Source organism: Pelodiscus sinensis, chromosome 6, assembly GCF_052426305.1.
Source record: "Pelodiscus sinensis isolate ZL-2025 chromosome 6, ASM5242630v1, whole genome shotgun sequence".
Classification (NCBI taxonomy): Eukaryota; Metazoa; Chordata; order Testudines; family Trionychidae; genus Pelodiscus; species Pelodiscus sinensis.
Genome location: NC_143057.1, coordinates 85,189,281 through 85,433,073, shown reverse-complemented (window position 1 = coordinate 85,433,073; position 243,793 = coordinate 85,189,281). Strand labels below are relative to the sequence as shown.

Sequence of the window (243,793 nt, the reverse complement as noted above, 5' to 3'; positions counted from 1 at the left end):
CCTCTCCAGGGCGAGGGGCTGGAAGCTGTGTTGCCTGGCCCTGGCCTGTGTCTCCTCTGGGGCGGGGGAAGCAGGCTTCCACTGCCTTGACCTGGCTTGCATCTGCTCCTAGAGAAGGGGGATGGAAGCACGGGACTCCACTACCTGGCCCCAGCCCACGTCTCCTCCAAAGGAGGAGGACCAAAGCTGTACTGCCCAGCTCCACCCCAGGTCTCCTCGGGAGGAGGGCAGGGCTCTGCTGCCTGCTGTGGCCCATGGCTCTGCTGCCCAGCCCCAGCCTGCAGCTCCTCAGGGAAGAGGGCAGGGCTCTGCTGCCGGGCCCCAGCTCGTGTCTCCTCAGTAGGAAGGGCAGGGCTCTGCTACCCAGCTCCAGCCTGCTGCTCCTTAGTGGGAAGATGGGGGTCCCCCTCCGGTCCTGCAACTGAGGATGGGGGGGGGGAGTGATTTGGAGCATGGGGCCCATTTATATGTGACCGGTGGCCATCAATATGAAGAACCCCATCCCCAGATGGCCACTCTGTTCCTGGTGCTGCCACCACTCTGTGCTCACTCTGCAGTTTAATTGTCCTGTCCCCTCCATTCACTGCCCTGAGTTGTCATTGCGGAGCATAACTGTCCCTGCTCTCAGACCCTGTTCCATGTTATGGAAAACAATCCTGTTACAGGCACTTCCCATTTTCCCAGCACACACAAACCCTGACCTTGCTTTAAATTAGGATAAGAGGAAACTGCATACCAAATTTGGTGGTCTTTTCTCTTATGGTTTAGGAGAAGTTCTTGAACAGATGGTCTCACAGATGGACAGATGGACTCATAGACAGATGCGTAAACTCTCTAAAATATGTATATGGCTACAAACTCTATAAAATATCTATATAGATAGGTTATTGTAACATTTTCATAAAGTTTCACTCATTCCTTATAGTTAAGCTCACAATTATGGTAAATTTGTTGATCTGCTGAGCACGAGGCTCCTTCATGGACTACAGTTCCCAGAAGGCATTGAATCACCCTTTGCTTGCTCCTCCTGGGGATTCAGTGCCTCAGAAGTGGGAGGAGTTGCTGGGCATAGGGGCAGGGCTGCCTGGAGGAGCTGCTTGAGGGGAAGATAGTGGCTGCCTGGAGGAGGCTGTGGACTGAAAAAAGGAGACATGCAGGAGGAGGGTGATACTAACAGTGACAGTGATGAGACAGTAGTGGAGGGCTCAGTAACTGAGAGTGACCTAGATGAAGAGGAGCTGCACGCGAGGAGGTGATAAATATATATGTGTAGGAGCAAGTGTGACTTCAAAAATGAAAGTGTTCTCCTGGGAAGAACTAAGTGTTGCACCTGTGACATTTAGCGGTATCGCCTCTGAAAACAAAACCCCACAAAGAACAATCCTGTGAGACTGGAATCTACCTCCTAATATAAACCTGACTAAAATCCTAAAGAATAAAATGGTTTTAGAATAGCTTTCCTAGATTTGTTGTTAAATATTTATTTTCAGGCTTTCTGTCACAGGTTAAAGTATGAGGGGGAAAAAATCTCCAGAGCGTATTCCAGAACCCATATGTGGAATAGTAGTTTATTCTAGAAATAGTCCCATTGATTTTTATGGGCTATGATATTTATGATTTTTAAGAAGTAATGTATTTCTCAATGGGAGTAAAACTATCAGGATCCAACCCAAAGAAACAAAAATCAATTATAAAGACATAGGTAAAATAAAATTATTGCAAATGTAGACATCTTGATGCTTTGGTTACTGAAAAATTAAATATGCCAAACAACTGTGCTCTTACTGTGTATCTCCTAGGAAATGTGGCCTACATTTTTTTGGAAATTTATAAAAACAAAGATGTGTTCATGACTTGTGTCCATCTATGGCAGTTTTCAGCTTGATACAGATTTTTACAACCACGTTCTAAACTTTTTGAAAAATGGTGTTTGCCTTAGAAATGATCTCACATCGTTATAATGTCATTTAATAACTGATATTAAAGGGAAGGAATAGAAATATTGGCTTTGATTAATATTTCGTTGCTTGCGTTTGTACCTTTTGATAAGAGGACAATAGAACAATTTGTAGGTCATGTCTTTTTATTTTTTAAAGGTTATCTTTTGCTAATAAGGACTTATCTCTAAAAACTGAAACCATCTTTGCTGCCAAAATAAGAAGAGTAAATGGAGGTAAGAAATTCTTCTTTATTCGGTGGATAGTATATGTTGTTTTTCCTGAGACCTGTATTTCTCTGACACTTTCTAAACTATTTTTGCACAGTATTTTTAAGCAAAATAATTTTGCATCTCTAATAAAATTTGAATAACAGATAATCTTTCAGTCCAGATTTTCAATATATTTGAAATAAATGAATTTGAAACAAAAAAAATTGTTAGTTCTTATTTTCCTTCTGTACATTGTTACTAAGAAAAATGTTTAAGAAGAATAGGGGTATAAGAGTAGGGGTTAAGTATAAAGGTTTTCTACAATAGCTCCTCAAAGTAAGATGCATAAACAAATATATGATGTTATAAAATTTCATTGGGACCTCTTTGCATTGCCTTCCATAATTCATCCTCATGTAATCACTTTTGAGAAATGTGATAATTCCATATTTGTGTCAGCAAAAACTTGGCTGGCAAAGCAGAATTATACTGCCTGCCTTGCAAATATTTGAACTGTTCTGAACACAAAAGACCAGTGTGCAGAACTCTAGTCTGGCTTTCTGTTTGTTTCTATGTCCAATTCATGATATTTTTGCTTATTTTTAAGAACCTCATGGTTTGAAACCTGTCCTTCTGAGAGATTACCTCTCACCTTATATTGATTTATAGTAGGTAGAGATCTGATTCAAACCCTGGGATGTCAATGTGTAGTCAACTAAATGGTTAACCGATAAGCCACATACTCCCCCTCCTCCCTTGCTGCCTCTGATACAGATGCCAGCGCAGCCTCTGTCTGCGGGGAGTTCGGGCCCTCCATGGACAGAGGCTGCTGCTATTCTGTGCTGCTGCCTCTGATAGAGAGGCAACCATGCAGGGTGGCCGGGGGCTCCTGGAGCGTGGGGCTGGGAGCACATTGGCTACTGGCCCCTCCCCAGGCACTATCCAATAGTCATGTAACTGCTAAAACTTGATGCAGTTACACGGATTATTCAATTAATCCACATCTAACATCCCTAATTCAAACTCCATTGAAGTCAATCGGAGTCTTTCTAAATGGCTATGATGTTCTTGGCATCAATTACTGGAGCTGAATTCTCTGAAATCTGGTGATAAGAGTTTTGTTAGGAAAGAAGATCATGTGTGTGGAATTTGCACCTTCTGGTTATCCACTAGAATTAGAATTTCAGAGTACAATTTAAGGTGTGTCTATTTGGCTCATTGTTAAGCTTTTAGTTTGTGGGAGTGGGGAGTTGTCTGTGCTTTGTTGTTGTTCCTGTTATTATGATGATTGCATATTAATGGAATTTCTGTTCAGCCCATTGCAGTTGTTAGCACATCAATTTCATGACAAGAAAATATGTGCTATAGTAACTGAAGTTAATAAAATAATCAGTGAAATAATATGGATAACAATTTTTGGATTTTTGCAACATAAGGGATCAGAATCAACAGAGTTGCACTCTGTATTATTCTAGAGCTGAGTTTTTCTCAGTATAATCATTCAGTAATTTTAATCTTCCCACCTCATTTTGACAATTAATGTGTAAAGGTGAGTACTATCGTTTATTATATGCGTGAGGACACTGACTAAAATTCCAGAAAAATCTATTGTCAGATGTGAATCACATTGTGTGATGTGTAGCCCATGTTTTCAAAATATTGCCTGCAAAAGAAATAATCTTTTTACCCTAAATTATTTTATTTTCAATTCTTGCATCTGCCATATTGATTTTTAGAATCTAGTCTAATAGAGGTGACTTTTGTGAAGGAGTGATTTGTTAAATCATTTTTCAGGCAGATGGAATTTGCAGAAATTCCTTGAGTCTGTGTAACAGTATCATAACAAAAGTGACTTGAACTACCTGGTTTTGTGTTTAGTTTTAGAAAACCTCTCCCCAGAGATTCAGCTTGTCTGTAAATTCAGCAATGATCTAAAAAATGTGACGCAAAAGAACCATATAAATCCGGTATGTATAGAAATAACAGCTTTTCAGCTGCACAAATACTGCAATGAATCATTTTATTAGAATCACTCTGCCTTACTATGTTCTTCCCCCTTCCGTATGTGTAAAGATCCAGAATGTATGTAGTTTTTTATGGAAGAAGTAGCATCAAATCTGCAATATATGCTCACCCCAGGAATACACAGAAATGTTTCCTCTGGAGTTTTATGGGTGTGAAGCTTGCTACTGTTGCAGGAATAGGGCTGCAATAGAGGTGTTGAGGTATGGGAGCAGCTGTGCTTTGTAACACACGCCCCTCTACAAGTGATAGATGGAAGGTAGATATGCCTAAATTAGTGTTACCAGAATGCACCATTGGTCATTCATAACTGTTAACACAGAATATGAATCAATCTTTTTGGAAGAGTTGTTTTTTAAAACAAAAGGGATAATCTGTTGCTCAGTACCTATTCTAGCTAGGTTGTTAGTGATAATTCCTGCTCTGAAATCTACTAGTATTACATAACAAATTGCCCAATGTTAATAATTAGCCTGTAAAATTACCTGATGCTCCAGTTCACAACCAATTTTTTCCACCTGCAGTTGACAGGCTGACAGTATGTGTAAGAGGAAACTCTACATTGTTATCATGGATATCCCTGTCCTCTATGAGAATTTCTTTAGACCCCAGTTATACCTGTATAGTATATTCCTTTGTGTGAACACTCCTATTCTGCTATGAGTGACTTTTTTCAGTTTAGTTTAATCCTCTTCCCAAAAGACATCAAATAAACCAAAAGAAAGAACTCTTAGAATAAGAGGGCCCATACTGGCAGGGAGCAGGGGTGGGGAGAGGGTTGTAATACATATATAACTCGTCGATTTGTAGGTATCCTTCAATCCCGAAGGATCATGGGTTTGCGCCCCTGTTGGACTGATTCGAGCAGCATCTTCTGTGGCTGTGCAATCCAATCTGGGAATGGCAGTCCTTTCCGCACTGTGAGCAGCAGTAGGCAGATGTCGCTCTGGTATCACGGGCACTGATCTTCCTGAGGGCTCTTTTGTCTTCCACTTCCTTCACCAAGGTAGTTTCATACATAGCAAGAGCTTCCTTCACTCTCTGTTTCCAGGCATATTTGTCTAAGGCAAGCGAATGCCAGGTGTTCGCACTGATAGAGAGAGCACTGAGGTCACGCTTGCACGTGTCTTTATAGCGCAATTTAGGTTGCCCTTTCGGCCTCTTTCCAGACGCCAGTTCGCCAAAGAGAAGGTCCTTCGGTATTTGGCCATCCAACATACGTGAGACGTGGCCAAGCCAGTGCATACGCCTCTGTTTGAGAAGAGTGAACATGGAGACAGTGCCCGCCCTCTCAAGCACTGTGCTATTGGGGATCTTGTCCTGCCATGAGATACCGAGTATACACCTAAGGCAGCGCATATGAAATATGTTGAGCCGCTGCTCTTGTTTTGAGCACAAAGTCCATGTTTCACTGGCGTACAACAGTGTGCTCAAAACACAGGCTGTGTAGACCTGCACCTTGGTGTGTACAGTGAGCTTATTATTGGCCCATACTCTCTTCGTCAGCCTGGAGAACATTGTGGCGGCTTTTCCAATGCGCTTGTTAATCTCGCTATCAAATGACAAGTTGTCCGAGATCATAGAGCTTAGGTACACAAACTCATGGATGACTTCCAGTTCGTAATCTAACACACTGATAAATGGCCCGTTACCCACGCTTTGGCCCATCACCTGGATCTTCTTTAAGCTGATTGTGAGGCCGAATTCCATACATGCGTCTGCAAAGTGAGTTATGAGTGACTGCAGTTCCTGCTGAGTGTGAGCAGCAATAGCTGCATCGTCAGCAAAAAGGAACTCCCTTAGACGCTTCGTAAGCACCCTGGTCTTTGCTCTAAGCCTCGACAGTTTGAAGTGGTTGCCGTCCGTTCTCGTGCGGAGAAAGATGCCCTCTGTAGCAGTTCCAAAGGCATATTTGAGCAAAACTGCAAAGAAGATACCGAACAGTGTTGGATCCAGCACGCACCCCTGCTTCACTCCGCTGAGAATCTCGAAGGGTTCGGATGTGGATCCATCGTATACGATGGTCCCCCTCATGCCATCATGGAAGGCCCTAACAATGCTGAGCAGAATTGGAGGACAGTCGATCTTAGCCAGAATTGCGAACAGATCTTTAGTACTGACAAGGTCAAATGCTTTGGTCAGATCGATGAAAGCAATATACAAAGGTTTGTTCTGTTCCCTGCACATATATAACTATATTAATTAAAATTAATACTTTAGGCTAAAAGTACTTTTCAGTGTAGACAAAGCCTTAGTTTTAGGTTATCAATAGCATTTCTAATAGTTTTTGTGATTAATGCTGTTACTTCAGCCCTTTCTGGAGTAGCAGCCTATCCTCTTTAATTGGAAGATGCAGGTTGGAAGAATACCTGAGGGAAGAAAGCATGGTTAGAAATAATTTGGGCTAGGAGAATGAATTCACTAAGGAGGGTGAATTTGAGGCAAGGAATTCATTTCACAAGTAAAATAGCTTGTCATTTCGCAAGTAAAATAGCTCAAGATTAAGGGTATTACAATTTAATTATATATTTTAATTCTGACTATATTTTGTCTTCCGTGACTTGGATTGAATAACTAGCTGATATGCCATAACAATATTTTACATAGTAATCTGGTCTAGCAGAATTCAGAGTTTCACTGATAACTGCTGTGTTTAGATCTTCCAAAACCACTAATGATAGGAAGAAGCTAGGTGTATAATAATGCTGAAAAATTAAATCACTGAATAGTTTATATTCACCAAGTTGTTCCAACACTTTTTCCTCCCAGATCGCTCATGAGACGGGTGAAATTGAGCAATCTCAATCTCTGCTACAGTGAGTATAACATGCACTGAACAAATGACATTCAGGAGAACAATAGTTTTCCAGCATACAATTTCCCTTGTAACCTCATTTGGATAGGATATTCTTTCCAGCCTTGAATTATAAAGTAGTTTTACTTTTTGCTAATAAGCAGTTTAATGCAAGAGATGGCTTTGTATCAGTGATGGTGAAACCATTCTTGTGTCCATTCCTATATCCATATAGTATGTAGTAGTTAGAATAGGTGTAACTGAAAAAAAAATAGAATAAACTTCCTGACACTGATTTTATTAGACCTTTATTAAGAATGGCCTATGCCATAGAATACTTTCTGGAATTGCTACCACTTGGCACAATTAGTAGACCACACAGAATCCTAAAATCCAGTTGGGAATAATCTATGTTGGCAAGGAAATAGGTTGGTTGGTTGTTATAATATAGTGATACTCAGTGTTTGGGAACCAAAGTAGTGATCAGTGATCATTGCTAATCAAAAAAGCTATTGTGGTATGAATTTATTGTTTACTTTACTGTTGTTCTGTATTTATATTCTATAATACGTTTGGGAAATATTTAGTTATTTAATTCTTTTGCACAAAGGCACATGCCAATATAGACACTCTCTTGCGCAAATACTTTTAATGGAAAAACTTTTCTGTTAAAAGTACTGACACCCTGCACCATTGGTCCCCATACTTTTTAGGGTTGTGCTCCCACTGTCCATACTTTCCTACCTCCCCACCAGGGCCAGGAACAGGGCCACAACACTGGGGTGGAGGACAGACAGGAGTAAGGGGGCTGGAGCTGGGTACAGAATCAAGGCTAGGGGGTAGGGCCAGAAGCAGAGCTGCAGCCAGGCAACAGTGGGAGCTGGTAGCCAGGCCCTCAGACAGATGTGGAGCCACACTGAAGCTGGATATAGGAGTTAGGTGTGGAACTGGGAGCTAGGTCTGAGACTGGGGGTGGCATGGGGCTGGGTGGTGCTCACTCTCTGTCCCCTATAGGGGCTGGCCAAATCTGTTGCAACCCTCGAGTATGCCTCAGTGCTAGCCTAGAAGAGGTGCACCCCATAGTTTGGGAACCTCCACTCAACACACTATTGTAATAATCTCTATATAAAATATGCCTTGTGAGGTATCATTTGAAAACAAATAACTCAGCAGGTCAATAATATCTGTTGAAATGTGTGTAGCAACATTTTATGTAAAGTTATGAGCATATGTTTACCAGACAAGTCTGGGAAGGGGATAAGCCTGTTCCTAAATAATGCCTCTAGTTAGGTGTCCTCAAAGTTGACTGACCTGTCAAGTGGCCGTTCTTTGGTAATGAAGGTGAGCCAGGAACAGATCAATCTGCATTTTAGCAAGCAACAGTGTGGAACCTCTTTAATCATGAAATTGCATGTCTCCATCCTCGCAACAGGAAGGAACTTTATATATAACTTTAAGGAAATTGCATTTGAAAAGGTCTCTTGACTATAAATAAGGGGCAAAAACACTCCAGATTCTCCCCCATCTTTCTCATCCAAGAAGACAGGAACCAGCCTTTGGACTTTGGGAGGGGCTCTGAGGTTAGAATTTGATCAGCCGGGTTGCTGGGAACGTGGAAGGATTTTATCTTGAACCATGTCTAGTTTAAGCCTTAGCTTATAGCAAGCGTTTTATATTTATTTCTCTTGTAACCCTTTCTGACTTTAATACTTTGTACTTGTATTCTCTTAAAATCTCTTCTTATAGTTAAATAAACTTGTGTTATTTTTTAATTAAAACTAATCCAGTGTTGTGTTTGCGCTGAATAGCTTGGTAACTCCAGTTAAAGTAAATAAACTGTTGTGTATTGATGCTTTACAGGGGCAACAGGCCTTTCATATCTGAACTGTCCAGGTGAGGGCTGGACAGTGCAGAACATGTGTTTTGGAACAGGGATTGTGTTGGCATCACTTTTCAGGTAATAGTTGAGGCTGTTACAAGCCAGAGTGTGGCTGTTGTGGCATTCGAGGATACAAATAATAGCCAGCCTTATTTAGGTAATTGAGAAGTGTACTTTACTGATTACGTTTGTGATTAGGGAATTTATGCTTTTAAAAAACCTCAAGTATTTCCACGAATAATTGCAAGGAAAAATTACTTTCATTGTCTTAACCTCTGCAGAGACCAGGGTAAGACAGGGCTCAAAATTTTATCCAAAGTATCAGAACAGGCAAAGCATTTTTGTTCATTGCCCTTTGAATGACAATCTCTTAAAATTATATTTATTTGTTTTTAGGGGTACAGTATTTATTACAAAGATTCCTCACCTTGATGTTCCTCAAAATGCTGCAGTAGGTAAAAAGCAAAATTATTCAGTATGTATGTTTTATGTTGTAGAAAATAGCCTAAAATACAGTTACTCTCAATTTAGCAGAAACAATTGAGAAATTCTAAATGAGTATGCATATAGATTTATTTAGGATATATCCATTTGTGAACTTTGAGACCAGCGGGACAGATTTTTAAAGAAACTAAGGTGCCTAAAGAAGAACTAAGTGCCTAAATCCACCACTTACACACCCATGGCATTTTTAAATCCATTTGCTTAACCCCCTAGATCAGTGTTTCTGAAAGTGTACCATCGAAACACTTTCAGAAACACTTTATGTTTGTTTATGTGCCGGTGCCACGGCCACGGAGCCTTGTGGCTTCTATTGGCTCCGTTTCATTGTTTGCAGCCAAGGGGAGCCACAGGAAGAGGTGGCCGGCCCATGCTGCTTCTTGCGGCTCTCCTTGGCTGCAAAGGATGAAATGGAGCCAATAGAAGCCGCGAGGCTCCGTGGCCATGGCGCCGGTACATAAACAAACCAGGGAGGCCAATTAAAGTGTTTCTGAAAGTGTTTCCATGGTACACTTTCAGAAACACTGCCCTAGATGACTGTGTTCCTGTCCATTAGCACTGAAACACCTAAGCACTGGTGTCCTAAGTGCTGCCACTACCCCATAGCAAATGGTTGTAGCTTTGTAACCCAGTAACTGTTACCTGGAGCAGGGGTAAGTGAGGATGGCTGTGCATGAACATGCTGCAGACAAAGATAGGAAAGAAAGTGGCTAGCCTTGGGACCTGTCCCAGAACTTGTTGAAAGTCAACAGTGCATTCCTACACTGTACCATCTTGAACTAACAGCTAACTCTGAGAATAACAAAAGAATAATAAGAAGCAAAAAGCACAAAAAGCCTAGAACATCCAGGCCTGATAGGCCTGTTAGGAGATGCAGGCATAAAAGGAATGTTTGTGGTACACCACCTAATTTCCTCAACCTCACAATTGTCTTTCGCATTTCCACTACAGATGGCTACAGGAGAGTTGTTGAAGGCAGGTATATTCAGGGCAGTCCCTAAGGGTGTTTGCGTCGCAGGGAAACCCCTCCCCTTCCTCCAAGTTCTGTCCCTGCTTCATTTCCTTCCCACACCTGCTCTGCAATCCTTCCCTAAGTCCCCCCACCCCGAAACAACATGACTTGAGGAATTACTGAGGGACCTGACATGGGTTTGGCCTCCCCTCCCCCGCCGCCCTGCACTCACCAACGTGGCAGGAGCTGTGGAAATCAGCAAATTATGTACTTGTTTCCATTACACAAGAACTAGAGGTCACAAAATGAAATTAATAGGTGGAGATTTAAAACAGACAAAAGGAAGTGTTTTTTCACACAACACATAATCAACCTGTGGAACTCTTTGCCAGAGGATGTCCTGGAGACCAGGACTTTAACAGTGTTAAAAAAAGAACTAGATATATTCACAGAGGTTAGGTTCATCAATGGTTATTAGCCAGCATGGGCAGGAATGGTGTCCCTAGCCTCTCTTTGTCAGAAGCTGGAAATGGGTGACAGGGAATGGATCTGTTCTGTTCATTGCCTCTGGGGCACCTGGCATTGGCCACTGTGAGCAGACAGGATACTGAGCTGGATGGACCTTTGATCTAACCCAGTATGGCCATTCTTAAGATCAGCAGCCTTCTCTCCGCTCCTCTGCCTACCTCTCAGATGGGTCGCTCTGCTTCATCATGGCAGCAGGAAGTGGATCAATCTGGCCCCCACCCACTTCACTCCCCAGAGCCTGCATTGCTCCGCTTCCCATCGCTATGGTGAAGTGCAGCGACCCAGCTGAGAGATGGTGGCAGAACAGGCTTCTGCATCACTCCATTTCCTGCATTTCCAACCACCGCAGTGAGTGCAGAGAGTCAACCCCCTGCTGCCACCCTGTGCCAGGCCCTCCAGGTAATCCCCCAAGCCACTCTGGGCCTCATGGGGTAATATCAATATGGGGGACCATCCCATCCATAAGATGGCTCTTGTTATGTTTTCCCTGTATTAAACAGGTCCCTTTTCTCTGGGTAAGCTAAAAAGGGTTAATCCAAAACATTCAGGAACTTTCTTGAATCAATTAAAGCAGGCTGGCCAATAAAGACACCTGGAGTCAGTCAGGAACCTCCTGATCAGGCTGATCAGGACACCTAGAGCCAATTAAGAACTAACTAGTTCTAGTTAAAGAGACTTCCCTTCCACTAGTTCATTGTGCACACAAGAAGTTGGGGGTAAGGAGGTGCTGTGGAAGATCTGGAAGGTTCAAATGTTGTCAGATACCAGAGAAAGGTCCTGCTGTAAGGAAGATGCTAGGGATGCACCATGGGGAAGTAGCCAGCAAATTATAACTGTCACACAGCTGATACAGGGGACATTACAGACAGATGCCATCCACAGAGTCCCCGGGCTGGCACCTCCGGAACCCAGGCCCACCCTCTATTCCCCATTTCCTCCTTTCCCCCAACTCCGTACTTGCCATGAGAGAGTTGGTCCAGACAGTAGGGAACGTCTATTTTGGAAAAGAGTCCCTGGTCCACCCAGAGGGGCAACAAAGACTGGTGGAGATTGGTCTCCTCTCTTTCCCCATGCTAGCCAGTGATGAAGGTGGCTAAATAAATGGCACATTTGTGCCCCTGGGAAAAGTGTCTAAGCTGAGGGCCACCATGAGCCTCCAAGGCAAGCAGTCTGCCCATAAGCATGGAACTCACCAAAGCAGAGAAGAAGCTTTGTCACAGAGATTTCTAGAAAATAGCTACAGCACTCAACTGAAGATAAAAGAATCTGAAGTGCTTTCCTCAATTTGAAGGATGTGGTGTGGAGCATGTTATTGGAAATCTTAAAAGAGCAACATTCCAATGTGGAAACTAAAGAACCTGAACTTCCAAACAAGAAAATCAACTTTATGCAGGTGGAATCTGACTCAGATGATGAAAATGAACATGCATTAGACTACATTCCTTTGGATCATTATCAAGCAGAACCCAACATCATCATGGACACGTCCTCTGGAATGGTGGCTGAAGACTATAGGGACATACAAATCTTTAGCACATTTGGCATGTATATATCTTGTGATGCAGGTTACAACAGTGCTATGTGAACACTTATTCTTGCTTTTAGGGGGCATTATAAATAGGTCACTATTCCATGGAGAACCTAGTTTAAAGCCCTCCTCACTAGGTTAAAAAGCTTGCTTGTGAAAGATGCTCTTCCCTCTCCCTTTGTTCAGAAAATTTCATCTCTTCCTAGCAATCCTCCTTTCTGGAACAACATCCCATGGTTGAAGAATCCAAAGTCCTCTCTCCAACACCACTTGTGCAACCACACGTTTACCTCCACAGTTTGCTGATCCTTACCCAAGCCCTTTCCTTCAAGTAGGAGGATAGACAAGAACACAACTTGGACCTCATCTTCCTTGATCCTTCTTCCCAGAGCCACATTGTCTGCAGTGATCTGCTCATCATTCTTGGCAGTATCATTGGTGTTCATGTGGAGAAGTAGGAAGAGGTAGTAGTCCGATGGCTTGATCAGTCTTAGCAGACACAGACACACCCTGAATTCTAGCTCCAAGCAAGCAGAACACTTCTAGAGTTTCCCAGTCTAGATGGCAGATGGATGACTCTGTCCCCCTCTAGGAGGGAGTCCCCAAACACCACCACCACCACCACCTGTTTCCTCTTCTTGGGATGATGGTCATGGAACTCCCATCCCTAGGACTGTGCATCCCATGACTTTCGTTCTATGGAGTCATCTTCTGATTCCTTTCCTCAGAGAATTCTTCCAAACCATTCTCTGCTGTAATACCTGTGCAGAGAGCCTGAAAATGGTTTCTTACCTCTGTCTGCATGAGAGGTACATGAGTTCTCCTCTTTCTTCTGGAGGTCACATGCTGCTAGATTTCCTTCCTGCTTTGCCTTCTCTGATTCTTCAGCATACTGTGCCTGCAGTGCCAAATGCTGACTTCTGACCCAAAAGTCTTCATTTTCTCTGATGTAATGCAGGGTGGATATTTGGGCTTCTGGTCCTTTTAACCTTCTCTTCCAATATGGAGACCAGCTTGCACTTCATACCAATGAAGTTGCTTTTTATCCGCTGGAAGACTGACAAACATGACACATCCTTTGCAGGTCACAATAGCTGATCGCTCATTATCCATATTGTCTTCTTTTTAGGAGCTTCTACAATTTCTTCTAGGAGCTTCACAGAAGACTGAAAAGCACAAAAACTCTGTAGGAACTTCCCCCAGGCGAACTTCTCCTGTTGCTTGTCCTCTGTTTGATGCTCATACAGTTCACAACTGGCAAAAAGCAGTTGGCCTGGCTCAAAGCCTTCCCTCCATTCAACCACTAACAGCTCACCTAGAACAAATGCACTCCCAGTTCACCAAAATTCAAACAGTCTCACTTTTCACACAAATCAATACACAGTCAAACCGTCACTGCAGCTAGCTCCAGTCAAACAAATTGTTACAGCAAACAGACACTTGGCTATTCACCCCATCAGCTCACACCACCATCACCCTAACGCAACACTTATCGTAGCTCCTCTTGGATGGTTCCCAGAAAGATTCCATTTGTCTGTTCTCTACTCGTTGTTCACTCAGTTGTTATCTGGCTGCTTTTTATAAGTTTGCTGGTTCAAAGCAAGGTGCCTTCTCCCCAGCTAGACGGTGAAAGCTCTCTTTTATGTGGCGTGGGATATTGTTGAGACTGACCTCCTCCTGGTGTTGCCTTTGCCAGTCCTTGGGAATCCTTTGAGACTGTGGACAAAGGGGCTTGGATTAGATGAGTTTGTTGGCTCCGCATGGAGTGCTTGCCTCCCTCTCTCTCTTCATTTGCTCCTCCTCCCTGGCCCTCAAGAATAATGACATGAAAGCATGATGGGAAGCTCAGCTCACCATTCTTTCTGTCCTATGTCTATAATTTGTTTCTGTCTGGGAGCAGGGAAGTGGAGCGTGTCTTATCAAGTGGCTTGGGCTCCTATGAGTGCTCAGGTAGACACCAGAGGGAGGGGAATAGAATATATTTTGTTTTCCGATGCTTGTACTAGAGAGTGGAAATGGCCAAGGGACAGTAGAGTAGTCAGTCAGATGTGTGTAAGGGCTAGTCAGCCTTTCATCACTTTGTAAGATGTCTGGTTAAGCAGGGCAGTGCTCATTTCATCTTTTAAAAGTCCCATATATAGCTGCTTCAATAACCCCCATCTAAATGAATAGGGAGAAGAGTGCCTAACTGGCACCTATCCTGGCTCTTAAAATTCCCCAGGTCATGAACCATTTAGAGAACGGCAAGATTGACATGCTAAGGCCCTAAATTATATCAAGTTAAGAGGCCCTGTAGCATTACCATAAATTGTGTATTGTTCTAACAGAAAGGAAATGAAAATAAAAAGAATAAAGTTTTATATTTGCATATACATTGATACATAGGATGCAACTAAAAACTAGTAACTTTTTTATATTTAGAGGCCATTCATAATCTGAGGCCTTAAACTATATGTTACTTATCTTGTGCATAGATCCAGCACTCATTTAGCAAGTTCTGTCACATGGCACTAAATAGACAGTGTCCAAGTACCTTTAAAAATCTGTCCCTTCTTTTTTCAAAGATGTCCTGGAGCACAAGTTACATTATTTTTCATATAGTGTTGGGATTGTGTAACTTTTGCAGTTTGTTATAAAATCATTATTATTCTTTGTTTTCCTAAGACAGTGTTTCCCAAAGTGTGGTCTGCAGTCCAGTACTGGTCCTTAGAAAAAAAATACCGGTCCTTAGAAAAATTATCGTGCATGATCCAATTAATTTGTGTGTCGGGGTAGCAGCACCCTGCACTGCCGAGCATGGTAGCGCGGCCCTCTTGGGAGAGAGCCCGCCACCGCGGCGTCTCTGCCACGCATGCTCCTGGGCGGCGGGACTAGTTCCAGAGGGCACTAGGACTCAGAGAGAAGGACGGGTGCTGGGTGCACTGATGCAGAATGTCCAGTGCCAGATGCGGCCAGGAGAGGCAGTGCTAGCCAATAAAGTGGCCAGGATTGGGACTGGGGGGGGAGCCATGTGTACTGACGCAGAACGCCCGGTGCTGGATGCAGCCGAGGGAGCCAGCGCCGGCCAATAAATCGGCCGGGATTGGGGCCAGGAGGGGGAGGGGTTGAACAACCCACCAGACAGGTAGGGCCAGCGACACAATTTATTTGCATATTCAGCATTTGCTTAATGAATATGCAAATATGCAAATAAATGTTACCAGTCCTCCAAAAGCTTGTGAATGGGTTTACTGGTCCTCAATATCAAAAAGATTGGGAACCACTGTCCTAAGATATTCATATACTTCTAGATTGATGCTGAGTCAATTGTGCTAGCACTGCCTAATAAAATTGTACTCTACAGATGTGCAAAGGGAAGGGAGGATGTAAGAACTGCAGTTTCTGTGGCTCCCTGTGGTCCTTCATAGCACTTCCAGGGCTCAAGACACCCTAAGAGGTGTCTGTATTAGGGAAGTTAAATATAGGTTAATTGAATAATCAAATAACCTAATGAATTCTTATTGGTTAGTTGACTATTCTATAGTCCCCCAGGGTGGCGCTGGCTGCCAGTGCACTCCGGCCCCACTCCCGGGGAGTCTCTTGCCATTCTGCGTGGGGTTTAAAAACCAGCTCCTTTCGTGGACCAGCTGCCTGTTGCCCTGTGCTGCTGCCTCTGCTACAGAGGCAGCAGCAGAGGGTGACAGCGAGGGGAATGCATGTAGTCTATAGCATTAACCTATAAGCTGTGCTTACACTATTACATCCCTAAGGGTATGTCTGCACTACCACCCTAGTTCGAACTAGGGTGGTTAATGTAGGCAACCGAAGTTGCAAATGAAGCCCGGGATTTGAATTTCCCAGGCTTCATTTACATCTTGCCGGGCGCCGCCATTTTTAAAGCCCCGCTAGTTCGGACTCCGTGCCCGCGGCTACACGTGGAACGAGGTGTACCAGTAGTTCGAAATAGGAAGCCTAATCCAAACTACCTGCTCCGTGCTGCGTGTAGCCGCGGGCACGGAGTCCGAACTAGCGGGGCTTTAAAAATGGCGGCGCCCGGCAAGATGCAAATGAAGCCCGGGAAATTCAAATCCCGGGCTTCATTTGCAACTTCGGTTGCCTACATTAACCACCCTAGTTCGAACTAGGGTGGTAGTGTAGACATACCCTAAAATAATAGAGCTGAGAGTGTGGAGGTTGTGAAAAATATGCTGCATACCCTGAAGCAGGTGATGGTAGTTGATTGGTAGCCTTTGAAGGCACAGAACTATGAGTCACACATATAAGAAAACAGGAGGTAAAAGTAATAATGTAATATAACTAAGTCAGAAAAAAATTGTTGTTAAATAGAGCTTTCTTCACCAAACTAGATTAGCTTAAGCCAGGGACCTCAACAAGAAGTGTGAAGGGAATTTGAAACTTCAACATCTTATAAGAACCAGGGAACCCTTAATCAAAAAAGGCTGAGAAACTCAAAAAGTGCAATTCAGTGACAGGAAATTTGACAAATATTATTTTATTTACCATTATTATAGGTATAGATACTGACATGTTGGGATTTCAGAAAACAGAGAGTAAGGTGAGTTGATTGTTTCAGTAGAATGCATGTAAACAGTTTCATTTGATTTACTTAGCATTTACGGAGTATTTTCTGGAAAAAAAATGTGGCTGTATATGTTTAGAATATTTAAAGGAAAAATAGAAGTTTGTCCAAACCCACTCTGAAGCACATGTTCTTAATACAGATGTATAATTTAGCTTGAGGGCAGTTTGTGGAGGGACTATGAGAGCTGTGTCAGAAACTGAAATAGACACAAACTTGTAAACAGTGAGGCTTCCTTTAATGGGTCAGAATGTTGACCTAGATGCTGAAGCTCTAGAAAGCCTAACCTCCCTTGCTGGCAGACTCATAGTTACTGAAAGTGGTTGCAATTTTCCCTTCCCAGAGAGTTAAGGAGCAGCAGGTTTGTAGAAATTGTAGTGGTGCCTAGACCTGTCTATGACTCTGGAAAGGAGTTTGGGCAGGAGATCTGGGATACAGGCTCTGGGATAGACACGGGATGCTAGGTGCAGGCTCTGGCCTAGGATAGGGTGTGTGACTGCAGGAGGGATTTAGGGGAGCAGGCTATGGGAGAGAGTTTGGGACTGGAGGGGATGCAGGGGAGAGGGTGTGGGAGAAAATTTGGGGGCAGGCATGAGTAGGAGTGTGATACTTATGTGGAGTACCCCCACATGGCGATAACTCCTAGTTGGGTGTCTCCATATGCTGCTGACCACAGGACCACCCCTGCAGCTCTCATTGGCTGCAGGGACATGCCAGCAGCCATGCAGAATGAGCAGACAGGAAACACTCTTGCCCTTCTGCGCTGCCGATGGTGCGGAGGGGGGCCCCCGGGCCGTTTTAAATTGGTAGACCAAGGACCGCACCGGGGGAGAGGGGTGTGCACAGGAGTGGCAGGCAGGGCCAAGGGACAGACCCGGGCCCAAACTGTGCTAGACCCAGGTCCCAGGCCAAGAATATTCCTGGTGCCTGGGCATCATGGATCCATATAACTCATTTGCATGCAGGTGTGTAGTAATCCATAAAGTTAGCAGTACTAAACTTGGAGCTGCTTCTGATTGGCTATTTCAGGGAGATGCATTTTTGCAACTCTTTTATCCATGGTGTTGAATCCAGAGTCCTGTATTATCATGCACACTAAGTGAAGCTTTGTTTCTATTCACTTCACTAGCTTCCTGCCACCAGTGAGTGTGGGGGCGATTTCCTCCCCTTCTCCCAAACCCCTTCCATGAGCCAGGGAGCAGAGTGGTCTGGGGGTAGGCTCTCTCCCCTTTTCCCCACCGCTGGTGAGTGCAGGGGTGAGCCCAACCCCTGCTGCCTCCTTGCCCTGCTTCTGTTCCCCGCAGCTCCTGACCCCATAGCGCTGCTGCCCTTGAGTACTTCCCACCACTCATCTGCAGAGGGGCCGACCCCTTGATCCCCCCCATGGAGGGTGCAAGTATTCTGGCTATACAGGGCACCAGAACTGGTAGGAATGGCCTTGCTCCAAACCCCCTCATCCTTGGCCCCATCCCAGAGCCTGCATCCCCTGGAGCCTACATCCCCTGCCAGCCAAACCCCTTATCCCAGTCCAAAGTCCCCTCCCATGCCCAAATACCCTCCTAGAATTTGCACACTCTCACACACCCCTGTGCCCCAGTCTGGAGCCCCCTCCTGCACCTCAGCCTCCTGCTCCTGCCTAAGAAAGTGAGGAGGGATGGAGTGAATGATAGAAGGAGGGGGATGGAGTGAGCGGGGCAGGGCCTCTGTGAAGAGGTGAGCCAGTGGTGGGGCCTTGGTGAAGGGGTGGGGAAGGAGTCTCCAAAAAATGTTAAATCAAAATGGCAGAGTTGTTGACTCGAGTCCCACGACTTGAACTTGAGTCCGACTTAAGTCACCTAGGTGACTTGACTTGAGACTCAACTCGGGTTCATTGTTTGTGACTTGAGATTCGACTTGAGACTTGCTAATTTTGTTAAATCGACTTGGTGAAAAATTTGTCCGAAAATGCCGATATTGATGGCTTGCTTGTACAAGAGTGACTTGACATTTTTTAAATTAAGACTTGAGACTCGACTTGGGACTTGACTTGAAAGTGACTTTAGGTACTCGAGACTCGACTTGAGACTTGAACTGTGGTGACTTGAGACTCGACTTGGATTTGACAATGATGACTTGAAGACAACACTGCAAAATGGTAGTCCTAAAGTATTACAGTAGTTCTCAAAACAACATTAACATCCTAAAATGATTCTGAGGGGTAACCGGAAAAACCCAGCTGCAGAGCCAGATGTAACAGGAAAAACAGGAAAAACTTCAAAAAACAACCAATAGTCTAGTAGCACCTTAAAGACTAACAAAACATGTAGATGGTATCATTAGCTTTCGTGGGCGCAATTCACTTCTTCAGATGACAGGAATGTTGGATGTCCAGATCCAAGAATAAATAAGGGAAGGAGGGAGGGGGCGAGAAGGAAAGAGGAGGAAGAAAAAAAGAGACAGTGAGTAGATAAGCTTCAGAGGGATAGCCGAGTTAGTCTAAAATGACTAGTTGGGTTTTATTGATTTTGACAGAATAACAGCCCTAACTATTTATTCCGCCATTTCTCTATCTTCTGAGTTTCCTCACACCCTAGTATCTTGCAATAATCTTTTTTTTTCTAATGTTCTCTCAAAAGTTGGCCATTATTGGTGTTTCAGAACCTGTAATTCTTCCTTAATTAATCCTGTGCATACAGTGCACAGGCCCAAGATCAAGCACCTTATTGCATTTAACTGCGAGTGCTTCATATTGTAAAAGGTAGCTTTTCATACTGGATCAGATTGTCATTTCAGAGTCCCTCCGTGCCTCAGACCCTTAAAATGTTGTATAGTTATAATAATTTAAGAATATTCTTTGCCTCTTTTGGAAATCATATTTATGGCATGACTAATCATTTTCCTGTTATTTAACAAATTTGCTTTTCCTATTCCCTTTTGTATACACACTTGCTAATAAATCTTTTAATTTTAATTTGCAACCTTGGTTACTGGATTATATCATAGTGCTGCAAATTTAGTCTCCATAGAGGACTGCACGCTCCAAGTTCTTAAAATCCATAAATAAATATGAAGAAGGTTCTTCTTCTAAGTGATTTTGTCCTCTCATTGTTTTATTACTACAGGTTAAACCTCGCTGGTCTGGCACCCTCGGGACCTGACTGGTCCCGAACAAGGGGTTTTGCCGGACAGGGGAGGTCCCTCCCCTCCTGACCCAGGCGCCACCCTGCTCCCACTGCTTCCCCAGCCCCCTGGAACTCTCTAGATGCCGCTGGCCCCGCTGCTACCAGGGCTGGAGTGCCATGGCCAGAGCTCTGCAGGTGGGGCAGAGCTCCGCAGTGGGCAGTGCTCTACAACCAGGGCAGAACTGAAGCTGCCTGGCTCCTTGACTGGGGCCAGAGTTGCGTAGCCAGGACAGAACTCTGCAGCCATCTGGCTCTGCAGCTGGGGCTGGAGCTGCACAGCCAGAGCTGGAGCTCCATGGCCGGGGCCAGAGCTCCTGACCATTGCTTCTAAATGTCGCACACTCCTTGCAGGGCAGGGCGGGAGGAGACTTCACATGCTTTCCCCAGCCTCCAGGCTTTGATTGGCCTGGGGGCGGGGGAGCAGCAGGGCCTCCACAGGCTGGATCAACTTGTTTGACAGGACACATCCAGCCTGCTGAGGCCGTTTTGCCCATCCCTGCATTAGATGATCATTATAGTCCCTTCTTACTTAAATATGAGTCTAAATTAGAGATGTAAAAGCTTAATCGGGTAACCAGCTAACCGATAAGCTGATTCTTATTGTTTATCAGCACCAGTTAAACTCTTCATAGGACTTCTGGGAGCCACGAGGTAGTGCGGAAGCTGCAACAGCCCTGGCAGCCCTGCAGCAAGCCAGGTAGTCGTGGCAGCCCCAGCAGTCCTGATGGGCTGGGAGTAGCGGCAGCCCCAGGAGATCAGGAGCCATGGTAGCCACAACATTCCCATGGGGCTGCAAGTTGTGGCAGTCTCGGGAGCTGCAGCAGCCCTGGGAACCATGGTAGCCCTGCAGGGCAGGGAGTCTTGGCAGGGCTGGGAGTGGCGAGAATCTTGGCAGCTACAGGAGATACAGCTGTCCCAGTTGTCATGCAGGGCTGGGAGTCTTGGCAGGGCCAGGAGTGGCAGGAGGCCCAGCAGCTGCAGGAAACACAGCTGCTCTGGTGGCCAGGTGGGACCAAGAGTTTTGGCAGAGCCGGGAATGGTGGAAGCCCCGGCAGCTGCAGGAGATGCAGCAGCCCCAGTGGCTATACATGGCAGGGAACCCCAGCAGCCCTAGGAGCCTCTGCAGTCCCATGGGGCTGGAAGCACTGGCCATGGCACCTGCTCTGGGCTGGGAGCTGCAGTAAACAGTATAACCAATACAATTTCTATCATTTATATAGTTAATCATTTTAAAGATTTTTTTATATCCATAGTCTAAATAGCAACTATATTTACTGTACTTTTTGCATAATATTCAGTGTTGGATGTGGGACAAACTTTCTGAACCCTTTCATTAGTTGCATGTGATTTAAAAACAAAACATAGATATCATAATGTATCTGCAGTCATCTGCACTTCTACTATTTGTTTTGATTATATAATGACTTAATGTCCTGCTGAAAAAGAAAGAGAAATCAGCCTGAACATTAACATGGGACACTAGTATCTTGAGAGTAGGATGAGACCTTTGATCTCGCAATAGTGGTAGATTTATTCTGCATCTTATCCTGAATCTTAAGTAATAGGGGTGTCAACAACTCAGTTTATTCAGCCATTATGACTATTATTAGGGTCGATAGGCATTTTTCCATTGTGGGAACAGGGCCATGTAGCTTTATCCAAAAATTGTAAACATAATATTGTGAGTATCAATTAACTATAAAGTAAGTATTAATTACGTGCTTTTACAAATATTTCTCCATTTTTGTAAACATTTTTTCTTGTAGATTTCACAGCAATTAAACGATGAAGATGACTCTCCAGAAAGAAGCCTACTGTCAAATGCAATTGTACAAGAGGCATTCATAGCTCCAAAGGAATATATACCACCAAATGTATTTCCAGAGAAAATATATTTAAAAGATTGTCAGAGTGTGGCTATGACCACTACAGAGATAAATACCGGGGTAAAAAATAATTCTCTTGAGAAGTCTGCAGCTGACTTTATTTTGTCAACATCAGAGAAGATTTCCAGGGAAACATTAACTTTACAAAATATAATGACAGATGAATTTGAAGTTAGAGATTTGCTGAAGCCACTTAGTGATTCAGAGAGTCCAGACTTGACAAACCCCTTGCACAACACATTAAAGTGTCAATGTGATGCTCTATCTGTAGATATATCAGTAAGTGAGAACAGCAGGGACCTGCCACTAGAGCTTCTGACAGCGCTGAACTCCTTTTCAGAATCTGTAGTGGGGGAGGAAGGAGAGGTCAATAAACAAGAACATTTGAGATCAGAACTCAATATTTTCCAGACAGATAATTGCAGTCAAATAACTGATAATAATTTTGAATCTCAATTTCCTATGATGCAACTGGAAGACATAAAGTCATTAACAGAGTCTGCATTTCAGGATACTTTATATGAACAAGTATGTATATATTTTAATACCCATTTGAAATGTTTTGTATATCTACTATATATTTTAGAGAGTTTGTGCATCTGTCTGTGTGTCCGTCCATCTATTTGTGAGTTCATTTCTTCAAGAACTCCTTCTAAATGGTAATAGCTAGGACCACCACATTTGGTATATAACTTCCTCTTATCATAACCTAAAGCATTGTCAGGGTTTGGCTGTGCCAGGACAATGGGATGTGCAGGAATGTGGTTGTTTCACATCAAATGGAAAGAGGGAGTATGAACAATTATACTCACAACTGACCACAGGTAAGCAGCAAACACAGGAGACATTTGTACTCTAGAATGACCACAGGGAGCAGCAAGCACTCCAGCCCCAGCAAGCAGCCGCACACCGTGCTACACAGCCCCTGCCAGCCTGGGCTGCACCTGGGGAACAGCTGTGCACCATAACGCACGGCCCCACTGGTCCAGGCTGGGAGCAGCCAACGGGCAGGCTGTGCAGCCCCAAGGAGAAGCTGGAGAGCGGCCCCTGCCACCCTGAGCCAGCCTCAAACCCAGGCAATGCTGGGTAAGTCCTCTAGTCTTACAATATTTTATAGAAGAGTTATTTTTTTCTAAGCTGTTATTTAATTTTGCTGTAGAATTACTGTGTCTGGAATTTATATTTTTATTATGTTGTTTTTTATTTAAAATCTACTACCGTATTTTCCGGCGTATAGGGCGACTGGGCGTATAAGACGACCCCCTATCTTTTTAATTAAAAGATAGGGTTTCATCTTATACCCCAGCGCCCCTCCGCCTCCTTTGCTCCCGGTGTCCTGGTCTGCTGGAGATGGTCCCCAGCAGACCAGAGGCACCGGGAGCAAAGCCGCCAGGAGCGCCTGGGCTGACCCCCCCCCCCCCGCCGGAGCCCCTCCGCGGCTTTGAAAGCCTCGGGGAAAGCCGGCGGGGGGGCATCCCAGGCGCGCATGGGCTGCCCCCCCCTCCGGAGCTCCTCCGCGCCGCCGCGGAGGGGCTCCGGGGGGGGGCAGCCCATGCGCGCCTGGGATGCCCCGCCGCCGGCTTCCCCCGAGGCTTTCAAAGCCGCGGAGGGGCTCCGGCGGGGGGGCAGCCCATGCGCGCCTGGGATGCCCCGCCGCCGGCTTCCCCCGAGGCTTTCAAAGCCGCGGAGGGGCTCCGGCGGCGGGGCATCCGGCGTACAAGACGACCCCCGATTTTTGGGGGATGTTTTTTAACTTCAGAGGTCGTCTTGTACGCCGGAATATACGGTAATTGAACTTATAGAATGGAGAAATCCCAATAAATTTTGTCTTCTTGCTTCATGTACTATGCAGTGTTAGATACCGTAGAGTCAAGCATCTCACAGATATGTAAAAATAGAAATAATGTCTTTTCTTGCCTGTAGAATGACTAGCTTGATTAGCTGAAAGGATTGTTATATATGTATGGTTATATGTGTGAGTTTGTGTGGTGGTGGGGGGGGGGGAGAATTTACTGAGGGAAAAATGTTGAGGACAAGCCATTATTTCAGTATAATTCTCCTCCCTTTGAGACGCTCATGTGGGTGGAGGTTACCAGTGGTCTTTTTTCCTTTCCTGCCCTGATGAATTCAAGTTGTCCACTGCTGTTATCCTTACACAGCAGTCATCCTGCAGAGAGGATCCATAGCAGGTTAGAAGCACAGAGGCAGAGGGACATTAAAGAAAAGAACCACTTGAATCTCCTGTCCAAGTGATCTTGAGGAAAAGAGGAATAGTGGTAGCAGGAGGAAACCCTATTTTATTGAGAGCAATAGACCTCCCTTACAAGTGTTGAGCCAGATTCACTGTTATGCTCCAGCTTCCTAGGAAGCATAATTTTGGTGCTATAAATCAACAATAAACCTGGTTATTGTTATCTAGTTAAGATAGTTTACAGCTGTTTTGCTTCTCCAGAGCAGTGTGAAGTATACTGAAAAACCTGATATTTTATTAATAACACAAAATAATCCTAAGTATAATGAAGCATACAATAAATGAGATAATTTCAAAGTTCCAGAAGACTCATTCCATCAGAATTGTGACCTCTTACAAGGCTTGTTTCAATAAAGTATTCATTTCTGATGTCTGTAGAGTGGCTGCTTGGAGCTCAGTATATGGGCTTGTCTATACTTAAAACATTGTGATGCTTCAGTGTCAACACTACCTGCTCTAAAAGGAGTAGTGTAGGTAATCCACCTCCCCAAGAAACAATAGCTAAGTTGATGGAACAATTCTCCAGACAACCTAGAGCTGGCTACACAGTGACTTAGGGTAGATTCACTGTTCAGCTCAGGATATGGATTTTTCACACTTTTGACCAACATCATTAAACCAACCTAATTTTCTAGTGTAGTTTTGCTTCCAGTCATTCTTCAGTATTGCAGTTAAGATTCTGGTCTATATCTTTAGGGAAGACAACTGTGTAACTGCCACCAGGTAGAGTTGAAGCCAGGACCTTAGTTTAGGAGCCTCTACAGCTTGAGCTATAAAGCCAGCTGGCTCTCATCTTAGGCTGTAGAGCTCCCTTGTTCCTATCCTTTCACTGTACGTGGTCTAAGTGCCACTACATGGGACAGTGAACCACACTAGGGGTATGTCTACACTACCCCGCTAGTTCGAACTAGCGGGGTAATGTAGGCATACCGCAATTGCAAATGAAGCCCGGGATTTGAATTTCCCGGGCTTCATTTGCTCTTTATCCATGTTTACCTATATACCTTAAATGACACTTTGCTTTTAGCACTGCATGTCATAATCCAGAAACAGCATTCCTTTTAATATAATGACTACCAGTAATTTGAAAAAATTCTTTTTGTCACAGCTTGTAGATGACCAGAAAAACCAGGACTTGCTAATTTCAGATTGCAGGAATGTTGCCGCTAATGACGAACAAGCTAGTGAAGGAAATTCATGTTCAGTAGAGAATACCTCAGGTGTAGAAACTACCAAAACAACTTCATGTACATTAAAAAAGTCAACTCGATTAAGAGAAAACTGTACTAAAAAGCACATTGAAGAAGCTTCTAATTGTCAAAAAACACCAGAAGAAACACATCAGAGAATATGTAGCAAAGATGAAGAAAGAGGAAATAAAACTTCATCTAAAGACTTTGGGTATGATATATATACACCATAAAAGGCTTACTTCTCTTCATCCATGAATTGTTTGTGTCTCTATTTAAATGTGCATTTAAGTTGTATGAAAGGTAAAGATTTTACATTTTCTGTAAACACTCAAGGGTATTTTTACAGTGATTTACAGTAAAACTCCACTGGTCCGTCATCCAATGGTCCGGCACTCCTGATGGTCCGGCACCATCTGGAACCCGGAAGTGCTCCGGGCAGCCGGACAATTGGAGCTGCTCTGCGCCCGGCTTCCCCGATTCAGCTGCTGCTGAAACTGACCAGCAGCCAAATGGGGAAGCCAGGGGCAGAGCAGCTGGGGTGCTGCCAGGTTGGTCCCGCAGTGCCGAGGGGTGGCGCTACGGGACCAAACTGGCAGCACCCCAGCTGCTCTTCCCCTGGCATCCCCAAGAACAGCTGGGGTGCTGCCGGGTTGGTCCCGCAGCCCCGAGGGGCAGTGCTATCGGACCAACCCGGCAGCACCCCAGCTGCTCTGCCCCCGGCATCCCCAAGAGCAGCTGGGGTGCTGCCAGGTTGGTCTCACAGCACCGAGGGGCGGCGCTACTGGACCAACCCGGCAGCACCCCAGTTGCTCTGCCACAGGCGTCCCCGATTCAGCCGCTGCTGAAACTGACCAGCAGCAGCTGAATCGGGGATGCCTGGGGCAGAGCCGGACTATCAGAAGGGGGGCTATGAGGGATCTGGGGTGGCATCCCCCCCACCCCAGACCCCTCATAGCTCCTCCTTCCGATAGTTCAGCATATTTGATAATCCAGAACCCCCTGGGTCCTAAAGGTGCCAGATTATCGGAAGTTTACTGTATATTCCAGTCAGGGGCAGGGAACCTTTTTTGGGTTGGGGGCTGCTGACCCACAGAAGAATCAGGCAGGGGTCATACACAAGTGAGAGGAAAAAAGCCCCAAAACCTCACTGACATGGACTCCAACTGAGAAGGAGAAAGACGCTCTCCACATTCCTCTCTCACACCAGAACCTAGGGGAGTCCAGCCTAGTAGATTTTGTGTGTTCCAGCCCCGCAAGGGACGGCATGGGGCTGGAGCATCACTGCAGGCTCCTCAGTGCTGGTGAGAACCCTGAGCCTTGGGGTCCAGATCCAGGTAAACTGGGGACTGCCTCTGGGTCTTAGGTTCCCCACCTCAGCATTGAAGTTTTTGTGATCATGCGTAGTACGCATCTGCACATAATTATAAACCTTTACAACTTAATTTAAAAATAATCTCGTGTAAATATTACATTGGTGTTTATAGAGTGCAGAATATTTGTCTTAATTCTAAACAAATCTCTCATCAATAGAACACAAGATTTTGCTTGTAAGGACAGCAAAGAACTGCATTCAGAGCTGGAAACCAGTACATACCCAGGATCAACTATAGATGGAAACGCCAAGGATGAGCAAACAAGGAAAAGCCAAAGGCTTGCAAAGAAAATTAGTAAGAGATACTTCTGACATTTATTTGCCAGATAAACTACCCTTCTGTTAAGTGATTCGAACATACTGAACCAAAAAAGTATACATTTGTTAGATAGCATTTTCAAAGACACTGAAACGTGGATTTATGAACTACCTTTTTTAAAAGCTCCATATACATCAGTTTCAATAATACTCCACAATAATTTGTACAAGTTTTTATTCCATAGTTACAGTACAGAGTCGAATAATAGACCTGCTTACACAAAACCTTCATAAAATTTAAGAAGACTTTTCAAGAGTGAAAATCTAATTTTATAACATTGTTACTGAAATGATTGAGTATTCAGAAACACCAACACACACAAAAAATATAGATATAGAACACAAATATATGTCCTGATCCTGCATTTGGATCCACAAATCAAACTCCTATGCCTGTGCAGAGTCTCTCTGAAGTCCATCTGACTCAACATGCACAGGATAGCATTCCCGTGGAGCAGATGGCAGCTTTCAATCTCTTTCATGTACTTTTATAACATCTTTTGCAATTATTTCTGTGCACCTCATGCTCTGTATTACATTTAGGCTGTGTCTACACTGGCATGGATTTCCGGAACTGCTTAAAACGGAATACTATTCCGTTTTCAGTTTTTCCGGAAAAGGAGCGTCTACATTGGCAGGCTGCTTTTCCGGAAAAGCCCTTTTTCCGGAACAGCGTCTGTGGCCAATGTAGACGCGCTTTTCCAGAAAAGAGCCCCGATCGCCATTTTCGCGATCGGGGCTTTTTTCTGGAAAAGACTACTGGGCTGTCTACACTGGCCCTTTTCCGGAACAGTGTTCCGGAATAAAGACTTATGCCCGAGCGGGAGCAGAATAGTTTTTCCGGAATAGCAGCTGATTTTGTACAGTAGAGCATCATTGCTTTTCCAGAAATTCAAGAGCCCGTGTAGACAGCTCACAGCTTATTCCGGAAAAGCGGCTTATTTTCCGGAATGAGTGGCCCAGTGTAGACACAGCCATAGTCTCATAATAGCCTGTAAAATAGAGAAGTCTTGTTAGTTCCATTTTTACGTCTGAGGAACTGAGGTGTAAAGAGACTTGCTAGGGTTTTACAGGAAGTCTGCAACAGAGCACAGATTTAAATCTGGGCCTCCTTACTTCTTTTCAAGCCCACTTACCACTGGACTATAATTACTTTTAAGATTGGTGGGTTACTATTATTTTCATTTATGTAAGTCAAGTTTGGCTTTAACTGTGTCCCTAATTTAAGAACTTTTATGAAGGTATAAGTTATATGAGCTACAATAGTAGTATCATATTTGTTATTTGTAAATTTTGCCATTGCTCAGCAGTACAGTTTTCATGAAGGATTATCAGTATTTCCACTATAACCATGTTTTTGATGGGTTTTCTAATCAGATAACTAACATGTTTAAAATGAAGTCATCAACAAGTTTTCATTCAAGAGCAAATTTTTTTTAAACAAAATATTCAAAATAAAACTCACTTTTGTGTTTCCATTGTGACTGGGTATGACCAAATCCTATTGCACAGAGCAAAGTTAATGTAAATGGTCTTTTCTTACATTTCAAAATATCAGCAGGCTGAAGTTTTGAATCTTTAGCCACAACCATCAGGGTGCACAAATAGCCTACAACCACAGAATATGGAGAAGGGTAGCTCTCTACTCCACATGAACAAAATTTTAAACTAGTGGGTCTGCACAATGCATGTCCTTGCCACACCTCCTGCCTGTCCAGAATCCATGCCCATCCAGGATCCTTCTGCCTTCTAGCATAGACAGCTACCCTGGAACACTTCTCCACATCATGAAGGGCAAAGCCGAGGCTGCGGCTTTGCTCGCGGTGCCTCTGGTCTGCTAGAGACGGTCCCCAGGAGACCAGGGGCACCGGGAGCAAATCCGCAGCCGCGGCGGGTCCTGCGCCAGAGCAAAGCCTCAGAGGCGAGGCACCCCGCCGCTGCGGCTTTGCTCCCCGTGTCCCTGGTCTGCTGGGGGGGGGGGGAGGGGCGCAGCTAGTGTGCCCCTCCCCCCAGCAGACCAGGCTTTTGTTGTGGACCCTGGGGCAGAGCAGCTGGGGCGCTGCCGGTTGGTCCCGCAGCACCGCTCTGGGCACTACTGGACCAACCCGGCAGCACCCCAGCTGCTCTGCCCCAGGCGTCCTGATTCAGCCGCTGCTGGTCAGTTTCAGCAGCAGCTGAATCAGGACGCCTGGGGCAGAGCAGCTGGGGTGTTGCTGGGTTGGTCCAGTAGCACTGAGGAGCAGCGCTACTGGAGCAACCCAGCAGCACCCCAGCTGCTCTGCCCCAGGCGTACCTAAGTCAGCCGTTGCTGAAACTGACCAGCGCTGACTACAGGAAGCCCGAGGCACAGTTGCTCTGCACCGGGCTTCCTGGAATCAGCAGCTGATCAGTTTCAGCAGCAGCTGACTTGGGGTTCTTAAGTTGAATCTGTATGTAAGTCAGAACTGGCGGTCAGTTTCAGCAGCGGCTGAATCTGGACGCCAGTTCCGACTTACATACAGATTCAACTTAAGAACAAACCTACAGTCCCTATCTTGTACGTAACCTGGGGACTGCCTGTATACACAAAACACAAAATTGCTAATTTAGGTGCCATAGTTCTGGTAAGAAAGAGAGGAATGACTATATACTGACTGCTTTTCTTTTAAGGGACTGTGGCTCACAATAGCAGATTTGATCGTGAAAAAGATTTAATACACTTTGCCTTAAATGTAGACAGCCAAGAGTTTAAAACAACAGCTGTTTAAAAGCCATATTGTTTTATTCTGTGCATTGAACCCATTTGATATCAAGAAGAAATTGCTGCAAAATTTATAGAATTAAATATCTTTAGTGTGTGTGATTTATGTTTACCTATTTTATTTGAACAACATTCTGAAATGTCTGTTTTTGACAGGTTAGTAGTTGGACAAAAATTTGTGTTGACAAGATTCTTCTTCGAGTGCTTGCTTATGTCCATTCCACTTAGGCGTGCACGTGCCGCATGCACAAGTTCCAGAAGCTTTTTACCCTTAGCAGTACCCGTTGGGCCAGCCAAGGAGCCCCCTGGAATGGCGCCAGTATAACCACGCATATATTCCCTGGCTGGCCCTCACCCCCTCAATTCCTTCTTACCGCTCATGATGGTTGCTGGAACGCTTGGCTTGCTATCGCAAGTGTGCCCTTAGCACTCTTATCTCTTGTAAATAGTTCTTAGTGTTTTGAGTTTCTGTTGCTAGAATTGTTAATAGATAGTTCGCTCCCATTTTCCCCCCTTTGTGGGGGATATGCCAGGGCCTCAGGGCTTCAAACCTTGCCTGCACTGCTTGAAGCCTATGCCCTGCAGTGACCCACACAACGAGTGCCTAAAGTGCCTGGGGGAAGGCCATTTGATGGACTCCTGGATGATTTGTAAATCCTTTAAGCCAAGGACTAAGAGAGAACATGATTCTAGACTCAAGCTACTCCTGATGAAGTCATCACTCCAATCACCAGCACCGGAATCAGCATAGTCGATGAGAAGCCCACCAGGGTCAATCCGGGACGTTGGACATATCTCAAAGCACTTCACGGCATTGGAGCACCGGCCGGTGCCAAGGCACCGCTCCCAGTCCCCGGCATTGAGTGCACGCAAGATGGTGCGAAGAAGGAGATCACCCTTGAGACAGGACCAAGGGGCGCATCCGCGAGGGGATGCCCCGAGGCTTCATCTCCAGTGCACCATCCGCACAGACCGAGCCCTGCATGGGCAAGCAGCATGGAGGCCCAGGACCTGTCCATGGAGGAGGTCCCACAGCCTTCAACCCCAGATACGTTTCTGGCAGCTCGGGAGCTGATAGAGCTCACGTCCTCCCCAGGCTGGCACCTCATGGTACAGAGGTGCGCGCGGGCTGGGAACGCCATGGGGTTAGGGTGGCTCTGTCACCTCCTTCGGTGCCACCTCCCCCATCACTCGGGATGTGAATCAAGTCTGGCACTGACTGTGATAACGGCACCGACCCCGCCAGTGCAGGATCTGTGCGGATTAGGACAACCGTCCCTCCAGTGCCACCAGCGCCACATCTCCCAGCGCCAGAGTCTTTGTCTATGCTCCAGCTGGCACCGCCACTGCCACACCAGGGGAAACCATTGGCTATGGCACAGCACAGCCACTGTCATGAGCAGGCATCATCTGAGGACTGCCGTGGTCCACATCGGAATGCTCCTCTGAGTCAGATGTGGAATCCTTGTTGTCTAGGGCCTCATTGCGTTGTTCTGCCAGGTCACAGAGGTCAGGGTCCATGCACAGGTCGAGGTCCTGGCACCAATCCCGGTCTTGGTGTTGGTCTCGTTCGCAGCACTGCTCAAGGAGGGCCAGTCCGACTACGGTGCAGTCATAGTCCCCGCAATAGCAGCCACCTACTTAGTGGCCCTTTTGGGCCCCCTGAGAGTACCACCAAGCCCAGGGCCAGGGCTCTTCCAGGTCAGGATCGGTGGTGGCCTCGTCATACTCAGACCATAGGGCTACCCCCTCAGCTACCCCACTAACAAGAGGCCCTGGTCAGAGAGAAGAGCCAGCCTCCCGGGGTTGAGTGGGGACTCTGCACGTCCACCTCAGCAACCACCCTCATTGGGCTCTAACCAGATGCAGCCCACTCAATCCCTGCCAACTGTGCCTGTAGAAGGGCCACCACCGCAGAGGGACTCCTCGTCCTCATCACCAGATGAAACCTTGGCGGACCTGTCCCCAGCTGTGCCAGCCATGGACATGCAAACGCATCAGGGTCTCCTCAAGCGTCTGGCCCAAAACTTGGGGGTGCAGGCCAAGGAGGTCAAGGAGGATGCGGATCCAATGGTGGACATACTTACAGCTGATTCCCAGCAAGGATCACCCTCCCTCTCAATAAGACAGTGGCAAAAATTACAAAAATCTTCTGGCAGACACCAGCCTCCATACCACCGACTCACTCAAAACGGGGTCGAGAGATGGTACTTTGTGCCATAGGCCGGGCATGAACCTCTATTCACCCATCCACCCCTTGGCTCAGCGGTGGTGCATGCCACCTGCCAAAAGGAAAGGCAGGGTCAACTGGGTCCCATCCCTAAGAGTAAGAAACCTAGAAAACTAGATCTCTTAGGGCGAAAGGCTTATGTGACGGCTGAGCTGCAGCTGAGAATTGCAAACCAACAAGCAATGCTCAGCAAATACACATACAACTCTTGGGCGGCTGTCAATACGTTTAAAGCCAAGCTCCCTCAGGGGTCCCAACAGGAATTTGAGAAGGGAAAGGTGGTCTCCAGGATGGCCCTTTAGGCTGTACTGGACAGAGCAGATTTGGTGGTATGATCAATGGCCACGGGCATAGTTAATGCACAGAAGCTCGTGGCTTCAGGTCTCTGGCATTCCCCCTGAAGTATAGACAACGCTTCAGGATCCGCCTTTTGAGGGGTAGGGACTTTTTTTGGAACAGACTGATAGCAAGTTACACAGTCTTAAGGATTCTAGGGCAACATTGAAGTCCCTGAGTATTCATACCCCCGCCCCGCAGTGTCTCTCGCTGAACGTGAGACCACAGAGGCGGTACCAACAAGGCTCCAGGTTTGACAACAGATGGAGGAGTAGGGGGAATAATGCCAGAGGCCCCAGGAGGTGCTCTTGTTTGGCCTCCGATCAGAACCAAGGGCCCCCTAATAACTCCTGGGGCCCAAGGTCAGGCTTTTGAAGGTGTGTCCAAGGATGGAGTACCAGCCCCAGTGCTAGATCGCTTCTTCTCAGACAGACTTCCCCTCTCCATCATTCCTGGCGCTCCATCACTTCGGACCAGTGAGTCCTCGACACCCATTCCTCTCTTCCCTTCCTTCCCACCCTCCTCCTTGTCCCTCTTCTGGGACCTTCTTCGTCAGGAGGTCACTTCACTCCTATCTTTGGGGGCGGTAGAAGAGGTTCCCCTCACATTCAGGGGAAAGGGATTTTATTCCCATTACTTCCTCATTCCGAAGTCCAAAAGGGGCCTTCGCCCCATTCTAGACCTCAGAGGGCTCAACGCCTTCATAAGGAAATCAAGGTTCAGGATGGTGACGTTAGCCTCCATCATTCCATCACTCGATCTAGGGGACTGGTACGCTGCCCTCGATTTGAAGGACACATATTTTCACATATCCATTGTCCCTCTCCACAGACAGTTTCTGCATTTTGTAGTGGGTGGCGACCACTATTGGTTTGTGGTCCTGCCATTTGACCTTTCCTCTGCTCCCAGGGTGTTCACCAAATGTATGGCAGAGGTAGCTGTCTTTCTAAGGAGGAAAGGGCTCCACTGGCTCATAAGGGGTCGTTCCAGAGACCAGATACTGTCCCATATTGCGTTAGCCAGGGAAACCTTCTCCCAGCTGGGTCTTATGTTAAACCCTCATCCCCACTCAAAGGGTATGTCTACACTACAAAGTTAATTCGAACTAACAGACATTAGTTCGAATTAACTTTGATAGGCGCTACACAGGCAAACCGCTAGTTTGAACTTAATTCGAACTAGCGGAGCGCTTAATTCAAACTAGGTAAACCTCATTCTACGAGGACTAACGCCTAGTTCGAATTAAGTAGTTCGAATTAAGGGCTGTGTAGCCACTTAATTCGAACTAGTGGGAGGCTAGCCCTCCCCAGCTTTCCGTGGTGGCCACTGTGGGCACCACAAGGGAAACTCTTCTGCCCCCCTCCCAGCCCCGGAGCCCTTAAAGGGGCACGGTCTGGCTACGGTGCCCGTGCCAGGTGCAAGCCTGCCAGCACCCAGCCAGCAGACCCTGCACCTGGCATGGCACAAGCCAGCCACCCGCTGCCACCCAGCCCTCCACCTCTTCCCGGGACCAGGCTGGCGGCTCCCGGGAGCCTGCCCAGGTCCGCAAGAGGCGGGCGCCCGCCTGGTCTAATGCAGACATCGTGGACCTCATCCACGACCTCCGCACTAGGCACAGGAAAGTGGCCGTCTAGGGCAGGATAGCTGCCAGCCTGGCTACCCAGGAGCAAGTTTGCATGAAAATCAGGGTGGTCCAGTGAGACCCCCGACCCTGAGCCCTGAGCTTAGAACATAAGAACATAAGAATGGCCATACTGGGTCAGACCAAAGGTCCATCTAGCCCAGTAGCCTATCTGCCGACAGCGGCCAACACTAGGTACCCTGGAGGGGATGGACCGAAGACAATGACCAAGCCATTTGTCTCATGCCATCCATCTGCAGCCTTCCACAAACAGAGGCCAGGGACACCATTTCTACCCCCTGGCTAATAGCACTCCATGGACCCAACCTCCATGACTTTATCTCACTTCTCTTTAAACTCTGTTCTAGTTCTAGTCTTCACAGCCTCCTGCAGCAAGGAGTTCCACAGGTTGACTATTTGCTTTGTGAAGAAGAACTTTCTGTTATTAGTTTGAAGCCTGCTACCCATTCATTTCATTTGGTGTCCTCTAGTCCTTCTATTATGGGAACTAATGAAGAACTTTTCTTTATGCACCCTCTCCACACTACTCATGCTTTTATAGATCTCTATCATATCCCCCTCAGTCTCCTCTTTTCTAAGGTGAGAAGTCCCAGTCTCTTTAGCCTCTCTTCATATGGGACCTGTTCCAAACCCCTAATCATTTTAGTTGCCCTCCCCTCTCCCACCCTTTCTCTTCCCTTTTCCCAGTCTCCCCGAGTTTTGTTCAATAAAGAGAGTTTCTAGTTTTGAACACACATGTCCTTTATTTTGTACATCAGGAAGGGGGGCTAGGGAGGGATAAGTGGAAGGAGGTGAGGGAGGAATGGGGTATGAGCCCCCGATGGGGAGGACTGGGGTGGCTCTGCGGGCTCCTCGGGGTGGAAGCTCTCCTGCAGCCCCCCGATTGACCCCCCTCCCCGGATGGCAGCCTGCGGCAAGTGCAGCCGGGCTGATGGCCGAGTGCTGTGATGTGCCAAGTGTGGGCACTCAGGGCACTCCAAGCCAGGACTGCTTTGCAGGTGGGGAACCCCTGAGAACTGTCTGTCTGGGGTGGGGATCAGGTCCCTTTAAGCACAGCCCTCGGCTAGCGTGAAACAGCAGCTCCACGCTCTAAGTCCTAATCTGATGCCCTGCTGGCACTGCTTCCGGCCAGCCTTAACTTTGGTTCTATGTGGACATGCTAGTTCGAATTAGCAAAATGCTAATTCGAACTAGTTTTTAGGTCTAGATGCACTAGTTCGAATTAGCTTAGTTCTAATTAACTAATTCGAATTAAGTTAGTTCGAATTAGTGCTGTAGTGTAGACATACCCAAATAGAGTTTGTGGGAGTGAGGCTAGATGCCACAATGGGGCGGGCGTCCCTTCCGAGCTCCATATTCATGTCCATAAAGGACATTATTCAGCGCCTCCAGGCCATCCTTATGACAATGGCGAGGCACTGCTTGAAACTATTGGGTCACATGGCGGCACGCACTTACATGGTGCAATATGCCAGGCTGCGCCTCCGACCCCTTCAGGTTTGATTGTCAAGGGTTCCGCTCACGACCACATTGATACTGTGTTTACTGTCCCTCCGGAGGTCCTGTCAATGTTGGACTGGTGGCTGAGGGAGAGCAAAGTGTGCTATGGGGTCCCCTTTGCTCAGCGCCCTCCCTCGATGCAGCGCAACACAGCAGCGATGTATTATATCAACCCACATGGGGGTGCTCAATCTTCTCCCCTCTGTCAGGAGGCTTTAGCCCTTGGGGACCTTTTCATTGTGCAGGGGGTTCACCTGCAGGTGACCTACCTCCCAGGGGCCTGCAGTACCCCAGCAGACTGCCTCAGCAGGGCCTTCTCGTCGCACGAGTGGTCTCTCAAGGAAGAGGTGGTACACCTTCTTTTCTGCAGGTGGAGAACTCCCCTACTAGACCTTTTCGCATCCCAATCCAACAAGAAGTGCACCTGGTTCTGCTCTTACTGGGGCTAGGGCTCAGGGTCAGTGGGGATGCCCTGGCAATGCGGTGGCCAGCAGGCCTCCTTTACGCCTTCCCCTTCTTTCCCCTGGTTCATAAGGTTTTCCTGAGGGTCAAGAAGTACAAGGCAACATTGATTCTCATAGCCCCAGCCTGGCCCCGCCAACACTAGTACACCACGCTGGTGTCGCTATTGGTGGAGGATCCCATTGCCTTCCTGCTCTTCCCGGACCTATTGATGCAAGAGCTCAACCAGAGCCTACCCGAACCTACATTCTCTCCATCTCATGACTTGGAGGATCCTTGGCTGCGAGAGGGGAGCTCCTCTGTTCAGACCCAATGAGATGGATACTGATGGAGAATAGGAACCCCTCTACCAGGGCGACCTATCAGGCCAAGTGGAGGAGGTTTTCAGCATGGGTCATACAGAAAAGTGGGGACCCTGTGCAAGCTCCCTAGTCTTAGATTACCTCCTCGACCTCAAGCAGCAGGGGTTGTCCACCTCCTCAGTAGGTGTACACCTGGCAGCCATCGCAAGGGGAAGGAGGAGGCTCTGTCTTCATCCATGTCATCGTCAAACATTTTCTGAGGAGTTTGGGTAAGCTCTAGGTTAGGCAGCCTATCCAACAGTAGGACCTAAACTTAGTGCTCCGGGGACTTATGCGGGCCCCTATTGAGCCATTGGCTATGTGCTCTCTCTCTCTCACCTATCTTGAAAGGTGTCCTTTTTTATGGCTATCACCTCAGCTAGAAGAGTATCTGAGTTGCAGGCTCTTTCTTCAGAGCTGCCATAAATGGTGTTTCATAAGGTCAAGGTGACCCTACATCTGCACCCCGCCTTTCTACCTAAAGTAGCATTCCTGTTCCATATGTCCCAGGAGATTTTCCTGCCAGTTTTCTATCCGAAGCCGCATGCAGATGAGAAAGAGCAAGCACTACACATGCTAGATGTTAGGAGGGCTCTAGCCTTTTCTTTGGAAAGAACAAGACAGTTTTGTAGGTCTACTTGGCTCTTTGTCTCTATAGCAGACAGAATGAAAGGCCTCCCGATGTCAGCTCAGTGCCTGTCCTCATGGATCACGGCATGTATCAGTGCATGTTATGACCTAAAGGAGAAGTCGGCCCTGCCTCTCACGGCCCACTCTACCAGGGCCCAGGCCTCCTCAACAGCATTCGTGGCACAGGTGTCAATCAGACATTTGTAGAGCTGCCACATGGTCTTCGGGCCATAGTTTCACTAACCATTATGCAATTACACAACAGGCTAGACAGGATGCAGTTGTTGGCAGAGCAGTGTTGCAGTCTGTTTCTTCTTAGGATTCTGACCCCTCCTCTGTGGGTATTGCTTGGGAATCACCTAAGTGGAATGGACATAAGCAAGCACTTGAAGAAGAAAAAAAGGTTACTTACCTTGTAACCGTTGTTCTTCGAGATGTGTTGCTTATGTCCATTCCAATCCTGCCCACCTTCCCTTTGTCGGAATGTCTGGCAAGAAGGAACTGAGGGGATGGGGAGGCAAGAAGGGGGGTTATACTGGCACCACTCCAGGGGGCTCTCCGGCTGGTCCAATGGGTACTGCTAAGGGTAAAAAGCTTCTGGAACTCATGCACGCGGTGCACGCACACCTAAGTGGAATGGACATAAGCAACACATCTCGAAGAACAACGGTTACAAGGCAAGTAACCTTTTTTTTTTTTTTCAGAAAACTTGTGTGCTAACCAGTGCTGAAGCCAAAACGATAAACAAACATATTTTTCAGTTTATCAGATCTTTATTTTATGTTTTTCAGCAAAACAAACCTCTGTTAAAAAAATTTCAAATACTGCACCTGTTGTCTCCATTACTCTTTCAAAAATCAATAGGAAAAATCTCTTTGGGGAGACATTACTGCATAAAGCTGTTGCTGACGATGATACAGACCTTGTATGCAAAATTATAAAAGTTGGTGCAAATGTAAATACACAGGACTATGCTGGTAAGTTTCATTTCTAGTTAAAAGATAATTTACAAACAAATATATAGGCCTAAGTAATAAATGTTCATGGTACAAGATCACAAATGAAGGATGTTTTAGAGTTGATCCACCACTTTACTAAATTCTTAATAGTTTATCTTGGTAAATGCTCATAAGACAGGTGATAAATGTGCAGACCCATATATGTAATATATACATTACCTCCAAAACTCAATATTAATGTATTGATTATTTTCATCCTTCTGGTATGCACTCTATGTAAGACAGTCTAGAATTTGGCTTGATAGATTCAGTGTTGTTCATTTTGGCTATGTCTAGACTGCAGCGCTTTTCCAGGATACTGGAGGTATCCAAGGAGCACGTCTGCTTTTTTGGAAAAAATTTCAAAGAAGCGGATGCACTATTTCACCATCACTTTAAACCTTGTTTTACAAGGAAGAAGGGATGTGTTGAAAGAGGACTTTTTTCCAAAATTTAGCACCGTGTAGATACGCCAAATTTCAGAAAAGGCTCTTTTGACAGTAAAGCAGAAAAAGATATACAGTTTATGTACTGCAAATTGCATTTCTTTTTCTGATTTATCTTTGCAGTGTAGACCTAGCCTTTGAAGTTAATGTGAGTTTTGCCCTTGCCTTAATGGGGAAAGGGTTGTGTTAAATTTCAATATCTAGAAACCACCAACATTCTAGATATCTCCGCATGTGGGGAGATGGTTGAAGAAGAAGATGACTTTAGTTAACAAGATCTAAGTGTGCTTTGCTACAGGTAGTAGTGGAAGGAGGATTGGAAAGTAAGGTGTGATGCATTTCTGTTGTTTCCCCAAGTTCACTCTGTCAATTCAGTAAGAGCACTGCCACACAGTGAACTCACACAAAGCTACACTCAGTAGCTCAGGGCTTACATACTGTCTTCATCTTTCCCAAATCGTCTTTCCTCCATTGAGTAGAATTGCTACTTTGGTGGCAGAGCCAAGGTGATGGGGAATGAGGGCTAGTGCCCCTGCTATAGAAATATTAGAGAGGCTAATCTATGTTTCCTCCCTGACATATCATTCTTTTCAAGCTGTGTGCATGCTTGGAGGTGTGGAGGCAAGTGTGAGACTGGTAGGGCTGGAACAGCTGCTGTGGCTCCTGGGACTAGCCTGGGGAACAGATAAGTACAGCTACCTCCCACCAAGTCTCAGTAGCTCCCCGTGGTCCCAATGCAGAGAACCCAGACTGCCCTCTCAGCCTTAGATTTCCCTCTGTCCCATGCAGAGCACCTTTGCTCCACCTGTTACTCAACCTCTGATTGCTACAGTTCTGCTCTCCACAAAGGTGAAAGATCGATTTTTTCCATATAACTAGAGAGGGAAGTAGAAAACAAGTAAACATTTTTCATCATGTTACTTCTTTCTTTCTAGCCATTCTTCAATGTTCTTAAAGCAGGAGGTCAGACTAGATGTTCATGATAGTTCTTTTTGGCCTTAAAGGTCTACGAATTTATAAATTTAATGATGCTTGGAAATACTGAAATGGAACAGCCATACAGTCCCACCATTATTATTTTCTAGAGTCTGTTCCTGAGATAGGGACATATGTTGTACTATACATAGCTCAGGTTCTTTATTTTTCCACTTTTGTAATTACAGTGAAAAGGAAGTTACTCACCATGTGCAGTAATGACTCTTCTTCGACGTAGTGTAACTTCCTTTTCTTCTTCAGCTAATGTCCCCCTGGGTGCTCCGCATAAGGTGACTACAAAGCAGTACTCACTATGGGTATGTCTACACTACCCCGCTAGTTCGAACTAGCGGGGTAATGTAGGCATACCGCACTTGCAAATGAAGCCCGGGATTTGAATTTCCCGGACTTCATTTGCATAAACTGGGCGCCGCCATTTTTAAATCCCTGCTCGTTCGAACCCCGTGCCACGCGGCTACACGCGGCACGAACTAGGTAGTTCGGACTAGGCTTCCTCATTCCACGAGGAGTAATGGTAGTTCAGACTAGGAAGCCTAGTCTGAACTACCTAGTTCGTGCTGTGTGTAGCCGCGCGGCACGGGGTTCGAACGAGCAGGGATTTAAAAATGGCGGCGCCCAGTTTATGCAAATGAAGCCCGGGAAATTCAAATCCCGGGCTTCATTTGCAAGTGCGGTATGTATACATTACCCTCCTAGTTCGAACTAGGAGGGTATTGTAGACATACCCTATGACTGGTGGGACTCAGAGGGTATGTCTAGACTACATGGCTCCGTCGACGGAGCCATGTAGATTTGTTTGTTCGGCAAAGGGAAATGAAGCCGCTATTTAAATAATCGTGGCTTCATTTAAATTTAAATGGCTGCCCCGCTCTGCCAATCAGCTGTTTGTTGGCAGATCGGGGCAGTCTGGACGCTCCCCTGTCAACATGAAAGCCCTTTATTAACCTCCCCGGTAAACCTCATCCTACGAGGCATAACGGGGAGGTCGATAAAGGGCTTTCAGGTAGGCGTGGGAGCATCCAGACTAGCGCGCTGAGCCGACAAAAGCTGATCAGCTGTTTGTCGTCTCAGTGTGGCAGCCATTTAAATTTAAATGAAGTTGTGATTATTTAAATCGCGGCTTCATTTCCCTCTGCTGATCAGCCTAATCTACATGGCTCCATCAACGGAGCCATGTAGTATAGACACACCTAGAGTGACTGCTTTTCAGCAGCAGATAGAACTGCCGTAGCCACTGATGTGTCTGCCACCAGCTAAGGCCTGATGGCATCACGCTTAGAAAACGTGTGGTGAGATGAGCAGGTGGCTGCCCGATAAATGTCTTTGAGAGGCACATTGCTGAGGAATTCCATGGATGTTGCTGTAGCACAGTTGGAGTGTGTTCTCGGTGCCGCCCTTAGTGATTTGTTGCGAAGGGACTGGCACTGGAGTATGCAACCTGCTATCAGTTTGGAAATGCATTGTGTAGAAATTGGGTTGCCCCTGGAGTAGTTTGCAATAGAGATGAACAGACGTGGGGACTTGCAAAACTTCTGAGTTCTGTCGATATAAAAAGCCAAAGCCCATCTGACATCCAAGAATGATGAATGGCGTGGATAGGAGATGTATGTAGCTTTGGAAAAAATGCAGGTAGGACTATGGGCTCATTGATGTGGAAGCAGGTACTGACTTTAGGTAGAAAAGCTGGATGTGGTCTCAGAGTCACTTTGTCTTTGGCAAAGACGGTGTATGGTGGGCCCACCATTAGGGCTCCTATCTCGCTCACCTTCTTGCGGAGGTGATGGCCACTAGAAAAAGCACCCTCATTGTGAGGAGTAGGAGAGGGCATGTGACCATAGGTTCGAAGGGAGGTCTCATAAGAAACTTAAGCATCAGGTTTAGGTTCCATGAGGGCGGTGGGGTCCTGCAAGGGGATAAGGGTTCTGGAGTCCCTTCAGAAATCTGGTGACTGGATGTGTGAACAGTGATGACCCCTCAATGAGGTCATAGAAGGCCGCAATGGCCGCCAAGTGTACTTTAATGGATGAAATAGATAGGGGGCCACTCTTCAAGCCATGTAAGTAATAAAGTACTGTATGAAGTGGGGCTTTGCCAGGGTTGACATGTGTCTGATGACACCATTTTTGCATGTAAGTTTTTCTAGTAGACTGCCTCCTGCTATGTAGAAGGATGGTTTTCACTTGTTTAGAGCAGCCCACTTCAGCTCCACAGAGCCAGACAGGAGTCAAGCCTGGAGGTGAAGGGTCTGAGGATAAGGGTGAAGTAATTTGCCCACATTCTGGGAGAGGAACCTTTGTGGAAGAGGATATGGTGGTTTGATGGACACGCGCTGAAGGTATGGGAACCAGGTCTGTCTGGACCAAGATGGAGCTACTAGGATGACCTGAGCTCTGTCTGAGTGGATCTTGTGCAGGATTATGGGGACCAATGGCAGTGGAGGGAAGGCAAAGTGAATCAGTTCGTCTCATGGGATTAGAAACGCATCACCCTTGGATCCCCTGCCCAGTCCTGCTTGGGAACAGAAATGAGGGAATTTGGTGTTGCTCATGGTTGTGAAAAGATCTGTCATTGGAAATCCCCACCTGTGAAAAATGGAATCTGTCACCACTGGACGGAGTTCCCACTTGTGATCTATGGCAAAATTGCAGCTGAGAGCATTGCCATGACATTGTTGACCCCTGGTAAATATGCTTCCCTTAAAAAGATCCCATGCTAGATACACCAATTCCAAAGCCATATAGCCTATGCTCAGAGGGATCAGGAGCAAGCTCCACCCTGTCTGTTTGTGTAAAACATGGTGGTAGTATTGTCCGTCAGCATGCGAACGGTGCAGTTGTTGATGGTCAAGACAAAGTATCTACATGCATTTTGGACAGCTCTGAGCTATAACAGATTGATGTGCAGCATGGCCTCATGAGGTAACCATTTGTCCTGTATCATATATTGGTGTAAGTGGACACTCCACCCTATCAGTGAGGCGTCGGTTCTGATCTGTAGTGATGGTTCCGGTTGAAGAAAGGGGACCCTTGAGAGTAAATTGCGGGGGGATGACCACCATTTGAGAGAGTCTAGTGTTTGCTTGGGCACCAGAACCAGCTTGTGCAACGGGTGCTACAATGGTTTATAGACTGTTGCCAACCAATGCTGGAAGACATGGAAATGTAGGCGTGCATACTGGACCACATAAGTGGTGGCCTCCATATGGCCCTTCAGTTGGAGGCAAATATGGGCCATCGTAGAGGGGTTCACTAATAGGGTGTCAAGTAGGTCACTTAGTGTATCAAATTGTTGTTGAGGTAGCTATGTTTTGGCTGATATAGAGTGGAGCTGTGCTCTTATGTATTCCCAAGTCCTGCACAGGATTGAGAGTCAACTTGTACTCGTTTAATAGGAGTCCTAACTAGTTGAAAAGTCTTTTGGTCTTTGACACCACTTCTGTTGTCTCAATTCCAGTGCAACCCTTTATTAGGCAATTGTCTAGGTATGGGAAGATCACAACCCGTTGACGTCAAAGGTATGCTGTGACTACTGTTAGGACCTTTGAAAAAACCCGCGGGATGGAGGATAGGCTGAAGAGGAGGACCTAGTATTGGAAACGATCATCCCCCATGGTGAATCTCAGGTAGTGTCTGTGTGTAGGATGTATTGAGATGTGAAAGTATGTGTCCTGCAGGTTGAGGGCTGAGAACCAGTCCCTTTCTTCCACTGTTGGAATTGGAACCTCCTCTGTAGCTCCCATCTGGAGAAGCTGATCGATCTCTTGCTTGAGAGGTATCTAGTGAGAGGGGTCTCTGGAGAGGGACTGGGAAGGGGGGAGGATAGGTGGAAGTGAGGTGAACAGGATTGTATATCCCGCTAGGATGATTTCCATAACCCGCTGGTCAGATGCTATTGCGTCCCAATGATGAAGGAAGGGACATAGCCTGTGGTCAAATATATGACTGATTTTGCACTGGTTAAACAGGGAGGTCGGGCAGACCTTTGACCAACATTTCAAATCTGTTGTTTAGAAGCTTGTACACCAGAGGAGCGTAGTTGTTGTGAACACCTCCTCTGGATACGTTGTCTGGAACAGCCGGCGGAGGAACAGAGCGCTGCTGGGGAGATGGAACTGCGGCGATTCTCAGCACCGGGCTGCCTGTGTGCAGCTGCGGCGTGAGGAGGTGGAGCGCCAGCAGATGCCAGGATGCTGGCATGACATGGCCCCGCTGATTTTAAAGGTCCGCGGCAGCTCGGCTCTGGCTGCATGTCCTCGGCAGCTGGCTGCGCCCCTCCGACTCCAGTCCTGCCACGGCCCCAGCCCCTTGCTGGCAAGAGACCGCTTCCCTGTGGGTTGGGAGTGAGGGGTGCTTGTCCATAGGGAGGAGCTGGACAGGGCAGGGAAAAGGCTGCTGTGACCCAGCAGCGAGTGAAAGGGGGAGTTCACTTGAAGCGCCTTTGCCTTTATGGAAAAAAAGGAATGAAAATGCTATTTGCTATTCATAGGTCTAAAATGCTGGGACAAAAATGAAAACAAACAAAAAAACCCATTGCAAAATGCAAACGTGTAAAAGACAACAAAAAAGGGGGCGAGGAATGTTTTGCTTGGCCCTGGGGGAGGGGAAGCAGTTGGGCTGGGTTGTGGGGAGGGTAGGGGAGTGGAAAAATATGGGGAAGGGGCTTGTGCTGAGGGGAAGGGATGGGAGGAGGTCAGGAGAAGGAGAAGAAGAAGAAAAAGAAAGGGGAAGGCACCAAGGGACAGGGATGCAGGAGAGACAAATCCCAGGGGGCCAAGTGCAGACAATGAGGAAAAGGGCAGGAGGGGAGATGTCAGTGGGAGGGGGAACAGGGTGATGCTGGGAGCGGAGAGGGTAAGGGCACTGGGGGTTAGAGGGAGGAGGGGGAGGTGTTGGGAGAAGGCTTGAAAGAAGGGGTGGGCATGAGGAAGGTGGGGAGGGAGCAAGGCATGTGTGAGGGCACAGGGGCATGAGGGGAATGGGGGCAGAGGGTGCTGAGGTGGTGGGTATCAGGGAAAAAGAGGGCAAAGGGGGAAGGGGCAATGAGGGAAGAGGGAGGAACCAAGAGGGTGCAGGTGCCAGGAGATTCTGGGGGTGAAGCAGAAGGGCAGACATCTGCAGGGGAGGAGCCAGCATCAGAGGAGAGAGGCAGGGCAGGTGTGTAGAGGGAGGTGTTAGGAGAGGGGATGAGGAGAGGTAGCTCACTTGATCAGAGTGGGGCTACTGGAGGAGTGGGCACAGGGGGGAGAGAAAGGCTGGTGGAGGGGGGCAGGTCTCAGGAAGGCTGAGGGCAGCGAGAAGGGCAGGAGGCAGGACAGCAGAGGGAAAAGGTAGAAGTTTGTAAGATATTTATTAATAACTTTGGTGATATTTATTAAGAACGTATTAGTAATTACTGTTCTTATTTTTATTAGGAATTTATGTCATTAAAAAAAAACACTTTTGGGGGGGTGGCGAGTCCCTTTTTTGTCTGGTGAGTAGGGTTTTCCATAATTCGTCGAGCCCTGCTCATGACCACAGCTGAAGCAGTTACTCTTGTTGCTGTGTCGGCTACATCAATTGCCGAGAGCAGCGCGGTGCAGGCTATTGTGTGCCCCTCACGGATGATCACTCTGAGGATGGGTCTCTTGGATTCTGTCAGGTGTTCCATCAATTCGGCTAACTTCGAGTAGTTGTCGGAATTGTGGTTGGCTAGAAGGGCAGAGTAATTCTCTATTCTGAGTTGCAGGGTGGCCAAAGAGTACACCTTTCTGCCAAATTGGTCTACCCTCTTGTTGTTCTTTGTCCCCAGTGTTCTGTTTAAACGGAGGGACTTTTGACTGTTAGTTTGCTGCGTCTACCACCAATGAGCTTGGTTGAGGGTGGGAAAAAAATAAGTCTAATATTTCTTGTCCACTTTCTTACATATTGGTTGGGCTGATGCAGGCATCTACCAGACATCATCGGACACCTCAATGATAGCCTTGTCTATTGGCAACACAATCCTGCCCTAGAATGAAGGACGAATGTTCTTTAGGAGGCAGTGTTGTTTCTCTTGAAGTTTCACTTCCTGTGTCATAGCTACCCTCTTAATAAGATCTTGAAACTGCTTCAAGTTGTCGGAGGTATGTGCGTCCTCAGGTACTGTAGGCTCCTCAAGGGAGGCAGATTAATTGTCTTGTGGTAGTTGAGTGTTGTCTTGATTGTCCAAGAGCTGGCACTCCCTCTCCTCTGTCTCTGGCATGGTGAGGAGAGTGTGAGATGGTGAATTTGGTGGAAGCCTTTTCGGCACAGGGAATGGGTTAACCTGCTGATGTGTAGATCATAGAATCATAGAATCATAGAATAATAGGACTGGAAGGGACCTCGAGAGGTCGAGTCCAGCCCCCTGCCCTCAAGGCAGGATCAAGCTCCGTCTACACCATCCCTGATGTCTATCTAACCTGTTCTTAAATATCTCCAGAGAGGGAGATTCCACCACCTCCCTTGGCAATTTATTCCAATATTTGACCACCCTGACAGTTAGGAATTTTTTCCTAATGTCCAATCTAAACCTCCCCTGCTGCACTTTAAGCCCATTACTCCTTGTCCTGTCCTCAGAAACCAAGAGGAACAAATTTTCTCCTTCCTCCTTGTGACACCCTTTTGATATTTGAAAACCGCTATCATGTCCCCCCTTAATCTTCTTTTTTTCCAAACTAAACAAGCCCAGTTATGAAGCCTGGCTTCATAGGTCATGTTCTCTAAACCTTTAATCATTCTTGTCGCTCTTCTCTGTACCCTTTCCAATTTCTCCACATCTTTCTTGAAATGTGGCGCCCAGAACTGGACACAGTACTCCAGCTGAGGCCTAACTAGTGCAGAGTAGAGCGGCAGAATGACTTCACGAGTTTTGCTTACAACACACCTGTTGATACAACCTAGAATCATATTTGCTTTTTTTGCAACAGCATCACACTGTTGGCTCATATTCAACTTGTGGTCCACTATGACCCCTAGATCCCTTTCCGCCATGCTCCTTCTTAGACAGTCGCTTCCCATCTTGTATGTATGGAACTGATTGTTCCTTCCTAAGTGGAGCACTTTGCATTTCTCTTTATTAAACCTCATCCTGTTTACCTCTGACCATTTCTCTAACTTGCTAAGGTCATTTTGAATTATGTCCCTATCCTCCAAAGAAGTTGCAACCCCACCCAGTTTGGTATCATCTGCAAACTTAATAAGAGTACTTTCTATCCCAATATCTACATCATTGATGAAGATATTGAACAGTACGGGTCCCAAAACAGACCCTTGAGGAACTCCACTTGTTATCCCTTTCCAGCAGGATGGTCCCCAGTAGTCCCAGGATACCCAGTGGGGTGGGTAGTGCCAGTCAGGGTGCCACTAGGGATGGTACAGGCATTCCCTGTAACAATGGTATTGTTGGGACATGGTGGGAAATGAGTGTTGCGAGGAGAACATGCTTCTCCTATCATATTCATATGCCCCAGGGTGCCCCTGCAAGTGCAGGGATCTCCTGTAGTCTGGAAATGAACACTGTGGAAGGGGTACTGGAAATTGTTCTCTTGTTGGAGTGGGTGGGCGGTGCCTTCCTCTATTTCCATTTTTCGACAAGTCTTTTTTATTTTGACTAATGCATTGCCGTCAGCCTGGGCTGGCTGCCTGTTGATAGAAGCCTCCACCATGGGAGATGCTGAAGAAGCTGGTGCGGCAGGAGGTGGCGTCGGGGATTTGAGGGGCTGCTTTGAAGCTGGCTTCATGTCCTCCTCCGGTGCCATGCTTTGGAGCATTTGCTTCGGCACTGGTGCTTGTTTGTACTCTCTCTACGGTACTGAGGAGGAGTGCACAGGTACCACGTTGAGTTTCAGTGCCAGGGCAGTGGCGCTTGATGTGGCAGCAGTGATCTAGCTGGTAAGACCCTGTTATCCTGATGTCTCTGTGGTGTTGAAGAGGCAGATTTCTGCTTTGGAGGGTCTGCTGATTGCCCCACTGAGGGCTCACCTGCTGGCTGCATAGCTTTTTCTAAGAGGATCATGTTCAGCCTGAGTTTCCGATTCTTTCTGGCTCTGGCTGTTAAACTGCGGCAATGATCGTGCTTTTGAGAGTGTGTGCAACTCACCCAGGGATTTTATGCAGCTTCTGTGGCCATCAGAGACCAGCATTGGGTAATTGCAGCTGCGGCACTTTTTAAAGCCCTGAGCACCCGGCTTACTGTTGGCCGTTAACACTCATGTTTGAGAGCTGTGGTGTGGGTTGTTCTTGCTTACACCAACAGTCAGTTTGCAGTGAGGCTTGCTGCTTGTGTCTTATCAAGAAGTTAATTTGTTTCTTCTTTTCTTCCCTTTTCTTTTTTTTTTAAGTGTGCGGTTGACTAGATGAAAGTGAAGCCTCCACCGCTTGAGTGCTACGCTGAGGGAACAGCTCCTACTGTTCCCCCTTTTTTTGTTTTTAAATTTCTTTGCAGTGGCAAGAATGTAGCAGAAGTTACTGTAGCTGCAGGAGGTCAAAAGATCAATAGGAGAAAGTAAAACCTCCTGTGAGGAGAGAGAGCCTGAGGCGGGAGGAGAGCTCCATCCGTGACCAAGGGAGGTAGAAGAGGAACTAAAGGGGGGAGTCAGGATGCACATGAAGCGGCCAACTGCCAACAGTGCAAGCCACCTGCTCTGCGGTCATGGCCCGACTGCTAACTGCTATGAAAAAGCTCTGATTCTGTGGCTCTGGGGATGACCCGTCACCTTACATGGACCATCCACGGGGACAACATTCAAAGAAGACACTTTGTTATCCAGCACTCTGTTAACAAGAAATCTTTGTTAACCAGCATTGCCCCCAGCCACAATATCACTGCGTCTTCAAGTGCCTGCATCTGACTCCCGTTTGTCCAGCCAGTCATTGCAGGGCTTCTGACAGCTGGCACTGCCAGCTGACATCATCAGCAGTTGCCTCCTTCCTTCTCAGCCTGCCTTGAGCTGCTGGGAATCAGATCTGCCGGTAGCAGGAAGGGCAGAGCAATAAGCTTTGTTATTAAGAACATTCAATTAACCAGCAACTCCCACTCCTCACGAGTGCTTGATAACAACGCTTTCACTGTGTCATCTTAACTCTGACAGCCTATGTAAAAAGATTGTTGGATACAGTAATTCCTCATTTAACACTATCGATATGTTTCAGAAAATGATCATGTTAAGTGAAAACGTGTTATGCAGGGTCAATTTTCCCATTGAAAATAATGGAAAAGGTGGAGGTTGCGTTTCAAGCGGTGGTGTCTGTTGGGACCGGGACATAAGGTTGGGGGAGAAAGGGGACTGGGTTACAGCAGGGAGGGGAGGTGTTTGGCTTTGGGGAAGGGAAGTGGAGGAGAGGGGATGGGGATTGGGTTGTGAGTATGTCCCCGTGACAGGTCTGCCAGGACCTGCACTGCGTCTGGCGAGGGGGGGTCGCCAGGAAACAGCGTGGCGAACCTTCCGCGGCTTTGCAGGGAGGCGGGGGAAGCCCTGCCCAGCTGCTGGCAGTGAGCTGGCTGGGGAAACCTAGCCGCTGGCCTGCAAGCGCGGGCGGAGGAGAGGGGGCAAGGCGTCCAGCGAGGGGGAGTCAGCGAGGAATGGTGCAGCAAGCGGCGAACCCTCTGCCGCTTTGCAGGGAAGCGGGGGAAGCCCCGCGCAGCTACTGGCAACGGGCTGGCTGGGGAAATTGTGTTATTTCGGGGACAGTCGTGTAATTCAAAAAACGTTCCCTTAAAATAAAATCGTGCTATCGTGAAAACGTGTTAAGTGGGCACGTGTTAAATGAGGAATTACTGTATATCTGTATCGCAACTGGAGGTATATTTCCCAATTTAAGTAGACCTATGCATGCTAGCTGTGCTTGAGCTAGTGTGTTAAAAATAGCAGTAGCCTGGGCTAGCCACATGAGTACATATCTAGGACCTCAGATAAGGTTGTACTCAAGTGGCTAGCCCAACCTGCTGCACATGTTTCTGTAGCTCTAGTGCTAGTAGCACATGTATGTCTACCCATGCTAGTAATTACACGTCCCAACTGCTGTATAGACATATCCAAAGCATAAAGTTTTATCCACAGAGGTATGCAAAGACTAAGGTTTCTCTCTTTTTTGATTCAATTCACAATCTAATATCTACATTTGTTATTGCATGCAGTTCTTAGGCAAGGGCAGATTTTGATAATTGGGACCTCTCACCTACATTACTTTTGAACCATATAAAAACGTGGTCAACTTATTCTTAAAATATTGCAATTTCAAATATATTTAGATTATTTTAAAAATTAAAACTTTGTCAAATATTCTACATAACTGATAACAATTTGTGTGAAGAATATGAAATGTAAGATTTAGCTGAATATTTTACTTTGTCATAGGTTGGACTCCACTACATGAAGCCAGTATAGCAGGTTTTTATAAGACAGCAAATGAGCTTTTGAAAGCCGGAGCTGATGTTAACTGTAAAGGAAGTGAACAAGTAACACCAATACAGGATGCAGTTAAAGAGGGCCATTATGAGGTACAATTTCTATATTTGGGCACAAACTACATTTTATACATCATAAAAATTCTGGTGATTGGGTCAGGGAGGTCACATAGCATTTCAGTTTCATTTCATATGTTGCTAATTATTTAGAATTTAGGGTTATATTTTAAAATTTGAGGATATAAGGAGTTCTTGCTGCCTGACTTCTGATAAAATCATGAGCAACATTTTATAGATTTGTTCTTTAGTGTATGATAGCAGAAATTAGCTGTATTTTTCTAACTTTTGGGGGGATACTTTACTAAATAGTATATTAAAATAGCACAGAAAAATAATCTAAGTTGATAATGCTACAAATCTCCTGCTTCAGGTTGTACGAGGACATCAAAATATACATTACTGCACAATTGTATATGGTGTTTGTACTGCCTTTTGAAGAGAGTCTGCTGTTGGAGACAAAATATTTAACTGAATATGTGTCAGGGTTTTGATCTGAACTGACCAATATTTTTTTCTGTTTTTTTCCTACAGTAAAACTTCAATTGTCTGGCATCCAGTGGTCCGGCACTCTCAATAGTCCGGCACCAACAGGAACTCGGAAATGCTCCGGCCAGCCAGACTATTGGAGCTGCTCCGCACCGCTCCCCCAAGTCTGCTGCTGCCGTTGCTGAAACTGACCAGCTGTGGACCTGGGGAAGCAGCGCAGAGCAGAGCAGCTAGGGTGCTTCCGGGTTGGTCCCGTAGCACCGCCCCTCACCCCCCTGCTCGGTGCCTGGCAGCACCCCACCTGCTCTGCCCCACAGCTTCCCCTAGTCCGCCACTGCTGAAACCGACCAGTGGCGGACTTGGGGAAGCCCTGGGACAGAGAAGCTGGGGTGCTGCCGGCTTGGTCCCACAGCACCACCCCTCACCTGAGCGGCGCTGCGGGACCAACCCGGCAGCACCCCACCTGTTCTGCCCCACGCTTCCACAAGTCTGCCGCTGCTGAAACTGACCAGCGGTGGACTTGGGGAAGTCACGGGGAAGAGCAGCTGGGGTGCTGCCGGGTTGGTCCCGCAGCGTCGTCCCTCACCAGCATCTGGTTCGCCCCACACCGCACTGTTCCCCGCCAGACCCTCCCCCCTGACCCGTCACAACCCCCCTTCCAGAGTACCTCCTGATACTCCGGCATATCTAATAATCCAGCACCCCCTGGGTCCCAAAGGTGCCAGATTATCGGAAGTCTGCTGTATATGCATAACAAGTGGCTGCTAGAGCACAAGTTTAAAATTTATGAGTGTAGGTTTTTCCAGCTACCTTATCTCCTACATTTGCTCTGCCCTTTCCCTCATTCTTGCTACTTCTACAGTCACTCATAATTTCTATTTCCTTCCTCTCCATTGACTGTCATGTGTTCAAGATATCAGTTATGAAAGGAGCCAGAAGACACCAAGGACAAGCTCCACCTATACTATTATACACAAAATAGTAGAGAGAAACAAAACAGACTTACATATATCTGTTCAACTAAATGAGGTAGTTTTAGCACAGACATTATAGTAACATCTACACTTAGGATAATACAGAAGGGTACATCTACACTAGCTCGTTAGTTCGAGCTAGGTAGGGTAATGAGGGCAAGCGGAGTTGCAAATGAAGCCCGGGATTTAAATATCCCGGGCTTCAGTTGCATGTTCCCGGGCGCCGCCATTTTTAAATCCCCCTTAGTGCAAACTCCGTGCCCGCGGCTACACGAGGAGTAACAGTAGTTCAAATTAGGATCTTTAATTCGAGCTACCTACTCCGTGCCGCATGTAGCTGCGGGCACGGAGTTCGGACTAAGGGGGATTTAAAAATGGCAGCGCCCGGGAACATGCAAGTGAAGCCCAGGATATTTAAATCCCGCTTCATTTGCAACTCCGCTTGCCCTCGTTACCCTACCTAGCTCGAACTAACGAGCTAGTGTAAACGTACCCCAAGGTATTCAGCCTTAAGGATATAGACATACATATACTTATTTCTGTAAATCACACGCAGTTCCACAGTTAGCAAGCTTACAATTTCCAGATGGGAGATCATAGACCTGTCTTTCCCCATGTAGAGAGGTGTCCACAAATGCATTTGCTGGTAAAAACAGGTTCAGCTTCTATTTGCAGCAAGTAAGTATGTGAGAATACCTTACCCAGTCGCTCCCACTGATTATCTTTCCTACAATTATATTTATACTCGGCTTGGTCATTCTAATAATATCTACCACTTGATTACGTATTGTATAAGATACCTAAAATGCCCAATGCCCTTATTTGGGGTACATCCTGCTACTCAGGATGTTTCAAAAACTGTGTGTGTAATTAACAATTTTATAGCTGCACCTAAAATGCCCAGTGTCCTTATTTGGGGTTATCAGGGCTCAATTCCCCAACCTAGCACTTTGAGTATAGATATGGGGGCCAACTAGCAGAATAAATTCTGTAAGAACCTATCTCTGTATTTCCCAGAGACAAACTTGTCCAGACTCAGTTTTCCTGAGACCCAAAAAGAAAGACGATTGGTTGCTGCCACTATCAAGTGTAAATAAAAATATAAAATAAACCATTTTCCAGGGAAGAGATCCCTTCCTTGAGGCAAAACTCTCCCCCTACCCCAACCTCCATTTTGCTTGGAGTTGGGAAAACAAACAGAGATAATCCGCAGAGAACAAGGGGTCTCTGCTTCTCCCAGGTAACTTAGGCACATAGGTTTAACGACATAAAAATCAACTAATACTGGTTAACCAAAACAAAAAGAAAACCTTTTATTATTAAAACAAGACTACTGTTGCAAGCATAGTAAATGACTAGTTGTTAAAAGCCATGGAACTAGACTCAAGGAGAATTGCTGGGTAGTAATTCCTTAGTTACAAAAGAGAAGAACAGTTAACCAGCTCAGACATAATTTCCAAACCCCCAAACAAGAAAAACAAGAAAACCTGACTATCTAAAATTTTCCCTACTTACACATTTCAGTGAATTCAAGGAGTCTGTTTCTGGGAAAGTCAGTCTCTCCTGCTACCTAGGGAAAAACTGTTCTACCCAAAATAAAAGAAGAGAAAAAAAACTCTCTCTTGGTTTTAAATTCCTTATCTGCATTTCATTGGCTGAATGCCCAAAGCCCCCTCCTTCAGGTGCATCTCTAGAGTTGCTTAACCCTTTTCTAACTCTCTAGGTAAGTAAGACTCTCCTTTGTAGCTCCTATTCATGACGGGTACATCCTGCTTCTCAAGATGTTGCAATAACTATATGCTTGATTAACAGTTTTATAGCTGCATCTGCTTTTTCTTATCAGAAATAAAATATACCAGTTTACTTCTGCTTCTTTGGGAGCCTAACCCAGAATTCAAAGGGGCGGCAGGAACTGTGGGATGACTGCGCACAGTGCATCAGTGTTAGGAGTCAATATTATCCATGGCAGTGAGAGACACTCCATGTAAGGATATGTGCCTTCAACTTTATAAAATTGGATTCTAAAAGTCAACCTCAATAAATTTGACCTAATTTTGTAGTGTAGAGAATTTAGAGGAAGGCTCACTATAGATTCAGTGCTCCTTTATTTTAAATCTCTCTTACCATTGGATGAACAGGGGAGGTCAAGAAAAAGCTCTGTCAATGACAGAATCACCTACAAACTGTGAATTTAGGAAGAGCTCTCCTAGGGCATGTCTACACTAGGAAATTATTTATGAGGTAAATAGGATGAAGTTTAATAAAGACAAATGCAAAGTGCTCCACTTAGGAAGGAACAATTAGTTTCATACATACAGAATGGGAAGCGACTGTCTGGGAAGGAGTATGGCAGAAAGGTATCTAGGGGTTATAGTGGACCACAAGCTGAATATGAGTCAGCAGTGTGATGCTGTTGCAAAGAAAGCAAACATGATTCTGGGATGCATTAACAGGTGTGTTGTAAGCAAGACACAAGAAGTCCTTCTTCTGCTCTGCTCTGCTCTGCGCTGGTTAGGCCTCAATTGGAGTATTGTGTTCAGTTCTGGGCACCACATTTCAAGAAAGATGTGAAGAAATTGGAGAGGGTCCAGAGAAGAGCAACGAGAATGATTAAAGGTCTAGAGAACATAACCTATGAGGGAACACTGAAGGTATTGGGTTTGTTTAGTTTAGAAAAAAGAAGATTGAGGGGGGACATGATAGCAGTTTTCAGATATCTAAAAGGGTGTCATAAGGAGAAGGGAGAAAACTTGTTCATCTTGGCCCTCTGGGGATAGAACAAGAAGCAATGGGCTTAAACTGCAGCAAGGGAGGTTTAGGTTGGATATTAGGAAAAAGTTCCTAACTGTCAGGGTAGTCAAACACTGGAATAAATTGCCCAGGGAGGTTGTGGAATCTCCTTCTCTGGAGATATTTAAGAGTAGGTTAGATAAATGTCTATCAGTGATGGTCTAGACAGTATTTGATCCTGCCATGAGGGCAGGGGACTGGACTCAATGACCTCTCGAGGTCCCTTCCAGTCCTAGTATTCTATGATTCTGTTTTGAAATAATTTATTTCAAAATAATAACTCCTAAACTAGCTATTTTGAAATAAGTGTTATTCCTTGTGGAAAGCAGAAGTTATTTCAAAATAACCACCCCTTATTTCAAAATAATGGGTTTGGAAGTATGGATGTTCCACTTGTTATTTTGAATTAAGGGGAGTCACTGTAGACCAGGGTCTAATGACTGGATGAAGAGGATGAGATCTGAGAACTAAACTGCCTCGGGGATATGCAGAGAGAAATACCCCCCAATAGTGCTGAAGTGAGGGAGCAAGGAGTCAGTCCCAGAAAAGAAATAATTAACTTACAAATCTTCTAAATTGTAAAAATAATTGTCATAAACATACTTGTTAGATAATAAGTAAAGCTGGACAACATTATCATGGCTTTTTTCAAAAATTTGAACTTTTAAAAAATAATTTAAGAAATCACCATATTAACAAGGTTCTATTTTTGCACCTTGATTTTTAGAAAGGCAGCTGGTTACTCACTGAAGCAATATTTCAAAAATGAAAAAAAATGGAAGACTTTGTACAAATGTGTATTTAAAGGAATGTTTGGGAAGCAATAACTGGTATTGGTAAATTCCATTACTGGGTATTTTAAAACTTTAGTGGTATTTTAACTCTAATGGAAGGTATTGCTGTGTACACCACAGAGAAGCATATATGAGGGGAGAGGAGTGAAAAATAAAATGCTAGAACAAAAAAAGAATCTGAAAAGTTTTACCTCTAGGTGGCAGAGTTACTACTTTGGTATGGAGCTGATCCTTTACTCAAAAATGAGAAGGGGAAGTGTGCCTTGGATGAAGCCACTGATCAGCATATGAGGAAACTACTTGAAAGTTATATAACTAAATCTAGAAGACGTTCAACATCAGGTAAGAGTGATCTATTCTGGCATATTCATTGCTAAGAGATAGAAAATAATAGAACTTCATCTGTCATATTCCCTAATTGATAGCTAACAGTTCTATGGGCTGTACTTTCTATATATAGTACTTGGAGCAGAGTCCTCTTGTTGATTGGTTTAATTAATATGCAAGCTTGAGATGACATTAAATAAGGTGATTAAGACTGAGTACTTCTTAGTTGTGTTGCATTTGTAGGTATTTGAACAATAATGTATGGACTATACTGCCTGGTAAACTTCTCCTGCAACATACTACATTTTAATGAATGACTCATAGGAAGTTGAAGAGTCATCATCTGGTAATTCAGTTTCCTTCCATTGTATAGTGTAGGAACAAAATCCCTGCCATAAGGGCAGATATGATCTCAGTTACATCTGGTAAATCAGGAGGGCCAGCCGATCTCTGGATTTATAACCATGGAATTGAGATGAGAGCATGTCCCATAATGAACAATTGCTTGGCAGCATATTTTTTGTGGACAGAGGATTGTTTTATCCCATAAAACAGTTTTCCTTTTGGCCATTTATTGTGTGTGAAAGATGAGTCTTACTCATCTGTTCCATACTCTAATTCCATCTGCAAAAATAAGACATTTCATTATATATGCAGGCTATGGAGTCATAGAATCATAGAACACTAGAACTGGAAGGGACCTAGAGAGGTCATTGAGTCCAGTCCCCTGCCCTCATGGCAGGACCAAGCATTGTCTAGAGTAGACCATCCCTGATAGATGTCTGTCTAATCTGCTCTTAAATATCTCTAGTGACTGAGATTCCACAACCTTCCTATGCAATCCACTAGAGTGTTCAACCACCCTGAAGTTTTTCCTAATGTCCAACTTAAACCACCCTTGCCCATTGTTTCTTGTCCTATCTTCAGAAGCCAAGGAGAAAAATCCCTCTCCCTCCTCCTTGCAACACCTCTCCAGACACTTGAAAACTGCCACCATGTCCCCTCCCAGTCTTCTTCCCTCCAAACTAAACAAGCCCAAAATCAAGTGGGCTCCCCCTACCCCCACCCCCGAATAGACCTGGCCCCCTCATGCTACCCCAGCTGCCTGGGTAGTTGTGGCCCCTACTTAGCCCCAGCCACCCCACCAGGGGGTCCCCGAGCCAGCTGATAAAGGTAAATGTAGGCAGCTGGTGCCCATTGGAAATTAATGAGAACTGGGTATCAAAGGACAGACCTAAAGGAAAGATTTGCTAGTACTGCTGTATCAGCAAACCCGCCTACTGATGATGTAGCTTCTACTGACAAAAAATGCTATTTTCGGTACATCTTATACCAGTTCCCCAACCCAAATCAGCTGTGCCAGCAAACATACTTTTATGCTGGTATAACTATGTTTACACTAGGGTTTTGGGAGTATAATAATACTGTGAAGTAAAAAGGCACCCCACTCAGCCAACACTAACATGCTGGCTAATATTTCTAGGAGATTGTTGGCCTGACTCCGTTTTGTGCCATTAAAAAACTCGCCCTATAAATCTTGGGGCTGATCCTAAACTGGCATAAATCAGTGTTGGAGGAGCTCCTCCCACTGAGCGGGGAGGGAGGAGAACGGGCTCACTGGGGCAGCCACCCTCCACGTGGCCCTTGGCCTAGGCCTAGGCCGAGCGTTGCAGCTGCCCATCATGCAACCCTGTCGGCTGGCACGCGTAGCGGCTGCCAGAGCTGGAACCAGGGCCGCAGTGAGACTGCCCCAGTAGGCACAGCCTCATTGTGGCCCTGGCTCCAGCTGCAGCACACCTGGCTGCCAGCTGTGTCACTCCCCCTGCTGCTACATGGGGGGAGAACCCCAGTGGGCAAGGCTCATTAGCAGGTGGGGGTGTGACCTTGCAGAGTGCTGCAGCCGGGCAGGCACAGACTGGCGGTTGGGAACTGCTGCGTTAGCATGTCCCTCCCTTGTTCACCTCTTCAGTCTGTCTGTGCAGGACAGCTTTCCAGGTTGCCGGTCATTCCTGTTGCTTTTCTCTGAACTCTCTAGCTCTGCAACAGCCATTTGGAGGGAGGGGTGTGTTCTTGCCACAACTGCACCGTTGCCAGAAGAGGCCTCCTGGCTGACTGACAGAACAGTGATTAGTCCAAAGAATACGATTATGCTATCACATTCCTTATGCACCAGCACATTTGCTTTTTTATCTCAGCCAGGCCTTGAACAAGGGTCTCTGCTGGGCTGAGTGACACCTAGTCAGTCCCCTTTGTGAGTTAGAAACCTGTCAGGTTTACCAATACAGTAATTTGCCTTTTCCCTCATATCTTTTACTTCACATTTAGTGCCATTGTATTTCATTTACCATTGTACACTGCCCAGGGACAGCTCCCCTGGCGCCAAGTTGCAGCCACTTCTGGGGTGGAGCAGCTGGGGAACACCCCTACATAACACTCCATCAACAGTAGCTGCTATACTGAGAGTGCACCATTCAGGGTAGTGAGGTCTTTCTGAAGTTCTTCACCATTCTCAGGTCCTGACTAACTAACTAAGTGCTTGTGTATGGCCTGTATTCAATTCAGGGAGCATCTGTTACATTTTTCTCATACATCGTTGCTTAAACACTAAGGTGACAGTTGTCTTAAATATCTGAGTAGAATAGTTGTTTTGACCACAAATTAAGGAGGAAAGGGCTTTCATGTTATATAGTGAATTCCGTAATGCAGTGGTTCTCAACCTTTCCAGACTACTGTAACTGTTTTCAAGAATCTGATTTGTCTTCCATACCTCAAATTTCATCTCGCTTAAAAACTACTTGCTTACAAACTCAGACATAAAAATACAAATGTCATAGTACACTATTACAGGTGGGACCTCCCTGGTCTTGCACCCTTGGGACCTGAGTGGTCCCAAATCACGGAGTTTGCTAGACTAGAGGAGGTCATGCTCCCCTCCTGGCTGTTGACCCTGCTCCTGGGGGCCAGACCAGCCAGTGGGCTCTGCTCCCAACCCTGGTCGGGGCTGTACTGTCTGTTGCCGGCCCTACTACTTGCAGCCCTGTAGAGGCTGCACTCCCCGCTGCCAGCCCTGGCTGGGGCTGTGCTCCCCTCTGCAGGCTGCTGGCCTAGGCTGCACTCTCCGCTGTGCCAGCCCTGCCCCAGGCTGCACTCCCAGCTGCTGGCCAAAACTACACTCCTGGCTGCCAGCCCGAGCTGTCTCAACACTTGCCCTGCTTCCTCTGGCCTGTGGCTCAGGCTGTACTCCCATCCACCAACCCAGGCCAGGGCTGCGGTCCCAGCCTCCAGCCTGGCTGAGGCTGTCCTCCCCACTATGAGCCTGGATGGGGCTGTGCTCCCCACCGCACTGGCCCTGCTGCTGCTGGCTTCACTGGGGCTGCACTCCCCACTGCCAGTCCAGCATGGGCTAGGCTCCTGAACCTGGCCAACTGGGGCTCTCTGTCCAACCAATATCCATGGTCCGACACGGACCAGAAAGCCCCAGATTTTAGAGGTTCAATCTGTACGGAAAAATTGTTTACTTTCTCATTTTTTCCATGTATTTCTAAAACAAATACATTGAAATATAAATATTGCACTTACATTTCAGTATATAGTGTAGAGAGCAGTATAAGTCATTTGTGCGAAATTTGAGTTTATACTGACGTCATGCTGTAAAAATAGGTAACTATATAGATGAGTTGATGTACCCCTGAAGGACCTCTACATTAGGGATGCGAAAGGTTAACTGGTTAACTGGTAAGCATACCTTGAACGGGTAATGCTTACCGGTTCCGGTTAACTGGCAGGGGCTGGAGCAGCTCCCTGCCTGCCTTGGGCAAGAGACTGCTTCAGCCCCATAGGGCCCACCACAGCCCTTGCCCACAGGGGGCCTGGCCCAGCTTCCCCACCACCACTTCAGGTTGCATGCTGGCTCCCTGAGGCTATGCCTACACTGCAGGCTTTTGCCAGCAGAGAGTATGCTAATGAAGTGCTCATTAACATTTGTCACGTTGTCATTTGCATATTCTGTGCTGATACTTTTTGCGCAAGAGGTTTTTGCGCAAAATCAAGCAGTGTAGACAGGTTGTTTTACACAACCCCTCCCCTTTTGCACAAGATCCTTATGCCTCAAAAAAGGAGGTATAAGGATCTTGCGCAATAGGGTTTTTTTTTGTGCAAAACAGACCTGTCTACACTGCTTGTTTTTGCGCAAAAACCTCTTGCACAAAAAGCATTGGCACAGAATATGCCAATGACAGCGCGACAATTAATAATGAGCACTTCATTAGCATACTCTCTTCTGGCAAAAGCCTGCAGTGTAGACATAGCCTGAGAGTGGGGTTGGCAGGAACTGCCGGCCCACTCCTGGGAGCCAGATGCAGAGCCCACAGTGATGCCTCCCGCTGAGCAGGGCCAGCACAAGGGGGTTGGGTGCAGTGAACTCTGCGGTCAGTAGCTGGTGCTGGGGAGTAGTGGAGGGGTGGGAGGCTCAAGGGGTTAGAGCTGGCACTGGTGGGCTCTGGGGCCGAGGCTTTTCATACTAAGGCTTTTTCATATGCAATGTTTATTTTCATCTTTGAATATTTGTTATTTGCATCATGATGATGCAAATATGCAAATAGAATGTTACCAGTCTGCCAAAAGTTTGTGAATGAGTTTGATAGTACACAGTATAAAAAAGGTTGGGGATCACTGTCTTAGGAGAAAGTTCCCAGCTTTGAAAAGGCTGGGTTTTGGGGATGGTTTGTTTGTTTGTTTGTTTTACAGTTGATGAACGTATAAATACTGGAATGTAAGATCACAGTAAGCTATGAATTTAATGTATGATTTATTTACATAAATATCTAGAGCTCAATCCTGTCCCCTATTCCAGCTCATTTATGCAACGCTAGCAACATAAAGGGATGTCGAGAAAGCTAATTTAAACAAGCAGACAGGAGCTAAACTGATGGTGTGAGAAAATCCCTGGCAGGTGTAGAGCTGATGAATTGGCTTGTACACCTTCCTGTTTCTTTCTGTGGTCCAGTGTACTGCTGGGGATGGAAGGGACACAACTTGAACAACTTGTGAACTAGCTATCACTGGCTTCAGAATGGCCTGTTAAGTGCCACTACAGAATGTATGACTGGTTACAGAAGCTTTTCAGCTCCTCTAAAATCACTTGAGGGCAAGACAGGCTACCAAATTCCTCAGGTATCAGGAGCTTAAATGCACATTTACTCCTTTTTCTCCTCAGCTGTACCAAATAGATTTCTGGTGCAACTGGAGATCTGAGCCTGTGATTTTAATGTCTGACTTTTTTTGAACCTTATGTTTTTTTGTTATTTCCAGATAGCGAACAGCTGTTAGGTTATAAGTAGGAATAAGAAATCCTCCGGAAAAGGGCTTATTTTCCGGAGAATTGCATCTAGACTGGCGCTTTTCTCCGGCTTATCCCCAAGCCGGAAAAAGCGGCAGCCATGTAAATGCAAATGCCGCGGGGGATATTTAAATCCCCCGCGGATTTGCAATTCCGACTGGTCTAATCTTCATCCCTTTTCCGGAAAAGGGGTGCAGTGTAGACACAGCCTATGAGTATAGGATGCTGTGCTTGTAAAGCAGAGAATTGTAATTTTCTTTCGATACTGATCCCTTCAATCTGTCCTTTTACTTTCAGCTAAAAAGGATGTTGAGAGCACATTAAATGTTCAAAAAATGAATGACAGGAACCAGGTAACTTTTTTTATTTTTTTAAGAAACAATCTTTGTCATTTGGTGGTGAAGAGTCATGCATTTGGAATTCTACAATAAAGTATAATAGAAAGGTAAAGCATTTCTGAAATGCTCTTCAAAATCAGTACATCCTACACATTTGATAACGAATAATATCTGTGGCATACGATGAGGTGTGGAAAGACCTTTTTTCCTAGTTGCTGTAATTTTAAGTGTTATGGTAAATGTCTGTGTAATTTACCTTGGTAGAGACTATCATTCTCAGAAACACTGTATTAAAATATAAGTGTTATCATTCTTTCTGTGTTTTACTTACATCTAAAACACTGTTTTGTAATTTATTGAGGATAGGCATTCACCAGAGAAACAGAAAAATAGACCCTTTATTTGAAAAACTTATTATTGATGCTTTCAACATTTAGCTTAGTTTTTGTTGTGTTTCTGGTCCAGGCAGATCACCAGATGTGAAGTAATCATTAAGACAAGTCCACTAGAGGTCTAACATATTTTATGACTGCAGCATTGGATTTACAGTTGAATCAGCAACCTAGAATAAAATATAACAAAGCAATCTACCAGAAAATGAAGTTAACAATATGTTTTGTTTTTGTAGCTGGAAGTACATTCAGGAAGAACAGTTCAGAATTCATATGTTGGTAATAATAATGCATCAAAGCAAGGGTTTATCAACTTTGAACAAAGTAGCAAAGAGAATTCAATAAGAAATGTCAAAAGATCCATCACCCGAGGATTTGAGGATCATAAATTGTTGAAAGGAAGAAAATTAAAAGATACAAAACTGATTCCAAAAAAGTCAGCAGGGACTGCAGAAAAGATTGAATCCATTGAGAATGTCTGTGAGTACAGGACAAATATATCTCCTCCAGATACATCTAGAGACAAAACAAGAAACAGAAGCCACAAAATATATGATCCTCAGGTTGGACATAGTAACAGTGGGTTTACAGTTAATACCTCTTTCTCCAAAAGAATAACTAGGTCCTCTGCACATTGTAATTATAGTTCAGATAACATTTGTGAAGTGGGAGAAAAGCCCAGTATACCCAAACAGAAAGAAATGCAAAAAGAACATGTCTTATGTAATAGCAATACTTCAGTTTCAAAAGAAAAGGAAAATACTTGTGAAAGCAACACACTATCAATAATAATGACAGACCAAGTAACTAGTTTACCGTGCACTGAATCCTCAAATTCTGTAGTAAAAGCATTTACAGAGCATTTTGAGAATGCTGAGTTAACAGAAATTGACCCTCACTCAGTACTTTCTTTGTGTGAAGAAATCAGTGTACCTCTGGTGACTGCAGAGCAATGTTTAATGAATCAAAATAATGAACACCATTATCTTAACTACAATAAAGATGGTAGCATGAGTGACAAGAATATGATTTCAGCTAAGAGAATGAGTAGTAGCCACTCTTTTGAAGAAAACATTTACATTGAGAATAATGAATTATCAGACCAGTTTCTTTATTCTGAAAACTCCAGAGATCAAATTAACGTTGAGATTGATAGAGACAGAATTAATGAGGCGGAACAAAGTTTAAAATACTGTTTACCTCTTTTTAAAGATATTTCTTTACAGGGAAACCGATTAGAATCAGGAAATCTAACTACATTTTCAACACAGGGAACTCTAAACTTTACTGATTCAGGCGATACAGTCCTAGCTGAACAGTATACTGAAAACATTTATAAAAATAACTCTAAGGATGTAGATAAATGTACTGTACAAACACTTCAAACAGGTACAGAAACACTTTCATGGCATGAATTTCCAGCAGCTGTTAATAGACTTAGTGATTCTCAAAGTTCTGAGAATTTTAGCATCAGTGTGCCGATTCCTTTTGCTCATCAAACAGATGATGGAATGAGGGTGGTGCTAAGTGAACAAGAGTGTACGGAAAGATGCTGCACTGAAATAATTGAAAATGAAATGAATTCCGAGATTAACACATCGACAGCTTTACAGCTACATAAAAAAGAAGCATTTCAAGTAAAAAGAATGAGACAGAACTTTCAGGAAATCACCTTAGACACAGATTTATATTCCACTAATTGTATGAACAAGAAGTCACTTCATCCATCTCAGCTGGTCCAAGAAACAGAGCAGGAATCTTCCCAAAAATCAGGTGAACAGTTTTATTTTAAAAACATTTTAGGAATTCTCTGCAAGCATGTAGTTTGAGATAGATCTTTTAGAGCAGCACAATAAGTGCTGAATGTAGACTAGCACACACAGAAGGAAAATTCATGAATTGTATTCCAGAAATATTGTCAGGGACGCAAAATTAATTGATTGGCCATATTTTCAGACAAGCCCCATGTAGTTATTTTGTTAATATCAAAATATAACTGTAAAATTGAGCACTCTAAATTAAATACTTTTTCTTAAAAAGAAACCAGATGAAAACACATTTTCACTGAATAAATTTTGAATTCTTATTTATTCTATTTTTACAATTTTCATTGAGGAGTGAACAGTGTTCGTAAAATGTTCATAATGCAAAAACATTTCCAAAGATTTAGATAATTATTAGATCTGTCAATTGACCTGCGTTAATGCCTGCGATTAATGCAGGACAGAATTAACGCATTAAAAAAATTAACGCATTAATTGCAGGTGTTGCGCTGCCTGGGGCAGTGCAAGCAGAGCCGGGGATCAGCTGGAGTGCCCAGCTGATCCCCAGAGCTGCATTGCATAGCCCCTTTGAAGTGCCACTCCAGCACTTCAAAGAGGCTTTGCAACAGCAGAGCCGGGGATCAGACCCCAGCTGATCCCTGGCTCCTAATGCACTGCCCCTTTGAAATGCCGCTCCGGCACCTTAAAGGGGCAGCACTGCATGGAGCCTGGGGTTAGCTGGGGACTTCATCTGACACCGGGTTTCACCTTGCCCTGTCTCTTGGAAATGCCGCCCTGGTGCTTCCAAGGGCCAGCACTGCATGGAGCCCGAGGTCAGCTGGAAACCCTGATCCTGGGCTCCATGCAGTGCTGCCCCATTGAAATGCCACCGTGACACTTCAAAGGGGAGTTGCATGCAATTAATTGTGCAATTAATTGCAATTAATATTTGTAATTGCTTGACAGTCCTAATAATTATATCATAGAAGTACTTTACCTACACCATATAAACACCTTTGCATTAATTTTTATCATCAGTTAATAGAACTAATGTTTCTGAATTAATGAATCAGATACTTTAAGTCCTTTTGTTAAAAAAAACAGATGAGGGAAGGACAGCTGAGAGAAGTGGAGAGCAAAGCACTGGAAGATGTTGCATTGAGAGAAATGAAGCTGAAAGGACATCAAAGAATAACACACCTATAATGTTACAATTACTTGAAACAGAAACAATCCAAACTAAAAGAATAAGACATGACCTTAAGGAGACCAGCCAAAATACAGATTTATGTGCCAATAACAGTAATTCACCTAATCTATCACAATTCAGTCAGACAGCAGAACAGGAAATGTCTGAGCAATTAGGTGAGTATGTAATATTTGTATAAAGGTATGGATTATTTTTCAAGATTTATAGGAAGGAGACATGGCAATTTATAGGTGATTTAGCAAAATAAGCAGAGTGCATGAAGCATATATCCTATCCAACAAATACAAGTATGTAAACCATATATTGATAGTTATTATGTAGTTATTGAAGAGTAAGCATTTAAAAGATATTTTTACTGATAAAGTTACAAGAATTAACTAAGTGTTAAGCACTTTTTCATGGTATTGGTACTTATTTTTTAAAAGGAAAAAGAGCTGATTTAAAGGGCTTGTGTAAATTTACAAAAACATGCAGAGTACAGACACTGAATGTTAGCTAGCATAGGTCTAGCATAGAATCTCTGACAAGGCTCACCTGTCCTCTTTTGATGGTTAAAGATTTCTTTGTGGGCAAACCTGGAGATCTTGCAAGGAGGGCTAAATAATAATTGTGACCTGTTCAGATGTTCTGCAGTTGTTATGCTGAGAACACAACAGTTGTATGTTTACACTATTTCTTTTTCTTTCTACTCATCATCCACCTCCAGCGGTGTAGAAAGCTGCCTGATCCTCTTGACTCTGGTGGTTACAAACAGCCAATCCTCCTTTCTGATTTCCACTCTTGCTGAATCCTTAGTGACCATTTCCTTTCTTTCTTTAATCTGTGATGGTGATGCTTCCTCAATCTAGCTAAGTACTCCTTAGCTTCTTTGATGCTCTGCAGTGTTCGTAACTGTTCTTTGAAGCATTAATTCTTCTTTGAGTGGTTTCCCTGTGGGTGCTTCACTTCAGGTGAAGGGTCGCCCTGAACTGCAGATCGGAGCCTTGCAAAGCAGTTTCCCCCATTGGGCCGCATATGCTCGGGGGCGTCTCGAGATGCTCCCGCCTCTTGCTAGCGCACAGTTCAACCCCCCTCCCTTTCAGTTCCTCTTCAACCACCCTCATCAGCGGACAGAGCAAGCAGGAGCTCCCTGTCAGTCTCTCAGACCATTTTACTATTAGTTAGGTTTAGTCACAGTTGCTTCCCTGTTGTACCTCCAAGTTAGTTTCCCTCGTTTTTCAAAAAAAACCCAACTTAATAATAATAAGAACAAACCTAATGAAAATCTCCCCTCAGGGGATTTGAACTTGCTTCAGCGCGAAGCCCCGGTGAACTGGGGCTCGCCTGGTTACTCTACGAAAAGAAAAGAAAGAAAGAAGAAAAGAGAAGAAAATGATGACAAGAAACAGACAGAAATAAATAAAAGAGAAAAATAACAGAATAAGAGAGAAGGAAGAGAGAACTGGATATGTCCGTCTCCTGAGGATTTAAGAAATGTGACCAGTGCCATGAGCTCATAATGGCTTCAGACGGCCATACAAAATGTATTCGCTGCCTGGGGGAAACCCACTCACCGCACAGCTGTACACACTGTGCTTCTCTCACAGGATAGAGAGCTCCACCTGAGAATGATTTTGTTTGAAAAGGCTTTACAGCCTGTTGAAGGACAGGGGACAACCCGGCAGGAGCTCCCCCCCACCTCCCAAAAACACTTTGAGACAGAGATCCTCACTATCCTGCTCTCTTCCAGCTTCTTCCTCCCCAAAACGCAGCGGGGATGCACAGGAGAGCATGAGGACCCCTGCTACTAAAGCAGCAGCAAGATCCTTATATTTAGCACCGGGACTGGTGTGCACCACCTCGGAGCCAGCCCAAGAGCACTCCAGGCAGCCAGCACGGGATGAAAAGCTGGCACTGCTTCAGTCCGCGATGCTGCACCACAGAAGAAGCAATCCCACCCAGCAAAGCCGGCATCGGCTACATCTGTGCAGCATGACGCTGCACCCAGCACCGACAGCAAGCACAGATAGGCAGCCAGATGAAGCTGCTACAGAACAGCCCCAGGAAACGGCTGACACTCACAGCAGGCAGCAGCATCCATGCCTGCCTTCTACTGAATACTCACCTGTGAGGTCTCTACCAAGACATTCCCCACTCAGATCTATGTCACCAATATCACTTCATGAAGGTCTCTTGCCTGATGATGACCGGCACTCAATATTCTCCTCATGTCACACATTGCCTAGGAGGTCTCATTCTTATCACTACAGGGCTGGACCACAGCAGAGCCCATGGTACCCATACTGGCCTTATCCACCCCCACCTTATCAACCACACTGGGAACACTGGGACCCATATAGATGCTAGCCCCCAACCCACTCCACACCATCAAGGAGAAGCTTGCCCCAGCCACAGCCCCAAACTCCTTCAAGGCGGTCAGAGGAGGATGGACAAATTTTGGACAATGAATCAGACATACATGCAAGAGACGTCACGCACTCCGATAACCTCATGTCGCAACAGATGATGCGGTTATACCATCAGACACTGTAGCAATTGTTGGCCTGAAACAGTTTCAAGAATTATTCAAAAGAGTAGCGACAAGTCAACAAGTTTCCTTGCAAGAAGTACAGAAAAAACAGCACCAATTGCTAAAGAACCTACATCCTACACTACATAGCAAGAGTGCTCTGCCAGTAGAAGAGCCAATCATGGAAACTTCAGAAGATCTGTGGAAAACACCTGCATCCATTCAACCAACTAATAAAAGGGTTGATAGAAAGTACTTTGTTCCACCAAAAGACAACAAATTTCTGTTTGCACATCTACAACCAAACTCATTAGTTGTGGAATCACCACAACAAACAGCTAAATTACTGCAATACAGAACTGGCAACGTAGACAAGGATCACAAGAAGCTAGATTTATTTGGCAAGAAAATATACTCCTCTTCCACCTTACAACTAAGAATCTCAAATTATTCTGTTCTGCTAGCAAATCATGATTTCGACAATTATTTTAAATTGGGAGAACTGATGCCATGTCATCCTGAGTCCAAAACATCGATTTTGAAAGCAATAGTCCATAAAGGGCATACAGTCGCTCACATCGTTCTTCAAACTGCAATGGATGTCGCTGACACCGCAGCCAGAGTGACAGCTACGGCGGTGGTAATGCGCAGGGCTTCCTGGCTACAATCCTCCGGGGTTCCCCAGGAACTTCAATCCAAAGTAGAAGACTTACCATTCGATAAGCACAAGTTATTTGCAGCTATGGCAGATGAAATTCTCCACAACAGCAAAAATTCAAAAACCACACTTCGCACTTTGGGCATGTACACACCACCTTATAAACAGAGACATTACAACCCATGTAACCCATACAACCGAAACAGATACGGGCAATACAATCAACCACAGAGGCCCTACGAAGATACCAGACCAAGGCAATGGGCTCAGAGAAGACACCCCAATCAAGGCCGCCCTCCAACTACTCAACCCTCAAAGCAGCAGATTTGAAGATGTGGTTGAGAGTCTGCAAGACCTCCCTCACGATCTGACACCAGGACAACATAGCCATCTTTTTACCCACCGGTTACGTCCGTTCCTTCCACAATGGAAATCTGTAACATCGGACAGCTGGGTTCTAGAGATAATTCGAGTAGGGTATACCATCCCATTTACTACTATCCCACCAACCCTACCCTCCACCCCGTCCCTCTTCAGGGACCACTCTCACAAGACCCTACTAAAACAAAAGATCCATTGGCTCCTTACAATCGGAGCCATAGAAAGGGTACCCAAGGAATTCCACGGAAAGGGGTTCTACTCAAACTATTTCTTGACAGAGAAAAAATGGGGTTGGAGACCTATATTAGACCTCCGCAAATTGAACAAGTTTCTCAAGAAACAATGTTTCAAGATGGTCACACACACAACGAACATTCCTGCGCTAGATCAAGGTGACTGGTTCGCAGCCCTCAACCTGCAAGACGTGTACTTTCACGTAGCCATACATCCAGCTCACAGATGCTACCTACGTTTTACCCTTGGACCAGAATGCTTCCAATACAAAGTTCTCCCTTTAGGTCTTTCATCAGCTCTGAGAGTATTTTTCTAAGGTACTAGTAGTTGTTGCTGCATACCTCAGACAACAGGATGTCATCATATTTCCCTACCTAAACAACTGCCTTATAAAGGGATCATCACGGGACGAAATCGCATCCATGAGCACAACCACAGCCCTCCTCAGTCGTCTAGGCCTTCTAGTCAGCGAACACAAATCAAGCTTGCACCCAGTCCAAGACATAGAGTTTATTGGCGTACGCCTGAACTTAATCACAGCTCGAACATACCTACCTCAACAATGTTTTACAACTATATAAGAAATTATAAACGTGATATTTACAACCCCCACCACCACAATACTTACCTGCCTCTGACTAATGGGGCACATGGCTGCCACTACTTATGTAGTTCACCATGGTCGCCTACACTTTCGATGCTTTCAACTTTGGGTAGCAACCATTTACATCCCATCATGATACCCTCGGAACAAGAAGGTTACCATTCCACCAAACATCCTTGCATCCCTATGATGGTGGACAGTACCAGACAGTCTTCTGTTGGGGGTTCCATTCCAACAAACCGAACCCACTATCCAAATTACCACGGATGCATCCCTCCTCGGCTGGGGAGCACATATGGACAACCAAGGAGTTCAGGGCAGGTGGTCTCCAAGCAAGACATCACTACACATCAACCTCCTCAAACTGAGGGCAGTAAGAAATGCCTGTGTACATTTTGCTCCCAAAATTGCCAATCACACAGTCTGCATCCTAATGGACAACATCTGCACAATGTTCTACATAAACAGGTAAGGTGGAGCCTGCTTCCTCTGCGCAGAAGCTATCCACCTGTGGAACTGGTGCATCCGCAACCCAGTCACTCTCATAGCATCCTCCCTTCCTGAGGTGAACAACCCCAAAGCGGATTCTCTCAACCGCAACTTTACCTTAGATCACGAGTGGGAGTTACACACAGAGGTCATCAATTCAATATTCCACCAATGGGGATGGCTATCTATAGACCTCTTTGCTTCTACCCAGAATACCAAGTGTCCCCAGTTCTGCTCATGGGAGGGACTTGGCAAGCATTCTCTGGGGAATGCCTTTCTCATCAAATGGACAGCTCTCCTACACTATACCTTTCCCCCCATACTGCTCATCTCAAGAGTCCTACGCAAAATCTGCAGAGACGAAGCCCTAATCATCCTGATAGCTCCAACGTGGTCCTGTCAAACTTGGTATCCATACCTCTACAGCCTCCCTATCCATTACCACACTGAGCAGGCCTTCTATCTCAGGACAATGGGAGGATACTGCACCCACAACTCCATACCCTGTATCTCCAGGCATGGCTTCTCTCTGGTTCACAGAGATAGAGGATCGATGTTCTCAGCAAGTGAAGGAGATATTCCTCCATAGTAGGAGATAGTCCACATGCAAAACTTACCTGCAAAAATGGACACGATTCTCTCACTGGTGTCAGCCGGCCAAAGCAGAACCCCGTGTCTCTCCATTAAATACCATCCTCGACTACATTCTAGACCTTAAAGCATCGGGACTATCAGTTTCTTCTCTAAGAGTACGTCTACACTAGCCCTCTAGATCAATCTAGGAAGGCTAATGAGGGTGACCAGAATTGCAAATCAAGCCCGGGATTTAAATATCCTGCGCTTGATTTCCATGTTCCCGGGCGGTCGCCATTTTAGAAATTGACTAGCCCGAAGTAACTGCTCGCGTTTACACGCAGCAGTGAAACGGGATTCCAGAATAAAGCCCCTAAATAGAATTAGGTGGTAAACCTCATTCCACGAGGAATACAACCTAATTCGATTTAGGGCTTTATTCCAGAATCCCATTTCACTGCCGCATGTAGACGTGAGCAGTTACTTCGGGCTAATCAATTTCTAAAATGGCGACCGCCCGGGAACATGCAAATCAAGCACAGGATTTTTAAATCCCGGGATTGATTTGCAATTCTGATCGCCCTCATTAGCCTCCCTAGATCAATCTAGGGGGCTAGTGTAGATGTACCCTAAGAGTCGACCTCTTTGCAATAACAGCATTCCGCACCTCGGTGGATGGCTTTTCCATATTTGCCCATCCTATCACAAAGAGATTCCTTAAGGGACTTCACAATGTATACCCACTCTATAGGGCCCCACCCCCCATGGGACCTAAATCTTGTCCTGGATCACCTCACCAGGCCTCCCTTCGAACCACTTGCTACCGTGCCACTTCCTTTCCTTTTTATGAAAGTGTGCTTCCTGCTAGCCGTCACCTCGGTTAGGAGAGTAAGTAAACCTGGGGCATTAATGGCAAAACCCCCATACACAGTTTTCACAAAGGACAGGGTCACATTGAGGCCTCATCCAGCATTCCTACCAAAGGTCTGTACGGAATTCCATGTGAATGAACCCATCGTACTACCTACTTTTTTCCCCAAACCTCACGCCTCATAAAAGGATGCTAGCTTACATACTTTAGATATTTGACAGGCTTTGGTCTTCTTCTTGGAAAGAACAAAACCATTCCGTAAATCCCAAAGACTCTTTATTTCCATCGCTGAACAATCCAAAAGCACACCCATCTCATTACAATGCATTTCGAAGCGGATATCGACATGCATAGTCAGGTGTCACATCCTGGCCAGCAAACTGCTACGATGCCCACCATGAGCACATTCCTCTTGAGCTACAGCTGTTTCCACAGCCTTTTTGACAATGTTCCCTTAAGAGACATTTACCAGGCAGCTACATGGTCATCAGACCGTACCTTTGCCAAACATTATGCCATCTTACCACAACTCAGTGCTGATTCTGCGGTTGCTACAGCAATTCTGTCCATCACCGCTAAACACTAATTCTGGCTCCCTCCAGCCACGCATATTGAATACTGCTTTGTAGTCACCTGGAGTGGAGCACCCACGGGGACACCACTCGAACAAGAAAAGGGAGTTACTCACTTCGTGCAGTAACGAGTGTTCTTCGAGCTGTGTGTCCCCATGGGTGCTCAACGACCCTTCCTTCCTCCCATCTGCTCAGAGTCATAGTTACTCGGGCAGACACGAGGAACTGAAAGGGAGGGGGTTGAGCCATGCACTAGCAAGAGGCGGGAGCATTTTGAGACGCCCCCTGCACATTAGCGGCCCAACAGGGGAAACTGCTTTGCAAGGCTCTGATCTGTGGCTCAGGGCGACCCTTCATCTGGAGTGGAGCACCCATGGGGACATACATCTCGAAGAACACTCATTACTGCACGATGTGAGTAACTCCCTCTTTTTTTCATTAAAGCCACAAACTTGCTGTTTATACATAGGAAGTCCCTTCTGTCTTCAAACAAAGAAGTAGACATGGTACGTTCACCGTAGATTGCAGTAATTATTCCATCACTGGTCATCACTGCAAATTTACAATGAGTATAGAACTGTAACTAGAAAGAAAGCTTCTCACAGTACCTACACCAGACTCCTTCCAAAACTCCTGTTTGCTACACCTGTTTGACCTTGTGACAGGGTGCACCAGCCCCACACTGGGGAAGCCAGGCTTAAACAGGCCCACCTGGCTGAAGTAGTCCCACCCCCACAGCCCTGCTGGGAATGCTCAGACTGCAGCCCAGGTATAAAGTCCTGGAGAGAGACTCAGTCTAGGCTGGCTTTTGAGGAGGGAGGAGGTACTGCTAGGGCTCCTAGAGGTGAACCGCCTTGGGACCAGCCCTGGAGACCAGCCAGCAGGACACCAGAGAGACTGACGAGGATCTAGAGGAAGGACCCTGAAAGGAATCTGGCAGAGACTGGTAGGAAGTAGCCCAGGGCAGGAGATTGTATCCCAAAGGAGCTCAGCATGTTGCAGTGGGATTTTCCGCTGAGTATGCAATGGACTGTGCCACTGCTAATAGACCTTGGACTGGGAACTCGTAGATTAGGGAGGGCCTGGGTCCCCCTACCCCCTCCTCAATCCTCAACCTGTGGGGCCAATACTTGTTGTTATAGACTTTTGCTACTAGACTGCCCTGCCCCAGTAAGAGGGCATTTGTTTTTGACTACGGCTGCTAGGCCGCACTGCTCCAGGAGGAGGGCACTTGTTATGGACTACAGCTGTTAGGCCGCACTTCTCCAGAGAGGGGGTATGGGTGTTTAGGACAACAAATGCATTATCATATGAGCGAGGTTAGGATGAGATATATAGGGCCTCAGAGGGGTGTATGCAAAACCTCACGACCAAGCTGTATAATATTTGCATATTATTATTTGCAAATTATTTTATTCTTCCATTCTGTATTTCTAGTTGTAGTAGGAAATTTTCATCAAAACCACATGACTTTCAGTGTAATCTCTCTAGAAGATCATTTCAAAGCTCAGCTTTTCTCTCTCCCTCTCAGTTGAGAATTCTATCTCCAAAAATCTTTTATTCTCTTAGAATTTTGTTAGTGGAATGGATCCATAGTAAAGCTGTTTTGATGAATCAGGGAAGGTGATGCTGTCACTGGTGCAGCTGAAGGCACTGAAGACTGGAACTGTAGCTTTCATCTGCAAGCAAAAGCAGATTGGTAATCACTAAAAGAAAGAACAGCATGGGTGATGCTTCTTGGCTTACACTTCTTCCTCATTCATCATCTTTGCTATCCATGATGGTTGCTGTTTTTTCCCTTACCTTATCTTTTCTATGCCCCTTTTCTTTTCTTTTTGGACTTTCTGTTCTGAATAGAAATCTTTTGTTCCAACATTGCCGTATATGTAGTGATCAACTTGAGTATGCTCTTCACCCATCTAAACCACTCATTAAGTCCTGGTAATTCCTTTTTGGTTTACATAGAACAAAGTAAAAATTGTTAAACTCTCTTCCTTCAGTTTGGTCAATCACAAGAGTCACATGTTTCTCAGGAAATGGTTAAGAGGTTGGTACTGAGATTTTAAGTATTTGTTAAACCATGGATACCATCCAGTTGATTTTTTTTTATTTTTAACTCTGCTTTTTACATTTGATAGGATTTTAATACTAAAAGGGTCACATGGACAGAAATTTATATAGAAAGCAAACAAGAAATCATCCAATAATTTGGATCCTGAATTAGCCAGGTATTGTCCTTTCCCACTCACAATGCACCTGAAGATGCACTCCAAAGAGAACCATTGTTATTAACCTAACACTTCCCCATTGAGTTGCTGCAAAAGTTTTTTTTAGTAAAAACATAAGACTTTTGTGCATGACAACTTCACTGGAAAACTTTGCTATTATTTGTGTTCATTTGCAGCCATTTACCAAGACCCATTAACTTAATGGGATTTTTTTTCTTTTGGTCTACCTCTCTAAAATCTCCTTTGGACATCCTCCCAGGAGCTTAAGGAAGAAGCAGGAACTGGAGAGCAGATGATTGATTTCAGAGTTCACAGCCAGAAACTTTTAGGCTAAAATACAGTACACTACCTCGAAGAAGAAAAAAAAAGGTTGAGTTGAATGGATACATGATGATACAAACTGCCATTGTATGCTCCAGAATCTCAGCTTTCATTTAGAAGTAATTCCCCAGCCTTTAAGACTGCAAAGATAATGTGAATCAAGTGCAGCTGATACAATAATATATATCTGAGTTTGCAGAGAGAAACAATAGTGCAGATTGGTGTGTATTTTGCCCCGTTCATCTTTAAGGAGTGTCATTTAAATGTTAGGATTGCTAATCTGCTCTAAATTACAATTTATGTGGGCAGTAAGAGAGTACCACAATGTATTTTTTTTCCTCTGTCAAGAAGGATCCTATCCCTACAAATGCAAGGAACTGAAGAGTCACTGAGGAGAAGATAAAATTGAAGGGATCAACCAAGCCCATGGGTTTAATTCAACCCCATGTAGAGGGAGACAAACCCATGGAGTGCAGTACAGTAAAAATCACCATAGTTTGAACTTCTTCACAATCTGCAGAAATTTTCATCTAATTTTGACATCTCAGATAAGCAAAGCTTGTTTTCTGGAGAGAGCTTGAAAGGATACTATTGTCTTTTTTTTTTCTTTTTTTTTTTTGAGTTAGACTTTGACCTCTAAAGAAAGTTGGAACATCCACTATTCAGAGACTAATGGTTCCATATACAAGGCCTAAAAATTTGGACTTGAGAGGAGCTCTGCAAATGCAAGTCCTTCAAAAGGAAAGAGGAACCTAAGGGTGCGTCTACACAGCAGTGTTATTTCAGGATAACGTCAATTTTTCCAAAATAACGTAGTGTGCATCTACACAGCAAGCCCATTATTTGGAAATAAATTAGAAATAATGGGCTTCTTACTCCGACTCTTGTAACCTTCTTTGAATGAGTAAGGGAAATAAGGGGAAGAGTGCTATGTTTAGAAATAACTGTTGTGTAGACAGCGACAAAAGTTGAAATAAGCTTTTTCGACTTAAGCTACACAATTAGCGTAGCTCAAGTTGCATAGCTTATTTAGAGTTTAGCCCTGCTGTGTAGATGTGTCCTTAGATACTGTCAAAGGAAGCAATAATCAGATGCTGTATGTTGGATGGCAACTGGTGATTGGGATGTTTGTAAGACAGAAATATGGTGTCTGATGTTTCACATGCATGATAAAAAGAGAATAAATTGTTTCAAGTAAACATTACTGAAATGGGAATTATAAATGAGAAAAATTGTTTGATTTTTTTTATATGGATTTGTTTATCTTGCCAGTTACTTTTGTGGACAAATGGTAATTGTTTCATAGCATGGTTTTTAGAAAAGAAGGAAAGGATATGTTGAGCATTGGAGAGACTACTGACCTGAATACCTTGGCTGTGCGCACTTAGAGATTTTCATAGGTTGTCTCTTCAATTTTATTTTGTCCTTACTCTTTTTGTAGAATCATTGAATGAGCTGGCAAATTTACACATCATTTTTGCAGGTTTGTGTTTTGTGAAATTGTTTGTTTAGTTACCTGACCTTTTCCCCTTATTTGTGTAATTGTGTAAAATATATGTTTATGCAGCACACTGTCTGACACGGCAGCGCTTGCCCTCCCAACGGTCATAGGAGCACTTCCTGCTCCCATCACAGCACCAAGGAATCCCCTCCCTCCCATTATCAGGGGCAAAACTTCAAGTGAACGCTGCCTCAGCAGCACAGGCAGTTTGTTTACAGTCAGTAGAGCTAAACACACCCATACTCCCCTCATTACCTACACGGATCACAAAGGCCTGGCAATTTCTTCCACTTTACATTCACCTATTCTGACTGATAACATATATCCCCAATCTCTGACTACTCTGACTCCTCCTCCCCCCTCTCAGGGGATGGGGAAGAGTGTGCCTGCTTTTTCTCCTTAGCCATAAACTCAGGGCTCTATAATATCTGCTTATCAGAAACAACCAGATTTTCTCAGAGCTCTAATGGCTCCCTGGGCTCCTTATTTTTGGATGACACTGCCTATGCTTTGTCTCCCACAGTGGCAAATGTTTAATCAACCCCCTCAACAACATAGACAAAGACCATGTAAGACCAAGCATATGGCGAAACCCTGCTCTCCCTTAACCCTGTCACCCCATAGGTCTATACGGGGAAATGACAGTGAAAGCCATTGTTCTCTAATTTCGACTTCTGTATCTCTACTACATTTAAATGCAGTCTCAGGCATGGAGGAGGCAGTTCTGCCACCTACCTCTCATAGCACTGACGATGTTTCCTCTTTCCAAGATCTCTTTAAAAGAGTTTCCAATTACTTGAATATATGTATGGAGGAAGTTCAGGTTTCTCAACATGAACTCACTAACATTCTTCAGACCAGCACAGCAACAAAGATTGCACTCCCTATTAACCCAGCCATTCTGGAGCCCGCTAAAATCCTGTGGAAAACACCTGCGTCCATCCCACCAACATGCAGAAATGCAGTTTGAAAATACTGTGTTCCCCCCAAGGGTTCCCAGTTTCTCTTTACACACCCTCCCCCCAATTCCCTTGTAGTAGATGCTGCGCAGCAAAGAAACAAACAACAAGTTCGTGGAATGAGGAGTACAGGTAGTTCGGAATAGGAAGCCTAGTCCAAACTACCTAGTTCGTGCCGCGTGTAGCCGCGGGGCACGGAGTCCGAACTAGTGGACATTTAAAATTGCGGCGCCTGGCAACATGCAAATGATGCCCGGGAAATTCAAATCCCGGGCTTCATTTGCAACTCCGGTTGACTACATTACCACCCTAGTTCAAACTAGGGTGGTAGTGTAGACATACCCTCACTCAGTAAATATGACTTTAATAACTACACAAAATTAAATACTTTTATTGAAGATATCCCTGATAGCAAGAAGGCACAGTTTGAAGCTCTCGTCTCAGAAGGTCAGATAATATCACAAATAGCCCCGCAAGCACTTGACGCAGCAGATACAGCTACCAGGACTACGGCAACAGCTGTGACTATGAGACGAGTCTCTTGGTTTAATTCTTCTGCCTTTCCCTCCAAGTACAACTATTGGTAAACGATCTTCTGTTCGATGGGGAAAAGCTGTTTTCTGCAAAGACCAATGAGTTGCTCCAGTTGATGAAGGATTCCAGAGCCATATTGTGGTCACTCGGTATCCAAACACCTAAGACAAGACCAAGACAATACAGGTACCAACCATATCAGAGAGCAGGGTCCCACAATTCACTTACCAGTATCAGAGGCAAGACCATGCTCCATACCACCAGAGGGGGTAGAACAGGCAACATAGACGTCGCCCTCAGAGTAATAACCCTAATCATTCATCCCAATCCAACAAGCACATTTGAAACAACAGTCGAGAAATGTAAAATGACACCATATGCACCAGAGCTTGAGATCAGTTCCAAACCTTTCCGTTTTTGTTTATCACCATTCCTATCAAATTGGGTAGCTATTACCTTTGATAAGTGGGTAATTCAAACTATCTCTCTAGGTTACACCATCCCCTTTCTCTCTCCCCTCTTCCTCAACCACCCACTCCATCCCTCTTTAGGGACCCCTTTCATGAAATCATACTACAATAAGAGGTGGACCACCTGCTCCAACTAGGAGCCATAGAACCAGTGCCTAAGGAGTTCCATGGAACTGGTTTTTACTCACATTATTTTCTTGTAGAAAAGAAAACAGGTGACTGGAGACCGATCCTTGATCTTTGGTTACTAAATAAATTCATAAGGAAACAGAAATTCAAAATGTCACCCTAAATATCATTATCCCAGCTTTGGAGTCTAGTGACTGGTTTTCTTCTCTCGACTTACACGACGCATATTTTCATGTATCCGTTCGTCCCTCTCATAGGCGTTTTCTCCGTTTCACTCTAGGTCTCCAACACTACCAATACACGATACATCCTTTCGGTCTCTGCAGTGCACCCAGGGTATTTACGAAGGTGCTAGCGGTTGTCGTCGCTCATCTCAGAAAATGTGGAATCACAATCTACACGTACTTAGACGATTGCCTTGTCAAGGCAAGGACCAATCAAGACTGCTATCAATATACCATCATTGTGTTAAACTGCCTTCATTCATTAGGATTCCTAATAAATTACGGCAAATCAACACTCACGCCAACCCAAATAATCCAATTCATTGGAGCACAGCTCAATAGGATCACAGCCAGAGCCTCTTTGCCTACTGACAGATTCATCCAAACTATGCGTAGGCATCCCTTTTCAAACCCTAAGATCCCTCTGTAGTTATCACTACAGATGCAACCCTTCCAGGATGGGGTGCTCGTACAGAAGGCCGTACAGAACATGGTCTGTGGTCCCTAGCAGACCGTGTGCTCCACATCAACGCCCTCGAACTCAGGGCAGTTCACCTGGAATGCCAAGAATTGCTGCCCAAGGTCACAGGGATCCATGTAAAAATATATACAGACAACACCGCATGCATGTTTTATATGAATAGGCAAGGCGGCACTCGATCACACACCCTATGCTCGGAAACCATAGCACTTTGGAATTGGTGTCTAGCCTAAGACATTCGCATATCTGCTTGTCACCTCCTTGGGGTCCTCAATTCAACAGCAGATGCCCTCAGCAGAGCGCTGCCACAAGAACACGAATGGGTACTCAACTATGTACTCCTCAGCGACATATTCAATCAATGGGGTTTCCCAGATATAGATTTACTTGCCACCGCAACCAACAAAAAATGCCCAACCTATTGCTCCAGGGTGGACATGGGGAAAGAGTCCTTTGGGGATGCTCTTGTTATAACTTGGAATGCGCCCCTGCATTACGCCTTTCCCCCATTTCCTCTCCTCAACAGAGTCCTCATAAAAACTCTGAAGGACAAAGCAAAAATTATCCTCATTGCACCCTGCTGGCCTCGACAACCATGGTTTCCCCTCCTACACAGGCTGGCACGGCATCAACCAATCACACTTCCAAATAATCCCAACAGTCTGCATCAACCAAGGATTACATATCGTCACCCTCAGTTTTGGACACTCATCTCAAGGCGTGGTACCTGGATGGTTCACGGGCATAGAGCTGCAGTGCTCCCAACAAGTCCATGACGTCCTATTACAAAGCAGGGTGCCCGCAACAAGGAAAACATACGTGAGCAAATGGACTTGATTCGTTCAGTGGGCGATCTTTTGTAACATACGGCCGCATGACGCTCCACTCCCTGTGATCTTGGAATACCTGTTACACCTCAAACAGTCACATCTCTCCCTCAGGGTCCACCTAGCAGCCATTACAACCTTCCACGCACCAGTGGAAGACACCATAGTCTTCGTACACCCGATTTCTGAAAGGCCTGCAGGCTCTCTACCCAGAGGTGGCATCCCCTCAAGAACCATGGGACTTACACTTGGTATTAACAACTCTCACAGAACCGCCATTTGAACCTATGGCGACATGCTCCCTACGCCATTTATCTTTAAAGATGGAATTCCTAGTAGCAATAACCTCAGCCCGCAGAGTGAGCGAGATGGCGGCCCTGATGGCGGAACCACCCTTCATGATCTTTTTAAAGGATAAGGTCACAATGCTACTGTATCCAAAATTCTAACCTAAGGTGCGCTCCCCTTTCCACCAGTATCAGACAATACACTTACCAGTATTTTTTCCAAAACCCCATGCCAACGCATTTGAAGCTCAGATGCACACCCTAGATGTCAGAAGAGCTCTCTCTTTCTACCTCGACAGAACCAAAACTTTTAGATCTTCTTCTCAACTTTTCATCTCCATTGCACATCATAGTAAGGGAAAACAAATTTTCACAGAAATTGTCACATTGGGTCACAGAATGCATCGTTACTTGCTATTTGCTGAACGACTTACCTTTGCCAATTCCAATCCGAGCAAACTCTAAAAGAGTGGTTGCCACATCCATCTCTTACCTGAGAAAAAATTCTACTGCATAACATATGTGTAGTGGCTACATGGTCTTCAAAAAGCTCTTTTGCAAAACATTATGCACTCACTTCAGGACCCCTCCATCATACTAAACTAGCAAAAGCTGAATTACAAATGGCATACTTACCCGGGAGCGGCCCAAGGCGGGCTGCGACAGCTGGCGCCCCAGGGGGGTGGCACGATAGGCACCCCCGCCTGCCTGGCCATCAATGGCCATGACATCATCATGGGGCGCCACTGCACCCTGTGATGTCATCATCAGGCGCCCAGGCCAGAGGCACTCTAGGCAACTGCCTAGTTCACCTAGGCTCATGGGCCTCCCCTGTACTTACCTGATCCAAAATACCTACCTCCATAGGAAAATAGTGCCCCCAGGGACGCCTCTCAAAGAAGAAAAGGAGGTTACTCACCTTCCTGTAACTGACGTTCTTTGAGATGAGTGTCCCTGGGGGTGCTCCACTACTCTCCCTTCCTCCCCTCTACTTCAGAATGCCCTTATGATAACATCTATAACACATTATTTGCCAGGTTCTGGATAGAAAAGGAACTGAAGGGGGGGGGGCTGTGCATGAGCGATGGCACCGAGAGAGGCTCGTGCGCGCCACACATGTGCAGCCCTCAATGCACTGCTAAGAATAATCTGTCAAGAAACGGGATGCTCAACACCTAATGTGGAGCACCCTCAGGGACGCTCAACTTGAAGAACGTCAGTTACAGGAAGGTAAGTAAACTCCTTTTTCAAATCCTTTTCAAATGCGTTTTCAAATTGCGTTTTCTCCATCATAATACATAGTATGAAAGGTGTATAATATAATTTGCACAAAGTGAAATATGTGTTTCACACTGCTATTATACAGCATATTACAGGTAGTTCATAAAGACAATGTATCTGATTTTGTTTCAGTAACATCAGTGTAAATCTAGGGTAACTTCACTGAAGTACAGAAATTATTCTAAATGTACATTTACAGGGTACTCTAACCTGCACTTATCAGGACAGTGTTCAGCAAATTATGAGTTTTCAATTATACTTCACAAGGCATACTTTGTTACAAAATGTATCATAGTCATGTAAAAGTGGTGAACATAACAGTATAGACTATGACACTGTGTTATTAGGAAAACTGTCAGCGCACCTCTCAGTACGTGACCCTATGCAGCTTCCCTCCCATTTCTGTCTAAAGGAGATGAAGTCCAGGCAAGCAGTAATATCTCCTGAAATCAGTCCAGAGAACTGAGGAGGAATTTGGGAATAAATGTGCCAACCTTCCTGTTGCTATACTATGTAGTTGTGCTGGATAACTATGTAATTTCCTTCTTCCATCTTAACCCTGTTGTGCCTTTATTGCAAATTGTCTGATAGTAGATTGTAAACTCTTTGGGACACGTTCCATATGTACTCGGTCTTATTTTTTCCTAAGTAATAATAACAATTAATAATTAAGACAGTGGAGCTGCATAGAACTATTTGAAGTGAAACAGAAGCTTGGCCTGGTTTTCTAATGAGAAATTTTGATGTTCAATATGTCTTTAGACTCTTTACTATCTAGCAAAAAAGAGATAATAACTGCACCTACTCAGCCTACCCATATTACAAGAGCTGGGATAAAAAAGAGAAATGTCAAAGGGGAAAGTCGCTTGCACCTGGCTGCCAAGAAAGGAGATTTATCATTAGTGAAAACTCTAATAGCATCTGGAGTATGTGTGAATCTAAAGGATCATGCAGGTTTGAATGTTTTAAAATTCCTTCTTTGGTCATACTCTAGTTCAGTGTTTCTTAAACTTTTTAAGACCAAGGAACACCAAACAATAATTTTTTTTATGAGGAACACTAAGGATTTTTTTGTTGAGCCAAAAAAAAAAAATGTCGGGGGGAAAGTTATTAAGAAGAGAGAAAAAAAAGGGAGGGGTCGCCTGTCCCTTTAAGGGTGGCCATTTTGAATTTTGTTCTCTGTGGCTCGCCTCCAGCTACCTCACAGCACACCGGTGTGCCACGGAACACAGTTTAAGAAACACTGCCCTAGTTATTCAGTTTCGTGGCAATTAAGAGACACATCTTTCCTAATAAAACTCCTTGAGAGATTGGAATGAAGATATTTCAGAAATTAACTTCTCTTCATTATTGGTACCTATTTTATTGAACAAGGAAGTAGCAAGGATTACTTTATTAAGCCATTGCTATCTTTTAATTTGTATTTGCAATCTTTGATACATATGAATATTTTTTCACTATTGTGCAGGGTATTGACCAGCACATAAGACAATGTTATATAGATTATAGAATCATAGAAGATTAGGGTTGGAGAAGACCTTAGGGGGTCATCTAGTCCAACCCTTCTTCTCAAAACAGGGCCAGCCCCAACTGAATTATTCCAGTCTGGGCTTTGTCAAGCCTCGCCTTAAAAACCGTTAAGGGTGGAGTTTCCACCACCTCCCTAAGCAACCCATTCCAGTGCTTCACCACCCTCCTAGTGAAATAGGTTTTTTTTCCTAATATCCAACTTAGATCTCCCCCATTGCAATTTGAGACCATTTCTTCTTCTTCTGTCATCTACCACCACTGAGAATAGCCTGATTCCATTCTCTTTGGAATCCCCTTCAGGTAGTTGAATGTTGCTATCAAGTCCCACTTCATTCTTTTCTTCTGAAGACTAAATAAGCCCAGTTCCCTTAGCCTCTGCTCATTAGTAATGCACTTTATCCATGTTTGTTGCCTTCTGCTGTACTCTCTCCAATTTGTCCACATCCTTTCTGCAGTGAGAGGTCTAAAACTGGATGCAGTACTCCAGACTTGGCATCACTAGTGCCGAATAGAGGGCTCTTCCCTGAGTCTGCTGGCAATGCTCCTACTAAAGCACCCCATATACCATTAGCTTTCCTGGCAACAAGGACACACTGTATTTACGTACTTATATGAATGTGTGTGTGGCTTCATATCCATACACATCACATCCTGTAGTGACATCCATATAATAAATTGCTCAAGTATGTTATAAATTGTAGACTCACTGCATTTGTCATGTACTGTATCTCACTTTCACTTTGCCCACTTGGTTTGTGAATGAAGTGGCATTGCTCACAAGTAAAGTTATCTACATATGTAAATGCAGGAGAGCCACTTAAGACAATTCGGGGTTTTTTTTAAAGTAAACTGTAAGGTAGGAGTTTCCTCCTTTCCCCCCTAAATATAAAATTTCCTCCTAAATTACACAGGCCTTCATCTCAGGATGGCCAGCATTCCATTCTGGATCCCTGATCAATTTAAAGTGTGATACCATATGATGCCAACACGTCTAGAAATGTGATTATCAGTATTTATGTTTTTGATTTCTGACATTTCTAATCTATAACTTCTTTGCTGCTATTACTTCTGATAGCATGACTGAAAAGCAAATAATACATTCCTTTAGCCAGTATTGTTTCAGAAAAACAAAGAAATCTGTCAGTTACCAGTCTCTGACCAGAAGTCTGACATAGTCACTTTTTATACAAAAGAGTTTATAATTATCAATTTATGCCCTGTGTGGGTTTTTAGACATCAGAATGACAATCTAAATTTTGATTTGGTGTCTCTAGGCTGGACAGCAATTCATGAAGCTTCCAACCGGGGATTTACTGAGGTGATCGTAGAGTTATTAAAAGCTGGTGCTGATGTTAATAGCAAAAGTCTGGATGGGACTTTGCCAATACATGATGCTGTGTCTGGCGATTATTTCAAGGTACAATTCTAACCATATTACCATGCCTGGCCCTGATTTTCAGTTATGGACATGCAAATGCCACAGTTGTGCATGTAAAAGAAAATGATGGTTTAAATAACTAAATCCAAAAATATTAATAGTGTACATATACAGATTTGCATTAAAATACATAAATGTACGTTTTTAACCTGTCAAAATTCAAGTTTAACATTGAGTTTCTGCTCCCACAAACAATGACTATAGGAGCATCTAAATCAGAGCAGATAACTGCATTTCTTCTGCTACTTTATGTACTATTGATGTTAACTGTAAGAACTAAAGTCTGCTCTGGAGTGTGCATGTAAAACTCCCAGTGAAATAATGGTAACCTCATGGCAGGACCAAGTATTGTCTAGATCATCCCTGATAGACATCTGTCCAAACTACTCTTAAATCTCTCCAGTGAGTGAGGAGGGTCATGACCCACAGTTTGAGAAACGCTGATATACAGCTTAACTTTAAATACTTAAATAGTCCCGCTAACTTCAATGGGACTAGTTATGTGTTTAAAATTATGCATGTTCATAAGTGTTTGTAGAACTGGGGCCAAAGTCATCATCACATACCAGTGATAAAAAAAAATTCACTTATGTTCTGTATCTTGTTTATATATATATCCAAAATAGTTATTTGATATTTACCAAATTCTGTTAACTTGAAACAGATTTATGATGCTTTGTGCTGCAGATAGTGACACTATGAAGTAGGGATGTGATAGTATATATAGTTAAACAGTAAACTGATGAGTCTGGGCTCATCGGTTAACCTTCACGGTTACATGCAACCCTTTCCATCTCCTCCATACTGCTGCCTTTCCTACATACTGCTGATACAGAAGTAGCAGCATGGGGTAGGCAAGAGCCGGTGCTTGCAATCACTGGCTCCCCACAAACACCAGCTCCTGCAGAGCTACCTGCGCACCCCCTGGCACAGGAAAGCTGGCTCCCTGCTTGCAGTAGTTCCTGCAGAGCCGCTTCCTCCTTCCCCCACATGTAATCTTGTAACCACTGAAAAAAACACCCTCATTTTAACATCCCTACTATGAAGATAACAAGCTAAACAGACAATTATGAATTGGTCATAAGAATGGATATACTTGGTCAGACCAAAGGTCCATCTAGCCTAGTATCCTGTCTGCCGACAGTGGCCCCAGAAGGAGGGAACACAACAGGTAATCCTCACATGATCCCTCTCCTGTCACCCATTTCCAGACAAACAGAGGTTAGGGATGCCATTCCTACCCATCCTGGCTAATAGCAATTGATGGACCTAACCTCCATGAATCTATTTAGTTCTTTTTTGAACCCTGTTAAAGTCCTAGTCTTCACCACATCCTCTGGCAAGGAGTTCCACAAGTTGACTGTGCTCTGAGAGAAGAAAACCTGTATTTTGTTTGTTTAAAACCTCCTGCCTATTAATTTCATTTGATGACCTCCAGTTCTTATACTGTGGGAAAGGGTAAATAACTTCTCGTTCTCTTTTTCTACACCAGTCATTTCATAGACCTCTACCATATCCCCCCTTTGTCTACTCTTTTCTAAGATGAAAAATCCAAGTCTTTTTAATCTCTCTTCATACGAGACTCATTCCAAAACCCTAATAATTTTTGTTGCCCTTTTCTGAACTTTTTCCAATGCCAGTGTCTTTTCTGAGATGAGGCAACCATCTCCATATGCAGTATTCTAGATGTGGGCGTACCATGGTTTTATATAGAGGCAATAAGATATTCTCTGTCTTATTCCCTATCCCTTTTTTAATGATTCCTAACATTGTATATGCTTTTTTGACTACTGCTGCACACTGAGTGGGATATTTTTAGTGAACTATATCCAATGACTCCAAGATCTCTCTCTTGAGTAGTTGTAGCTAAATTAGTCCCCATTATATTGTATGTATAGCTGGGATTATTTTTTCCAATCTGCATTACTTTAAATTTCTGAACATTACATTTTATTTGCCATTTTATTGCCCAATCACTTTCAGGGACAGGTGAGCAAAGCCCATAGGTAAGTGGAGAACATGGAGACCTGGGAGATGGGTTGGAAATGGGAGAGTGCATGGGATATAATGGCAGAGAGAATGGAGGGTCAGGGCAAAACTGGGAGACAAGGTCAAATCAGAATCTTAGATGCCTATATACAAATGCAAGAAGTATGGGTAATAAGCAGGAAGAACTGGAAGTGCTAATAAATAAGTACAATTGTGACATTGTTGGCATCACAGAAACTTGGTGGGATAATACACATGATTGGAATGTTTGTATAGAAGGGTACAAGTTGCTCAGGAAGTGTAGACAGGGAAAAAAGGGAGGAGGTGTTGCCTTATATATTAAAAATGAACACACTTGAAGTGAGGTGGAGATGGACATAGGAGACGCAAGTGTTGAGAGTCTCTGGGTCAGGCTAAAAGGGGTTAAAAACAATGGTGATGTCATGCTAGGAGTCTACTACAGGCCACTTACCCAGGTGGAAGAAGTGAAAGAGGCTTTTTTTAAACAACTAACAATATCATCCAAAGCCCAAGATTTGGTGGTGATGGGGGACTTCAGCTATCCAGATATATGTTGGGAAAATAACACAGCGGGGCACAGACTTTCCAATAAGTTCTTGGACTGCAGTGGAGACAACTTTTTATTTCAGAAGGTTGAAAAAGCTACTAGGGGGGGAAGCTGTTCTAGATTTGATCCTAACAAATAGGGAGGAACTGGTTGAGAATTTGAAAGTGGAAGGCAGCTTAAGTGAAAATGATCATGAAATCATAGAGTTCACAATTCTAAGGAAGGGTAGAAGGGAGAACAGCAAAATAGAGACAATGGATTTCAGAAAGATGGATTTTGGTAAGTTCAGAGAGCTGATAGGTAAGGTCCCATGGGAATCAAAACTGAGGAGAGTTGGAAGTTTTTCAAAGGGACATTGTTAAGGGCCCAAAAGCAAGCTATTCTGCTGTGTCAGAAAGATAGAAAATATGGCTAAAGACCGCCTTGGCTTACCCACGAGATCTTGCATGATCTAAAAATAAAAAAGGAGTCATATAAAAATGAAAAGTAGGTCAAATTACAAAGAATGAATATAGACAAACAATTCAGGAATTCAGGGGCAAGATTAGAAAGGCAAAGGCACAAAATGAGCTCAAACTAGCTACGGGAATAAAGAGAAACAAGAAGACTTTTTATAAATACATTAGAAGCAAGAGGAAGACCAAGGACAGGGTAGGCCCACTGGTCAGTGAGGAGGGAGAAACGGTAACAGGAAACTTGGAAATGGCAGAGATGCTTAATGACTTCTTTGTTTCAGTCTTCACCAAGAAGTCTGAAGGAATGCCTAACATAGTGAATGCTAGTGGGAAGGGGGGAGGTTTAGAAGATAAAATAAAAAAAGAACAAGTTAAAAAACACCTAGAAAAGTTAGATGCCTGCAAGTCACCAGGGCCTGATGAAATGCATCCTAGAATACTCAAGGAGCTGATAGAGGAGGTATCTGAGCCTCTAGCTATCACCTTTGGAAAATCATGGGAGACAGGAGAGATTCCAGAAGACTGGAAAAGGGCAAATATAGAGCCCATTTATAAAAAGGGAAATAAAAACAACCGAGGAAACTACAGACCAGTTAGTTTAACTTCTGTGCCAGGGAAGATAATGGAGCAAGTAATTAAGGAAATCATCTGTAAACACTTTGAAGGTGGCAAGGTGATAGGAGACAGACAGCATGGATTTGTAAAGAATAAATCATGTCAAACCAATCTGATAGCTTTCTTTGATAGGATAATGAGTCTTGTGGATAAGGGAGAAGCGGTGGATGTGGTATACCTAGACTTTAGTAAGGCATTTGATATGGTCTCGCATGATATTCTTATCAATAAACTAGGCAAATACAACTTAGATGGGGCTACTATAAGGTGGGTGCATAACTGGCTGAATAACCGTACTCAGTGAGTAGTTATTAATGGTTCAAAATCCTGCTGGAAAGGCATAACAAGTGGGGTTCCGCAGGGGTCTGTTTTGGGACTGGCTCTGTTCAATATCTTCATCAACTATTTTAGATATTGGTATAGAAAGTACGCTTATTAAGTTTGCAGATGATACCAAGCTGGGAGGGGTTGCGACTGCTCTGGAGGATAGGGTCATAATTCAAAATGATCTGGACAAATTGGAGAAATGGTCTGAGGTAAACATGATGAAGTTTAATAAAGACAAATGTAAAGTGTTCCACTGAGGAAGGAACAATCAATTTCACACATACAGAATGGGAAGCGACTGTCTAGGAAGGAGTACGGCAGAAAGGGATCTAGGGGTTATAGTGGACCACAAGCTGAATATGAGTCAGCAGTGTGATGCTGTTGCAAAGAAAGCAAACATGATTCTGGGATGCATTAACAGGTGTGTTGTGAGCAAGACACGAGAAGTCCTTCTTCCGCTCTACTCTGCGCTGGTTAGGCCTCAGTTGGAGTATTGTGTTCAGTTCTGGGTACTGCATTTCAAGAAAGATGTGGGGAAATTGGAGAGGGTCCAGAAAAGAGCAACAAGAATGATTAAAGGTCTAGAGAACATGACCTATGAAGGAAGGCTGAAAGAATTGGGTTTGTTTAGTTTAGAAATGAGAAGACTGAGGGGGGACATGATAGCCATTTTCAGGTATCTAAAAGGGTGTCATAAGGAGGAGGGAGAAAACTTGTTCATCTTGGCCTCTGAGGCTAGAACAAGAACCAATGGGCTTAAACTGCAGCAAGGGAGGTTTAGGTTGGACATTAGGAGAAAGATCCTAACTGTCAGGATAGTTAAACACTGGAATAAATTGCCCAGGGAAGTTATGGAATCCCCATCTCTGGAGATATTTAAGAGTAGATTAGATAAATGTCTAATAAGGAATGGTCTAGACAGTATTTGGTCCTGCCACGGGGGCAGGGAACTGGACTTGATGACCTCTCAAGGTCCCTTCCAGTCCTCCTATTCTATGATTCTATGATTCTTTGGTGAGATCTTTTTGAAGCTCTTCATAGTCTGCTTTGGTCTTAACTATCTTGAGTAGTTTGGTATCATCTGCAAATTTGCCACCTCACTGTTTGCTGCTTTCTCTAGATTATTTATAAATAAGTTGAATTGGATTGGTCCCAGTACAGACCCTTGGGAGACCCCACTAGTTACCTCTCTCCACTCTGAAAACTTACCATTTATTCCTACCCTTTGTTTCCTGTCTTTTAATTAGTTATCAATCCATGACAGGATCTTCCCTCTTATCCCATGACAATTTATATATATTTAATAAATAAAAATTCAAAAGTATAAGACATGGAACTAAGTAGATAAATGCCAAAAATACTTGTAAGAAAGATTGTTGTGTCTCTCTTCTCCTCCCTCATATGTTTCTTTGTCTTGTTAGAATGTTAACTCATCAGAACAGGAACTGTGTCATCTAATATGTTTGCATAGTATCTAGCACATTTTAGGGCTACTATGATTATAATAATTAAGAACTATGTTGTAGGCAGTCAAAATTCTACTACATCATGGAGCAAATCCTAATGAGAAGGATAAGCATGGGAAAAATGCTTTGGCTGAAGCCTGCAGTGATGAAATGAGAGAATTGCTTAAGTCTTATGGTGCTACTGACAGTGAAGTTGCTTATGAAACAACTGAGGTTACTGGTATGTTGGCTATTTCATAACGTTAATAACAGAGTTGTATCTTTGTCTCATGGAAACAAACATACGGAAAAATGTTGCAAGTTTGCTTGATTGTTTCCATGCCAGGCACAGGCATTTTCTAGTGATAGTATATCATTGATAGTTATGTATCTACTGCAGGTTGGACCTCCCTGGTCCTGCACCCTTTGGACCTGATTGGTCCCAGATGAGGGATTTTGCCAGACCAGGGGAGGTCATTTCTGGGACAGATATTGCCGGACCAAAGTGTACTGGTTTATAGAGGTGTAACCTGTAGAAGTTTTACCCAGCGTTGTTTGGGTCTTAACTCAATTTAAAAAAAATTAAAATGTGCATGCTTTATTTAAATCATTGCTTTGGGGTGGGGCTGGGAATGAGGGGTTCAGTATACAGGCTGCCAGAAGGAAAGGGGACTACCTCAGTCCTCTCTCACCACAACACCTTAGCGCCAAGTGAGAAGTGCCTCTCCATGGCTGCTGCAGCTCCAGCAAGCACAGCTCAGGCAGGGTGCATGTCCCCTCGCTGGTACAGGTCAGGTTTGTCTGTCTTGTGCTCCCCAGCCAGAGTGAGGAATGCAGAAAACTATTCACTTTCCCTTCACTCCCTGATGAAGGGGAACAGCCAGCGATGTTCTTGTATGAATCCGGCGGGAGGGGGCTCTAGTCCCCCTCCTGCTCTCCCTAAAGGATACGTGGGAGGTAGAAGGAAGGGCACGTGCCTTGGGACTGAGGCAGTCCTGGATTGCCTTGGGGCTCAGCCAGTCCCTTTCATCTGCCTGGTGATTCTGTCTCTTTCTGTATGGTTTTGTGAGAAGCAATCCCATTCCAAGTATCTCCCATTTTCCTGGAACAACCAAACCCTTACCTTTGTTTAAGAGGAAGCAGTATACAAAGTTTGGTGGTCCTCACTCTTTCTATTTAGGAGGAGTTCTTGAATAAACATATAGATGGATGGACAGACAGACAAACAGACTATTTCAAATATATAGTAGATATCATTAAGACAGTCAAATGTATGTTACAGATTGTTTCCTGGTAAAGTCAGTGCAGCTAAACAAAGATGTATTTGGTCCTTTAATTTTTGTTAGTTTTCTGTATTTCTCCCACACAAAGGGTATGTCTAGACTACAGGCTTCTGTCAACAAAGAGCGTCTAGAATACATCCAATTCTGTCGACAAAGCAAGCCGCTTTGTCGACATGGCAGTGTAGATGCAAAGTACAGTGTAGATGCAATAATGCCTTCTGTCGACAGAGCTCTGTCGACAAAAGGTGTTATTCCTCATAGTATGAGGTTTACAGCTGTCGACAAAACTGCTGAATTCTGTCGACGTTATGTTGACAGAACTCAGCAGTAGTGTAGACGCAGGTATAGTTTTGTCGACAAAAGTCCACTTTTGTCGACAAAACCCTGTAGTCTAGACACACCCAAATCTTGTAGTTGTGCATCCAGAACTGGAATAATGTCTTAGTGGGTCTCTAAAACATAGTATTTAGCTAACTTGATTTTATTTCATTTGCATATACAATGTTGCTTTTATATTATGGTCTGCTTTTGAGTCTTAGGATACAACTACACTGCAAGCTTATTTCAGAAAAAGCTAATCTGGAAGATATCTTCCAGAATAGCTTTTTTCAAAATAGAGTGTCCATGCTACAGGGAAGCCTCAAAATTAGTCCAAGGCAGGGTCCCCTAATGTGGACATGCTATCTTGATTTAGAGCCCCAGGAGAAACTGGGGAGGAATAACTTAGAATGTCCCTGGTGAGGGGCTATTCGAAATAGCAGCAATAGAGCGTCCACACACAGCCTCTTCCAAAATAGCTTTTTCGGAAGAGGTGGTGTTCCTTGTAAAATGAGGTTTACCATCATCAGAAAAAGGCCTCCATTCTTTTGATTTTTTTTTTTAAATAATGCAATTGCTATGTGGATGCTTGTATTGTTTTTCCGAAATAACTGCCGTTATTCCAGAATAACAGTACATTGTAGATGCACCCTTAGTAATTTGAATAATTGGCATCCATTGTATTACATTAGTTTTATACGAATATTACCATAATTATATTAAAATTATATTTATTTTCTTTATTAATTGTGTGTGTATGGTGGGATATAGGCCCTAAAAGGTCAAGAAGACCAACACATACTTGTTATGATTGCTGTAGAAAGGCTGATGTTCCATTGGTTTTGCACCAAGATATGACCAGAGAGAAATGTGGCACAGTAAGTATAAATATTGAGTTTTTTAAATATTGCTTTACAGTGCAGTACATTTCTATTCTGTATATAGCTGTGTTGATTGAATAATGTAACTATACCATGTGTTTAGATAAACTAATGATCCCTAAAATGCATGCCGAGAGCACCAGCACGTTCTGAAGCTGTGTGAACACACTAAAGAAAAGTTCAGTTTGTGCAATCTATCTCCATCTGTTTCTGTTCATGTTCCTGTGCATCTATACTTCCTGTATAATTACCATGCTACTTTCACAAGGTTGGAAAATCCCAGGATCAATGAAGTCTCATATATATCACCTCAACTGGCAGCACTAGAGGTGATGAAAAATGCCTGTCTTTAAACTATTAATACCTAGAGCACTAAGCAGTTCATTGCAGCCACAGTTGCTGCTGAAAACACTCATATTGTACTGCAGAAATAAAACAAAAATTCTGGACCATATGGTTACACAGGAAACTTTGAAACCATTAACCAAATGTAAATTGATGCAGTGTTTTGCTCCCAAATCTGCAAATAGCCTGAAAAATGGCTTTGAATATCAACATTAATTATTTCACTGCTGATCATTTTAACAGAAGCTCTCAGCTAATGTGCTTATCTCAACTGCCTCTCACTTTTCCACAAATGCCAGAAAACCCAGGTGCCTCATCCCAGCTGTCAAAATCTTCAGCTTACCCCGACAGCTTTTGTGATGCAGTTAGGCTTGTCAGTACAAAAATCTTCAACATAACAAAAGTGTAAAACATGAGAAAAGATTGCATAGATTGAATTTAATATAATAAAGCACATGGGCTGCTGTAGTGGTTACATACTAGTTTGTTTTCATACTTAATTATGACTCTCTGTTTTCTCTTTAAATGAATCAACTGTGACAGTGTGCTGTGGAAGCCAAGAATATTGCCACAGAATTTAGGTTCATTATACAGTACCTCGTATTTACCTTTGTAACAATAAAATTTACTATGTTTGTATTTGATAGCATGAGTCCATTATTGCTACATTACAAGATATAGAAAAGAAGCAGGAAAAACTGTTGCTGTTTGAATTAAGAAACACAAAAGATGAAGGTAGATGTGAATTTAAGTTCAATTTTAATCACCGCTCTATAATATGCTATCATTACTCTAATATATTGCAAAGTAATAGTATCTTCTTCCGGAAAATACAATTTGAGAAAATGGTTCTAGGTACTTACTATTCAAGACTTTTAAAGTAGGGGTTCTCGACTTTTAGTATATGTACCTTTCAGGGTGTTTCAGTTATTATCTGGGATATGCCAGATGATAAAAACAAGCCATTTTGTAGAAATGAAAATATTACCTTTTCAGTTTGAACAAATCAGTTTAGGCATAAAAACATGAGTATCTGAGTAAAATCAGCAAGCAATAGTCACAAAGAGCTCAGTAACTCAAGTTCAATACTATTGACAAGGATCTCTTATTCATGATTGGACATAGTTATTTTGGAGCCTCGCCATACCTACGAACTATGCATGTATATGCACAAATAAATACAGCATTTTCATTCCAGTGCAATTATAGAGAACCCCAAAATTGTCAAAAAATAAAAAATGTGTTAGGCAAAATGATAGGGCAGATTCATAAGTGCTGGCACTGGGAGGTGTAAATTACCTTTGCCCCCTGGTTCCAAAAACAGCTTAATCTCAAAAGAGGATATCTAATGGTACAGACCTCCTGCCATCTCAGAATTTTTGCTGGCACAAATCAGCTTCAGTTTATTGCTGCAGATTCATAAGAGACATGCTGGCAGACATGGCTGAGGGAATTTACTTAATAAGTGCATCTTCTGGCTTCACTCAACATTTTGCCTTCCCAGCTAGTGCTGTCCATTTTCTGGCAGATCTGCCCATTTGTGATCATTCTCTGTTTCCCTAAAGAAGGAAGTTATATCTGTTGTTCATCATTGAACCCATTCCTAATGTAATTTCCATTGTTGGGGCCCAGTATTTACGTTTGCACTAGCAGAAGCCAGCATAAACTCAAGCTGAATATAGACTCGTGTCTTTTAAACTAAAATTGAGTTCCCGCATAGGTCAACAGATACCTATTAAAAGAAACATGAGCTAGAGAAAAAGTTGTTCCTGTTTATGGAAAAAGGGAATGAAAAATATGTAGGTGATGGTATCTAAAAGCTTTTCAAGTATATTTACAGTCAATTGCTCAGCAGTGGTGGACTAGTCAATCCAACCCATGGGGTGTACAGCTAACTAACTAGATAAAAGTTGAGAGCTGCTGCTCAAAATGATTACATTTCCTTGTGTTTGAATAACCAGACAAGCTCCTTATATGACTGAAACAGAAATCCACCCAGTTTCATATAATGGAAATAAGGAGTATTAGACCTTCTCTGGCTAAGGTCACAAGAAAAATTGTCCTGATGTTCTTTATTTAAGTCCCTTGTGACAAAACTAAATAATTTGGTGCCATTTAACATAAAAAATAGTAGTCACTCAGGAAGAAGCATAAGAATGATCAGCAATATAAAGTTGCATTGGATTTATGAAGATAAATTAGCAATACTATTACATTCATTATACCCAGCTCTTAAAAATACTGTGATCTGCCACTTTAATAAACACGGTATGTTCATACTTCACTTATTTTAGTAAATAATACATACATATAAATAAATACAGTAATATGGAGAGAATCAGCTTCCTGGAAACATTCAATGAGTTGGGTTTTTTTTTTCATCCTGTAAATGTTCCCTTTTCAGGTGTAATGGTTGATAAAAACAAAAAAGTGTATTTCCTGGTAACTTAGGGGTTTGATTTTATTTGGTTATCAGATCATCGCAGTGGCCTCAATGGGAACATGTTAGTGTGATGCTTCCTGGGGATGCCCAGGGTTGTGAGGCACCTTGGTGCCACCTGCCCTTAGTGGGAATGAGCCTTCATGGGTCAGCTCCATGAATGCCCTGTCAATAGGCATTCTTCTTCGAGCAGTATCCCTGTGGGTGTACTCCACCTTAGGAGTGCTGCAGCATGCCTGGCCAGAAGCTTTTACTAGCAGTGGCTTTGACAGCTAGCTCGCACATGCGCAGAAGCGCTACACGCGCTAGGCAGCTAATGCGCATGTGTGAGATACGGTCACCTCAGTTCCTTCTCTGCCGCCGGCGGCATCGGTTGGAACCCACAGTGCACTTGCAGATTTCTCCTCAGAGAGACAGCTAGTCTTCTCCTTTACTTAGTTAGCCTTTTCATTATATTTTTATTATATTTTTACTATCCTTCAAAAAAAACAAAGACCAAGTGTCTCCCTCAAACACGGAGACTGGCGCGGGCTCCACGCCCTGTGCTTCCCCTTTCTTGCACCGAGGAGTTTCTTTTCTCTCAGCTTCAGCTCTAGCCTCCTCACATAAAGCTGAGAGATTTTTTTTTTCACAGATTTAAAAAAAAAATTCCTAATCTTTTTCACAGCATTCTCCCAAGCAGGGGCTTTGCTTTAAATGCTGTTTTCTCCTCACGGGCTGTCAATCACACTGCCAGGCTAGCACTCTCAGGCTATGTCCACACTACGGTTTTCTGCTGCAAGAGGCAATGCAAATGAAGTGCTGATTAGCATATTGTTATGCTTCATTTGCATAATCTCTATCTCCTCCCAAAACCCAACCACCCACCCAGTCCCTCTTCAGGGACCCATCTCACGAGACTATTCTATATCAAGAGATTGACCACTTGCTCCATATAAATGCAGTGGAAAGAGTTCCACAACAATATCAAAACACCAGCTTCTACTCCCAATATTTTCTCACGGAGAAGAAGTCAGGGCACTGGAGACCCATTCTCAGTCTGAGCTCTCAACAGATACATCCTGTTCCAACGCTTCAAGATGGTTACCCTCTCCACCATCATACCCTCCCTCAACAAAGACGACTGACTGGTGACTCTTGACCTCCAAGACGCGTACTTCCATGTGCCCATACACCCTGTGCACAGGAGGTACCCAAGATTCACTGCAGGGAGACATTTCCAGTATACAGTATTTCGCCTATCCATGGCACCAAGGGTTTTTTCCAAGGTCTTTGGCAGTTGTGATGGCCCACCTGCAAAGACAGGGAGTGTCAATTTATCCATATCTTGACGATTGCTTTATAAGGAACAAGTCATTCCAGGAGACTCAGGACTCAGTCACGACCATCATGTTGCTCCTCTGTTCACTTGGCCTTCAAATCAACCTCTCCAAATGCCAGTTCCAACTAACCCAAGTACTAGAATTTATAGGAGCTCAATTCGATTGCATCCATGTTATCGCATCCTTATCCCATCAGAGGTTCCTTGCAATATTACAACTAGTACAGCTTCACACCATGGCTTCACAACTTCCTGCCAGGGCATGTCTCCAGCTACTAGGCCATATGGCAGCAGCGACAACAGTTGTCCTGCATGCCAGATTACACATGAGGTCTCTACAACACTGGCTGAGCACAGTAAAGTGATGTTGGGTAAATAGCCTACACAAGCTGGTCTCACTTTCAAACATGGTCCAACACTCCCTCCAGTGGTGGTCAGAAGCACAAAATGTGTGCTGGGGTCCCCTTCCACAGGGAAGCCCCATAGTTCACCATTACCACAGATGCATCGCAACAAGGCTGGGGAGCTCACCAGGGTACCCTCACCACACAAACACAGTAGACCCACATGCAGGTCACAATGCACATCAATGTGTTCGAGCTTTGGGCAGCATAATATGCCTGCCAGCATTTTGTGAACCATATTTCCAACTTCACAGTGCAGATCTTTACGGACAACCAACCTGCAATGTTCTATATAAAGAGGCATGGAGGGGCAAGGTCCTACCCCCTCTGCAGAGAGGCAGTCTGTTTATGGACTTGGTGCATCACTCACAACATAATATAAATTGCCTCACATTTCCCTGGCAAAGACAATATAACCACAGAGGGTACATCTACACTAGCCCCCTAGATTGATCTAGGGAGGCTAATGAGGGCGACCAGAATTGCAAATCAAGCCTGGGATTTAAATATCCCGCGCTTGATTTGCATGTTCCCGGCCGGTCGCCATTTTAGAAATTGACTAGCCCGAAGTAACTGCCGGCGTCTACACACGGCAGTGAAATGGGATTCCGGAATAAAGCCCTAAATTGAATTAGGTGGTAAACCTCATTCCACGAGGAATACTACCTAATTCGATTTAGGGCTTTATTCCGGAATCCCGTTTCACTGCCGCATGTAGACGCGAGCAGTTACTTCGGGCTAGTCAATTTCTAAAATGGCGACCGTCCGGGAACATGCAAATCAAGCGCAGGATATTTAAATCCCGGGCTTGATTTGTAATTCTGGTCACCCTCATTAGCCTCCCTAGATAGATCTAATGGGCTATTGTAGACGTACCCAGACAGACTCCGCAGGAATTCTTCTGTGAGTCACGAAGGGGAACTAGACCCCTCATTCTGCATCAAATCTTTACACAATGGGGCTTCCTGCAGCTCAACTTGATGGCCACCAGTGCCAATAAAAAGTGTCCATGCTACTGTTTATGTGTGAGCATTGAAACACAATCCATAAGGGATGCATTCACGTTACACTGCAGGACAGCCCTACTATATGCTTTCCCCTCCATACCGCTTCTCCATCAAGTAGTCCCCAAGGTATGCTTAGACAATGCCAACGTCATACTGATAGCTCCAGACTGGCCGAGACAAACCTGGTATACGTATCTACCGCAAATGTCAGCCAACCACTCACGGCTCCCACATCTCCCACGGCTCCCACATCTCCTCACCCAATGTCGCGGTCGCCTTCAGCATCCTCATTTCCACACCCTGAACCTTCAGGCCTGGCTCCTCAATGGCTCACTTCACTAGAAGCAGAATGTACAGATGAAGTCCCAACATATCCTCCTTAGCAGTCGGAGAACATTCACTCGCAAAACTTACCTGTTCAAGTGGTGTCGATTCTTCACATGGTCTCACCTCCACAATCTTGACCCATCTTCCACTCAATTATCCGTGGTCCTGCAATACATAACCGAACTCAAAAACTCGGGGCTTATCTACCAATCAAACCTCTGGCTCCAGCCTGGGACCTCAGTTTGGTTCTGAGGGGCTTAACTCGTAAACCGTTTGAGCCTATGCCGACCAGCTCCAGGCTCCGCCTCTCCATGAAGGTGGCCTTACTAGTGGCAATCACATCTGTCAGGAGAGTCAGTGAAATTGCGGCTCTGATGGCAGACTCTCCTTTCACCACCTTCCATAAGGACAAGGTAGTCCCCCAGCCTCACCTTAAGTTCCTGCCGAAGGTGCCCTCTTCTTTTCACTGTAACAAACCCTATTAACTTACCAGTCTTTTTTCCCAAACCCCATGCCAACCAGACAGAGGCCATACTCCACACAATTGATTTATGGAGGGCAGTGCCATCTCGAGCCATTCTTGCTCCCCGGGCAACGGGCGCACGGCACATGCGCGGCTCCTCCCGCCAAAGCGTGCGGCTCCCCTTACAGCTGTAATCAGGTGCCACGCGGCCCCCGCCTCCGGGCTGTAACGGGTGCCATGCACGGCAGGGGTGGGGGCTGCACAGCGCCTGATTGCAGCTGTAAGGGGTGCCGCGCGCCTGGGGGCGGGGGCCGCACAGCACCCCTTACAGCTGCAATCAAGCACCCCCCATAGGTTGGCACCCCGGGCAGCTGCCTGGTTAGCCCCCCCCTTAATCCGGCCCTGACGGAGGGCCATTGTGTTCTACCTGGAAAGAACCAAGCAAATTCAGAAAACCAACAGGTTATTCGTATTAAACACCGAGCAATCCCAGGGACACCCCATCTCATCCCAGAGGATCTCAAAATGGATAGTGGATTGAATATGCTATTCTTATGCATTCTTTGGTAAAGAACCACCTGCAGAACCCGGGCAGCATCAGCAGCCTATGTACAGGGTATCTCCCTGTCCGATATATGCAAATCGGCCATCTGGTTCTCTACTCATACAGTCGCTGCTCACTATGCTCTGGACTCCTACATGTTCAGAGAAACTGTGTTTGGACATACAATCCTTACCATGGTCCAAAAGGACACGACACTGTCCAAAGCTCTCACCTCCAGTGGATAAACTGCTTGTAGTCACCTAAGGTGGAGCACCCACAGGGATACTCCTCGAAGAGGGATACTCACCCTCTGCAGTAACTCGATGTTTTTCGAGATGGGTGTCCCAGTGGGTGCTCCACCACCCACCCTTCCTCCCCTTTGTTTCGGTATTATTTCCATACTTTTCCGGGGCAGAGAAGGAACTGAGGTGACTGTACCTTGCGCATGCTCTTTAGCCGCCTAGCACGTGTAGCACTTCTGCACATGTGCAAGCTAGCTGTCAAAGCCACTGCTGGTAAAATCTTCCAGCCAGGTGTGCTGTAGCACCAAAACACCTAAGGTGGAGCACCCACAGGGACACCCATCTCGAAGAATGTCAGTTACTGCAGAAGGTGAGTAACCCTCACATACAAACAATGCCCTCCAGGCCCCCTCAGAACACGTTTCCTTTACATGTTACTAATGGGATATTTTAATCTTATGGGTGTCCCACTGCAATGCTTAGCCCCTGATCATTGAACACTCACAGAATTACCAGACCTGCTCCCAAAGGAGCAGAACACAGCAGCTTACCAGTTACATTATACTTAATAGACAGTTCTCATATTTGTCTTTAGTGATTGTAAGTATATGTTTATTTAACCAAGAACCGAGATTCAAATGATAGCAAGCAGAAATAATGGAAACAAGGATGGAATATAAGATAAAATCATAACACATGTACTAGACCCTAAACTTAATTAACAAAACACTGTCTTATTTAATTAAGTTTAACTCTAATGTATTTCCAGTATTTTTAGCCACGTCTGGCTGTAATTTTTTTTCACTAAGCAAGCATATAGTTGAACAGCCTACTTCTTCAATGAAGGACCACCGGTGTCTCCTTGTATTTTCCTTATATAGCAGACTGATTTTTTATCTTAGTCATAAACCAAAAACCCTCATGTTGTTTGTTCATTTTTGTAGATTTTGTGATCACCTTTTGAGTTTTCATTCTTGATTAGCTGTTGATTTTGCATGCAAATAAACTTCTGCTGTAAGATACACCTTAGCTACCCTCAGAGACATTCTGGTGACCTGTCTTATGTACCGTACGAACACAATTTTCAGTATATGTACATAATTCCTCACATACTATGCATTTTGCAACATCTGTGATGGGGAGTGTGACAAAGGCTTTCAGTAGAGACCTTACTTGACACTTTTGGGCAAACTACTATGTGGCTATCAGATTTAGGGGGATCCCTGTAAACCTTTTTCATGCCTGTGTCCTCTGCCATTTGGCATATAGAGATTCCTGAGTCAAAGTTGGTAACTGCACTTGTGATGGTGTTGAATCTTTGCCAGTTGAGACCTCGCATTTTTCTATTGTATTGTCAGCCAAAAAAAGGGCATCTAATATGAGCATTTAAAAATTATTCCTTCTTTTGTTTCAGAAAGAAATACAGGCAGTCCCCGGGTTACGTACAAGATAGGGACTGTAGGTTTGTTCTTAAGTTGAATTTGTATGTAAGTTGGAACTGGTACATATTGTAGGGGAAACTCTAGCCAAACATTTCTCCAGAGCTCAGTTTTATTCTCCCACACCTCACTTCCCTCAGTCCTTTATTCTCAAGCTGAGGTGTCTGCTGAGAAAAGCCACTCCGCGTCTCCCTGGTCTGCTGGCGGGGGCGCTAGCTTCGCGTCTCCCTGGTCGTCTGGGGGGAAGCAGCTAGTGCGGGGTTGCCTCACCCCGTTTGTAAGTAGGGATCCGATGTAAGTCGGATCCATGTAACCCGGGGACTGCCTGTATAGCTAGCAAACTTAGTTTCTAATCTCTTTTTCTTTTACAGTCTTTTTCTCTGGTGTATGTTTTGATACAGTATGTAGATCCTTCCATGGATATAAAATGTATATCTATGGCTGTGGATAGCCACAGATATAAATTGGATAGCCGCAGAGCTCTGTTGGGAACTTCAGTGGCAAAAGCAGCAGCACGTCGGGCCACCACTCTCCAGTGTGTCTGTATTGCTCCCTAGCCATGCCTCCTGGGCAGGCATCAAGTTCATTGACAGCTGTCCCTGGTCATGATAGTGTGTGCAAATGGCGCACATGCCTTCAGCCAGGAGATGCAGACCCCTGCAGGGATGGGTCTCCTATCTGGGAGTATGTGAGCTACTTGTTCACACTAGTGCAACTAGGGACAGCTGCTGGTGAGCCTGGTGCCCATCCCAGAAGTTGGGGCTGGGAGCTGTACAGCCATGCCAGAGTAGCTGCCCATGCGGGGCACTAGCCCAACATGCTGCTGCTTTTGCAGCTCCCAGTAGAGCCCTGAAGCTCTGCAACTGCAGATACCCAATTTATATCCATAGGGATACCTGTATCTGCAGATATAAATGTTGTGAAACTATTGTGCATTGTTTCAGATATCATATTTGACTTGGAGAAATAAAATCCTGTCTATTCTCTAATACATAAAATATTCAATGTATCAAATTCTTGCTTCTGTAATGTTAATGGACCCCATCCTCAGCTGGTGTAAGTCAGCATAACTGTTGATTTCAAAGGACTTCAAAAAGATTTCATTGCCCATCAACTTTAACCTACACAATTTCTTTAATTACTGTCTGGGTGTGGGTGTACTGTATTTCCCAACTTTCCAAAAACTGAGCTAGCTAAACAGAACTTTCTGTGGAGAATTTCATCCTGAGTGCTTATAAATCAGTGACTCATAATGTTCATGACAGTATCACTTAGAGTAGACATAACAATATTTTCATTCTCCAGCTTTGTTTTTGTTGCTTCAACAATTATAATTATTGTACTTCTCCCTCTCACTTCAATAATAATTTTGATTATGTTAAAATGCTAAACAGGACTGTATATTCATGGCTTGTCGCAGATACAAGACACTTTGAATGAAGTGCTTGCCAAACAGAAAGCAGAAAGGGATGTCCTAGCTAAAAAATACAGGTAAGTGGAATGTAAAGCATGGTATTTTGGAATATTTATTTTATAAAAGCAATACTGATGGATCTTGTTAGAAGGCCAGCAAGCAACATAAAGGTAAAACTGTGTGATCCTGACTAGGGATGTAAGTGACTAGTTGCTTTCCCTTCACCTTGCTGCCTCTATCAGAGGCAGTAGTTGGGGAACAGGAGCCAGTGTGGGGGGAGCTGGCTTAAAAGCCGGTTCCCCCTGGCACCATCTCCGCAGGAGGCAATGGGATAGTGGGGACTGAGCGTGAGCCAGAAATCATCTGATTCCTGGCTCATGCCCCGTCCCAGATGCTGCGCCTCTGCTTTTTAAATGTATTAAGAGCCGAGATTTAAAAGGCTGGTACACAAATGCGGGAAGGGGGGTGGGGAAGAAGGCTGTGTGAGCTGGGAATCCCTCCTGCTGCATTTTAGCCTTTTAAATGTATTAAGAACCAACAGTCTCTTAATACATTTAAAAGGCAGAGCTGCAGTGGCTCCCCCGCTTATTGACTAATTGACTAGTCCATGGAAAATCCATCAACTAGTCAATTAGTTGATTAAAAATTTAACATCCCTAGTCCTAATTCAGTTTTTTATTAATAACTTTCATTGGAATCAGTGGTTTTTGTGCCTGAGAATTAAATAAATAAAAGCTTAAATAAAAAGGCAGATACAAGGTGAGAAAAAAGGATATGACGGAAGATCAGAAATTGATGAACAGGGATATTAGACTAATTACCCAAGGTCACAGGGGAAATCTGTGTCATGGCTTGTTTCCACTACTGGGTGGATTGACACTGCGGCGATAGATCCATCAGTGGTCAATTTAGCAAATCTAGTGAAAATTCACTAAATCAGTTGCCAAATGCACACCCATTGATTCCAGTACTCCATCAGAATGAGACGCATAAGGTATGTTGACAGGACAGTTTCTCCTGTTGACCCAGTGCAGTGTAAACACTGCAGGTAGTCAACCCAAAGTATGTCAACTCTAGCTATGCTATTCACTTTAGGTCAACTTTAGCCTATATTGTAGACATGCCCTCAGTGTCAGGGATTGTACCTAGTTCTCCCGACTCTAATAGAAATAATCAAATGGAAGGGCAAAGCTGGTATGCAATTAATTACATTCCCAACACCTCAAAATATTTTTCAGTTTAGTGCTAAAGAACAGTGGCTCTCAACCTTTCCTGTCTGTTGGCTCATGGCTGCAGACTCTGACTCTAACTGCTGGGTTTGGGCATCCATTTACAGTCGTGACAACTTGTTTGGACCACAATAGCAATAAGACTGAGTCTAGTGCAAGAAGGACAGACCTAGAAGCACAACTATAACCACTAGAAGCATCAGATTCTCCCAGATTCAGGCAGAGGCAAGGCGTAGTGGCCTCCTGTGCAGTGTACTTCTGTTGTCTTACAGTGGATGCAGAGTAGAACAAAGCAGCACAGCTGTATCAGTTCTGGTAGAGCTTGTGCGTAGAAATATAAGATGGACTGGGACACACAGAGATGGATGTCATCCACATGGATAATTGGCTGTGGGAATGAAGGGAGAAGAAAAGAGGTTCTCTGCAGCCCCACTGCCCAGCTACAGTGATGTCTGCTTATTTGTCATCTGCTGAATTCATGCAAGCAGATCTAGCTCATCAGCAACTCACATCTGACAAAGCAGACTGGCACCTTCAATGCCACCTGTGCTTCTGCTGTGGTGAGCTTGGTCACACTGTCTCAGCCTGCCCAGTACATACTCCAAAAAGCATAGGGATACTAGCTATCCCAGGTATAGTGCAGAGGAAATGGCAAGGACCTTGAAAGGAGAGAACTTCCCTATAACCTGTTTCTTTTTGAGAGACACCCTAACAATTTGTAGATGCTATTCACCTGCATATCCTAGGGGATCCCCCAATGGATTCTCCTGCAACAGGCCTCATTGATTTTGGAGCAATGGACAATTTTAGAGATGCAAATATAGCTCAGGCCCTACAGCCCTCTTTCCCCCCACGCTTGTTATGAAAGGCCATATCCAACACAATTGAATCTATTGATAATTCCCCACTGTCTTCAGGTCCAGTAGTGGATGAGACTGTCTTCCTGGATGTTTTTTTGCAAGAACATAGAAATAGTACAGTTTAGTGTAATCCATTCCTCGTTCCCCCCTAATCCTTGGTATCTTCTGGTCTACCTGACATGATCCACTTGCTTGCTGTCAATAGAAGAAGGTCACTTCCCTTTCGAATTCTTTCGACAACATGGCAGATACTAGTGAACCTTTCATACAGACCAAAGGAGGCTCATGTAGTATATTCAGGAGGGGAACTATGGCACTTACTCTCCCTACTATGTTGACATCTTTGAGAAGAATGCAAAAAAATTCTCCCCCACATCATGACCTCAACTTCCCCATAAAACTGAAGCTAAGGGAAAAAATATTATTTGGATGCACACATGTAATGTAGAAGTCAGAATTGGTGGTGATGAAAGAATAACTTTAAGAAAACCTGTCTTGAAGGTTCATCTGCAAGTTTACTTCACCAGCAAGTGCCTTTTTGTTAAAAAATAAGGTCAGTCTCAGTCTCTGCACTAAACTTGAGAAGTGTGCATTCAGTCAGAACTCACCTGAGTTCCTGGTTTTGTATGCCTCCAGAAGTCATCAAGATGAATCAACTTAGGGTCCAGGCTATTTGCCATTTGGAAATTCCCTGCAGTGTGCGTAACATACACTGTTTTTTAGATTTCTCCCATTTCTACTAGCGGTTCATATTCAATTTTTCAAAGGAAGGCATGCCCCTCACTGCTCTACTCTGGAAAAATGCCCAGCCCACATTTGAGCAGTTGAAACTTGCCTTTACTACCACTTCAACATACATACTGACTTTGTGGATGCTCAGTAGCTCAAGCAAAGCTTGAAAGAAAAATTAGGGGGTGTGGTGCTCAGCACCCAGAGGGCTAGCCAGGACAGATGCTCTAGTGGCCCTGGGGCTGTCCTGCCTGACAGCTGTTGAGGTGAAATAGGGGTGAGACCCACAGGCACAGTGTGGGAATAGGGCTTCTGGGGAGGGAGCACAGTCAGTGCAGGCCACCCACTGGTAAAACCAAAAGTCAGCAGTGTCAGCACCTATGCATAGAGCACATCCACATTTAAATCCGCAAAAATGAGCCATGGATATCCACATCCACATCTGCGGCAGTGTTCCCGGTAAGCTGAGTGCTTGGGTGGCAGCCTGGGAGAGATTCAGGTGCTGCCCAACTGATTAGGCGAGTGCCCACAGCTGCCCAAAGCTGATAGCATGTGTTTTTATTGGGGGTGCACATTCACACTTTCCTTGGTATACATAACAAAATTTATTCTGCCTATGGATGGAAAAATTAGAGGGAACACTAATCTGTGGATGCAGATATCTATGGATATAAATGGATAGCCATAGATTTGCAGGGTTCTACCTATGCATTCCAATAGTGGCCCATCCAAACATGATGCAGGCTTGTATTGTGGAAGCTGATTTGGGCAGTCCTCTTCCCAGAGGCATGGATTGAAGCAAATACAGCACCTCATCATGTATTACTCAAGAAAACTCACCCATGCTGAGTGAAACTAGGATATTTAGGGTAAGGAGTTCCTTACAATTAAGACCACTTTCAAAGAGTGGTAACATTATTTGGAAGAGCTCACCAACTGGTCCAAGTACTTACCAATTATAAGAATTTGGACTCCTTGCATAGGACCAAGGCTGTAAATCAGGGATCACTCCAGTGTGTCATATTCTCCTGGTTCAACTTTGCCTGGAAATCAGAAATGGCAAGGCAGACACGTTGTCCCAAAGATATGGCTCCGACATACAAAACTCCAGTTCAGAACCAGCCCGTATTCACAAGTCCGATAATTTTTTTAGTCAAATGTGCTGCCAGAACCTCCTCAGCCACTTTCCCTCTGTTTCCAAAATTCAACCTAGCTAGATGGCCATTGTAAACCAAATACTACAAGATACCCAGGAGAGGATCATGTTCAGAAGGGACTGTATGTATGTTCTCTCAGGACCTGTGAAAAGGGTAGATCTTCAAATGGGAGATGACTACACTCTGTTAGGACACTTATGGCAATATAAAACTCTCCAATTTATTGCCCTATCTCTTTTGATGGCCCCAAATGCACTCCATGATAGCAACTTTTGTATCTTCCTGCACCAAGATCCCACACCAGAGAACCTGTAGTCTTCTCCAACCTGGACACAGCATCTTAGCTATGGGAGGCCATTTCCTTGGATTTTATGATGGGATTACCAGAATCCAAACAAATTTTTAGCCCGTTTGTTCGGTATTTTTTGGGAGACCATCTGGCAACCCTAACAGGCAGAGTTTAGGCAAGCAGCTCCAGCCAGCTTCACAGGAGTGGGAGGGAATGACCTCAGGCCAACTCTGCATGGTATCCCATTTCCCTAGTCTAGAGGGATAACCCAGAAAGATTTATGTATCCTCTGTGCATTGGCCTCTGGTGATACAAGGATAGAAGATTGGCCAGTGACTGATTCAGTTTCTCAGTTCCTCTGCTACAGATGCAAAGTAAATCAAGACTATTACAGGAATTTCAATGGTTCCAATTTTGCCTCCAGGGTGAAAAGGAACCTCCAGGGTTCCAATTTTGCCTCCAGGGTGACCTCCTCAGGGTTTCCCTGCATATACTGCTTATTATGCATAAGGATTAGGATTTGAACCATAAATTTTACAAACAATAAAAAGGTTATTCAATGTTTGGGCATTGGCAGAGTCTTTTTTTAAAGTATATATATATATATTTAGAGATTACACACCCTAATACTTCTTTGTATTTTGTATTCTGAATTAATCTTTTGCTTGTTTTTATTTCCAATAGGGCTTCAGTGGAATCTTTTAAACAAGGACCATTGAGGGAACAACTAGTTAAACTTGCCTCTAGGCAAAAGAGTCTTTTGATTGTGGCACAAAACCAGAAAGAACTAGGCCATAAAATAAGAAACTATAGGAATGCAAAGCAATGCAATCTTTATAGGCAAAGAAACAAAATGAAATCTTTATGGGCAAAGAAACAAATCTCAAACTCAGGTATTTCTTATGAAAGGGATGACAGAGATGATCTGACTGTTGATAAAAGAGTGCATCATGATGTAGTTACAGTAAACATGGAACCTTATGCCAAATTGACTAATGGAAACCCTGTAGAAGGCACATTTTCAGATCAGGAATACAGCCAACATCCAAACAGCTGCTTGGATGAGACAGGAGCAAATGAAGAGACAAGTACAAGCAAAGAGGTTTCTTCCCATGCTTTGACATATGAAAACAGGGTTAGAGAATATATTTTTGATAATATGTCAGGACCTATAGATACTACAGAAATGATAATGTCGTCTTCAGAACCTATTATTTGCACTACTCAAACAAAGTGTTCACAGCAAGAACAAAATAATTATATAGCAATTCCAGTACAAGTAAGCAAGTCACCAAATCCCACTCCAGTAACCAGCTCATTAAATATTTCAGAAGCTGAAAGCTTTGTTATCACTAATAATACCCATCAGTCAACCGCTGATTGTCAGCAGGTTCCTACTGGTAAAACTCTGCAAAGATATGGACATAGAAATGAAGCTTCCCAGAAGCAAGCAATAGTAGTGTCAGAATCTGCAGAAATCGCTCCTTTTACTCTTCAGCAAAATATCTTCCAAAATAATAGGATTTCACATAATGCTACAGGTCTGGTGTCATGTATACCTTATCCAGTAAACATCAGTCAAAATTCTTCTTCCCAGTATTCCAATAATCAGGATAGTGAACAACTGCAATTGAACTGCAGAGGAAATCGAAGGAGAAAAAATCGACTGAAAGATCTGCTTCAACTAGGAAAGATTAAGCCAGGAGAAAATGTTCTAGAATTCAAACTGCAGGTAACTGATTTATTGCCAAACTAATGTAATTATTAGAAAAAATGAAAAGAAATAAACCACACTTGAGAAATCCTAGGACTGGAAGGAACCTCAAGAGGTCATCTAGGCCAGTCCCCTGCACTCTAGGCAGGATTAAGTATTATATTGACCAGGAGTCTGCAACCTCTGGCTCATGAGCCAAATATGGCTCACTTAGGAGCCAAATATGGCTCATAGCTCAAGTTCAGCCCTCTCTCAATTCCTTCTCCCCGCAATGGGGAGCCCATGCTGGCAATCCAGTCTCACGTCCCCTGCAAGATTGGAGCCAGTGCTGGCTTCCTGCGGTGGGGAGGGGTGAAGAAAGCCCCGAACCTCATTGTGCGATTGGGAAAGAAGCAGAGCCACAAATGGCTCCGCGAGCACTCACCCTCCCCTCTCCCCTTCCTTCAGCTGAGGGAACAGCAGCTCACCGGTGTGCTGCCTGGAGGCTTTTTCCGCTGCTCCACTGGTCAGAATCTGGCCAATGGAACAGTGAGAAGCCATGCCTGAGATAGGGAGCCTGAGAGCAGCTCAAGGCTCAAAAGCAAGTAAGTGCTGCCCAGACCCTGCACCCCAACCTGCTCCTGCCCCCTCCTCCTTGGCAAGACACCCACACACTGCTCCTGCACTCTCCTGCTGGCCAGACACCTTATCCAAAGCCCGCTCCTGCCCCCTATCCATTGGTTAGACCCTACCCCCAGCCTTCTCCTTTCCCTTGGCCAGACACCCTACTCCTAGCCTGCTCCTGCATCCTACTTCCTATCCAGATCCTGCACCCCCATCTCTATTCTACTCACTGGCAGCTCTCTCCCATCCACTGGAGCCCTCATTTTTGGCCCCACACCAGAGCTTGGGAGGGGGCACAAAATCTACTAACCCTGGAACCCCAGAAAAGTTAATCTGGCCTGAGGCCTTGGACCTCAGTCCTCCCTGTCCCTCCCCGCTATGGGGCTGGAGCACCAGGGGAGTGAGGTATCTCAGCTGGGGGCCACATCAGTGAGGGTTGGGGATTTTAGGAGGATTTTTTTCTTTGCTTCTCACTTGTATGGTTCCTGACTGATTTTTCTGTGGGTCAGTGGCCCCCAACCCAAAAAATGTTCCCTGCCCCTGCCATAAATAAAGACAATGTTGAAACATTTTGTGTTGGACATAATATTATCCTTTACTTAAAATGAAGTTTGGTAAACTAATATGAGAAAGTAAAAGTGCCCAGCCCCCATCTGGTCACAGCATCCTGTCCCCGGCCCTGACAGGACAGGCCCCACAGTCTGGCCCCCATCTGGCCACAGGAAAGGTTGGCGATGGTAACCCTCCTCCTGCTGCAGCACAGGTCAGAGAGGAGGTCACAATCCAGCTGACGTGATCCTTGCCTAGCCTCCTGTTCAGCTACTGCTGCCCAGGTGCAGCAGCCTACCTTCAGCCAGGTAAGAAAATCCAGCTCCAGGGTCCCCCAACCCATACTCTACTTCCCATCCCAGTGCCCTGCCCTGAGCCCCTCATATACTCTAACCCTGACTCCTCCATACCCACAGCCACAAACTGCACCCCCAGCAGCAGCAGAAGTCCCTTTAAATAAAGTCTGTAAGTACAGTTGTTTCATTTATGCTGTTACTAATCATTATGTCAATTATCAGTAACATTAAGTTGTATATTTTCAGTCATGCAAATGGGTATTCTTATATACTGGCTTTCTGTTGACCACTTATTCTGGATTTTGATGTAGTTTGGCTTTTTGATTTGAAAAGGTTGCCGACCCCTGATCTAGACCATCCCTAAACTGCTCTTAATATTTTCCACTGACGGAGATTACCTAACCTCTCTATGCAATTTATTCCACTGCTAAACTACTCTGGCAGTTGAGAAGTTTTTCCTAATGTCTAACCTAATCTTTCCTTGCAATTTAAACCACTGCTTCTTGTCCTATCCTTACAGATTAACCAGAACAATTTACCTACCTCCTCCTTGTAAAAGCCTTTTAGTTACTTGAAAATTGTTATCGTATCCCATCTGTCTTTTCTAAACTAAAAAACAAACTTTTTTCAATCTTCCCTCATAAGTCATGCTTCTAGACCTTTAATCATTTTTATTAAATATATCGATCATTGTTCTGTACCAGAGCAGTCCGAGTATTACATTAATCTGTAAATATTGAAATAAACTTCTGTCTGAATAGCCAACTCTAGTAGTCACCCTTATCCACTCTACTGATTGAGTTATTCCTCGGTGAATCTTGCTTGGAGACCTGAGGTTGCTGGAAAAGGGCTAAATGACCACCAGTTTATTTTTCCCACACAATTATATTTTAAAGTTGGAGGTGGGCTAAAATCCTTCTAACATACTAGACAAAAGACTATTTCAAACACACAGTATTAGAAAAACTAATACTACAGATAGGTGCCAGTCTTCAGTGCTTATAGAGGGATAGTCTGAACTTCTCAAACCTATAAAGAAAAAAAGGGCTGTTGCCCTTTTTGACCAGAGCAGTTATCCAGTATTCAAGTTGTGTTGGTAGTTTCTGTTCAGAGAAGAAACAGATGAGACTCAAGTATTTCTTTAATGCACTCCTGTTTATTTACAAAGAATGTACATGAAGTCCGACTTTCCTGAACACAATAGGAATCAAACAACTGAAGACAATTTTGCCCTTTTTTGTTTTGTTTTAATTTTGTTAATTTCTAAGCCTCTTTCCAGCCAGCACTCTTCCCTAAAGCACTTTTTAGAGCTTTTTCTTATGGCTACACTACAAGTGGAACTCCCTTCCAAGTGTGCTCCTGTGGTGGTTTTGGTGCTGCTTCCATATGCACAGCTGCAGTGAAGTCAGTCTGCCACCTGGTGCCTGTTTTCAGTACATCAAAATCCCCTTGGATTGCATGGCCTGAAGCCCAGGCTTGTATACATTCTGTTTATTGGGTGATGTTTTCCCTTCAGCTATTACTAAACACAGTAAGCTGGTGTGATTGCCCAACTCCTAGCATAACAGTATTTTAATTTAGGCCATCTCTATAAAGCATTTTTTAGTGAAAAATGTGTCACTCGGGATGTGTAAAAAGAAAAAAAACACCTTTGAATGACAAAAGCTTTAATGATGAAAAGCACCAAGTTTGGACAGTGCTTTGTCTCATCAAAAAAACTACTGCCCCTAGTTGGGAATTATTTCATTTTATTGGCAGGAGAGCTCTCTCCTGGCAACAAAAAGCAGCTATACTGTGCACCTGACAGTGGTGAGACTGCAGCAACACAGCCATTTGATTGTAAGGTGCACAGAATAGACATAGTTTAGAAATGTGTTCAAGAGCTTCCTTAATCTCTTTATTAAGTATCTTCAGCACATAACAGTGAATGTTTATTCAATATTTACAGATCAGCTTTTAATAAGATTTTCTATCAGGAGTCTTCTAAGAAAGTGTTACAGTGGGTGAAATGCTTTTCTGCCAAACCATGTAACAAATAGCAGCATTCAGAATATTGTATATAGATCAGCTTTTGGTCACTTTTTTATGATCTGTTTATCATTTACTGTCATTGCTAGCAGCAAAATAGATTATTCTATTCTAGCATTATTCTAATCAGAGATAGAGCCAAGCTGTAGAGTTGAGAACTGAAGTCAGTCTTCCTCAAGGTGCTGGGATTTAAGCCTCATCTACACTACAAAGTTTTGTTGCCAAAAACTGTGTTTTGGTGACAAAACAATGGGAGCCTGCACTACAATGCAACCTTTGTTGTGAAAAATGCCACACCAAACTCTGCCACTTGGACAACCATGGAGCTGGTGGATTTTATTAGTAAATGGGGAGTAGTGACCCACAGGAATTGGTACACGTTTGGGCAAATTTCTCGACGCTTATGTGAAAAGGAATATGATTGGGACTCACTGCAATGCAGACCAAGATAAAGGAGCTGAGGCAGGTGTATCATATGGTGAGGGAGGCAAACTGTTACTCCCATGTTGTGCTTAAGACCTGCTTTTTCTATAAAGAGTTGGACACTGTCCTCAGTGATGACCCTACCTCCACCAACAAGAGTCTTATGGATATTTCAGATGGCATGGAGGCAGCAGAAAGAGCATCAAATTTGGAGAGTGAAATAATAAATGACATGGTTGAGCTAGACAAAGATGTGGCGCTCCCAGCAAGGTCGTCCAATAGGGTAGGCTAGGAACTATTCTCAACTTCTGAGTTGCATAGCCAGTCTGAGTAGCTGTTCTCCAGGAAGCAGGAGATGAGATGCGGATTAAGTGGCTCTGGTGTGCAGAGCTGAGTTTAGAGTACAGAAAAGTTGGAGGCAAGCTACGTTGTGGTGAGCAAGACATTGTCCTGTATAACTAATCAGTATGGCCAAGCAGAGTGATGATGCACACTGAAATCTTGATGGAATCCTCCAGAGAGATGTTCTAGAAAGTTTCACAGAGGTACTTATTATTCTCCTTTGAGTGGTATCTCTGTGGGTGCTCCACTCAGGTGTCAGTGTGTCCTCGCATCAGTGATTGGACCCCCTTCATGCATGCCTTCAAATTCTAGGGCACCTGGCAGTCACCATATATGTAGTATGGTTTGCAAGACTCCACATGCGGTGCTTACAGGAATGGCTAGCAAATGTGTACATTCTACATCAACACAGCCTAATCAGATGAATGATGATTCTCCTGTTAGTACTCTCTCTGATAGTGGGTATGCTCAGGTGGTCACATTGCAAGACACGTCTGCACATCAACATACGAGAGCTCAGAGCAGTTCGCAGTGCCTGTCTCCATGTCCTTCCGATAATTTGCCGCAAAACCATTTGTGTCCTCATGGATAACACACCCTTCATGTTTTATATCAACTGACAACAGGGTGCCCAATCATGCTCATTATGTGTCGACGTGATCAGGTTTTGGAACGGCTGTATAACAAACAACAGAACGCCAATGGTGATATACCTACTGGCCAACAGAACATTATGGAAGATACACTGAGCAGACATTTTTCAGAAGAACACGAATGAGAGCTCAACCCCATGATCTTACACTGCATAGTCCATCAATGAGGATTTCCAACAGTAGATCTCTTTTCTCCCAGAGCCAAGCAAATGCCCATATTTTTGCTCCAGGGTGGGTCTGGGCAGGAACTCTCTGGAAGATGCATTTCTCCTACCATGGACAGCTCCACTTCTATATGCCTGTCCACCAATTCCCCTGGTTCCCAGGGTAATTCACAAGATCTTGCAAGGGTAATTCACATCACCCCATCCTGGCCCAGACATCATTGGTTCCCTTACCTACAGTACCTCTTGAGCCATGAACCAATACCTTTCTCAATCCTTCCCAACCATCTGTCCCAACATCAGGGACAACTCTGCCACCCCAGTCCCTGAATGCTCAGGCTCACTGCATGGTTACTCCATGGTTCCAGTGTGAACTACCCTGCACTCCCCAGGTGAATGCCCTATCCCCTAAGTCCCTCCAGAACCCACCCCATCTCCTTACCTTCAGCAGGTCCCTTCTCCTGCCTTCCTAATGCGGGCTGCCCTAGGAAGGGAGCTGGCTCCCCCTAAAATTATATAGCCACTGGTCTTCACCTCACGCCTCAAGACAATGTAATGCCACCATTCAGTGCTGGTTTCCCTACCCCCAAAAGCTGCTCTGTGAATGCCAGAAGCAATGCTAAGTTGCTGATGTCCACATTGCACAGAATGCCTAGTAACTGCGAGTCTTCCTCAGTCAGAAACTTCAAGAATAACTGTGTGATGTCCTCACAGCACTGAACAGAGCATAGGAGAGAAGTATAGGAGCCATCCTCTCTCACTGAAGATGCTGGAATGCACAGTAAAGAATGGCGGATGGCAAAGAAGTCAGGAACCATTGGAGGGCTGAGACAGAAAGCAGTGCCTGACAAGAAGTTTTGCGCAATCCCAAGATGTGCCGCACTCTGTTCCACATTCTCAAAATGCCTAAAATGACAGATAGTGTTGCTAGGCACTGTGGGATACATTCCCATGGTGCATTGCTCACACTGTTGACAATAGTACCTCCAGTGTGAACACAGTCTGCCAACAGAGGGAGCAAGTATGAATACACTTTGCTGACTTTGCTTTTGTCGATTTTTTTCATATCATTGTTAGTTTTGTCAGCAAAAATTGGTAGTGTAGACAAGCCCTACTGTGTTCCAGTTTAGACATTCTATAGAGATGGAGCCAAGCCACAGATTTTGGAGAAGGTGGGCCACTGTTTTCCTGTCAGGCCCATCTCTTGTTCTAATACAGTGGTCACTAACCGGTCAGTTGTGATCAACTGATCGATTGTGGTGGCCAGCTGGCCGAGTGGCTGCCTCTCTTTGATCCAGCCCAATTGGAGCATGGAGTTGAATGCTACAGCTGGGCTGAAGCAAAGAGGGTGAGCCTCCCAGGCAGCTGCCCCTCTTTGTTAACTTGCTGGCTGGAAGTGGGGGAGAGGGGAAAGAGGCATGTGTGCACGCACATGCATGCGTCCCCATGCGTCTCCTGCTCTGGGAGGTGGCGGGGCCGGGTCTGCTCCACAGCGCCAGGGCTGAGCAGCCGGCATGCGTGGCGTGTCGGGGACTGGGCTACACTGTGTTGTTCCTTGCAGATTGTGTGTGGGGTCAGGAAGCCTCTTCACCAGTGTCCCACTGTGCCCGGCCAGGCTGCATCCAGCCCATGGCAGCCCTGGGCTCTGCCTGCCCCAGAGCTGCTGCCTGCAGGCAAAGGGCTGGGCTGGGCAGAGAAGAGACTGTGCCCTACCTCAGCACTGCTGCCCTGCCAGTGAGTGCGCCGGGAGCATAGGGATGTGGGGACAGGCGGGGGGAAGGAGAATGTGGGATCAGGATGGGAGGGGCCCAGGGATTGCACTGAGGGGCATGGCGTGATGCAGGGCATCAGGCTGGGGGGATCATGGAGCTGAGGGGAGTGAGGCTGGAGCAGAGGGAAGATGTGAGGGAGGATACAATTTTACTTTGCAGAAGCTGCACTTTCCTTTTCTCCCCATTTATTTGCCTCCATCCCCAACTAGCTATTTGGCTGCATTCTCACCCTTTCACCTTTTCTGCACTACTCCTCCAGCACTCCTTCCGTTCCCAATCTCCCTCTCATACCTCCATCCCACACCCTCTCCTGCCACCAAACTCTCTTCCAGACCCTGCACTCCTCACCCTGTCCTGCACCCGACCTCCCGCCCAGATTCTGCATCCCTATCCAACTTGATGGCAGTCCTGTCTCACACATTGAGCCCCACATTTTTGTTTCCACCCCAGAGCCTTAGGGGAGTCCACAAAATCCACTTACTCTGGAACCCCAGAAAAGTAAATCTGGCTTATGGGAAGCCTTGTACCTCCATCCCCCCTGTCCCTTCCCCTCACCCCATGGGGGCTGGAGTGCCAGAAGAGTGAGGTGTCTCAGTTGAGGGCCATATCAGTGAGGGTTGGAGGGGTTTGGAGGTTGTTTTGCTTCTCACTTGTGTGGTCCCCAGCTGATTTTTCTGTGGGTTAGGGGCCCCCAACCCAAAAAAGCTTCCCCACACCTGCCATAAATAAAGGAAACATCAAAACCTTTTGCATGGGACATAATAATTTACTTTATTTAAAATGAAATTTAAAAAACTAACATAAGACAGTTAAAACGCTTAATCTGTTTAATAATTTAAATTAAACCATTCTCCCCAGCTGCAGCTCTAGCAAAATGGCATGGGTGTAATGTAATTAACGTTGAGTTTCCATTAGCAACGGTCAGTCTGTGGAAGGGTTTGGAGAAGACAGGGCCTCAAGAAAGGGGTGGATCTCAGGGAAGGGATGGGGTAGATCCTGGCTTGCCCTGACATTTAAAAAGTGATCTTGGGTATAAAAAGGTTGGAGACCACTGTTCTAACAGTTTAACCCAACACATGGCAGTCAGCCTCACCTTGTTAGAGCACAGTTTAAATTAAACCTTCCTTGACTGATTGTTAAATGATTTTAAGTCCAATGTAGATCTCCAATGACAATGTAGATCTGTAGTCACCAACCAGTAGATCGCGATCTACCAGTAGATCTCAGGGGCTCTAAGAGTAGCTCTTGAGCCCTCTCTGAACTGCGCACCTGCACAGTACATTTACATTAGATTTCCTCATGTAATGTAGGTGGGGCTTCAAGGAAGGGGCGGGGCAGTAGATCTTCGCCTGTTCTGAGACTTAAAAAGTGATCTTGGGTGTAAAAAGGTTGGAGACCACTGATGTAGATTGTCAAGCTACATGTTAACTATACTGGAAATACATAAGCAAAATTACTCAGTTGCATAAGTGTTTGCAGGATTGTATTATTCAAGTAACTATACTTGTAATCTCTCCTAATTAACATTGTATAATATAAAGGCCATCAAATTCTCTTTTTTTAATTATCAAGCTTAATATTTGTGTAGATAATGATTTGGATGTGTTTGTACTGTATTTTTAAAGTTGTGCATACAATGAAATGTATCTGTTTACAACTGAGGGTGTGTCTATACTACAGAGTTTTGTTGGAAAACGAATGTTTTTCTGACACTACTTTCGTTATATCCACATTGCAATTGCGCTCTTCCAAAAGTAAATTGAAAGAACAGAGGGGGGTTTTATGGCATTGGTAATCCTCTTTTTATGAGGAAGAAGCCTTTTTCCAAAAGAGCTCTTTCAGAAAAAGGGGTGTGTGGATGGTGAGGAGGATTCTTTTTTCAAAATAAGAGGTCTCCAGGAAATAATATAGGTGCCCTGGTGGACCCTCCATCCAAATTAATCAGGATTCTGTAGTTCCTGTCTCTTGGCCCCTCTTAAAGCTGCAGGCACCATGGACAAGCCTTGTGGCCGAAAGCTGGCCTGAGAGCAGCATCTCACCACATGGCTCTCCCTGCCACAGGCCTTGCCACTTATGGCCCAGCCTCAAGCCCCCTGCAACTTTCCTGGCCCTCACAGTGAGCAGCCCCAGGGATCCTAGGACCCACCCAGGGGGACCAAGAGGTGGACACCCTCTTGGTCCAGAGCGGAGATCCTGTCCCTCCTTGAGCTGAGTGGCGAGGAGGACACTTTGCAGGATCTCCGCTCTAAGAGGTGCAATGCCAAGATATTTGAGTATATGGCTGAGTCCCTGGTGGAGCATGGACACCCACCCCAGACCTTGGAACAGGTCCAGAGTAAGGTAAAGGAGCTCCGCCAGATATATGTCCAGGCCAGAGAGCACAGCTTGCACTCCGGGGGAGGACCCCACACCTGCCCCTACTTCGACAAGCTGCACCAGATCCTTGGAGGGTGGGGAAACGTCTTCCCCACCAATCGTGATGGACTCCAGCCTGGCTGGAGGTCACTTCAGAGGAGAAGCAGGAGGACCAGGGCCAGCCAGAAGAGGAGGAGACGGAGACAGTGACCCTGTCCCTGGAGCCAGTGCCTGTGAGCCAGGATGTCTCCCAGGCCTCATCAGATGCTGGAGAGGGATCTTCAGGTGAGTGGTCCTAGTTTGTCACACACACAGGGTGGGGGAGACTGGCACACAGGGGACGGGATATGAGTGTCACTCGGGCTGCTCAGACTGGACATAGTGCTGCAGTCGGCACACATGGGACTACGTGCAGTATTAGTGTGCAGCATGCGGATGCAGCAGGCAGCCCCTGAACATGGGTGGGATCCAGCTGCCAAGCTCAGGGGAGGCCACACATGTCCTGCCCCGGGGGGAGGGGAGGCAGTGCCACACATGTCCTGCCATGGGAGGGGCCCTCCCAGCACCTTCCATGACTGGAAGCAGGCTACCCACAAGGACGCAGGCATGACCCCAGACACACTGAGGAGTGTCACACACATCACACTGGAATGCCTGAACGTGTGAGGCACCACCTGCTCCCATGGGCAGCACTGCAAGCTGCAGGTGTGTGAGGGGACACCAGGGAGGGCCAGGCTGCTCCTGACTCATTTGCCACCCATAAGGGGATCCCACTGTGGCCTGACACTTCCCTGGCCTACTAGTCCATGGGCCCGGGAGGGGGGATTGGGAAGCAGGCAGCACAATCCCCTGGGCACCTCGGGGCCCCTGTGTGGGAACACACGGCCTTGTTCCTGGGACATACCCCTCCTCTGCCCTGAGAACTATTGGTCGCTACTCACAGAGGAGGGCACAGCCTCAGGGGCAGTGTCTGCATTGATGACTAACCACTCTCCCTCTGTGTTCTCCACAGCTGGACCAGCTAGAACTAAGGGCCGAACCACATCACCAGAGCCAGCCACCAGAGCCCGGGGGCCCCAAAGGCACGACATGCAGCAGACCCTGGCACAGAAGATCTGCAAGGACTCCCAAGTGGCGAAACCACGCAAGGGACCAGCTCATGCAGCACTTTGATAACGTGTGCCACCATGTCACTCATGATGGCACAACTGCCTGCTGTTGCTGCTCCTGGCTTCCACCCTCTCCTCCCCCTGCTATGCCCATTCCCCCTCTGCCTGCCCCCCAGGTGATGCCCATGTCCCCTCCTTCTGCCCCCCCTGCCATCCCTAACCCCGCTCCAGCCCCCCCTCCTGAGCACTCCACTGTCATCCCCGGACCCACCTGATCCCAACTCCGACGAGGTCCCCGCACCCGAGGTGGCACATCTAGCTGCCCCCCTTTCCCTCCAGGTTTTGAGCCCCCTCCACCCACCTTTTCTTACTGTAAGATAAATACAGACTTCATTTTGTTGGAAACCAAACAGGTGTGTTTATTGAGAGGTCATGGAAGGGGCGAAGGGAGGGGTTGTTGTGCTTCCCCACATCAAGGTGGGGCAACAGGCACCTGAAACACGCCTTGAGGTGGCCAAAGGCACATTCCACCTGGATCCAGGCCTGGTTTAGGGGGGCATTAAACCGGTCCCTGCTGGGGTCCAGGTGGCTGGTATAGGGTTTCATAAGCCACAGCATGAGGGGGTAGGCCACCTCCCTCACAATGAACAGAGGTATCTGCACATTCCCAACTGCAAAGTCATGGAGGATGAAGAATGTGCTCACCTCCAGCTTGCCATAGAGGATCGAGTTTCTAAAGATGCAGGCATCATGTGCCCTGCCCAACCATCTGACAAAAATGTCCGTGAAGCGTCCATGGTGGTCAACCAGGGCCTGCAGCACCATGGAGAAGTAGCCCTTCCTATTAATATACTAGGCCACTTGATGTTCTGGTGCTTGGATCGGGATGTGAGTCCCATCTATGACTCCAGTGCAGTTCTGGAAACACAGGGTGGCAAATGCGGCCACGATTGGGTCCAGGTCTCCCAGGTGGATGACCCTCTGCAGTAGGATCGAGTTGATGGCCCCTACGACCTGCAGAAGGAGACAAAGAAACACACAAAACAGCTGTTAGTTCGAATTAACTTTGTAGTGTAGACGTACCCAGATAGACTAACACTTCTACCCCTCTGAGACTAGTCCTACTAATAATCCCTATTCTGGGTTGCCCTATGGAACTCCCTGGCCTGTGTCTCTGCAAAGCTCCAGCACCAGCACTCGGAAGCAACTGGTGACCTAAAGCTCTGACTGAAGTGGTTCCGGGTAGTCTTTTATGCAAGAGAGCGTCCAATCAGTCTGGATGCTTTCACGCAAAAAAGAAGATCACTTTTTCGATGTGATTTTGTGTGTAGACGTTCTCTTTCAGAAGAAGTTTTCTCGGAAGATCTCTTCCAAAGAAAACTCCTTCTGAAAGAAGCTTGCAGTCTAGATGTAGCCTGAAATATTTATTTCAATTTATGATCATGGCATGAGTTTCCTTAAAAATGTAGAATAAAGAAAAGATGCAAAATAAATCTAGCTGCAACTTTTCAGTTGATTTGAACTTTTAGAATGTTGCTTAAATGTTAAGGATATTCATTTTGATTTGTCAATTTCATTTCAGTTGTTTTTCTTATTTTCATTTTTTAGGACTTCAGTCATAAAGTCACTCTTTTGGAAGATGGCAAAATCAGAACGAGTGATAATAGAACTTACGGGAATCCAGTTCAGTGGGTTAAAGCAGTGTTAGGAAATGATATTTCTGTGAGCTGGAAGTATGTGTGGAATAAGGTAGGCTCACTATCATTTCTAAACAATCTCTTACGAACTACTGTATTCTTTTGTAGAAAAATAACCCATCTCACTCTTACACATGATATTAACTTTGTGATCAGATGATAGGGAATTCCTCTAGTGTGAATGTTCTAAGTCATAAAGTACCAGACATCTAAGAACTCCCTCAAGATCTGCCAGCACTTTTGCAGCATTTGTCCCAGCTCATATGGACATTTGAACAGCTTTGCCCATCTTTTATCACTGGCTGCATCCTTTTAAAATTGCATTTTGTTCCATCAAGACACCAGCTCTCTACAAAGTGGACACTGCAACTTCTCAATACCCTTGGGGTATGTCTACACTAGCTCCCTAATTTGAACTAGGGAGGCTAATGAGGGTGACCGAAATTGCAAATGAAGCATGGGATATTTAAATATTATTCCTCCTGGAATGAGGTTTAACAGCTAATTCGAATTAAGGGCTTTATTTTGAACTCCCGTTTCACTACCGCGGGCAGTTATTCTGGGCTAGTCAATTTCCAAAATGGCAACTGCCTGGGAACATGCTAATGAAGTGCGGGATATTTAAATCCCGCCCTTCATTTGCAATTTTGGTCGCCATCATTAGCCTCCCTAGTTCGAACTAGGGGGCTAGTGTAGACATACTCTTGGATAGCAAATCACTGCATAGCTGCACCCTTATGAATGAGAGGCCAATGTTGCTTGCTTGAGAAGCACTCCCTCTATATGTATGTTGTATCCAGTTTGTATAAATGAAGCTCTGAGCATCATCTAGCCCAGGCCTGGACAAAATACCCTCCCTGGGCCAGATTTGGCCTGCCAAGCTGCCAGAGCTGGCCCACGGATGCAGTCTGGAGTCTCAGGCAGATTCCCTGCCTGCCTTCCACATGTTGCTGAGAGAAGTTGCTGCCATGTTCTGTTTGAACAGCTGCAAGCCTTCATGCACTGCTCCTGCCCCAGCACAATCCCATTGGCCGGGAGGCATAAGGGATCTGTGAAAAAAGGCTTTCTTTCTCAACAGATCCCCCTCTAGACTGCCGCTTTTTGCTGACAAAGTGCTGAGTCTGCAAAACGCGGTGGCCATTTTTGTGCAAATTAGGCACGGGATATTTAAATCCCTGCCTCATTTGCAATGTCGACCTGCCCAATCTGCATCCCTCTGCCGACAGAGGGATGCAATCTAAACATATCCATTCATATTTCAGCTCTATTTGATCTTAAAGATAAGATTTTTTTAATACTTGAGTTTGTGTCTTTTTATTTCTTTACAATAAATAAGGCTTGAAGAGGTTAAAGCATTTTTCCCGCTGATGTTTTAAGCTTATATATATATATATATATATATATATATATATATATATATATATATATATATATATATATATATGAAGTCTATTACTCTCTGTTTTCATTGGGGGGTGACTCAGAACATGTCTATAGTGAGCTCTAACTCCTTTATTACAAGGGGTAATGGAAAAGTTTAATTAAATGGTGTTAATAAAAATATAAAGAGCTTTAAATAATCTTAACTATGCCTTAATCTCTCAGCTGCCGGTCTTTACTCTCTTGACTCTTATGTTATCCTTTGACTAGTTTAACAATTAAAATGTTTGATTTTAAAATGCTAAAAAATTTGGTTCTATTGTAGAACTCCTTTTCTTTCCATCCTCCATTTCTTCTTCCAGTGTTTGCTCATGTCCATTTCAGCTAGGTGTTCGCACGCTGCTTACATGGATTCCAGAGCTTTTTCCCTTAGCAGTTCCCGCCGGGCCAGCCAGCGAGCCCCTTGAAGTGGCACTGGCATATTGACATATATATATATACCCCTGCTGGCCCTCCACCCCCTCAGTTCCTTCTTCCCACCCATGATAGTAGCTGGAGCACTGGACTCCGTAGTTAGTCTGTCCCTTAGTGTTATGCAGTTCTTAGTTTAGATTAGTTTAGTAGTGTAAATAGTTTAAAGTTGACTGTTCTTATCAGGGGAGTTTTCCCTGTCTTATCTCTCTCCTCCTGCTGAGGGGCTGCATGGTTTTAAATAGTGTGTAAAGTTCTCTTAATCTATGCCCTGTGGCGATCCGCATGACTCCTGTCTGAAGTGCCTAGGAGAGGGCCATCACACAGACAGCTGTCAAATTTGCAAGAACTTTAAGCCGAGAACGAAGCGGGAGCACAATTTCCACCTGAAGCTCATTTTGATTGAGTCCACCCTTCAACCAGCAGCTCTGGAAGCGGCATCAGGTGTACGCAGCGAGCCGACTTCCCTTATAGAGCCTTCCTTGGCTCCAAAACACATAGCACCAGAGAAGCCTTCATCATCAAGGCAGCGGTCACAGTCTCCGGTGCTATCCAGGAAGAGGCAGCACAGGGGAAGATCCCCTACACAGCACAGCCTCAGTGTAGGCCACATAGATGGGCATGCGGCCGAGTCAGTGCATCAGGCAGCTCCCATACCACATCAGCACTGGTTGACCTCGATGCGCAGGGAGAGTCCAACACTGGACACGTTGATTGAAGAGGTCCAGTAGCTGTCAACTCCAGAGGCCTATGATGCGGCATGTGAGCTCATAGAGCTCACTTCATCCCCAGGACCAGTCACTATTACTGATGACAAACAGTGGCCTTCTCTGCCACCACCGGAACCAGCCATGCTGCCAGCACAGCCGAGAGCTCCTGTACACACACCACCCCCACAGCCTATGCCAGTCCCCATACTGGCACCGCAGCAACCCTCCATATTGGTGATTGGATCAGTGTCACCAATACCACCGGCCCCTTCAGATACCAGGGCACCAATTGCATCAGCACCACCTCTCATGGCACTGCACGCTCTGATACTGAATATGAGACCACCCTACACTTCAGTGCTGCTGGTGCAGAGCCACCCGATGCCACCACCAGCACTGCCAATTACATTACTGGCACTGACCCATAGATGGAAACCAGCAGTGATGGGCTTAGATAGGTCATCTCATAGCTTTCCGGTACCATCACAGCACCGCCTTGTTCAACCTCGGACTATTCCTCTGAGTCAGATGCAGACTTGGATGTCTGCTCAACATCACCTGTTATGAGTTTGCAGGGCGAGAGGCACCCCTGCAAGCTCATAACAGGTGCAGGCCTCGTCCATGGCGTTCATCGCTCAAGTGCCCATTCTCGAGATCTACAGGCTAGGGATGATGCAGCCTTTTGTAGGGCTGTGTTGCAGTCCACTACAGATTAGGCTTCTGACCCCACCTCCTGTGGTACTGCTAGGGAGTCACCTAACTGGAATGGACATGAGCAAGCACTCATGAAGAAGAAAAAACAGTTACTTATCTCATAACTGTTGTTCTTCTTCAAGTGATGTCCCCATGGGTGCTCCACTGTAGGTGCTGGGCTTGCTCCAGCACTGCAGAATGGAGATTTTTCCAGTAGCAGTACTCGGCTGGACTGCGCATGCACGGTATTGTCTCGCAGCGTTCGCGCTCTTTTGTGTGAGTGAACAGTCCGGTCCTCACCAGCTCCTCTCAATCACCTCAGGATGCAGACAGAGGAAACTGGTCTCCTCAACTTCCCTCCTTATTGAGAGATTGTTCTTGTTAAAAGTTACTATTCTTCCTGGTTTTACTTCTTCATATCATTCCTCCTAATTTAAAAAAATAATAATACCCTGAAGTTTTTCCTCTCCCGTTCCTATGTCCGTTTTTCCTAGGATCCCCTACAAGTAGTTTTACATAGTTATATATATAGGATAGAGATAGTTTCTGGTTCAACCAAAAAATAAATAAATCTTTTCCACTTAAAGATTGGAAATGTCGTCCTCGCCCGGCTTTAAGAAGTGCGACACTTGCCACGAGGCAGTGCCCACCTCTGACGGGCATTCCTCATGTATCCACTGCCTCGGGGAAGCTCATGTCCCACAGAAGTGCCTACACTACACAAAATTGACCACAAGGGCCCGACGGGACAGTGAAATGAGGCTGCAGATGATTTTGTTTGATAAAGCCCTCTAGCTGATGCGCTCGGAGTCAGCCTCAGCAGATAAGCACCCAAAATGTAGGACTTCGTCTCCTACTGCTGTTTCACCCAAAAGATTGTGGGCATCACCGGCCAGGTCTTTACCAGCCACTTTGCTCGGCAGAGTTAGCAGAGGAAATAAGCCCGGTACTTCAGGCACTGCGAAGCCGCGTCTAAAGACCTCTGCAGCACGAAAAGCCAAAAAAACAGCAGAAGCGGCACCGACAGCGGCACCAAGGGTTGCCTCGGCACTGCCCGCTACTAAACCTTTGGTACCGAAGGACTCCTCCATGCTGAGGTCATCATCGGCACCAGTGGCGGCGACTTTGGCACTGGCGGCCACCTCTGTTTCAGAGCAGGGATCAGCACCGAGATCTACGGCACCGGCACCAGTGGTGCTGACTCCGCATACAAGCAGCACCGAACCACATCTCTCAGCACTGAGTACTCCTCCACACCGGAGTCGTTCCCGATCACCAGTATTTTCACTGGCTCCGTCGCCTTCCCCATCGGCACCACGCTTCCCGAGATCTTACAGCACAGGGCGCCGCCAATCACCATACTCTCCATACCACAGGCTGCCCTCCCCATTTTTAGCAGCCTACAAGGACCACCGTCAATCCCATCATCGACACTTCTCTGGCTTCCTCTAGAGCATTGTACATCCGCACCCACTCTCCCCGTTCTCCTCACACATGCCATTGGGAGCACGGCCAACTTACTTATTCTGACAGGTGCTCACCACTTGACAGACTTTACCACCGTGATGACCGTTACCACCATTATTCACCCAATAGATACTCGTACCACTATAGGTCCAGATTTCATGGAAGGTCATACTGTGACTGTACATCTCCCAGACACTCCCCAACTCCAGCTCCTCCCACCCCAATGGGACAACCTGCATCTCCACAACAACTTCCATCAGAGCCAGATGATACCCACCTTTCCATCACCGAGAAGCATCCACCGGAAGCGTCCCCTACTGACCTTTCTTATTCTCCAGACGAAGCCATCATCCCTGGAGATGTTTCCCCGCTGGACGACCTTTGGCAGTTCCAAGAGCTCTTCAAGTGGGTGGCGGTAAGCCAGGAGATATCGTTGGCTGAAATAAAGGACAAGCAACATCGTCTTCTCAAAAATCTCCAGCCCCAACATAGATCGAGGATAGCTATACCCCTGGATGATGCAATATTGGAGATTGCAGAAGAAATCTGGCAAACTCTGGCCTCCGTACTGCCGAGCAGCAAGAAAGCTGACAGGAAGTATTTTGTACCTTCTAAAGACATGAATTCCTCTTTACCCATCCTCAGCCCAACTCCTTAGTGGTGGATGCGGTCCATCAAAGGTCAAAAATGCCACAATACAAACATGCCTCTTCAGACAAAGACACAAAAAGACTTGATTTATTGGGTAGAAAAGTTTATGCATCTGCAACGCTCACACTCAGAATAGCCAATTACACCGCACATCTCTCCAATCACATTTCACAAAGCTGACACCACTGCTGGACCATCTACCAGAGTCCAAAAGGTCCATATTAAAATCAGTTGTGCAGGAGAGCTACATGTCGGCGAGGACAGTGCTCCAGATAGCAATGCAGGTGACGGATATAGCAGCCCGGTCCATGGCTATGGCAGTAGTCATGAGGTGAGCATCCTACCTCCAGGTGGCGGGGGTCTCAAAAGACCTACAAAATAAAGTCAAAGACTTACCATTTGATAGAGACAAATTATTCGCCGAAAAGACAGACAGCGTGTTACATTTGTCCAAAGACTCACACACCAACCTTTCGGACATTGGGTATGTATACCCCACCATACAGGAGATGTTGTTATACTCCTTACCAATGGCGTTGCGATTACCCATATGTCAGGCAGCAGTGGCAGCAACAACAATGGACCTTCAATCAGCAACGTTCGCGCCAAAGACCCCAGAGGCGTTGAAACCTGGGCAACCGTACACAGACCCCACTGAACAACAAACAGCAGGTTTGATGTCTTGGTTGGGGGTACGCAGACAGTCTCCTACAACAGCAGCAGTCATCACTCTCACCTCTTCCACCAATGCCTAAGGCTGTTTTACCACCAATGGGCCACAATCACCGCAGACAAGTGGGTGTTGGAAATAGTTCAATCTGGATATTCCATACCCCTCCTCATTATTCCCCCCATTACTCCCGCCCCTATCCAAGGCTGGCTTTAGGAAGTGCGGGGCCCAGTTCAAACGGTTTTGGCGGGGCCCCCCACCCAGGATTTTTTGTTGAGCAAAAAGAAAACCACCCACACAAACCACAACCACACACAAATATCACATCAGAAGTAGATCTGATCAAAATGTATACCAATGTAGTTGAACATTTAAAAAAATACCATCCTTTATTATGCAAAATTTTACACAAAATTAAATCAGTTGCCTTAAGTGTAGGTCAAATATTTTCAATTGCAAACTATCCAATTTTTTCAATAAAGTTTAATTTTTAAAAAGTTACCAGGGAGCGTTGCAGTTTTCTGTTACAATGATTTACTTTTTAAATAGCAAAAATTCAGTCTTTGTTAAGAAAGTGTTAGTTCTGTGGTCAAATTCCAGTCCTTGATTTCACTAGGTAATATGGTACCTCACCACACCATTGCCTCCTTTGCACTGCCCTTCAACACATTGCCTGCATGTTGAGTCTAAGGTCAGTCTACACAAGATTTTATCAATGATTTTTGCTCAAGCGATCACTGAGACAAGACAAGGACTCTCACTTGATTCTAGTCAGCTCTTCCTTTAAACACTGGGGCTGCATCTAGACTGTCATGATTTTCTGCAAATGCTTTTAACGGAAAAGTTTTCCGTTAAAAGTATTTGCAGAAAAGAGCGTCTAGATTGGCACAGACACTTTTCTGCAAAAGCACTTTTTGTGGATAAGCGTCCGTGCCAATCTAGACGTGCTTTTGCGCAAAAAAAGCCCCGATCGCCATTTTCGCGATCAGGGTTTTTTTGTGCAAAACAAATCTGAGCTGTCTACACTGGCCCTTTTGTGCAAAAGCTTTTGCGCAAAATGACTTTTGCCTGAATGGGAGCAGCATAGTATTTCCGCAAGAAGCACTGATTTCAGACAGTAGGAAGTCAGTGTTCTTGCAGAAATTCAAGCGGCCAGTGTAGACAGCTGGCAAGTTTTTCCGCAAAAGCAGCTGCTTTTGCGGAAAAACTTGCCAGTCTAGACACAGCCTGGATGTAAAGGGTCAGATATAACTGAGGATTCCCAAATAGACTCTACGCCACCAGAAATAAAACCTGTTTCCATCTTCTGTGACTTTCAGTTATATGTGACAATTGATTAACAGATGGCAGTAGATAGCTCATTCAGACCACTGGCTGATAATAGTTAGTCACCCTGACCAGTCATTAACCAGAGTCATGGACTCACCCTACTCTCCATTGTCTCTATGATTCTCTGATGACCTGTGACAAAAAAGGAGGGCGGAAAGGGAAACTGAAGGGAGAGACCTCTCTAAATTCACCAATCAAAGAGCAGTATTGCCAACCCAAAAATCACAAGGAACGCCTACACAAAGTTATGAGACTGGTCTACAAATCATAAGATTTTTTTAAAAATAAAACGTGGGATTTTTATTGGCCTTTTGTTTGCGTATTTAGGGTTCATGTTTTAAAGCTTTCTTCCTTAGCTGTAAGGCCCAGAAGTATAGAGAACGTTTTTTAAATGGAAGCTGAGATTCCTACATAATCAATTGACTCCAGGTCTTTAGAAAAACACCAAGGCTGTGTCTACATTGGCCCCTATTCTGTAATAGGGATGCTAATGTAGCACTTTGGAATAGGCAAATCCGCGGGGGATTTAAATATCTCCCGCGGCATTTGCATTAACATGGCTACCGCTTTTTTCCGGCTGGTAGATTTCAAAGTAGGAATAAGAGATCCTCCGGAAAAGAGCTTATTTTCTGGAGGATCGCGTCCAGACTGGCGCTTTTCTCCAGCTTATCTACCAGCCGGAAAAAAGCAGCAGCCATGTTAATGCAAATGCCGCGGGGGATATTTAAATCCCCCGCGGATTTGCCTATTCCAAAGTGCTACATTAGCATCCCTATTACGGAATAGGGGCCAATGTAGACACAGCCCAAATGTTTTGAGACTCATGGTAAAACAGTGGAGGAATTCTTGTGACCCCATACTTTGCCCACAGTATAAATAAAAAAAACAACCACACACACACACACACACACACACACACACACACACACTATCTTCTCCACTACACATCCTGATAGATACTGCAAATGAGGAACTGAATTCAAATGAGGAAATGAGCTCCTGATATGAACAGGTATCATCCTAGTTTTTCATATTTGAGATGGGTTACCAGGAATCTTGATCCATGCATTTATTGGATTGTGAAAGAGAAAGGAGGGGAATTAGTGTAGATAAATGTTCAAATAATAATACAAAAAAGCCTGAAGGAATTAGGACAGGGCTCCTACATCTCACATTCAGAACTGACTAGGTCACTTATGACCAGATTTTCAAAGGTGTGTAAAGTTCAGATAGCTATCTTTGAAGATCCGAGTTGGCAACTGTCTCTTTAGGAGCTTAATTACCTTTGACAATCTGAGCTTAGATTTCCAAGTCCAGTTTTCAAAAATGACTTTAGTCACTCAAGTGCTTTTGAAAATTTTAACTGGGGGCCTAAAGAGACAAAAATAGACAAAAGGCAGGAGATATGGTATTCCTTTTAAAAATGTGTGACATCTATTTTTAACTAAATTTTATATTATTTTTCTCCCAGGGGCAACTGACCCCTCCGGCCCCCTCACTACGCCACACCCCCCACCTTCCTGCAGATCTATCATCTTATGCATGTGCAAGGTCTGTGAGAGCCGTCCCATGACTCTGCAGTTAGTGTCTGCCGGCTTCTGGGTGGTGTCTCAATGCTGCCACATTCACCTCCAAAGAGGGGGCTTCCCAAAGCAGGCCCTTGCTGCAGACCCCCAAGGCATCCACAGGTCCAGTCTCCTTTCAATGGGCCCACTTCCCAGGACTCATTGATCTTGGATCTGGCTTCCATCCCCTCTCCAACCTTTGCATCTGCCCAGAGGTGCTCACCTTCCGCCTTATCCATTCCCACATCATTCACCCCACAGGGACATTCTCTGCTTCACTTGTCCTAGGGACTATTCTACCGAGACGCAACACAAAGTTTCCATGTAAAAGGACTCAATACAAAGCTAAAAACTTCAATGAGAGAATGATTAATACGCTTCCCTTCTACGATGGAGAGCACATATGGGCACCATATCCGCCCAGGGCCGACGGTCACCATCAGAGACACAACTCCACATAAACCTTTTGGAACTTCCAGCGATCTTCAATGCCTGCAGATACGTTCATGACCACATCCACAATACCACAGTGAGAATCATCACAGACAATGTCGCAGCAATGTATTATGTAAACCATCAAGGCAGAGCTTGATCCCGCTCCCTCTGTGCGGAAGCAGTCCGGTTTTGGAACTGATGCATTCACCACGGAATCACACCTGTGGCGTCTTACTTACCTGGAACCACGAAAGTTGCAGTGGATTTTCTCAGCAGGCACTTCGCTCTGGATCATGAGTGGGAATTGCACAATGGGATCCTCCATATTCTCGCCCGACGCTGGGGCACTCCCCTAATAGATCTCTTTGCCACTCATCCCAACAAAAAATGCCAAAAGTACTGCTCCAGAGCCAGACTCGGCCCCAGCTCTCTAGAAGATGCATTCCTCGTCAATTGGAAGGGACCAATTGGAAGGGGTGGGGTAGCCCCTGCACGGCGGAGGGTTACTTTTTGATTTTTACAGCTTGAGCTCGGGCCCAATAGGGTCCAAAAGTACCTTAAAACCTTCTCCTGGATGAGGAGCTCTTATAGTGTCAAAGTCTGGTTGCGGTAGCTCTTATAGTGTCCAGGTTTTTAGCGCACAAACTTACAAACATTCTCCTTTATATATTAGATTTGTACTTTCTTCTGTGGTAGATTTAGTACATTATGTATCGGTCCTCCTTCAGCGTTGGCTCTTTAACTTTCCCACAACAATGCATGTTTCCTTTTATCTTTTTAGATCCTGGGAAGCTTTGTTAAGGCACAACAAAAGAAAAGGTAGTTGGATCCTGACAAAACTAGTAACTCCTCAAAACCCAAGTAGATAAAACCTTTTCCCAGTACCAAAATGATTGTATGTGGGATTGAACTCATGTGTCATGGCTAGTAAGCTCCCATAGATCTGATATTCAAAATTAGACATCTTGCAAAAATTGCATTTCATGTATGCATTATTGATACCAGGGATGTGAAAGTGTAAACTGTTACATGCAGTGCCCCTCCCTCACACTGCTGCCTCTGTATCAGAAGCAGTGGGGGAGTGATTCTGTGGGAAGCCAGCTTAAAAGCCAACTCCTTGCGAGTACCAGTTCCCTCTTGATCCTTCCTTCCACCCCCGCTACTGCGTCTGTATCAGAGGCAGCAGTGTGTGTCGGAGGGAAGACAGCTCTGCAGGAGTCAGTGCTTGCAGGGAGCCAGCTTAAAAGCTGACTTTCCACGCACACCAGCTCCCAGGGAGTGGCATCCCCCCCTGTGTAAACATGTAACTGCTGAAATTTTATAGCGGTTACGCATTTACCAGAATAAATACATTTTAACATCCCTAATTGATACAAATTATGTATTTAAAAATGTACTTGCTGTAAGTAGTAGCATTCGCAGATTAGACCCACACTTGCATGCACCTAATTTCAAAATAAACCTAATATTTTTTACTCTTATATCACGAAAACACAAGGTATATGAAATAACTAATAATTTATATAGATTTATTTGTACACAGGTCACATACCTTGGAACAGAGCTGTCAAAAATTGAAGAAGCATGTATTCCTAATGAACCAGAATTACCATCACAACAAAAACAATCTTCTGGTATGTACAGACTAAAACTTAATTTCCAGTTTGACTGGAAGTAGCAGAAAGTGGTTTTTAAAATGCTCAAACTTCCACAGTTCACTCACTCCTTACTAATTTGTTTTGGGAATTACCCTTATCACATGCCTTGGCTATGAAAGAGTTATTTCAGAAATTGATATGCATGGTAAAATAAATATTCCCTTCTCTCCTTAAACAGTGCAATGTGCTGAAGGAGTCATTTTGAATACACTGAATGCAAAATAATTGTATTTAAAATTATTTAAAATGTAGAAAAATTAAAGTTTTATTAATCATTGTAATTGTTGTGCTAAAATTCAGGTATGTAAACTATGCTTTTCAAACAGAAGAAATAAACTGTTTAGGTGAAGACCCCTAGAAATTCTCAAAAGACAAGTTATTAACCTGAATTTTTATCTCTCTAATAATATACATAGACAATAAAGCAAAGTATATTAATTTGAAGATCCACAAAGGGACTTAGGCATGGCAACACTAAGTATTGCCACAGCTAACCTTTAAGCAGCTAGATGAACCCAAGAACACCACTGCAACCCACAACACATGAGTTTAGTGCCTGGGTTCGTGGAACATTAACTCAGGAGAGTTCCCTTTAAGATTTTCCATCCATGAGCGGAGTTAGTTATGTGCGCGTGTGTTGATGTATGACACCTGCCAGCCAGTGTTCTGTAGCAGGTGGGGGAGCAGAATTTTTTCTGTTCTCTCCATGGCACACCTCCAGCTGCCTCGCAACATACTGATGTGCCGCAGAACACACTTTAAGAAACTCTGCATTAGATGGCCAACGGGAGATGCCAATCAGAGGGGTGTATACTAAGTCTTGTCCATCTAACCAAGATATGCACCTAAGTCCAGGCTGCAGGAGATGCCTCCTCTGCTAGCAGTCTACACACCAGGGGCAGATAGGCATGCCTTTCTCATAAATTGCATGCAGGGCCTGATCTGGCAGATATTCTCAGAGGGCATCTAATCATACAAAGTAGCTGAATGAGGAGAAATACCTCCGTTATGACCATTAGCTCTGTGGTTAGGATGTTCACTGAGGCTACGACTACACTATGAGTTTTCTCCGCAAAAAATATGCTAACGAGGGACTCATTTGCATGAGTTGTGATCTCATTTGCATATTTTCTGCTGATCCATTTTTGCACTGGGGAAAAAGGGGGTTTTGCTCAAAAAGAAAATGTCCACACTGCTTGTTTTTGTGCAAAAACTCAGTGTAAAAACGGATCAGCAGAAAATATGTAAATGAGATCGTGATTCATGCAAATAAATCCCTCATTTGCATATTTTTTTGCCGAGAAGACTCATAGTGTAGACATAGATTGAGGATGTTTAACTCCCCTTTTACCTGATGAGAATAGATTTGAATAGAGTTCTGCCACTTTCAGTCACTGAGCTAAAGGTTATAAGGCAAGTCTTCCTCCTCCAGCAGTTTTATGCAGAATTAAGAACACATTTTTTCTAGTGAATACAAGGCCTTATACATTACCTTTGTCTTTGCCATAGCTGGGGGATCAGGTCCAAAAGTTTATCTCAGTGTTAGTTCAGTCGTGTGATGAATTGTTGACTTCAGTGGATTGCATGGATGTGAGAGCAGAATTTCCACCACTATATGTAATAGTGTGTATTTCTGTTCTCCTTGAACCAAATCATGGAATCTTTATGTAGCTTATACTTTTGACTCTTCTTCAGACAAAATTTACATAGCGATCAATAAAAACAATAAGGTGTCTGGTGGCACTTTAAAATCTAACTGATTTATTAAGAGGAGTCCTATGGCACCTTAGAGATTTAACAGATTTATTAGGGCATAAGATTTCATGGACAAAACCCATTTCATCAGATGAATTGGAGTGAAAGTTACAGAAGCAAGGGTGTATATAAGGAAGAAGTTGCTTGTGTTAATGAAACTAATCAAGTCAGGATGGAAGTGGGTCATTCACAGCATTTGGTGTGAAGATGTAAATATCCAGAGAAGGGAAATTGCCTTTGTAATGCATTAACCAATTGAGATCCTTATTCAATCCTAAATTAATAGTGTTGTATTTGCAAATGAATTCCAGTTCAGCTATCTCCTTTTGTAACTAGTTTTTTAAATTATTTTCTAGAAGGATGGCTATTTTCAAATCCATTACTAAATGTCTGGAGAGGTTACACTTGTTTTTGCAGGAAGGTTACTTGTTGTTTTGGCAAATGAAGACTAACACAGCTATTCTTCTGAAGTTTATTAGGGTATTAGATCATAAGCTTTCGTAAGCTACAACTTACTTCCTCAAATGCTGAAAAGAAAAAGGCCAAAAAAAAGATACAGAGATGGGACTGTGACATCAGTGCTAGTTGAATCAGAGCAGATGTAGCTCATCTCCAATAGTGGTGAGAAGTTCAGAATACTTGAATGGGAAATTACCTATCATAATGCCAGAACCACTCCATGTGTTTGTTTATACTTGTGGGCTACGTCTATAATCCAACGCTATTTCGGGATACACGAGTATCCCAAAATAGCTATCCTGTGGCTTGACAGCAAGCCCGTTATTTCAGGCTCACTATTTCAACTTCCCTGTAAACCTCATTCCATGAGGAGTAAGGGACATTTCGGAATAGCAGGTTATTTGAAATTATGAAATAAACTATTTCGAAATAAGATCAAAATAAAACATGCAATTTGCATAGCTCAAATTGCATATCTTATTTTGAAATACAGTGCACTATAGACTTAGTTGTGAAGTCTAACCAGTTCTATGGCTACTGCTATAGTGAACTAGCCACACACAACCAACCAAATAGCCACATTTTTCAAGCCAACTAGCCACACTCAACCACCAAATGGCCACATGTGGTTAGTAGCTAGTGATGAACCAGAGGTTCGAGGATTGTCTAAGGGTGGATTTTTGTGGCAAGGGACTGGGGCTGCGAAGGAGGAAGGCCCAAGACTTAAATGCACTTAACCAATTACAACTTTATTAAATATTTATTTATTAAATATAATTTGATTATATTAAATCACTGTCTCTGATTCGTCTTAGACAGCGCAGCATGCAAAAAAAAGAATATAACAAATAAAACCAATACAGTAATAATAAAATCTCCTCCTGTAGCCAATCCTTCCATGGTTATCTTTGAACAGCTGGTGCAGTTAGTCATTAATCTACATATACTTAACAACCTCTAAATATGAAATGGTTAATACAATACAGTAAGCCCAGAAACGATTACGATTCACAGACACAAAATAACGCGTAGCATGCTCCGGATTCGTACACCCTTTCGTGATTCGGTGGGTGGGAGGTGGCCTTGGGTGATCAACCCCTCAGCCAGGCTGGACAATACGTGCCTTCTATTTTTTGATACGGAACCTCCTCGAGCTTAGGGCTCAGGGTGCTTTATACTATAATTTTGACATCCTGTGCCATATTAGGGTTCAGCTTTAGCTGATACAATGATTTGATATCCGGTACCATATTAGGGTTCCTTCCTGTTTGATATGACGTCTGCCTCAAGGCATTGCGGTCAGTGCCTGATGCAGACATGACTGGCACACGTGAAAGCTAGCTATGTTTTTTCTTTCCCTGTTCCAGGTGCTTGTTAATTGGTGTATTATGACAGCTCATTTCCTTTATTCCTATCTTGTCCTGTTTTTAGTGCTCGTTAACCTAACTTTTTTCCCTACTCTTATCTTCCTGGCCCAGGTGCTTGCCAAGTTCAAGTTCCATTTACTGGGGACTGCGCTGGGGCTTGAAGGCCCCTGGCACGGGTGCTTGCCAAGTCCAATTCCGTTTACTGAGAACCGTGCTGAGCACCCGAGGGAATTCAAGCTCTGTCTCTGGATCTGCTTCAGCGGCCTGTGTTTTTCTTGTAAGGGGCTTTTGTGTGGCAGTATGGGCAATATGCGCGAGGCCGTGGTCAAAAGGACCTGCTATACGACAGCTAGCATGTTGGAAGCACAGGTTTATATGTTTGTTGCATATGAATTCCAGCTCAGGAGTATTTCTCTGCAGTCTGTTTTTGCAGTTTTTCTGTCTAAGAATGGCAACTTGCAAATCTGGGCAGGGAGGGTAAATACTTCCCCACTAGATTTTGGCTTTTGCCATTCTTAATGTGTGATTTGTGTCCATTTATTCTTTTGCAGAGAAACAATCCAGTTTGTCCGATGTACATGGCAGAGGGGCATTGTTGGCACATGATGGCATATATTATATTAGTAGATGTGCATGTGAATGAGCCTTTGATGGATAGCTGATGTGGTTAGATTCTGTGATGGTGTCACTAGAGTAGCTGTGTGGACAGAGTTGCCAACAGGGTTTGTTGCAGAGGTAGGTTCCTGGATTAGTATTTCTGTTGTGGTGTGTGAAATTGGTAGTGATTGTTTCCCTCATGTTGGGGGGCTGTCTGTAAGTGAGGACTGGCCTGCCTCCCAAGGTCTGTGAGAGCAAGGGATCGTCATCTATGATAGGTTATAGATCCTAGAGGACGTGTAGGAGAGGTTTTAGCTGGGGACTGTAAGGGTATGTCTAGACTACATGCCTCTGCCGACAGAGGCATGTAAAATAGGCTACCTGATATAGTCAATGAAGCAGGGATTTAAATATCCCTGGCTTCATTAAAATAAAAATGGCCGCCGCGCTGTGCCGGCTTAGCTGATCGTCGGCAGAGCGCATGAGTCAAGACACGGATTGGTCGACAGGGGAAGCCTTTGTCGACCATTCCTGTAAATCTCGTTTCATGAAGCATAAGGGAGCGGTTGACAAAGGCTTCCCCTGTCGACCGATCCGCGTCTTGACAATCAGCTGAGCCGGCACAGCGCGGTGGCTATTTTTATTTTAATGAAGCTGGGAATATTTAAATCCCCACTTCATTGACTATGTTGGGTAGCCTATTTTACATGCCTCTGTTGGCAGAGGCATGTAGTCTAGACATACCCTAAGTAATGACTAGTGATGTTCTGTTGCTTTCTTTGTTAGGCCGGTCCTGTAGTACAGTAGTTCCCAATTGCCAGTCTGTGGACCAGTGCCAGACCATGAACTGCTGATTGCTGGACTGTGGCACACTACTAGGCCACACCCATGTCAGTTGCTCCGGGCCCAGGGCTGGGGTATACCCTGGGAACGTGGCTGATGGCTGCCGGGGCTGAAGCTGGCTGTTTGCGGCAGCTCTGGGGTCTGGAGCTGGGGTACACCCAGAGCCACTTGCACAGCAGCCGGCTTTGGCTCCAGCAGCCACCATGTGGCGGACAGCTGTTCACAGTGGCTCTAGGGGCTGGGCCTTTGATTTTAGGCAAATATGCAAATGAATGTGCATAATGATATGCAACTAAAATGTTACCCATCTGCCTAAAGTTTGTGAATGGGTTTGTCAGTACATGGTATAAAAAAGGCCAGGAATAATTGGTGTGATAGATGACTTCTAGGTATTTAATAGAATTTTACTAAAGAAAAGCCATGTAAAAGTTAATGTCCAGTCCTGCAATTGACTCAGCTCCTGTTAATGTGACTATATGGGGGAACAGGGGACTAGGCATGCACAGCAAGTTACAGAATCTCACACTACATTGAGAATGTTAGGATGTGTTCCTGTGTTTAATTGTAAGCCATAATGGCATCAGTAGGTCTCTGTGTTAATGTAGGGGTTTGGTAACGTTGTAAATTGTAGAATTCAGATTCTGCTGATCTGGAACATTAAACATCATACCACAATGGCGGTCCCTTTTTCAATCCACAAAGAAATTTCTGCTATAAAATGCATCTGCAAAGCAGGATACATTCGGTTTGTTAGAATACATTTGTTTAATTCTCTAATTAATTTCAATTCTGTAATTACACTAATTATATTTGTAATTATACGTACTTAGCTCACTAAGGGTATGTCTACACTACCCCGCTGGTTCGAACTAGCAGGGTAATGTAGGCATACCACACTTGCAAATGAAGCCCGGGATTTGAATTTCCCGGGCTTCATTTGCATAAGCGGGGCTCCGCCATTTTTAAATCCCCGCTCGTTCGAAGCCTGTGCCGCGCGGCTACACGCGGCACGAACTAGGTAGTTCGAACTAGGCTTCCTAGTTCGAACTACCGTTACTCCTCGTGGAATGAGGAGTAACGGTAGTTCGAACTAGGAAGCCTAGTTCGAACTACCTAGTTCGTGCCGCATGTAGCCGCGCGGCACAGGCTTCGAACGAGCGGGGATTTAAAAATGGCGGAGCCCCGCTTATGCAAATGAAGCCCGGGAAATTCAAATCCCGGGCTTCATTTGCAAGTGCAGTATGCCTACATTACCCTCCTAGTTCGAACTAGGAGGGTAGTGTAGACATACCCTAAGAGAGCCCAATTAAGTCAAACTTTTTCACTCAAGCTTTATCATGAATCTTTGTTTCATAGGACCTGCATGCACTAAATAACATATCAGTTTGTGGAAGAAATTTGTCTTAATTTTTTTCACTACCAGGGATGAATTTTGTAACACTGGACCCAGGCAGTTCCACGCAGTGCCACCTCAATACCAGTAGCAATTCCACCTTTCAGTGCTCCAGGGACTGTGAAGCAGACAATATGCTACAAAATGGTCCACTACTTCCACAAATAGAAGAAACAAGAATACAACCAGCCCTTGAAATAGAAGCTGTGGAAGTACCACTTATGTTGAGAGAATTAAGAAGTAAGACATTTTCTTTGGTACTAGCTGGGAAGCCTCATGGAAAGGAGAAGGAGGAAGGAGGCCGGCTCCCCATTCTTACAGGCTCCCACCTGCCCTCCCCAGCCCATGCTGCTGCCTCTGATACAGAGGCAGCAGAGGGGGGAGGGCAACAAACTCCCCGCACATACCGGCTCCCACAGAGCTGCCTCCCCCTTGCATGTAAATGTGTAACCACTGAAAATTTCAGCGCTTACATGTTTAGCAAAATAAATGCATTTTAACATCCTTTGTCCAAAGATCCTGGGAGACAATGGGTAATCCAGGAAGTATCATTTAATACAGAAATGTTAATGGTTACATTCATATCTCTAATGAATATAGGAAAAGACAGAAAATAAAGTTCAGCTAGGGGGCTGCATCCCATGCTCACTATGCTCACCAACCCCCCTGTCTCTGGCCACTTTCATGGCCAGAGAGCCTGATGACATTATTCTGTCATGTGGTAGGAAAAACGTCTTTATATATAAAGAGAGACAATTATTGCATATGACTGTGGTGTTTGTGAAGATTTTTAATGAAGGATTGTATACTGCATTTCTGTCAAATTAACAATTACTTAACAAGTGGCCAGAGGACATAGCTATCCAGAATTAATGATCCACAATTTTCAGATGTTTTAGAAAGAAATATTTACCATCAATTGCTATTCTCTCCAGAAGCATAATTTTTGTATCAACAAGTATTTATTCCTTGCCATGTGAGCCAAGGAAATCTTTCAAAGTAGTGAATTGATAGGTGCACATACATACCCCTTGAATCCAACATTATGTAATAGAGGACAGGAATTCCAGCCCCTTAACCCTGGTACTCCTTGTGGCGAAGTCGGGCCCCCCCCGGCGAGCGCCGCCGCCGCCGCCGGTCCCCTCTCTCGCCTGTATCCCTCACCCACAGTCTCGGCCCCCGAGTCCTGGTCCCTCTGTCCTGGCCCCCGGGCTTGTGGCCGCCGCGCCCGGGCTTTCGCTCAGCCCGCGGGCTCTGGCGGGCCCCCCCGCTCTCCGCCCCGCTCACGAACCGGCCGCGGGGGTTGGCCCTCCGTTGGGCCCGACCTTCGGTCCTCCTCGGGGCCGGAGGTGGAGCCGTCCGTCTTCGGGCTCGATCCTCCGTGCCCCAGGCTGGGAAGTCTCTTCGCCCCAGGCAAGGGCTGCGCGGGTCCGGACCCCCTCCTCCGGCCCTCCGGCTCCTCCGACTCCGCTTCCCTGGTTGCCTGCCGAGTCAAAAGAAATGCCGGCAGCCCCCTTCCCTTCCGGCCCCTCCCCCTTTTGAGCCGGCATGCCAGGGGCGTGCCCCTCCCCCTTGCGTCTCCCGTCCGCCTCCTCCTGGGTCCCTCCGCCTGCCGTGCCCAACGTGCCTGCGGCCGCACGCCCCCACTCCTCTGCCTGAGCGCTTTTCCCCGGGCTCAGCTCCGCCGCGCCGCTCGGCACCTCCCCGGGGGCGGGGCTGGCAGTGCGGGGAGCATCTTCCCCGTCACACTCCTCTATAGCTCCACATTCTTATCTTATATTTTCAAAGTAGGATGGAGGGAAAAGGGTCACTTTGGATCTACTGATGCAATACATTCAGAAAGGATCAGTTACAAGTAAATAAACTTATGTTCATCTTCATATCATAGCTTTTACAGATTCTCATTTTAGAAGACCAGCAAACAGTGGCAGTCCTTAGGGATGCAGAATACTATTGTTTAAATAGGGAGTGAAACTCTATGTTCTCAAATCAGGTGTTGTATGTGGCCTCATCAGTAGAATAATGTTTTGCAAAAGTATGAATTGAACTCTAAGTTGCCACTGTACAAAATTAGTTAAGGGAACATGACAGGCAAGCTGCGGGGGCTCTTATCCTTTGATATGCAGAGACTCTGGTGAGCAGTGTCAAGCGCACCAGCAGGGGAGGAGGGAAGGAGGAGAAGAGGGCAACTGTCTCATGGCCTGGTGATTCTAAATGGCTTGGTGGCCGTGGTGGTCCTGGGCCCTTTAAATTTCCAGAGGAGTGCTACACAGCATGCTCCAGGCAGTTCTAAAGGCTGGGGGGAGGCGGTGTGGTGCACTCTGGGTGGCACTGAGGGATGTCTGCCCTGCCCTTACCCCTTTCACCCAAGGCTCTGCCCCTTTGGGAGTGCAGAGCTCCCCCCACCCCCCACCATTGCCCGGGGCTCAGCATGGCTGTTGGCTCCCCTGATCAGTGTCTAATAAATGAGAGAGGGAACCATTGATTGATTGATTAGGTGGCTTAAGTCTTTTTGGTATAACACTAGTTATGCATAACCTGTCTTAATCTGGATTGAAATACCTTGACTTTTCTTCTCCTCCCACAAAATGACACAAAACTTTTTGGAATTGCTACGGTTTTTATCTGTAAAGGAATTATTAACAACATTGTTTTAATATCTAAGGGTATGTCTACACTACCACCCTAGTTCGAACTAGGGTGGTAATGTAGGCAACCGGAGTTGCAAATGAAGCCCGGGATTTGAATTTCCCGGGCTTCATTTGCATAAAGCCGGGCGCCGCCATTTTTAAATGTCCGCTAGTGCGGACTCCGTGCCGCACGGCTACACGCAGCATGGACTAGGTAGTTCGGACTAGGCTTCCTATTCCGAACTACCATTACTCCTCATCCTCCTTGATTGGATCCACCTCGTCATCTCCAGCCTGATTCTGGCCTTCATATTTATATCTGCCTCTGGAAATTTCCAATACATGCATCTGACGAAGTGGGTCTTTGCCCACAAAAGCTTATGCTCCTACACTTCAGTTAGTCTATAAGGTGCCACAGGACTCCTTGCCGCTATCCCTTTCCTGTCCTTCTCCCCTGCCGCTGCCCTCCCCCCCTCCCCCCGCCGCTGCCCTCCCCCCCCTCACTCTGTCCCTCTTCAGGGACCCCTCTCACGAGCTACTATTGAAGAAGGAGGTATCTGCACTTCTGACCTTAGGAGCAGTTGAGCCCGTTCCAAGGGGGTTAGAAGGGAGGGTGTTTTACTCTTGCTATTTCCTTATCCCCAAATCCAAGTGGGGGAGGGGGTCTTTGTTCCATTTTGAACCTAAGGAAGCTAAATTCATTTGTAAAGGTTCAGGATGGGTCCACAAGGTTCAGGATGGTCATCCTCATCTCAATCATTCCCTCCCTAGAGAAAGGAGACTTGTATTCTGCCCTTGATTTGAAGGTTGCGTATTTCCACATATCAATAATTCTGGCCCACAGAAAATTTCTAAGGTTCTTAGTTGGTCAAGACCACTTTCAGTTCACAGTCTTATTGTTCGGCCTCTCCACAATACTAAGGGTTTTAAACCAAGTGCATGGTTGCTGTATCCGTCTTTTTGGAGAAGGCACAGGATCCAGGTGTTCCCCTATCCTGATGACTGGCTAATCAAGGGGTCATCCAGGGACCAGGTCCTCAGCCACATTGACTTTGTCAAGGCATTATTTTGCAAGCTGGGTCTCCTTACTAACAAGGAGAAGTCCACACTCAACCCGACCCAGACTATAGACTTTGTTGGGGCTCACCTGGATTCTGTAATGGCAAGGGCGTCCTTCCCCAAAGCCATGTTTTTACCATCAGGATGATAATAGAGTGCCTCTGAGTCTCGAACCTTACAATGGCACATACATGCATGAGGCTGCTAGGCCACCAGGCAGCCTGCACCTTCGTGGTACAACATGCCAGATTGTGGCTTCGACTCCTTCAGGAATGGCTGGCAATGGGACACAACCCAGCGTGAGCACCTCTGGATGCACTAGTCATAGTGCTGGAGGAGGTTCTCTGGTCACTAGATTGGTGTCTACAGGAAGAGATCATGTGTCATGATGTCCTGTTTGCCAGATGGACCCAGTCAGTGCAGCGGGTAACCGATGCATCGGCCACAGGTTGGAGAACTCACCTGTCAAACCTCAGAACTCAAGGTATGAGGTCTCCCAACAAGGGCTTTTTCCTTATAAATGTCAGAGAGCTCAGGGCTGTCAGGCTGGCCTGCCTGGCATTTCTACCCCACCTGAAGGACAAGGTAGTATCTGTGCTGACGGACAACACTATAGCCATGCACTATATCAACAAACAGGGTAAGGCTCATTCTTCTCCCTATGCACGGAAGCCTTCCATCTATGGGACCTGTTTATTGTGCATGGGATTCACCTGAAGGCATCCCACCTTCCAGGGCACTGCAACTTCTTAGCAGACAGGCTCATCAGGTAGTTCAGTGCCCACGAATGGTCCATCAGGACGGACATCTTGGATGTCATCTTCCAGAGGTGGGGTTATCCCCTTCTCGACCTTTCACTTCCCAGGAAAACGGCAAGTGCTCGAGCTACTGCTTGTGTCTGGGGCAGGGGAAATGGTCACTAGGGGACTCTCTACTGGTTCAGTAGCCCTCCCACCTTCTCTGCGCATTCCTTCCCTTCCCTCTACTGTACAAGGTCCTCCTGACAATCAGGAGGTATGCAGCATCAGTCATCTTGATAGCTCCAGCATGGCCACGCCAACACTGGTATCCCATGCTTCTGGACCTAGTGGTGGAGGGAGCCTCTCGTGTTACCATTGGTTCCAGACCTGATCACCCAGGACTTGGGGGAGGGGAGTCTATGCCACCCAAACTTATCAACCCTCTACCTGGAGGCCTGGAAACTTCATGGTTAACTGGGCCAGAACAACTCTGTTTGAAGGCAGTCAGGAGGGTCCTTGTGGACAGCAGGAAACACCTCTAAGAGGGTAACTTACAAAGCTAAATGAAAATGCTTTCCACTTTGGTTTAATGGGGCAGGGATCGATCCAATGAGGGCCCCTATCCCCCTCATCCTGGACTATCTCCTTCACCTTCAGCAGCAAGGCCCATCAACTTCATCCCTTTGGGTCCACCCAGCTGCCATTATAGCATTCCACCTGGGTGAAGGGGGCAGGTTAGTTTTTGTAAATGCACTAATTAAGCGATTCCTCAAGGGCGTAAATAGGCTATATCCATACGTGTGCCAACCTTTGACCATGTGGGACCTTAATATGGTCATTACAAAACTCATGAGCCCCCCGTTGAACCCTTAGCCACCTGTTCCCTGGAAAAACCTCTTGTGGAAGTTAGTGTTCTTGGTGGCCATACCTCAGCCAGGAGAGTGTCAGAGCTGAGAGCCCTCACATCAGAACCTCCTTATACAGTTTCCTTTAAGGAGAGGGTTAGGCTTGCCTCTCCCCCTCCCCTCCCTTCGTTCCTGCCCAAAATTGTATGGCATTTCCACATGTCCCAGGACATCTACCTCCCTGTTTTCTTCCTCAAGTGCCACTCAACACAGAGAGAGCAGTCCCTTCATTCTCTAGACGTGAGGAAGGCCCTAGCCTTCCACATCAATAGGACAAGAGAGGTTAGGAGGTCACCACAACTCTTTATTTCTATAGCAGAAAGAATGGGGGGGTCTCCCAGTGTCAACCCAATGCTTGTCCACGTGGATGACCTCCTGTGTCAGGACCTGTTATGAGCTTGCGGAATTGGCACCCCTGCTTACAGCCCACTCCACAAGGGTGCAGGCCTCATCGACAGCGTTCGTCGCACAGTTGCCAATTCTTGAGATCTGCAGGGCAGCAACATGGTCCTACATTCATGCATTTACAACCCATTATTCCATTGCGCAGCAGGCTAGGGATGATGCAGCCTTTGGTAGGGCTGTGTTGCAGTTGTAGAATAGGCTTCCAATCCCACCTCCTGTGGTATTGCTAGTGTAACCCCCAAGGAGATTGCTTGGATTCCCGGGGCTTTGTCTGCTGGCAGCTCAGGGAGAGGCACTCTGAGTTTGCCTTGGCTCCCCCTCCCTACCAGGGCCAGAGTCTGCCCGGCAACCCACAGGGAGTGAGATGCCCCTCCCAGGGGGAAGGAGAGACCATTGTTGAGGGGAGTCTGGAGCCAGCCAGGAAAAGGGGAGGACTGAGTGTGTGGGAGCTAGTAAGCCCCAGGCCTGCATGCAGGGTTCCCCCTGAGAGCTAGCCTCTAGGGACCTGAAGGCAGGATCCCTCAGCTGGGTTTATGTCTCCACTGTTGATTCCCATTTGTGGAGTTTGCTGGGAGGCTTCCCCAGCCAGGCGGAGTTGGCTCTCCAGCTCCCTGGGTGAGAGAGTCACTGCATGGTCAGCGGGGCTCTAGCAGCAAGTTCAGGGCTGCTGCCTGCTGTGTGGGTCTGGAGGCTGGCCTGGGAGGCTATAGTTTTGAATTTTGGTGCAGTTGTGTGGTCTGCATCTTGAGCCCTGCACCCCTTCACGGTGAGGGAAAATTCTGGGACCGAAGCAGCCTGGTTCCTGCTTGAAGAGGACCCCTGTGAGAAGAGAGCAGCCCCTTTGCAGAGACTGAGTCATCTCTCAACCTGAGGCTCATTCATGGAGTGTGTGAGTGCACCAATTTTTAGTTAGTAAGTCAGGGAATTTGTTTGGGGATTTTATTACCTGCAGCCTATTAAACTGTGGAGGGATTTGCTGCCTTCTCCCATTTGTGAGTCCTTTGGGCTGTACTGGACCTAGTCAGCCCCACTGCTAAACCTCTGCAGAGAAGGATTGTGTGGTCAACAGTCATCAAGGGCCCCAACAAAGTACGCGTACCAACGGGACACTAACTTCACAGTTGCAGGGCACCGGTGACCCTAAAAATAATGTTTTACCCTGTTCTGTTATAAATGTCTCCTGTTTAATATAATTGTGTTTATTATAGTGTATGTGTTTGTGTTATTTTCTGGGAGTCTCCAACTATCTGGCGAATACGTGGGGATTATCCTGGGCTAGAATTTTCCTCCCAAGCTGCCCTGGCAACCCTGCTAGGAAGGAGTGAGGGGGGTGGAGGCACCGCCAAGTACATCAATCAGAAAGAATAAAATTGAGTAGGTGGCGGGATCCAGAAGAACCCAGACCTATCCATCCGAACCTGAAAGGAGATTGGCTCTAAAAGAAGGTAACCAGGTGGAGAGGGGGCGCTACACTAGGGAGTCACCTAACTGGAATGGACATGAGCAAGCACTCATGAATAAGAAAAAACAGTTATTTACCTCTTTCATGGGTCTGGCCCATGAAAGCGCATCACCTATTAAACCATCTTGTTAGTCTTTAAAGTGCTACATAGTTTTTCCTTTTGTTTTAGCAAGATCAAACTAACACGGCTACCTCTCTATTACTAGTTACTTACCTCGTAACTGTTGTTCTTCGAGATGTGTTGCTCATGTCCATTCCACATCCCACCCACCTCTCCTTTGTCAGAAGACTCCAGCAAGAAGGAACTGAAGGGGTGGAGGGCTTCTAGGGGTATATATGTGCTGATATGCTGGCTGGCCCAACAGATACTGCTAAGGGAAAAAGCTCCGGAATCTGTGCACGCAGCATGTGCACACCTAACTGGAACACATCTCGAAGAAACACAGTTACGAGGGGTTTTTTTTACCCCTTTAACCTAACCCTGATACTCTCAACAAGTCTGTCTCCTATGTCAATCTCCACTTCAGTCCAAGTGTATACATTTTTAATATATAAGGCCTCCTCATTCCCTGTGCAGTCCTTCTTGGAACAGCATACTGTTGTCAAGGAAGCCAAAGCCCTCTTGGTGACACCATTTTTGCAGCTAGGCATTTACCTCCAGAATGCCCCATCTGGGCCCCTACCATTGACCAGAAGAACTGAAGAGAACACTGCCTGCTTCCAGACTTCTGCACCTGTACTCCCTGTGGTCGCTCTTGATCTACTCGAGAGTATCATTTGTGATCTGTCTTGCGGTATCCTTTGTGCCCACTTGGATGAGTAGCATGGAATAGTACTCAAGAGGTCAAAATCAGGTTCATAGTGGGAAATTTCACTACTGTTGAATCAATAATTCTACTATAAATTGGGAGTCTACCAGATAGAAACTGTACTGGAGGAACCTGAGTGTATTAGTCAATCAGAGAATGACTGTAAGTTACCAACATAATATGGTCATTAACCCCCCCCCCCTCACAAAAATGATCCTAGAATGAGTCAGGTGAGGTATTTCCAGTAGAGAGAGGGAAGTATTCATATCATTGTACTAGGCACTGGTAAGACCTCATCTGGAATGCTGTGTACAAATTCTAGTCACTCATGTGCAAAAAAGATTAATTCAAACTTCTAGGTGAAGAAAAGAACTGCTATGATGATCGGGGATGATGAGGAGGCTATTTTAGAAGAGTAGAATAAAAGAGCTGACTTGTTTTGCCTAGCAAAACAAAGGCTAAGAAGGGAGATGATTGCTTTCAATAAATACATCTGGGTGGTAAACACTAGGGAAGGTGAAGTGCTATTTAAGCTAAAAGAAAACACAGGCACAAGAAAAAAATGGATACAAACTAGGCATGAATAACTTTAGGCTGGAAATTAAAAGATGTTTTCTAACCATCAGAAGAAGTTCTTCCAACTGAAGTAGTGTAGTCAAGCAATCTAACTAGTTTTAAAATGCTTCAGAGGGGTAGCCAACTTAGTCTGTAACGGAAAAAAATTAAAAAACAACAAATAGTCTAGCAGCATCATAAAGACTAACAAAACGTGTAGATGGTATTATTTCATGGGTACAACCCACTTCTTCAGATGAATGAAGTATTAAAAGTCCAGTTCAAAAATAAATAGGGGTTGGTGGGGGTGGGAGAAGGAAGGGAAAAAAATAGTGAATTAGAGTGTTCATGTTACATGAAGCTGATAGAGAAGGTGCAAATTGTTCTTAAGTACCCATTGTTTGGTTGGTTAAGTCATTAGGATGTGGAAGGAAGTATGGAAGGTAGTTTTAAAGGGAGTTTGATATATTAATGAATGGGATTACCTGGACAAGATGATCAGGAGATCACTTCCACCCATATGTTTCTTTAAACAAAATACAGGACTATGTAGCACTTTAAAGACTAACAAGATGGTTTATTAGGTGATGAGCTTTCGTGGGCCAGACGCACTTCCTGAGGAGTGCTACATAGTCCTGTTTTTTGTTTCAGCTACAAACACGGCTACATTTCTATTACTATGTTTCTATAATAATGAGAGCCCTTAGCTCCAAATTGTTTTCAATATTTTACCTCTGAGGTAATGGATTAACAGCTGTCTGTCTATCTGAATATGATCTTCAAACTGCTTTGTGACTTCCATCCAGTACCACTATTTTTATCAGTTATTTTTCAAATACATTACTTACAGTTAGAAAGGTAAGTGGCTCCCTCTAAAGCTACTGCCTACTGTTTCATAGATTGGTTGGTAAAGGTCTTTGTGTGAACAGCATTGTAATAACTTCCTGAAAGACCACAAACAATGTATTTGATGCTGACAGTCTTTGTTTGCCTGGGGTACAGGGTATGTGAATAATATGCTAGACATCAGATTGTAGTTCCTTAGTACTTTTTGTTCTTTTGTGTCTTGTGGTCTGAAATGAACATATTGAAGAATTGTATTCAGTGCTATTGTAGTCATATTTGTCCCAGGATATTAGAGAGACAAGGTGAGTGAGATACCATTTTTTTATTGGACCAGTTTCTGTTGGTGTGAGACAAACTTTTGAGCTTTGAATGAGAACTCTATGTAAACTTGAAAGCTTGTCTTTCACAACAGAAGTTGGTGCAGTAAAACATATAACTTCTCCCACTTTGTCTCCCTAATATTGAAGAATAATCTTTAATGTAACTTGATCCCATTGAAATCAAAAGGAGCTTTACCATTATTCACACCATCCAAGATCCTTCTTTCATTATTTTTTCAGGGTTGGGGTAAAGTTGTTTTTTGTCAGAAGGCCTGTCTTGAAGGACAAAAAGGCTGTGTTTCATTTGTGTTAGCTCAATGTAGCTTAACACAACTGAAAAGCCCATTAAGATGCTGGCTTACACATCTGAAGCCTGGGGAGAGTCTAGGCAAAACATAGCCAGTTAACATGTTAGTATGCCTCTTAATTGGGCTTTTTAATCACGTTAACATATTGAGCTATCAAAAGTCCAGCATACATCCTTTTTGTCTGCTAAGAAAAGACCAGAGAGTCTTAGACATTTGAAGAGGGCCTGAACATTGATCTTTTCATTCTGGTGCCACTCTTCTCATGCCAACCCACTTCCTCTGCCTAAGAGCCACTGTTAGCTGTAACAGCTTTGCTATGGTTAGCAGCTGTTAAGTTTGAGTGCTGCCCCTCCCCATTACTTTCAGCTGTGCTGCCATTTCTTCAGTGATAGTTTTAGTATCCAGGAGCCCCATCCAAAATATTCTGACATGCTGCTGTGATATTGCGTGCAAATGTTTTTAACTAAGAAAGGATAAATAAAACAAAATATAACTCTCCAAAGGTCATTGACTACTGGATTTGATCAGCAAATTCTATACTGCTGCTGAGCTTCTGCCTTGTTACATCTTTCATAGTTGAATTTTTATAATGTGCCATTTCTAATGTTTTAAATAACGCAAACTAAAACTCACAGGACCAACTTCTACCCTCAGGTACCCAATCTTCTTCACTTTATGCATTTTAAAGAAGGCGCCAATCCTGAACATACACAGGTGATTAGTATTAGAGCCTTGGGCCTGATCCTGCAATTTACTGTGTACAGTTGCACTACTACCTCCCATGTACAGCCCCACTGAAGCTAATGGGGCTCTGTTAGTGCAGCAATGTGCCTTTACTATAAATTGCAGATCAGGGTCTAAGATCCTAGGATCGGGGATCTGTCAGAGTTAATATGTCTGTAAAGAGTCATCTATACCTATGATCTTATATAAATAATAGTAAGTATAATTGGATCTTATTTTAATGTTTGTTTTTTCCCCCCAACAGAATCATCCTTCCAGTCAGATTCTGTAAAAAGCTCCATAAGCTTTCTTCAGTTAAATGAAATAGTATTAATAAATGATGAGGAATTTCTTCCATGTCATATAATGGATCAGCACTGGAAGTTCTATATGGAGTGTGAGAACTTTGGATTTTAGTGACTCTTCTGATTTATAACAGTTTTTCTTCATAATCAGTTAAGAGTAAACCTTTTTCTAATTAAATTGCCTTGTTATTAGCATTTAATCAGCTTCCTTAGCCTGGTAGTCTGAATGTGAACCAGATAAACTAAAGTATTACCCATTTGCAGCAGTTGAAGATAATTGTCAGTGCTGAACTCATGTTTTGTTTTACTACTAACACAAGGGAATGTAGAGGCAAAGCCTTAGTGTAAGTGAGTGCAACTCCACTGACTTCCGTGGCATTGTATCTGCTTATATAAGGGCAAAATATATCCTCCCTTGGCCAGATAAAAGCAGCAAGTCCAGTCACTTTTGCATCTAGCCTTAGAGGTAGTTTGCTTGAGCGCATGACACCCTAAGTGACTGCAAAAGTTCATGTACCAATATAATCAATTTTGTTAAGCACAAATTAAGATAAGCAACTTTTAAAATAGTTGATTGCTTTGCTTTACATGACCTAGAAATATATAAACATTTCTAAAAGATGGCTTTTCTTTTTGTAAGGGGGATGCAGGAGGGTGGTTAAAAGCAAACCTGAAGTTAAAAAACACTTGAAGTTCTCAAATGGGGAGTTTCCCTGATTGTCATTTCAAACTGAATATATATCTGATAATGTAAGCAGTAGTGCATGGAAGAAAGTGCAGTGAGGTCATTTATTGGTCATGTTTTTTTAATTGAAGAGCAGCTCCTAAATTCATTCCAGCTTCCTGTGGATTTGTATTTGTTTTAATTTTAAAATGTCTGAGTCTTCCCCTATTATAGAACATTTGACTATTACCACAACAATGATCTGCAGTCAAACTGAATTTTTATCTTTCACTCCCTGGATTACAAGAAATAGGAAAAAAATGCAAAAGGTAAATACTCAGAACTCCAGAGAATGGATCAGAATGAGATACCAAAGCAAAAATATGGCAGCTAATATGGCAGCCTGTAATGGTTATTTGGGGTGTGCATTAACTGTCTTGAGGGGAGTTGAGTACTGCCTTAGGCAAAAGGAGACCATAAGGGCATGATACAGGGGAAGGAGAGGGATGCTTCTAATGGGGAGTATGTTAATATTGTGCCCTGTCATGCATTAGTAGTCATTGTTCACTGATAAGGCCTCAGAGATGGGGAAAAATACAAACCATCATGAAGCCAAAAAGTTAAAGGCTTTTGAGTAGTATATATTTAATAAAGGTCTGTTTCTACATATAAAAAATAGAACCCGTTTTTCTTAGCTGCTACAATAGAAAAATTGGTTTGAAGTTAATAGTTACTGAATATTGTTCATGTCTTCTTTAGAGGAGGCTACAATCTTATTTAAAAATGATCTTTGATCATCAGATCTACTGTATTGTTTGTCTGTTTAGAATGTGTTCTATGTTATAAGGTATTTAATAAAATTGTTACCCTTAACTATAAGATCTTGCCAGTATCACTTTCTTTGTCAGTATAACAACATTTCAAATAATCAAAGATTGACAGATGGTGACAAATATTGGATCACATGTTGATTCATGGGGTGTGAAGAACACAAAGTATTATTTGTAAACTGTTTTATTGACTCTGTCAAAGTAAAGCTTTATATTCTTTGGGTAGTTTTCTTTTTGTTTTGTTTTTTATTTCCCCGGTGTTCACATTAGGAATGTGAAAGGTTAACCGGTAAGAATCACCCCTAGGTAATGCTTACCAGTTCCCCCCCTCCCCCCGTAATCATTGGGGGATGGAGCAGCACATCCACAGGCAGGGGGCTGCTCTCATGGAGCAGCTCTGTTCGCAGGAAGCCCGGGCCTGCCATGGACAGGAGCTGGGAGCCAGTGGCAGCCCTAGCCCCAGTGTGGGGCTGGGGCAGGAGCCCAGCGGATTGGGGGCTGCTCGAGCCAGGCTGGAGTGGTCCCTACCCCAGATCCTGCTTAGTTGGTTAACCGGTTAAACGTTAGGTCAGTCTGACATTTAACCAGTAAACTGATTAACCTGGATTTTACATCCCTAGTTCACATAGGCACTTTAAGTACCGTATTTTCCGGCGTATAAGACGACTTTTTATGCTAAAAAACATCCCCCAAAAATCGGGGGTCGTCTTATACGCCGGGTATACAGGCAGTCCCCGACTTGCAGGTACGAATGGGGCTTTTCTCGCCCCGGAGGACACTGACTGTGGGACCTCGTGGTCCCGCCGCCCGTGTACTCCAGGGCGAGAAAAGCTGCTCCGCGTCTCCCTGGTCTGCAGACCAGGAAGACACGGAGCAAAGCCGCGGAGGGGCCCCGCTGCCCGAGCCCCTCCGCGGCTTTGCAAAGCCTCGGAGGAAGCCAGCAGCGGGGCAGCCCAGACGCGCCGCGGCTGTCCCGCTGCCGGCATCCTCAGAGGCTTTGCTCCCGGTGTCCCTGGTCTGCTGGAGACGGTCTCCAGCAGACCAGGGACACCGGGAGCAAAGCCAGGGAGGCGGAGGGGCGCTGGGGCGCTGCCGGTTGGCCTCTTAAGGGGGGTAGTCTTATACGGCGAGTATAAGACGAAAACCTATGTTTTAACTAGAAAATGAGGGGGTCATCTTATACACCGTTGCCTTATACGCCGGAAAATACGGTAAGTAATAGAGTTACGGTGTTAGTTTGACAGCAATAAATTAATCTGGCCTAACTGCTGATTAATTAATCCAAATCCACACACTTTTTTATAATTTAAAGAAATGGTTCATGAACAGGGTGGTGTTTCTGTAAATGCTTTACTTTTCATTCCAGCTAAGCTTTTGCATTAAAATGTGAGCCTTTACAATCACAAATTAAAGAAGCATAGCTCATCCTGCTTTAGTAAGACTCTATGTCTGTGATACATTACACCCCCAGACTACAGGCAATAGTGACTAGTCCTCCAACTCTCCACATTCAACAACTGGTTGACTCCTCTTATTTAGTAAATAATGTCTCCTCTCCTATGCTATGAAGGGAAGAGGGGCCAGGAAGGAGAATTCAAAGAGGAGAAATTAGCTGATCTTCCTGTCATTGTTAAAATTTCAGACAAGGGGGGGGGGAGAGCTTTCAGAGATCAGGAACAGCCCGTGAAGCAAAGGGGAGATGAAAATAAGTGAGGAAGAAAGCAAAGGTGACTGACAAAAGAATAAGGAGGGGGAGACAAGAAAAAAAGAAAGTAGTTGGAGACCAGACAATGGAATATAGATTAATAAATTTTAAGGCTAGAAGGTGCCCATTATGATAGTTTGACCTCCTGAATAACACAGGCCATAGGTTCTGAAAGAACTACATAGTGAAGAGAAGCAAGGGAGAAGGGACAATGGAACAAGAAACAAAAAGGACAGAGTAAAATTCACCTAATGCAGAAGGCCTTCTGTCAGGTCACAGAGCCAGGGCCCAACAGGGTTGTGGATTTGCTTGAAGACCAATTCAATTAGGGATAGATAGTTGCTTGTATTAATCTCACTACATCTATCATTACTATTACAGGCTTAATACTGCCAAATGGTTACACAGCTACTGCAAAGTAATACAACAATCAGCACAGGCAAAGCAATGCATATGAGAGTAACAGGTACTTGGAAATGCTTACACCCTTTCAGGTCTGCGGGGAGTCCTGTTCACACCCAGCCACAGTGGACGTGGCTCCAGCTAGGGGGATTCAGGGTACCCTTTGAGGTTTAGGTTCCCAAAGAGACTCAACAGACATGAAACTCCCTACACTAGTGAATGTTATTCAGAGAGAACCAAGCAAATCAAGAGACATGGAAAAGTAAAGGCTAGATTTTTAAAGACTATTTAGATGGCTAATGATGCAGATAGATGTCTAGCGGAATTTTAAAAAGCTCCTGGGATGAGGCATACCTGAGAGGTCGACAAATGCCTTTGATGTCGACCGCGGAGCGTCCAGACTACCGCGCTGAGCCGACAAACAGCTGATCGGCTCAGTGCGGCAACCATGTAAATTTAAATGAAGTGGCGATTATTTAAATTGCTGCTTCATTTTCCTATGCCGGGTAGTCTAATCTACATGCCTCTGTCATCAGAGGCATGTAGTCTAGACGTACCCTAAGAGATCTTTATTTATACTACCACATAATTGTTCAAGGCCTTAGAAATAAGGATAAGAATTGTCTCGTGTTGTCTAATACTTAAAGGCTGTGTCTACATTGGCAAAATTTTGCACAAAAGCAATTGCTTTTGCGCAAAATCTTGCTGCCTGTCTACACTGGCTGTGAGTATTTGTGCAAGAACACTGACGTTGTAATGTACAAAATCAGTGCTTCTTGCGCAAATACTCTGATGCTCCCGCTCAGGGATAAGCCCTCTTGCGCAAGAGGCTAGTATAGACAGGCAATGTTAATTTGTTGCGCAAGAAAGCCTGATGGCTAAAATGGCCATCGGAACTTTCTTGCGCAAGAGAGCATCTACACTGGCACAGATGCTTTTGTGCAAAAACATGCCAGTGTAGACGCAGCCAAAGTGTAAGCTTCTTGGGAAAGAGGTAGTCTTTTTGTTCTGCAGTGATAAGTAGATCTAAGTATGTTGACTTCAGCTACCTCATTCATGTAGTTGACTTTGCATAACTTAGATTGAGGGCATGTAGTAGTGTAGACTAGAACTCAGTGTACCTTTTCTGGTTTAAGATGCACATACTGTCCTATCTAGACAAAGCCTTTGTTTCAACAAAATCTTGAGCCTGTGAGTTCCACGTATTCATTAGATGTTGTATACAAAAGTTATTTTATTAATTTAAAACGTGTTGCATTTAAGTGTTGTTGTTCCCTTGCCCAGTAACCAGCATTTTCTGAGGACTGATTCATGACCCTTATTTTTTCATTACACATTAGATCCAGTGGATAATCCCTACCAGCCATACCCCATACCTGTGTATTTTCCATAAATTCCATAGTCACTGTTGTGTATGAAATGGGGGCCCCTTGGCAAAACCGGAAGCTGAATGTTGTCCTCAGAAAAATTGTAAGACTTACTCTGTAGAGACAAAGCTGACAGGAAATTAGGCAAACAAATGTGTATCCTTTTTCATGGTTTCAAGTAATGAAGTGCATATTTAAAGTCACTTTTTCAAAAAAGGAAAATACTGGAATAAAGACAATAACTAATTGCTACTAAAAACGGTAGGTGAGCTACATTTTTTTTTATTATTATTTCACTGCTGCCAGCCCCAAAGTCATGGTGGGGGCTAGGGCTTACCCATAAATTATTTTGTGGTGTTGGATTCTGAAATTTCACTTCTTTGTTTCTCTGTAACAAATTGTAGGGGGCGCCTCAATTTCGGTAACACTTGCTCAGTCAAGCCTCTGGTTTTTGCACATAAAATAAATGCTTTCCTTAGTCAACACTTCACGTTATCATAACTTCCTGAATCCCCTAGGGTTTATCTAGAGTGGAAACAGCCTATGTTCGTAGAGCACTGATGCCAATTTACGTTCTCTCAATAACTATCAGCATAATAAATCCTATGCAAAAATGTGTCCCTTAAAAAGAAGAAGTAGCCAACCACAATATTTCTAAGCATATCTGCTCCCAAATTAGGTCACAAACGTGAACAGAAAGGCGTTACTTGAGAAGTACATAGATTCATCGCTGCAGGGTTTTGAGACTCGAGGCTGTGAAACTGAGAAGCCCAAGGCAGCATATTAACATTGAACTTCCGCCCGTGTCAGCGCTAGTCTGATTGCCAAAGTAATCCAGGAAGAGGTGGGGGAGGGCCCCTCTCCTCCAGGCTTGTGGGGGTCCGATGGGCGCGGTGCCGTGTTCCCCTTTCTGGCTTGCCAGAGCCAAACAGGAGACCAGCGTCAAGACACAGCTCCCCGCAGACAACGTGCAAAGCTGGTTACAAAAGCGAGCCCCGCCCGCCAGGGAGCCACCCCAGCAGCTCAGGACTCGGGGCAGGAGAGAACGCTCGGGAACGGGCGCGGCCTCGGGGCACAGCTGGATTGCGGGTCCCCCCAGCGTTTCTACCTCTCGCCCCTCCGCGCCGGGCAGAGTGAGGAAGGCGGAGGCGCCCAGCGCGTCACTGGGTGCTCAGCCCGCCCCGTAGACAGGGCGGGAGAGCCCGGCGCGCCTCCCCCAAGTAGCGGCAGCACCGCTGCCTTAGTTCCGCCCGCTGCTCACAGCTGCAGCCCGCGCCGCTGTCCAGCCCGCAGCCTGGGCACCCCGCTCCGCAGTGAGTCCGGCCCGCCGGGAACTTTCCTGCCCCCTTGTGCTCAGAGCCGCTCCCCGGCGGCCGGGAAGGCGGCGCGTGCGAGAGGAGGGTCACAGCCCCTCGCCAGCAACGCTGCTGGGACTTCCCTGGCCGGGGCTGCGGGGTTCCCCTCGGGGGAGGAGAGGAGGAGCCCGCCCGGCCGCACCTCGGGGCCGGGAAGCGAGCCGGCTTCTCCCCGCGGGCTGGCCCGCGAGTCACACTTAGTTTGCGTGGCAGGACTGGGCGCCCCAAACTTTCGCCCAGGCTCCGCCCCGCCGCGGCTAGGAGCTAGCGGGCTGGGGCGGGGCGGGCTCCTGGCGGGTCGCGTCCGGAGCTGCTGAACCTAGCGGCGGCGGCGGCGGCGGCAGCAACTTCTGCCTCCAGCCCCCCCGGGACCGCGGCTGGCGGCGGATAGACAGCGCCGGGGTCTCGGTCAGGCGCGTCCGCTGGCCGGCTGCTTGGCCCGGCTTCGCGGAGCTGTAGCCGTGCCTGGGGGCCGCCGCTGCCCGGAGCAGCACGGGAGGTGGCAGCCCCTGAGGAAACCTGGAGGGAGCCCCCCTGGGACTGGAGGCCCTAAAGCTGCTGATGTGTCTGCGCGCGGCCAAACAGCCGCACAGGTAAAGGGCGACTGGGTTTGCTCGTGTGAAAGCCTGGTGCTGGCGGGCCCGGGGCATCGCACCTTCTCGAGCCTGTGGGGGCTACGGTAGATCCGAGCCCAGGGAGTCACACGCACCCCAATATCACGCCTTGCCGGGGAACCAGCTGGCGCAGGATTATCATCGGTGACGGTAAAAAAAGAAAAGAGTAGTTCTGTAGTGCCTTGGAGACTAACCTTGTATATAGTATCATGAGCTTTCCCTGGGCAAAACCGGCTTCCTCCGATGAGTGACCATGTTAAATATAATCGTTCAGTGGAAGCTGCTGAGATGCTTATTGCTAAGGACGGTGGGGTAGTCATTGGTACCCACTGTGTCCTAGAGTAGTGGTTCTCAACCAGGGTATGCAGAGGTCTTCCCAGGATGCTTCAACTCATTTGGCTATTTGCCTAGTTTTACAACAGGAGACATAAAAAGGACCAGCAAACTCTGTTCAAACTAAAATTTCATACAGTGACTTATTTATACTGCTCTACATACCAGGCACTGAAATGTAAGTGCAGTATATTTTAATTGATTTATAATTATATGGTAAATATGAGAAAGGAAGCAATTCAGTTAAAAAGGTGCTGTGACATTTGTATTTTTATATCTGATTTTGTAAGCAAGTAGCTTTTAAGCAAGGTGAAACTTTGGATGTACAAGACAAATCAGACTCATGAAAGGGGAGTCTGGAAAGACTGAGACCACTGGAGTTTGTAAGTTCTTTCAGGCAGGTAATGTTTTTCTCTATAAAGTGCTGTCTACATTTTTTGGCACAATATGTACAATTCGTGGACAAACATTTAAAAATGGTTGCATAATTTAGGATCCACAGTCCATAGTTCTGTCCAATTCTGGTTAAAGTCCTATTAAAAAGTAATTAATAATAAATATTCTGTGCCAGATGTTCCACCAGAATGGCATGGTACTTTGCTTTACTAGTCACTTCTTCGTAACTCATCATCTGGAGAAGATGTATGTACGTATTTACAGGTAGCTCGTAAGAATTATATTGTGCATTTACATTTTCTGCTTGCGATTCAGCTCTATGCACCACACTTGTCACTCCAATTAAATAAGTGAGACAAGGAATGGACATGGTAAACTGGAGAGACATCCACTGGTGGCCCTGATTCTGCTTTCACCTGCTCCTGTTTTACACTGGTGCAGTGTCACTGAATACTCCTTCCACATATAGGTACAGGTTGTACCTCCCTTAAGCGGGACTCCCTGGTCCAACAACATCCATGGTCCGGCATGGACCATGGGTATTTCTGGACCACAGAGCCCAGGAAGAGGGACGTCTGGCAGCAGGGCAGGAGTGCCATAAAGGGCATCCACGACTCAGCCGGGAGCCCTGACTCGGCGGGGTGGGAGAGGACATTCTGCATGGTGGGGAGTTCCCTGGCCCCAGCAGCTGGGGAGCTGTAGCCTGGCTGTGGCCAGGGAGCTCCGACCCCAGTGGCAACCCCATCACCAACCAAGGAGCTCCGACTGCATTCTGGCTCCAGCAGCTGGGGAACTCCAGCTCCAGTGGCAGCCAGGGAACTCTGGCCCCATTTCTCCACCCAGCGGCGGATTTAGGGCAGAGCGAGCGGGGCGGCTGCCCGTGGCCCCGCGTATGCGCCGTGTCAGAGGAGAGGCCCCGCAAAATTTCACTGCCCGGGGCCCCGCGGTGCTGCCCTGGGCCCCGCGGCACTCTCATCCGCCCCTGCCTCTACCGCTGCCACAGAGCTCTAGCCCAAGCAATGGAGCCAGGTGGCTGCAGAGCTCTGGCTGTGACACTCCAGACCCAGTAGAAGCAGGGCCGAGGAGAGCCCCGGGGGGCAGGCTGGAGCTCTACCCAGTGGCAGCACGGCCACAAGGGGAACGATGTTTCCTGGTCTGGCAAATCCCCTTGTCCAGGACCAGTCAGGTCCCAAGGGTACCAGCCCAGTGAGGTCCAACCTATATAATCAGGAGGAGGATCAGAGCAGTGAATTCAAAGTCTTGGATCATCTTTTATGTAGTTAAATGAAATATATCAAGAGTCTTTCTCCAAGATAGAGATTCTTTGTTTTTGTCAGTAGTGTAATACTAGAGATTTCTGATAGGAATACTGGATGTTTTAAAAATTAATTTGAGGGGAACTGTCAAGCTCGTAAAAATGAAGAACTGGTTTTACTGGCTGTGGTCAGGCATTCAGATTACTTAAAACTCATTCTGCTAATGCACTTCTAGTCTGACCTGCAGCAATCATGTCTTACTGTTCCAGTCCTAGGCCTTTTTATGAGCAGCAACTGTTAATCATGCCAAATTCTAAGTGGTATTGTAATGGGAAACCAACATTTACAAAGGAGTTGCTTCAGCCATCCAAACTTGTTTATCATTCAATTTTAGGTCTCTGCAGAAGGAAGGCTAATGTGTTCATCTGTAGTAGCATGTAGCTTTCTAGTACATTTATTCTTGTTAAATTCTAGACTAGTTTTTTCCTAGTACAGGTAACTTTTTTACTTGAAGTGCTAATCTAAGCAGGAGATCATTTCCCCCTTGAGAAGAGGAGTTAGCAATAAAGGGAGAGTTAGTGAACTCTCCTTCTTCCATGCTGTAAACATAATCATCCTATCCCACAGAAAAACACATGGTGAGAGCCATGGGAAGCACAGTTACCCATGAAGTGTCACATAGTAGGTCAGATCCTCAGCTGATGTAAATCACTGTTTCATTTACTTTCATATAGCCACACTAATTTACTTCAGTTGAGGATCTGGTCCACAGAAATATCCCTAAATTATGCAAAGGGCTGGAGTTTGCCCTCCTGTGCAATGAACAGAGGGTTCCATACATATATCCTGAGGTCTATGAAGCTGGGTACTTTCAGTAACCGGGTTTGGTTCTTTAAAGGATTTGAAACCACAGACAGAGGAATACTTCTTTTTAGGGTCAAACAAAGATATTTTTATTTTTTCTATTTACTTTATAATTAATTTTCCATTTAAATCAATTCACTATTTTTTATTCTTTTAAAACAATATAATATACAAAGAAAAAGTAGAAAAACAGTACAGTTGAAAAAAACAAGAAATAACAACTTCTCCTACAGATTTACCCTCCTGATTTACCTTTAAACAATTTATGGAGTTAACAAATATATAATACTCACGTTAAGAAAAATAGAAGCATTGCTTAGATTCAGGAGATATTCTTTTATGTTTTTCCTTTCTTTGGATTTTTCGTTGCAACTTACGACTGGTGTTGTTCCCCTTTTGGAGCTTATGTGTGGCAGCGAGATTCAACGCCGGGGAGAGAACCCTGGTTGATCAGACCTAGCTTTTTGGATTCGCAACCCGTCCGCTCTTGGTCTGTTTCAGCCAACCTTCTATACCCTGTTTCGGTATTTTGGTACTTCTCCACTCTCCTGACAATTGCTGACGTTAGATTTTTGTTGTCTCATTCTGCCCTTACAAAAACTTTGTCTGCTCCATTTGGGGTAATCAGCACTTTGTTGCATACTGCTGTCTCAGTTACTTACTTCCCTAAAAGTGGGGTTATTGTTGGTCATCCAATCAAATTTTGTTTTTATTTTTATCTCCTGTATCTCACAATGCTGCCTTTCCTTTACACTTACAATTAAACTGGTGCTCATTTGACATATTCTGGGTAGGCCTCGATACCTTCCTTTCACAGGTACATCTGTGCATTGGCATTGAGCATTCAGCCTGACTCTGTGGCCCCATGAACTCAGTAGCCCAGCTTTATTGGAGGTAGGATTCTCGGTAGCCCAGCTTTTTTGGAGACATGCTGCCAGAGTTTCTTCCATAAGCAGCATCTGATAACCCCTTCACCGCCACCCATGAATGGGGATTTCAAGGGACAGTGAAAAAACCCTTTTGACTTCGGGCTACGTTGGCTATTTTGTAGATTCCCATGAGTTATAAGGAAAGCAGTACATGCCTAGCTCCTCTCCACTTGAGGATATCTGATTTTGGAAAGAGGAGGAGAAAGAAGGAACAGTAACATGAGTCTCAGAGCAGGGGTTCTGGAGCTGTGGTAGCAGCTGTTATCTTGTAGTGGCTTCCATCATATATAGAGTTTACAATTTGGTTCAATGGCTTTCAGCACCCCCACTGTAAACATTGTTCCAATGCTGCTGGTTAAGTTAGAGATGAGAATTATTATTACAGATTATTTTATAGACAAAAAGGGCTAATATTTTCAAAAGCACCTGGATGATTTAGGGATGTTAAATATTGGTTAATTGAATAGTCGATGAACCTCATGAATTCTTATTGGTTAGTCGACTATTCTGTAGACCCCAGGGGTAGGGCTGGTAGCCAGTTTGTTCCTTCCTCACTCCCAAGAAGCCCTCAACTACTCTGCACTACTGCTTCTGTATCAGAGGCAGCAATGTGGAGAGTCAGGCAGAACTGGTCTGTGAGGGGAGCCAGTTTAAAAATGAGCTCCCCTTACGAACCAGCTGCCTGTTGCCCCGCACTGCTGCCGCTGATACAGAGGCAGGAGCGCGGGGTGGCAGCATCCCCCATCTGGTGTGGAAGGAGACTGAGCTCCCTGAATCAGCAGGAGCCGAAACTGAGCCAGGCTGCCTGCCTGTCTGGCTCCTAATACTCTTCAGATGCAGAGTTACAGCGGGCGTAGGTCCCAGACCCCAAGTAAATGAAGACTGAGCCTGGCTGCTGGCCAGCCTGATTAAAAAATATACTTGGGGGCGGGGGAGAAATGCGTGTAGTCTGTAGCGTTAACCAAAAAGCTTTTGCTTGTCGGATAATGACTACACTATTACATCCATAGGGTGATTTAGAAACTTTAGTCCTATTGAAAAGCAATGGAACTTACACTTTTAAGTTAATTAAGTGCTTTTGAATGCTGCAAGGAATTTATCATTCAAAAACAGATGCATACAAGATGATGCATTGGGAAACCCAGTTAACTTATTGAAGGTGTTCTGATTACAATAGCACCTCTGAGGTTGAAATATATTTCTTTCTAAATCCATATGAATCAATATTTTAAAAACTGAACATCTGAGCAGACTATTTCTCCGTTTATAACTGCAACTGATCTGAAGAAATAGTCTGATTCTCTTCCCACAAATACAGGAACTGCTTAGTAGTAGAACTCCACTGACTTTTCTGTTTTACCCTAGTGTTTTTGACAATAGAATCAGGCCTAAGATGTTTCAAAGTAACTGCTATCTAATAAAACATAATTTTCTTTACCTACAGTTCTCCAAAATTGTAGTTTTCATGTTTGCCACCTTGAGATACAGCACTTCAGGTACCATTGGGGAGATACTATGTTCCATTGTATGAAGTATTAAGAAAATGAGTGACTAAGCATCAGTGTGTTAAGTGGTACATTTGAACAAGAAGACTGAGATCAAATTTTTCAGATTGCAAATGTTCTTTTACATAGAATTTTTCCTGGTGGCAGAAGAACTAAGTGCCAACTGAGGTCAGTGTGAGTATTTAGAAGATGCCAATAGTTAAAGATAGCAGTAATGTCACACAATTCATGCAAAAATGGGTAGCCGAAGGATTTGCAAGCTGCTTAAATTATGAAATAAATATCACCGGCTAAACAGATGTGCTTATTACATAACACTTCCCTGGCTACTGTATTTAATTAATTTTTTTTCTTTGCAGGCAGGAATGTCCCTCCTTGTCCTCTCACATACATGGCTGCATGCTCGATTGAAGCATACTTAAAGAGAATACTAAAGTTTGGAACACTGTTTGTGGGTACTAGGAGGATTGAAGAAAAGAACTATTGTTGTACATCCATTCAGTCATGATGTCTTTCAAGCAAAGCTTCCTAGAACACTTTCCCAAGGAAAGAAGATAAAGCAAAGTCCAAAAGGTAGGTTTAGACTGAACTTTGGTTTGAGCAAAGTTGCTGACTCAGCAGATGTAAGTTGGAGTTGTGAGAGTTTCGTCACCTGTACGGAATAATAGCCCTGAATTATATGATCCACAGATAAGGTCCAGACCAGTGCCTCCATAAGGAACTCAGTAGCAATGTGAGCTCGTTCATTCTAACAGAGAACTTGTGAGTAACTAGTGGAAGGTGGCTGATGACTCAGTATGTTTTGCTTCCACTGCAGCTTTGCTGAGGCTTCCCTAGCTGCCCTTTGTTGTTTTACAGGGAAGCATAAGTCTCTCTCTTCTTTTTTTTTCTCATGCCCTCTGCAAGCACACTGCACTCTGGCCAGGTTAGCCTCACTGTCACCTTCCTGTCTCATAGAAAGCACATCAGGTGCTCTCAGATCAGGTCATGTTTAGTTACTTATCCCTAGTCTTATACTTACTTACTAAACTCCCCACTTCTTCCCCCTCCCGCTGACTTCTGCATCTCTGGCCCTCAGGTGACATGATACAATAGTCTGGGACATAGGAGGAGAAGGAATTTGCCTACTGAATCTTGGGGCATTACACCTGTGAAGTCCCAGTCAAATAGTGTCACAGGGGATCTCAACTTTGCTTGAGGGGAAGGATAGTTTGGTGGTTAGAGGAGTAGCTTGGTACTCAGGAGACCTAGGTTTATTTCTATGCCCTGCCACAGATTTGCTGTGTGACCTTGGACAAGTCACTTAGTTTCTCTGTGCCTCAATTTCCATCAGTAAAATAATAATAGTTCTTCCCTCCCACATAAGGTGTTGTGAAGATAAATGTATTAAAATAATCAGGCACTCAGATACTATGGTGATTTTGACCATATAAATACCTAAGACAGATGGAAAAGAACGTACAGGAAATTTAAAGAGGACTGAGTAACAGATAGACAAGTAAAATACTTAACGTTTGGTGCATCTGGTTCTTTAGGAAATGAGAAATAAGTCTGTGCATCACATACAGTAATGAATGCAGAGATAGAACTAAGTCACATATGGCACCAATAAGAGACAACCACAGTTAATCTTAGATAAATTAGCAATTTCCCTGCATCCTTTCTCAAAGATAAGATTTAAACGAATTGCAGGTAAGGGCAGAAAGACCACTCCAACTGCTGGAGTGTTTCACTAGACTCCAAACACTACTGAATGGCTAGAAGGAAAAGTAGAAATAAGATGCACCTTTTCTGTTTTCTATGTATTTCTGGTGCTCTGCAGCATGCTGTAAAATCTCCTGTTTGTTCCTTAAGACTCCATACCAATGTTAAACCTCCAAGAGCTTAACATTGGGCAAGGAAATAAATGGATCATTTAAGCATGCCCCAATTTAAAACTAAGGCACTAAAACAGGGCATTTTTGACATACGGAGCCCCACAGCTAGAGACCCAACCAACAGCATGTGGGTAGTAGACATTGTCCCTCCATTGAAAGTCTCTGTCATTCACAGAAAGCATATTCATTTTAGTAGTTGAAAGTATTCCTACTGCATGCAGTGCATTAGAAGAGCTGAACAAAAAGGTAGATGATACACTACAAAGCAGATAATAGGAACAGATGCTTCTTTTTAGTTGGCTGTCTGTCTTGGGGAAGCTCACTCAAGTTGATAAACCAGAAAAATGAGGCAACTTTGTTTGTTTCCTTCCAATACAAAAAATATTCCTACAGAAGCTCTGAGGCTGATGATAACTTGCAATGCCAACAAGGACCACTCAGGAGCATTAAATGATAATATAGAAATGAATTAACTCTGCCAGCAAGCATCATTAAATCAAATGGAGATAAACAAGTTCTTCAGCCAACCAATTAAATAAAAGCTTGGAAGAGCCTATCACCATCTCTTCCTTCCATCCCAGGAATATATTCTTATCCTTTCTCTAATCGAGGTTTTATTTGGAGAGAGCGGAAAAAGACCAAGAGACCCAATAAGGTACTGCCTTATTTTGCAGCACTACTAAGAAAAATTTCAACAGATTGCATTTCTGGGGGGAATAGGTGTATATTAAGCAACCTGAGAGTGCTGGATCTGCTAATTGAAGTTAGAAGGGAGAGCTCATGACTTTTATTGAAGAATGGCTGCTGGAGGCTTGGTCACGGAGGAGTTGTTGTTTAGATTCTAGAAGTACCCCAATGTATTAGGCATTTTCCAATCAAAGAGGAAGATAACCTCCAAAGACCAACAAAAGGTAGAGGAATGCAATGCCATATCCAAAGGTAATCTTGGGTACAGCTTATTAGCTGCAAGATGGTATTTAAGTTCATTTAATGTTAAATATATGGAGGCACTTGCCCTCACTCATCATCATCATCATCATCATCATCTTTACCTCCCTTCCACACCATTCCTTAGTTTCAATTCCAGTGTCCAAACTCTCCTACCCTCCATGATTCCTTCTCCTCACATAAATGAGTGCTTCCCTCTGGCTATGTCAAGACTGCAGGCTTCTTTCGAAAGAAGCTTTTTCAGAAAAGATCTTGCGAAAAAACAGCAAAAGTGCATTAAAAAAGGAATTTGCTTTTTTGAAAAATAGCGTCCTATCTTGCATTTAAATTGTGATTAGTATGGATGGCGTGGCCACCAGGGCACCTGTGCTTTTTCCTGGAGGCCTCTTCTTTTGGAAAAAACCCTCTTCCCCATCCGCACATGCCTTTTTTCCAAAAGAGCTCTTTCGGAAAAAGGCTTCTTCCTCGTAGAAAGAGGTTTACCAATGTCAGACAAAACCCCTCTGTTCTTTTGATTTTTTTTTTTTCAAAAGAATGTGATTGCAGTCAGGGGCAGCCCGTGAGCCTAGGCGAACTAGGCAGTTGCCTAGAGTGCCACTGGCCCGGGTGCCCGATGATGACATCATGGCCATTGATGGCCGTGCAGGCAGGGGTGCCTATTATGCCGCCTGCCTGGGGTGCCAGCTGCCACAGTCCACCTCGGGCCGCTCCTGATTGCGGTATGGATCTAAGTGACATTTTTTTTGGAAAAATTACTGTTTTCCCAAAAAAACCTGCAGTGTAGACAAACCCTCACATGCATTTAGTTCCTGCAGAACATCTGCAGAAAGGCTTCTCTCGAGATGTGATAGTGGGCTACATAACCCCTCTTCTCACCCACTGTGCATCTGTGAGCTAAAGCACTGATCATTCACCTGATCTGCCTCTCCTTGTTTCACAGAAATGGAGACCAAATTGCACCATGGTAATGTTCTTAGAGAGGATGGTGCATTTCAGATAGTGATGAGGAGAGAATTCTGCCTTACAGAGGGTTCGTGTTTTATAAGAGTCCAAATTTCTGCTGCAGGTAGTATTACATGGTGCTCCATGTCTAGCCAGAATAACCACTCTGAACCAAACATAAGCTTGGCCATATGGATGAAGAGCTAAGTCTGCACTCATCAACCAGTTGTTAGTCCAGTGTGCTACCAAAACAGCAGTTACCACACCTGCCAAGAGGTACAGATTGATGGTAGTAAAATCCCAGTGCAAGTTTGTGTAGCTGGTGACATGAAGGAGGTAGTTCCTGGACATTGTCTTCTATATTTTAAGTACTTAGAACACAAGCTCTAAGTTAGGTGCAAGAGACAGTGTTAAAACTTCCACAGGAAACACTGGCAGAGTGCAGGGCAAGAATGGTATGGGGGAAATATTGTCGTTATTCTGGGTGTATAGTTCAGGCTGCTCATGAAAGTTGTAGTTGCATCAGCTAGTCACAATTATGTTGTAAGGAGATATTTTGCAAGCTTTCCTGCACAACCACTGCATCTCAACACTGTCCTACATCTTCCAATATTCTGTGCACAGCCTCCCTCCCCTTAGCAGAGCCCGTACATTGTCACAATTGGGTATTATCTACACTGCAATAAAAGATCCATATGGCACAGCTGTGGCTGGCACAGGCTTGTGGATCTATAAAACTACTGTGGGCCAGTTTGGTCTGAGGCCTGGGCTCTGAGACCTGATCCCCTTGTGGTGTGTCAGCCTCCTGTGCTCAGGTTGAGGCCCAGTCCCTATCAGCAATTTTTAGTTCCACGAGCCTAAGGCGTCTGACCTGGGTTCTGAGACATGATGCTATGGAGTTTGTATTGAAGTATAGATGTACCCTCTGATATGGACAAATCCTAGGGCTTTGGATACAAAAGTGAAACCCTTAAGATAGGATTTTACCCACAATTCCAGAAATAGAAACAGTCAGCAATTGAATCATACTGAATTCTTCCTAGCAGGGTCAGCAAGACAGTGTGGTGAGACTACATATTTGACAGACCCATGTGGGGCACAGAACCAGTTATAGTTTCCATGCCACATGCACAGAATATAACGAAGGATATGAGGAGGAAATCAGAAAAGGAATTCTGCCATTGCTAGATACTTTATGATCACAAATAATCTCAATCAAAGATGCCATCAATACCACAGCACCATTTGAACAGAAATTAGAAATATGCCAACTATTCGTGAGAAAGGTTGGACAAGAATCTGGGTAGAAACAAATACGATAGATCTGACCATTGACATGTTTGTTTCTCTGAGCAGGTTAGATCCCAAACTGTGATTCAGAAGACCTTCAGGTCTGAGAATTACTAAAGGACTTCATCAGAGCTGTCTCCCTCTGCGGGCAGGACTCAATGATCTTAACATATAACCCAAACTATGAAGAAATTTGGATTAAAAAAATGGTTTAAACCGTGTAATTGTTACTTTAAATTAAACTTGGAAACTGGTTAATTCTCAAATGAACAGTATGTCATCTGGGGGCTGGCTGTTTGTTTCTAAAGTGGCTCATGGCCATATAGGAGTCCAATGCAAGAAGGCAGTGAGGCCTTCTGGAATGGCTTGTCCTCCTCCCAAGCTCTGCAATTCTGATATGACCCACTACACACATTAGTAGTTCAGGAAGTAGCTGTTTACACGGTAAAGCAGGCAGGAATCAGTACTGAGTATAGAATAGCCTAATTCAGGAAGGAGTTAGCAAGAAGAGCAGGGAGGCAGTCATGTGTTCTTGTACACAATCAAAGTAACTAAGGCAGGTGGTGTGTGAAAAGCTCATTGGCATCACTTTTGATTTACACAAAGAGCCTGGGATACGCTGTTACTTTGTGTACATAGTTTATGGTAACAATAGTAATAAAGGAACTGCAGTAAAACCCAGTTGCCCAAATGCTCCTTATGTAAATTGTTAGTCTTAGTCAAATGAAATCATGCCTAAGTCCAAGTCTTCAGTTATAGCCTTACCACAAGTCCACAGACTACGTTTATTAGCCTTTTCTGGATATTTAAGTCCCTAAACATGTTTAGTTTATTTGAAGCCCAATTTAACCCTTTCTGGCCCTAAAACCCAGCTGAAATAGCAGTGCTGCTGCAGAGCTGGTCAAGACAATCTGCTGCTGTAGGCAAAACTTCAGTCTACTGTCCCTTTGAGAACAGACTTTAAGGGTGGGAGGATATGTTGAGCCATCTGTTGGTTCAGTAGTACTTAGATGCCTATAGCTAGAATGTGCAAAGCCTTCATGCAGAAATACACCTTCAGTCTTGGCCCTGAAATGCCAAACTCTGTTCCCGTTCATAGCAATTTCAAGGCTGTGAATCTCATTCAGAACTTCTGTATGCCAATTTTATACCACTTCAGTCTCCCAGGAGTTACTCCGCAGTTGAGGTCAGAAACAGAATTAATACTCCTGATTGCCAGAGCACTGGAAATCAGAAGTAGTAGCTAGGGATGTAAAATTTAGATCAATTAGCTAATCGAATAGTCAATACAATTTGCATTGACTATTCGATTAGTCGATAAGGGCACCTCTGCCTTTGATGTGTAGCTATTGCCCTAGGTGAAAGCACGGTGGGGAGCATGGGGCCAGGGGAACTCAAGTTTGAGTCCCCCACTGGCCCAGTGGTCCCCACAGTGTTTCAAAGCGGCAGCGCCGCATAGAGCTCAACTGAATCCAGGCTCCATGTAGCTCTGCTGCTTTGAAATGTGGCAGGGAGCCCGGCATCAGGCTCCATGTAGAGTTTCAAAGCAGCAGTGCTGCTTGGAGCCCAGGGTCAGTGGGGTGAGTCCCCAGCTGATCTGGGCTCCATGTGGCGCTGCTGCTTTGAAGCACCCCTTTTCTTTTCCCCACTTCTTGCTGCCTCTTTCTGATGGCAGAAAGGGTGGGGGGAGCAATTAGTTGACTAACGTGTCAGCTGTCTGATAAGCTGTCAGCTGTCTGATAAATCCACTTGCCAAACCCGCACTGTGCATGCGCCAGACCCGCATTGTGCATGCGCGTGCTGCCGGTGAATGGGGCGACCAGCTGAAATCTACTCACCATGGGCACTGATTTGTCGGGCCCTGCCGATAAGCATTTGCTTATCGGATAGTTGACTAGTCGTTCACATCCCTAGTAGTATCTTGAAGAACTTAGATACTATTTTGACAAACCCTACCTATTGATTAGGTATCTAGTTTACAAAAAGTACGTGGAAAAGGAAGAAAATAGGGTGGTTTGTTTTCTTTTCTCAAATAGCCTATAAACAGAAATCAAACTTAAAAACTCTTCAGAGAGATTAACTCTTTCCCCACTGGGGACACCCATTATCTTATAATTACTGTAAAATGTTCCTAGAGATCATGTGATAACTTCATACCATACAGTGGAATTTCCAGCTCACGGGGTAAAATCTTGTAGTATAGTGAATGCTAGCTTATAATGGTTCCCGTGCACTGTAGTCAATAACGTTGTCTTCTGTTCACAAACTATGGGCCAAATTATTTTCATAGATATGGTTCCCTAACTTAAATAAGAACTGGATGCTTGCTGTGGAATATTGTTATTCCAACTGGCATGCTTGCCAACGGGGGCAGTTGCCCCAGGATTCACCAATTCAAAGGGGCCCCGGGATCCCGACTGCCTCTGCTGCTACTGTGCCAGTGCCCAGAGCCCCAGGCTCTTTAATTCACCGTTGGAGCACCTCACTGTCTGCTTGGTGAAGCTCTGAGGGCTAGGAGGGCATACTGCATTCTGGGTGGCACGGAGAGTTGACTGTCTGATGCCCACACCTCTGTCTTGCCCTGGGGCCTGTGGAGGTTGTTGCTTCCCCCGCCAACTAGATTTTGTCCAGAATACCAGTATTAAACACACTCTTTAAAATGTCAAGTGGGACTTTTATTGGCCACCAGTGGCCAAGACACAAGGTTTATGGTTCCTCTGAATAAACTACATCTGATGTCAGTGGATCCCGTCTCTTCCATCTGATATCAATGTTCTAGTTGTAGTGTGATTTTCCAAATCAGCAGCTACACAATCTAGAGATTTGCTGTCAGCCAAAACAACTGTAACTGATATCTGTGATCTGCAAGTGGACAGTCAGAGTCAATAGCTTTTGGTTATACTCCCTGCACTCAGTTCTGCTCTCAATTACACTGCTGAAGCCTTGTGGCATGTAGATAATAAAGGGCAGAATTTGCCAGCCCTCTTTCCTCAGTGCCCACAAGAGGATTCATTTTTTGTTAAATGGGTATATGGAAGACTCTTCACGTTTTTATGAATGGGAAACTCTCGATGTCCTTTCAATCAGCATTGTCCAGCCAGATGGTGGAACTTACTATTTCAAAGAAGCCAAGAGACCACAACTCACACTTAGAGGGGACAGGTTCTCTGCCTTGTTCCACTCCCTTTATGCCTCTCAGGCTGACAAACAGCAGGGGAAAGACAGTAGGTGCTCCAAGTGCTCCTGTCTCCTATCAGGATCCTGTCTGAGGGCTGGGGGGGGGACAGTGGGAGGCAGTAGGGGAGATGAGGCAACCAAAACAGAACACATTCATAGAATTGTAGAATACTAGAAGTGGAAAGGAACCTCAAGAGGTCAAGTCCAGTCCCCTGCCCTCACAGCAGGACCAAGCACCATCTAGATCATCTCTGATGTCTATCCAACCTGCTGTTAAATATCTCCAGTGATGGAGATTGCAAAACCTCATTAGGCAATTTATTCCAGTGTTGAACCACCCTTGTCAGTTAGGAAGTTTTTCCTAATGTCCAATTTCAATTATTTCCACATAGAAATCACAAGGCCTGGCTCTGGAAATGCATGTTGAACTCCTAAACACACAATTTCTTCTTAATCCAGTCATCTCTGAGGATCACAATTTAGAGCCTGGAGGGCCGGAGATTGGACACCCCTGCTTTGGACACAGTTGATTTCAGATATGCATGTGTCAAACAAAAACGTCGTCGGATGAACTGCCCTGGATATGAGCACTCTACAGATATTGGTACTGTAAATCTGGGAAGGGCTTGCAAACTCCAAACTGAGCACCTGAGACCGTTTAGTGTTATCACAGCTGTCTCCTCTTGGCAGGCAGGGGGATGTAGAATCCATTACATTTGTCAAGGTCGCAGCATTGAGTCACCTACAGAAAGTGTAGGACAGGGCTACTCAACTTTGGAAGCCCCGGCAGCCACAGTGATACTCAGCACGTGCTGAGGGCTGCAACTTAAGTGTGGTTGCATATACATGCAAATAATAGCTTCTTTCACACCTACAGGCATGAATACAAAGATTAAGCCTTAAGTCACCACACCGGACCCAAACGTGGCCAGTGTGAGACAGTCGGCACCTCTCAGGCTCTGCCCACAAGGGTAAGCAGCCAGCACTTCCCACAATGCCCTGGTGCTTTCGGCACCTCCTCCCTGGGGGCTAGCAATGCCAACACTCTGTACTCATCTGCTCCACCCAGCTCATCTGCTTGCGTCTTTCAGTGCTCACCCCGCCTGGGAGATGCCTCGCTGTTGTGGAGCATGTTCCCAATGGAGGCCATGTTCAAAGGATCTCACCCAGGGGCCGTGTGTTGAGCCCTGCATAAACCCAAACCACCCCGTGGGCTGCAAACAAATGGGCCGCGGCCCACATTTTGAGTAGCCGCGGTGTAGGTGAGCTGTTCCCCTAGAGCAGGGGTGGGAAATTTAAGGCCCAGGGGCCAGATTCAGTCCCTGGTTTGCCAGGATCCAGCCCCCAAGGCTCAGGACTCCCCCCAACATTGGGGAGCCCATGCTGGCACTTCAGCCCCCTGACGCAAACTGGATCCCCCCTGCTGCACTTCTGCTTTTTAAATGTATTAAGAGTCAGCCAGCTCTTAATAGATTTAAAAGGCTGATGATACGCAGCTGGGGGGGAGGAGGGCGTGTGAACAGGAAATCAGCTGTCTCGGCTTACACTGGGTTCCCCACACTGCACTTCAGCCTTTTAAATGTATTAAGAGCCAACACATTAATACATTTAAAAAGCAGAGGCGTGGCATCCTGGGACTGGGTGTGAGCCAGGAATCAACTGATTCCCACCTCATGTCCTGTCCCCGCTACTCCCCTGCTTCCCCTGCCCTCCCGTGGAGATGGTGCTGGGTGAACCAGATTTTACTGGCTCCTGCTTCCCCCCGCCACCTTGCTACCTCACCCATTGCTGCTTTGAGAACTGTTTCTGAATAGTGTGTATGTTGAGAGAAGGATACAGTTTTGATTATCCAGCATAGAAGATAACTGCAGTGGTATTAACTGGATTTGTTGTTGCTGGTTTAAGGAGGGAGCGGGTCATGTGTTCCCTTGGCCCTTCTTTTCTAGATTGTTCCCCATAAGCAAAGCTCTGTGTCCATGGAGGGTCCTTCCACAATGTTCAAAGTTAGGACAGGGGCAGAATTGGAGCAAGAGTTCAGTGGAAGTTGACGACTCCCACTCTGTGCAGGCTGGGAGAGATTAGTATGCAGAGAGTCCTCTCTATGCATTCATCTTTGAAGATCTTCTTCCTGAGTGTGACAGAATCTGACTGGCCACCCACCAAGGGATATTTGGAGAAGCTTGCGGGGTAGGCTGTGCTAGGCACATGGTACTGTATTTAAAGAGCTGTGACTCAGTTGAGTTGCTGCAGTGATTATCATACTTTAATTTTATTTAGCACATTTTTCCAAAAGAATCTCAAGAACAGGTTTGTGTTTACATTGTGCAATGCGTTGTCTGATACTTCACATCAATGGGTTAGTCTACAAACTAATATGCTAGGTGAGGCTGCATATGTCTCAGTAGGATTTCAACACCTTCTGCATTTTTGTACTAACAACTCTTAGTTAGCCCTGCCTTTGTGACTCTGTCCTCTCTGTGTGTTTTGCTCCAGTGTATCTAAGGCAAACTCACAGTATAGATGCACTGCACTGGTGCAAGTCTGTGTGACTTATCCAGGTGAATTATTGGGATTAGATGTACAGGTGTAAACCCTGTATTGCACTAATGTGCTATCTATGGTGTGCAAATGGCTGGGGTTTGCACAGGTCTAACTACATCAGTGTTGCTACATTAGTGCAAACTGCTGTAGTCTGCCCTGCTTGGTGACTGCTGAGGAACAATTGCTGCTAAGGAAGGACATGATCCTGTTCTCACAGTTGATTTACAGCAGTGAAACTCTACTGACTTTGTTGGAGCAGCAACTGATTCACTCTAGCATGATATGTGTCCAGCTAGTTTCCTATAGACAACAAAAAAGGAAGTGGTGTGAGGGTTAAGGCATGTTCTTCCTTCTGGGGCTTATGATGTGGCTGCACTGCAGAGAAGTCCCTGGCAAACTGCAAAATTCCTCTCCAGCCCCTGGAGGAATGCATGGTGGATCAACACCAGTTTGAAGGGTATAATGTGTATCCCCTGTACTCTGGCTCAATGTCACTTGTGAGGAGCAGGTCTCACCTTTACTCCACCTCTTTTGGATTGGCTACAGCCATTTAGATTAGCCTCTCTACATTCAAAGAGTGCCAAGACAGAAACTGTACCTGTCCCCTATTGCAGTAACGCAAGGAAGCGAGAGGCGCATCTGGTCTCTTTCTATTCTCTGTTGCCCATAAGCACAAGGCACAAACTATGCCAGGTTATTTGTGGTTTTCTTCATTTTAAAGCTGCTCAAACCTGTGTCTTGCAAAAATCCCACAGGAATGGAGGAGGATTCAGCTGTGGGTCCATCTAAAATGTTGTGTCAGTGACCAAACCCACATGCGGAGAATAGCCATGTCGTGTCAGATAAGATGCCCGTTGACAGTTTCTGCCCTGAACATCTGATGGTTAGTGGTCAGCACATGCCTCAAAACATGATGGTTCATATGTGCTAGCCATACTTGTATCCTGTCTCATGTAATAGTGGATGTTCTCATTTGCCAGAGCTCAAAGCATTGGAGCTCTTGGTCTCTGTGATACAACATATAATGAGCCTCTCTCAAGGTTAGAAAGTATTTCCTCAATCGGTTTTAAATGTGTTGCTTATCAGTTTCATGGTGTTCTTGCATTATGTGGAAATATAAATAAAAGCACCTGAATTACCGTGTCTCATTACTGTGTACACTGCTAGCAAGTGCCTGCTCTAACTTAAGACATACTAAGTCCTCACTGGGTCCTTAGGGTTTATCTTTAGTCAAGTAGATGAATTATTACAACTACCAAGTGGCATAAACTTTGTGGGATCCAATAAAATGGAGCCTTCAGAAAAAGGTGGTGACTCCCATCTCCCTTTCTACCATAACAATCCTACATAAGGGGGAAAAAATGATCCCTGCATGTAACAGGAACTTAATGGATTTAAAAGAAATTGGAACTTAGAGGAATGGTATAAACACTAGAGATATGTTGTTAGGTGCAGCCAGAGATTGTTTTAGATAGGGAGAGGCCCAGGAGAAGAGTAAATGTAGGCATTTCTATTCTCTATAGGTTCTTACACCACTCTCATCTTCATAGTATCTCAGCATCTTCCAATAGCTCATTAAGCATCATGACTAAGCCTATGGTTTTGTCATGGGGTTTGCAGAAGTCACAGAATCCATGACTTCCAAAGAGCTCTGTGACTTCAGCCTTGGTGGCTGGGAGCTGTAGGGTCCTGCTATCTCCTGCAGCATCAGGAAACTGTGAGGATTCCCTGCAGCCTGAGGCAGTGGGGCTCCCAAGTTCCAAATTGCCATAGGCAGTGGAGGGTACCCAGTAGCTCTTTACTGAGGCAGGCAACAGAAAGACTGCTGAGGTTCCCCACTGCCGCAGGCAGCAGAGGGACCCTGCAACGCCCAGCTGCACAGGGGCAGGGAGACCCTGCAACTCCAAGCTGTAGTTGGTGGGGTTCCCCAAAGCGCTCAGCAACCCCAAGATGCCCATCTCCTTCCCATTTTATCATGGATATATTCAGTAGAAGACAGGGACAGGTCATGGACTTCTGTACATTTTTCCTTATTGCCCATGACCTGCTCCTGACTTCTACTAAATACACCCATGACAAAATCTTAGGGCACGTCTTCACTCACCATGCCAGAGATCGCTCTTCTGCTGTTTTATTTAACAAGTCTAGTTAAGACCAGTAAATTGAATGCTGAGGGCAACTCTGACCGGGGCGTGTACTTCTCTCAGTGGCTCCCATCAGCCTCCCTCTGTGAAGATGGTGCCAAGCTCGGGTTAAGGTAAGGTGACTCTAGCTATGAATTTTATGTAGCTGGAGTTGCGTACCTTAACCCGACCTTCCTGGTCTAGTATAGACCTGGCCTTAGAGAGAGAGAATGTCAATCATGATTAAGGCTATCTCCTCCCCCCCCCTTTTCTCCAGAGGGAGAATGCTGTATGCAGGGGAGTTTTATTTTTTGGTAGGGTTTGTTTTTGTTTTTTAAACATACATGCTGCTTTGTGTGTGTTAGGTTGAAAAATGTTGTGTACTTGAAATTAAAATAATCAAATTTGTGATGAACTGGCCCCTGTGAGAGCTTGGTCTCCTGCACAGATGAGGTGGACAGCTCCTTTCTGACAGAGAGATGGAGTTGTCAGCCACAGTCATCGCCTAAGAAATGTAGGCAGTCTTTTAGATATGCTGAGCACAGGCTACTGAGTATCTTGGAGATAAGAGCAGAGACCTTGAACTTGACTTCATATTCTATGGAAAGCCAGTATAGGGAGCAGAGATAAGTCTGATGTGCTTGCGATAACCATGTTGCTAAGGAGAAGTGTTGCAGTGGTTTGTGTTAGCTGTAGGAGCTGATGACTTCATGTCCAGGTTTATTGCATTGCTTTAACCCAGATGGGAGGCAAGGAAGGTATGTCTGAGTCCAGCTCATTATCCATCAGACACAGTCTCCAAGCCAACAGGAGGTGGTAGAAAGTATTTCTCACAGATGCTGTTGTGTGAGAGCTTAATGTCAGTGAGAAAGCCAAGGGAAATCCTAAACAATTGACTGAATTGAACCATTGGGCCATTAGGAGAAGGAGTTACACCTGCTCTGTTCAACTACCCACCTCTAACCTGCCAATGACATAAGGGAGGGCTGGGTATAGGTAGTATAGAGACAGTTACACTGGCTTTATGCCACTTATGTATTCACATATTCCTGAGGCCAAACGCTATGTTCAAAAGCTATTCAGAATCCTCTTATTTCATTTCAGATATCTATATAGTTGTTAGTCTATTTATCAATCTGTACTGAGACTGGGTCACACGTGATTTCACAGCAGTTTTGCAAACCAAAAGCAGAATAGTACTTCTTTTGCACATTTCCTGAAGAAGGCTTTGTCACGGCAGTTTGCATGTGTCCTTTGCTGACTGTGCACTTCTAAATTTTTCAAATTCAACAAAAACATATAACTATAAGGTAACAAAGCTGGCTGCTCTTTCCTTTCCTATTAACCACACAGCCATATAGGAGTAGCAAAACAACTTATTTTAGAAAGGAAATGTTGGAGACTGCTCTATGCATGAGCTGTTCCATTAAGAAGGAAAATGGAGTTATAACTAATACAGCACCTGGATACAGACTCCTGTCTCATTTTAATCCAGTAATAGACACGATGCTCTTCACACTTTGCTGCTAAAAGCAAAATAAATAAATAAATAAAAAATGGAGAAAGGCTCATCATGCTTCACTTTCCTTGCAATGAAACCCAAGTTCGAAAGCTATTACATAGCAGATGGCTTTGAATATGCTGTTGCATAATGGAAACCTTGGCTGTGCCTTTGCAGCAGTCTCCCAGAGTTCTAGGAGACAGGAGGGTGCATTATAAGCTTCCCTGGATGATTGCCAGAGCTAGGTCCAGTCTTACCTCCAATTCCTTTGTGGTAGTTGGTGCCACCATCCAGAAGCAGCCCTTACATTCCAGGGAGGTCAAGGTCTTCTGAGCAAGATTCCACCATATCTAGAGGTGATGGGGGAGGGAAGTGCCTTTCTCTTCTTCCCTCTCCCCTCCCCCCCATCACGTCCAGGTATGGTACACTTACACATTAGCCAGCCCTGATGCTGTCAATTAAAGAGGACGCTCTGTTTGATTTTTAAAGCATTTGCTTTAATTCTTTATTTTTAATATCAAAAGCAATATTTAAGATATCTGAGCAAAATAAACTATATTCAGTGGGATTTTAGTCAAGGGCTAGTTCAGTCCTACCATCTAGTAGTAAGAGATGAAAATTGCACTTCTGTACCACCAGACTTACTCCTTAATTCTTCCTTGGGGGAGAACAGGTGGAAGTAAAAGGGAGTTGGCAAATAAAGCATGTGATCCAAATAACCCTACTCCAGCTGAATATTATCTTACTCTGCAGTGTTCCATTGACTTCACTGGGCTAATTCATCACAAGGAACAGCTTGGTACAAACAAAGCTGGCAAAAATCAGCCCTGAATTAACATGTTTATGATTTGATGCCACTAAGTACGGTTTAATATAAGAAAATAGTAGTGTTTTAATGCTGTATATTTCTACTGTTGTTTTCAAGCTGTAGCCAGATCAAAGTGTTTGTTTTTCTAGAAGAAGCTGAAATTGTCTTTAGTGTACCCTTCCATGATTAAAATTTCACTGGTCTGCTATCTTCCTACAGAATGAAGAGACGTAAGTGTTCTTACAAGTATCCCATGAGGTGGAAGATCCTGATCCTGTTTTTAACAGTGTGGCTGCTTTCACTTTTGAAACTTCTTAATGTTGAAAGACTCCTATTCCCTCACAAAGGTATTTATTTAGTAGAGCATTTTTTAAGCACCTCTTCTTATGTTAGAAACAAGTACTCCCATCTTAGAAATGACTTCCAGTATGAAATCAATTGTTCATATATATATGAACAAGAACCTGGTGAAATTGGCAAGAGTTTAGAGATAAGAAGAAAAGAAATTATTGATTTAGATGATGAAGACGTTATAGCTCTGACCAGCGATTGTCAGGTGTATCGTACTCTTAGAGGATACCACCTAAAACTGGTTTCACCAGAGGAGGAAAATTTCCCATTAGCCTACTCTTTGGTTGTTCACAAAGATGCAATAACAGTTGAAAGACTTATACATACAATATACAGCCATCAAAACATTTACTGCATCCATTATGACCAAAAGTCTGCTACTACTTTCAAATGTGCAATGGACAATTTAGCTAGGTGCTTCCCCAATATTTTCATTGCATCTAAATTGGAGACAGTGGAATATGCACACATTTCTAGGCTCCAAGCAGATTTGAATTGTTTGTCTGACTTGATGAAGTCATCAGTTCCATGGAAGTATGTTATTAATTTGTGTGGTCAAGACTTTCCGTTGAGATCAAACTTTGAATTGGTATCTGATTTGAAGAAACTCAATGGAGGAAACATGCTGGAGACTATAAAGCCAAGTAGCAGCAAAAAGGACCGATTTACATATCACTATGAACTTCAGAAAGTGCCTTACGAATACATGCAGATGCCTGTAAAAACGAACATTTCTAAAGATCCGCCCCCTCATAACATTGAGGTTTTTGTAGGCAGTGCCTATTTTGTTTTAAGTCAAGCATTCATCCAATATATCTCTGAAAATTCTCTTGCTAAAGACTTTTTTGAATGGTCCAAGGATACTTATTCTCCAGATGAACATTTCTGGGCAACTCTTGCACGTGTGCCTGGAATACCTGGGGAAGTTTCAAGGTCAGCTCACGATATAACAGATCTGCAAAGCAAGACTCGCCTGGTGAAATGGAATTACCTGGAGGACCACTTGTATCCTCCATGTACTGGTACGCATCTTCGCAGTGTGTGCATTTATGGAGCAGCAGAGTTAAGGTGGCTTATAAATTACGGACACTGGTTTGCCAATAAATTTGATTCCAAAGTGGATCCTGTTTTAACAAAATGCTTGGCAGAAAAACTTGCAGAACAACAAAAGGAATGGGTTTATTTGTCTTCTGAAAGCACTTTCATGCACAAAAGTTCTTCAGGTGTTCCACTATAGCAGTACATCACACTTAGTATTATCCAGTGACTGAGTCTCCATTGCTTTGACCTTGTACAGTCTTTTATGGGGTGCAAAATGCTACCAAATCGAATGTTCCTTCTGCTCAACTGTAAATGATTACAGAAGGTGCATGAGAATCAGGCCCCCAGACACGAAGTTATATGTCATGCCTTTGAAGGACCATTACATTATTCACCATAACAGCACTGTGTCACTAATACTTTTGAAGGTGGGTCTTCTAAAAATAAGCTGCGCTTTTAAATGGTTTTGGGGGGGCTGTTGCACTACCTGTGGTAATGAAATGTTTCAAATTAAGCCTGCCTGTGCAATTGATAGGATAATTCCTCGTGTCTGTCCTCACACCCTTCTTCTTCTTCTGCTTCAAAATATTGGAACATAGGAAAGAAGATATCCAGGTCTGCTACCTCAGGAAAGCTGGAAGTAAAAATTCCAGCTTCTGAACAAAACTAAAATGAGTCTAAAGAGAAAAGTCTAATGACCATTGAGCCATAGGGCTGATCCTGTGAACCCTCCACTCCCAGTCAATGGTAGATGAGGATGCTTAGCCTTTTGCAGGATTGGATCCATAACAATGATTTTTGCAATGTGAATATGATTGGATTGATCCTGGAACCTTGCCCATTGCATTAGAAGTAGCAGTGTTCTCATCTGTCTTTGCAATTAGTTTTCCTCTCTCTCAATTTTATGTTTCCATACCTGTGAATTTTGTGATAGTTGATAGAAGTGGTATTACACAGAGTAGTTCTTTGACTTCTGTATGTATTAGCCAGAAATGACAGATTTTGGAGCTCTACCAAACAGAAATTAGTGCCAGAAAATGTATTATTCCATCTCCATTGTCATCTCCTCCATTAGAAACATTCTGATGCAGAACCAGAGTCATTTAGAGCAGGAGCACCAATTTAGGATGGTGCACAACAAAGGCAGCTTCTAATGAGCATTCATTAGAAATTTGGTGTTGCATTAAAACACAAAATATTGACAAGCCCAGATCCTGAGTTGGGGCTGAGGATCACAGCTTGGGAGGGGGCTATATAGAGCCACTTTTATGCCACTTTTGTGCTTTCCAGATCCTGGGCTGATCTGTGTCAAGTCAGGCTTTCACTACAGCTTAGAACCACATGCTTCAGATTGCTTTGTCTGCCAGTGAACCCAAGGATTATCCTGATAGCTGGGGTTCTTGGGGCATGATGGAGCCCTTGCCATCCCCTTTCTCTCAGCTATGCCCTGCTACACTGGAGCCCAGGAGAAGTGGTGGGGAAGGAGCCTGTACAGCAACTGTTGTAACCCCAAAGTCTGACTATGCAGGAGGAAGTCATCTGGGACCTGGGTCTGCCACCAGAAGAGCTTTGTACTGTCCCAACACTGCCCAGCATCTAGCTCAGAGTGTTAAATAGCATATTCTTCTTGTCTTTATACATCCATGTAGTGCTGAATTAATAACCATGCCCTGTTCTCTCATTTAGAGACTGAGACCATCACGGCTTTTGATGCACAGTACCCATGGAAAGTGTTTTAGCTGATTGCATGAAATTGTGACTCATGCTGGCAGAATTGTGGACATACATAATTTGAGCCAGTGATTCAGTCTTAGCTTTAGCACATAGGGTAGCCATGGACTAAGCCCTAGTGGTTTAAGAATGGCACTGAATGTCAGGAGTCCTGGTCTTTCCTCCCAAATCTATCACCAATTTGCTGTGTGAAGTCACTTAACTTCTGTACCTTAATTATCCCATCTTTAACATGGAAATAATGCTGTCCACCCACCTTTACGAAGCACCTAGAGATCTGTGTCTGAAGAGCCTATTGTAACAACTTCTCACCAAAACTATTTGAGACATCAGTGAAATGCATGGAACACCATTTCCCTTGATGTTTTGGTTTCTTACATAAATAAGAATTTTTTGTTAACTTCATGCAATTTAGGCTGATAATCTGCCTTTGGTACCATTCTGGTTTATCATGATAATATGCTGCATGGGGACTTTCTAGAATGTGAATTATTGATTGTATTTATGGAATTGTGTTACCACAATTAGGCTGTCATATCATGAAAGGCAGTCAGGGTATTAGAGGGTCAAACTTAGGCCTTGTTTATATAAGACAATTTGAATCAGTTCAACTAAATGAGCTTCAGAACACATCTTTAGTTAAGGCACTATGTATCTATGTGCTTGGGTGCCAGGTTAGTATAATTTGTATTGTGCCCAGATTGGGTCCAAGCAGAGCCATAAGCTGTGAGGGTCCCACACTTCAGGGGGAGGTGGGGTCCAGCATGGCCTGAGAGGTTAACAGGGGGTCTAGCATTGGCATAAGCAAGCAACCTAGCCCCAGTCCACCCTTCCTCTGCCTGACACTATTCCACCCCAAGACCCAGTCCCCTTCTACACTGTTCCCCAAGCCGCCACCAGCTTCTTTTTGGCTTCGGCCCCCTCCCAGAGTGATGCTGAGAACCAGCAGGGTGGGCTGAGGCCAGATCACTTATTGCTGCTGGTGCCAGGCCTCTTGCTAACTGCCCAGGCCACCTTGGACTCTGCTTCACCCTGAAACATGCCCCTCCCGGCCCCCCTCACCCCAAGCTTATGGCCGTGCTTGGACCCATTCTGGGCACCACCAACAATTATAAAACCTGGCACACATGTATATTGGCTTAACTAAAGATGTGTTTTAAAGCTCATTTAGTTCAGCTGATGCAAACTGTTTTGTGTAAATAAGGCCTAAGTTTGACTCTCTGATGCCCTGACAGCCTTTCATGATATGACAGCCTAATTGTGGTAAAATGTGGGGCTTAGGGCAGTTATCCTGATTCATCCTATGGAAATATAAGCCCAAACAGTGGTGGAGCCGGGCCTATGTTCCTGAATATTAATGGAGCACAGGCATCAGGGTCCCATATAACACTCCACCTGAGTCTGTGAGCAAGGCCTTATAGACTTCCTAGACCACAGAAAATAAGGGAATGTAGAGGTGATGCTGGATGCTAAATTAATGTCACTGGGGCCCCCATTATGCTACATGTTCCTCAGAAATATTTGAAATTATGTGTGCCGAATTGTAAATATCATCATAGATATCTGTTTTTTGTGAAGATATAATCCGAAACCATTCTACCTTGTGGTGTGATGGTCTACAAAATGTTTACAAAAGCAATCTGTCTCCAAAATTTTAAATTACATTTCTGAATTATTTCCAACCCCTAATTTGTAAAATTTAACATAAGCACAGTTCTGCCCATTGAGGTTATCACCTGTCTCCAGCTTCTCATCCATCTCCTTCTCTTTATTGTCACTTGTTTGAAATGACTGGCATGAGCCTACCTATTGGCTTTTCCATTCTTGAGAAATGTGGCCATATCAAAGGTATGCTGAGAAAGTATAAAGTTTAGTGTGGGCAGAAACTTAACACACACATTTATTAATCGGTATTACACTTCACTGGGGAGTTTTTGCAGTTCTTATTAAAGCTAGAGAAACCTCCCACAGCCGCTACAAAAGTCTTCTGTATAAGTTCTTGTCCATAGTATTTTGAAACGGGTGCCATTTCATATTTTGATTGGGGTAGGAACAACTTTATCCATAATTCCAAGAGTTATTTAGGCACTTGAAAATTCTTGTTTTCTGGCAGATAATTTAGCAGCTAGCTGACAGGAGTCCTGTATCGTATTCCTATATAAAAGAAAGACAACTATTAGACCCACTCAGCTCTAATAACATGTTCTGGTATCTTATGGCAGTCATGTAAGGGCACTGTTAGGTTTAAAATTTTACTATGCCTTCTGAACTTGTTACTAACTCTGCAGAGAGAGAGAGAGAGCGACCCTATCAGAACTCGTGGGTTCTATCTCAGCTCCGGAATGGGAGTGAGGTCCTAGTGGGTTACAGCAGGGGGCAGATACATCTGGTTCTATGTAAAAACATCAGATGGCCATACTGGGTCAGACAAAAGGTCCATCTAGCCCGGTATCCTGTCTTCTGACCTAGCAAATGTCAGGTGCTTCAGAGAGAATGAACAGGCAATCATCAAGTGATTCATCCTATCACCCATTCCCAGCTTCTGGCAAACAGAGGTGAGGGACACGCAGAACATGGTGTTGGACCTCTGCCCACGCTGGCTAATAGCCTTTGAGGGACTTTTTCTCCATGAACTTTAGTTATTTTTTTATCCCTGTTACACACTTGGCTTTCACAACATCCTCTGGCACAGAGTTTCACTGGTTGACTGTGAAGAAATATTTTCTTTTGCTTATTTTAAATCTGCTATATATTAATTTCATTGAGTGACTCTTAGTTCTTATATTATTTGAAGGAATAAATAACGTTTTCTTAATCAATTTTTCCACATAATTCACTCTGCTATCATCCTTTTAATCATGTCTTTTTTCCAAACTGAAAAGTCCCAGTCCTTTTAATCTCTCCACATGTGGATGTGTTTGATACTCTTAATAATTTTCGTTTTCTTTCTCTGTACCTTTTAAAAAGCCAATATATCTTTTTTTTTAGATGAGTGATGAAATTTGCACACACTATTCGATACGTGGGTGTTATATCATGGATTTATATAGAGGCAATATGATATTTTGTCTTATTATCTATCCCTTCTCTAATGAGTTCAAATATCCTGTTAGGTTTTTTATTACTATTAGACATGGAGCAGATGTTTTCAGACAACTATTCACAATGACTCCACTGTCTTAATTAGCTGACCCCACCAATAAAGAACACATTGTTTTGTATGTATATTTGGGATTATATTTTGCCATATACTCTGCATTTATCAATATTTAATTTAATCTGTCATTGTGTTGCCCAGTCACCCAGTTTTGTGAAATCTCTTTGTAATTCTTTGCAGTCTGTTTTGGACTTAACAATCTTGAATAAATTTTGTTTTCATCTGCAAATTTTGCAAGCTCGCTGTTTACACTTTTTTTCAGATCATTTATGAATGGGCTGAATAGCACTGATCCCAGTACAATCCCATGGTGGACACCACTATTTACTTCTCTCCATTCTCACAATTTATTCCATCCTTTTTCCTATTTTTTGACTGGAGTACCCGACAGTGCTTTCAGGCTCATCTAATCATCTGTAGCAAAATGTAGGACAATGTAGCACTTTAAAGACTAACAAGATGGTTTATTAGATGATGAGCTTTCGTGGGCCAGACCCACTTTCTCAGATCAAAAAACCTGTAGTTTACTTCAATGACAAGCCTTTTGTTATCTTAATCTCCCTGTCTCTGTTTATAAACAAACTCCCTGCCACAAAGGATGTGCTGCTCCCAGCTTTGGAATTTATCACATATCACACTCAAGCTGTGTTGCCCTTAAGAGCTCTATCTGAGGCTAGAGTGAGATTCCTAGTATAAAATTCTAAGAGGGCTACAGCCCTCCTTCCCCAATGGTGCCCCTGTTTTCAAATGGAAAATATATTTGCATAATCAGATAGCTTTCCATGTTTTCATCCCATTAAATACAAGGGGTCAGCTCCTGGTCCCATTCCCATCTCCTTTGCACAGCTCCAGTAGCACAAAGCAAGTGGAAAACCAGCTTAACTGGCCAACTGGGGCTTTTCCCAGAGAAGATGTCCAGGCAGTCAAGGATATTACCAGTAGATAGAGGGCATGAACATTGTTGCGGCTTCTGCAGCAAACAAACATAGAACACTGCTCAAGTTGCTACTTGGCTCTCCTAAGCTGTGCTGGGGCAGAAGAATTAGTCCCCCAGGATCAGGGCGAAGGTACTTTTAGTGGCTGGAAATGGGGGAGCTTTTTTGTGGGAGGGTACTACATGCTGAGTACCTCCTTGACTATGTTCAGGATTTGACACAGATTTCATCCAAGTAAATTATTGTGAATGTCACAATAAAGCTAATTTGAATGTGACAACATCTCAGATTGTATTGAATTTCGTCTTCTGTGGTTGGTATGAGTAGTATACACAATAATTTAAGTACACTTTTATTTACTTGTGAAATATAGGTATAATCATTCCACTCCTTCGTGTCTCTATCATACATACAGTTGATCAGAGGCAGCTATTTTAGTAGCTGCTCCTTTTAAAGGTAGAGCAGTTGAATAAGTATGATACAGCTGAGAGTCGGAAACAAGACCCTGCATCCAACTACTCCAAGTCTTGGGAAAATTTAGAATTTGTAGCCCAGGCATATCTCAATTGTTGCCCAGCAACTACAACTCAAGATTTTTGAACATTCTTTATCCATTATCACCTGTTATGTCTCTATCTCGCAGTTAAGAATGTGAACATACATGATTATGATGTAAGTAAAAGAAGGCAAATATCACTGGTGGGTTGGTGCCCAGCTACTAACGACTCCCAAATGAGTTGCAGAGTGAACTCTCCTCCTAGCTAGTTGCTAAACCTGTTTGCAGGAACTTCTCTCTGCTAAACCAGGGTATGTCTACACTACCACCCTAGTTCGAACTAGGGTGGTTGATGTAGGCAACCGGAGTTGCAAATGAAGCCCGGGATTTGAATTTCCCGGGCTTCATTTGCATGTTGCCGGGTGCCGCCATTTTTAAATGTCCACTAGTTTGGACTCCGTGCCCGGGGCTACACGCGGCATGAACTAGGTAGTTCGGATTAGGCTTCCTATTCCAAACTACCGGTACACCTCGTTCCACAAGGAGTAACAGTAGTTCGGAATAGGAAGCCTAATCCGAACTACCTAGTTCGTGCCGCGTGTAGCCGCGGGCACGGAGTCCGAACTAGCGGACATTTAAAAATGGCGGCACCCGGCAACATGCAAATGAAGCCCGGGAAATTCAAATCCCGGGCTTCATTTGCAACTCCGGTTGCCTACATCAACCACCCTAGTTCGAACTAGGGTGGTAGTGTAGACATACCCTGGTTTAGCAGAGAGAAGTTCCTGCAAACAGGTTTAGCAACTAGCTAGGAGGAGAGTTCACTCTGCAACTCATTTGGGAGTCGTTTAGTAGCTGGGCACCAACCCACTAGTGATATTTGCCTTCTTTTACTTACATCATAATCATGTATGTTCACATTCTTAACTTTGGTAGAAATTTACTTTGCTCATTGGTAGGGGATTTCTGGAGTTTAGCAGGCAAGTGAATTTGCTGGTACCTTTGGCTCCAGTCCTAAGGTGTCTGAGGCATACACTTTAAGTAGAACAGGACTATTACTGTTAAGCACATAAGTCTTCACATGATTAGTGTTCAAACGGCCCAAATTTTGGTATCATGGAAGTCAAAGGCAGAACTCTCATTAATGCCAATGGAACTAAACTTTGATTCTAATGGTCCCAAGCTGATTCATTTCCAGTGAAATCAATGGAAAGATTCATGTTGACTGCAAGGGGATATTTAGATTGGGACTTTAAAAGTTTAGCCAGCAGATTGATCAACTTTAAAAAATAGTCACAGCCAACACTTGTAACTGTCATGATAATAAATGGATTGGTATGGGGGCGGCAGAGAGGTTGCAAATTTGAGTATGTGGCTCTCGCACAAATTTGAATGCGTGGTTCATATTTTCTTTTGTGGTGGAATAAAAGGATTTTCAAGGGAAGAATAGCAAATATAGAAAATGAACACATTCTATATTTGCAGTTAAAAAAAATCTCAGGTGAGACTTTCTATGACTGCTCCATCATATTAGACTGTGGCATTTAGTTCAGAATGGGGACCCAGGAGAAAAACAAAATGCAGGAGATAGAAATGAAGAATAGATGGTAGCCTATTGTGGATTAGCAGTGTGACCGTGATTGTTATATACAGGGATAGCATTTGTTGATGTTTTTGTAGAACTTAAATAGCTCTTGAAGGTATTGATTTCTGTTTATGTGAAAATGATGGTTTCCTTTTCCCTTCAGAATAATGTAATCTATGTATTTTATTCTACTAGCTACTGAAAATGTTCTGAGTTTTTGTATTTCAGAATAGACTGGCACACCTTTCCTTGTAAAGCTTTCCAAAAATGTTTGATTTTAATGGGCAATACCTTTTGGCAGATGCAGTGCTGCTATAATGTTTGCTCCCTAAATCAGTTTTCCATTCATCTGTGTTTTACAGGATTTCACTTTATAGTGCTCTTGATGAAAGATCAAGTGGACTTTGCGATCTTTCCTTTAATGAATGGTGGTAAATGGGTGCAGTAATCATAATCTCAAACACACAACAACCCCTTTGCAGAGGTCAATCCATCAATAATATATGCTCGAAATATACATAGAATGTTATGCTGTACACTCATCTGAAGAATCACAAAGGAATTTCTCAAACCAATTACAGAGGAACACAGGACTATGCAGCACTTTAAAGTCTAACAAGATGGTTTATTAGGGGATGAGCTTTCGTGGGCCAGACCCACTTCCTCAGATGAAAGCTCATCACTTAATAAACCATCTTGTTAGTCTTTAAAGTGCTGCATAGTCCTGTCTTTTGTTTCAGCTAGACCAGATTAACACGGCTGCATCTCTATCACAATTACAGATGGAATCTCCAGAGCTGGAGTTTATCTACAGATTTGATACTGTTAGCCTGGGCTTACACAAAGACATAAACTGATAGACGCATTACGAAGCCAATTCTCCTGCCATTAACATCTGCATTACCACATCAAAAGCTATGTATGGGACACATCCAGCCCACTTAATTAGCCTCATTAACACAGGTTTTAACATGTTGCCACTCTGAATTAATCATCTTCCAGAAGAACAATGGAGACAGGGAAACGGGGGAGTGCATGCAGCCTCTGGCATGGGGTGAAGGAAATATGGGACTCTGGTATTGGGAAGGGGGTATATAAAGGGCTACAGAACCCTAGAGTCTGTGAGGAGGTGAAATTAAGGAACTCTGATATGGGGGACAGGGCACAGAACCCTTAAGATAAGAGGTGAAGAACAGGAGATCCAAGTATGAAGGGGAAGGGGAGCGAGAGAGACCTGGCTCTAGATCAGGAGAGAACAGGTGAGTGACAGAACCCTTGACATGGGAAGAGGAGAATGGGGAACCCTGGTGTGGGAGATAAGAGGGATGCAAATAAACAGAATCCGTGGCAGGGTGAAATTGGGGGAATTGCAAGGAGTCCCTGCAATAAAGAGGGATGGGTAAGGGATGCACAGTGGAGGAGTCCCTGGTGTTTGCAGTGATCTTGATCTACACAAGCTACAAAGCATGCGACTCCTGAGTTACCTGAGCAGGGACTGCAGGGGTTGGCACATAGGTCAGATCAAAACAATTCATGTCATAGGATGGGCACCCCTTGAAAGGAAAGATCAGGAACTTGCCTTAGGGCAAGCTTTCTGGAACTAAAGGAGTCTTGTATTGTCCTGCTTCACCCTTGCTTGTGGGGACAAGCAAGCCAGAAGAGAGCAAGCAGAGCACTGCAAGAGGTGAGCAGTTAGAAAAGGAGAAGTGTCTGGGGGGAGGACAGAAGACACCCTTTCCATCACTTCTCATTCTGCTGATTCAGTGCGTCACCTTTCTGGGCCAGGTGCTGGTTTCTGTATTCACATGATTAGAGTTTGACTCTACTGCACCACTGAATAAGGAAGGCAAGACAGGATCACTAGCATCCCTCAAAGCATCCCTTCCTCCTTCCCAAAATCTTGACAGAAGATGGTCTCTTCTGAAGGAGAAGGAGAGTGATTGCTTACTCTAATCACATCTATGCAAATAGCATGCCTTTTGGAACTCCAGGTGTATGTCTTTTGAGTCAGTCAATTATTCAGGACAGGACCATGGGTTTTTGATTATATAGCAGCAAGGATACTGATAAAACTCAGAGAAAAAGTTACAGAAAAGGTGGGGAGTACAAACATTATGACTCATTGCTGTATACATAGTTCTCTCTGAAAATGCCGTATTCAAATGACCCTGTAAGATCTTCCTAAGTTACAACTTCTTGGTTGTTAAGGTAATTGTTGGTTCAATATATAGTTGGGTTGAGATTCACACAGAAATCAGCACCAGACCCAGCGGCTGTAAGTGAATTGGTCAGTTGCCGTTATTTATATTGCCATAGCACCCAGGAGCTCCAGTCACAGACCTGGACCCTATTGCATGAGGGGCTAAACAAATGCAGAACAAAAGGGAAAGTCTACACTACAGTTGGGAGTGAGCTCCCAGTCTGGGCAGGCAGACTAGTAGTGGGGTCATACTAGGAATAGCATTGTGGACTTTGTGTCTGTGGTGGAGACTCAGGCTCGCTCCCCAAGATCAGACCTAAGGAATGAATAAGCTTTAGCAATGATGCTGCTGCCTGGGCAACCTTGCTAATGTTAATGTATTTGCTCAAGCTCTGCTAGCATGAGTCTGTGTGTCCACTGTGAGAGACTTGCTCCCAGCTGCAGTGTAGATATGCCCAATGAGGTCTAGTTTCTCAGATGAGATGTTCAGGATTCAGACAGTATGCCTAGGGCAGAATGGAAAGAAAGCTCATTTTCTGACAACAGAGCTGGGCATAAAAATGTCTTAGCTGGGAAGTCTGCAAGTGGAATTTCCTGTGTGCAATTCTACTTGGAGGTTGTCATCACCTTTTCTCGGGGAAAAAAGGACTTGAGTACATTTTGAGGAGAAAAGAAATGGACTTGAAGAAAGTTGCCTAAAGCTGCATCCATTTTTCTTCCCCAAGGAATCAGACCCATTGCAAAGCCTTAAGAGTCTGCTCCTGGTTGGCAAAGGGGCAACAATAATAATGAGAAGATTACAAAACTTGGGTCGGACAGGGCAGGAAACATGCAAGGATCAAAGGGTGTCTCTAAACTACACCCCTCTGTCAGCAGAGGGATGTAAATTAGACACATCGAAAGTGCAAATGAAGCCAGGATTTAAATATCCCGCACTTCATTTGCATAATGGTGGCCGCCGCTTTTTTTTCTAAACGGGGCTTTTTTTAAAAAAAACGGCACTTTAGACAGGGCATTTTTGACAGAAATGCCCCATTTCAAAAGATCATGTAATCCAAAAAATGAGGAGAACAGGATCCTTCGAAATGGGGCATTTCTGTCGAAAATGCCCCATCTAAACTGCCGTTTTGGGGTGTTTTTTCCCGAAAAGCCCCTTTTCGAAAAAAAAGCAGCGGCCACCATTATGCAATTGAAGCACGGGATATTTTAAATCCCAGCTTCATTTGCACTTTCGATGTGTCTAATTTACAGCCCTCTGCCTACAGAGGAGTGTAGTTTAGATGTACCTTAAGAGAATAATAATTTTCTTCATTAAGAAGTTAATTGGCCAAGGAAGTTCAGTGTTTTTATTGGAGTTTTCTATGTTGCTTATTTAAAGGAGTGAAAATGTGAGAAAGAGGTGACTGATTTTCACTCTTCATCTAATGCAGTCTCTTAACAGGAACCCAAACACTTTTGCATTTATTTTTAAAGAATTCTCCGTGGGCTACAATTAGAGACTGCATGTCAGAATGTATCCTGTAATAGTGAAATTTCATTAAATGCAGCAGCTTTTCTGTTATTTCCCCTTTTCTCTGTCTTCTGCTGTAGTTTGTTCTGTAGGCTGGAATGACTTTTGCTTGAAGTAATGAAAGAAAGAGCAGAACATACAGAGAGACATCCTGGTAACATTATTATTACTGTACAATAATGTAAAACGAGCACAAACAAACTAGATAAAGGGAAGCTAGATAATTTCATGGAGGTTAAGTCCATAAAAGGCTATTAGCCAGGGGATAGAAATGGTGTCCCTGGCCTCTGTTTGTCAGAGGCTGGAGAGGGATGGCAGGAGACAAATCACTTGATCATTGTCTTCAGTCCACCCCCTCTGGGGCACCTGGTGCTGGCCACTGTTGGCAGACAGGTTATTGGGCTAGATGGACCTTTGGTCTGACCCAGTACGACCGTTCTTATGTTCTTATGTAACTAGTTCACAGAGGTTCAGTGAGCTTTATTTGTCCATAAACATAAAAGGAATTGGAAATCTCACTATCAGAAACAGACAAAGTCCAAATATATGAACACCAAATTACTGATTACTCTGGGAAGCAAGATGAAAAATATCAGGGGTCTGCATTTTTCTCTGACACATGGAGATGCAGATTCAAGGGAGCTCTTAAACAGAGATGCTCTTCTTACAAGGACGCAGAAGGGTTTCACTGAATCAAGAGATGTTTCTTTGAAGTTAGCATTATGTTTGCTCTTTTTCATGACATTATTTCTTGTCTTTTTGCTATAGCAGTCCCCCACTCATTAGGAACTGTACAGATATCTGTATTAATTAATGAAAACTATTATCGTGAAGTCCAGAACATCCAAGCCTTTCCTGGGCATTTAGCAAAACAACAGATGAGCACCAGGTCTTTATGGTTTTGACTACACTTAAATGTTTAAAGCGCAGCTGCAACAGTACTACTGCGGCAGTGTTTTAAACTGCATGTGGCCATGGCACGACAGCTGGGAGAGAGCTCTCCTAGCACTCTAGATAAACCACCTCCATGAGGGGAGTACCTAACAGCACTGGGAGTGCAGCTTACAGCACTGTAATATGTTGCACTTGCGGGGGAGGGGCATGTTTTTTCACACCACAGACCCAGAAAATTACAGCACTGTAAAATCCCAGTGTAGACTTAACCTATGAACTAGGGAAAAAATAAAAGTGAATTGTCAAGGGGTGAATAGACTGTCATGCTATTCCACCCACTAAAGTGTTAACAGGGAGACTAGCAGTCTCCTCAACTGAGACTAATTGCTGGGAGGGGGAGGAGGAGGAATCAAAAGGCTGCAAACTAGAAGACACCTGTGGCTGTCAGAAGCTGAGGAGAGATTTTTTTCATAGACTGGCAAGAATATTCCTGAGAAGTTGGCTTTCCAGAGTGGGAGAATTGAAATGTGAGTCTGAGGAAAGCCTTCAGGAAAGATGAGGTAGGAACCAGCAAGGGATTGGGAGGAATTGGTTTTAGCTATTACATACAGGGTCCCTACTCTGTAGCGAGTAGGCCTGGATTCCTCTGCCTTCTACTGCCATGGAGATATGAAGCACTTTGGAACAAGGGGGTTAAGGCCATGTGGGGCTCTGGGACTGCTGACTCTCTCTTAGAGTCACTAGACTCCTGACTCACTGGATTCTTTAGTGAGACTCTTAATGACCTGGTTGGAGTCATAACAGGAAATTATCAATTGTAGAATTAAATGATTATTTGTGGGATGGGGGAACCAAGCCAGAGTTGGTGCAAAACCTGGAAGAGCTTGAGGGAATGCCAGCTGGTTAAGGCAGCCAGACAACTTGCTACCTATAACATCTTGGTTTGTTTTTTTCTAGTTCTTCAAGACAGTGTTACTCTATTCTTTTGCTAATACCTAGGAAGTGGCTTAAATGTTCTCGACTTGTCTTTTAACAAATAGGAAAGTGTGAACTTTTATTTAGTCCCATCACAGTTGTAAGGCTCTTGCTTCACCAGTCTGTCTTAACCAGCCAATGCATTTAGACTTGTACCTAAGTCTCAGTCAGATGACAGTAGTGAAAGTAGATGCACTGGGTCTGTGTTTGTGTGTCAAATGGCCAATGGATGCACGGATAGAAAATGATACACAGTGTAATGTAGTGTATCAATTAAGACAATGGGGGTGAAAGTAAACATCTGGGTGTTGGAGTAAATCTTTTAAACTGAGTCTTCCCACAGCTGGTCAAAGTGTCTATATCTGCAACTGAGTGTGGTCTTGTCTGTGGGCTTTGCTAGAGGAGGCTGGAGAGCCTGACTCAGCAAGACCAGGTATAAGGGGGCCCATGTTTGGCAGAGTAACAGAGTAACTGTTAAATAAACTTAACAGTAACATATCACTGGGACCAGATGGCATTCACCCAAGGGTTCTGAAAGAACTCAAATGTGAAATTGTGGAACTATTAACTGTGGTTTGTAACCTATCCTTTAAATCAGCTTCTGTACCCAATGACTGGAAGACAGCTAACATAACACCAATATTTAAAAAGGGCTCTAGAGGCGTCCTTGGCAATTATAGACCAGTAAATCTAATGTCATTACCGGGCAGATTAGTTGAAACAATAATAAAGAATAAATGTGTCAGATACGTAGAAGAACATAATTTGTTGGGCAAAAGTCAACACAGTTTCTGTAGAGGGAAATCATGTCTTACTAATCTATTAGAGTTCTTTGAAGAGGTTAACAAACATATGGACAAGGGGGATCCAGTAGATATAGTGTACTTAGATTTCCAGAAAGCATTTGACAAGGTCCCCACCAAAGATTCTTGTGTAAATTAGGTTGTCATGGGATAAGAGGGAAGATCCTGTCATGGATTGAGAACTGATTAAAACACTGGAAACAAAGGGTAGGAATAAATGGTAAATTTTCAGAATGGAGAGGTGTAACTAGTGGTGTTCCCCAAGGGTCAGTCCTAGTTCCCATCCTATTCAACTTATTCATAAATGATCTAGAGAAAGGGATCGTTTCTCGAAAGCAGTGATGTGGCAAAGTTTGTGGACGATACTAAACTGTTCAAGGTAGTCATGACCGAAGCAGACTGAAGAACTTCAAAAAGATCTCACCAAACTGAGTGATTGGGCAACAAAATGGCAAATGAAACTTAATGTGGATAAGTGTAAAGTAATGTACATTGAAAAAAAATAACCCCAATTATACATACAATATGACGGGGGCTAATTTAGCTACAACTAATCAGGAAAGAGATCTTGGAGTTATTGTGGATAGTTCTCTGAAAACATCTACGCAGTGTGCAGTGGCAGTCAAAAAAGCAAATAGGATGCTAGGAATTATTAAAAAAGGGATAGAAAATAAGACGAAGAATTATCTTACTGCCCCTATATAAAACTATAGTACACCCACATCTTGAATACTCCATACAGATGTGGTCTCCTCACCTCAGAAAAAATATCTTGGCATTAGAAAAGGTTCAGAAAAGAGGAACTAAAATGATTAGGGGTTTGGAATGGGTACCATATGAGGAGAGGCTAAAGAGACTGGGACTTTTCAGTTTAGAAAAGAGGAGACTCAGGGGGGATATGATAGAGATATATAAAATCATGAGCGGTGTGGAGAGGGTGAATAAAAAAAAATATGTACTTGTTCCCATAATATAAGAACTAGAGGACACCAAATGAAATTAATGGGTAGCAGGTTTTAAACTAATAAAAGAAAGTTCTTCACACAGCGCACAGTCAACCTGTGGAACTCCTTGCCAGAGGAGGCTGTGAAGGCTAGGACTATAACAGAGTTTAAAAAAGAGCTAGATACATTCATGGAGGTTAGGTCCATAAAAGGCTATTAGCCAGGGTGCAAGGAATGGTTCCCCTGGCCTCTGTTTGTCAAAGGCTGGAGAAGGATGGCAGGAGACAAATTGCTTGATCATTGTCTTCGGTCCACCCCCTCTGGGGCACTGGCCACTGTCAGCAGACAGGATACTGGGCTAAATGGACCTTTGGTCTGACTCCATATGGCCATTCTTATGTAGAGAAGGGGGTTTGGAAGTATCTAAGCAGTTCAGATGACATCCTAGGGTTTGTGACCCATCACACGCAGTCTGCCCCATTATATTTCAAGGAAAAGTGTTTCCCTTTGCTCACAAACCATGCTTATTCCTCCATTTTATTTGCTCATTTTCATTACAGCAGGAATGTGAAGGAGACAGAGACACACAGAGAGAGATTTGACATGTCAAGAAACAGTGCCAGTAAAATTTAGCAGAAGGAGGTGAATTCTTTACACCACAAATCAAGTAGGAGAGATATTTGGGGGTGGGAGGAAAGAAGGGAAACCAAATCAGTTTAAATAAATGTCATTCCAATTAATTTTAAAAGTATCCAGATCCTGACTAATACCAACAAAGCAGGAATAAAATGCGTACTGTTATTATCCAGCTGGACAGTGCTTTCTTTAACCAGAGTGCACCATTTGAAACTTCATGGTCACTTTTAAGAACACACTCAACAAAGCTGTAGAGGGTAGAAAGGAGGAATGCTTCCTACAATCCACTGTTTTGTAAAAAATGCGTGTGATGAAACCATAAGCACATCTAGAGCTTGTTTGTTGCCAGTCATGAGACAACAAGGAGATAGAAAAGCTTCTGGCAACACATGCAAATGGTCAAACATCCTCCCCAACAATTGAATAAGATTTATGCCAACCAACCGTTAGGTCTGTTTCATGTTCTTGGGACTCATCCGCATGGTATAGCTTTCAAAGCAGTCTCAGTTGTTTAGCTCTGAGAACGTTATATTGAGTGTTTTTATTGGTAAAAGTTAAATGATCTGCAATATGATTGTGTGAACCATTATTTCATGTGGGTTTTTAAATGAAGATGTTTTTTAAAAACTGTATGCATCTACTTCATAAACTGGTCAATGTTCCTTCCTACACTGCGCTCATTGTCTCCATATGAAACCAAGACCTCTTAGCCCCTCTTCTGATGTTAGAAAGCCACTGGAGCTACCTAGGTGGCTCCATCATTTTAAAACTGAGCAATCTTTGCGTTCTTCCCCTCCATGGCAGCAAAGTTTTACATTCTCCTTTAGGGAGGAACTTTGGAAATCTGAACAGTAGGGAGTCCAGAAGATATCCAAGAAATATTACATAGTGTGATAGGTTGAAATATAAGCCTTCAGCTAATGTGAAGTGAGTTGTTGGTCTCAGCCCTGTTCCTGGACAGGTCTTTATAGCATAAGATGATTTTTCCCACACAACTGGCGGTGACTGGTACCATTGCCAGCTGTACCGGTATCCCCCGCCCAACAAGAGCTGATCTCCTCTAGTGAGATGCTATTTACAGTCAATGTTGTAATTGGATAGAAAGGAGGTTTCACTCTTTAGCACTTGGGACATAACTCCCTAGGGGACAGTATAATGGTCTCAGAATTACTGGGTGTTGCCAAAGATGTCAAACTGTCAGTCATGTCCATCATGCAGACCTTTAGAAGGGAGGAAAATGAGGTGCCTCATGTTACCTACCAGCCCTGTGCTCTTGGGGATCCAGAGAGTGACACTCATCCTCCTCCCCCAGGCCTCTGCTAGAATCAAAGACAAAGCAATGAAAAGGCCGGGGAAGACACACCTAAACTGCTTCAGACAAGAGTGATAGAATTAAGGAAACACCCCAGCCTCATCTGCGTGGAAGATAACACAGAAAGACATCTACATGAGCATACAGAATGGAGACCAGCTCTTCCAAAGCAGGAACCGCACTGAACTATGGGATACCGAAAGCAGAGAAGCACTGCCAGATGGGAAATCTGTGCTCCAGATGCTAATGAACCCAGGCCTGCTCACACCCAAATTAGTCATTATCAGACCAATTCTAGTCATGGAGCCTATTGACATCCAAACTACTGAAACTGCCTAGTTGCTTTGTGAGCTTCTTCAAGGAACATCACCCACAGCCAGGTGTGATCAGTCTCTATTGTTTTGCCTCTGTTTACCCATAAACAAATCCAGTGTCCTCTTCAAACTATTGTCCAATCCCTATAAAAACTCCTACCTTTGCCCAAGAAAAACTGTTTTGATACCTGGATTTAAACTGCATCAGTTCCATTGAGACTTCATCTCCTGTCTAATCGTGCTGGGGGCTCTGCTCTGCTTGTCTCCTGCCCTCTGGACCCCCAGCTCCCATCACCATCTGGGAACCCCAATCAGTGCAAGCTGCATGGAGAGGTGAGATCTCTCGCTCTCTCTCTCTCTACCCCTTTCCCCCGACAAGCATAGCCTCCTGACTCTTCCCTATGTAAACTGTTATGTGGTTAGCTAGCCCTAACATTTGTAATCAGTTCCAATTTAGATTTAATATTGTAACTGTTTTGTGTGATTGGCTCCCTATATATGTAATAAATAACTTTCATTGTTAAGCTGGTTGCTTCTCTCTCTTTTGCTCACTCTTCCTCAAGGGGTGTTTTGACTTCCCCATTTGCTTTGCAACAACGCTTCTTGTACCCAAACTAAAGATCCCTGTAGTGCCCAAAATCCTATGGGGTTTGCTCATCATGTAGTTTACCATTGAATGACTGTGGTGTGAAAGTGGGGATAGGGAAGTGCTGAACCTGGGGGCTTATAAGGATGGCAGCTTAAAGTGCTGTTTAGTCCAGCCCACTGAGTCCAAAGGCTCATGAGGGTGCAGTGTGGCATTGCTGTTAAACCCAGCCTGCTGAGTCCAGGGACATAGGGGTCAGCTTGAGTGCGCTGATTATCCAGTCCTCTCAGACGTGCTCTGTTAGTGGGTATGAGTGTCCATGTGTGTTGCTAAGGTGGGAAGATCCCCATCTGAGGAACCTAGTTCCTTCAGGAGAGCTCCAGTGGGAGGGGGAATTGGCAGCAGGGAGAATTCACCTCCACATGAGAGAACAAGTAAGCACAAGCAGTACACTGATAAAATTGTTAACCTCCCCCCAGTCCCATAAGAGTAACCCGAATAAATGAGTATATACCAGAGCATTGGGCAAATCTGGTAACACTCAGGGTATGTCTACACTACAAAGTTAGTTTGAACTAACGGATGTTAGTTCGAACTAACTTTCATAGGCGCTACACTAGTGCTCCGTTAGTTCGAATTTAATTCGAACTAGCGGAGCGCTTAGTTCGAACTAGGTAATCCTCATTTTACGAGGATTAATCCTAGTTCGAACTAGCTAGTTCGAATTAAGGGGTGTGTAGCCCCTTAATTCGAACTAGTGGGAGGCTAGCCCTCCCTAGGTTTCCCTGGTGGCCACTCTGGCCAACACCAGGGAAACTCTTCTGCCCCCCTCCCGGCCCCGGAGCCCTTAAAGGGGCATGGGCTGGCTATGGTGCCCATGCCAGGTGCAAGCCTGCCAGCACCCAGCCAGCACCCCCTGCACCTGGCACGGCACGAGCCAGCCACCCGCTGCCCCCCAGCCCTCCCCCTCTTCCCGGGACCAGGCTGGTGGCTCCTGGGAGCTTGCCCGGGACCGCAAGAGGCGGGCACCCGCCTGGTCTAGTGCGGACATCGTGGACCTTGTCCACGATCTCCGCACTAGGCACAGGAAAGTGGCCATCTAGGGCAGGAGAGCTGCCAGCCTGGCCACCCAGGAGCAGGTGTGCATGAAATTTAAGGTGGTCCACTGAGACCCCCGACCCTGAGCCCTGAGCTTACAATGGCCGTACTGGGTCAGACCAAAGGTAAATCTAGCCCAGTAGTCAGTCTGCCAACAGCAGCCAACCCTAGGGACCCTGGAGGGGATGGACTGAAGACAGTGACCAAGCCATTTGTCTTGTGACATCCCTCTCCAGCCTTCCACAAACCTTGGGCAGGGACACCACTCCTACCCCCTGGCTAATAGCACTCCATGGACCCAACCTCCATGACTTGATCTCACTTCCCTTTAAACTCTGTTCTAGTTCTAGCCTTCACAGCCTCCTGCAGCAAGGAGTTCCACAGGTTGACTCTTTGCTTTGTGAAGAACAACTTTCTGTTACTAGTTTGAAGCCTGTTACCCATTCCTTTCCTTTGGTGTCCTCTAGTCCTTCTTTATGGGAACTAATGAAGAACTTTTCTGTATGTACCCTCTCCACCCAACTCCTGCTTTTAGAGACCTCTATCCTGTCCCCCCTCCGTCTTCTCTTTTCTAAGCTGAAAAGTCCCAGTCTCTTTAGCCTCTCTTCATATGGGACCTGTTCCCAACCCCTGATCATTTTAGTTGCCCTCCCCTCTCCCAGCCTCTCTCTTCCCCTCTCCTACCTCCTTTTCCCAGTCTCCCCCAGTTTTGTTCAATAAAGAGAGATTCCATTTTTGAACACAATTGTCCTTTATTTTGTACATCAAGTAGAGGGGTTAGGGAAGGGTAAGTGGAAGGAGGTGAGGGAAGAATGGGGTACGCGCCCCCGACGGGGAGGACTGGGCTGGCTCTGCGGGCTTCTGGGGGTGGAAGCTCTCCTGCAGCCCCCCAATTGCCTCCTCTCCCCAGATGGCAGCCTGCGGCAAGTGCAGCCGGGCTGATGGCCGAGTGCTGTGATGTGCCCAGTGTGGGTACTCCGGGCACTCCAAGCCAGGACTGCTTTGCAAGCGGGACACCCCTGAGAACTGTCTGTCCGGGGTGGGGGTCGGGTCCCTTTAAGCACAGCCCTCGGCTAGCCTGAGACAGCATCTCCACGCTCTAAGTCCTCCTCTGATGCCCTGCCGGCACTGCTTCCGGCCATCCTTAAGCCTGGTTCAGGGTCCACTTAATGTGGACATGCTAGTTCGAATTAGCAAAATGCTAATTCTAACTAGTTTTTTAGTCTGGATCCGTTAGTTCAAATTAGCTTAGTTCGAATTAACTAATTCGAACTAAGTTAGTTCGAATTAGCGCTGTAGTGTAGACGTACCCTCAGTGACTTCCACTGAGAAGACGTGATACGGGCCATCCTCACTAGAAGTCCAAGATACATTCCAAAAAACTTGGACTTGTAGTGAAACAATTTAAGGTGGGGAATTTTTTCCCTGCGACTGACTTCCGTTTGCACAATTTTTTTTTTTTGGCATGGCTTAAGAGTGGGGAATGGGAGGACTTATAATGCATCAGTTCCTACAAGCGTTAATGACTTTAGTGCGGAACGGATGCATACTGGGGCGACTTATAACAAGGACGCCCTGTACCTGGCTCTGCCGAACATGATTTCCTTCAGCTGTCTGGGCAGAGTTGCTAACTCCAAACTACAGAGGCTTTGGCTACAATAAGCAAATGATTGAGTGGTACAGGGGACCGTTTATGGCTCACTACTCTGTGTGGGCAACTCCTGCTCGGCCTGATACACTCACTATACCTAACATGCTGTTCATATAATCTGTATTTAAAAAGTAAGATAGAACTGGAAAATTAAGAATTCAAATATCATTGATCTTTTTCTGTCACGTATGGAGGGGGTATGTGCAAAATTAATGGATGTGTGCTAAATTATATTCTTAAAATGTGTTTGGCAAGCAATGCTTCAGCCCAGTCTGCCTGAGATGAAAATGTGTATTTGCTTGACTGACCAGCTTGGTTGCCAGGCAGAGGCAATGAAGGCATATTTATTTACATAAAAGGCAAACAAAGCCCTCAACCTAGCAGGTTGGGGAAATGGTTTCTTAGCTATAAAGACAGAAAGTCTGGACCTCAACTGATAGTAGACAGTATTATGGTATCATAAAAATGTATCTCCCAAGGTCTTTCCTGAAAGTTAATAGGGATGTTGTGTATAGTTGTTTAAATGATTAACCAATAAGCCTGGGCTCATTGGCTAACCCAGATGACTACATGCACTCCCTCCTCCCCGCTGTATCACAAACACTGGATCCTGCAGAGCCGCTTGCTGTCCCATCCCTGTGCCGCTGCCTCTAATAGCTTTCAAGCTGGCTCCCTGCATGCTTTAGCTTGAGCCGCTTGCCCCCCATGCTGCTGCCTCAGGGGTGGGGTGGGAAGGGGGTGTGCAGGCAGGAGCCGATACATGTGGGGACCAGCTCCACAGAGCTGCTTGCTCCCCCCTTGCTGCCTCCCACAGAGGTGGAGGGAGAAGGAGGGGTCAGAGGCAGCAGTGTGACAGGGGGCAGGCAGGATGCCAGAGCAGCCTCTGTCTGAGGGGAGCTCAGGCCCCTTGTGCACAGGGGTGACAGACAAGAGCCAGTCTGTGCTGTTAGCTGGCTTTGTCCTCGTAGCTGCAGCCTGCCATCCCACACTCCTGCCTCTGATACAGAGGCAGCAGCATGGGGTGGCAGGGGGCTCCCCGGGAGTGGGGCTAGGAGAACACTGGCTACCAGCCCTGCCCATGGGGACTATTGAATAATTGTGTAACCAATAATAATTGGTGTGGTTACATGATTATTAAATTAAATGGCATCTAACAACCCTAAAAGCTGTCCACCCCAGTGGCTAATATCATCGTGAAATGCATGTATGAAAATGCAAAGGGGGAACTATGGACACTTAATGATATTATGCTTTAAAGTCTGTGGTCAAACACATGGGCTGTGTCTACATTGGCATGATTTTGCACAAAAGCAGTCACTTTTGCGCAAAAACATGCTGCCTGTCTACAGTGGCGGGGAGTTCTTATGTATGAAATCAGTGCTTTTTGCGCAAGAACTATGATGCTCCCACTCAGGAATAAGCCCTTTTGCACAACTGTTCTTGCGCAAGAGGCCAGTGTAGACAGGCAACATGAATTTCTTGCGCAAGAGAGTCCAATGGCTAAAATGGCCATCGGAGCTTTCTTGTGCAAGAGAGCATCTACACTGGCATGGATGCTCTTGCGCAAAAGCACATATCTTGCGCAAAGGCACATGCCAGTGTAGATGCTCTCTTGCGCAAATACTTTAACGCAAGAACTCTTGCGTTAAAGAGTATTTGCGCAAAATCTTGCCAATGTAGACGTAGCCATGGAGAAACAGGTTTTCTCTCCAACAAAAGGGAAGGCAGCATCTACCAGTCTCTAATGCAATGAAACAAGGCATGTCCAACAATTAAGCAAGGAGTGTCCAAAAACAATGGGACCCCCATTTACATTCCAATCACCAAGGAGATAGGAAGCCCACAGGGAGGGAAGAACATGCTAAGATCATCCTGAATCTGGGAACAAAACAGTAAGTTTGGGAAGATATCAGGTGAGAGCAGAAGCTATCTTGGCATCCATCATCTGAGGCAGCAGTTCCCAACCGCCAGTCTGTGGATTGGCACTGGGCTGTGGCAGCTGTGGGGGTTGCGGCTGGGATACACCACCCAGCACCCCCCCCTCCTGTTGCAGCTGTTGGGAGAGGTGTGTCTTGCCTCACCTCTCAGCCAACCAGGACCGCGCAGGGGCAGGGTCTCCTCCCAGACCTGGAAGAGCATTTTCTGCATGGCAGGAGGTTATATATATCTATACAGGCAGTCCCCGACTTACGCGGATCCGACTTATGTCGGATCCGCACTTACGAACGGGGCTTTCTCGCCCCGGAAGTCGGGGCGAGAAAGCCCCTTTCGTAAGCTGCTCCGGTGCCCCTGGTCTGCTGGAGACCGTCTCCAGCAGACCAGGGGCACCGGGCGGGTTCCCGCGCTTCTGAGGCTTTGCCAGAGCAAAGCCTCAGAGGCGCGGGGAACCGCCACGGCTGCGGCTTCAGTCCGGGAGCCTGTGGTCTGCTGGGGACGGTCCCCAGCAGACCACAGGCACCCAGATTGAAGCGGCAGCAGCGGCGGGGTCCCTCCCTCTGAGGCTTTGCCAGAGCAAAGCCTCAGAGGCTCTGCTCCCCGTGTCCCTGGTCTGCTGGGGAGGGGGGGGCGCAGCTAGTGTGCTCCCCCCCCCAGCAGACCAGGCTTTTGTTTTGGACTCTGGGGCAGAGCAGCTGGGGCGCTGCCAATTGGTCCTGCAGCGCCCGCTCTGGGCACTACTGGACCAACCCGGCAGCACCCCAGCTGCTCTGCCCCAGGTCCTGATTCAGCCGCTGCTGGTCAGTTTCAGCAGCGGCTGAATCAGGACCCTGGGGCAGAGCAGATGGGGTGCTGCTAGGTTGGTCCAGTAGCACCCAGGAGCGGCGCTACTGGAGCAACCCAGCAGCACCCCAGCTGCTCTGCCCCAGGCATCCCCAAGTCAGCTTCTGCCGAAACTGACCAGCGCTGACTACAGGAAGCCCCAGGCAGAGTTGCTCTGCCCCGGGCTTCCTGGAATCAGCTGCTGATCAGTTTCAGCAGCAGCTGACTTGGGGACGCCTGGGGTTCTTAAGTTGATTCTGTATGTAAGTCAGAACTGGTGGTCAGTTTCAGCAGTGTCTGAATCTGGACGCCAGTTCCGACTTACATACAGATTCAACTTAAGAACAAACCTACAGTCCCTATCTTGTACGTAACCCGGGGACTGCCTGTATAACTATATAACTTTGGCTTACAGTCATTTGAATCTTGTGACCGTTACTTTTAATTTCCTTTTAACTTCTCATTTTTGTTTAGTTCCCCTTCTTGAAGTCTGTGGTGAGTTTCCTTGGCACTCCTCCCTCCTTCCCCCCATGAGGAAGTCACTATTGCTGAGAGGCTCAGTTGTATTCACTTCCTGAACCAAACCCTGTGCTCCGCTTAGGACTAAATCAAGTATTGCCTCTCCTCTTGTGAGTTCGAGGCTGAGTTCCTACAGAAAGCAGTCACTATTGGTGTCTTAAAAACATTATATCTACATCCTGTCCTTAGGTGACATGTACCCAGTCAATATGAGGGTAACTGAAATAAGAGATGACATGTCACTGTTGATAGTGGCACAATTTGAAGGTTCTGGTGGTGTGCAGCTGGGTTCAGATGGCAGGGAATATAAACCTTGGCTGAAATCTGGGAGAGCACATGACCTGGTGTGGTCTCTGTGTCCCCTCCCCCCCATGCATCACCTCTGATTGAAATTCCCTCATTTTACTGGGTCTTCTATTAGAGTGATTACGGAAACATCCCTGAACATTTCGCAATCATTGTCACCATCCTGGTCAGGTGATCAGTGGTATATTCCTACTGGTATACTCTTATTAGTCAAACTCCATAGAGATTCCAAAGTACAGTTCAATTCTTTTAAGATTTTTACTCTATTTGATTCTATCTTTCACATCTGGTGCCAGCCCCCATTTTCACCATTGTGACCTACTCTCATTCCTATCTATTTTGTACCCTACAGTGTCCCATTAATTACCATCATTCCACCAATTTTCTGTGATGCCTGTATATGACAATATCCTTCATAAGACTGAGCTCAAGTTCACCCCTCTTAGTCTTTAGACTTATTGTATTTGTATACAAGGGGGTGAAGGACTCAGGGCAGGCCTTAGAGCTGGGAGAGAGAGCAGGAGGCTGGAGGCATGGGGGTTGAGAGAAGGAGGAGAAGCTCAGAATGTGGGGTCTAGTTTGAACCAAAATACAGGACTATGTAGCACTTAAAGATTAACAAGATGGTTTTAGATGATGAGCTTTCGTGCGCCAGACCCACTTCCTCAGATCAAATAGTGGAAGAAAATAGTCACAACCATATATACCAAAGGATACAATTAAAAAAAATGAACACGTATGAAAAGGACAAATCACATTACAGAACAGAGGGGGGATGCAGGGGGAGGGGGAAAGGAAGGTAAATGCCTGTGAGTTAATGATATTAGAGGTGGGGAAGGGGAGATGTCTGTGAGTTAATGGTATTAGAGGTGATAATTGGGGAAGCTATCTTTGTAATGGGTAAGGTAGTTGGGGGTCTTTGTTCAGCCCCCTGCAGAGAGTGTCAAATTTTAGCATGAATGCCAATTCATTCTAAGTGCTAAAGACTAAGTGCTACATAGTCCTGTATTTTGTTTCAGCTACACCAGACTAACACGGCTACATTTCTATCACGGGTCTAGTTTGGTGTGACTTTCTCTGTCTTTCCCCCTTCCCCAACTGCCAGGGGCCTTCTGTCTCTCAGGGTATATCTACACTACAGCACTAATTTGAACTAACTTAATTCAAATTAGTTAATTCGAACTAAGCTAATTCAAACTAGTGCATCTAGACCTAAAAACTAGTTCGAAATAGCGTTTTGCTAATTCGAACTAGCATGTCCACATTGAGTGGACCCTGAACCGAGGTTAAGGCTGGCCGGAAGCAGTGCCAGCAGGGCATCAGATTAGGACTTAGAGTGTGGAGCTGCTGCCTCAGGCTAGCCGAGGGCTGTGCTTAAAGGAACACAACCCCCACCCCGGACAGACAGTTCTCAGGGGTTCCCTGCTCGCTTGTCTAACTTGATGAGGGACAGCAAAGCAGTCCTGGCTTGGAGTGCCCTGAGTGCCTACACTCGGCACATCTAAGCACTTGGCCATCAGCCCGGCTGCACTTGCCGCAGGCTACCATCCGGGGGGGGGGTCAATTGGGGGGCTGCAGGAGAGCTTCCACCCCGAGGAGCCTGCAGAGCCACCCCAGTCCTCTCCATTGGGGGCTCGTACCCCATTCCTCCCTCACCTCCTTCCACTTATCCCTCCCTATCCCCCCTTCCTGATGTACAAAATAAAGGACACGTGTGTTAATAAATAGAAACTCTCTTTATTGAACTAAACTGGGGGAGACTGGGAAAAGGAGGTGGGAGAGGGAAAGAGAGAGGGTGCAAGGGGGAGGGCAACTAAAATGATCAGGGGTTTGGAACAGGTCCCATATGAAGAAAGGCTAAAGAGACTGGGACTTTTCAGCTTAGAAAAGAGGAGACTGAGGGGGGATATGATAGAGATCTATAAAAGCATGAGTGGTGTGGAGAGGGTGCATAAAGAAAAGTTCTTCATTAGTTCCCATAGTAGAAGGACTAGAGGACACCAAATGAAATGAATGGGTAGCAGGCTTCAAACTAATAACAGAAAGTTCTTCTTCACAAAGCAAAGAGTCAACCTGTGGAACTCCTTGCTGCAGGAGGCGGTGAAGGCTAGAACTAGAACAGAGTTTAAAGAGAAGTGAGATCAAGTCATGGAGGTTGGGTCCATGGAGTGCTATTAGCCAGGGGGTAGAAATGGTGTCCCTGGCCTCTGTTTGTGGAAGGCTGGAGATGGATGGCACGAGACAAATGGCTTGGTCATTGTCTTTGGTCTATCCCCTCCAGGGTACCTAGTGTTGGCCGCTGTTGGCAGACAGGCTACTGGGCTAGATGGACCTTTGGTCTGACCCAGTACGGCCATTGTAAGCTCAGGGCTCAGGGTCGGGGGTCTCACTGGACCACCTTGATTTTCAAGCACACCTGCTCCTGGGTGGCCAGGCTGGCAGCTCTCCTGCTCTAGACGGCCACTTTCCTGTGCCTAGTGCAGAGGTCGTGGATGAGGTCCATGATGTCTGCACTAGACCAGGTGGGCGCCCGCCTCTTGCGGACCTGGGCAGGCTCCCAGGAGCCACCAGCCTGGTCCCGGGAAGAGGCGGAGAGCTGGATGGCAGCGGGTGGCTGGCTCGAGCCATGCCAGGTGCAGGGTGTGCTGGCTGGGTGCTGGCAGGCTTGCATCTGGCACGGGCACCGTAGCCAGCCCGTGCCCCTTTAAGGGCTCCGGGGCCGGGAGGGGGGCAGAAGAGTTTCCCTGGTGGTGCCCAGAGTGGCCACCAGGGAAAGCTGGGGAGGGCTAGCCTCCCACTAGTTTGAATTAAGTGGCTACACAGCCCTTAATTCAAACTACTTAATTCGAACTAGGCGTTAGTCCTCGTGGAATGAGGTTTACCGAGTTCGAATTAAGCGCTCTGCTAGTTCGAATTAAGTTCGAACTAGCGGTTTGCTAGTGTAGCGCCTATCAAAGTTAATTTGAACTAACGTCTGTTAGTTTGAATTAACTTTGTAGTGTAGACATACCCTCCCTGTCCCATCCACATCCCTCTCTGGCTGCCAGGGGTCTTCCCTCCCCCCACTTCCAGCACTGCAGCCAAAGGCTGGGGGGGGAGAGGTTTGGTGCAGGGGAGCTACTTACCCAGTCTGATGACAGACAAGATGGCAGAGCCCCAGACCTGCTGGCCTCTCTTAGTGGTACGACTGCCCTCAGTGGTCACTCTGCGGTATAGCTCTGCCTTGTGGGCTCGCTGCCCCCAGGGCCATCTCAGTATCACGTTCCTTCTCTCTATGCCTTCCTTTCCATGTTATGAAAAACAATCCTATTCCCAGCACTTCCCAGTTTCTTGGCACTACCAAACCCTGACCTTGCTTTTAGTTAGGATAAGAGGAAGCTGCATACCAAATTTGGTGGTCCTAGCTCTGACCATTTAAGAGGAATTCTTAAACAAATGTACTCACAAACAGACACACAGATGGAGATTCACAGACAGATGCACAACTCTGTAAAAGATAGATACATAGATTAGATAGCTGTAGCAAGAAATTTGGAACTTTTTTTGTAGGGCTGACGACACAGCTGTCAATACAGTAGTCCGGTCTCGATTGAAAGTGAGCTCTTCATGGGGCTAAGTTTTTAAAAATCCTTTCACTAACAATGCAGAATATAGTTGTTTCACCTATTTATAGCCTTATTTTAAAAGATTATTTTAAGAGTCTTCAGTCTCACTGGGTCATGCATCACCAGAAATAAACATCCTCAACGAACACGTATCAATAGGTGCCATTTTTGCATCATCACTTCTTTAACACTTCCCCTTATGTCTGAACAACACTTCAGAGAAGAAGACTAATTTCTCCTATGTTTATATTCCCGCCTTCCTAAAGGAATCTGATGCCTGATAAGAAGTTCCTTCTGGAAACTCCTGCCAGCATAACAGTGGAAAGTTGCAAACCTCTAGTAGCCTGAGATGGTGTTTAAGCCTCAGTTTGCCAGGCACCATGCAGGATCTTTCACATGGAATTTAAATTTTAATTAAATAATAGGTGGGAAAAATTAAAACGTGAATTACAATCTATGGAACAAATGTGATTTTCTTAATGCCATGGATGTCTTCTACTAAGTATGCACCTTTTGTCTCTAAATCAAGGGTCAGCAACCTTTTCAAATCAAAGAGCCAAACTACTTCAAAATTCAGAACAAGTGTTCAACAAAGAGCCAGGATAAAAATGCCCATTTGCATGACTGAAAATATACAACTTAATGTAAGCAGGGAAATGGTCCCACTATTGTGGGGAACTTTCCTGGCTTCTATACTACCTTGGTGAAATGGACCAGCGAAAGTATCTGAGTCCCCGCTTCCACTTCTTTTACCCAAAGGCCTCCCTGACCCTGAAGGCTCCCCTTCCACTCTCCTGAGTAGCAGAGTCCTCGAAATCCTAACAAGGCTGGACCCAGGTTTTCTGGGGCTTAATCCCCCACCTTGTAGTCACTTAGGGCAGGGGCTAGGGTGTCCCCACTCTGGGGTGCTCTCTTCACATTGGATGCTTTCTTGATTCACTGATCATTACATACCGTTCAAAACAAATAAAATTTATTAAAGAGCAACTGATTAAAAAGAAAAGAATAAGGAAAAAATGAGAGAGGTTAAAAGAGAACACATAGCCCCGCTCTGTAGCACGGAGACATCACAAACATCAGCTTGCAGAGTGTAAGGACAGTTCACAGTCTGTTCCTTATACATTCCAGGGCTCTTTCTCAGGCCCTGGCTGTGCTGCAGGGGGGGCTGCAGGTTGGACACACTTGCTCTGGCAGTGACCACATGACTTTAGGCTCTAGGTGGCAGGACCGATCTCCCAGTTGGAGTTACAATCCCTCTCCAAGTCTGGCCTGCAGGGCCTCTTGGCTGGTGACATGTCCCTGCCCAGAGCCTCTTCCCCCACCCCTCCCCTTTGCTGGTCCTAGCTGCTCACCACACCCTGCTCCAGACTATGCTGCTTTGCCAGCCTCCAGCTCCTTGTATAGCTTCTCTGACTCCTTTGGCTCTGGTCACTGCAGGTCTGCTTCTTAGCACAGGGTCTGCACTCAGTGGGCTGTGTGGGCCTCTGGCTCTGTTACTGCAGGTCTGCTCTCAGCCCGCTTGCTCTCCTTGCTGCTCTTCTTAGCTCTCTTCCCCTTGACTCTGAGACCCAGAAAATCCCAGCTCACATGAAGGATGGGACCTGGCCACCTGATTCCCTCATTGGCCTGTCCAACCTGTCAATCAAGCTGACCTGGAGTGTTGGCCTCTTCCCATTGTCCCTGGGGATTGTCAATCTCAGGGCCCTGATTTCTCATGGACCCGTCTCCTTTTGGTACTGGGAGCTGACCAACCAAAAACTCCCACTGAGTTTTAGTAAGGGGCTAACAGTCCCCTTACATTAATATTATTGGTAATTGACATGACGATTAATAGTAGCATAAATGAAACATTCTACTCACAGACTTTATGTAATGGGACTTCTGCTTCTGGGGATGCAGTTTGTGGATATGGGAGTACAGGAATTGGGGTGGGATGCATGAGGGGCTCAGGGCAGGGGAGGGGTATGTGGGAAGTGCAGGAGGCAGGGCAGGGGGCAGGAAATAGAGTATGGGAGGGGAGAGGACTGGGGCCGGATTACCTTACCTGGCCGCTGCTGGGCTGCTGCACCTGGGCAATAGTGGCTGAACGAGGGGGCAAGACAGGATTGCTGCAGTCAGATCGTGGCCTCCCTTCCTACCCATCCTGCAGCAGGAGCGGGGCCACTGCCAGCCCTTCCTGCGGCCAGATAGGGGCTGGGGACTTATTGGCCAGGCTGCTGCAGCCAGAGCCCAAGCTGGGCCACCACAGCCGGGCTGTTGCAGCAATCACAGGGCTGGGAACAGACTGTGGCAGTCAGATGGGTGCTGGAGCCAGGCCGCCGCGACCAGATGGAGGCATCTGCTGCCACTAGTCCCTCTCACTATCCCAGCTGGGAGCACTCACGCGTCCCCTAAGGCACGTCCTCAGCTGGCCCTTTAAATGAGCAGAGTCCCCCAGCTGGCTCTTGCCACCATAGTGCAGCCAGTTCTTACTAGGGTGCACCACCTCACTTTCACCTCTGGTTAAAAGTGAAGTAGAAAAGACCATCTTGACATGAGTAATTATGCTTTTTTAAAATTTTGAATTATTTTCATTTTAATTTTAAAATTTGCATGTGTTTTGGGAATGACAGAAGAGCCATTTTGGGTTCCGCACTGAGCCATAGGTTGCTGATACCTGCTGTAAATCAACACCAACAACTACAGTGGTGTTACACCAGAGATTAATCTGGTCCATCAAATTTCTTTATGATAAGCTTATGAAAGATGGATTGATTGAAATCCCACTGATACTACTTCATCTATTTCTTCAAACCATGATGCAAATCTGAGCACTAAAACATGTGAATCATGTTTTACGATTCAACTCAGTACGGCATCTAATAAAATATAGTTTGTGTAAATTTTCTAGATAACTTGATTTTTATTTATGAAATAGTACATAATACTCATTACCTGTGTCAAGCTGCAGATGCAGCTGCAGTACATTAGGAACGGTAAAAACTAAATCACATGCACAAACAAAATAACACTTATATTTTATGTAACATTTAAGATTTAGTTTAGTAAATGTTTCACATTTGCAGTTGGAGCAGTGTCCTGAGTTTCAAGCTGACAGATGTCCTTAACCTCTTTTTTTAAAATTTTCAAATGTTATTAATTCTAACAGAGAAGTCCTCAGAACACTAAATGTACCAGTGTCTTTAAAACATCTACAACTAGCTGTCATATTCTCCACTGTCATTTTGATTTTTTTTTTAATTTCATTTATTGTTATTCACCCTGATCTTATGTACAGAAGCCTTACGATACTCCATTGCCAAGAACTTCCCAGCAGTGCACACTAGCATCGCAACTCTGAGGTTATAAATATTTTAGATTTCAGTTAAATGAACTGTCAATGACTTTTATTACATGAATATAGATTCCACTCTTGCAACTGGCTCTGTGTGGGATCCCCTGAAAGTGCCAGGATTCATACTGACTTAAGTGGGATGCTGTACTGGGGGAGAGGTCTATCCACAGAAGCACAGTTGCATGATTAAATTATATTATTAGACGTAAAGCAGGGCCAAATACAGACCTAGGATAAGAACGGAGTTCAGTAGAGTGACACTTGGTTTTGATTGTTGTTGTGGGTTTTTTTACATAAGGTGTGAATTTTGTCCATAATGTTGGAAACAGCATTTATCATCCAACCCAATATATTTTGCTATTTTTAAATAATCTTGGTCATTTCAAAAGAGCAACACACTTGACCACCTTGCTAATGCATATGTTTAAGTATCCGTGGAGGTGGGGGGTTGTTTTGTTTTCTTTTTCCTGTCTATTACACTATTGCATTAAAGGATTTAAAATACAGTATTCCTCTAGTTTGGTCTATTTCTAGCATTAATTCTCCAGCCACTCTTTTCCTTATGGAACACAAGGGTCACTTCTACATTGTCAGTGATACCAGCATAGCCTTGGGGTGAGTTAATTTGTTCTCACTCTGCATGCTGACTGAGTGTCTGCATCTGAACTGCAGAGCAAAACCATTGCAGAATCAAGCATAAATAATTGCTTAAAATTTTCTCATCAACAGATCTGTGACCTAAAAAATAAATAGATATTTAGAATCTGAAGGCTATATATTACTAGGCTAAGTCACATAAAGGAAGACTAAATGTGTAGGCTATGCCATTTAATAGTATCTCTTTTAACTATCTGACTTATTTACTGAAAGACATAACTGTAGCCTATTAGGTGGGTCCATCATCAAGTTTAAGTAGACCTCTTTAGATATCATGGGTTATATTAAACATGAAGGCTATGTCTAGACTGGCATGATTTTCTGGAAATACTAGATTGGCACGGACGCTTTTCCGCAAAAGCACTTTTTGCGGAAAAGCATCCGTGCCAATCTAGACGCGCTTTTCCGCAAAAAAGCCCCAATCGCCATTTTCGCGATCGGGGCTTTTTTGCGGAAAACAAAGCTGAGCTGTCTAAACTGGCCCTTTTGCGCAAAAGTTTTGTGCAAAAGGACTTTTGCCTGAATGGGAGCAGCATAGTATTTCCGCAAAAACACTGACAATCTTACATGAGATCGTCAGTGCTTTTGTGGAAATTCAAACGGCCAGTGTAGACAGCTGGCAAGTTTTTCCGGAAAAGCAGCTGATTTTCCGGAAAAACTGGCTAGTCTACACACAGCCGAAATGTACTTGCCATTTTGTTGGTGTATTCTTGGTATATACAGCATGGCAAATCAAGTGAAGTAACATCTTTTGTTGGACCAGCTTCTTTCTCCCTCACCAGCGGAAGTTTTCAAGCTTGTACAGAACTCTTCTTCAGGTCTCTGTAGCTTGATGGCTCATCTCTCTTACCAGCAAGAGTTGGTCCAGTAAAAGAGATTCTCACCTACCTTGTCTGTCATATCCTGGGACCGATATGACTATGACACAAGCTGCTAGGATGTCATTCTTTGTCACTTGTCTGATATGATCTGCATTCACACTAGTAGAAAACACAGCAGGAGATAGGGCACACAATAGAATTGTTAGCATGCAGCAGCAGAGTCCAGATGGCTAGTTAATGTGTACAGGCAGGAAGCACTGTAAACTTACCCAGCTTGCCACATAGACCATGAAATGTCTGTAACAGGATCCCAATCGGATCACTAGCTAATTATAAGGTGGTGCTTATGGCAATAAGCACCACAAATAAAGCCACTAGTTCCATTGCAGATAAGATTCAACTGGAAGCTCAGTTACTTGGTTTAGCACATACCTCACATAAGTGAGCTCAAAATGTACAAATCCTGTTATTGACATCTGCCATTTCCTAAAGCACATGGGGCATAATAAGGTATATTGCTAGTTTTTGGCGGGGGTCAGGGGAAAGAGAGAATATGAGCAGGATATTGACTCAGGGTATGGAAACCTTGTTTATTGTGATCTTCTAAAATGTTCATAATGCTCACTGTTGTGTAGCTGGTTTAAATGCTAGGAAATATCTGTAACGCCTTTTAGATCTAATGGCAAGCCATAAGTGACTGTCTATCTCTATCTAATTGGATCCAAGGGGGAGGAGGGATTCAGGCTTGTGGGAATCTGTTTTCCCTATAGAGTAGAGATACCAGCTACCAGGGTTTGAGGAATGATTACTAATGTATGTTAAATGCTTTGAAGTGCTAATAAGAATGGTGTATATTCAAATGCAGTTTGTAAATATTAATAATACTAATAACTTTGTCTCAGATAAAACCTATCAAATCTGCTCCCCTAAAATGCATTTTTATTCTTTTGTTGACTCCTTTACCCATCTACTCCCTTCTGAACCTTTCATTGTGGTGTTCTCGTCTGTGTTTGTCTCTGTGGAAGAATTCCACCACGAAGCATAGTTGATACTGCTTGTCTGTGAGATGCTATAGGAAAATAAACTTGTTTTTACTAAAAAGACTCATGAGCTATTGCCAGTGGGAAAGTGAGAGCTTTTTTGTTGTATTCTCCCACTCCCAAAGCACAACACATAAAGTAATGGTCATCCTACACAGATCCAAAGATCTGGCTTCGTGCATATCTAAACACCTCCAACATTTGGGATGAAATCAAAATTCATATCCAAAGTTTGGGATTGTGCCCCAGCTCAAGTATTTTTTAAAAGACTTATTTACAAGAATGGGCCTGTGTAGGAAATGAGCTGACCGTGAGTAATTCCTCTATGGTGTAACTTCTTAAGAATACATTTGATTCCTTCATGGCTGCACTCCTTGGCATATATCTGCAACTAGCACATGCGTGGTGAATAATACAAAAGCCACTGATGTGATATTTATTTCTGGAAGTTTTTTGTTTTGCTTCAATAATTTATTAAAATGAATCATGCTTTCTGCATCGGCCTTGGGAATGTCTGCAGTGTGCAACAGCCCATAAAAGGTCACTCTGAGGCTCTTTCTCTATTGGTTTATAAAAACTTCTTCCTTTCCCTGCTCTAAAAAAAAAAAAAAAAAAAAAGTGGGGGTGGGTGGGAAGCAACTTGCTCACTGTGTAAAGATCTGTCTATTATGTTAGAGACGGCTCCTGTCATGTCTGCTCTGCAATTTTCAGGGTCATTCTGGGAGAGTTTGTACCCTCACTGATGCTGGAATAAACTGTTCTGTGCATTCTCTTGCAGTGTCCAAAGAGCCCACAGAGAAGCTCTTGGGAAGCTTGTGAGGACAGTCATGTAGAGCAGCAGGTTTTCCCAAGGCTGAGCATGGGTGGAGCATAAGATATTATGCTTGAGAATCTGGGACAACTAGAACATACACCATCACCATGAGTACAATCCATTCTTGATTCCATTGATACTCAACACACAGATACCATGACTGCTTTTTAGAGAGTTAACAGAGGATCAGGGGTGGCCTGTGAGCACAGGCCGACTCAGCCATTGGCTAGGGTGCCATCTTCAACAGGGCGCCCGGGGTGCCCAATGATGACGTCACGGCCATTGACGGCCGTGCAGGCGGAGGCACCGATTGCGCTTTCCGCCTGGGACGCCAGCTGCCGCAGTCCACCTCGGGCCACCCCTGCAAAGGATATTGGACAAACAGTCACTTTGAAATGACTTTTCTGTCTTCTCTGCCTACTACATTTACCTACTTCAGGTATAAACATGCACATTCTTATAAAAGTCATCTGCACATTTGCATGATAAAGTATACAAATATTGAAGCAGGTGATATGCAGCCCAGCTTGTGACCTAAGCTCCTTGGGCTAGTAATAGCTAGGCGTGTTTATTCATCCTCTTCTGGTTGTGGAGTACGACACTTCTCTGGGTTACCCTCAGCCCTCCTGGCTAATGCTCGGAATGTTATTGATGGGCTCCAGAGAGGGAAAAAACATCTAAAATTATTGTAATTGTTCCTGCATGTTTTGTAATGGAGCATCCAAAAGACTTTCACAAAATGTCTGAACGTCTCAGGAATCAGTTGCCCATCACCAAACTGCATCCACTTCTGTGGTGGAATGGAACACTTGTTAAACAGTGCACAGCTAAGCTGAGCAACAAGGTAGGAGAGGTAACGTGAAATAATACCATATTCAGTTCAAAGCTAATTGAAAAAAGGAATCTTCATCTCATGGAAATTCAACACTTTGTTCTGCTTTAGGATAATAATCGGTCAAAATATTGAAGCTTTTCGCAGAATAGAAAGTTCTGAACTTTGATTCAAGCATATTGAAAAGTATTAGCATTCAAAACTGAACCATTCCAGTTTGTCTACCCAAAACTAAATATTTTCTTTCAGGTTGTATGGACATTAATATGGTTCATCATGGGAGTTCTATAGGTGTGGTGCATCATAGGTGGTGTAGTCCAATGACACATTTACAAGCACTGAGTCCTTTAAGAATGTGAAACTAGAAAGTATCCTTTATCGGGGGAGGGAGAGGCGGGGGGCATACAAACATGAAACTTTTCTTTACTTAAATATCAGAAAATTAGCATCTCAAATCAGTGCAGACAGAGTCTGCTCATCACCAAAGTTTTACAAAGTAATTGTCCAATTTAAGAAGGTCCAGATCCTTTAAACGCATCATAAGCTCCACCTACCTAAATCCCTTACTCCTGGGTCATCCCAGTTAGATTCAATGACAGGTAAGGTGTGGCTCTCAGGCCAGTCCACTCCAGTTGTGCAGCTAGTTGGTCTAGTTCAGTGATACTAACTCTGTATAGGCTGGCCTGGTGTGCAGTCAAGTCATTTTAACACTATAGACATGTTAGGTCATTGCAGAGCCTGTGTTCAGCTGCTGTGCTACTACTGATCCATTTAGACTTTCTTGTAAAATCAACCCTGCTCCACCTCTGGTCTGGTCTGGCTGCAGCCTGAGCTAGTTTCATGTCTCCAGAAGGGGGCAAAGCAAAACAGAACCCTTGCATGCATCTTGGCTGCCAGGGTAGAATCTTTTCTCCACCTTGCTGAGCTTTACTTTTTTTGTTACCAAATCAGAGTCCATGATCTGTAAGCTCAATGTGACCCACTCATTCCAGGTAGAATTTCTATGCCCTTTCAAGACCACAACACCAATCTGTTTATACAATTAAAACATAAATAATTCCAACCAATGCAAATACTGAACAGATGGAATTATAGGTAAACTGAAAGGTAAATCATGCTGGCCAGATATGACTCTTACCATTCTGCCCTCTAAAAGGAGAGGAAGATTACACCCCTCTAAGGCCTCTGGCCTAGGGTCTTAAATTAGGATTCAGCCCCTTATATTTTTGGGGTGAAGAAATGACACATTCTTCCTTGACCTCCAGCCATAATGAGCTTGGTTTTCCTATTCAAAAGAGTCCAGAAGCACAGCCACCCTTTAGTTCAGCAGTGATTCAAAGGGAGTAGGTGCCACCAACTGAATCGACACATTCCACAACCAGCAACACTTTGGCTAGTGATGTCCCAGGAATGCCAAACACTCATTGGGTTTAGTGTGCATGCTCACAACAGAAGGTGGAATAGTTGCAGGCAAGTGAAACTAGCCCTGCCATTCTTTGCTAGTGGGAAGTTTGCTATGATTAGCAGCATTTCGTATTACTATGGGCAAGAAAGGGGAGGGTTGCAGACTGCCACATTTAAAACTGGGCCTGACTATAAAACACAAATGTGATGGCACAACATATGGGTGACCCATTTCTTCTTTGATGCAGCGATTGAGTTAACATGCATTAAGCATCTGGTTTTAATATGTATTTATATCTGCAAAAGCTGTTAAAATATTGCCCAGAACATTTTCAGAGCATGTTTTGTTCACACGGATTATCTCTGACCTTGGGAAAGCATTCAGTCCAAAGTCACTCAAGCTGTAGGCATGGTAATAGCATTGTGTGGAAGTTTCTCCTATATGTCCAGGATGTCAGCCTATCTGAGAAAAGGGAACTGAGGTTGCTAAGAATAATGAAGACAATTATTTTAATGCTAATTTACACTGGGATTAGCACACCACACTGTAATATAAGTGGGTAATTCCCATCTGTTATCACAAACTAAGAGTATATTGTCAAATGACATGAGAAATGCCACAAACAGAGAATGATAAATATGGCATTGTCACATCCTGCCACAGAAATCAGTATTGGGGCCAGTCTTATTTCATATTTTCATCATTAGTCTGGTAGTGAGAGTAGGCAACACAGTCATGAATTTTGTGGATGCTACAAAATTGCAAAGTGTCTGAATACCAGTGCAGGCTGAGTAATAATATAAAAGGAGTTGGGACCTAATCCAGTAAAACAGTTAAACACTTGCCCATTTGAAAACTGCTCAGGTACTGAAAATTAAGCACGAGTTTAACTGCTTTGTAGAAGATTACTTATAGTTAGGAGATGAAATTGGATTCTGCTTGATAAAATGCAAATTACTGTATTTGGGAGAGGACCTCAAAAACCCTAGAAGTTAGAGGGACAAGACCAGGTCAGAACTGATCCCAGGGGTACCCTAGTGATTATGCCCTTCCAAATTGACTGTGAACCAATGACAGCTACTCTCTGGGACTGTGTCTACACTGGCGGGTTCTTGCGCAAGAACACATCCACACTGCCATGTGCTTTTGTGCAAGAGCATCCATGGCAGCTCTCTTGCGCAAGAAATTCTGATGGCCATTTTAGCCAGAGGGCTTTCTTGCGCAAGAAGCCCCTGCCATGCATCCACACTGCCGTCTTGCACAAGAGCTCTTGCGCAAGAGGGCTTACACTTGAACGTAGCTCTTGCACAAGAAGCCCTGTCTTCCGATGCTGTACTGTAAGTCTTCTTGCACAAGAACGGGTGGGCAGTGTGGACGCTCTGCGGGTTCTTGCACAAGAACCCGCCAGTGTAGACATAGCCTGGGAGTGGTTTTCGAACCAGTCATGTCTTCACCTTATAAAGTAGCTCCATTTAGGTTTCATTTCCCTAGTTTATGAGATCATGCAAGTCCATAACAAAAGCCTTACCAAAGTCTAGATATGCCACATTTACCATGTTTCCATTCCCTTTTTCCCCCGCTCCTTCCATCCACCAGGCTTGTTACTTGTCAAGGTTGTTAGGTTGCTTTCACATTATTTGTTCTTGTCACATCCATGCTGTTATCTCACCTTTTTATCTTCTGGGTGTTTGTAAATGTAATTATTTGCACCATTATCTTTCCAGCTACCAAAGCTAAGCTGACTGCTCTGATATCTTTAGTTTCCTTTTTTAAATGGCACTATGTTTTCTCTTTTCCAGTCCTCTGGAATCTCTTCCATCTTCCATAACTCTTCAGAAATAATACTCAAGGAGCTGACTGAGAAGATATGAGCCATTAGTGATTAGCAGACGATTATATCCCTGCTGTAGAATTTTATAGCGTGTTTTTTTAAACCTCTATAGAAATGTTGTCCCTTTATTTAAATGATGTTTTTAGAAAATATTTTACAAGGTTCTATAGACAGATACGTTTCTTTCCTATTACACTAATATATAATTTTACCATAGGGGAATAAAGAACCTATAAATGCAGGTGGGACCACTATATACCAGACTTCCCTCATCTGACAACATCTGTGTCTGGCATTCATGGATACTTCAGCCCTGGAGCACTCATGGGGAAAAGCTGGGGGGCCCTGTGCTCAGCAACTCTTCCCTCACTCTGCCAGAGCTTCCAGAGTACCACAAATAGTGCACTTGGTGGAATTCATGCTCAGGGAGGGAGAGGAGCAGGGACTGGAGGTGCTCATGGGAAGAGGCAGGGCAGCTGCAGGGTGGAGCCCAGTGACTGTCAGGGTGGCAGTGCTCCCGGCCTTCACTCCCTCTTTCCCTGAATACGCCTCACCATTCCTGCTCCATCAATGTTGGCCCCTCTGCTGTCACTGGAATGGAGCCCCACTACCATTGGCAGCAGAGGGGCCAGCACTGACCTCTTCTGGTCTGGCAAATTCTCTGGTTTGAGACCAGTTAAGCCATGAGGGGACTGGACCAGGGATGTTCAACCTGAATTTTCCATTTAATATTAAATAGCAAACTAGCACCTATAGTATTTTTTTGCCAGTAACCAAAATACTGACCTCACCTGTCCATAAAATATATTCTTGACTTGTACAACTTTATTTTGAATAAGAACATGGAAGGTATGGCAGAAGAGAGGATGCAGACTGATATTAATAATTAGGGTTCCTTGCCTTCTGTGGGTATGTCCAATATGTTAGGCAGCCCGTAGCACCACTGAATTGTTTTTGGAAAGGTGTGACTTAGGAGCCCAGAAATCCCACACAGGGGTGAGAAGGTATTTATCTAATCTTATTGGGTCAGGGAGCTCTGCTTCTCAGGAGCTTCATCCAAGGACTTTTCTATTTGGAGGGGGAAATCACAGCCTGTACTTGTCTCTTCTATGAAAGTCACTACTTGCTTCCATCCCCTTTAATATGAAAAAGCCACTGGCCACTATTGCTAGGTGCTGAGACTTCTAATCAAACAGGAAGAAAACTGGGCCTCCAGCTTCTTATACTTTCATGTCATTTATATTACAACTCCCTCTGCCTAACACCACCATAAGGAGAGGATGGGCTGCTTTTGATATATTTTCTTTGACAAGAAGCAAAATCGGCAAGCTCACTAATCCAGTTTTGCTGAGGGCATGAGACGCTGTCTTTATGCTCAGCTAACCGAAGTTATACATTCAGATGCGGGATCCCTTTTATTTCGTTAATATCACCCAGCTGCCTGATCTAGGGCACAATTAGCCCAAGATGTCTTTCTGCACGTCTTCTAAGAAGTGCTGACTTGACTGACTCATCCCTTTTGATCACGTCAGTCAACAATTTTCTCAGAGGACAGCTCTGGGGGAGTGTTATGCTTATAAGAAGAGCACAGGATCTTTTTCAGGGTATAAGGCCATATTTATTGAGTACAATGCAAGAATCAGCATATGCATTTCGATGTTGGCAGGACTGGATGCGCGCGCACGCAATTTATAGTTACCAACCTGAGGCTTTAACCAACCTAGTGGCCAATTAGACTGAATGCAAGTGTGTGTGCAGGGGAGCCAGGTTCAATTGTTTGCAATCCGATGCTCAGAGGCTGCTTAGCAGGATGAACCCAGAGAACCATTGCAAAGAAACTCACTTTTACAGTAGTTTGTCCCCATTCAGGTCTATGGGTTTTGCACAGTCATGTTGTAATAAGTGTTTAGATTGTTTTCCTTGTCATCCGCATTTTAGATGATGTTTTCAGTAGGGTTACCATACTTGAACTTTCAAAAAAAGAAACACACCTGAGAGGGTGTGTATCTGCATCTACCAACTCACATTGTATTAATGTGTTATATACTATATATATAGTATTATATATTACCAGGGCTCGACAAATAATGTAATCTACTCGTCCATGGTGAGTAGATTACACCGCAGAAGAGCTGGAGCAGAGTGATCTGCGCGTACGCAGAACCACACGGCTGGCAAGCGGGGCTCACCGTTGCTTGGCGAGCCCTGTATATTACTATTGTGTATATGTTTATATATATATATATATATATATATATATATATATATTTTAATACATGAGTTATATAGTTTTCTATATAAATTATTGTATTAGTGTTATACTGTATAACACATTAATACAACATGAGTTGGTAACTACTGATAGGGTTGCCAGGTGTCAGATTTTGAACTGGACAATCCAGTATTTGAGAATGGAGTATCTGTCCAGGAAAAATTGAGAAAATACTGGACATATAAATGTCCGGTATTTTCTAATTAAGTTTTATTATTATCATGAGTATCAGTATGTAGTTGCATACTTCCTGGCTGGTAGACACACTCACACTGCGTGTCCACCAGCTAGCTAGTATACAACTACACAATAGAGAGGAGGGGGATGGGGGCAGGGTCAGGGCGGGATGGAATCCCCAGAGCTGGACTTGCCCGGGCACTCCGCTGGGTTCGTGTGCAGAACAGGCAGCACCCCGGGATCTGCATGCACCCGGGCCAGCCCCACTTTCTGCCGGCTGGTTCCCACCCCTAGCCTCACTCCCTGCCAGTTCCCCCCAGGCCAGCCCAGCTGCTCCCCAATCCCCTACTAGCTAGCCCTGCTTCTTGCTGGCCGTTCCCCACCCCTGATCTGCCCTGGCCAGCCCCGTTCCCCCTGACCTCCTCCCTTCCCATCCCCACCCCCATCTGAGATCAAGTGTGTCTGGTATTTTTTTGAAGTCTGGTAACCCTAGATACTGATCCACTCCCTCTTAGGTGTGTCCTCTTTTTTTTTTTTTTTTTGAAAGTTCAAATATGATAATCCTATTTCAGGGACTTGCCTCATACTGGTTTTGGTCACATCAACATATCTTGACCCAGAGGGAGGACTTTTGTCCTCTTAAGGGTTGTCAATTCTAACTTGTTTAGAATTGGGCACTCTGGGTATGGACACCATATTTTCTGAACCACAGTTAGGGACACAGTAGCCATGATTCCTGGCCCCCCTTAGCCACACACCCTGCCACAAGATGTCCCACCCCTGGAAGTAGTACTCTCGGGGTCAAGATGGACACATGACCAGAAATAAAGGGTGTCGTGTGTGTCAGGTGCGGTCACAGACAACCCCTTGGGGGTGCCTCCCGGGGTGCTGACACAGCCACTCTCTGGGGCTCCTCGCCATCCGGTCCTGCTGGGCCAGCTCTGCTGGTCTCCCCCAGCCAAGGCCCCGAGATGAGGTTCCTGCCCCCAAATGAGAAGCAGTACAGACACTGAACCATTCCAGGTCCAAGGAGAGTGCAGTTTAGGGCTCAGCCTCCTGAGAGAGCACTCCCCAGATGGGATCAAACCCCAAAGAATCAGGTAAGCCCCCTTTAGCAATGACAGGGGGATTGTGCACACTGGTTGCCCCCCCAGGTAACAATGGCTTACACTGGGTTTGATAGAAGATAAAAATGGTTTTATTAAGTTGAAGCAGTAGGATTTAAGTAGTCATAAGAGAAAGTAGGCAGAGCAAAGTAGGTTACAAATAATCAAAAGAAACAAAACCGCTTGGCTAATTCTCCACTGAAACCTCAGTGCAAACTTAAACTCACCCTAAAACCTCTTTTCCAGCTGCCACTCTAAACCAGGGTTCTCTTCCCCACCCTGTGGCCTCAAGCACCTTCAGGTACAGCTCAGCCAAAAGACCCAGGCCTCTGCTTTTCTATTCCTTTTGTTAAGGAGTTGAGGCCACTTCCTACCAGCCACTGCTCAGACTTAAGGACAAAAGATTATTTAACAGTGACTCATCTAGAAGTTGCAGGTAACACCCTCCATGTCTCCCATTCACATATTTGAAACTCACCAAGTATTCCCCACTCCATGGCTACGTCTACACTGGCATGATTTTCCGGAAATGCTTTTAACAGCATTGGCAGCCGCTTTTCCGGAATAACTTGCTAGTTGTCTACACTGGCCGCTTGCTTTTCCGGAAAAGCAAGGACGATCTACTGTAAAATTGTCAGTGTCTTTCCGGAAAAACTACGCTGCTCCCGTTCGGGCAAAAGTCCTTTTCCGGAAAAACTGTTCCGGAAAAAGGGCCAGTGTAGACAGCACAGTAGTCTTTTCCGCAAAAAAGCCCCGATCGCGAAAATGACGATCGGGGCTTTTTTGCGGAAAAGCGCGTCTACATTGGCCATGGACGCTTTTCCGGAAAAAGTGCTTTTCTGGAAAAGCATCCTGCCAATGTAGACGCGCTTTTTCCGGAAATACTTATAATGGAAAACTGTTCCGTTTTAAGCATTTCCGGAAAAGGGTGCCAGTGTAGACGTAGCCCCTGTGTCCACTCCTCCTCTAGCTCCACTCTGATCAGCTACCCCTCCTCATCCTCTCTCCTAACACCTCCATCTACCCAGCCTCTCTCCTCTGGTGTCCATCCCTCTCCTTCACATGTCTGCCCTTCTGCTTCACCCCCATAATCCCCTGGCACCTGCATCTTTCTTTACCCCTGCACCTTCCTGGTGCCTCCCCTTTTACCCCCCTTTGCCCCAGTTCTCCTCTCACCCCTCTGTGCCCTCACACATGACTTGCTTCATCCTCGGAGTTCCTCATGCCCACCTCTCCTTTCAACCCCTCCTCCTCCCTCTTTCCCCTATTGCCCCTCCCATCCCCACTGACACCTTCCCTCCCATCCCCCCTCCTGCCCTTTCCCTCATTGTCTCCTATTAGCCCCCTGGCATTTGTCTCTCTTCCACCCTGCCCCTTGGTGCCTTCCCCTTTCTTCTCCTTCCTGCCCCCTCTCCTCACTGGGAACAGGACACTTAGGGTGCGTCTAGACTGGCAAGATTTTTGCACAAAAACTTGCCAGCTGTCTACACTGGCTGCTTGAATTTGTGCAAGAGCACTGACGTTTTAATGTAAGAATTGAGTGCTTCTTGCAGAAATACTTTCACGCTCATGCTCAGGGATAAGCCCTCTTGCGCAAGTATTCTTGTGCAAGAGGGCCAGTGTAGACAGGCACCTTAATTTTTTGCGCAAGAAAGCCCGATGGCTAAAATGGCCATCGGAGCTTTCTTGCACAAAAGCGCATCTAGATTGGCATGGATGCTTTTGCGCAAAAGCATCCTTGCCAATCTAGACACTCTTTTGCGGAAATACTTTTAACGGAAAAACTTTTCTGTTAAAAGTATTTCTGCAAAATCATGCCAGTCTAGACGTAGCCTTAGGGTATGTCTGGACTATATGTTTCCGTCGACGGAGCCATATAGATGAGTTTATTAAACATAGTAAAATGAAGCGGCGATTTAAATAATCACCACTTCATTTACATCAAAATGGCCACCGCGCTGTGCTGATCAGCTGTTTGGCGACACAGCGGGGCAGTCTGGACACACTGCGGTCGACAAGGGAAGCCTTTGTCCACCGCTCCGGTATGCCTCGTGAAATGAGGTTTACCGGAGCAGTGGACAAAGGCTTCCCTTGTCGACCGTGGAGCGTCCAGACTGCCCCGCTGTATCACCAAACAGCTGATCAGCACAGCGCGGTGGCCATCTTGATGTAAATGAAGTGGTGATTATTTAAGTCGCCGCTTCATTTTCCTATGGCTAGTAAACTCATCTACATGGTTCTGTCGATCTCATGTAAGATTGTCAGTGCTTTGTGGAAATACTATGCTGCTCCCGTTTGGGCAAAACTCTTTTTCCGAAAAACTTTTGCGCAAAAGGGCCAATGTAGACAGCAGAGATTTGTTTTCTGCAAAAAAGCCCCGATTGCGAAAATGGCAATCGGGGCTTTTTTGTGGAAAAGCGTGTCTAGGTTGGCCACGGACGCTTTTCAGCAAAAAGTGTCAGGATGCTTTTCCACAAAAGCAATCTAGATGCACTTTTCCGAAAATGCTTTTAAAGGAAAACTTTTCTGTTAAAAGCATTTCCGGAAAATCATGCCAGTCTAGACCTAGCCATCCGCTTTTTTGGAAATTATTCCGGAAAAGCGGACGAGTTCCTTGGACTCTGCAGTCTAGACATAGCCTAAGATGGTATACCTGCCCTAACACTTATGGGGCCTTTACAATACTGCCTCTTACGGTAATTAGGGAAGGTATTGCAATGTCTTTCCTTTTCTCTCTTCCAATTCATTCAACTGGGCTTATAGTCTGGTGGTTGATTACTATCCATTTTTTCAGTTTTTACATACTCTTCCTTCCCTTGGTATCTTTACTTTGTGCTTCAAATTAAGTCTCTTTTTTTATTCCCAAAACCACATAAATCTTGTGTCCCATGTATTTTTCCTTTAAATGTGCCTTTACTACCTCTGGATGTCTTCTTGTTAAAGGAGTGGCATTGCTTGACATCTGTCCTTCTGCAACCCTGGTTTTTGTAAACAGTTACAATGTTTGTTAATCATTTTCTGCTTAATGCAGTATCCTTTAAAAAAAATTAAAACGTGCAACAAAGCTAGGAACAACATAAAACACAGTGTTTGTCACAACAGATCCATGGTATTCTGAGTTACTAGTTAGTTGGAACCAGTTTTTTCTGTTTTTTCCCCCCTAGAAGACAAACATTTTTCTACCCCTTTGAGGAGGCAGATTACTGCTTAATAGACACCTTTCTTTTACAAATATCTTCAGTAATACTTGACAGGTAAGAGAGAAATTACACCCATACTTACCTGTGCTTTTGTCTATAGGCAAGCCACTTTTTAATGGCTTCTATCTTTTAAGGGGTTAGGGTGAATTATCCAACTGTTCAGTTACTAAATTTATGAGGTTGTTTACCTCGGTTTCCCTTCTCATACAGCTGACCAGTTTTCTAATAGGCTAGTAACAATGTTCTCAGTTATTATCTGTGGATAAACTTAAAGTTTAGCATAAGGTTTTCCAATTACCATTCTAGAATGCTTATTTTCAAAAATCATATACTGTGGCTGGGTGACCCCACTCTTGGGTCCCAGTACCCTGCTCAGTCCTTCATCGGACAGTCTCAGTACCGTGCTATTAGCCCTTGGCAGGGTTTCAGCTCTGATCCTTCAGCCACAAAGGGCATTGGAGCCAGTGCCCCAGGGTCAGCCTGGGCTGCCAAAACAGTCCTTTCCAGCTCTCAGCTGGGCTCTCAGATGGCCAGGAAAAGGAGGGCCTAAAATCCCTGTTTGGAGTGCCTCACCCCCACTTTTCTATCTCTGGCAGTGTTGCTGTTACCTTTCTTAGTCTGTTCTGGTCTCTTCTTACTCCACTTCTTCCTTCCTTCGTTTCCTCCCACCCCTACAAGGAAGTTTCCTTCTAGAAGGCTCCATGGCAGCCTCACGTGAGATCAGTCAAGGCTGTTGCTGCCTTGGACCTGCCTTTCTCTCTGTCTGTTGTAGTCCTACAGCCTGACCCTGTCACAATACATTATACAATGTTACAGGGTTAGTGATTGACATTAAATTTATTCCAGTGTTAAACAGTAACATTAGCATCAAATATTATGTCTCTTAATGTGACCAAAACCAGTATCTTGTTATACCCTGCTTTTTATTTAGACTTTGTGTCTTTGTGGTTAGTGTATTCAATGCCTTTTTGAAATATTTGCATAAGCTTTAATTTAATTATGTCCTTGTGGGCTTGGTAATTAAAAGGCAGGGGTATCATGCATATAAGCAGACCCCTCTTTGTATTTGTCTTCAGATTTCAGTACTGTCTGCGCATACAAAATCCTCAGGGTTAGCCTGTCCCCTTTTATTCTTTGGCTTAAAAGCAAGGGAGTTCCAACTTTGAGGCAAACATAAAAATTCATGTTTAAGAGACGTGTCGTATGTGAGACTGTGTGATAAGCTGTTCCCTTCTCCTCTGCTGACGAAGCTATAGTGTTTAGTGAGCTATCAGTCATGTATAACAAGCACATGGAGCGAGAAGCTGTCCATACAGACTATTGTGAGGAGTGCCATAGACTTTGACACCATCTACCATTAGGTTTTCATTCATGTTCCAAGACTTCTTGGATCCAGTTTAAGAGAGCTTGATCTGGCTGACTGAATCAGTTCAGTTTAGCAGAAAGACCACGTATACACTGCATATATTCCAGCAGCACAGAAATGCTAGCTGCTATGTTGATGTCTAACTTATTTGTGTTGCAAACTTTCCTAATTTTTATTATCTTTTTTCTTAAAATCACAGGCCATGGAACTATGTGACTGTGGGCATCAACTCTGTGGGGGATTTTAAAGTTCATTTTCTAGCCCTCATGGATATGGGATAAAAAATCCAATAAGTGAATCCGTGAATCCTAAAGACTCATAAGTAGACAAATAAAAATTCCCAAATGTACTTGGCTTAAAAATCATGAGATTAGTATTTAAAATCTCAAATGTGAAAGCTTTGACACATAATGCCAATCCTAAGGGTTAAAAATGTGTGTAAACTCAGAGCAGTAAATTGCCTCTTCTGAGTTTGCTATATGTTGAATATATAATGAGTTGCAAATCCTCTTATGCATAAAATGCTTTTCAGTAGCAAAATAACTCAGACATTTTGAATATCTGAGTTGTCTGTAGTTCCTTGTAATAAAGTAACTAGGAGGTAGGGGAATCAAGACTGCAGATTCTTTGGAACTTGCCTGAGAGAGTCTGAATATTTGTCTCTCCCTCCCATGTGCACAGAAGGAGTTACTATTTGTCAAACTATTAAAGTAGTACTGTATGTATTTTTCTGAGGCTCTTATCACTCAGTTTTGGGAGTGGTATTTTGTGACTCACCCTTATCTGTACATACACACATTTCTTTTTAGTATGTGTATGTGAGTTTTTGGTTTTAAAATCATACACTGCAAATGGAGCATATTATGTTCCTCCTGTGATCTTTAGTCAAGACCTGGCTTTCCACTGCCTGGTAGGGATGTAAGAGTATAACCATGTAAATGGTTAACCAATAAGTATCAATTAATGGGTTTGTTACAGTAAAACTACCCTTGGCATGCACTGGCTTATGCTGTGTAGATCCTTCAATGCAGCTGGTTCCCTGGGAGCAGGGCCAGCAGCCAGAGCTCGTGTGTGCCAGGAGCCAGCTTATATTATTAGCAGCCCTGGCTGTGTAGGGCAGACCAGCTGGATCCCCACCCTGGATGACCAGGGCAGACACAGCCCAGGTAGGCAGCTAATTGGTTAAATGTTTCAGTATTCGTTGGTTAACTAATTAAACAATTTACATCCTTACTGCCTGGATTGTAAAAATGCTGCTAGATCAGAATTGTCCAGATAGAAGCACTGGTGGTAGTGTTTTACATTTCCTTGGCACTTGCATGTTACAAAGCAGTAAACAGGCCACTTCGTTTCACAGAATCTTTTCTTGGTCAAAACTTCCATTGACATCAGGATGTTGCCTGAATTAAATCCTTAGTATTTCCCTTTATACACAACGTGGTCACTTGGGGATTTTGAAAATAACATTGAAACTCCACAAACTGTGCAAACGTTTCCCTGGCAGAATACAAGTGCCAAGTTTGCTTTCATTGTAAACCAGTAGAAATCCAGGGGATCTGTTCTGCTTTCAGTTAACTTACCCTGGATATAAACTGGAGTATTTGGGCCAAATACTGCTCATAATGTTCTCAGTTGGCAGCAAAGCACTTCATAATGCTCCAGCTGCTCTAATACACATGCATATCACAGCTATATCTGGGCTGTGCTGCAGCCCACAATAGTCTGAATGGCCACTTCCCCTGCTATTGCTGATCCGTTCCCCAAATGCCCCATGCCAACTGTTAAAAAATGGGAGAGGCACCAGGATGTACACCAGTCCTACATTACTTGTCATTCTACAATGGGAACCTTTCCTCAAGGGCCACAATCTGACCTCTTGTTCTCCTCTTCAAGGTTGTAAGCAGCTCAGCTCTTGTTATATTTATGTGCTGAAGTAAGACTCAGTATTCTTACCTATATCATAGAGCTGGAAGGAACCTTGAGAGGTCATCAAGTTCAGTCCCCAGCCCTCACAGCAGAACCAAGTACCATCCCTACAGATTTGCCCCAGATCCCTAAATGTCCCCCTCAAGGCTTGAATTTACAATGTTGGGTTTAGCAAGCCAATGCACAAACCACTGAGCTATCCCTCTCCCCCACTCCAGTATGCTCAGTCACACACTCTGCTAGCCTTTGCTCTTACCTGATCCCCTCCCCCCCTCCAGTATGTCCAGTCACATACCTAACCATTCCCTTTGGCTCATTCTTTTCTCCACACCACCTTCTCAGAGATAAATACATTGCCTGTCCAAGTAGCCCCTAGGGTTGCCAGATGGTTGAAACAAAAATACTGATTAAAAAAAACCACCAACAACAACACTGGGAAAAAATTCTGTTGAAGAGAAAAAAAAAAAAAAAAAAAAAAGGACTCCAAGACTTAAGCAAATATAAATATATATAAACACAAAACAGCATTAAAACAGCATGTTGAGTGAGTGCAGGGATAGGAACAGGGGAGCGGTTGAGCACTACGACCCAGAAGAGTCATTTCTTCCTCTTGGTCTTTTGCCAGCAGCCATTTTGTGCCAGCAGCCTTGGGGAACCAGGTAAGCATTGGGTCTGGGTTCGAGGGGCTGGAGGTATTGGGGGCTAGGGCGGGGCAGGCCGGGCTCTGAGTGTTTGTAGGGTTGCCAGGTGCCCAACATTTTTGCCTCCTGGCCGGGGGGAAAAAAATCAGAAAATACTGGACATCTTAGGTGTCCAGTATTTTCTGATTTTTTTTACTGGACAGGAAGTAAAAATACCAGATTGTCCAGGTGAATACCGGACACCTGGCAACCCTAGTAGCCCCATGGGTTTTGTTTGTTTCTTTCTTTTGGTGACTCAATCTATAAAGTTTTACTTTTGGGCCCCAGTATCATAGCCTGTAGCCTGTTGGGATGCATCCCGGGGAATGAGGGGTGTCCCCCTCGGGGTCTGTGGGTGGCCACTGCAACCCACTACAGGCTGCGGTCCCTAAGCAGTTAGGAGCCCAGCCCTAACACAGGGCAAGGGCTGCAGTCATTAAACAGTTAGGGAGCCAGGCCCCAAATGCAAGGGAGGCTAGCACATTTAAACAGTCAGTAATAAAAGAGCTAGAGGCCCAGCCCTAGGCAGGGCAAGAGCCTCACACAAAGTAAGCCAACCAGTAAGCCCTGGTAAGTAGTCTGTCTCCTTGTTCAGAAGGGATTCAGGCACTTTGCCTGTGGCTGCAAACCGCAGGAGGGGAGATTGCCACCCAATCAGGAGGTGGCAAGAGGGAAGCAGGCCTTCCCTACACCACCGCGTCCCAGCCCAGGGCCCTTACAGCAGCCAAGCAGTTGGCTGCTGGATCAGCAGGGATCCTGGTCCAAAACACATTGACCTGTTATGTCAGGGTCAGCGAGGGTGTACACTGCAGCTCGCTGACCTTTGGCCAGACCAAGGTCAGCTGTCCCTGAGCCGGCTCCATTTCTCCCCTCCTTGTATGGTACCTTTAGTTGGGGCAGGTCCTCAGGGCTGCACAGGTTGAAGTCCTTTGTCCAGATACTCAGGCCCTCTAGGTAATCCTCCAGGAGAGGGCCCAGTGGCCCTGGCCAGCCATCTGCTTCCCCCAGGTCCGGTTCCTCACTGGGTTGAACTGAGCAGGCTTCTGGTTCCCTGTCAGTCTGGGGCAAGAAAGCCGCTGGCTGGCTGGAGAGAGAAGGCTTCTGGCAGAGCCCCAACTGACCTTGCAGCCCTGCCCCCTGGCTTCTTCCCAGGTGAGTCATCCAGGTGAGCCCGCCATGGATCAGGGCATTTCCCTCTCAGGGTCTGGAGGTGGCCACTCCAACCCACTACACAACCCTCAAGAAGGCTTTACTCAAGAATTAGCTCAAAAGAAATCAGTGGGCCAGATTCTGATTTGGTGACTTTTAAAAGAGCCAGTTTCACAAAGCTGAAAACAATTGAGGAAAATCAGTTGGGAGGAAGAATTTAATTAGAAAAATGTGAATGGAATTGGGAACTGCTTAAGAACATTTTACTGAATGCCCAAAATGACTCAATCAAGGAAGAAGTTAATATTGGTTTTAAAAACCACCTGGTTTAGAGGGAAACTGATGCAGCTAAAGAAAATAAAGAAATATGGAAGAAAGAGGAAGTTTATAGTAATTAGGAGTGTAGGACACCAACAATGGTATTGGCCCATTAGCAGTGGCAGCCGGTCAATACAGGCGAACTAGGCGGTCGCCTAGGGTGCCAAGATAAATGGCCGTTGAGGGCTTTGGAGGCAGGGGCGCCGATTACACACTGATCGTGTGTTTCGCCTAGGTTGCCAGTTGCCAGCAGCTCGTCTAGGGCCTCTCCTGCCCATTAGGACATCAAAATGTTAGCATTATCAATAATAATAAATGCAGAAGCATTCAGTAAATATCTACAGGCAGTCCCCGGGTTACATGGATCCAACTTACATCAGATCCCTACTTACAAACGGGGTGAGGCAACCCCGCACTAGCTGCTTCCCCCCAGCAGACGAGGGAGATGCAAAGCTAGCGCCCCCACCAGCAGACCAGGGAGACGCGGAGCGGCTTTTCTCAGCAGACACCTCAGCTTGAGAATAAAGGACTGAGGGAAGTGAGGTGTGGGAGAATAAAACTGAGCTCTGGAGAAATGTTTGGCTAGAGTTTCCCCTACAATATGTACCAGTTCCAACTTACATACAAATTCAACTTAAGAACAAACCTACAGTCCCTATCTTGTACGTAACCCGGGGACTGCCTGTATTTGGGGAAAACAAATAATGTAATCACATCATGAGATACCATACTACTTTCATTCCATTAGTACCTCAGGAGGATGTTAAACTATAGCTACTAACTCTAGACATTAAATCAGTGGGTCCAGATAACTTGCATCCAATTTTTTTAAGAGATGGCTGAGGAGCTCTCTGGACTATTGTTTTTCAATAATCTTGTAACACTGGGAAAATTTCAGAAGATAGGAAAAAAGCCAATATTTTAAAAGGGTAAGCGAGATGACTGAGATAACTACAGACTTCTCGGTCTGAGATTGATCCTGGTCAAGATAATGGAGCAGCTGATAAGCCATTAATTAAGGAGTTAAAGGAGGGTAATGTAACTGATGCCAATCAACATGGATTTATGGGAAATAGATGCTATCGAACCAATTTGTAATCTCATCAAGAAAAGTACCAAGTTTGGTAACTGTAATATGGATGTAACCGATTTGTAAGGCACTGACTTGCTACAGCAAGATATTTTGCTTAAGCAGCTATAAAATTAATATGTCACACATGTAATGGATTAAAAGCTGGCTAACTGACAGGTCTCGCAATGTCACAATGTAAATGGGGAATCATCAAGCAGGAGTGTTTCTATGGGATGCCACAGGGATTGGTTCTTGACACGGTATCCCTATCGATATGCAAAACACGCAGCTGCATGGGACACCATGAAATCTGGGGCACCAAATTGCCCCAAATGTCATGGTGCCCTGCTCAACTGGATGCTACATGTGGGCTCTGCCAGCCCCAGACCAGCCCTTCCCCTCCCCCTCCAGGTGGCAGTGAGCAGTGTGCGCATGGGCCAGAGGACTCAGGAAGAACAGCCCCCCAGAGTCCTTTGGCTCATTCTTACTCTGAGCTAGTGTGAGTATAAAGAGTAGTGTAGCTCAAGTAGCAGAGGCTGTGTCAAATACAAATCCACCTGAAATGGGTAGATTTGTACTCAGCATAACTAAGCGAAGTCTTTGCTCCTGGTGCCTAGGCTTCTGGGCGAGCTAGTTGGGTGTGTGTTTGTATGTGCGTACTTTCACCTCTAGATAATCAGGTAGATGTGTTATCAATCTATGACCTCCATTACCTAGACCTTAGTGCATCCCGTCCTTCTCAGCACTTTGCACAACCCACATTTGCCATGCTTGCTTATCACCTGCTGTGTGACCTAAGTGGTCCCATTTCAAATTAAATTTTTCTCTATCATTGATAATCGTACTTGTCCAAGTCATCCTAGGTCTTCCCTTCTTTTTTGTTGGATTTTCTGGCTATCAAACTGAGAGCCACAATCGATAGTTGGTTATCATCCATTCGTAACACATGCCCTCACGACTGATGTTTTCTTACAAATTATTTGCAATAGAGACCTCGCTTTAGTCATTTTTCTGAGCTCATTGTGTTTTCTTTCCTCATAGCTTATTTTTTATATTCTCCACAAGCTCTTATGATGAAAAGCATCTAACTTCTGAGCATCTGTTTGCTTAAGTTGCCAGATTTCATGACTGTAGGTTGCTATGGCTACAGGGATGGCTGAGTGGACGCTTAGTTTTGTATGTAAGAATTCAATATTACGTTTCCAAATGTTCCTAAGTTTACCAAAAGCTGCGTTCACTTTGCCAATCCTTATTCTTATTTCCTCGGAGCATGTACCATCTTGGCTTATTGTGCTTCCAAGATATTTGAATTGATCTGGCAGCTGTTCATTGTCAGTTTTGATGTTTAAATCCACATCTCCAATTATCATGATTTTATACTGAATCACAGTCCTACCTTCTCCATAATTTCTTTAACTTAATTTGTGCATGCTTGATGCCCTTCATCATTTTTATTTAGAAGAGTAATGTCATCAACAAAATCTATATCAAATCTCAAATGATTCCTCCTGAAGCCATATTGATTATTCTTACATTGTTTGAGACCATAATCAATGATGAGCAAGAACAAGAATGGAGACAGGATGTACTCTTGCCTGGCCCCTGTCTTAATTTTGGATGACTTACTTAATGCTCTATCCATTTGAACACATTTTGAGTAAGAATAAAATGCCTTCCTTACATTGGTAAGTTTCATCGGAATTTCATACTGCCTAACAATTTTCCACATTGTAATCCTATTTACAGAATGCTTTTTGAAAGTCTATGAAATTAATACCCAGGGTTCCTTGAAATGAATTTGCTTTCTCATTAACCCTTTTTAAGGTGAAAATCGCATCTGTTCATGAATCTCACTTAAAACCAGATTGTTCCTTCCGAAGAATGGTATCTACTTTTCCTTTCATCCTATTTAACACAATCACATCTAAGAGTTTTTCTGTGATAGAAAGAAGTCACTCCTCTCCAGTTCAAGCAGTTTCTTAAGTCTCCTGTTTTCAGAAGCTTGATAATTCCAAGTGTCTATTCTTCTGAAATTTTCTTCTGACCATATTTTATTGCATAATGAACATACTTCTGTTGCCAACTCTTCACCCACATATTTGAGCATTTTGGGTTGAATGCTATCTAACCTTGGTACCTTGTTGGTTGTTAGCTTGCGTAAAGCTTTCTAAACCTCATTAACTTTGATTTGAGATGCATCGATGTCTAACTCTGGCAGTTCCCCTTCGTTGATCTCAGGCTAAGTTGCTGGATCAGGCTGGTGAAGCACTTCTTTGACGTATTCAACCCACCTATTCTCTTGTTCTCCTGGAGTCTTAAGAGTTTCACCACATTTCCCATTTACTGGGACTCTGTTAAAGTTAAAACTATACCCTTCAAGCCAGGGGTGGCCAACCCATTCTGGGCAAAGAGCCACAATAGCAGTGGATCTAGTGCGAAGAGCCAAGGCAAAGTTGTTGAGGGGAAAAAAAAAAGGACTTGTACTTTAACCTCCTTAAGAAAACGTATTTAAACGTGTTTAGAGGCTTTTTGGCCAAAATAGGCTCCTGCTGGCCGATGTCATCTTTAATTCTCCGTCTTTCATGGCCACACCAGACAGCTCCTCTGCCCAGGTCAGCACAGGGAGCCAGGAGAAGAGGGCCGTTTTTGGGGGCATGGGGGTGGCTTACGAGCCATGGGGGGGGGGGGCTTCGCGAGCCGCACCCGGGAGTAGGGGGGGAAGAGCCGCACTCATGAGCCTCGGCTAGGCCACGGCTGCTGCAGGCTGTTTTAAGATAGTATAGATAGTTCTAGAGTCATTTCTTTGTTTTGTATCTTCATCTTCCTTGGCCTTGCTTTCTATCTAATTCTGTTGATCTTTTTCACAGCAAATATTTACTTCTTTGTCAAGAATTCTATAGATTCATTTTGTTTCCTTAACCTTAATTTGAAACACTTTACTTATCTGTTTTCTCCTCTGATTATTGTATTCCCATGTTTGTGCTGAGATCCATTGTTCTTTGATGGTCCCTCTTTTTCTACCAGTCATCTTTTCTGCTGCTTCAATGATAGCTGTTTTAAAATGGTCCCCACATTTCTCTATGTTGTTTGCTTTATAGTTTGAGAGCCTCGAATCTGTTTTTAAGCTCAATCCTGTACACATTGAAAGATTAAGGCTTGTTAATATCAGGGGGACAAAACGATTATTTATTCAGGTGGAAGTAAACATGAGCGAGGAGTCAGAATTATAATGAATATGGCTGTGAAACAGTCACTAATGGCCTGGCAGCTAGTATCAGACAGGGTACATACAGTGAGATTTAAATCCAGACATGTGAAGTGTACTGTAATATGAGTATATGTACCCACAAATGATGCTGATGAAGAGAGTAAAGACAGTTTCCACACAGAACTAAAAAGTGTGATGACAGTAATACCAATCCATGACCTAGTGCTCATTATGGAAGACTTCAGTGCCCAGACTGGAAAGGAGAGGAGAGGCTGGGATCTTAAATTTTGATTAATTGACTAATCAAATAGTTGATGCAATTTGCATTGACTATTTGATTAGTCGATTACGGCGCCTCCACCTTTGAAGTGTAGAAACAGCCCCAGAGCTGTTGCTACACTTCAAAGGCGAAAGTGCTGTGGGGAGCACGGGGCCAGTGAGGCAGTCTCCAACTAGCCCCATGCTCCCTGCAGTGTTTCAAAGCAGCAGTGCTACGTGGAGCCTGTGGTCAGCAGGGGAGGCCACAGCTGATCCTGGGCTCCATATGGCGCTGCCGCTTTGAAACACTGTGTGGAGTCTGGGGACTCCCCAGTTGACCGTGGGCTGCATGTGGTGTTTCAAACCAGCAGCACTACATGGGGTATGTCTACACTACCACCCTAGTTCGAACAAGGGTGGTAATGTAGTCAACCGGAGTTGCAAATGAAGCCCGGGATTTGAATTTCCCGGGCTTCATTTGCATCTTGCCGGGCGCCGCCATTTTTAAATGTCCGCTAGTTCGGACTCCGTGCCACGCGGCTAACCGCGGCACGAACTAGGTAGTTCGGACTAGGCTTCCTATTCTGAACTACCGTTACTCCTTACTTCACGAGGAGTAACGGTAGTTCGGAATAGGAAGCCTAGTCCAAACTACCTAGTTCGTGCCGCGTGTAGCTGCGCGGCACGGAGTCCGCACTAGCGGACATTTAAAAATGGCGGCGCCCGGCAAGATGCAAATGAAGCACAGGAAATTCAAATCCCGGGCTTCATTTGCAACTCCGGTTGCCTACATTACCACCCTAGTTCGAACTAGGGTGGTAGTGTAGACATACCCATGGAGCCCAGGGTCTGGTCTCAGGCTCCACACGGTGCTGCTGCTTTGAAGCACCCCCTCCTTATCCCCACCTTGCTGCCTCTTTCTGATAGAGACAGCAGGGGGGAGAACAACTAGTTGACTACTGTGTTGACTATTTGACTAGTCATTCACGTCCCTACTGGGAAACAGTTATAGGCCCTCGTACAACTGAACATTCTCTAGAATCCTAGAATGTTGTGCGGAAAACAATTATTTGCAATTCATATTTTCAGATTAAACACATTCATAAAGACCTGATTATCCCCAGACGGTCAAATACAAAATGAAACAGACTATATGTATCAGTCAAAGATGGAAAACATCTGTGACTAGATGCCAGAGCTATTAGAGGAGCAGATATAGGAAACCTCTATTGCAGATGGCTAGCATTAGATTAAAATGTAAAAAGCTGGAAAAGAAGGTTAGCAGATCCAGGCTATTTGACATGACCTCCTTTTGCACCAGTATAAATCCAGAATCACACTATTGACTTCAGTCAGATCAGAATCTGGCCCAACAAGATTCATTTCATGAATAAGAACTACTTAGCTGAAAAAGGGATATCAACTTCTAAACTCATTGAAGCAGGGAACACATCTTTCCTCTGTTAAAGATCACTAATTTATGGTTCATGATTTCATTCATATTTTATCTTAGAAGTTTGATCAACTTCTGAAATAAAGAATGTAAAAATCACAAAATTGGATTTCAGTGTTTGGAATAAACAAGTCTCTTTCAATGTGTGGGTGGGGTTGTGGTGTGAAATATTAAACTAATGAGAATCAATTAGAAAATGTGATTGTAGTGCTGTAATACAGGAGAAAAAGCATCAGGGAAAAATCAATAGATTATATTAACACTCAAGATAGTTATAGCTAGTTTGCTATTAAGCGCTAAGGCTGTGCATTTGTGTTTCCTCAAAACATGAGACCAAACATTTAGTAGGGCAGGCAATTTTCTCCATGGGGATGCAAACACTAAGTACTAGATGCAATCAATGAATTGTGAGAGGCAGACAAATGGGTTTCCAGTTAAATGTTTCCTAGCTTTGTCTACAAGTGCAATACAGGAAACAGTCTTTTTTTCTGTCCCCCCAGACGAGGGAAACTAACAAGTTCTTTTGAGCTTCTGCAAGAAGAATTGGCAATAGCAATGTATTTTAAATCTCCTGTATCATATGTCCTATGACCTGGTTAGCATTTCAGTGTACGTGAATTTTCAGTACATGGGACACACATTGCAATATAGATGATTCTATGGTCCTATACTTCCAAAATACATCTCAGTTGTTTACCAGCAATAAAACTCATTATTCTGATACAAATGCCAGTCAAGAAAAATACTAATTATTGACACTTTTCTCTACCACCCACTTGGACATTAATTAATTATCATCATGATGCTTCTCCAGAGTGGGACCGAAGTCAGAATTTAGGAATTTCTGGCCTTATACTCTGATCATGAGACCATCCCTCTTTAACTGTTAAGAAGATACACAGAATTGTTGCATAAGAGCATTTTCACTAATGCAGGATCAGGCTGTCCTAAGTTCCTTATGCTGCATCTCACTTTCTACTTATTTTAAGTGCAACACTTTGCCCCTAGAATATGCAGAATCAAGTCCTAAAATGACACATGAATAGAGTAATCCAACCATTTTTCAAGACAAAATCCTTTTCACTGGTTATCCCTGATGATTCTGATTCTGCAGTGCCTTGCACCTTGTGTAGCTACTTCTAGCTGTAGAATGCTGCAGTCTGATTTGGTATCATGGGCATAAGCAATGCAACATCAGGCTACTGAACTAACTTGTCTCAGACTCTAGTGAGCCCCCTTCCCTAGTCACCCACTAGACATGCTGAGAGAAGAATCCAAACCGTTAGTGTTCTGGATCCCTGGGGTATTTCAAGCTCCCGTAGCTTGAATGGAGGCCATCCACGGCTACATCTATGGGGTCCTTAGTTGCACTCTCAGGGTACGTCTAAATGATCGCGGCTTCATTTAAATTTACATGGCTGCCACGCTGAGCCGACAAACAGCTGATCAGCTGTTTGTCCGCTCAGTGTGCTAGTCTGGACGCTCCCCTGCCGACATCAAAGCCCTTTGTCGGCATCCCCGGTAAACCTCATCCCACGAGGAATAACGGGGCTGCCGACAAAGGGCTTTGATGTCGGCAGGGGAGCATCCAGACTAGCGCGCTGAGCGGACAAACAGCTGATCAGCTGTTTGTCGGCTCAGCGCGGCAGCCATGTAAATTTAAATGAAGCCGCGATCATTTAACTGGACAGTCCAGTATTGGAGCTTTCTGTTCAGGAAACAAGTTGAGAAAATATAAATGTCCAGTATTTTCTAAATAAGATGTAATGTAGATTGTGATGTAATGTCAAGTGTGTCCAATATTTTTGTTGAAACCATCTGGCAACCCTACCACTACTGAACATAAATTGTGCCCTGTAGTGCATGGATGTTTTAATGCTGAGAATTACCTTATAAGAACATGTGATTGTTTCCTGTAGAGTCAAGTGGGCTCCATGGTAACATATTAGAATTGGGGTGTGGACAAGTTCATTCAAAATGGGCTAGAAACTGAATGCAGATAGAACTTGAGCAGCTCAAAGACCAAAGATGGTTTTTCTTAGTGGTTAGTGAAGCTGGTTCCTGTGACTCTAGCCTCCCAAGCAAAAAAGACTAAACCACTTTCAACAGAGATCGGCTTCTCACTTGAAGCCGCACAGCATTCTATATTAAACTGCAATTGCAACCCCGTTAGAGCATGCTGCACCTCTGAAAACCAGTCATTAGAGCTTTGTGAGGCAAGGACTCCTGGAACAGGTACCCTACCCTGGCGCTGAGTGCCCCCCAGGCCATTTAGTTCTTTCCATTTCCCCTGCTTCCTAAGGCAGATTGAAGTCTTGTCATAGTTCCATAGATTTAAGGTCTTCTGATACCATGACCTTTTAGTCTGATCTCCTGTATTGCATCATCCCAGCTTGAAACACCCCCCTCCCTTTGCTCCATGTTCAGATATCAGGTTCTGAGAAGCCCCTCACTCCTGGCCTGAATTAACAGTCACAAGAAGTGTTGATGAACTGACTCTAAATTTAAGGCTCTCTCCTACAAGGGACTGATTGCTGGGGTGGCCCATTGAAGTCTATGTTGGTTGAAGGCAATCAGCACATTCTATGCTTGGGTCCTGAAGGCACCTGAATACTATGATGCTGGGTGTGGTATAAGAACCTGACTAGCCTGAAAGAATTAATCACCTACTGATGTGACAGATTTGGGAGGAAGGGCTTGTGTGAGTGAAAATGGTACCAAGTCTGCTTTGTACAAAGGCCAGTCAGAGCTGTTGTAAGTGGCAAACTGATAATTCCACCTGAATAGGAAAGCACTGGGTCTGTGTGCTGGTCCTACTCTACTCCTCTGCTCAGCCTTTGATGTAGGGAGCATAGTAAATAAAGGGTTTTAAGTGCAGCAGGATGTAATATCAAGCAGCATTGGGACCGTTCAAAGTAGTGCTGGGTGGGGCTGAATCAGCCCCTGGATCAGAGAAGGAAGGCATAAAAGTACAGGTGGTATAGCCTTTTATAATAACTAAAGCCCCTAAGTTTGAGTTATTGCTATTGGTCTCAAGGCTTTTTAGTAAAGATAAAACAGAAACCTAAGAAAACAAAAACCCGGGAGAGAATGCCTTCAGTAGACTGAGAAAATGCAGCTGTTGCAGTAGTCTATTTTTCCCCTTGGCTATGGGAAAATTAAAAATCATATCAAGTTAATAACACTGAAATATAATGTATTATGTGTAGTAGTAAACTAGGGAACCTGATAATCAAATCTGATATAATTAAAACTGTGTATAAAAGGGAAGTCAGCTATGCGTGATACAGCTGTGAGCAAAATATTGTAAATGTTTACATCATGGACAATCCTGTTCAGGAAAGAAAGGAGTTCCATTCATATTGATTTCTCTTAGTCTAGTAACAGTGAAGAAGTGAGGCTAGTATTTGCTGTCAAGTATGCTTATGCTATCCAGTTCACTAAATATCTGTATTGAAAGGAGTCATAAATAAAAAGAACTGAAATCAAATAGTATGTTTATAAGCCCACTCAACCACAGAGTGGAACAATCAGAAATTAAACTTTCACGAATAAAGCACAGAGACTATGTCTACACTACGGGTTTTTTAGTGGAAGAGCAGACATGCTCTTTCGGAAGCCCTGTCTTCCTCTTCCCACGAGGAAGAAGGGCTCTTCCGAAAGAAGAGGTTTTCCCGAAATTTGGCCCAATGTAGACAGGCCAAATTTTGGAAAAGCCTCTTCCGAAAAAACTGTTGGAAAAAGGTACGCAAATTGCATAGTGCAATTTATGTACCTTATTCCGATAGATCATTGTAGTCTAGACATAGCCAGAGTCAGCTCCACCATACATACTACGATCCTATTATTCTTGTTAAACAAGGAGAACAAACTCAGAAGATTTGTACAGCTGTTCTGGCTTGGAAACAATTCTTGAAGGACTGTAAAACCAAGTTTAAAGAACATCAAAGAATATCGAGTGATTGTGTCAAGTGTATCTACTTTAAACTGAACATATCAGCAGCTAGAAGAGTGTTGAAGAAACTGCAACATGAGAAACATAATTGCAAAATTGTCTAAGTAATGCACCACAGAGAGGCCCAGAAAGTGACTTGCGGAAATAAACTGCTGCCTGCAGCTTGCTAGCCAGTGTTCAAGCTATGTCCCAAGACTGTTGTGCCAACAGTTGTGGCCTAATGTCTTTTGCCAGTTAGCATGACAAGAGGTGCTATGCAGAGCCTGGAAAATGCTGCTCCCTCCCACTTGTAAGAACTCAAAAGCTGATGTCCTTTCTCGCCATCCAATCAGAAAACAGAACAGCTCTCATTTTAGATGGATGTTCTGAATCTTCAGAAGATGTATTGATCACCATATGCTTGGTCTATGCCAGCACATCTAAGAAGAGGAGCCAGGTTAGATCACCCTTCAGCACATCGCTTCCCAAAAGCCAAATATACCTAGAAGGGGGAAGACTACGTCTCAGGACAGCCACACGAAGGAGTCCTGGTGACATCACACACTTATTTTGGATAGGCTGGCACCTTTAACTGTCTCTTTATATTTTCCAGCAGTTCGGGTTGCCAACTAGGGCACCAGAAAGAGGCAACATTTGTGCCTTATCTTTGCTCTGCCTGTGTTTGCAGTGTCAACTCTTGCCTGCTGAAAGCTTATGGCTGAGTAAACATTGCTGATAAGTAACACACAAACACATTCTTGTATAATCAGTCAACTGACCACTTCCTGAAACAGGGAAACTAATTAGTGAGGACATGTACTAAAGTTGTAAGGCTTGAAAAATCTCAGAGGGGTAATCATGTTAGTCTGCAACTTTCCAGCAGCCACACATTACACCTCCGATACACTCACCCAGGAACCTATCACTGCAACTAACCCCATTTCCAACTCTGTGCACATATCTATACAAGTGACATTATCACAGGATCTAACCACATTAGCCACAGCATTGGGACTTATACAACTGCATCTTTAATGTAATATATGCCATCACGTGCCAGCAATGCCCCTCTGCCATGTATATTGGCCAAACCAGACAATCTCTAAGACAAAGGATAAATGGACACACATCAGACATCAGAAATCGTAACATACATAAACCTATAGGGGAATATTTTAACCTTCCTGGTCACTCAGTCATGGATTTAAAAGTAGCCAAGAATTTCACTAACCAATGAGAGAGATTCTGCAGAACTGAAATTCATCTGCAGATTTGACACCATTACTCTGGGCATTAACTGGTTGGTGTGTTACAAAGCCAATTTCTTCTGCACTCAACAGGCGGAGATGTGTGCAGGTCAAGCAGCAGCTGCAGACTCGTGAGTCTGACTGACCTTGTGCGTTTCCTGTTTTGGGATGATGTGTGGAGTCTGCATCATACGCCATCATAAATACGAGCTGCGGACATAAATTAGGGGGTTTTAGGAGCTATCTTGCATGAAAAAAAGGTTGTAAATGCAGGGGGGTGTAAGTCGGGCAGTTGTAAGTTGGGGGTCGCCTGCATATGTTTCTGTTATTTCCACTCCAATTCATCTGATGAAAGTGGGTTTTGCCCATGAAAGCTCATGATTCTATTAATATTTTGGTTAGTCTCTAAGGGTACGTCTACACTTGCTCCCTAGTTCGAGCTAGGGATGCAAATGTAGCCAACCGAAATTGCTAATGAAGCGGGGATTTAAATATCCCACGCTTCATTAGCATAATCTCGCCAGTGCGTTATTCCGCTCAGCAGCTGATTCGAACCAGGAAGTGTGCTCCGGGACGCGTTAGTTTGAATCAAACCCCTTGATTCGAATTAACGTAACTCCTCGTTTTAACGTTACATTTTTTGAGGAGTAATGTTAGTTCGAACCAAGGGGTTTGAGTCGAACTAACGCGTCCCGGAGCGCACTTCCTGGTTTGAATCAGCTGTTGAGCAGAATAACACGCGGGCGAGATTATGCTAATGAAGCGCGGGATATTTAAATCCCCGCTTCATGAGCAATTTTGGTCGGCTACATTTGCATGTAACTAGGGAGCAAGTGTAGATGTACCCTAAGGTGCCATAGGACTACTCGTTGATTGTAAGGGTTGGTGAGACTCAAATCCAGCTCAGCAAAGCTACCAAGTAATAGACATCTCCACACTGCTCTGCAGCAGCTGTAATCTGGCTGCAACTGGCAAATCACAGCAGACCATATCACAAGAAAATCTCACATGAGAGCCAAGTAGTAGCTGTCTTGGAGACTTTCAGTTGGCCCCCTACAACCTCATTGGGCATACCAGGAAGCATCTAAGCAATGAGACTTGCTAGAGAGCTGCCATGGTTGGGAACAGAGAAGAGAATCAAACTCCCAGCATGGACTTTGGTTCTGGCTTGGATTCTGACCCTTGCTCTGCCTCTGAAAATGGACCCTCAACACAAGTTCTCACCACTGACCTAGGCCTGGAAAGGTGACCCCTGATAAGCTTGTGTATGTGTCTGTAAAGAACTCTCACAGTATGCATCTTTGTCTTGTAACAGCTTTCAATTGAGATTGCTGTAAAGTAGCTCTCCAACTGAACAAGTTATTATTAACTAGGACTATAGAATACTGTATGTGTGTCTACCCTAGTGTCATGTTGTTGCATTTTAAGGGGAGCAGCTAGATTACTGCTGCTTTGCCCCAAAGTCTATACAAAGGGGGCCATATGAAGTGTCAAATGAAAGCTTATGTTCTACTGATTCCATATTTGCTACTCATATAATTGTATGATGTCGGTATGTGGAGTTATGAATATGGACTCTGTGCTGATACTGTAAATGTTCTCTGCTTGAGACAGAGTGATGGGCCTGGACTGCCTGTTGTAAAGAAGGAATGTCAAATGAATGACTATGCTAATTACACAGCCCCAAGGACAATGGCTGTCAAGGTGCCCAATACACACTTGAGGAATGTGTCTGGAAACTTACAATCAGTCAGGGCATAATCGCTGCCAGCATGTGAAACACAGACATGTCACTTGACTATGTGACCTGCTCCAGCTTGGGAGACACCAGGTGCCGTGAGGCGGACTACATCTTGTCATCAATTCTGCTACTGATCCCAGGTGCAGCCTTGCAAGGGTTAGAGAGCCAGGAAGGATTGCTGACCCATCCTGACATAGGGTATACACCAGAGTCTTTTAAGATAGCAGTTTGTAACATGTCTGCTGAGAGCCTGCATCAAGAACTTGGTGATTGGTGAAATTAATGTATTCTCCTTAACGACCTTTCTTTCGTTCGTTCGTTAATAAACCTTTAGATTGGCCCAGTGTGATCTTGTGGGTAAGAGCTAAAGTGTAAATTGACTGGGAATCTGTGCCTGGTTCTTTGGGACCAGGAGAACCTGTTCGAGGTAGATGAGATTGGGTTCTATAACCCCTCACCTGTGTGTAGGCCTGGGGCTGATTGTGGCACAGAGAGAGCTGGGGTGTCTGAGGGATTTTGCTCGTGAACATTCCTGCTGGCTGGATTGGTAGCTGGAGCGCTCGGTGTGACTGGTTTGTGGCCTATTTGGGAAAGGTCTCTAGTCTAGGGCATTAGCAGCCCTAGTGTTGACCCGGTCAGTCACACCTAGTTAATGGTTTCACATTGCCTATCAAGTTTGGGTATATATAGACATAAAACAAGACTATATGTGCAAACTTTCTGAACTGCTCTCAAGCTGATCACAAATGTCAAAGTTTATTTTGGGTAGTTAGTGTTAGGCAGATCCTGGGGCTAATATAAGTAACTGGAAATCAAGATAAAAGGTATTATACTCTTTGTTATCTGAAGATCATAGGTTCTACTTCAGGACAGATTGTACTGTAATAGTCATGTTAAGCCAATGCCGGTTGTGACTTTAACTCCTTAGACCAGTGGTCACCAACCAGTAGATTGGGATCTACTGGTAGATCTTGGAACCATTGACAGGTGATCCTGAGAAGTTTGGCTGGGAGGCTGTCAGTGCCAGCACTTCATCTTCCCCTCTCAGCACTGCCATGCTGCTCCTGTGCTCTGCCTTGGAGGAGCCCTTCACCCCTGGGAGCCTCCTGCTTGCTGTGCAGGGCACGGGAAGAAGAGGAAGGGTGTGTGTGCTGATGTCAGGGTGCCCCCCCTCCACCCTGTACCCCATCTCCACAGAGCAGACGGGGGCAGAGATGGAGAGAGCTTCCTCATTGCTTTTGGGAGTGGTGCAGGGCCCGAGTAGGGATGAGCCTGGTTTAGCCCCCTGCACCACCACCCAGAAGCCACCTGTGGTAAGTGGTGCCCAGCTGGAGCTGGCATTCTGAACCCCAGGCCCAGTTCTGAACCCCTCCTGCACTCCAAACCCCTGCCCCCAGCCTCATAAAAGTGAGTGAGGATGGGGGAGGGAGGATGGAGTGAGCAGGGACAGGGCCTTGGAGAAGGGGCTGGAAGGAGGTGGGGCAAGGGTGTTTGGGTTTTAGGTAGATTCTGGATTGCACTTAAATTCAAAAAGTGATCTCATGCATAAAAAGGTTAGAGACCACTGCCTTAGACACAGCAGCTAACGATGCTGCATGTTAGCTACCTAGACTTTTGCTAGTCTCCACTTAGATTTAAACAATCCCCTTGGAAACTCAATCCTCTTGACCCAATTAAGCAGACCCTCAGATATTAGATCTTTTTCACTGTAATGTCACAGATCATCCAAATTCTTCTGTTCCAAAAGGATCAGACACATACCACAGGTCAGCTCCTCCTTAGATCTCTCTCCTTTATTCAAAAAGGCAATGTTCAGTCTGATCCTATAAAAAATATACACTATGTAGGCTTTATTAATTGAATGAAAATAAAGCAAGAGAGGCTTGCACACTGCTAAAGATGCAGGCAGGCAAATTCAAACTTTGATTATCTTATAAAACATCTGTTCAACTTAACACAGTCTAATAGGTCTGGATTCTAAGGCTTATCTCAGCTAGGGTTCCTTTACCAGGCATGCTGTCTTTGCATCCTGGGACCAAATCTGGTGAAATGAACCTTGTTTCCTTAGTTATCAGGGAAAATCCAGCCATGTGACCATTCTGATACTCAGGCTCCCAGATGCAAAGGTGGGGTGAGTGTGTGGGGTGAGGGTCCACCAGGAGGAACTCTTCAGTGAAGTCGTTCTGGAAACTTGTCCATTCTCCATTGTCCTGACAATTGGTTTCTCTCTGCTGTAGTGAGAATTGAGGAGTTTTCCAGGGACGCTCTGCTTTTTATTGAGTAATAGATCACTCTCTCCCCTAAGGGAGCTCTTTCTATAGATGAAACTCAAGAACAATTAATGCCTTTTGTTATCCCGAGGTCTCGTCTGTCCCAGCCATGTGAGAGTTATATAACACAAATGTAGAGACATTACACTTAACAAGACAAATCTGGAGTTCAGCACATGAGTATTATAGTTGTCCATTCACCAGCAGTTAAAGTCCTAGCACCGAATACTTTATTTCAGTTTTAAAAACTTTATATTCCAGCAGTGTTAAACATTACAGTCTTAGTTGATACTTAGTGGCCCAAGCTCACAAAAAGGTTGACTATATAGACTTATTGGGAAGGAAATTTTAGTCAACTGGCATGAAAGTAACCATCCAAATTCTGATCTGGCTTGAGGATTTTTTTTCTCCTCTGAAGCACTCTTGGTCGAAAAGCTAAGCAAAGTCACCTTCCCACAATAGTAATTAAGAGTAAATATTAGTCTCTATTGTGGTTATGTAATTTGATTCTGAAAGCTGAAGTGTTACATTGATCAATTTTCTAATTTATGTAGCCAAATCATAATCAATATAACTTTTGCCTTCTTATATCCTATAGTATTAGTGGCTGTTTTTCTGGCTGATTTATAAAACTAAATTCAACTCTTGAGTCCTTTTCTTTAGTTAAGCAAGTGAAATGAAAAGAACCATAAGAAAGATGATACAGGAAATCAGTTAATTTTAACGAAGGTTTGTTTTATACCCTATCTTTTTTGTACTGTGCTGGGTACAGCTTGGACGGACTCAACATTTACTAACTGTAATCTGATTCAACAGTGGAGGGAGTTCAGGTCACCAAGCAGATTTTGAGTTTTTTGTTTCTACCGCAAGTGAAAGAAACACAAGAACCCGCCAGTGTAGACATAGCCTGGGAGTGGTTTTCGAACCAGTCATGTCTTCACCTTATAAAGTAGCTCCATTTAGGTTTCATTTCCCTAGTTTATGAGATCATGCAAGTCCATAACAAAAGCCTTACCAAAGTCTAGATATGCCACATTTACCATGTTTCCATTCCCTTTTTCCCCCGCTCCTTCCATCCACCAGGCTTGTTACTTGTCAAGGTTGTTAGGTTGCTTTCACATTATTTGTTCTT

The 243,793-nt window shown here is 44.6% G+C and overlaps 2 protein-coding genes across 8 annotated transcripts; both read left to right on the top strand.

Moving 5' to 3' along the window:
- The first annotated feature begins 1,002 nt into the window (after nucleotides 1-1,002).
- ANKRD31 (ankyrin repeat domain 31) lies at nucleotides 1,003-148,035 on the top strand. The gene is made up of 27 exons (XM_089779540.1): nucleotides 1,003-1,252; nucleotides 2,097-2,173; nucleotides 4,028-4,116; nucleotides 6,941-6,987; nucleotides 9,241-9,299; nucleotides 16,865-16,908; nucleotides 21,860-22,507; nucleotides 25,339-25,631; nucleotides 26,954-27,105; nucleotides 37,786-37,971; nucleotides 49,789-49,931; nucleotides 55,140-55,284; nucleotides 60,905-61,032; nucleotides 61,574-63,157; nucleotides 63,602-63,623; nucleotides 64,184-64,469; nucleotides 81,270-81,397; nucleotides 83,248-83,390; nucleotides 88,892-89,051; nucleotides 91,183-91,289; nucleotides 92,285-92,372; nucleotides 101,219-101,315; nucleotides 106,187-107,234; nucleotides 119,119-119,259; nucleotides 130,122-130,212; nucleotides 136,681-136,890; nucleotides 147,678-148,035. The coding sequence occupies exons 1-27, from the start codon at nucleotides 1,152-1,154 to the stop codon at nucleotides 147,827-147,829; spliced, it is 6,369 nt and encodes a 2,122-aa protein (XP_089635666.1). The 5' UTR covers nucleotides 1,003-1,151; the 3' UTR covers nucleotides 147,830-148,035.
- A 5,427-nt stretch (nucleotides 148,036-153,462) lies between these two features.
- Nucleotides 153,463-183,075, top strand: GCNT4 (glucosaminyl (N-acetyl) transferase 4). Of its 7 annotated transcripts, none has more exons than XM_075932300.2 (5): nucleotides 153,463-154,633; nucleotides 160,297-160,510; nucleotides 168,631-168,775; nucleotides 169,049-169,142; nucleotides 175,364-183,075. In XM_075932300.2, exon 5 carries the CDS (start codon nucleotides 175,365-175,367, stop codon nucleotides 176,730-176,732), a length of 1,368 nt encoding a protein of 455 aa, XP_075788415.1. In that variant the 5' UTR covers nucleotides 153,463-154,633; nucleotides 160,297-160,510; nucleotides 168,631-168,775; nucleotides 169,049-169,142; nucleotide 175,364; the 3' UTR covers nucleotides 176,733-183,075. The 7 variants fall into 7 exon arrangements, with proteins under 7 accessions (XP_075788415.1, XP_075788412.1, XP_075788414.1 ...); XM_075932297.2 differs by having other exon boundaries at nucleotides 168,564-168,775; XM_075932299.2 differs by lacking the exon at nucleotides 168,631-168,775.
- The last annotated feature ends 60,718 nt before the right edge of the window (nucleotides 183,076-243,793 follow it).

Excerpts from the sequence above, each read along its gene's own strand:
- GCNT4 (XM_075932299.2), top strand. The coding sequence starts at position 175,365 with ATGAAGAGACGTAAGTGTTCTTACAAGTATCCCATGAGGTGGAAGATC.
- ANKRD31 (XM_089779540.1), top strand. The coding sequence starts at position 1,152 with ATGCAGGAGGAGGGTGATACTAACAGTGACAGTGATGAGACAGTAGTG. Across the intron at positions 25,632-26,953 it reads ACTTCATCTAAAGACTTTGG|AACACAAGATTTTGCTTGTA; the intron begins GTATGATATATA and ends TCTCATCAATAG. Across the intron at positions 119,260-130,121 it reads GGAAGTATGTGTGGAATAAG|GTCACATACCTTGGAACAGA; the intron begins GTAGGCTCACTA and ends ATTTGTACACAG.